The sequence below is a fragment of the Leptonotus elevatus genome, chromosome 20 (genome assembly GCF_054856555.1).
Source record: "Leptonotus elevatus isolate MCC_2025b chromosome 20, RoL_Lele_1.0, whole genome shotgun sequence".
Lineage (NCBI taxonomy): Eukaryota > Metazoa > Chordata > Actinopteri > Syngnathiformes > Syngnathidae > Leptonotus > Leptonotus elevatus.
In genome coordinates this window covers 12,841,054-13,129,411 of record NC_141258.1, presented here as the reverse complement: position 1 = coordinate 13,129,411, position 288,358 = coordinate 12,841,054, and the positions used below count along the sequence as shown (strand labels likewise).

The 288,358-nt window shown below is 39.5% G+C and overlaps 16 protein-coding genes and 2 pseudogenes across 31 annotated transcripts; 4 read left to right on the top strand and 14 right to left on the bottom strand.

Moving 5' to 3' along the window:
• The first annotated feature begins 3,013 nt into the window (after window positions 1–3,013).
• On the top strand, window positions 3,014–4,706 carry LOC147157136 (E3 ubiquitin-protein ligase TRIM35-like). The gene has a single exon (XM_086063844.1). The coding sequence runs from the start codon at window positions 3,097–3,099 to the stop codon at window positions 4,474–4,476; it is 1,380 nt and encodes a 459-aa protein (XP_085919970.1). The 5' UTR covers window positions 3,014–3,096; the 3' UTR covers window positions 4,477–4,706.
• A 94,660-nt stretch (window positions 4,707–99,366) lies between these two features.
• LOC147157135 (transmembrane protein 238-like) lies at window positions 99,367–102,945 on the top strand. Its single transcript, XM_086065027.1, has 2 exons — window positions 99,367–99,936; window positions 102,810–102,945. Exons 1-2 carry the CDS (start codon window positions 99,406–99,408, stop codon window positions 102,822–102,824), a joined length of 546 nt encoding a protein of 181 aa, XP_085921153.1. The 5' UTR covers window positions 99,367–99,405; the 3' UTR covers window positions 102,825–102,945.
• A 6,639-nt stretch (window positions 102,946–109,584) lies between these two features.
• On the top strand, window positions 109,585–120,104 carry foxk2a (forkhead box K2a). Its single transcript, XM_086064943.1, has 9 exons — window positions 109,585–110,069; window positions 111,074–111,268; window positions 111,356–111,497; window positions 111,730–111,876; window positions 114,462–114,655; window positions 114,735–114,937; window positions 116,137–116,382; window positions 116,451–116,645; window positions 118,682–120,104. Exons 1-9 carry the CDS (start codon window positions 109,774–109,776, stop codon window positions 118,909–118,911), a joined length of 1,848 nt encoding a protein of 615 aa, XP_085921069.1. The 5' UTR covers window positions 109,585–109,773; the 3' UTR covers window positions 118,912–120,104.
• Window positions 120,105–121,194: 1,090 nt separating this feature from the next.
• wdr45b (WD repeat domain 45B) lies at window positions 121,195–132,756 on the bottom strand. Of its 5 annotated transcripts, none has more exons than XM_086065127.1 (10): window positions 132,740–132,756; window positions 131,223–131,297; window positions 127,133–127,295; window positions 126,937–127,024; window positions 126,766–126,860; window positions 126,467–126,657; window positions 126,155–126,240; window positions 124,731–124,832; window positions 124,428–124,549; window positions 121,195–122,641 (listed from the first exon to the last, which is right to left on the bottom strand). In XM_086065127.1, exons 2-10 carry the CDS (start codon window positions 131,271–131,273, stop codon window positions 122,535–122,537), a joined length of 1,005 nt encoding a protein of 334 aa, XP_085921253.1. In that variant the 5' UTR covers window positions 131,274–131,297; window positions 132,740–132,756; the 3' UTR covers window positions 121,195–122,534. The 5 variants fall into 5 exon arrangements, with proteins under 5 accessions (XP_085921253.1, XP_085921252.1, XP_085921251.1 ...); XM_086065126.1 differs by lacking the exon at window positions 132,740–132,756 and adding an exon at window positions 132,003–132,360; XM_086065125.1 differs by lacking the exon at window positions 132,740–132,756 and adding an exon at window positions 132,003–132,351 and having other exon boundaries at window positions 127,133–127,234.
• A 1,180-nt stretch (window positions 132,757–133,936) lies between these two features.
• On the bottom strand, window positions 133,937–145,261 carry LOC147157132 (uncharacterized). Of its 3 annotated transcripts, XM_086064979.1 has the most exons (8): window positions 144,622–145,048; window positions 144,307–144,392; window positions 144,196–144,232; window positions 142,161–142,262; window positions 139,732–139,827; window positions 139,364–139,474; window positions 138,852–138,975; window positions 133,937–136,300 (listed from the first exon to the last, which is right to left on the bottom strand). In XM_086064979.1, exons 4-8 carry the CDS (start codon window positions 142,191–142,193, stop codon window positions 134,301–134,303), a joined length of 2,364 nt encoding a protein of 787 aa, XP_085921105.1. In that variant the 5' UTR covers window positions 142,194–142,262; window positions 144,196–144,232; window positions 144,307–144,392; window positions 144,622–145,048; the 3' UTR covers window positions 133,937–134,300. The 3 variants fall into 3 exon arrangements, with proteins under 3 accessions (XP_085921105.1, XP_085921103.1, XP_085921104.1); XM_086064977.1 differs by lacking the exon at window positions 144,622–145,048 and adding an exon at window positions 145,091–145,261 and having other exon boundaries at window positions 144,196–144,392; XM_086064978.1 differs by having other exon boundaries at window positions 144,196–144,392.
• A 1,542-nt stretch (window positions 145,262–146,803) lies between these two features.
• LOC147157131 (uncharacterized) lies at window positions 146,804–152,703 on the bottom strand. 3 transcript variants are annotated; one of them, XM_086063653.1, is made up of 7 exons: window positions 152,515–152,703; window positions 152,205–152,407; window positions 152,030–152,116; window positions 151,815–151,913; window positions 151,533–151,643; window positions 151,336–151,459; window positions 146,804–149,738 (listed from the first exon to the last, which is right to left on the bottom strand). In XM_086063653.1, exons 1-7 carry the CDS (start codon window positions 152,522–152,524, stop codon window positions 147,976–147,978), a joined length of 2,397 nt encoding a protein of 798 aa, XP_085919779.1. In that variant the 5' UTR covers window positions 152,525–152,703; the 3' UTR covers window positions 146,804–147,975. The 3 variants fall into 3 exon arrangements, with proteins under 3 accessions (XP_085919779.1, XP_085919780.1, XP_085919781.1); XM_086063654.1 differs by having other exon boundaries at window positions 152,205–152,362; XM_086063655.1 differs by having other exon boundaries at window positions 149,505–149,667.
• Window positions 152,704–153,050: 347 nt separating this feature from the next.
• Window positions 153,051–158,682, bottom strand: kdelr2b (KDEL endoplasmic reticulum protein retention receptor 2b). The gene is made up of 5 exons (XM_086065212.1): window positions 158,407–158,682; window positions 157,232–157,332; window positions 156,925–157,083; window positions 154,211–154,463; window positions 153,051–154,094 (listed from the first exon to the last, which is right to left on the bottom strand). Exons 1-5 carry the CDS (start codon window positions 158,495–158,497, stop codon window positions 154,060–154,062), a joined length of 639 nt encoding a protein of 212 aa, XP_085921338.1. The 5' UTR covers window positions 158,498–158,682; the 3' UTR covers window positions 153,051–154,059.
• Window positions 158,683–160,513: 1,831 nt separating this feature from the next.
• mettl9 (methyltransferase 9, His-X-His N1-histidine) lies at window positions 160,514–164,660 on the bottom strand. Of its 2 annotated transcripts, XM_086065354.1 has the most exons (6): window positions 164,509–164,652; window positions 164,264–164,425; window positions 163,864–164,054; window positions 163,575–163,784; window positions 161,346–161,530; window positions 160,514–161,199 (listed from the first exon to the last, which is right to left on the bottom strand). In XM_086065354.1, the coding sequence occupies exons 2-6, from the start codon at window positions 164,366–164,368 to the stop codon at window positions 160,970–160,972; spliced, it is 921 nt and encodes a 306-aa protein (XP_085921480.1). In that variant the 5' UTR covers window positions 164,369–164,425; window positions 164,509–164,652; the 3' UTR covers window positions 160,514–160,969. The 2 variants fall into 2 exon arrangements, with proteins under 2 accessions (XP_085921480.1, XP_085921479.1); XM_086065353.1 differs by having other exon boundaries at window positions 164,264–164,660.
• Window positions 164,661–167,050: 2,390 nt separating this feature from the next.
• LOC147157128 (uncharacterized) lies at window positions 167,051–167,698 on the bottom strand (annotated as a pseudogene).
• Window positions 167,699–171,399: 3,701 nt separating this feature from the next.
• On the bottom strand, window positions 171,400–173,397 carry LOC147157127 (E3 ubiquitin-protein ligase TRIM35-like). Its single transcript, XM_086064406.1, has 2 exons — window positions 173,372–173,397; window positions 171,400–173,153 (listed from the first exon to the last, which is right to left on the bottom strand). Exon 2 carries the CDS (start codon window positions 173,005–173,007, stop codon window positions 171,628–171,630), a length of 1,380 nt encoding a protein of 459 aa, XP_085920532.1. The 5' UTR covers window positions 173,008–173,153; window positions 173,372–173,397; the 3' UTR covers window positions 171,400–171,627.
• Window positions 173,398–182,207: 8,810 nt separating this feature from the next.
• On the bottom strand, window positions 182,208–184,279 carry LOC147157126 (E3 ubiquitin-protein ligase TRIM35-like). 2 transcript variants are annotated; one of them, XM_086064077.1, is made up of 2 exons: window positions 184,228–184,279; window positions 182,208–183,981 (listed from the first exon to the last, which is right to left on the bottom strand). In XM_086064077.1, the coding sequence occupies exon 2, from the start codon at window positions 183,825–183,827 to the stop codon at window positions 182,445–182,447; it is 1,383 nt and encodes a 460-aa protein (XP_085920203.1). In that variant the 5' UTR covers window positions 183,828–183,981; window positions 184,228–184,279; the 3' UTR covers window positions 182,208–182,444. The 2 variants fall into 2 exon arrangements, with proteins under 2 accessions (XP_085920203.1, XP_085920204.1); XM_086064078.1 differs by lacking the exon at window positions 184,228–184,279 and having other exon boundaries at window positions 182,208–182,299; window positions 182,423–184,163.
• A 303-nt stretch (window positions 184,280–184,582) lies between these two features.
• On the bottom strand, window positions 184,583–205,813 carry LOC147157125 (fatty acid synthase-like). The gene is made up of 30 exons (XM_086065195.1): window positions 205,810–205,813; window positions 205,299–205,615; window positions 204,635–205,197; window positions 203,510–203,664; window positions 203,118–203,321; window positions 202,852–203,002; window positions 201,226–201,404; window positions 200,896–201,015; window positions 200,613–200,749; window positions 200,266–200,467; window positions 200,018–200,169; window positions 199,500–199,591; window positions 199,016–199,410; window positions 198,708–198,899; window positions 197,658–197,867; window positions 197,409–197,536; window positions 192,735–192,935; window positions 192,405–192,617; window positions 192,025–192,322; window positions 191,230–191,484; window positions 190,574–190,734; window positions 190,290–190,477; window positions 189,994–190,142; window positions 189,794–189,942; window positions 188,856–189,041; window positions 187,228–187,424; window positions 187,087–187,111; window positions 186,221–186,319; window positions 185,855–186,106; window positions 184,583–185,778 (listed from the first exon to the last, which is right to left on the bottom strand). Exons 1-30 carry the CDS (start codon window positions 205,811–205,813, stop codon window positions 185,641–185,643), a joined length of 5,712 nt encoding a protein of 1,903 aa, XP_085921321.1. The 3' UTR covers window positions 184,583–185,640.
• Window positions 205,814–207,339: 1,526 nt separating this feature from the next.
• On the bottom strand, window positions 207,340–209,416 carry LOC147157124 (E3 ubiquitin-protein ligase TRIM35-like). The gene is made up of 2 exons (XM_086065314.1): window positions 209,358–209,416; window positions 207,340–209,111 (listed from the first exon to the last, which is right to left on the bottom strand). The coding sequence occupies exon 2, from the start codon at window positions 208,952–208,954 to the stop codon at window positions 207,575–207,577; it is 1,380 nt and encodes a 459-aa protein (XP_085921440.1). The 5' UTR covers window positions 208,955–209,111; window positions 209,358–209,416; the 3' UTR covers window positions 207,340–207,574.
• Window positions 209,417–216,636: 7,220 nt separating this feature from the next.
• Window positions 216,637–218,755, bottom strand: LOC147157123 (E3 ubiquitin-protein ligase TRIM35-like; annotated as a pseudogene). The gene is made up of 2 exons (XR_015091875.1): window positions 218,647–218,755; window positions 216,637–218,400 (listed from the first exon to the last, which is right to left on the bottom strand). The product of XR_015091875.1 is annotated as an E3 ubiquitin-protein ligase TRIM35-like (transcript).
• Window positions 218,756–219,003: 248 nt separating this feature from the next.
• On the bottom strand, window positions 219,004–247,437 carry fasn (fatty acid synthase). Of its 2 annotated transcripts, none has more exons than XM_086065346.1 (42): window positions 247,414–247,437; window positions 243,775–243,910; window positions 240,720–240,872; window positions 240,395–240,568; window positions 239,016–239,216; window positions 238,803–238,925; window positions 238,238–238,353; window positions 237,953–238,087; window positions 236,082–236,556; window positions 235,798–235,985; window positions 235,453–235,642; window positions 235,080–235,174; window positions 234,852–234,986; window positions 234,527–234,730; window positions 233,975–234,090; window positions 233,720–233,892; window positions 233,421–233,612; window positions 233,173–233,253; window positions 232,743–232,928; window positions 232,247–232,426; window positions 231,636–231,839; window positions 229,898–230,214; window positions 229,398–229,796; window positions 228,946–229,110; window positions 228,717–228,832; window positions 227,596–227,750; window positions 227,204–227,407; window positions 226,938–227,088; window positions 225,304–225,482; window positions 224,974–225,093; window positions 224,706–224,828; window positions 224,368–224,591; window positions 224,021–224,222; window positions 223,773–223,924; window positions 223,261–223,352; window positions 222,777–223,171; window positions 222,469–222,660; window positions 221,390–221,599; window positions 221,057–221,268; window positions 220,650–220,748; window positions 220,284–220,535; window positions 219,004–220,206 (listed from the first exon to the last, which is right to left on the bottom strand). In XM_086065346.1, the coding sequence occupies exons 2-42, from the start codon at window positions 243,899–243,901 to the stop codon at window positions 220,069–220,071; spliced, it is 7,545 nt and encodes a 2,514-aa protein (XP_085921472.1). In that variant the 5' UTR covers window positions 243,902–243,910; window positions 247,414–247,437; the 3' UTR covers window positions 219,004–220,068. The 2 variants fall into 2 exon arrangements, with proteins under 2 accessions (XP_085921472.1, XP_085921471.1); XM_086065345.1 differs by lacking the exon at window positions 247,414–247,437 and adding an exon at window positions 246,600–247,193.
• A 374-nt stretch (window positions 247,438–247,811) lies between these two features.
• Window positions 247,812–264,760, bottom strand: ccdc57 (coiled-coil domain containing 57). The gene is made up of 20 exons (XM_086063637.1): window positions 264,561–264,760; window positions 263,805–263,966; window positions 262,923–263,045; window positions 262,363–262,506; window positions 260,625–260,733; window positions 259,554–259,655; window positions 259,308–259,465; window positions 258,978–259,052; window positions 258,660–258,860; window positions 255,728–255,886; window positions 255,461–255,623; window positions 255,177–255,260; window positions 253,615–253,864; window positions 253,337–253,483; window positions 251,182–251,279; window positions 250,672–250,906; window positions 250,449–250,549; window positions 249,096–249,230; window positions 248,807–248,960; window positions 247,812–248,325 (listed from the first exon to the last, which is right to left on the bottom strand). Exons 2-20 carry the CDS (start codon window positions 263,957–263,959, stop codon window positions 248,132–248,134), a joined length of 2,787 nt encoding a protein of 928 aa, XP_085919763.1. The 5' UTR covers window positions 263,960–263,966; window positions 264,561–264,760; the 3' UTR covers window positions 247,812–248,131.
• Window positions 264,761–265,357: 597 nt separating this feature from the next.
• LOC147157120 (monocarboxylate transporter 4-like) lies at window positions 265,358–272,850 on the top strand. Of its 3 annotated transcripts, none has more exons than XM_086065088.1 (6): window positions 265,358–265,445; window positions 268,883–269,139; window positions 269,216–269,359; window positions 270,594–271,201; window positions 271,281–271,461; window positions 271,764–272,850. In XM_086065088.1, exons 2-6 carry the CDS (start codon window positions 268,917–268,919, stop codon window positions 272,078–272,080), a joined length of 1,473 nt encoding a protein of 490 aa, XP_085921214.1. In that variant the 5' UTR covers window positions 265,358–265,445; window positions 268,883–268,916; the 3' UTR covers window positions 272,081–272,850. The 3 variants fall into 3 exon arrangements, with proteins under 3 accessions (XP_085921214.1, XP_085921215.1, XP_085921216.1); XM_086065089.1 differs by having other exon boundaries at window positions 265,432–265,554; XM_086065090.1 differs by lacking the exon at window positions 265,358–265,445 and adding an exon at window positions 268,662–268,800.
• Window positions 272,851–273,288: 438 nt separating this feature from the next.
• Window positions 273,289–288,083, bottom strand: csnk1db (casein kinase 1, delta b). 2 transcript variants are annotated; one of them, XM_086064272.1, is made up of 10 exons: window positions 287,658–288,083; window positions 285,915–286,025; window positions 284,123–284,271; window positions 281,906–282,134; window positions 281,617–281,787; window positions 281,366–281,514; window positions 280,895–281,033; window positions 279,704–279,837; window positions 279,149–279,219; window positions 273,289–274,738 (listed from the first exon to the last, which is right to left on the bottom strand). In XM_086064272.1, the coding sequence occupies exons 1-9, from the start codon at window positions 287,731–287,733 to the stop codon at window positions 279,187–279,189; spliced, it is 1,191 nt and encodes a 396-aa protein (XP_085920398.1). In that variant the 5' UTR covers window positions 287,734–288,083; the 3' UTR covers window positions 273,289–274,738; window positions 279,149–279,186. The 2 variants fall into 2 exon arrangements, with proteins under 2 accessions (XP_085920398.1, XP_085920397.1); XM_086064271.1 differs by lacking the exon at window positions 279,149–279,219.
• Between the last annotated feature and the right edge of the window lie 275 nt (window positions 288,084–288,358).

The window sequence follows — 288,358 nt, the reverse complement described above, 5'->3', positions numbered from 1 at the left end:
TAAATATGGACTGATTTACAAAATACAAAAATACAGTTAGACAATATGTTATCCAAAAAGTTTATAATACAACAATTGAGATACGACAACTTTCAATATAATAACAAAACAACTCAAAGTTAATATTCTTAGGGCTGCAGCTATAGAATATTTATATTATATATATATAATAAAAAATTCTAGCGGATAATCGGGTATTTGAATAGAAGTTAAAATATACCTGTATATACTTCCTTGGTTAATTAAAGAACAATTATAAATACAGATGACAATGCATCTAATGATAAACAAGCAACTGTTTTTCATTTTAAGATAATCAACTTTTTTTTTTTTTTACTTAAACTGTGCTTGTCAGCAAACACTTTTCCTCGGAAACAGTGAGATTTTAGATAAATCTTTCACCATAGATTTTGGTCAATGGAACTAAAGTGACGTCAGAGCCACAACAGCAATTTTGTCGGCTAAATAAATAGCACATTTGAGTAAGCCTGGTTTGTTAATAAGTGATCAGTAGGAACGGCAAATTAGTCAGGCTGTCAGCATCAAAGTGTGCACTGTCCATCAAAACATTTTCTGAACCGCTAATTCTCAGGAGGGTCGTGCTGGAGCCTAACCCAGCTGTCTACGGGCTGTAGTATTTATGCCTTTGAAAAGTAATCGTCACGGCTAGCTTGCTGCTGGTAGCTCGCTGTTAGCTAGCAGTCACCGCTAAACGCTGGCGCTGTACAATACAATTTCACCATAATTATGTCTTAGCGCTATAAAGTGGAGCTTGAACGTGACTTCAGGACTAGATTGTGTAACTGGCGTCTGTTGCAACAGTTTGGGGCATTTATATTGCCGTTGTTCACAAACTCTGAGTAGACGAGTACGTTGTCAGCCCTTACACCACGACGACACGCTTCCAGGAAGCAACTTCAAAATAAAAGTGCTTTTTTTGTATGTTTATGCCAATTTTGTAATCGTGGAGGGTAATAATGGAAATCGTAATTGATTTTTGATTAATTGCACAGCCCTATCGTAGCATACAAAATAAGACGATTATCCAGACATTTGTCAGCTTGAACCTTCTGAGATGAAGACGTACTCGTACAGGACTGTACTTAAAGGATCGTTGTTTGTCACTTTTTCACTCGCGACTGCTACCTCTGGACCACTGCAGCATCTGTGTAAGGCTCGTTCATGTGTGCGTGCGCGCTCTTAAAGTGACAGCCACAGTTGACAAAGGACATGACATGACTTCAAATGAGGTAAGAAAAACTCCGCCCCTCCCCTTCCCAAAGAAACTGTGGAGTGTGCAGGGTCTGCACACTCCACAGTTTAAGGGAAGATAAAAGCTGATAGGTGCAGTCAGAGTAAAAGAGTCAGGGCTTCGTACTCATCTGGGCATTGGTGGAGCATATATGATGTAGAAAAAGCTTTAACATTAACTTTTTAAATGGCACGCTACACCTTTAAGATGATGCCAAATTCACACCTGAACGTCTTCTTGACCTGACACTCCCTCGTTATCTCATTTATTGTTGGACTTTGGCATCTGGCAAATCGCAGTTCAACAATAATAAATACATAAAGGTTTGATCATAACAAGTCCAAGTGTCATCGATTGGAGTCAATAAAAGCACAACTCCAGGAAGTGCACTTATGGACTGACACGCCGTGGCAGTTTTAGGACTCAGACGCAGAGATAGGGGTTTGAGGCCAAGGCAAATATTTATTGAACAAAAAACTCCTCGTTAAGAGGGAAAAAACAAGGGCTATTAAAAGTTAACTAAAGGCGCTCCAAAAAGGGAGGATGTCTAAACTACAAACAAAACAATATCATTCCTTAACAAAACCATACTGTGGCTATACAAAAAATACAAACCAAAGTTATGACAAGATACAGGACAACAAGGCTGAGCACTATGAGTGGCTCTGACGAAAACACTTAGGCACAAGACAGGGGAGACGCAGACCATTTAACACATGAGGGTAATGGGAAACAGGTGGACACAATCAGGACTCAGGGTTGACACTGACACCACACGAGGAAGGGCAAGTGACCTGAAACGAAAGGAGTCAGAATTTTCAAAATAAAACAGGAAATGACAAGACAACCTCACCGTGGTGTGACATGGACCTTTTGGATATGAAACAATCATTCACTTGTGACCTAGGCAGACGCACCGCGGCTCTCTTGAGAGTGAACGTTGGAAGCTTGTCGACAGAGTCGGTAAAAAAAATTTGAATTTATGCTACAATGTGTTTCTGACTATGTATATAATAGAAGCTTCTCACTAAATTTTTCATGGAACTGTGATTTTTCTGGAAATAAGTGATGCGATTCTGATGTTTTAATCAAAACATGGTAAAAAGGGTTTGACGTGGCACATTGATCATATTGATAGTGATTAATATTTGTTTTTTTATACTGACACATTGAGATTTGTTTGTGTGGGAGCACCTGCAGGAAGTTAAGATTTTAACAAATGTTTTGATAAAAATTGAAATTATTTTTCTTCTCTTTTTTTCAAATTTTACCTACTCGTTCCAGATAAGAATCAATCAAATCAAGCTGTATTTCAATGTTGGTGTTTTCATTTTGAAAGGAAAATTTACCAAAAGAGACGCGGAGTTTTACAACGCGGTAAAGCGAGTTTGGTGGGTTTGTCCTCTGTTTAAGATGAGCTGTTCGGGTTGTTTTTTCGTTGTTTGCTGCACATCGAGCGCCAAGCAGGACGGGTAAGCGGCTATTTCCTTTCAACACCCTTTCTCCTCCTCTTATTTTTTCAACTTTTTTTTTTCTTCTCTGAGCAAGTTTGCATTCAGGACTCAGTTTTTCCTCCCTTTTCTTTCACGTCGACTATAGATGGACTGATGTGCTTTGTTTTTTGTTTTTACTCTGATGTTTGATAAATATTATTTTTTATGTGCAAGTGGTAATACATTGTTTTTGTGTGATCCCAGATAACGGGGTGTGGCTGCAGTCAAGTCAGAAAACGCAAGCAGGAAGTGCAAATATTTCCTTCACTCGTGACTGATAGACGCACTGCGGCTCTCTTGAGAGTGAACGTTGGAAGCTTGTCAACAGAGTCGGTATCTTCGCAAGGAACGATGGCCAGCCAAGCTGAGGACCATCTCCAATGTCCAACCTGTTTGGAGATCTTTAAAGATCCTGTCATGCTGCCGTGTAGTCACAACTTCTGCCGTGCGTGTGTACAGCAGTGGTGGAAGCAGAAAGGAGATCGAACGTGTCCAGTCTGTAGGACGGAGTTTAGCTCAATTGATTTACCTATGAACTTGGCCCTGAAGAACATGTGTGAGGTCTTTTCACAAGCCTCAGTGGAGTCTGACGACATCTGCAGCTTGCACAAGGAGAAACTGAAACTTTTCTGTGTGGACCACCAGGAGCTTGTGTGCCTCATCTGCAGAGATGCAAAAATCCACGCTGGCCACAAGTTCTGTCCCCTCATTGAAGTTCACAAAGATCACAAAGACAAACTCCAGGACAGCCTGCAGGACGCAAAGAAAAGACTGAAAGATTACATTGAGACAAGACACAACTGCAATGAACAAGCGACGTACATCAAGGTCCAGAGGGAGCAGGTGGAAAACAAGATGAAGATGGATTTCGAGGAACTTCGTCGCTTCTTGCAGGCTGAGGAGGAGGCCAGGTTGTCTGCTGTGAGGGAGGAAGAGGAGGAGAAGAGTCGGATGATGAAGGAGAAGATTCAGGCTCTCAGCAGAGACATGGCCGCGCTGTCAGACGCGATCAGAAGCACAGAGGAGCAGCTGACCTCTGACCCCGTTTCCTTAATGAAGAACTTCAAGAATGCGATGACCAAAATCCAGAAGCTACCCGACGAGCCCAAACTGCTTTCAGGAGCTCTGCTGGACGAAGTCAAGCATGTGGGCAACCTCAAGTTCAGCGTGTGGGAACGAATGAAGGAGATGGTCTCCTACAGTCCCATCATACTGGACCCAAACACGGTCGATCCAGCACTCAGTCTGTCTGAAGATCTGACCAGTGTGAGTCATCAAGAAGAACATCAGCGTCCAAACAATCCAGAGAGGTCCAAGTGGAAATATGTGCTTGGTTCTCCTTTGGTCTCGGGAACTCACATGTGGGATGTTGAGGTGGGAGACAACAGACACTGGGAACTAGGTGTGGCATGGGGTGATTCTTGTTTGCCACATTACATAAAAGCATGGTATATTGAATTTCGTGATGATAAATACAAAATGTTTGATGGGTCATTTGAATTTTGGAATCCGCCAGTGAAGCTGCAGAAGATCCGAGTTCACGTGGACATGAACAAAAGATCAGTTTCATTCTCTGAATCACATACAAACACTGAATTGTTCAAAACAGAACCTTCCTCTTGGCCACATTTGTCTGACAACATGAAAATGTTTCCTTTCTTTTACACAACTGATAAAATTCCTCTGCAAATAATTCCACTTGCATGTCGTGTTACGACTCAAAGTCAGTGATGATATTGGAGATGTTTTGCTCCCACAATTGTCGTCAGTCATTTTGTATGAGATTGTTTTCCCCACTCACATAATTTACATTGATTGACCTGTTCAATAAATTCTTTAAAAATATTTATATGTATTTTTTAAGTTAAGGCCATTGGTTAAGAATGTGCAAGAAAGAACTCAATCTGAATGAAATGTCATGTTGTGTTTTCCAAAATGGAATAAAGTGCCTTGACTGTTTATTCAATTATTTCAGTATTTACTTATTTTAATATTGATGTATTTTTTTATCTCAATATTTAGAAAAATATTAATAATTCAATATTGTTTTAATGTTTTTAATATTTCATTGATTATTTATTTACATATTTATTTGATTATTTCAATATATATTTTGTATTTAAATATGTATTCAACCCATCAATATTACTGCTTAATACTTAAATATAAATATATGTATTTTTTTAGTATTTATTCCATTATTTCCTTTTTTTTTAGTTCACTATTTCCCCTCATTTCAATATGTATTCGGTTATTTTACTTTGTAAAATATGCTTTTGATATCCCCCATTAATTTGAATATTAATTCAATTATTTCAAGATGTTATTAATCTAATAGCTGCTTGTTCATTTCAATATTTATCAGAATATTTATTTCATACACCACTATTTCATTTATAATTCCTAATTTATATATATTAGGGGTGTAAATCTCTCCAATTAACACGTATGAAGATACGTATCGAATGTTGTCGATCTCCCTAAATTAGAATGATGTGAAGAAATGGATGGAAAATATTTTCAAAATGATATGTCAACCGTCACTAGATGGTTGGATTCCCTTTGTCTTAATCAGCTGCCTTGATGCGCCGTAGCATTGCCTGGGGGTCCTGGAAACACAGGCTTTCTTGGTGCTTGCTATCAGCTCTTTGTTTTGGGGTCTGGTGGCCCTCATTTTCCACTTGATAGTACTTTATTGTGGCCCTCGTTTCCCTCTTGTAATACAGTACTATCATGTGTAAAATAACGGTAAACAAAAACACCAGCATATTGTAACCCCAAGCTGCATCTCCTAATAATATTTTATTATTTTTTAACTATACTTTAGATTAGAACATAACATTATAACTTTAAGGATATAAATAAGTAACATAAATTAACAAAAAAATAAGTCCAAATGACGCCTACATTGTGCACATTGATATGGAATATACTTTGAAGATAACGAAAACATTGACTTGTTTTTTTTTAATTGCTTGGACACCGAGTTGCTTTATGACAGGAGGTGCAGCCTAGATAGTGTTGTGAAGTTGATCTTTTCCTCCGCGTGTTCGTTTTCTTCCGGGTAGTGAGAATGTTGGTCATCTGGATACAGGCTGGAGACGATGAACAGTTCCTTGGAAGCTTTTATTTGTACAGAATATTCCGGGCACAAGTGAGTTACAGACAATGGCGAAGATTACAGAGGACTTACAATATTCTTATACTATCTTGAAGGGCCTCCAGGCCCGAGGCTGGAATTGTGAAGAGCGTGTCATTGGCCTCGACAACACTGATCTCAAAAGTACACAACGGTGAGAAGTGTTTTTGGTTTGTTTTATTTTTTACCTACAGCGTTGACATTTTGTTAAAAGTGCAGAGGATTTCCATCCATCCATTTTCCACACAACTTATCCTCACACAACTTATATAGTCTATCCAAGTTTTTGGAGGACACAAGTTGTGTGAGGATAAGCGGTTTGGAAAATGGATGGATGGAAATCCTCTGCACTTTTAACAAAATGTCAACGCTGTAGGTAAAAAATAAAACAAACCAAAAACACTTCTCACCGTTGTGTACTTTTGAGTTTGAATTTGTAGCAAGCACATTCGTGTAGTTTGAAGTGCATGTGGAGAGAATGGACTAATACATCACACATTGGGGGGGGGGGGGTCTGGGGGCTTGGGGGCCTGGGGGCGGCTGGGGCTGGGTTGGGGTGGATGGCGGGGGTGGATGGGGGGTCGTGGGGGGAGCGGGGGCTGCAGAAGATCCGAGTTCTTGTGGACATGAACGAAAGATCAGTTTCATTCTCTTAATCACATACAAACACTGAATTGTGCAAAACAAAACCTTCCTATTGGCCACATTTGTTTGACAACATAAAAAAGTTTCCTTTCTTTTACACAACTGATAATATTCCTCTGCAAATAATTCCACTTGTAATGTAAATAAATAATTAAATGTGCCATGAAGTTTATTTGACTGTTTACTCGCGCCACCTGGGCTGGGTCCGATGACGCCCGTGGGACTCGCGCCACCTGGGCTGGAATCATGGCCTTGAGGCTGCCGTGCTTGAGGCGAAGAGCCCAGGGGCTGCAGCGGCTAAGCAGTTGCTCTCACTTTAGGATGACGAGGACAAGGGACTGGCTTCCGTGGTACCGGGACGGGGACATAAAGCTGCCGTGGAGCCGGGACGGGGACTTGTGGCATCCGTGGAGCCTCAGGGGATCATTGGCTTGGGGCTGCAGCGGACGAGGATTTTTTACTTGGGGCTGCAGCGGTTGAAGATCATTGGCTTGGGACTGCAGCAAACGAGAATCAGGGGTTTGTGCCTTCTGCTTCCAACGAGCAGGGGTGGTCCATGTGCCTCCCGCTGGGTCCTTACTTGGTGGCTGCACCCTGTCATAAAGGCATGTGAGTGGATGAGGGATGGTGGAGCCAAATGCAGGGACACAGAAATCAAGTGCAATGCGTGGTACTTTTATTAACCATAGTGAGAAAGGTGAGCAGACAATCATGACAATCAAGATATTATTTTTCTTACGCACGCACATATTCTCACACACACACACACACACACACAAAGAGAGAGAGCAATGATAATAACATGTTGAATTGGTAAGATTACCAAATTAACAATACTGAGCTCTCTCAAAAAAAAAATATATATATATATTGACAAAATTAGCAGCATAAATTGTTTTAAGGAGTATTTTATTGTTGTGAACTCTCTGGCTGAGGAGAAGCTACAAGCTTGTTTTTGCTGCCTTGCACAACACGGGCGATTCCTGGAGATTGGCAAATCCGACCTGTCCAACAACTCTCCTCTTGGTCAGTAAGAAGAAGCCAAATAGCAACTGAGGCTTACCTCAACAAAACCACATGACGGCATGATTTTGGTTCTCCAGGCATGCCTAAATATGGACTTCCTATGACATCATACTTGCTGAGCATACTGGCTGAGAACATGTATGTATGTTGTCATAGGAAATGTGCCCAGGTTTGGGTAGAAGGGGTGGTACTTCGACCGTAAGCGAGGAGGCGGGACCTATGCCGGAAGTTAGGGGGCGCGACAGGAAGTGATGTCACACCTGTCAAACTGTTTGACGTGAAGTGCGTTGTAAACGCTTTCTAATACACCTGGAAATATAAAAAAAATAAAATTAAAAAAGGAGCCCGCAAACTGGTGCAAACTTCCAGATCTGGGATCAGGAACGGTAAGACATACTGAGAACTGAGTGCAGTGAGTAACATCAAATCTAGACAGGTAGACTACATCTTGTGTAGACGGTGTCATCTGAAGGAGATCAGCGACTGCAAAGTCGTGGTAGGTGAGAGTGGAGCCAGACAGCATAGAATGGTAGTATGTAGGATGATTGGTGGTGAGGAAGACAAAGACGGCAAAAGCAGAGCAGAGGACGAAATGGTGGAAGCTGAAAAGGGAAGAGTGTTGTATAACTTTCAGGAAGGAGTTGAGACAGGCTCTGGATGGTCAGGAGGTGCTTCCAGATGACTGGACAACTACAGCAAATGTGATCAGGGAGACAAGTAGGACAGTCCTTGGTGTGTCATCTGGATGGGAAGGAGATAAGGAGACTTGGTGGTGGAATAAGGAGGTGCAAAAGTGGATCCAAAGAAAGAGGTTAGCTAAGAAGAAGTGGGACACTGTGAGGACTGAAGAAAATGTAGTGCAGCCTATACACAGGTTAGAGGTCGAAATACACTCGCACATTATGATTTAGTTTTGACCAAAATTTAGGATTAGTGCTCAGCATTAGGTAGGGTTTTCTGGCGTCATTAAAAAGCATTAAACATCATTAAATGAATTTTGTAAAATTAAAACCTTAATTGGTATTAAAAAACATTAAATACAATGTCCAGAGGCATAAAAAAGTTAAATACAATTGATAGAAAATGTCAACATTTAGTAATAGTTCTATGGTCTATGAAGTCATAACACTGGATGTTTGGAATTTGATGTCTTTGTGTTGGGAAAATTCAGCTGAAGTGTGGAACCTTTCAAAACATGGTTAATTCCCATCAATTGTAAACCCAGAGAGGCTTTCAGCAGCGTGTATAAAAGAGACCTTCAAACTTGGCAAAATGGGCAACAATGCAGTGAAATCCCAGAATGTGGTTGCTACAGATCCCAAAGGGATGTACAGTACTTGGGCAATCCCAGACCCCTTCTGAATGCCATCTTCTTACTTGGATTGACTCCAAGTCACTTGCTCTTTAGACGTGTGCCGTATTTTATTCAGCAACTCCAGAAGATAGCTCACTTAACATCTTTTTTTTACTTCTGGCTCATCTGCCGGAAAATGCGTCACTAATGACAATGTGCATCCGTATAAAATTCAACAAGATTAATGTATACAACATTGTCCAAAGGAGTCACTGTAACACAATTAAGCAATAACCATAAAAATGACTAGTTGTAATTTGCAATGAACAAAATGGCCAGGAGTCCAGTTGCTTCATGTTCCAATTAATTTGCTCTTAATTTGAGAAGAAAAAGGTGCTGTTCCTGTCACCAACGTCCAACGCTAATTCCACTAGTTGCAGAAAAATTACCTCATCACAAATGTATGACTCAATGTTTCAGACTTCCTTTTATAGTATATTTCGAATCACTATCAAATTAATATATCAATGAACTAAAAGTTACAAAATTTGTATGAGGTTAACATATTTGTCCACTTTTCCTAATTAACAAGAGAGGTAAAATTAGAAAAATATATTTGATTGTACAAATATAAAACGTGTGATTAATTTGCGATTAATCACGAGTGAACTCTGGAAATTGTGATTAATTGTGATTACAAATTTTAACTCATTCACTGGGTGCAGTTGTGAAACAATATTTAGCGCTCTTAGCGGAAGCAGCGCATTCTTAGTGGATTTGGCCCTCAGTGTGTTGCTCGAATTTGCCATTCAGAAATTCAGAGTGCACCAAAAACAGAGTGCCAGTACAGGCACTAAGTGATTCGACTTAGGAAACAGTGTGGCAGTGTGTCCGGCGAGATGGAAACGGTACTAGCAAGATGCAGATAATTCTCAGGTTGGTAAGTTATGAACTTCTTTCTGGAAGTTTGCGGTTAAGTGGCGCTACGTCTGGAGCTTTTCTTAAGGTGGTAGTTGTTGACATTAGCAAGCTGTTTGGGATAACGAGTTGGTTACTACTGAGTCGATTTGTAAAGAAAACACAAATAGTAGTCTTGCTAACACAACACACTGGTGCGTTCGGAAATTAATGGGAGCAGAGCACAATTTGCGCCTCCGAACATAAGCACTCTCAGTGTGCACGGACTAGAGAAGAGCATATTTCCGTACGCATTCATATATGAGTTTATGACTTACATCTTTACTGATTGCAGTAGTTCAAGTGTACACTTCCTGTAGCTGGAGAAGGGTTATCGAACTTATTGTCAACAACCCTGTTTCGGACAGTTCAGATGGAGAATTTAAATGTCCATTTTCTTCGTCTGCCTGGTGTTCAGTAGCACGTTTGGATCCACTAACCTCCGAACATTTCCACCTTTGCCACTTAATTGTGTTTTCTTCAAACAACAGCCACTACTTAAACTGATTGGCTCATTTTCAGTCAGAGCTTGTAAATGTAATTGAGCAACTGTTCCTTCCTAAAATTCAGGCTCTGTAGTTCAGACTTTATCAACAGACAGCTGGATTGATCTAGTGAAGGGTCGTTTGCGAACGAGCAGGTACAAAGAGCCGGTACAAAGAAGTGAACAATGAGAGCCGACTCCCTCCCTCAAGAGCCAGCTCCGTCATTTTCTCTCTCTCTCTCTCTCTCTCTCTCTCTCTCTCTCTCTCTCTCTCTCTCTCTCTCTCTCTCTCACTCTCTCTTCCTATGTCGCTCTCTCTTTTGGCTGCGCTGCTCATAGGGAAAGATGGGAAGAGAAAGGGGAAGGGCAGTGAGTGTACTGAATGCTCCGCGTCTCCGCCAGTCAGAGAGAGACAGGAGGAGGAGAAAACAAACAGAGATGAAGAGAGTTGAAGAGTTAAGTATTTAGTTTTTCTGAATGCCAGTTTGAAAAAAAATAAGGTATTTTATCCTGGACCTGGTGAGTAGCTTATAATGTTTGTTTTGTTCACTGCTGCTGCTGTTGCACTTAAATTACTACTCACTAATTTTATTTGATTGTTATTTTGATTGTTGTTGGTTGAAGTTTTAATTTTGTTGCTTATTTATTGTTTGTAGCCTTTTTAACTTTCAATAAAATAAAACAAAAAATCATTTTCTTTGCTTGATAATTGTTGCTATTTGCAGTCAATAGAGTTTAATACTTAGTTAACCAAGTAATTTATCAAACTGTATGCTAAATTTGTCATAAATATTTAAAAGAAAAGCTAAAGTTAAAAGAGCCGATTGAGAGCCGATTGAGAGCCAAAAAGAGCCGGCTCTTTTTACTGAGCCGATCCAAATGAACCGGATCACCTAAAAGAGACAGAAATCCCATCACTAGATCGATCCCGCTTGTCCTTGATAAACTCACCATCTGCTAGCATATTTTCTTCTGAATTATGAATAACACTGTATTTAATTGCATTGGCACATAAGTGCACCCGTGGTTCTTTGACATTAGAGAGTTGCTACTACACCACTATAATTATAGTTACAATTTAAAAAGTGCAGTGTCTCAATGTGGTACATCAAGTAACAATGGCAAAATACATACAGTATAAGATGACATTTGCCAGTTCATCTTCATCTGAGCTACAGGGTAACCAGTGTTCCCTCACTGTCCTGAGGAAACACTTAAACCATCATTAAACATTAATGTGCAATTATTTATAAATTGAGCACGTGTCTCCTTACATTACCGTAAAGTACATTCTTGAGTTCTTTATACAGGTATGTTTATGCAGTTCACAGATTACAAGCGCAGCCATCAGTTACCACAAGGCAGTCACAAAGTAAAGTGGTGCACTGTCAAAGCTGGGGGGAACACAGTAAGCCCCCGCAAATCATGTCAATGCTTCCCAGAGGACGACTTTTCCAGATGCCACTGTTTTTCCTCTTCACTGAGGCTTTAGCACATTGTGGGTGTGTGGACATATGTGTGCTCATATCATACAGTATCTCAAGTATGAACACGTAAAAGTGGGTCACAGCTGCCTATAGGAGACCATTTTCACAAACCAAAGCCTTTACTTGGACACAGAGGAGAAATTAAATGTGTATCAAACTTCAGCCTCCTCTCAAATCGTATGTTCTTTTCTATGAAATGGAGCGCAACATGGGGAAAACACTACGGCATAAATTTTCCAAATAGGCTGTCATACTGATATGCGTCCATTCGCCTCCTGCTCTTCCACTTTTATAAGCCTTACAACCAGCATTTCATTTCTCTGCAATATCTTTTCTGTCTCCCAAAGATGAGGAAAGCTTGTTTCTCATGCTGACCTTATCTTTGTTGTGGGGGGAAAATCCATTTGAGGAACTTGCATTTTCAATTTCAGCTTCAAAGGTTGGGGCATCGAATAATTCTTGTGGGGTTTTCTTCAAAGACACACAAATACACAACAAAGTTATTTGTATTGTTTTTATTGGGGTTGGGGCTTTAATTTGACAAATTATTTGTTTTTACCACTTAAGGATGGACTCGGTGCAGATGTGGACAAACAATCATTCACACAAGCATGAGGAGAACATGTCAAAGTATTAGATTTTAAATAGGAACAGGGTTCATCATATTAGTGCAATGATTTGATCTTAGGGTCTCTTCTTTGAAATTACATACCTGGCACTTTCCTCCACCCATTCCAACCTGCTTGGATCAATTTCTTCACCTTCTTACTACACTAGCAATTCTCTGCTCTGGACTCTCACTCAACTCTCACGGCTCCATAGCCCACAAATTTGGTCATAACTTAAGTTATATTTTCGTATGCACACACGGTATTTGCGCAGTTGTGGGCGTGAACACAACTGACTTGATTCACATCCAATCGAAGCAGCTCCTCTTATTCCCTTTAAAAGCAATGCAGAGAGGCACACAGTCCTTGATATGGATGAAGCAGAAATCACATAAAGGAACGAGAAGACCAAAGTTGGCCAGGGTGATCACAGATCACCGCTGCAAAGTAACCAATCAATTATTTATCAAATTATAAATTCTTAGATTGTAAGTCTTGGTTGAATTCAAAACAGCACAAATATTTTTGCCACAGTTCTCAGTATTTGTTAGAAATTAGAGAGAGTTGTTATAGAAGCTGTTGTGGTCTGTCATGCTTTCCTTGTGTCTGTTTTTCCATGTCTGTCTCATTAGGTTGTTTTGTCTACCTTTTCTAGTCAGCCCGATGTCTTGTGTCTTCCAATCAGCTCCCTCAGCTTCAGCTCAGTTTCCCGGTGCCTCGTCAGTTGGTTTATATTTCGTTCACGGCTTTCTTTCGGTCTGTAAAGTTAAGATGGGAACTTTCACCGGTTATTTTATCTTTAATGCTTGTTATACTAATAATAACAACCAGGAGACTGCATATTCTTACTTGAACTATTTACTGGATGCCTGAAAGATCGAGTACACAGCTGTGGAGCCTCATCTGCTGAATGCGGAAGAAGGTTTGATCTATTCAAAATGGTCTCTACTCTTACACTGTCTTGGCCGCCCACCCACACGAGGGACAGCTCAGCCTAGCCCATGTGAAAATGTGTGACCTGATGGTCTTAACTGGTTTCAACTGGATAAATGTGCCAGAGTGCAGATAGATAGAAAGGTGCCAAGCCAGGACAGGTCACAGCTACACAACGGCCTAGCTCAAGTCACCTATCTACACATTAAGAGGCCTAATCTAACTGGACCTTGTCGCTGTCACGTACCATTGTCCAGTGTTTGCTACATGTAGCGGTGGGTGTTATCTTTCCCAGCATTTCTATTTGACTTTGACTTTTGATTTTTATTAGGACTTTGTTGATTTTGGATTTTGCTGTTGTAGGGTTGTCAATAGTATCAATACTTTGCACGTATCAGGATACACTACTACTTTGTCATGGTATCGATACTATCGATGCATGGTATTGTACCCGCATCGCCCATAGCGCAGCCTACTCGGCAGACAGCCTTGCTCAGCTACGTTAGGCTGCTTTAAATATGGCCAGTGCGGCGGCAGGAGTGCCAAACCAGCCAGTCTTGGTGGACAAGAAAAAGCAAGATGCCTAGCCATTAGCCGGCATTTTTTTTTTTAAATCTCCGCAGTATCAAAAATTTTATTGAGTATCAAGTATTTTCCTGGGTATCGATGTTGAGTTTTAAATTATATATATATATATATATATTAACATGTATATTTATAAATATTTCATTTTAGCTATGTCAAGCCTTATCTAGCTAAGGAGAGAAGAGTTACAAACACGGACGGAGTATTATTCCTTCTATCTTTCACATTGAGCAAACACGTTTAGTTTTTTTTAACAGTGTGGTAAAAGTAAAAGACTCGCTCGCACTGTGATGGTGTGTTCAATTGAAAATCGAAAGCTCCCAGCGCTTCCCAGCCTTATAAATGCACAACAAAACATGTACTAACTAACTAACTAACTCTGGTTGGTGGCCCGGTCGTTGGTGGGTGGTGGGTGGTGGGTGTTGGGTGGTGGGTGGTGTCTGGTCGGTGCTGGATTTCACTTTCCTTTCTTTTCTTTGGTCCTTCCTCGGGTCTCCTGACGGCCTCACGACTCTGGCTGGATTCTGAAGTGTTCGGTTTAGGTGAACGGTATGGGATTTTTTAATAGGTTTTAGGTGAACTAATGAATACACACTCACGCGCACGCACACACGCACATGCACATACACACTCACATACAAAATAAAAAATTATAAAAAAATAATAATAAAAAAAATATTTAATTTAAAAAAAAAGAGCAATGATGATGACATGTCAAATCAGTAAAATTACCGAATGAACTGAGTTCTCCAGAAAAACAAACAAAAAACATGTAACTATAATGTTTACATGATAGGCAGATAGCCTACTGGCTTGGCTTGTTAGATTCATCTCCCTTGCTGAGTTTGAGATCCAACTTGAGGAAGAAGGTTGATTAAAATCCAGATTTTTTTGTGAAACTTCAAGGCATCAGTAGATGTATCACAATTTAGCTGTTCATCAGAGTAGTGATGTTGTCTAAGATGTTGTTGTTTCCGGGAGGTTGGGTAAAAGGCGGGCTAGAAAGAGTTTACGTTTATGATGCTTTCTGGCGTCTTCCCTGCTAAATAAACCAAACACGGCAAGACAGAATTGTAGCACGTCTCTCTTTATTTTTACTCTCTCTCATTCGAACGAGGCTCGCTCGGTTACACCTCTCTCTCTTTTCGGCTCATGACATGCATAGTACACAAAACATCATGTCAACAGCATGTAAAATACAAAACCAAAAGTAATAATTCACAAAACAATTAGTAGTCATTTGCAAGTAAATAAAAATGCATAATTGCAAACAACATGTTACAGCAGCTCCAAATCCTCACTTAATTCCACCAACTTCGACCCTCCACGCGGCGTCCGCATTGCCGACACCGCAAACCTTGAGAGCGGGCTACCAGTGGATGGGGGGTCGCCAAGAGGTTCACTGCAGCAAGCCCGAATAGGTGCTTCTGTTCCCGGTGCACGCATCCCTTGGGTCTGGAGCTTATTGCGTTCCAAGTTCTGCCCGCGGCCCCGCTCCAAGTGGTGGCTCGGGGTGATGGCTTGTGCATAATTAAGCGGCGGGAAGGTCTGGATCCCGTCAGGCGGCCGCCTTTTTACCCACTCCTGCCCGACCTCCGTTGGAGCTGCAAGCGGCTTAGGAGCCGGGCGGTTGCCGAGGATACGCGGACGGTCTGCGCGAAAAAACATAGCGGACGAGCAATCGCTGTCTTAGAATAACTGTGTTTTCTACTTCCCGATTCTTTGTTTTCATTTTGTTAAATGTTTGTAGACCATTCATCCCAAACTGCTGAAGTCGTTAGTTTATTAGAAAATAAAAAAATAAAAAAATTGTATTCTACTTCTAATAATGTGAAGTGTTGTTCATATGCCGTAGGCGCTCTTCACTGCCTCCTGTAGCCTAAGAGAATATCGACCACAGCGGGAAAAAGCCGCACTGAGTACGATGAAGGCAAAACGTGTGCTCGCAGGCGTACATGCGTCAAGCAAACCCTTCGAAAGTGGAGGGGATTGATCGTGGTCTTCATAAAACTGAGGGGGGCATCCCCCCGCCCCCAGTAACATCTGCGCCCGTGCTGCAGTGTAGTACTAATAGCGTAGTGACCGACAAATATTGCGCTTCCATTAGACAACAAACGTTACAATATACCGTATCCGCCTTCTTTGTTTTTTAAACAGGCCCAGATTTCCCTTTAAGTCAGTTTGTGAGTAATTTCAGTATTCTTTTTTGTGACATTTGTGTTTGGTGGTGTCCCTAGAGATTTTAAAAGCTTGGACAACACTGGTCTAAGTTAATCAAATAAGATCAGTCCAACTCAGAAACATCAATGTCAGCATGGGGAGCATCCACAAAATGAAGATTGCAACGTAACGTGTTATTTAACAATTGTGACACACTCACATTAGTTCGGTATTAGTTTTCCAGCTCATTACCCGGAGTTCCTTGAATCCATGTGTCTCTCCTGAGACACATTCTGCTCTCGCCATGGAAAAATCCATCACATGAATTTAGCAACATTGTGGACAAAGGGAAAACAAACCGTGTCTAATGCCTAAAGCGAAAAAGCTGTGTGTTATGGTTTGTAGGGTACTAATGAGTACTCCAGGCTCTCAATTTCTGCATCATCCATATGTGCAGGGCCATAGGCACATGGTAACTCTGCCTCAGCAACTGTATTTCTCTCTCTGGCTTCCATCTGACTACTGTGGTAAATAAAATGTGCCCGAAGCTCGCCTGAAAAGCGCAGCTTTTATGAAAAGCTTTATGGCGTCCTTCCGACGTGGTCATACAAATAAATATATCAGGATGTTAGACCTTTTATAAGTGTTTATCTGAAACAAAAATCATGTGAAATTATGTGTTGTACTGATGTGATGTACCAGATCGGTGAATTGTTGTCTTAACATTCCACCATTTTATATGCTTCACAGTGGACCATGACAGCAATAGATACTGATTCAAAAACCCCAAGCCACTGGCTATGTTTACATGAAAAGCATTAACCTAACCATTGACCTTTTTTTCAATAAGACCAGCAGGCAGACAGGCAGAAGCAAAGAAAAGAAATGAAGATAAAACAGCAAATAAGATGTCATCAGTTACATGATGCAGAGAAACTAAATCGTTTAAACTGTGAAGTAAGCCATGGCTATATTTACATGGAGAATCATATCATAGTAACGATATTTCAAATAATTTCTTGTAATAAAATAATAAAGAAAATACAGACAAATATAGTAGTTCTGAATTACTATACCATTACAATTAGTACATTAGGGCACAGTGGTAGAGTAATAGTCTCCCAACCCAGAGGTTGTGGATTCGATCCCTGAACCTTGTGACCATGTCAAAGTGTCCTTGAGCAAGGTAAAGAACCTTGTAGCTGGAGAAGTGCTATACAAGTGAAAGCCCATTTACCATTAATAATAATAATAATAATAATAATAAAAACAATAATAATAATAATAATACCCGTGATAATAATAATAATAATATTGATGATAATAATAATAAAAATAATTAAAAGAATGGCATTCTGCAACAAAATACCAATTTCTGTAACAATGACTAGTTCACTTATTTGCATGCAAGGGACTACTATGAAAGAGAAATAACTTGCAAGAAAGATCTAGAAAGACATATATAAATATATATATATATATATATATATATATATATATATATATATATATAGACATATATAAATATAGATATAGACATATATAAATATAGATATAGACATATAGATCAAATTACTCACGTGTCTCTATCATAAATGCATTTCTGATGTTTCTAACATCTGTGTCAAAATCGGTCAAGAATTTGATAATTAATTTGCTGGAGACAAACACAGTAACCTCATTACAAATGAATGGAAGAGATCATTGGGGCTTCCAGTTTACAAGATGACGGCTAGGTCTGCTAGCCCTTCTCACCCATGTAATTGAACAGGAAATATGCAAGCTGTTTTTGGATTTGTAACATCATTGTATTGAAAAAAGAACATCAATATTAAGCATAGGCCAGAGAACTCAAATGCAAAATAATGTAATGTAATCATTGTTGTCATTATTATTTTATTTTTCACATGCAGACAGGGAGGCTCTACCTTGCCTGCCTTCCCTGACCGCACGTCCCTGGACCAAAATGACCTTATTTTGCAAAAATTTTGTACTTTAAGTCTTTTTGTGTAGCATACTAGGATTACAGTATTTAAGAAGGAAGCTAACCTAACCTGTTTAAGATCCTGGCCACACTTAAACAGCATTTACAAAGAAATGGTTCCCTGATGCCTATAACATGGACCAAACTACAAGATAAGAACTGATGACTGGCAAAAGAATGGGTAAAATTGACACTGTTAACAAGTTGGCATGGCGACAAAGCTTCAAACCAATTCAGCTTACCATTGTTGTTTGTATTTTATGATAAAAAAAAATGTTTTTTTAATTCTTACTTACTCTTTGATGTTGATGCAGTTACTAGTCCAGCTCAATCCTGTCCATTTTGCACTGTGTAAAGTCATTCAGTTCTACAGTTCCGAAATGCTTGTGATTGTAGTACTGAGTTTCATTTAACAACAAATGCAAACTTGCAGATGGTAATGCATGCTGCAGGGGAAGATTGTGACAAATTGAACCCCAACGGGCAACTGAGGACATAGTTGAACTCCAAATTGTACAACTTTAAATTCCATTTAAAACAAAATTGATGCAGTTAGCGCATCTAAGGCAGCCTGTCTGTTTTCCTTGCTTTCCCTCCTCCTCCAACGCAGCTGACTCAAATGAACTTATCAGCAAGCTCTTAGAAGAATGATAACGATCCTGGTCATCGAATCATGTGTGTTGGTGGAGGGAGAGATGGAAAACAAGCAGTGCAGTGACTCTCAAGGACAAAGGTTCCTTACCCCTGCCCTAAGGAATGTTTTGAACACGCACATTGAGTTATGACACTATAAAGTGTCTAACATACTCAGTAAAACATTGCAAAGCACTGTAAAAGAGACTGAATATGTTGTACTATATGTTATATATCAATTCTCTCTACAGATTTGCTCCAAAGACTTCACTGATCCTGATCATATCTGTGGCGTTTTAAAAGCTGTTGTAAAGCTGAGCTGAGTATGGCGTTAATGATATTTGTTAAAGGGAGATGCTTGCTTGAAATGGTTTCTAATATACAAGGCAAGGAGGAGGTCTAATATTTAATTGGAAGAGTTAATCCTACTAATTGGCTCACACTAATGGTGTCCACAGACAGCATGTTAAAAGAAGATATTTCTGATAAGGGCCCACAGACTGGGCGATCACAGACTCTGATTAATAGTATTTACTAACAAGCTGTAATAGAAAGGGATGTGTATGGAAGCGTTTAGTCATTCGCATTCATTAAAGAGTAATACCAGTCGAATAAAGTACTTCCACATAATTGTAGTTGCCTGCAAGAAGATTGTCTGAGATCTCCCATCTAAGATGAGTTTGAACTTTATGTACTGCATCATAGTGGAACATGTTCTTCAAAATGTCAAAATGAGTCGTTACTTTACTTCTACTCATTCATTCAATGCTCCCACACAGATTTTTAACTGAGAGCATTACTTCTTGTTGCTTTGAGTATTGTTTGAGCAATGAGCATTGAGCAAGATGCCCGCACCTGGGAGCTAACCTGCCGCCACACCAGGCAGATGCCCGATTTTCAAAATGAAAAAGTAGAATAGTTTGACCAAATGTCATCGGTAGTCAATATTCTTCAACGGGGGTTGGAGTTTGGTGGGGAGGCTACATACTGCCGACCTCAATTGCTAATGCTAAAAGCTACCTTGTATGACTTTTCAACAACGCTAAACAAGTCAATGCAGTGCACTCACCATTATCTACCATTTTTTGCTTAGTACCGACAGCTATTGGAAACTGGCTGTGCTGTTTACCTCGCGCCAGTCACGCATTGGGGAAATACCGCTAAAAAGCTCGGCTTGCGTTGTCCGAACAGCAACTCTGACGACTGCGGTTGATAGCAGGAAGTAGTTGTAGTTCCTGTCATCGCCTGCTACGTTTGTCCATCCTGTTACCGACGTCTGTTTACCTTACCCTACTTGTTACTAGCTACAGTACTAGTAGCTAGCAATACCTCATGTTTATTAGGCCTTTCTTTTGTACTTTTACTATATTATATATACATATTATATAATATATACAATACTATTTCCCCTATTTGGACTGGACTGCTTTTTTATATAGCGCTTTATCTAGACTATGTGGGCCCACAGCACTTTACAAAGCCTCACATTCACCCATTCACACACACCAGGGGTCGGCTGCTGCCATGCATGTCGCTGCCAGGTCCACTGGGAGCAAATCAGGGTTCAGTGTCTTGCTCAAAGACACTTTGACATGGTCACCAGAGAGGATCGAACCCACAACCTCACAGATGGGAGACGACCACTCTACTACTGAGCAACGCCAACCCTACTTGTTAGCAGTGTTTTATTAATAATTTATATTTGTAGTATAAATAAACGTCCCTACCTTTAGCAGTGCTTTATGCTTTGTGTGACCATACTATATCTACTCAGTTGCATCTTTGTTATTTCTTTGAGTTACTCTTTCAAACTCTTTGTCTGCTTTGTGGTCGAACTATTTGCATATGGTTTTGAATGATCTGACCATAAAGTGGAGCATGCAGAATCAGAGTCTTATACCAGGCTCATCCCAATCAAGGCCATCTGGTAGGCCAGCACAAACAAAATACACAGTTAGAACTTACTTGTGCCAAGCTAGTGATGAGTTATTAACATTGTTTTTTAGTTTTAAATTATATTTTAGCCGTTTTAGATTTAGTTAACTCAGTATGGCTAAATGAATAGCATTTTATGTGTCTCACACTCCTGAGAAAATAAGGGAGTGTATGGGTCTGGTATCTGTCTCTTCCGAAGGAGACGGGCCGATGTGTGATTGTTTTTTTCTAATCTGATTTATAGCTATGGGAACTTGCTGAACTTGCAGAAGGGAGGAGAGAGGGATTTTCTTGTATTCATTTAGTTGTAACCAGGTGTGTTGTGGGCTGACCTTTTTCTGAACCCTTTTTGTGAATAAATAACGATGTGGGCTAGAAAGAAAGCATCACATTTGAACGGAGCACTGCTTGGGTGACTTCATTTGTGCGACCAGAAGCTTCTGGTAATTAAAACCTTTGCAAAGGAACTTCTTCAACAGAATCTCACCATTCAGTTAATTGAACACGCAAAGAGTACAATACTTAATATTGTCTACTCTAACAAATGGTGACCGCCGACGCTGAATTATAACGAATGGTCTCCTCCGTTGAACCAAACGGATGGTGTTATTCTGACGTGGAACAAGCTGCGGCGTTCAAGGACGGGCGGAACTTCTAGGCCTAAATAAATAAAGTACGGTAAGTGGAGACTGTTATCCACGTAGAAGAGGTTGTGTCTGTCTGGTCCGCTGCAGCTGGTTTTTTCGTCTTCCAAATTATCTAAATTTTAAAAGAGATCTGTGTGAACAAGTTAAAGTTTGATGTCGTTAGAGAGTTGATAATTCCGACGATCTTGAACTAAACACGTCGTGGAGTGGTGCATTTGAAGGTGACGTGATGCAGACTCGAAGTGATGAAGCTTTTTTTGTACAGGAAGAAATAGCGGTTAATTTTTTGATTTGTTTTGTTTTTCGTCAACGCTATGAAGAATCCTTAGACCATAATATATATTGAATAAAAGGGTTTGCCGGATGACGTAACAAGTCTTTCTTGTTTACTAAGGATCGCGAAGATTATGGTACGCGCTTCTGTTTTTTAAGCAGTTTTGGCCGGATTTGAGGACAAGTAACATAATTGTTCATGGCTCTTGGTGTGAAAGTTCTCTACACGTAATATGTCTTTTATTTGAAAAAGCGCCTGTTTGAAATTGAACAGAAAGGGGTCCAGGTTGATTACAGCGATGGTTGGATTTTGTATCACTGTATTTGCAATCGAGAGATTACGTGATTTATTTTATTTTGTTGGCGCTTCTACAATATGTAGTTTTGAGGTCAGGATTCCCGTTTGAATTCCTTTTGTTCCACGGTTGAGTTCGTTAGTGCGTGACAATTTCTTAAGAAAATGCGCCTTGCAGAAATTTTGCAAAATAAAGGGAGAACAGTTTAGCTCAGCGGGATTGGGTAACCGCTGTGTATAAACGAGAGGTCACGTAATTCTTATGTCTGTCTGTGTGTGGCCATATGTGTTAACATATTGAACTATTAATACTAAAAGTGAGACGTCACTGTATTAAAACCGAATGTATACATCAAAAACTACAAACAAAATGGAGGCGATTTCGACCCGGATACAGAATGGTTTGTCCTGAATGCGCTTCCGGTTCAGCGAAAAATAAAAGCGTCGATGAACAATGAAAAAACGAACTATGGATCGATTGTATACAAAGCTTTCGCTGGACAAAATGGTATGTCAGACTTTTGTATTTTCTTTATTGGTAATGGAAAAAGGCTGAATTTGATGCTAAAATGACTCCAGCATTTGTGGAGCAGTTTACGGGTGGTTTGTTTGAAGTTACCCGTTTACTGAAATCACCGTATAAAACTGCGGTTTAAATGCTATAAGATTTGTAGACAACGAATTGATAGAATAACACCGTTTATTATTTTATAATGACTGAAGAGTGTGTGCGTATGCATTTGAGTGTGTGACCTAGCTTCTAAAAAGGTGGGGGCTATTTTTGTTATTGTGTGTGAGAAATGTGCATATGGGGATTTTGTTTGTTTTTCTTCAATATTTTAACTAAGTCTGGTGTTGTTTTGTGTGAGATGATATTGTTGTGATAGTGGCGTTTGTTTTATTAATGGGAATATGATAAAATAGGTTTTGCGATTTATAATGTTAAGATCCACCCCCCCCCCCCCCCCCGTTTCTAGGTTAGAAAAAAAGGTGGGGGCTGGGCTGTGCGCTGTGAGCATAATGTGTCCTCGTAATGGGACTCTTTTTTTGTCAAAATGGTAAGAGAGGAATGATAAACAATATAAAATAAGTAATAGTATTTGACTGAGCTAATAAATCTTTACACTTTAATGATTGATGACGATGGTTAATTTGTTAACTTTCCCTTTTCGGGACAAATGAATAAAGAGTAATGATAAAATAATGGCATTTTGTTTGAGAGTTGATATAATTATGCCTACATCTTTATAGCTGTGGCTGGAAGTAAGATAGTTGAATAAGGAGTTATGAATGTTTTTGGAATTGACATGTTGATAATGATTTTTAATTATTTATTTATTTATTTTTTCTGAGTGTGTCATTTCAGAAACTGATGTTTGAGTTCCAAGGCAGATGAGGGTTTGATGGCCTTCACTGATGCGCCCCAGCTGCTGATACGTTGTATGGCTAGTAGCTATTTGAAGGGGTATTGAAAAAAAAAAAAAGAAAAAAGAAATGAATAAAGAGGCTGTGTTTTTTACGAAACATTTTTGAGAAAGCAGGGAGTGAACTGTCTTGCTATGATCCCATATCCTCAGTCTGGCATTTTTAATGCATTGTATCAACGAGTGTGCATTTTTTTTGATCAGGTGAGCTCTCAGAAAGACTGTGTGTCATCGGATCCACATTGCAGACAGCGTCTGAATGGATGTGGCAGAGATCAAAGGTCAAAAGCCGCAGAGCAACAGTCTTCTCGTCCTGTGCCTAAGAAAAACATGATGTTCAAATTCCTCAATGCCCAGTGACTGTGTATACGCCTCATTCTAGTGACTTTTCCCCTATGGCTGTTTTGCATCCAGAGGAAATCTAAATGCCTGCTCTGAACATTGCTGCCACAGCAGCCGCCATGCTGGCCAGGACTGAACATTGACAACAGCTGCCGTCCTGCCTTTTGCTGGGGGTCTGGACTGAGAAAGTTGGTGGTCGGAATGAGATGTGATCCATTCAGTAAAATGCTACATAGTGATATGCAAGGCATTTTTAATGTGTTGAGTGGGGAACTGTGATCTATGGCAAGATATTTCAGGAAATTGAAAACGACATATGTAAATTTGAAATGAGGGATGGAGAAAATTTATTTCAATCTATAGCCTACTAAATTTTTGCCTATATTTTTGGGAGAATCAGTTTCTGAATTGGTACGATGGGAATTTTATTAATATGTTATTATATGATATATTTTTATTTTCCCCGTAAGGAACTTTTTTGGACTTCGTCCAGCTACAGCTATAGTATAAAATAAATAATAGAATAAAATGAGTAGTAACAAGTAAAAGACTAACTAAGAGTTTGATGGCTAAGTTTGATTTTTTTAATAACAGCACTGTGATTTATAAATCCCAGAAATATTTTGTGTGCTGTTTTTTATGAGCCCCGCTAATATGTAAAAGATTAGAAGTTTGAAGATAATTTTTAGTTTGATTAAATCTAGGAAATGGTAGATATTTGTGAATTTTGTGTGATTTTATCCTCAGCCCCACTAATCTGTAAAAGAGGTGAGGTTGATTGGCAGTTTAAATAATTTTCGGGACTCTAGGAGAATTAGAGTAATATGGTTACCTCTATTTTTTATGGTCCCAAAGTCATCATATATTAGTGTCTTAAGTTGTATTTGCTTATGCTCAGTTTTATAGTGTTTTGTAGCTCTTTTGTTTATCTCATAGCCTGATTTAGAGGGTTGAGTTATTTATGACGTCTTTTGAGTCATGAGGTCTCTATTTTGTCCTCCCTTTGTCTTGACGTGTTTGAAAAAATCAGTGGATCTTTGTCAAATGAGGGAGTTTATGTTTAAGAATTTAACCAATGTAGACGAGTTAGAAAATTAAAATTAAACTTAAAAACGAAATTAAAAAGGTTGTGGGGTATCGGCCTACACTCCAATTGACAGGATGAGTTTGAAAATGATAATCCACAGTTTGAATATGAAGAAATCTACCAGAGGAAATCGATCGCAAAGTAAGTCTGAAGCAAGCAAGGACAATAATGCATATTTGCCGAATGAAGGTAATTACATTATATTATATATTTTATCTCAGAATCATATTTGAAAAATGTAATGTTTGGAGCCCAGTGTTTGCAAAAGAGTATAGATAATGTGAATTTATGTGAGTTTTTCCCAGCATGCCAGGATTCGGCCGGTCATGGGATTCTGGGAAGAGAATAAGAGATATGAAAGGCACAGTTATGCAAATTTAGAACAAATTTAGTCATGGTAAAAAATTACCTATTATTGAACAAAACCTATTTGAAAGATAAATATTTACAAACTCTGTCTTATATTAATGAATGAGCGAATGTCATTCAACTCAATCAAGGGCTGGGCTCTATTTTAATGTCACAAAAATAGATCTTTTCCTGTTCCAACAGCACAGGACCTACGGATCTTAATCAAATAACATTTACTAATCCCAACTAACAAAAACTATCAGGGTTTTTTCCTCCAAATAAAATTTATGTGAGTTTATGAGAAACTAAAAATGAAAAGTTTCTGCACTCAGGAGAACGGCCCCAGGGGGTTGATGAGGAGAAATTCCACAACTGGAAAGGAGACGTGCCAGGCTCGGCTATCTCATCAACTGATGATCATCAATCTTATCACCTCCGACCTGGAGCCACGTCAGCTGACCCAGTGATCGTTCTGGAGCGGCCGTTTCGACACCGTTTGAGGACATCAGTCAACGGATCAAGAGCAAGTGCCTTTTTTTGGGCAATCATTCCTTTGATCAGTCACATTTTGGGCAGAATAATCCCAGGTGACAAATCGAAGAATTTGGGTAGTCTACCCCAAATTCTTAAAGAAGAGACGAACTATTGCGACACTCTTTTCATTAAAAAAAAAAAAGACCTTCAAAGAACTTCATCACAAGATGGCTTCAAAGAACACATATTCGTCTGCCGATACATTGCGACACTTTTTAATGAACAACATTTTATGTTAAGCCTCACATATGCTATGCTTATTCCACTAAAAATCTTTTAAATGTATCAAATTGTTTTTTAATGTCATATGATTGCTAAACTACCTCCTCTTCTGCTAAAGGGATGTTTTAAGGATAATTATTTTTATCACACAACCATTGAAAAAAAAATGTTTTAATGTGTTGAGCTCTCAAGAGCTCAAATGAGGGAATGATGAGTTATTAACATTGTTTTTTAGTTTTAAATTATATTTTAGCCGTTTTAGATTTAGTTAACTCAGTATGGCTAAATGAATAGCATTTTTATGTGTCTCACACTCCTGAGAAAATAAGGGAGTGTATGGGTCTGGTATCTGTCTCTTCCGAAGGAGACGGGCCGATGTGTGATTGTTTTTTTCTAATCTGATTTATAGCTATGGGAACTTGCTGAACTTGCAGAAGGGAGGAGAGAGGGATTTTCTTGTATTCATTTAGTTGTAACCAGGTGTGTTGTGGGCTGACCTTTTTCTGAACCCTTTTTGTGAATAAATAACGATGTGGGCTAGAAAGAAAGCATCACATTTGAACGGAGCACTGCTTGGGTGACTTCATTTGTGCGACCAGAAGCTTCTGGTAATTAAAACCTTTGCAAAGGAACTTCTTCAACAGAATCTCACCATTCAGTTAATTGAACACGCAAAGAGTACAATACTTAATATTGTCTACTCTAACACTAGCCACGATTACCCTGCCTGCTAACTCAAATGCTACTCTGTCCTCTCCACTGCCATGTGACCACTACAAGGAAGTTAACATTTCACATCCAGCCTGATACTCTGGGGAACAAGCTACCAGTCAACAATTTTCACACCAATGCACCCTTCATCAACAGCCATTTACATACTCCCAAGACAAGGCTAATATAGAGTTCATTATGAGCCTGTGATGCGCGGAACTGTGGCAGCAAGTAATGCTCGCCCTGAGATTTGCTCTTCTTTTGAACCTTTTCTGGAACAGATGCACAGCATATTTTAACCACTCACTTTGTTTTCAGGAGGCCAATAACATACTATTGGGTCTAAAACAAGGAAAGTTATTCGTTGCAGAATTTTCTGTTAGCATCTGCATTTTGTTGCTGGCGAGTGGATGGGATGACAAGGCCCTGAGTGGTGTGTTCAGGACTACGATCATATCTGAAGTAAAGGATAAACTTGCAGCCCAAAATGATATGTCCACATTGGAGGTCTCATCTTGGTGGCTATCTATCTATAATGAGAGTGACAGAGTGAGAGTGACACACCATTGTTAGGTGCTGGATCCACTTGCTGCCAAAAGACCCTAACCATCACATCATCCTAGCACTCTGCGGGCCCCCATCAGTGCTAATGAACGAAACAGGGCCCTAGAGGAGTCAACAACTGTGCTGCGCTCAGCCAGGACATGTTCTCTCTGGTTGTCCGGTCTGCATGTTACTCACCAACTATCGTTTGTTTACATTTTAAACTTCAGCAACCAATGCGAGGAACCTTTTACATGCTGTGATTGCATGATTACAAATTCAGTATCCTGGTGCCCTCATGCTGTTCTTTAGAGACTTCAATCATGTTCCTCTCACTCATTGTCAGCTTCACACAACATGTACTGTAGACCGCAACAAAAGGATAAAAAAACAACTGCACTTTCTTTCTATGCCAAATGTGAAGGGACATCGTCTTGTAGATGTATTTATTATTATTATTATTATTATTATTATTATTATTATTATTATTATTATTATTATTATTATTATTATTATTATTATTTTATTATAATTATTTTAATTATTTTAGATTACGTATTATGTTAAATTTTATCAATCGTGTTACAGCTGCAAATGTTATAATGTGCTCTATAAATACACTTCAGTTTAGTTGAATTGTAATAAAAAAAAGAAAAAAGAAAAAGAAAAACTTGTTTTCTCTGGTTTTTGATCAGAAACAAGTATTTCTGGTGAAACCAATTTGTGTACTACTAATTAACTAATTTGCTCCCAAAAATGAATACGTTCTATTTTAAAGGCCAACTTTGAAGGTTGGCCAACCATGTTTTTGAGTAATACCAATGGCTAAAACCATATTAGTATATTGCGTTTATTTTTTTTAATGCAACCCTCCCAGGTTCTTGGTTTGACCCATAGCAACGCCCTTGACAATAAAAATGCTTTTCTTCGACAACCTTCGGAAATCTTCGGAAATTACATCACACGGGAGTTGCGAGGGCAGTCAGCCATTGTACTGTATTGTTGATTGTCCCCTTGCATTGTTATTCAGTAAGATGACACGGTGCTGTGTGGCGATGTACTGTTCTTAGTCAAAACAAAAATTGTATGAGTGGCCAAAAGATAATAGGTCTCGTAAATGGGCCGCTTTCGTCTGTGTGGGAGCATTGATATGTGGCATGAGATTCCAATGTGAGACTATTGGGTAATTTGGGTTCTCATGCCTGCAAGTAGTGCCGGATTTCCTGAGTAGGACCTATAGTGTCATTGCTTTGGCTTCAGGTAATGGAACTGCTCGACTAGAGCAAGTTACGCCACAATTTGTGAATGGATGTGCAAGCTTGGGCTAAACGTGTATGCTTGCACTAATGTTGGAGCTTTCGCAAAAACCGGCATCATTTCTGAGGAGCCGCACGGAACGAGACTGACTCTGACAATACTACAATGACGAGAGAGGGACCCTGGCGTTTGCTGGAGAAGTAGCCCAGCTGTACGTTTCAGATACAGAAGATGAGGAGTTTGAATTTTGAGGGTTGATCAAAACTTTTGATCCATCCTTTTGATCAATACTTTCAATTCAAAAGTAACGTAAGAACATTGTTAATACAACCAAACTCAGTTTTGCTCCAATGCCTTTTTAAAATACGCTAGCAAGTGAAAGCATACTACCATATGTTTTGAGCTACGTATGTTTAACCGTGCCTTATGGTGGTGAAAATACGGTAGGTAATCTCATAGTGCTAATTTACAGCACGGCACATTGAATTTCAAACAATAATGTTAGACTAATAGCCGTAGCATTATATATTTTACCAATCTTCTAATCTCGATTAGTCTCTTCTCCGCTCCATGTTAGGTCATCCGGGCACAACATTTTCAGCGTCCTAATTAGCATCTGGCTCGTACATATATGGTCCAAAAAATAACATGCCAACCTCCTCTTCTTCCTCCCCGGTATGACGTATCACTTCCGGGTTTGTCAGTCGCCAGGCTTTAACTTTGGGAAAAACGATTCTTTTGTCAAATATACAAAATATACAAAAAAAAATGTATGCTTTATTTTTTGGACAATGTTTAATTTTTGGGGAATTTCATGAAATTACTTCAAAGTTGGTCTTTAAATGTTACCATGCTCGCGAAAACGTATTTATACGTTTTTTGGTGTGTTTTTTTATGCTATAGCATACAGAAGGCTTTGATGCAGCCTCTAAACTGAAGAGAATGTGTGAAGAAATTGTAGTCATTACAAAAACGACCAGCAGGTGGCAGCAGAGTTTAAGAGAGCAACCAGGACCATGTTGCAAAAAGCTATTTCCGCACTGTTTTAAACAGATTTGTAAATAATGATGAACCTTAGCTATATTCTAATACTAATTGCTGCAAAGCGGAAACCGATAGAAATGTACTTTTTTTCTTGAAAGAACAGACTCTAATCTTTCTTTTGGTATGTTCCATGTTGTTATAGCAATAGAACACAGTTGCTTCAGTGAAAATGGCTGGGAGAGAATGTTAAAGAAAAAAAAAAGCCAGAATTTCAGGTGAAATAAGACTGTCTAGGCAAGGCAACTTTGTTTAGTGCATTTCATACATACGGCAGCTTAATCTGTTTCACATAGTTAGAAATACAACATTCACAATGTCAACAAAGGGATGCACAAGCACACTGCTGTTGTGCTGCACCTAAAACCTGGAACTCTATTCCCAGCCATTTGACGACTCAACAATCATATGGCAGAATGCACACACTTGCCTGGCGAGATCCAGCCCGCTGGTCATCATTGTAACAAATGTGGTACTCATTGGCCCAGCAGTATATAAAACAAGCTTATTTCAGCAAGACAAGAAATATGGTGTATAATGTATGCTATTATTCTCGATCCTGCGGGTATTTTGACAAAAGCATTCCAAAGATACTGTAACTATATGAGAACACCAGGGAATGATTTAAATTGGGCAAAAGATATGTCTCCTTTCAAAAAAGATTTAGTTGTTGTGTGCTATAGGGGTTTTGTCATTTCATACCTCACAAGAGGCACCATTATGTTGTGGTTTGTGGCTACTACACAAGAAAAAGTGCATCATTTGCTCCCCAGATACACTGCTAGTTTTTAAAATGTCAAGGACATAAAAAGCATCAAGTCATCCTAAATAATTATCAACTTGCGAAAAGAGAAAATAACAGACAGATTAATAGAAAATTATTTTCTTCTTCCAATGACAAATGTAAATCAATATAAATAAAAAGCTATCTCAACATTATTCCAGATCTGAGATCAAATCATGAGTATGTAAGGGAGGTTGCTCTACCTTCGGCTGTGCACGCTTTGTAAGCCTCAAGGCATCGTCTTTGTCAAGCTGGAACCAAGGAAATGAAAAGTACTGTTATAAATGGGAGGTTCCTCTCAATAACTGCAGATCACGATGAGAGATGAACATCCTGGTAAGATATCTTCTATGATTTGAAATCATAATTTAATCCTGCCTTAAAAGCTTTTAAGAATGGTGTAGTATATACTGTACATATAAACTGTAAATACACATTTGGTTACATATACTGTATTTTGATTTGAGTCACATTTTGTGACCACTTGGGTTAAGAAGGTCATCAAGTCATAATCTTGCTCAGTCACAACATATGTTGGTCTTTTCTGTGTATACAAAAGACATATTTTCCAAATCTGTCTAAATTAGTGTTAGTGAGCACATCCCCTTTGCCAAGATGAACCATCAACATCACAGTGTGGCATATCAAAATGTTGATTAGGCTGTCCACAATAAAAGTCCACTCTATAATGTGCAGTTTTACCACAACACAATGCCACAGATTTCGCAAGTTTATATGCACAGTATATATATATATATATATATATATATATATATATATATATATATATATATATATATATATATATATATACCTGTATGCGATAAATGACAGCCCCTTACTTGGAAAGCCTGTATTGGGGGAATTCCAGTCTCAACACAGCAGGCATGTCCACGTCAAAATTTAGCTGTAATAAATTTTATAATAATGCATATATTTGCCGAGACTTGTCTCAAGTTATACATACTGTTAAAAAAAAACCTGTACAAATATAATATTACGTTATAAAATAAAATGTTAACTAATGAGTTGTATTAAAGCGAGTTACATTAAAGTAGCTGTTCTAACAGTTTATCTGACTTATTGACGCTAGGAATGCGTCTTTAAACTCATACAGTAAGTTACAGTTAAACGTTATGGCAGACTGTAATTGTATGCATGCGTACAGACTGAGACCTGGTCTGTGATGGTATGAGAAAGCCAGGTGTGTTTGTGCAAGAGAAAGCGAGTGGAAGGAGGGAGAGCAGCAAGCCTGTGTGAAGTTCAAAAAACACTTTTCTTTCAAAAAATAAAAAAACAAATGGCACACTAAGTTCAAAGTATTGATGATCAACTGTAAACAGACAATATGTGTCAATTCACATGTTTGAAGTCTAAAGTCGAGTCATATTAATACAAGGTCAAGTCGAGTCTTTTGTAAGTTTTACCCAAACAAGTCCTAAAATTGGCTGACTGGAGTCATGTTAGTGACTCGAGTCCCCCACCTGTTAGCCTGCAGTTACATTTGACAACATTAATAGCTTCAAATTGGTCAGTCAAATCTCTCAGGGATCATTGTGCCTCCTCACAGTAATACACTATGTGAATGTGTTATCTGATCACAGTATCTCTCCAACTATATCCTGAGCTTGGATCAGATCCCGGAGCAAAGTGATTGAAAGAATCAGGTATGGGGTAATTGAGTTGGACCTGTAACGTGATAGAAGCACCTGGCACGGTAATCTCTGAAGATGGGATTCTTTATTGACGGAAATAATGATAGGGGAAGAACATGAAAATGATTTAAGATGATGGAAGGACCTATTTGTAGAATGACAGTAACAGCGATACGTCTTTCAATACTAATCCATCCCTCATATGGCGTCCGACGACGCCCACTTCAACACAGACGTACACCCTTCACGACATACTCCTTGTCTAATATTTCATACCGCTTCCTAGCAGACTACCCCTTGTGAATATATTGTAGAGCCATATAATAACCTGTGCCTGCAACACTGGTAGTAATAACACCAAGCCTATGGAGTGAGACAAGTAGACATTTTATAATGAGGGATAGAATCACTCAGCTATTCAGCACTGCTCGTCCTGTTAGGATCCGTAAATTACAGAAGCAAACCATGCGTGCAGCACATTCTCACCCCTCCATATCCAGGCCTACACCTTTCTCTTAGTCGAATCTAGTCAACTCTGATCTGCTTCACTGAATCTGCTCGGCTCGTGGAATGGAGAAAATGACTTGCTTGGAACTGTATCAATGATCCATTTCCAGAAAGAGAAAAAGCAGTGGAGTGCCTTGCATTCCATTATGATCAACCCTATGGCTCAAAAGCTTGGTGAGTTTGTGTGGAGTGTGAAAACTCCATTTGAAATGTCACCACCCGCTGTCAAATTCAATATGGTGACCACCTCGAAAATGAGACAAAGTGCTGATGGTTGCTGTCATAATTGACATGTCCAAAGCCACAAAATGGAAAACTGCAGCACAGCCACAAGGACTGATTGGAAAAAAACTTGAGGAAATCCAATAACCAAAAACAATGAAGTGAGCTAACTTAGCAGTGACTAATAATGAGACGCACTCCAGATAAGTGTACTGTGTAATGCGTTCTGGCATTTTCAAGAGAAACATGACTCAGGGGTAGACTACACAGTAAATTATGTATTATTTGACTCTATTTAGAGTGAGACCAAATAGATTCAATTTTAGAGTAGGCTAATATTTACACTTGGAAGAGATTAAAATAAAGAATTTAAAAAATATTAATAATAAAAGTCACTCAAGGGGTGAGAAACGAACTCATGACCTTCAGCTTGGTAGATTGCAACACTACCACCTGAGCTATGCTCCTCCTACTGTTTGCTTTTCTCCAAGAGGATAAAAACTATGTTTTTGGTCTTGGAGTTAGGACGATTCCAACTGACACGAACGATATACTAACACACAGAAGGAGCTGTGTGGCACAGGGAGTAGATCGTCTGGAGTAGATCGTCTCTCTCCCAAGCTGAAGGTTGTGCCTTTGTTCCTCAACCCTTGAGTGACTTTTATTTCATTTTTTTTCAATTCTTTATTTTACTCTCTTTCAAGAGTAAATATTACTCTAAAACTGAGTCTATTTGGTCTCACTCTAAATAGAGTCACACTTACTGTGTTGTTGTTAGAAGCTTTTAAAGAGGAGTGTTCCCATTTAATTCTGGTGAGAATCCAGGTATTATTAAATCCATCAGAAAAAATTAAACCCCAATAGAATGCAATCTCTGGCAAGGCCAAACGGAACTGACAAAATGAACGTTTAGAGAATAAGTGAAAACTAATTTGTGGAGTATTGTGTGTTTGTTCACCTTTTGCCAGTTAGATGTCTTGTCTACACTAGAGTTGTACCATACTTGAGATTTAGCACTTTTAGGTTCATAAAATATTATGGTATCTTAAATCAGTTTTCCTATTAAATAACATGTTTTATCATTTGTTTGTTTTTTGCTAATTAAACTTTCTCGTTGGGTTCTTAAACATGCCATAATGTAATATCCTCAACGAAAACATACCTAGACTGTCGTTTAAAGTTACAAAGTAGTAATAATTTTCATATATATTCAAGTCCCTGTCGCTCTTCTGCACTCAAACAAACGTCAGCCACCGAAGTTCCTCTATTTTAGTCATTTAGTACAATATTTACATGTTGTGCTACACTAATACCTAGCTCAACTAGTAATTGGAAAAGCTCAAACAAAACATAATATGACTCTTAGTGAAAAATATCATTCACTGTAAAAAAATAATAATAATAAAAATGTGTTACCTCCAGTGCCGCCTACTAACCTGGCAATAGCCAGATTGATAATTGTGATTCACTCATGGGAGTTCTTCACATTATCAATTTGGGACTGCTCCACAATGATTTGCTTGGGAAAGGCGGGACTATAGTGTACAATATGTACAAGTTTGAGCTGATTGGACGATGCAGCATCTTGTCCACATTTGTTTTGACCAATCACAGCAACGGATGAAAACGTTTTTGTCTTGAGGAGAAAAAAGCGCTGCTGTTCGACATTCAAGGAAACTGTGAGTAATTCTGCAAGAACAGAATTAATTGCAGCATCCATTCTTCCATGTTATGTTAGTTTGTTCCCCACGGTGTTGGCACTTCCTGGTTTCGTCACAGCTGCATATCCCGCTCCCAAACACAATGTTGCTCTGTGATTTGTGATCGGTGGAAATCAGCGGTTTCGATACAAGATGCATTCTCAGGAGTTTGTGAACTCACAAATACTGCCAGAATTCAGCTTGCAGTGCAAGGTTAGCCGCCTACCGCTGCCTGCTGGATGGCGCATGGGCATGCACTACAAAGATTAGATAAATAAAAGGATTGATACTAGCTCTTTCATATCGATACAATACCGATACTCAATTTAGTATTGATTCTATCGATACTTGGATCGATCTGCACAGCCCTAATCTACGCCCTTGTTCAATGAAAATGACTATTAGGAATGTACAGCTGCATTATGACTCAAAAGCGAAAAGTTTTTTTCCTTGATTTTCACCTTCTTCTGGATCTGGATCAGTTCAATCACCAATAGGTTGCTTAAAAACCTTTATATGACCTGCTTCTTCTTTGTGGGGCTCAGACACGGTGTGTCAGGAAAGTCCTAGGACTGGTGTTACAAAAGATGTATTTCAAACCAAAACAACAAAAGTTTCCTTATCAGTGTTGGCCAGACGATCAGCGAGCACGACTTCGAAGCGCGTTCGCCTCGAAGAGTCAGGAGTTGTGACATTTTAGAGGATTTTCTTCATCCTGCAGTCCAACTTTCAATGCCTTGAAAGCATATTTGTCTTTCTATTACAGTGTTTACTTTTGTTTTATTTATTTTACCCATGTTCAAACTGGAGGCAATATAGCAGCATCCATGCCAGAAATTCTGTCTGTGGGAATTTTGATTGCAGCATGATTAAACACAAAAATGGTGTTTTACATGTATTAGATGGTTGGGTCACCTAGGGATTGTTATCCATCCACAAGGGCAAAGGCAATGTAATTTTCCAGCTAACCTCTTATTTACTGCAGTTAGATGTTAGTCATGTTTGACAATAACAGTCTTAATACTAGGGATGTTCGATACCACTTTTTTTTAGACCAATACCGCTACTTTGTGCCGATACCATTAGTATTTATGATTAAAAAAAAATCCCCCAAAAAACAATGACAGAAGTCATATATATCCCAACTATAGAAATTAATGGCAATTATATTTGTTCATAAAAATCAGTTTGCATAGAGCACACGATAAAATTTAGTTTTTTTTAAATTGATAAATAAGATGAAACAAATAATCCAGTGGCCCCCCAAAAAAATGTGGTTGTACAACTTCCTTTTAAGGAATACAGTAAAGTGCAAAGAATTCAATTCAATACAATAGGGCTTCAAGTAATTTAGTAATATCTACCATGTTAAGAATTCCTCCTCAAGGTGTTTAGTGTGTGATGTTTATTTATATCTTGTTTTGAAATCCATGCTTTTAATTAGGAAAGCTGCTCTGTATTTCCGTTTCCTGTTTCATGTTCTCCGTTAATTACAAATATAATGTAGTATGTGTAAGAGCTTTAAATAGCATCTGCGAGGGCTGTAAATGAACAAACAAACGTAAATGAGTAAAGTTATGTGAGCTACAAACATATATAACATACATTGAACCACAGATATAGGTGATATTACTCACAAGAGTACTTACTTATTCTCAGTAACGCACACCGAAATGGCGCTGCCGGAAGTAATGAAATGAACAAGTGTAACCTCATAAGGAGACACACAGGAAACGAACAAAATGGAACAAAATGTTCATTCCCTGCAGTCTTTATGACAGTTCCTGACCAAAAAATGGCCACGAGAGGGGGCCGATACCGGTATCGATATCCATCGCGAGTACCGATACAATGAAATGTGGCCTGTTATCGTCCCAATCGGTACTCGCCTATCCATACTTAATACCATTTGGACCATACGCTCGCTTCTAAAACAGTATCACTGCCAGTATCATAGTGATGTAAACCCTGAAATTTTAGTGGTCTAATATAGTAATGGACCAATCCATGTGCCATGTAACATAAAGTATGCGTTGCCAGTCATGTATTTTGAAATCATCTTATTCTTCCGTCAAATCGTTGTTACAGCAGGGACATAAACTCTAAGCACGTACATCAAAACCTCGTGCTTAGCACTCTGCAATATTGAGGAAAGGCATCCTGCATGTCTTTCACAAACACAAACAGTCGCTGCTGAGTGGGAAAAATCTATAGGCAGGTGAACTAATGGAAAGTCTCTCAGCCGTGCACCATAAACTTTGCTGGCTCAAACTAGGGAAAATGAGGGTGGAAAGAAGATAGATTAGGTATAAAGACACATTGGATGAATGGAGGGATTTGGTGTCAGCATAAACATGAGTTATTCATCATTAAATGTGAAGTTTATTTAGTGGTAGGATGTACTCCAGCAGCTCGGCTCTGTACCTGACAACTTTGACTCCGACGTGATTAAACCGGGAGTAAGAACTGCCAGCAGGAGCTCACAAATTGGCTGCCATACGGACATATGGATTATAGGGAATTTGCATCTGTTAATGATGCTTGTTGGAAATTATATAAATAACAATTGGCAATTGCTGAGGCTGAAACTAATTACCCGCATTCTTTATTAAGCGCCGTTTCGTAATCCCTCTAAGGATTCTCCACGGTGGCATCTTTCCAACCCTCGCCCCTGCAGTCGGCTCAGCGCGTGTACTTGCACAACTCATCATAGTCCTATAGGTAACTTGGCCAGATATTTCATCAACTCAAAGTGTGTGAAGTATATTTTAGAATGAGATATTCCCTACACATGCACAGATGAGGTACACTTACAGAAGAAATTCCCTTGTGATGTAGTCAAGAAGGAGAGGTAGATTTAATTAAATAAGAAAAAGCAAAATTGATTTTTTAAAACAACCTGTTTTTGCCTTATGGCAAGGTGTGTCGAATTTCCATTTTATTGCAGTATGGTTACCCAACTAGGAATACTGTTGATTGATGTAAGCACTTTTCCATGCTGCTGAACTTAAGTCGGAGTTCAAGATGAATCAGTCATTAAGGCATGAAAAGAAAATCTGCCTCCAGCAGACAGTGCATAAAAACCAACTGAGTGCGCTAGAAGAAGACAGGAGTCAGGAGGGACACAAAGAGAAACGCGACGGGGTTGGTCAGTTCTGCACTTTTAACCCAGCTATATCTGGACGTTGTCGCTTTGGAACAAGTATACTGCTTTTTATGATCCAGTAGGTCAAGGTCTGTTTTTCCAAATTCAATTAAATCCTAATAAAAGGTAGCATGATTTCGAACGTGTTTAATGTGACAACCGTTATATTTGATGACCGCGTTCAAAAGGGTGGCAATTTCACGTTTGACGTCATGCGGATTTGAGGGTTTATTGTTACATCTTTTAGTACAGGTGTAAGAAAAAATACAGCTTAAGAGTCCCCACTTCCCTTTGACAGTACATTAGGAAAGCAACACAATCAATCAAATAGACAGTGTTCAGAGCAACACAGATGGTTATATTGCACATAAAGGTGGAGCACAACAGCAGTGAAATACATTCCGATGGCAGCATGAGGTATAGTTATGGTATGGTGGCCTCAGAGGTTATAGTGTCTGTCCACTCAATGTTCCACGTTAAGGGCCACAATTAACAAATGGATTTTCAAAATCACACATTTACACTTGGGAATGAGGATGTGTGAATAAATGTGCATTTTAGTGTTTCTTTAATATTGCATTTAGTGTCAGGACCATCATTAAATCAATAAAAAAAAATGTCAAGAGATAGTTGATTGAGTCTAACAATGGATATTGGACCGTAATTATGAGTCCTTGTGATGATTGGAAGTTTCGGATGTAATCGGATGGCCATGACATGAGGAATCCCTCAAGGATCAATTCTTGGGCCCATTTGTTTAGGCTGTATGTTACCCTTGGATCAAATGCTTTAGAAGGCCAATGTAGACGATCATGGCTATGCAGATAAGACGCAACTAAATGGTGAATAGATATATTATATAGCGCTTTATCTACAACAGTGGTTCTCAAATGGGGGTACGGGTACCCCTGGGGGTACGTAAAGGCACTCCAGAAGGTACAGGAGATATTTAAATATATTTCAAGAGTATATGTATATATTTCAGAAAAATATAAGTTCATACAATTAATTTTATATCCAGTAGGATATTCAATTTTGGTGTCCTAAAAACCAGCATCTCCCCCATACCAGAATGGTTCGCCCCAACTTGTAATATGCCACCTGGAATAAACTGTTAATTACTTGAAAACTTGATTTAAAATGTAGTTAATTATTTCTTTTTATGAGCTTTACTATGAGCCCAAAGGAGGACACTTGATGTTGATAATAATTTGTATGTGCACAGATGTTTATTTATAATTAAATTATTAGGCGCACACTGGCAGCCACGCTTCCGTCAGCCTGCCCCAGGGCAGCCGTGGCTACTTAAGTAGCTTACACCCCACCACAGTGTGAATGTGTGAGTGCATGAATAATGTATTCATTCCACTTTAAAGCGTCTTTGAGTGTATAGAAAAATGCTATATAAATCCTTTTCTTTATTAATATTATTATTCTTAGTGCACTGGGAGCAAATCAAGGTTCAGTGTCTTGCTCAAGGACACTTCAACATGGTTACCAGGGGTGAGGATCGAACCCACAACCTCGCGGACCACTCTACCACTGAGCCAACCTATATAAATATCAATTTACTCAAATGACAGCAATTCAATTGATGTGTTAAGCCACTGTCTAAAGCAGTGTTTCTCAACCACTGTGCTGCGGCACACTAGTGTACCGTGAGATGAGATACTGGCTGGTGTGTCGTGGGAAATTGTCCAATTCCACTTAATTGGTAACAACCAGTGTTGGGAATAACGGCGGTTAAACTAACTCTGTTGTTTTTCCATAAACTGACTAATCTGACTAATTATTCTCCCCTTATTTGAAACGCCGTTATCGTTATTGTATGTGAAATGCGTTGCATTACAAATCATTTATAAGTTTCAAGGATCGAAGCTTACACGACGTTGTGTGGTGACTGGCTCTGAAAAATTTAATTTGTGCACAGTTAGAGGCACTGTTGTTGTCGGACCTTGTCACAATAAAAGTGTCTTGACAACTGAACTGTGTAGTGACATTTATTCTGGAAGTGCTGCGGGAAGTGTGTCACGACATGACAGACATGTCTTCCTTCCTTAGCATTTTAGCAAAGAGTCCACGTCCCTCGCCTTCAATTGCGAGTTTGACAACTTTGACAAGAGGGACATTGATCAAAATAACAGTTGAGATTTGCTGAAAAACGGCCGCCATGAGGAGTGTTTTTTGACAATTCAGTTCCACCAAGAACCTTTAACATCACGACTCCACAAGCACCATGAAGAGAAAATAACCATGGTTTGATATGTCCTCATGTAACCTCTTATATAAGGATATGTTGTTGTCCTGAACTGTTGTACGAATCCAGGTGCCCAACTATTTGTAAATAAAGGGCGGAATCAGCCTGGGAGTGAATACCTTGTTTATACTACAGCCTTCCCTGCTTTGCAAACATGTTTTCGAGAGTGTCTGGGAAAGGGCTTGGACAGCCCGGTTTCTCACGCTCACAACTTTTTGTTAACGAATAAAAGACGGAGCGGCACACGGCCCGGGCGGAGTCCGCTGTGGAACACGTAGGCTCCCCGGTCTAGTGTCAAGGTAAGCGCTGATGATGATCATATTATGCTGCTTAACGTTGTAGTGTATTGATTGCTGTTTGCGGATAATAAAAGACACCATTATTCTAGCAAATCGAGTTGTGATTATTGCTGTTTGCGGGGAATAAAAGGCACAGTTATTCTAGCAAAGCATATCAGTCTCTGTGTATTCATTGTTGCCGCCGACCACTCACGATCCTGCATAAAAATATAAAGGTGAAGTAGTGTTTTCCACAAAACACACCATAACATCGATAAAGAAAAGATACCGACCTGTAAGTCTTAGCGACACACTCGCCTACTACACATAGCGCCAATAATTGTATTTCTCTGATTTCACCAGTGTTAAACACGTGAAAAGTGTTGAAAGAAATATGCAGTCTCTGCAAATTACACTGATGGAAGGGAAGGAGTCGAGGTCTGTCTCTAAGTGAGAAAGTTATATAACATTCATATGTGAATGATGCAACATGCAAGCATGGAGATGGACAGTTTTCTGACGTAAATCAATCATTAAACATGTATTTTAATGTGTAGAATTATAAACTGAAGATATATCTCCAAAAGTATGTTTTTCAAGTGGAAGCTGATGATTGTGAGGAGGAAATTGAGTAGTAGTTATAGCAATGTTGGCTATGATAGAATTAAGCACTGCATATTTCTTAGCATTTGCAATATATTTTATATAGTTTATAGTTTATAGTTATATAGCACCTGTAAGAAATTTGCACTTTTTATTTTAAGATATTATTTGCACTTTTCCAAGTTATGTGAACTTGTTGCTCAATGATCAACAATATATATAAGCGTTAAAAAATAAAACGCTATAGCCGTTTTCTTTTAGTCAGGTTTTTTTTTTTTTGTGCCTTGAGATTTTGTCAATGAAAAATATGTACCGTGGCTCAAAAAAGGTTGAGAAACACTGGTCTAAAGTAAAGTCACAACTGGATGAACCAAACTAAACCAAAACTAAACTGAAGTAATTGTTTTCAGAAATAAAGAAAACAGGGCTTCTATTAGTAAACAGTGTTTACTAAACTGCTGGACCAAGACCAAGTCTTAAAATCTTGGGGAAATCTCCTGACAGATTCCGCCCTGACTTTCAGCAGTCATATCAAATCAATCACTAAAACAGCCTTTAACCACAGCTTTTATTTCCAGTAGACTTGATTATTGCAATGGTCTTCTGACTGGACTCCCTAAAAAGAGCATCAAACAAATGCAGCTCATTCAGAATGCAGCAGTCAGGTGTTGAATATATTTTAATATTCTTACTGATCAATACATCAATGAGTGGCTTGGGTTCTGAATACCTTAAAGAAATGCTAATTGAATAAAACCTCAGTACAGCTCTGAGGTCAGCAAACTCCAGTCAGTATCAAAATAGGATTGGACACTTCTTGTGTCTCTGCAATGCTAAAATGCCTATTCAGGATAGCATTATTTTACTGTTATAGTCCACAATGGATTTTAAAATATGAAACACTCATAACTAAGGTTGAATTGCTTTCAACACAATTGGGGCTGAAGAAATCCCCTGTCCTTCCCTTTCTTGCACTCTCATTTAAACTAGCCCTTTTCGCCTGTTATTATTTAAATTGCATTTCCAATTTGTTTTTCTTTGTATTTATTTAGGCATTATACTCATTATAATCGTTTGTACTGCGACCCTTCATACAGATCCTCCATACAGATGAGCTATTGCCACCCCTTTATGGCTCTGTTACTTCTAAAAGCGGATTATTGCTGGGATGACTTTGTCTCCCGCCAATTCCATGTCAATGCCGCTTAACAATAAGAGTAGCAGAAAAAAGGCAGACAAATCTGGGCTTTAGCTGGTAGTATGAAAAGCAAGCAAAGCCTTGTTTATTTCACTTTAGCTTTGAATAACAACTGAAATTTTGCAAGGTGACCTGTTCCATTTCATCACAATGGTATACAACAACAGTTTTATAAAGTGTGAGCCGTGCCCCCCATAGGTGCTGCTAGAGAACATCAGGAGAGGTGCAAAAAATAAAATAGAAATAATAATAATAAAAGGTTAAAAGGCCAAATGGATCAGTTGATGTATTTTTATTCTTTCCTGTTTTGTGAGTCAAGGCACAAACCCAGGCTAGTAGAAAATGGAGAAAGAAAGAAAATTTTGATTATTATGAAATGGTGAGATGATGCCCCTGGTGTGTTATTTATAAACAAATGCTAGCTAATGACTGCATGAGACCAAACACCAGATAAAAGTTGGTTGACCAAATCAGGGGAGTTTTTGGTACGAACCTAAAAAGTAACGACGAATCATGGCTCATCTTTTTTTCTGGGTTTGGTCATGTGATATTTTTGTGCTGAGCACTTAGGGAATGCGATGTCATTTTCGACATCGACAGCAAGTGCCAAAATGGATGGATGAAATTAGGTGGATTTTGCTGCTTAATTCCCATTTTATAAATGCAATATTAACTTATTTGCTCCCAAAAAATTATAAATACGTTCTATTTAAAATGTTTTTAGTGTCCCAACAACATATTCATAAGTTTTTTGTTTGTTTGTTTTTATGCTAGAATATACAGAAGGTTTTGCTGCAGAGAAACAATGGTAGTTATTACAAAAACGGTCAGCAGGTGGCAGCAGAGTATATGAGATCAACCAGGGCAAGCTGGGAAACAAGCTGATTTCCCCACAGTTCTAAACTGATTTGTGGATAATGATGAAACTTAGCTATATTCTAATGCTAATTGCTGCAAAATGGAAACAGATAGAAACATACTTTTTTATATAAATATACTTTCTTTTGGTAGGTTCCATGTTTTTATAGCTATAGAACACAATATTCTGTGGGCCTTGCAAAATCAGTCAAAATCCAGTAAAACAGCCGGTGAAAATGGCTGGGAGTGAGTGAATAACAATACCATGGTTAGAATAGTGGGGCTGCATAGAACATACAATATTTAATATTTTAAAATGTTTTACTTGACTTCCTCTTTAAGAAAAATCTCAAACAGTAAAGCAAAAGGTTTTGCTGAGCAAGGAATACATTTTATAGACTTCACATTGGAACTTCTGCTGAGACGAGGATCTGTTTAACATCAGAGATTCTTCGTGCCAGCTCATGAAAGCAAGCATAATTTAGGAGAATTTAATGCAAAGCCACTCAGTGCTTGATGAGCTAGCAAGAAATGCAATGGTGCAACTGGGTCTCTGGGGGCAATCAACAATCTGAGCTAACAACCCACCGCAGGCAACATGCAGCGTAAATAAACACAGGCAGATCAAATGGAAACAGACAACATTTCATGCAAGGATGTTGCTTGCATGTCATTGACACGCACACGCATACACAGGGGTTGTTCAAACGGACATTAAATGTGTTTGTATGATGGCATGCAAGTCATGCATACAATTATTCAAATCAACAGCATATTCTCCTGTGCTTTGGTGCCACTAATTTTCAACACTGTCTTTTTTTTTTCTTCTTTTTTTTTGCCTGGCATCCAAATGTGTCTGCAGACTGCATTGCAACTCTTGGTGGAACTATGTCCTCAAAGGCATTCATAGTTTAATAAATTAGGAAGTGCCATGACTCTGGCTGGTTAACAAGCAGGCCTACCCTCTTCAAAAGAAGCTTGATTTGCTGTGATTCAGGCTCACAGTCGGTTTAGGCAAATAAGCATGTATTTTGTCAGATGTGTGAAAGAATTCAGCTTGTTGCGTTGGAAAACTAGGCAAAACAACATAAAGAGCACTGAGCCAGAATCTTCACACTCGACTGAAGTACTGAGCCATCTTTGGGAGTCTGTCCCCATGTGTGAGTCATTGTGACTTTTATATCCGTGAATGTACAATTTGCATAACTACAGTTACAACCACCAGGGAAATTCTGCCTTTCTCTCAACTATTTTCTCTTTTTTTTTTGTCATTCCAATCGTCGCCAAGGGAAATAATAATCTCAGCACTTGAAGCAAGGTTCAGATATAAAGATATTTTATCTAAATAGCAAGCGGTGAGTTGAAAGATTTTATAGGATTTATCTTGCTCTCCTTGATTGATTCTATTGGACGGCGATGGTACAGCTTGTGTTTCACTATTTTGCATTTATCACACCTTGCACATTCAATGACGTTTATCAGCAGTATTTCCTGTCTCATTTATATCAGAACATCTCTACAGACAGGGGGCAAAGCTTAAACAAGCCATATTGAGAATGTTCAGGACGGTTAACAATGAGGTTGCAAGGACATGGGATTTATCAAGTGGAAAGGTGCAACTTGGCACCATTTCTTGGCTGAAACACCCGGTTTTTTTTGCTTTATATATGTTTACGCATGAACCATCTGTTTGTTGGGCTTGGCTCATGTCGGCTGATTTTGGAAATACACAATGAATGTTTAGTCCTCATAACATCCACATCAACAGTACAGTCAAGATACAATGGAATTTTCGAAGCAGAATGTCCCTGCGCAATTTAGAATTTGACCCACAACTTTAAGTAATACATTTCTAGGGTGACCAGATTTTCAAAAAAAAAACTGGGATATTACTATTTCGCTGAAAAATCAAATATGCAATAAATTCGCATCAGGAACTATTTAAAACAAATGTAAATGCTATAGAAAGTATTCACTGATGTCACGAGATTGCGAATCCGCCCCTCATAGTGGGTCAACTTTCCAGCGGACTCAGCTGTGTTTTTATTGTGTTTACACCGAATGTTCCTTTATTATTGATGGAATCACTCCCAGCTTCCTTTAACGTTACTTGCGTAAGCATTACCTATGCGGAAGATTTAGCTCAACACTCCTTCCAGCGGTACATAAAATAACATAAATGCTTGATTAGTGGAATCAATTGTTATTGCCCAGTCCGGACTACTTGGCAACGTATGCTCTGAGGTAGGATGGCTCCCAAAAGATGGACATTCTTGCGTCTTCTTTACTTTCGGCTTTTTATTGATTGCTATTTACATTTATCATTTGTGAATTTGAGGTGAAGAATCTCGGGTTAGTTTTAAACCAAGTTAGCTAGTTCCCCGACCGCATTGTTACAACAAAAACAACATTGTTGATTCATCACTTATTTTCATACACTTTAACAACAATTTCAACTTTTGGGCTGCTGGGAAAGGAAAATAAGAGACCTTAAGGAGGGTATTTGGAGAGATCTCAAAATTGGACATCTTGATCTATTTTTAGCCAGTGCTAGCTACGGCTATCGGCTCACATATCACGATCGCATTATGGTAAAAGCATTTTTACCATCTTACAATGACACTTACCTTAATCAAAATGGTCGGTTGGAAAATCCTTTTGATTTATCTTTGCAATTCCGGACACTTCTTTGTCCGTTCCATGGATTCGTGAATGGAATACAATGTTGGGCAAATTACGTCATTTAACATATTTTTTCGCCCTATTTTTGCACCTGTGAACGGCATATATGTGCACCATTGTGAAGCGGTTCGTGAAAATCTGGAATGAATGAACAAATGAATGAATCAAACTAACATTTTTTGCGTTGTCTCGCTGACCGCAATTGTTTGCCACAAAATAATTTGACCCACCAAATGTCTGCCCGGTCGATAGGTGGTTGTTGGTGCGTTATTGCATTGGTTAATGCTAAATGTTATCTTGGTTGACAGTTCAACAGCGCTAAACAATTAAATGCAATTACCATTATGCAACCACGGAAGCAGGAAGTAGTTCTATTTCCTATAGATATAGATATATATATATTAGGGATGTACCGAAATGAATTTTTTTGGCCGAAACCGAAAAAGAGAAACGCTTGGCCAAAAATTGAAACTCCGAAAATAATAAAAATACAAATAAAAAATGTTTAATATCACTCAGATTCACCATTAGCCAACCATCCACTCCGCATTTTCAACACATATTACTAAAGTAATGATTGAGAAATAAATGAGGTGGATGAATGAGAATAACCACAAGCATACTGTAAGCACACAGTGCAGTGTCATGTCATTGCGTTTGTTATTCTATGAAGTTGTCGTTAACAGACAGACACAGTGCTTTTCTGCACATTGTTGGACGTAATAATCTGGAGATGAAGCTTTACTTTTGTGAACTTTTTCGAGTGTCGTCACTCATCAACCTCAATTGATTTGGGTCACTGCTGATAACGCAGCTCTCGTCTCGGTCATGTGAAATTAATTAATTCATCATGTAAAGGAACCGGGCACCGTGTTTCTTATTCAATGGGGGCTTTATTTGCATTTCAGCAGCAAACAATTTTGCTGCGACACTTCAGTTGCAGAATAAGATGGTTGATCGCTGTAAGCTAGCGCATAGTTGCTACACGCACACACTTGCCTTGTGTTGTCTTCCGCGTCCTCTTCTCTTGCTGGTGCACACACCATACGAAGATCACGATACTGCTTTCCGCTAACACTTTGTGCTGTTGCCATTATTCCTCACCGCTGATTTGAGAAAGCATCGACCGGGTTAGCCTTTAAAACGCTAGCTTTCGGCTGCTGCTCATGAATTAACATTGAGGCGGAACGCTCACCCCGGCGTTTAATTCATACATACGCTTGCTTGCAGCAGTCTTATTTCGGCAATATTTTTTCGGCTCCAATTTAATTTCGTCCGAATGCCGAAAATGCATATTTTTCTCATTTTCGGCCCCCTAAGCCAAAACCGTATTTCCAACCCCAAAAAAAAGGTTGGTGAAAAAAGTGACATTTTTGCTATGTGGGAGTTGGAAGAATGTTGGCCATTGATCTCAAGGTGAATTGAATGAGCTGAACATGTTGAATTTTAAATGGAAGTGAATTGTCTCATTTGAAATGAATGGGGCTTTTGGGGGTGAAAAATGTCGAATTGTGTGAACTGAAAACAGTGAATGTTTTGAATGAGAAAAATAGTAGCCCAAAGCGTCAATTTCTGGAAGTCTGAAGTTGGAATGGTTTGAATCGGTCGAGAAATGTTGAAGGAGTAGTTGAAGGACGAGAAACAGCAGAATAAAAAAAAGCACAATAATGTGTGAATGCTAAAAGCATTCACACAATTATTGCTCATCAACTTGAAGAACAGATTGTGTTTAAATTAGAAGTTCTGTTAAAGTCTATCCTTATCTTTATGTTGTACTTGTGGTAGTATTTTCTGCTTTTCAAGTCCTGCTAAATAAACTGCTTTAATCAGCTAATGGTCAACTTTGTAACCAACCACAATGCTCTCTTCAAGACTGTGTTACGGTCACCATTAACCCAAAATTGGCAGTGACGGGGCATCTGTGGCCACGTTTGCCAGTTACTCCTGGTAGTGCGCCTTCTAATCCCGTAATTGATAGAGTGAAAGAGGGAGGGGCAGATGGAGATAAAGACTGGAAGGAGAGCACACTGAGAGAATTCCCCTTCCGGTCTCTCTCCAATTAGAGGTATTAGACAAAGAGCCCTTGGAGAGGATAGATTGCATCCCATCTAGAGTGTGAGATTACTCATGTCGGAGTGGCCCACTGAGAAAACTCAATGTTATGCAATGTGCCAGAATGGAAATGAAGTCTTCAACTGAGCACAACTACTTTTAAAAAAGAAGAGGGGGCAAACCTATTGTGGTTTGTTGACATCACTGGCATCACAGATGAGATTATGGTAGAAGAAGTTCAATACAGATAAGGATTATGTGGTACAATGTACATTGTTGAGCATTCGCAATTGAGTTGTATCAGGACAGGAGTAAAGAAGGATAATCTGTGTGTGCCGAACCGCGAGTATGTGCGGGGAAGACTGTACTGTACTGTATGAGCCTTGAGTGATGTTATACAGGAAATAAATGAGGGATGCAAATTCAAGTAAGGTGATGTACAGGTCAAGAAAGAACATACTGTGGAACATGCGGCGCCATCAACAGGCAGCTTGTGCTGCTCTCTTCATAGATAAAGAGACTAACAGTAGACTGGAGCAGGCAAAAATGCATCAATGTGACGGCCATGTTGGCAGTGGTGATGTTCCCATCAAAGGCAGTGCATAGACATGCGTGGCGGCTTTGTTTAACGGGCAACTGTTCCACCAAAATTGAAAGCATTGACTGATTATTTTAGCATCGGTGTAAGCACGCACCTCAAAGGTCCGTGTTCAATGGCTATTTTTTGCTCAGGCGCTGTTTTTTCTGCTACAGTACGCATTTAGGTTTGTTTGTTGTTGTTTTTTTTGTAAAGCCCCTTATCTTTGGCATCTAATCGTAATGGAGGTGAAAAAAGGAAATGGAAATGAACAGATGCACGCCATTATCCTCCACCGAAGCACCAGCAAGGTCAATTTTGGATCAAATCAAAAACTTTCGAACTGTTTCAAGCTTTTATTCATTTCCAACACTTTTGAACTGTACTGGGCATTTTTAGGCTATGAAAAAGTACAAACCATAATTTCACTGTACAGGATATTTATAGGTAAAAAAAACAAAAAAAAGTATGTTGGATTAACAGACAACCGGTTCTGATGGATGACCCCATTACCCAATTAGTCTGAAAAAAGCAGTTGTTAAAAGATTTGGGACACAATCATACAAAAGTGATGGTGAACGATAAGTAGAGGGAAAAAAATTAAGCCACTCTATTAAATCCTGGTGGAGTGAGAATTAATTTCCCCTCCCATTTGTTTCATTTTGTCCATTAATTATACCTAACCAAGCATGGAGCCTGTTTCTGCTCCATGCACTTGAGCCCATTTTCCACCAGAGTTACATTAGTTCATGGAACAAAAAAGTTCCTGTTGCCCATTTATTGATTTCTGCATTAGCACAAAAGGCGAGGTTCCCAAATGTAAATCAATTGGCTGTCCATCTCTGATGGCATTACAGCAACAGTATTCTTACTAGGGATGTTCGATACCACTTTTTTGTGAGACCGATATCGATACTAAAGTCGTCAGTACTCACCGATACCGATACCAAGAGCCGATACCATTAGTACTTTTGATATATAAAATTTCCAGACGTATACATCCCAATTATAGCAAATTTCCTTAAAATTGATTGACAATGACAATTATATTCTTTCAATTTGCTCATTAAAGTCATTTTGCATAGAGCACACAATAACATGAATTTCAAACAATAGATAAATAAAATGAAACAAATAATCCAGTGGCCGGGAAAAAAAAGTCCCAATCAAAATATGTGGTTGTACAACTTCCTTTCAAGGAATAAAGTAGGGCTGCAACTATATAGTATTTTAGTATTTGAATACTCGACTAAAAATTCTATCAAGTACTGAAGTACCCAGATTAAATATATATTTTGCTTGGATAAAGAGTAATTAAAGTACTTAAAATAACATTTTTAATCAACAGTTTCTTTTTTCGGCGTCACCGCCATTTACGCATTCCGTGTCTCCCTTCAATTTGTCTTTAATTCCTTTGTTCCCGCTGCTTGAATCAAATAAGTAACATCCGCTTCTTCTTCCTTCCCTTGCGTTGGTGATATAAATTGCTAAATTAAATGTAGCGTGCGTCCGCTACGTTAAAGCCTTAAACAAACGAATACTCTAGGCAGGAAAAACCCTCAAATTTTTCGCACTCGAGGTTCCTGTGGCGGTCAATAATTGCAAAAATAACCATTTAAGCCGTTAGTTCCTAAACGAAAAACGGCCACAAGAGCGGGACCGATGCCATTATCGATATTCATCACGAGTACCGATAACATGAAATATGTCTGGTATCGGGGCGATACAGATACCTGGTATCGGTACTCGCACATCCCTATTTCTTACTCATGAGTGCTGCCCTTTTTGGAAATGTATTTAATAATAATAATATTTTTTTCGTTTCGTTTCAAAAGCGTACATTCTAAGTTAACTGAATACTCTAAATAGTTCATAGGCCAACATTGTAGGTGTGAGTAGATTTAATAGTACTTTCTCGCCTATATAAGTGCCTGGCATCCAGTTCAGTGTACCTCTTGCTCAAAGTCAGCTGGGATAGTGGATGACGTGTACAATTTCAGAGGTATTTGACTTTAGAAGTTTCAGTGCACTTTTGCTGCATGTCAAAGTGCGCAAATAACAGGGAGTCAAGTGTTTCTCTATTCTTCGTATGGTTCTTTTTGCCCAGAGAACCCTTAGAAAAGCTTCACTTATGTTCTCAACAAGGTCAGGTGGCTCTCAATGCTGGGCACAGTGCTAATGCAGTCAGCTAGAGATAATGAGGAACTTTTGGGGGAATTGACTTTCAGCATAACCCTGGGGAGGAGGAAGACAGAAAAGCTGAGAAAGCCTACTCTGTAGCCATCTCTGATCCAAATACTACAGAAAAAAAAGCCCCAAATGAAAGCAAGAGATGGTGCCTACTCATGGGGCTGAATTCCGCAAAGACCTGGGGGGAAAGACATAAACATGACGCGCTGACGCCCACCACCTTACGAGCTCAAAGCAGAAAATCAGGCTTTCACCCCTTTATTTTTCTCGGTTTCACCGTGTTATGTTGCTTTGTGCGTATGGGCTGCAATTCACAACCTTTCTTTGATTAAGTCTTCACATCTTCATATTCTGTCATGGACATTTTCAGGGTGCCACTTTCTTAAACATTGGACATACCATAAGAAAATATTTCATGTAACCCTAATTGAAACTACCTTCTTCTACCAGCTCCATTTAATGTATATTTCAGATACCACAAACCACCACCACCCGCCCCTTACTCTAATATTTAGTAATGGTTTAAAAATAAGTTTTGTTGTGATCCATTAGTGTGTTTTCTATCCCTCAGTACCCACACTGTGAGGCCCATAAACTAAAATGCATGCACAGATCTAACAAACGTATAGCCTACTACTGAGTCCACCCCGCTAGGCATGCAACTACACATGATGGGGGGTTGGAATAGGGAGGTCGGACAAAAATGTGCATCCTCATCCAGTCCTTTTAGACAATGTGGCAGTGAGTTTGACCTCGCTTCCCTGAAAGCACAACTTTGTGGCTTGTAGCCCAGACAGTGATACATGTATATGTCATCATCAGAACACCGCTTACCAAAGAGACCAAATGGTTTACAAATGTCCTAAGGAGACCTGATAAGTTGTGGAATATGGATAACAATTCATCCAAGAGAGGTAGCATTTGCCTGAGGGGGTTGCAAATAATTTGCTGTACGGTGCATACTTTTATGACAACATGTCTGCTGAACAAATCTAATAACAATGGGCAGTAGAATTTTTTTCCCATGCCTTGATCTTGTCTAGATTATTTCAGTCAGCAATGATATATTCAGTGTCACAAATGTGCCGAAACAGCGATCCTATGCTGCTAGTTGCAATTTGTATTGTAAGTCAGGCAGTGCGTTTCAGCAATGTGGCATGCATGCATGATTAATGCACATGCATTGTCGTCATTCTAGCCTCTAGTAATGTAACGTGGTCGCAGGTGACGGTTGTGTGACACTGCACACTGATGGGCGGTACAGTCAATAAATAACCATGATAATATTATGACTCACTTTAGCAAAGCATGAGTATAATCCCACTGACAACTAAAATTGGGTACATACATGCTGATAACACTGCAGAACAATTAAAAAAAATCTGTTTAGATTTTTTTTTTTTATTAAAATTATAGGTTTATAGAGCACCAAAAATACAAAAATAAATAAACAGTGAAAATAACAACAATATATAAAAATATAATTCAATGAATAAATACAAAAATAAAAAATGAGATTCAAAAAATAAAAGTAAAAGTGTAAATAAATACAAAAAATAAATATATAAATAGATTTAAATGTCAATCAATAAATAAAAACACTCTGCTCTCATGTATTTATTTCATGCTGCATAATCTGTCATCATGAAATATTATTCAAATGAGGGGGCGGTCCTAAATTCTTCTTTGGTTTACCTATTCGCCTATTGGTTGATCAACATGTCAGTCTACGTTGGATACTGCCAGTTCCACTGCAAGGGAGAATTCACACACACGAAACAATGGACCTTGTTGTTTACAGGAACTTGTGTGAAGTTTTCTAGTAACTCAGGTCGCAAGTTGTGGTGACAGTGGACAAGAGATTGCTGGAGCTCTCCATCTTATGCAAGCCGTCGAGACTTCTTTGTTTGCCGACCTGCTTGGTGTGAATGAGAGAACATTTCACCATCGAAAGGCAGTTTGCAACGGCTGAGTCCAACCCAAGACACGCTTAGGATCGCACCCTCATTTGAATAACATTTCATGATGCATTTCATCCTGACAGCGTGAGAGCAGAGCGTTTATATTTATTGATTGACATTTAAATCTAATTGTATATTTTTTTCGTTTTTTTTATTTCCACGTTTATTTTAATATTTATTTTTTCAAGCTAATTTTGTATTTGTTTTTTATTTTTACTTGTATTATATTTATTTATACTATTACTTTTGTTGTTGTTTTAATTTCCATTTCCATTCCATTTTCACTTTTATTTTTATTTTGCCATTTTTGGTAATCCAAACAGGCGGGCAAAATTCCATTGATTAGCTGTAGAAAGACTGTAGCAAGAAGAGCTGATTACGATTGGACTCATCTGCAAACTTCGTGGCAACTTGTTTGTGCAGTCACAATTGAGAGTACGTACACTGAGAGGTGTGTACAGCTCCCAAGAGGTCGGTACTATCAAAATTTGCAAACAAAAAGCTAGCTTAGTAGCAATTAAGAGGATTGGTGCTGGCATTTCTCATAACGTTGTAACCATGGGTACACCGTTGTAAATTCCATTTAGTTTTATGCTCTGTTTTGTTTTGTATGTTGTTGTTGTGTTTGAAAGCTTGTAGTTTTCACATCTTCGTGTTTTATTTACATTTTTTTTTCTTTTTCTTTTTTTTTAAACAGGGGTTTTGGAAAAACTGAGATCAGATTTGGATTCCGCACCCAAAAATGGGTCAAAAACAGCTGTCAACAAATTCAATTGTGAATGTTAAACATGTTCATAAATTATTATGTGTATGGTCAACACCAAGCTGGGTTGATCCACGGACTCCGTGACTGTGACCTGAAAACCTCACATTATGAGAGCAGTAAGTGCACATTCCGTGTTTTTTTTTTCTCAACATGTGTGGGTCTCTCACAGATATCAGTTAGATGTCAAAAATTGCTATGTATGTACCCGGCTTAAGTGCAGTGTTAGTGTTTATTTTTGTCCAGTGCAGCCACTAGGCTTTTTTCTTCTTCTTCTTTTCCACTGGGTAGCAATTCACAAGATGGCTTTTGACATTGTCTGAGAACAAAAGTATATTTCTTGGGGACCACTATTGCATGTGATGCACTTTTCTGTAAGCTTTGCTTCAGGTTACAATGACTCAAAAACAAGTACACCAGCCCTAGAGACACACTTAAATCGACGAGAGGCTGTTTTGTTGCTTTTCCACTCTGATAAAGCTGTTAAATGCCTTCGTGTGAGTCATCTGAACACTTGTATTTATCACTCCTGCAAAAAAGTAATCCCTCAGGTATGACAGCAAAAATGGAGACTTTCAGGACAGTCTGTAGAGTAACAAATGGTTTCTAATTTCAAGATGTCCATGAGCATGGCTAAGTTTTGTCATGAAGTCGGTAACGCTGCTTGTTAATGCAAATGATGCAATTGGATCAATTGTTGTTGTTTTTATCTCACACAAGCAATAATGGCAAATGATATGTCACTTCATGAAAAGAGCCTGCCTTTCTTTCGGGACTTAATTCAACACTATTTTAGTATGCTCTCTGTGTTTTACCATTCTGAATAACAATGAGGTTTTTCAAACCGACCTCTCCTTTTCATTTTCAAAAATGAGCTGGGGCTCCTCTGAGAAGTCAGAAATTAATCACACACTTAGGGCGAAAAGCAGACCAGACTGGTTGCTAGTCATCAAAGGGCACATACTGTAGATGCAGACAAACATTTGCTCTCAGTCCGAGTAGGAGCAGATAGGCAAATATACCACCATTAGTGTCTAAGCTGAGCATTCAATCACTGAAATAATTTTCCTATTCAGAAATGCAAGTAAATAACTTTTTTTCTGTTGTTGTTTTTGTAAACAAACAAAAAAAATGGGTGTGAAAGCCAAGAAATCAGCCATGTTAACACTGACCCTAGGGGGTGCTCAAGCATCAGCCTTCTTGTCCAGGGCAGAAATAAAATAAAATAAAATAAAAACTAAAATTTTAAAGGTCCAAACAGCCATGGATTGTGGCTGCGTAAAAAAAAAAAAAAACAGGACGGAAAAACGAATCTACTCAAACCAAAAGAAAAACAGCCACTAACAGGCATACAGTGATGCAGATACATTCAGATAGGGTACATATGCAAATACAAGCACTTGAACGGATTAAAGGTAAATGTGACAAGTGTCTATTTTATGTTTATTAGGACATTAATTAACTTGTTAGCAAATTCTCCATTGAAGTTTTTACTGTTCAAATAATTATTAGTGTTTATATATGACTGTAAGTATAATACATTTTGGGTAAATTATTGAGTTATTGTTTTTTGTTTTGTTTTTTTGTTGTTGTTTTTTTCTTTTTTTTCAGCACCTGCTCAATAATTTTTTGTGCATACTATGGTCTGAGGCTAAATAGAAAAGTCCTAAAAGGGTTTAGGTCCTACATGGAGGAAATTTATTTTGTGACCATTGGAAGTTTTGAATCTGATCGAATGGCCGTGACATGTGGGGTCCCTCAAGGGTCAGTCCTTGGACCCTTTTCGTTCATATCTTTTGGTTTAATATTTCAGAATGCTAATGTCATCTATCATGGCTCTGCAGATGATGCTACTGTATATCTATCAACGTCCCCAATTTGAACGAACCAAAATTTCCTTCAACTAAACCAAAAAAAACTCTGTGAATCGATTTTGGATAGTCACCTACACTGTGCTTGTGCATTGTTGGAATGTCAGCACAAAGTTGTAATCATTTTTTTTTAATTGATTTATTATTTGAAGCATTGTGTGCAATTGCAATAGATTAATTTTTATTGAGGTTAGTACACAGTTGTAGACATGAAGGCAATTGCACAGTATAAAAACACTAAATATGAAATAATCACTAAAGCTTGATGTATTATACTATGAATATATGGGGTGACATGTAGGGATGGGAATCGAAAACCGTTTTTTGTTGAGAACCGTTTTTTGTTGAGCAACAAACGTGGCGCCACGCTCGAAAGTTTGTTGACATCTTCCAAAAAAAGCTAACTTGTGTTTGTGAGCGCTCCGGGAGGGATCAACACAGCAGCAATGGCTGCCAGCAATGCAAGCATTCTATCCTATCAAGTTCAACACTCCAGGTACTGTATACTACTGTATATTAGCACCATTTTGCCTTTATGTGAAACTTGCCGTTAGTAACTGTTAATGTTAAAGCCCGTAGCTCACTAAACGGCGCCGGTGTCTCACACCGGCTTGCGAAGGTAAACGCCGCGGCCCGCAAGTGTTGTTTTTTCATCAGGGTTCATTCAAGGTTGCAAAACATGCAAAGACGTACAGAACGAACCTTGACTTTAAAGCAACACTCGCTACCTCCACGCATTCTGACTCACGAGAGTCACACACCAGTCTACTGGCTGCGTCTGTTTTAATGACTGAGAAAGGGAGGAGTTTTTGAGTGCTCAGTTCATATGAGTGTTGAAATGTTTTTTGGAGTTGGACATTATTGTCACAAAATAAGCTAGGCTGTATTTTGTAAATTTCTACAGAAGATATATATTTTTTTTAATGTAGTTATGTTTATTTTCAAATATTTTTTCTTTCTTTCTTTCTTTTTTTTCTGGGGACCCCATGACACCCCATTGAGGAGTCCTTCAAATGTGGACTTCTTAAAACTTCACTGTTGGGTTTGTAAGGCCATGTTACTTTTAAACATGTCTCTTGTTTACAGATACAACCAAACATTAAAAAGTGGATGCAAATCTATGTTTATTCACCTTTTTTCCCAAAAAAGAATCGATAAGAAAATTGATAAAAAATCGAATCATTAATAAGAATCGAGAACAGAATCGGAATCGTAAAAATCTTATCAATTCCCATCCCTCGTGACAGGGCCACAACACTAAACGTCTCAAATGTTGGACCCTGCATAACTCTTAAACAACAACCGAGTTAATGATCAGTGCCTTCTTTCTCCCCCAATAAACCTTGCGTGCCAGAGATAGACAGACGATTGTTCACACTCACATTTACACTGTCGTTGAGTGGGAATTTTTAGTATGCTCTATGCTAGCTTTCAAGCGCAAGACTGAATATTTTGTGTTCACACTAACTGCTCCACCTTAACGCCCAATTCACACAAAAAGACAAAAAAAGAGCTCAGAATAAATTAAATATGACAAAATAACACTACATAAACACAAAACGTACTTTACCCATGGTAAAAGAGCCCTGGTAGAAGTCTCATAAATAATATCCAAAAGCATATCGATGTGACAACAGGCAAGTGTGGCTATTGTTTACCAATAGGACTCTATATATTGTTATCGCGTGAACTCAACTGTCCAGCGTGAACCCCCTTAATCTTGTGGTCTGGCGGGTGCAGATTTTTGGACACGCACAGCTCACGCAACGCACGCGGTGTGAATTGCAGTCCGTGCGAATGCCGTACGGAAAACGCACCGCGGCCGTTCCGCAGTCAGTGTGAATTGGGCGTTACTAAGGCCTCATTTTCAGTTAAAGAAAACCTGCACGTGTTCATGATGCTGCTTCCACCATGTTTCACTGTAGGAGAGGTGTTCAGTTGCTGATGAGAAGTGTTTTGTTTGCACCACAACTTTTGAAAACATGGCCAAAAAGTTCAACCTTGGTTTCATTGGACCAAAAGACATTTACACATCCAGGAGATTTCATTTGTCTTTTGTAGCCTAGCTTTAGATGTCTTTCTTTCTTTTCTTTTTGTATGATAATGCTTCTGTCTTGACGTCTACTTCTTGGTCATTTGATTTCTATATTTTCTCAACTATTGAACAATGATAGCGCTTCAGAATCTCTCTGCAGTTGTGTTGTAAAATGTGACTTCAAAAAAATCAAGAATGGCCTACTATAAAAGCAAACTGCATTTTTGATTTTGGGGTAATCAGAATCTCTTTAAATGGCAAAGAGTGTGCGGACTCCCATTTAACATGTTTGAATGTGATCGTTTAAAATTCCAAACACAGCCACATCTCCATTTAATAGGGTGTGTGCACTTATGCAACAATGTTATCTCAGTTATTTTTAATTGATTGATGAATGTTTTTCCTAATAGCAACATTCATTATCAATGCCAAAAGTTAATGCCAGTGATTGTGACTAGCTACATACAAACAATCCTTGTAGAGAAACTATATTTCGCTCCTATTCCCCTTCAGCCCCGGACAGCACCAACATATCAATCCCGGGATTACACCAATCCTTGTTACTCACTGGTGACTGTAGTAAGAAGTGCTCATGTTTGTGTGGCTGGTACTCAACCGGAATCCCCAGCAAGAGGATCAGAGATTCATGAAAATAGATTCAAGGGATTTATCCAGTTATCAAGCCACTGCAGACAATCTCTGGTAAATGATAGCGGGCACCATTGCAAATGGACCACCCCGCTTGATCTACTCAGCGACCCTTCCATGTAGGGCCTGCACTGGGGTTCAACAACTCTAAGTATAGATTCAATTAAACTGGAAAGAGGATTACTGGTGACATTTTGTAGTTTAGCTGTGTTGATGTCTCCTCGCTGACTCTGTTTTCACTTTCAGTTTTCAGTGAGGACTTTCATTATGGCACTATGATACTCTGTCGACAAAGTAGAATTTCCGCTTGATGGAACTTGAGCAATGACAACACAGCTGACTGATTACTATTTGACATTGTAGCCCCTGCAAAGCAAAACAAGCGCATCCGAGTAGGCCGTGGCACTCCACGACCATATCATGCTATGTGAGCTTTTCATGTCAGCATGTTGTACAGTAGGTCACAGTTCAGGGATTATTTCAACTGAGAAATTACATCGATTACACCCAGGAGCAAAGCACAGTTATTTTTTTCTCCTGTGTTTTGTATAGATGTTATTCACATACTGTAAAATAACTAGAGCTGTCAAACGATAACATTTTTAAATCAAATGAATCACATCTTGGAATTTTGATTAATCACGATTAAACACTAAATTAGAAAGGCTTTTTTATCAACATTTTTTGCCCACCAATTTTAAACAGCACCTGTTATGTGTTTATTCTTTTTGACATTTAATCTTATGAGGACGTCTTCAAAATTGTTTTTTTGATCCACTGCACACACTGTCATCCTCCTCTTTTTCTAATCAGTTAATTACTTGCATAATTTAAAATGGAAAAAAAATGACCCCAATATTTTTGGCATGAATGTCATACGCAAACATTTATTAAATGCTTTCCTTGAATGCATGTAGTTGTGTTTCTTGCTCAAACACAACCTGTGCTACCTTTATCGTAACCATCCCCTGTCAAGCTAAAGGATAACCTGCGGTCAAAATTAATATTGTGATTAATCTGGGTTAATACATGATTAATGCAATAATTTTTGGTGTTTAATCAATGTGTTAACGCTTTAACTTTGACAGCACTAAAAATAACATAACATAAAACATATTAAACTTGTGGTGCAAAATCACCTCGTTCTCTGATTCCATCATTATTTTGCTCGATAAATTCACCACACATGAGAAAGAACAAAGGCGATTTTTTGCAGGTCTTAAAGTCTTGTAGACAAAATGTAACAACAGAAACATTTTCACAAATTACAAATATAATCGCCATTACCTTGTAAATGTAGTCACCTGTAACAGAAATCATCCAAGGCCTTTTGTACTTTCACATTTGCACAAATGACTTGCTGTCTTGGGAGCAAGAAATAGATATTCTTCAATGTATCCTATTACAAATTAAATTTTTAATTAATAAATTAATTAATCAGTTATCATCAATCATCAATCAATTAATAATGTTGTCAAACATGGGGGTGGCTATTCCATCACTGATTCTAAATTCATTTCCGCTCACACCTGTGACCCAAATCAATGAGCTGTTTACCTAATGAGAGTAGTCTGAAGCAGGGACGGGCAAATGGTAGCCTTCGACCACACACACACACACACACGCACTAAAAAACGATATATATATTTTTTAATATATGTTTTTATTTATTTTTATTTTTACAAACTCCCAAAATTCTTCTAAAAACGCTGATAAATATTCAGTATGCATTTCCAAGTGAAAAAAAAATCTCATAAAAACGGGGGGGAAACCCAATTATTATAATTTTATTTTTTGAATTGCGGGGGAAAAGGGCAAAAAATCCTGAATATGCAAATCAGCACGTGCCAAGCTGCAAATATGGTGGGGTGGACATACGTTTTAAGCTCTAATGTCATCATTCACCACTAGATGACGGACATGACCTCATGAGTTGATTTTTGTGGGGGGGAAATGTTGGTTCACTGATCAGCAGTTTAGTATCATTCTTGCATGGTATTTTTTTTATACAAGAGAGACCTTTGACCTGGTAAAAAAATAAAATAAAATCATCACGTAATTTGAATGTCCTAAAATCACCTTCCATGCCAGATCCTCTATGCTGAATAAGCACCTAGATGACAACGAGGGCAGAAGATACGGTTGAAATCACACATCCCTGTCGTCCGAAAGAAGTGTAATCTCCAGCATTCACAAATTAAGACTATACAGCCTCCTCCAGAGACATCTGGCATACAACCTGCCACAAGGGTGTCAACACATTTGAATGTGACCGTACCCGTGCCCACGAGCAGCGCCGCCATGCGTGTCTGGAGAGCCAACCTCGCAACCTGTGGGAGAAGGTATGACTGAATAATTTCTCAGTTACGGTTTTATTCCTTGAAAGAATTAACATGAGTCAAGAAATACATTGATTTGGTTGGTTTCATATACAGTGTAATAAAAATACTCATTGTGATTACCGTCTGTGCATGTTAACATCATTGTTGTTGTTGTTTTATTAATTCCTTAATTTCCCTAATGCTCTTTGTTACACAGTTTAACATTGATTGTTCTTGTTTTGTTTTTTTGCACAGCTCAAAGGCATCTTACCTACACATGGGTAGAGAAAAAGTGACCAGACAAGCAAAGATAGAAATTTCTAATGACATCCCAATTTTCAATGTAATTTCATGCTTAATAAAACTAAATAAAATGTAAACATTTTCCTCTGCAATAGCTATGTTGCTCTTTGTGGCGCCAGAGTGACAGTGAGAAAAAGGAGAGTAGATAATGAAATCAAGAACAGAGGAGAAAAGAGGGCGAGAGAGAAAAGAGAGAGTGACAATGTAATTAGAGGTTGTAGAAAACAAGCAGTTGTTAAAGCCGCATGCAGTCACTGAGCAGGCAGTTATTATGTCTATAACCCCAAAGGAGGAGGGCTGTGAACCTTGATAATACACTGAAACCTCTGAGGTTGAACATTCAGGAACTCCAGTCGACATCCAATTTGTTATCATTTTGGAATTGTTTTCCCTTTAGAAATGTGATTTGTTCCAGGGTCAGATTGTTGCCTCTAAAAAATGCAAGGGCAATCTTGTTTTTCTGTAACATTCTCTTAATATACAAAAATGAAAAAAGTCAAAGAGTCTGTAAAGTGAAAATACTAATATATTAGGGCTGGGCAACATGGGGGAAAAAAATCTCATCTCGATTTTTTTCAGTCATTCAGGACAACTACGATTTTAGTCGATTTTAGTCGATTTTAGTCGATTTTAGTCGATTTTAGTCGATTTTAATCGCTTTTAATCATTTTAATCGCTTTTAATCTAATAACCGAGCGAGGAGGTGGCGAATTGGACGGCATAGCCGCTGGCCCACGGCCCAGCTAGCAAGAAAGCATTAGCTAGCCGTCCCACAAATAATACAAAACACATAAAACTTCAAGGAAGATTATTTTCTTTTTTTTTCCTTTTTTTTAAAGCACAACTTGCTAGCTAACTGCAATGCTGTAGTAGACAAAAACATTTTTAATCCTGTTTTCTAATTTGCTGCCCAGTGCTAGTCTACCACAACGCATCTGCGCAGGGGTGGGCTAGACGCCTTTTGGTATTTTCACCGATGCACGGAGCTTGGTGCAGTTAAAAACGGGCATTTTGTGCCATGGTAGGTATGAACAAAGCCAACTTGATTACCACCCTCATGGAGTCTGTCTCTGACGGGTATAACAAAGTAGCAGTTAGCGGTCCTGCAGCTAGGTTGTGACCTTGAATGTTTCCTGGTATACTAGCCTGTCTCCTCCTTACTCTTGATTCCATATTGGGAGACACATCACCTTCTTGCCATAACACACATTAATGTGACATCCTGGCTAAGGTGCAATACCTAAGCAACCCAGACATTGGTGTTGGAACTCTGGGAAAATGCAAAAGTGTCCAAAAATCAGCTCGAAAGGGTGAGAACAGGGAAATGGTCTTGCTAATTGCCTTTCATTTCCACCCGTTGTCTGTTCCACTTGAACAACAGCAGGTGAAATTGATTGATAATCAGTGTAGCGTCCCAAACAGACAGGTTGAGGCCCCGTCCAGACGGAAGCAAAGCCGGCTTCGTTTCTCAAACAAATCTCGTACACACAGAAGCATTTGTGTCCAAAAGACGATGCTGAGGATGTTAAACGACTGTAATGTATATGCCAAGTCTGGAGTGCCGCTGTTGCGCAGCCACAGAGAGTTAACGGAAAGCGTAGAAGAAGAATCAGCAAAGAAGACGGACATTTTTTTTTTTAAACTTTATTGCAATCTACAGAACAAACATGGCTTTGCATGTATCGAAACAACATGGAAAAAGACAAACACAGGAGAAGTGACAATGGCGGGTGATCCAAGTACAACAACACCGCTTGTTTAACGTGGGAATAAAGAAGCAAAATATTTTGCTGCAAAAGCATAAGCAAGCTAAGGAGGCTGCGCAAAACGAGTACAACACGACAATCCGCCATTGTTGTTGACGAACTGACAGTTCGCACGCAGTCACGCGAGAATTGGCGCATACGTCATCAATCTGCGAGGATGCGTCGTCATCGAGCTGCGACCATTACGTCAACGCTGGAGGAGTATCCTGCATATGGTGTCCAGACGGACGCGTACGGGGTGCATATTGAAATCTTTCCACTCTCAAAAGTGATCGGTTTCAAGCTCCGAAACTGCGCCGTCATGTGGACGAACGGCTTAAATGAATAAAAAGCTTATGAGGATATATTAAAACTGGCTTTTGTGTGGACGGGGCCTAATATCCCATAAGTGTGATCGACTTGGAGTTCCATTGTCATGAATATTTTATTATCCTTTTTTTCAGCAGCATATATGTTTTAGTCTGTTTGCATCACAAATCCTTAAGTGCATTTTCTTTTTCTCATAATAACACCTTGTTGCCAAGTTTCAAACATCTAAATAACAAGAAAATCATTTGTAGCTTCTTAGATGCTCAGTAAACTCAAACTGTCTTGCAATGTACATGATGTGTAAAAAAATGTTATGTCATGCATGAAGAAATTGTTTTGGTGCAATTTTGGAGGCATATTATTGACTCTGATTTGTAGTTGACTTTTACATAGAAAAGTTAATACATATTGTATATCACAACCTGTGTCCAACACGCTGAGCGACAACTTGATTATGAGCAAAGTCAAGCATGAAAAGGGAATGGGCAGAACTTGAATAGTTTTATAAACGTAGAACAACATTCATGCAATAATCCACAAAAAACGAGTAACATTGTTAATTTTACCAAGTCCAAACAGTTATGTAAAAGTCGTAAAAGTTTGGAGACAAATGACAGGTTATCCTTTTTGTTTTAGAACTCATATCATGCGCAGTGCATACGTCTCAACTATTACTATTTACTGCTCAGATGTTCTGCTGTACCACACACAGGGAATATGATAAATAATCTCTGGGCGATCACAATTTCGGCATGAAATGGACTGGCCTTTCAGGAAACTACCAAATTTCCCTATGGCAACCAAAGGACTTATGGGCACAACTGTATAGTGAGAAAAAGGCTTAATGCTCACGCACACACAAAAAAAGAGAGAGAGAGAGAGCAATGATGATGACATGTTGAATCGGTAAAATTACCGAATGAACAATACTGAGCTCTCTCTCTCTCCCCCAAAAAAAATGGAATTTAGACATTTCTGGGGTTGGTGAAAGATTCTGGTTTGTAACCCTGTGGGTAGCAGGTGATGTCTAGTCGGTGCTGGATTTCACTTTTCTTTCTTTTCTTTGATCCTTCCTCGGGTCTCCTGACAACTTCACGGCTCTAGCAGGATTCTGAAGTCTTCGGTTTAGGTGAAGGATATGGGAAGTTTTCAGGTAAATTAATGAGCACAAACTCACACGCATTTATTCACGCACACACAAACACATACAAAAGAGAAAACAATGATGATGACATGTTGAATTAGTAAGATTACCGAATGAGCTCTCTCTAAAAAAATAAAATAAAAAAAATTTAGAACGTCATGTTTAGACAAGTGAGGTCACATATAACATATTATTATTATCACAGTTAGTTAAAACCAATCACGGCTCAGCTTGCGACTGTCACATGACGTGTGATTAGTCATTATCTGAGCCCTGAGCAACTGTGATGTCATTTTTGCTACCCCTTTAAAAACAAAAAAAAGTAATTGCATGAAAAAGGCTGTTATTGAGCCTGTTTTATTCACCACGTGCTGTGATGTCTGTAATGTATTATGTACTGTAAATATGTAACGGTTTCACATTGTACGGACACCTTGGAAGAAAAAGCTCAAATTGTGGAACCACAGATTCAGATGAATTTTTATTTTTGCTTTGATTTTATCTAAATAAAGCGACAAATAATTGAGGGAACTGGAATACATTACGGAGTGATTGAGAGTAAACCGAGACCACAACAACTTGGATTTTTGTTCACGAGTGGAAGTGGTGAGACGGAGTGTGAAGGCAATGCATCAAAATGCCTTGGCGGTGGCTGCTGATAACACGGCACTGCCTCCTGAATAATAGGTTTGATTGAATTAGCCATCCTCTTTTCTCCTCGCTTCTACATCACAAAGTAGCTTCATCCCGATGCCAGCCACACGCTTGTGGTTGAAGAGTCAGGGAGGGAAATGTGAGGCGTTAAAGTGAAAAAGATCAAGATGGAACAAGAGAAATAGTCTTTTGATTAGCCAAAGCTTGTTGAGGCTAGACTGTCCCAACAGGACACCTCTTGTTTTGCAATCTTGAAACTAAAGGAGGGAAAGGTTTCCAAAAGCGAGCATTCAAGCATGACACAGCGAGGTCTCTCAACAATTAGACACTTCCAACAAAATCAGTCCCTCACATGGGTGATTATATTGCACGCCACATTAATCAAAAGTGCATTGAGCTGAAGTGTGCTACTGTATGTCTGAAAGCATTTCATCCAGAAACATCTGAGACCAGGGATATAAAAAGGAACATGCTACGGGGCGACTTTGTATTCAACAGAATAGGAAACATGAAACGGGGGGGGGGGGGGGGTGGGGGTTGTCCTCCAAGTGGAGAAGAGGTGTCACTGTGGATCATGTTCCATCCTACAGGCTCTGACTTTGAACACCAGGACTGCTTATTAATATTCCTGTCTCACTGCGGGCTTTCACAGAGGCTGAGATGGGATTGCCGTGATAACTGGAGCACATGGCAATGGATGCAATCCCCTGAATTACCTGGAACCTGACCAGCAAGCTAAGCCGCCTATAAAGCAGCCTGGAAGTAAATCAGGGCCTGTAATTGGCTTGTTTCCCTCCCTCTTTCAGGCTGTTGCTCTCCCCTCTTCCTCTACAACATTGTTGACACTGTCCCAATGTGTGGGTTGTCTTGCCGTTTATGAAAAGATGGGAAATAATAAGTTTGAAGGGAGATGGTGAAAAGAGTGGAAGCGGTTATTTGTTATATCAATATTGCTCAAGTAAGAAATTTTCTTTCTTTTTTTGTCTGTGGTCTGCATCATTATGCGAAGATTTTTTTTTTTAACAAAACTTCCGAACAAGTCATCAAACTATGGTGCTAATTTGAATAAAGTATTATTCATATATTCAAGAAATGTTCCTTCACTTATTTTTTTTCCTCCACAATATGCCCATCAAAAATTGGTACATGTTTGGCATTAAACTATGAATTTTGCTGAATCTGAGCATGTTGTACATGTTTAGTTTCCCATCTTTAAAAGCTGAGAATGAAACATTATCTCATATCTTACCTGCATTGTACAGTCCATCTTAAAAAAAATAAGTCTCATTAGTTATTTTGTTTATTTTTGAGTAAAAATATTAAAGTGACAATGTGTGGAAATGTTTCCATCTAGTGGCAAATAATAGAATGCAACAACCTAAGTTTGAAGTGCATTTTGAAGCATGCACACTACGGTGCCTCAGAGAGATCATACTTTGCCTACACCAATTACTGCATTCGCCAGGTTTGTCTCCTACGGGTATCTGTAGCAGAAAGATGGTGGCAAAACATGTCAGCATCTGTAAGATGAGGCACGACCCATGTACTTTTGTAATGTAATTAGCGATTGCTATATATATATATATATATATATATATATATATTAGGGGTGTTCGAAAAAATTTATTCTGCAATATATCGCGATATTACAGCGCACAATTCTCGAATCGATTCGATATGCGGCCGAATCGATTTTTAAACATAATTTTTTTATGGGAATAATCAACAAAATGTCTTACTTAGGGTTAAGATTCACACATTAAGCATGGAAGAATGTTATATTAATGGAACATTAAGCCTTAATATTTTTATTTCAGTGCTGTTCAAACATGAAACAGACTGCAACCTATTTGTTAAATGCAGTGGCTCAGTTATAAGCCTGAATTTTCAGATAAATAAATACATTTTCATACAAATCTTACAGTGTACATGTACAAGTTTACTGATTAGTATTTTCTAAATTTGAGTTTAAAATCGCAATAATCAATTTATAGATTCGCATCAGGATTAATTGGTATTGAATCTAATCGTGACCTATTAATCGTGATACGAATCGAATCGCCAGGTACTAGACAATTCACACCCCTTATATATATATATATATATATATATATATATATATATATATATATATATTAGTGCTGTCAAAGTTAAAGCGTTAACTGATTAATTTATTACAAAAAATCTTGCATTAATCATGAATTAACGCAGATTAATCGCATTATTATTTTTGACCATATATTACCCTTTAGCGTGACAGCGGATGGCTACGTTTAAGGTAGCACAGGTTATGTTTGAGCAATCAACATAATTCCATGCTTTAAAGTAAAAGTAATGAATGTTTGTGTATCACATTTAGAATATTTGTTCATGTCAAAATATTGGGGGCATTTTTTTCCCATTTTAAATTATGCAAGTAATTAATTGATTAGAAAAAAGAGGAGGATGAGCATGTGCAGTGGGAAAACAGGTAAGCAATGATCAGTCGTTTCCTGAGCATCTGTGATGTCATTTTCAGTCGACAGCAAGTGGCAAAATGGCCGCCCCCGGAAATGAATAAAAATGGGTGAATTTTGCTGCCAAACTCATATTCCACAAATGCATTAATCAGAATGTTGTGTTTAGACTAGTGGGGACACATACAACATTTTATTGTTTAGAAAATGTTAGTGCTGACTGAGTTTGAATTCACTTGTGTTACTTAAACAATAAATATCTGAGTTACTTGTCAAATAATTTCTTCATACTTAATTCATTTGTTACTGCATACAACCTTAAAAAATTGTGGCAAAAGTTTCTTCAAACTATTTGAGCCGGATGTTTTACAGTGTGGCTGTTTCAGATGTACATCCGCTTTAAATTCTCAAAATATTAATGCTAAAATATGCCAATAAGTTTATATTTTATGTAAAACTCAGCTAAATATTGTCCTTAAAATATGATGCTACTATAATAGAAATATTATGAGCAAAATGTGTGCTTTTTTATACTTTTTTGTATGCTTAAGTTATTACTCTTAAATTGCATACTTTCTATCCATTCCTTGTTGCCTAATTGTTGTATTATTGTACTATTGTTTTTGTTGGCAAACTATACGCATACATATGAATCTAACAGCCATATACCAGGATCCCACCAGCAAGAAAAATTTTTTTTTTTATTCAGCAGCTCAACACAGTCTGCTTTTTAATTAATTAATTATTTAATTTATTTATTTATTTATCTACACACTAGCCACCTCTGAATTTAGGCAGTCAGAGAGAATGCTGATCTCAGATCCGACTTTAACGGTTAGTTAATTTTTCCCCTGCGGGTCTGTACTTAGATGAACGGCCGCCTGAGGTTCAACTTGGCAATATACAGCACTCTTAAGATTTGACTTCTTCCTCCAGTAACACCCCACCCCCCGCCCCCCTGCCCCTCCTCCTACTCATTGCATTGCCTCTTTAGAATGTATTGCTTGCTGCTTATAAATGATTACACCTTGTAGCCATGCGGAGAGGGCATGAGAAGGGCGCTTCGCTTCTGAATGAGGTGACACTCATATAAGCAGAAGGGATGTGAGGTCAGACACAGCCGAATGAGATGCCACACCCACGTCAGTCAGCCGAGCACACAAAGGCAAAGGTGGAATGTGTGGTCACATCACTTTTGTCATGATAACTACCTGCCTGCGCCTCTGAGTGGATTTCTTTCCCTCTCCCCCGTACCTGACATGCTTGGTTGAAACCTGTTTTATTTTTATCATGGCCACATCCACAAATTTTATAACACTGTTGGAATTTTAAGGTTTGTTAACTGATCGCACACTATTATAAGGCTTCCTTTGACCAGTTATACAAGCTCGTGGTGACCACAGGATCACAGATTTACCAAAAATTATGATTATAATGCTCGAGCATTGGCTTCCTCCCCCCTCCCCTCCCCATCACTAGCATCTTCCTCTCTCATCTAGTGATACTAGTGTACTTGTCACAAAATAAACAGCAAACTGTGAGTTAAATTTCCCCTTGAAGGATCATAATGTTTATAATTGTGGGAATGATCAACAGCATTCTCACATATGTTGTTTCGAACCTTTATTATTATTATTTCAGGCACTTTTTATTCTCCACACTTTTTTGCCGTGCAATATCTCCCACATAATACAGCCGATTTACAAAGGTCACATTTCAACTTGCTTAAAAAATTCACGTTTTCCTGGGAATATATCATCTGATTCAATTTACAGTTTATGCACAATTTAACATTAAATATCAACTTATATAAAATATAAACCAGCTCAGGAGCCTAGTGGTAAAGTGTTCACCCTGAGACTAGGAGGTCGTGGGTTCAGACCCTGTCGTGGTCATATTAAGGATTATAAAAATTGACCCATTTTTGCCCCTCTGCTTGACACTCGCGCGGCTCTTACTGCTGCTTACCGCTCCGTCAGGGGATGGATCAAATGCGGAGAAAGAATTTCGTCCCACTTAGGTGGGTGTGACAATCAGTGATACTTTAACTTTTCCCCATTCATTTTCAACGTGACTGGCATTGAACTTTTTCTAAGTCCCACTTTCCACGCCCACTTCCATACATACAACTTCTCATCGTTACCAGCTCTTTGATACCGCTCAGTTGCGCAATTGGTAAAGTGCTTTGTCCAGTAAACACGAGGTCGCAGGTTCGAATCCCACAAATATATCCATGGCCATTATACTAAATGATATACTTGTATACCAACTGACTATCATATCAGGAAATTTCCCTGAAATGATTAAATGCATGTTAGCTTTCAATCAGATGACACTTTTCAAAATTAAATACGTCATTAGCCATTATTTTGGACAAGTCAAATTAGCCCAGTGGTTAGAGCAATTGCCTGCCACCATGGAGTGCCTGGTTTCAAACCCTACCTGGACCACATTTTAGTACAGTCGATGGTTCAATACCAACTCACTTTCATATCAGGGAAGAAAATGGATTATAATTTCTCTGAAATTATTTAAGCACATGTATTCAAATCTTAGCTTCCAGCTAATACCATTCAGCTTTTCAGCATTCCCACACAATTTCTGCAGAAATTGCACTTTGTCTAATTAAATAAAACATTTATGATCTCAACAGACATTGCCATTTTCCACCAAGGAATGTCACCTTCAATTCTTACCAATCTTTTCATAAACGTGTACAATGTGATGATGCCCGAATGCTGTGACAGCCAAAAGAAAAGAACAGACATCTTTGATTTTGAGCAATAACACGCTTACCCTTTAGTCACAATTTGCTCTGTGCCAAGTCCAACCAGGCCCAGAGGAGGACAGTGTGACAGATGTCGCTTTTTTTTCCTGCTCTATCGATTAATTTATTGTACAATCTCTCAAAGAGTCCCTGTGTGTGTTCACTGGCAGAAGTGACAGGGGTGTCAAGGACATTGCAAAGAGGCGAGGGTCCCTGTCTCATACAGCGATAGAGGTAGAGTGTAATGAGGTCTCCCCAGGACCCGTGTCAGCCTACCTGTCATACACAAACACACACACATCAGAATCACATTAAGGGCGGCCACTGCATGCCACTCAAGTCATTCCATTTACTTTGATCAGTATAAGGACGGCCAGGCAAAGCCTTCCGCTGATGGAAGTCAATACAGGAGCATGCATTGTGTTTTAGACTTCTAATAGGATAAAAGATGATCTTTCAAATCGGGCTGACAGGCAAAATCCAACACCATGAATAGTTTCCCATGTGCACATAAGGATTAGAGCAGATATATTATAGAAATTTAACTTTTTAATTGCTTGTACACAAATGGTTGGGTTTCTGGAATGCCGGCCCATCCATCAATGAGAAACTAACAACCATTTAAATAAAGGATGGGAAACTGCAAGCAGACTGCAACCACATTCTAAGTGCCCCCCTGATGAATTTTCCACCCCAAAATGTATTTATTTTTTAACATTCTTTTACAAACACAAAAAAAATCTTCAAAGAACGCTGATAAAAAAATCTATATTAATTTTCCATTAAAAAAAAAAGCTTACAGTCCATGATGGGAGGAAAAAAATCTGGCGGAATGGGGAAAAAAACATCAAATATGCAGCAAATGTAGTTTTAAATTGTAATATCACAATTCACCACCAGATGGCAGGCATGAGCTAGCTGCCCGATACTACAACATGAGAAGGTCAAATATTTTTGGGCGGATTTCAAATGATATGCAGGACATACATAGTACCCTCAACAATATTAAAATGAATTTGAGTGAAATAATTTTTGAGGGAAAAAATGCACAAAAAATGACTTCTTGCACTTAAAGAAGTTTTTATGTAAGTAGATCTTTGCCTGGGAAAAATAAATAAATAAATAAATCACAGTATTTGTTTATTTTGTTTGTTTTAAAACCCTTTGTTGTTTTGTTGGGATAGTGATATTTAGAAGGAACAGTCGGGGTTCCTTTTTTTTGCATGTATTAAATTTTATTTTTATCATTATGCAACATGAAATATATTAAGAGCACATATTGGCGCCTTCTTAAAATAATCGCCAATCAGATTTTTCAGGAAACATAAAATAATTGAACCATTTTGCATCATGAGGCAATGATTTAGGCAAAAATAATAATTTTTGCAACAACAAAAAATGACATAAGCAATTATTTTAAGAGGGTGACGATATGTTGTTCATACAACCTAAAACAACATTTTATTATGCCACTGATAGGAAAAGCTGGTACTCAAAAGATAAAGAAGCCATGCCAGTTATTGTGAAGTCTAAACCAGGGGTGGCCAAGTTTGGTCCTCGAGAGCCACTATGCAGCCTCTTTTCCATGTTTCTTTCCACTAACACACCTGATTCATGATTAGGATCGTTATCAGCCTTCTGCAAAGCTTGCTGATGAGCTGATCATTACATTCAGTTGCGCTGAAGGAGGGAGACATGGAATACAGGCTGGATAGGGGTTCTAGAGGACCGAACTTAGCCACCCGGGTCTAAACTGACAACTTTGAAGTCTGCACATAGATTGCAGACAAATCTGTAACTTCTTAGTAGCACTGATACATTAAAAAAATATTTCCAGTTTGATCCATCAAGATTGTTGTAGTCCATTACATTTGGTGCATGCTCTTGGTTTGCCATGGGCTTGGCAGATATATTTATTTTCTTGGGAATAAAAAAGAAAAAATGCTGGAAAATGTGTGTGCAATTTAGGGAACAACTCATATGAGATACAATATGCCTAAAGTCCCAAATGTTATTAGAATTTCAAAGAAGAATATTTGCTTATATTTAATGAGTTGTGTTGGCTTTATTGCTCTTAAAACATCAATATCTGAATTTTACCAGCTTTATGTTCATGAGACGCTCCCTTCTAGAAATAAACACCGCCATCTAGTGCTGTTTGTGGTCAACCTGAGCAGGTGAGCAATTGATAAATGAAAGATCCAAACGTCTTCAAACTCAAAGTGCGCTGTCACCCAGACCACCATGTGTGGAGCTCTTCTGTCTCGTCTTATCTGACCACCAGAGAGCAAAACAGATGCACACAAGCGCCATGAAAATCCCAGCAGTAGACCGTTCAGATCAATAGTTTTCTGGTACAGTCAGAAAAAAAGAGCTAGAAAGAAAGAAAGAAAACCTGTCTTCAGTTATATATGTGTTTATTGTAAAGGCTTCTGCTCATGTATGAATTATATATAATACTATGCATATTTAAATAAAAGCTTAACTCAACTGTTTTAAATTGGCCAGTCAGCCAGCCAGAGGAAGACTCAGCAACACAATCAAGAGTGAAGAGGTTTTTCTCTTCCTCTAATGCATTCAGTTGAAGAGGCGACGTCTGATGTAACAGACTGACAGAAGGCAGGAGGCAAGATTGCATTTTTGTGGCTTGTGAAGATAATAATATGGCTTGTGTTTGGAGAGCTGCTACAAAGAAGGTGAGGTTTGAGCCAAGAAAACATGTCTGGAGTTTATTAGTGCCTGTGGGCATGGCAAAGTGGAGAAATAAAAAGACACACAGCTCTACATGTCTTGGCCATGAAATGCCACAACAGTTGAAGTAGCCCATTTAGTTTGAGAATAACTTTGATCAGTGCTGGGCAAACTACGCGGAAAATGTAGTGACTGTAAAAAAAAAAAAGTAAAAATGCTTGCTAGTACAATTCCGGCAGCTGGGGCGCCAAAAAAATACATTGAAATACCAAATGTATTCTTACTTACTCCTCATAAAAATATATTTTTTTCCCCATAAATAAAATACAGTTTGTAATTGTAATTTTTGTAGACTTTGCCTTATTTTCAGCTTGTTTTTAATGTTTAATTGGAAACATTTTCACATTTTAAAACAATTAAATTACCTAGACATATAGTAGGTAAACATATTACGAATGGTAATGCTTAAAAGTACATAAATGTGCTGTTATTAGTTGGTTTTAATGATATGATTTCATGGATATAGGTTTTATAATAATTTGCTTGATGTATTATAACAGTATGACACAATAAAATGTGATTCATCTTTCAAAACGTAAAAAAAAACTGTTGAAAAACTAGATAGTGGGTTTAAAATTGCAACAATTTATTGTTATAGCAATTTATTTACATAGCATTTTTCCACCTTACGAGGCTCTCAAACCGATTTACATTTTGACTACTCATTTACCTTCTGATGATGTACCATTAGGAGATCAGTATCTTGCTCAACAATATTTCACAAAGGGAATCGAACCCACAACCTAAGAGATAGTAGACGACTACTCTACCACTGACCACAGTTTATTTTATTTTATTTTTTAATTTTAGGTCACATTAACTTAGTTGGTAGTGATGACCCAAAGCAGAGGCAGCATCCATAAGTCCAAATCTTTGCTTTGCATATTATTCACTCTCACAAGCTTTTCATTAGATGTCTTTTCAAAATAAATGTTAATACAATGTCAATGAATGTTACCATCTAGGACATTACAGTAATTGTAGTTATTTTCTTTTTCTTTTTTTTCTTTTCTTTTCTTTTTTTCTTTTTTTTCTGGAGAGCTCAGTATTGTTCATTCGGTAATTTTACCGATTTGACATGTCATCATCATTGCTCGCTTTATTTATTTATTTATTTATTTATTTATTTATTTATTTTGTATGTGGGTGAATATATGCGTGTGTGCGTGTGTGGGTGGGTGGGTGTGTGTGGGGGGGGGGGGGTGCGTGTGGGTGTGGGTGTGGGTGTGCGTGTGAGTGTGCATTCATTAAACCTATTAAAAATCCCATACCGTTCACCTAAACCGAATACTTCAGAATCCAGCTAGAGTCGTGAGATTGTCAGGAGACCCGAAGAAGGATCAAAGAAAAGAAAGGAAAGTGAAATCCAGCACCGACCAGACATTACCTACTACCCACCAGGTTACCAACCAGAGTCTTTCACCAACCCCAGAAACATCTAAATTCCAACAAATTAGGGAGACCTCAAGAGACCAAAGGAGAGACTGAGGAAAGGAAGGAAGGATAGATGAAGCAGAGTGAGATCCACAGACACCAGCCTCCACCGATTCAACGACCAGAGGAAGAAGCAGATTGTGTTTGAGTTTCGATAGATGCTGGTGTGGTGGATCTGGCATTCATGAAAATCTCCACCAAAGAGGGGAGTCGTCGACACCTGCCAGGACAGAGCAAGCGCAACACCTCAGGGCCCCCCAGGCCACGGCAGCGCCAAGGGACAACTAAATTGATTAATTAAACCTAAACAAAAACATTAGTCAATTAACAAATAATTTATTGTAAAATTACCTCTTTTTACTGTTTAATTTCTCAGTAATTTTAAATGATTTTATTTCCAGACTTTTAAAGTTACATTTTATTCACTTAAATAACACAAATATTTGTGCAATTAAAATTCATTTGTGAACATGCTTTAACAATAAATATATGTATTTCTAATGCATTTTTTGGGGGGAGGGGGGTTGAAACAACAGAAATTTTGTGTGTTTTATAGTATAGTATATAAACAACAAGCTATTCTTTAATTTAAATGTAAATTTACACGGAAGCTACCCAAGCAGCTAGCTAAGCAACGAGTAGCTAGACTACATCAAAGCTGTTTCAGGTGGGTAAAAGTCAACTACATTTAAAAATTTTGTGATTACACTATTGGGAGTAACTAATAGCGCAGTCCTTGCCTGATTTTCTTAGTTTTTGATTTTTGCTGAGTGCTAAATTGCTAACTGAGTTCTGATGACTAGCTTAGCTGTCGATTGTTGTGTTAACTTTGGCACGCAGGCTACCCGATTGTGTCCTTATAATAGTGCTGAACGACTTGGATGGTGACAGCAGCTTTTTACGGGATTGTAAACCAAGTTTAAGTGTTCTGTGAGACTCGATAAGTAGCATGAATTTGTTCATTTATGGCCCATAGGTTTGAGGAGATGACTGTAAACACCTTTGGCTCCGCCTCTGCCATTGATTCGCAGGCACCGTATAAATGTAAACAAATCTCCACGTGTGGCTGTCTGACTATGTCATTTCCTTGCCGCCTTCTTTGACAGCAGTTTCCTGGCTAAAAGTAGTCGAGTCTGGTTTCACGTTTTCTACACGCTTTCTACATGCCGGTGTGATGTCGACGTGAGCAGTCAGAACGTCACGCGGGGACGGAAAAGCTTAAAGCAAGAGGCGAGCAGCAGGTGTGTCATCATTCATCAAAATAAGTTATGTTTTGTGGCACGCTGCACTTTTACAGAAGCATGTCACTGCTTAGTGGTTTAACCCATTAAGGCCCAAAGCGCATGGCAAAACATGCCTCTAAAACCTATGGTCACCCCCGAAAACCTGACGTTTTCCTGGAAATTCAACAATATTAAAAATAATTGATATCTCAGCTGTCATGTCTGGGAAGATCTGGTTTTGGTTGAGGGTCCCGATTGGTCCTGAGTGGGTTCCAGCCCTTCCGCGGGTTGACCAATCCGGGCCCTCAGCCACTTGTACCTGGCCCCAGGTGTGGCTAGTTACCCAATTAGTGTGGGTGTATTTAGATCCCGGGTGGTGATCATTCGGCGTGGGATCATTGCTGCTTGTCACGGTCACCCCTGGAGTTCTGGCTGTCATTTTGATTTTTTGTATCGTTTCAGTTTGTTGTTTAGTTAGCATTAACCAGTATCCTGGTTAGTATTTTCTGTAAAATAAAGCACGCCAGTTTCGCCCGCACTCCTGCTGTGGTTCTCCTGCCTCCCTGCATTTTGGGTCCTCCACTTCACACGCCGATAGACACCACGCCGCTCCGTGACCACACCGTAACAGAATGATCCCACCATAAACAGACCCAGCGGACCAAGAGGCAGGTACCGTTCCAGTTTCGGCGGTGCGCATGCAGCGCCCGCTTCCAGTTTCCGGCTGGAAAGCAAAACTTTATTGTTGATGAAAATACACCACGATTTTGATATACAGTGTTCCCTCGTTTTCCGCTGGGGTTAAGTTAAAAAAATATACTCACAATATATGAAATCTGCGAAGTATTTATAGCTTTATGTTTTACATTTATTATAAATGTTTTAAGGCTCTAAAGTTGGTATTATATTAATATTTAGCTCTTTCCTACCTTACTAAAGTATTAATAAATGATGTGAGAACTCATTAACATAATCGGTGTCTTCAAATTTTGTATTCAGAAGTGTGTATAAAACTGGAAGCCCTTCAAGTTTATCAGTACCAAAGAACAGAGGTGTTAAATCCAGGTCCAGATAGTAAAATCCCTTCCACAGTTTGGCTTTAGTCACAGGTGCTTCTACTCAACCGAGCACCAAATTAGCTCTGATGATTCAACCCTTTACACTACTTTTGACAAATGTGTCCAAAAAAGTGTTGTTTCTCAGTATTCTGCTTTCTCATATGGAATTTCTGCTTATCTAGCCACCACAGCTGCTCCCTGAGTGTGGTATAGTGAAAGAAAGCAAACGATCTCAACTAATAGAAGAATTGAGGGGGGAAATAGATGCCTCTGGCAGATTTGTGAGAAAAAAAGGGGATAGGAAATGAGATCCTTCCTTATCTTTAGCTCCAGTTACCACTTCACAGATTTTTATCTCAGTTGTTCGAGAGGTTCGCTCTGCTTGGTAATCTGTTTGTCAACTTTTCTGGGGAGGGGTCCCTCTGCTCCAAGAATCCAACCAAGGGAGATCCCAATGGCTTGATTTACAGCCATGTAGAATCTGAAGTTCATTCCTCCATTGAGTTTAGAGCCTTGTCAGTTACTGTCCATTCGATGTATAACTTGCATTGATGAGAAATGCCTGTAGCAATTGAATGCTTAGGCAAGAAGTAACTCTGTTAACTGTTGATTTCCCCTTCATTAAACTTCAGCCCAAGTGGCATTCCTTTGTCCTCCAAGAGCATGTTTCTGGACAATTTCGAACAAACAATAGCTTGGATTGAAAGGCTTAATGCGATTAAAAAAACGATCATCTACGGCAATAGCAGGAGCCCGTGAGCTCAATTGGATTACTAATGGAGGACGCAAATGAAGAGTGGTGAGGCAAAGGGAGCATAGTGGAGACTTTGTGGAGGCCTGATTTATATTCTGATGCAGTGGGCTTATTGTGTTGATAAAATATGCTTTGTAAATCAGGTTATTGTCCTATATGTAAAGAGCTATTTCATTTTTCAAATGAGTGCCTTACAGAAAACCTCAGAGCATGTCACGTTGGAGCTAAATTGTCAGACAGCCATGTCTCATTAATTTTGTGAAATCAATTATTCTCCACTGGATACTCTTCATGCGACAGGAGTAGGGCGATGAACCGCCCGCATATCAAGTTTGGTGGAAATGTGCTATCCATTATTTTTTTTCCTTTTTTTTCTTTTTTTTTTTTTACATAATCTTAAACTACATTCAAAACTTCTTCTTTTTTTACACTTGGCAGATGTAAGCTTGTTATATGATGGCAGGAAGATATTTTTTTCCCCCCAAAAGAAAATTGCAACATAATCTGCATTAAATTGCTTATTTGGAGTCGGACCCAGAGGATATCTTGGACTCGCCAAGAGTTTTGATTGCCTTTGGTTGCCAGATCCCCCTCAGGCCTGTTGAGGTATCCTCAAGGAAGATAGCGAACCCCCAGTTGCTGATGGTGCGATGTCATCATTTAATTTCCCAATTGTCTGATTAATACAGGCTTAGCCACATGTACATGGGTGGATTTCATGACAAAAAATCATCTGTATGCTTGCATGGACATTACCATAACACTCTGTATTTTAGTTATATTTTCCACCAAGCAGTACAGTTGAGTTTGGTTCTTTTTTCACTTCAGCTGTTACCATTTTGTAACCACTGTGGATGGAAATTCAAAAATGTTTCTTTTTGAGCTGCTGGTTCCCAGTAATTCGATTTCTAGAAATCTTTTGCCTGCTTGCCTGACATTTACGCTTATTGACTCCTTTTACGTCACACACAAAAAATCTATTTTAGTTCTGAACTATTCCACTGCACTCTTCTGCTTTATATAAAGCCTTGTATTCCAATTAGTCGGCTTAGTAGCCACGTAAACAGTAAATTGGAATGCTTTATCTGTAAATGTACAGTGATGTCATCATATACCAACTTGAAAATATGGCAGCTTCCAAACAGAGCACAACAGAACTGTTCTTCAACAGAGAGCGTGTTTTTTTAATAGTAACGCAGCGCTAATACAACTATTGTGGAAAATAGACGACTGACCTCCATCTTTTTTTTTTAAGAGCTCAGTATTGTTCATTCGGAAATGTCATCATCATTGCTCTTTATTTATTTATTTTTTGTATGTGTACGTGCGTGCGTGTATTTGTTAGCTCACCAAAAAACCTATTAGAAAAAATCTCATACCGTTCACCTAAACCGAACACCGCCGTCAGGAGACCCGAGGGGACCAAAGAAAACCAAGGAAGGTGAAATCCAGCACCGACCAGACACCCCCCACCAGAACTCCTCCCCAACCCAAGAAACATCCAGACCCCAACAAATCCAAAAAACATAAAATCAGGGAGGCCTCAAGAGACCGAAGGAGAGCCCGAGAAAAGGAAGGAAGGACAGACGAAGCCGCGTGAGATCCACAGACACCAGCCTCCACCGATTCAATGACCTGAGGAGGAAACAGATTGTGTCTGAGTTTCGGTAGATGCTGGTGTGGTGGATCTGGCATGCATGAAAATCTCCACCAATGAGGGGAGCCGTCGACCCCCGCCGGAACAGAGCAAGCGCAACACCTCAGGGCCCCCCAGGCCGCGGCAGCGCCAAAGGACGACCCCCGGGCCCCGCCAGGGCCACCGGCCGGAGAGCAAACCCAGGAGCAGGAGCACCCCCCCGCCCCAACACGGCCCGCGCCCCCGACCCAACGCAGCAGGACTGGGCACTGCAGGCCCGCCAGGCACCCCACCGGCCCCCATCCACCCCCGCCACCCACCCCAACCCAGCCCCAGCCGCCCCCAGGTCCCCAATCCCCTAGCACCCCGCAACCCCCACCACCGCCCCCCACCCCGACCAACCGCCAGCCCCCCAGCCCCCAGGGACCACCCGCACCCAGGCACCGGCGCCGAAGAGGGGCCGGACAGCGGAGCGGAGAGGACAGCTGCGCCCACCCCACCCCCCGCCGTGTGGAGGGACGGAACACCGGGGGCAGAAGGGGGAGATGGGGGCACCGGAGGGCGGCCGACACCCCCGAACCCCAGGCCCAGCGGGGGAAGGCCCCGGTCGTCACCCCAGCGTTCTTTGTGACTGACCTCCATCTTGATAAATCATGAGATGTTTACATTAACCTGCGCATGTCACACATCTGTATAAAGCATCGGTCTGCAACCTGTAGCTCTGGAGCCACATGTGGCATTTTAGTCCCACTCCAGTGGCTCTCTGTGAACCTCTAAAAAAAAATATATATATATATATATAGTAGAATTCTTTCTTTTTTTTTTTTACATATTTTTTAATACAATATTATTTATATGAATTAATAATTAAATATTCAAAAAATGTCAGTCCAAATTTTGAAGTTATCAGGAAAAGGTAGATGAAAAAGTTTTAGAAGTTAACTAAAAATGTCCAAAAAGTAACCATAAAATGTCCACACACAAAATAAGAAAGACAGAAAATTACCATAAAATGTCTTTGGAATTGCCAAAACAATCTGATTATTATTATTTTTTTTCAAGGCAGAAAAGAAAACGATCAAAAAGTAATTATAAAGTGTACAAAAACAAAAGACGAAATCCCGGAGACTACCATAAAATGGCAGAAAATTAATAGTAAAAAAGGCAGGGAAAGAGGATGAAAATTACCATAATATGTTCATAATTGTTTTTACAGAAAGGCAGAAAAATCTAAATATGTATAAAAAATGAAGCATTCAAAAAAAATTAAGACTAAAGATAGAAGAAAATAAAAAACGAAAATGAAAAAAAAAACGTTTTTGTTGTATACTGAAAACATTTGAGTTTCAGATCAAAAGATGAATGAGAAAAAAGTGCAGAAATCCAACTTTAATTTTTTTGTATTTACATCGACGTGTTAAACTCAGGACAAAGCACTTTTTTGTTTGAGCCCACCCACTTTTCAAGTGAGCAAAGTTATTGGAACGTGTGTCTGAGGGGCGTTTCTAGTTGCCTTTTGGATTGATTGCTTATACATAAGCAAAAATAGAGACCAGAGAGCCGTCTATGGGAGAAGACATTTTGAAGCTGAGAGAAGATGGAAAATCTATCCTAGCTCTTGCACAAACATTGGGCTTAGCAAATACAACAATTTGGAATGTCCTCAAAAATAAATAAACTGCTTGTGTATTGCACAACAGACATCAAACAGGTCGGCCAAAGGTATCAACGGGAGTTGTACAGTCGTGGCCAAAAGTTTTGAGAAACTTTGCTGCTTCAGTGTTTTTAGATCTTTTTGTTAGATGTTACTATGATATATTGAAGTATAATTACAATAATTTCACGTGTCACATCTTTGATTGACAATTAAATGAAATTTATGCAAATTGTCAATATTTGCAGTGTTGACCTTTTTTCTCAATACCTCTGCAATTTGCCCAGGTATGCTGTCAATTAACTTCTGGGCCACATCCTGATTGATGGCAGCCCATTCTTGCATAATCAATGCTTGGAGTTTGTCAGAATTTGTCAGTTTTTGTTTGTCCACCCGCCTCTTGACCACAAGTTCTCAATGGGATTAAGGTTTGGGGAATTTCCAGGCCATGGACCCAAAATGTTGATGTTGTTCTCTCTGACCCACGTTGTTATCACTTTTGCCTTATGGCAAGGTGAAAAGGAATTGTTTGTCACAAAACTGTTTATGGATGGTTGGGAGAAGTTGCCCTCGGAGGATGTTTTGGTACCAGTCTTTATTCATGGCTGTGTTTTTAGGCAAAATTGTGAGTGAGCCCATTCCCTTGACAGAGAAGTAACCGAACACATGAATGGTCTCAGGTTGCTTTACTGTTGGCATGACACAGGATGGATGGTAGCGCTCGCTTTTTCTTCTCCGGACAAGCTTTTTTTCCAGATGCCCCAAACAATCGGAAAGGGGGTTCATCAGAGAAAATGATTTTACCCCAGTCCTCAGCAGACCAATCCCTGCATCTTTTGCAGAATATCAGTCTGTCCCTGATGTTTTTCTTGGAGATAAGTGGCTTCTTTGCTGCCCTTCTTGACACCAGACCATCCACCAAAAGTATTCGCCTCACTGTGCGTGCAGATGCACTCATACTTACTTGCTGCCATTTCGGAGCAAGTTCCGCACTGGTGGTGGCCCGATCCTGAAACTGAATCCACTTTAGGAAACCGTCCTAGCGTTTGCTGGACTTTCCTGGGCGCCCAGAAGCCTTCTTCACAGCAATTGAACCTCTCTCCTTGAAGTTCTTGATGATCCGATAAATGCCAACTAGGGGCTTAGAAAATAATTTTAATTCATCTGGTCAGTGTGCATAACATTCTGGAGTACATTCAAATTGTCATCATCAAAAATGAGGCAGTAGATTTTGTGAAAATTAATATTTGTGTCATTCTCAAAACTTTTGGCCACGACTGTAGGCAGAAACATTGTGAGAGCTGTAAAGAAATACTCAAAGACATCATGTCATGAAGGTATCACAATCCACTGTTCGAGGAAGACTTCGAGAGATGAAATACACATTGACATACCACAAAATTCAAACCACTTATGAACAAAAATAATCAGAAGGCTATCCAGTAAATTTTAAGTACATTTTACAGAGTCAATTTGGTCTAAACAGTAAATTTTACTGAAAGTATTTTTACCGTGTATGAGAGAATTGGCCTATCCCATGACAAATACCTAATAAAAGTTTTTTCACTCAGAAATTCTAAGTACATTTTGGAAGGATTTTTTTATGAGTTTATTTAAATAATAATAAATAAATAATAATAATAATAAAATTTACCGTACACAAGGGTTGGGGAACAAACTTACTATCTTCATTTTAGCAGCCACTCTACCACCTAAGCTATGCTACTGTTTGCTAATATATAATATAAAAAAAAAATTGGGGGGGAGGTAAGAAGATTCCAGCTGACACTAGCAATGTACTAACACATAATAAGAGCGGCATGACTCAGGGAGTAGATCGGCTGTTTGTTCCCCTCACTTTATTTTTTATTTATTTTATTTTATTATTATTTTTATTTATTTATTTATTTATTTTTTAATAAACTAGTATGATTTAGTCAAAATCTCTCCTGGCAAAGTTTACCTAGAGTTTTTTTTTTTTTACTTCGCAATTAACACATTCATGACCTCTTTCGGTGTACCCATCATTTAATTTGTATGTCAAATCACACCAACTTTCACACCAATAATAATGCAATACAATGTGAGAGTGGGAGTGACAACCATATGCTTTCTGTCATTGGGAACAGCTCACACGCCATTGATTTTGAACACAGATAATCATAAAAATAGGATGTTTAGGAGATGAGACATATAAAAGAGACGGGAACAAACCATAAAATAACTCCCCTGCCCACTCATGGGCTTCTGTTGATGATCTAGTCATTGTCATTTGATATCTGCAAAGATAAGAATTACAGATATGAACATTTGTTATGGACCCAATGACTCTAGAATGTGGAAACATAGAGCGGATAGTGCGCTAACTCATTTCCTACAATCCTGTTCTCCTCACAAAACAAGCCAGTCACTGTGACGACCTTGCAGAGGACAGTTTGGCCATAAGACACAAGTCTCTTTTCAGCCATCTTCCCCTGTGCCACCATCCATCCCCCATTTAATCCCTCCCCTTCATACACTGTCTGATTTTAATGACCATGGGGAAGACAATATCCACTCAGAGAGGAAAATGGCATTTGAGGGAGAGCTTTCATAGGCATTCACGACATTCCCAGCCTGATTCTTCAGCTATGTTCAAGTGGAGCATGTACTTTGTAACGAATATTGCCCGTCACCCTCAATTTTTCCATTTTATGTGCCTTTTTAAACATTTCCCCCTGGGGAATGTGTGTGCGTGTCTTAACTCTGTGTTTTCAGTTCAAAAGGACTCTTTGAGTTTCCCTCCAGCAGGGACTGGACTTCGTTTTATAACCCCCAGGAAACGCATATCACAGCTCCGACAGACCTGAAATCCTGACTGATAAAGCAGTCCCCAGACCATCTTTTATGGTCTGGTCTATCCACAAGAATTAGCCATGTGTTTTTTGGAAACAATGCCCCAGGGAAGTTATATGGTACAACATTGCCCTCCAGCGGTCACTATCGGTTATCCTCAAGAATCCTGCCGCTCCTAATTAATCTGAAGTCTACATAATTCGGGACATACACGGACTCTATTTACTTGACTGACATAAAGTAACTCCTGTTGTTTATCTTTGTACACAACCTGTATGTCTATCTCAAATGAATGATGTGTGTAATTTCTGTAGCCACCTAAGTTTTTAGCTAATTAGTAAGCTTAGCGGAGTCAATAACTTTATGATCGCGGTAATGTTTTAAATGTGTTCAGAATGACAAATGAAGCATCTGGCTTGTCAATTCTGATAAAAATTTTTTATCAAATACTATCCCAAAAGCTTGGTCTCAGTCGACTAAGTCTACTTCATGCGCACGGAAGGGGCGGGACTACGGCCCGGCCCCCTGCTGACACAGTTTTAAAAACCAACGCGAACGAACTTCTCTCTCTTTTCCTGAACGCTCTTCCCCTCTCCTTTGCCCTATGAACTGCTCAAGGACTCTCCCATTCCTGCTACTCTTCCACCCGCTCTCCACCTCACATGAACTTTTCCTGATCATCACGAGAAACGGGATCGCTGAGGGTGACCACGCGGCTTCTTCCTTTGAGCCACAACGCGTGTCCCAAAGCGCGCATCAAGCAAGGACTTGCAAACACCCCGCGCATCCCCACGGCGCGCGGGTCTGTTCCAGCTGTAAGTACGAGGCGCCCCGCAGTGCCCACACAAGGACCTGCCGCGACCTCCACGCCACGCGGGCATCACCGACCAGCAACCAGAGACTCCCGGGCAGCATTCCAGCTGGACGTGCGCCAGCCAAGGACCTGCGGCGCTTCCATGCCGCGCATGCACCTTGCCACCAACCGGAGACCTGGCGCAGCATTCCAGCATTCCAGCATTCAACCAAAGATCGATGCTCGAGTCTCTCTCTCTCTCTCTCCTGTGTGACTGAACCAGTCCGCAAGTTGCGCCTGCATTGCAATCTGACCATATACTACTGGTGCAACGCTTTTATTCAAACATAAAATAATTTACAGGTCAAACGCTTCCATCTTTATCCCCATCTACCTTTTTTATCTTAGTTAGGTTGCAAGTTTTCTTTTTATCTTTGATTCACATTTTTAGTCAGTTTCATTAATAGGTTAGGCTGTGACTGATATATGTGTGTTTACTAAATACATTTGTTGTCTAGAAATTCTATTTCTGCCGAATCATTTGTGTTTACTGAGTGGATTAGTAATTCTCTTATGAAAGCAAATAACTCCATGATTAACTAGCAACTAAGTAGCAACTTCAGATTATGAATACTTGATAATTGGATTTTTATCATTTATTTTTCTCCTACAAACGAAGTAACGTGGTGCCCTAGAGGTTGCTGAGGGAATTACAACTCCCCTCAGTACCGTCTAAATTTCTCATAAGCCATTACGGCAACCCAAATAATCGCTACAACTTCAACTCTGAAAGACGTAACGGTCAAAACTGTATTTGGAGAGGAGATCTCTTAGGATAACAAAGAGCGAAGAAAGCCATCATGCAAAGAATCAAAACTAAAATATAGTACTGTACTGCGGAAAGCAGAGACCTCCACCAAGATTGAATTGTGGTCACTATTTGTACGTGCTTATGCTTGTTTTACTACAATGTGGCGAGCAGCTGTTTCTGCGGTCAGTAGTGGGCACCCTGACAAGAATAGGGCAGTATATGACTGGCTTATATTTACACAATCAATGTCACCACAGACAAGGTGCAGTATAATGTACACACGAAATTTCGATTTGGGCAGTTGTGGTACCATACTGGACAGTTAGGTACGCAAATGTCATGGTCACTTATTTGGATTTTGTGGTGACAAAAAAAATAATCCATGTTTTCTCTCTCTCTAGCTGATTGGATGACAAGCAGAGGTGGACATTATAAAACTTGACAAAACAATGACCAAAAGAAACAAGGAACACACAACTAAGGCCCCGGCCACAGGAAAGACAGTTTCAACGTATCCTCAAGTTTCTTACCATTTAGGCTGTTCGTCCAGACGACGGTGCGGTTTCGTAGCTTGAAACCAATAACTTTTGAAACCGGGCTCCAGAGTGGAAAAATTTCAAAACGAGCCCCGTACGCGTTCGTCTGGACACCATATGCAGGATACTCCTCCAGTGATGACGTAATGATCGCAGATTGATGACGTATGCGCCAATTCTCGCGTGAACACTCAAACCGGCAGTCTGTCAACAACAATGGAGGATAGCCGTGTCATAGTTGTTTTGCGCAGCCTCCTTAGCGTGCTTATGCTTTTGCAGCAAAATATTTTGTTTCTTTATTCCGTTGTTCAACAAGCGGTGTTGTACTTGAATCACCCGTCATTGTCACTTCTCCTGTGTTTGTCTTTTTCACGTTGTTTTGATTCACGCAAAGCCATGTTTGTTCTGTGGATTGCAATAAAGTTAGGAAAAAAAGTGTTTGTCTTCTTCGCTGATTCTTCTTCTACACTTTCCGTAAACTCCCTTGGCATATACATAACAGCCGTTGAACATCCTCAGCATCTTTTTTTGGGCACACGCAAGTTTTGAAATGCTTCTGTGTGAGGTGTGTGTTTGAGGAACAAAGCCGGCTTTGCTTCCGTCTGGACGGGGCCTAAACTCTAACCAAAAGTAACAAACTTGGACCATGATAATAAATAGTCTTAAATGAATTTTGTTTGCACACTGGAACAGCACAACAGGCTAATTTGATTATATGAAACTTTGACATGAGGATTCTGATTCATTATTTGAAAACAGTTTCAGTTTTGTCAACTTACAACTTCATCTTAAGTACTGTGCATACAATGTGGATAGATTTTTCTCCCTGCTCCTTTTGATCGCACCTTCACACAGACAGGCAAAAAAAAAACAGTCTAAAGGCACTTTGGCTATCAAGGGGAAAGCGGGCATGTGTTCTGTCACCCAACACGGTGCCCCCCACCACCCCCATCTTGCACATCCCTCCTCATGGTGCAACATAAAATATTGTAATTAAAATGCAAATCATCAAACTATAGGAGCGTACCATTTTCTTCCCCAACTCCAGCGTGATTCTTAAAACATACATAAATAAAACATTGTGAAAACATTGTGTATCCCTTTGCCTGTCAGTCTGAGCTGTGAAATGTTTAACTTGTCATAACACTCTTCGTATAGTATAATGACTTGTAGTAAATTACATTTTAAAGTGCTAATTAAGCCATGCTTCCACAGTTTTAATGATGAAAGTAAGTCAAACATACTGCAGAAGTAATGTATCACATAATTTAGATTATAATCTCATAGTAGCCTATTATTAATACTTTTAAAATGACAGTAACTGGAAACGTACGATATGCCAGTATAACATATTGTAAATAATTTCCAAACAGTATTAATAACATGTTAAAACCACTTTATTTTTTGCCTCCACTATTCAGAGACCCCGAGTGGTTTAGTCGTATCTTCACATCTTTCAAGATCAGAATATCAGCTTTTGGCACAAAAGAATGGTTCTTTATGAAACTTCAATTGATCCAGCGAAGCCGCAATTCCTGTAGGAAAAGTATGTAGACATAATTTGAAAGAACATACCCAGCCAACCGGCTGAGCTGTCAGAGTCATTGCATTGCCTCTGGTGAGCAAGAACGCTGGAGCAGACCTTGCACTTTAATAGAAAGCCTGGAGTCTTGCTCCAAGAAAACCAGGAGCCTTCGTAATGAACGTATGAGATGAATTGCAGCTGCATTTTGCCATTCAATGTGACCGTTCTGCACTGTGAGAATTGTCGTCACGGCGAAGTGACAGTATTACTAAACTTCTTCAAAGTTTCAGGTACTATTGGCCTACTGTACAGAGTTAACGATTTAACAACCCTGGGACCAACGAAGTCCAGATTTAATAGATGGTAAGTACTAAATAGTGTCCCATCCACTCCAAATGTCCATTTGTATAGTTCAGTAGTTGCTACAGATTGTTAGTTTCAGTATTAATTACTGTTGTTTAGTGGTGTTGGGGCACAATCAACTGGCACATGCATTTTCAGGTTGTGCCGCTGTTATAGATCATCGATACACAGTCCAGACTTGGAGCAGGCTAAGAACGTGCCTACATGGCGGCCATTTTGGAAGGTGACAGTCCCCACAAAGGCAAGCAATGGAAAGCATTGATATTAGCTTAGCATCACTGTAGCATGCAGCTCATCGCAGCTGTCATAACTATCTAATCATTTACAGACAGCGAAAGCTGTACAGAAAAATAATTTTGTACTGAATACAGTATATATATATATATATATTTATCAGGGGTGTAAATCTCTCCAATCAAGACGATTCGATAAGCATCTCGATACATGGGGTGCGATCCCATACAAGGACGGTTCGATTTGGTGTAGCGATACAACGATTATTTGATTATTCAACAATTAGTCAATCGTCAAATTAATTCATAATGATTTTGTTACTCCGTTTGAATATCTTGTTCAGTGGTGGTCAAGTCCGGTCCTCGCGAGCTGCTATCCAGCTTGTTTTCCATGTCTCCCTCCTTCAGCGCAGTTAAATCTAATGATCAGCTCATCAGCAAGCTTTGCCAGCTTTACAGATCAACTTATATTTTGTACTAGTAATGTGTTTTGTGTATTCTTTATGTTTACATGTTCAATATACCAAAAAAGATAACAATCCTGATCATGAATCAGGTGTGTTAGTGGAGAGAAACATGGAAAACAGGCTGGATAGGGGTTCTCGAGGACCGAACATGGCCACCCCTGATCTTGTTTCATTTAAAATTATCTAAATCTTTGAATTTGCACATTTGCAAACGTCTGCTTTTATTTTGGAAAACAGTGAGCAACATTTTTGCATATGTAATGTTCTGACATGCTGCAGACCAAATTAGTAACTATCAGTCTTTTAAAATGCTGTTTTAACATGCATCTGCCTAATAAAATATTATACTCATAAGTTGTAACTATTAATGAATATCTTTTTCAACGTGCCATCTTACTTAATGTAAACTAATTAACTTAAAACAATTACATCTTAGTTACTTTCTATTACGTTTACTCTTGTGACAGTGTCAGTTCCTGTATATTACCCATACATGCAGTGAATAAGTTGATGTATACTTAATGCTTATCAAGGTTCTTCTTGTGGAAAAATAGCTGAACTTGATCATCACGATGTCACCTATCATCAGGCTTGGGGAGTAACGAAATACATGTACCGCCATTACGTAATCAGATTGCAAAAAAATATTGTTACTGTATTCCATTACAGTTACAGGAAAAAACGTGTAATGAGATTGCAGGTACATTTATTAAAAATGGGGATTACGTCGAGCGATTACAATTTCTACGATACGATTTTATTTTGTCTTCATGAGCATGCTCAATATTGGAGTAATCCGAAAGTAATCCAGTTACATTACTGTAATATTATGGTACTTGGATTACATTACTAACTACATTTTTAGCAGGTAACTTGTAACTGTAATGGATTACATTTTAAAAGTAACCCTCCCAACCCTGCCTATCATATTCCATTATCAGTAACGAGGGCTGGCACTTTATTGCTGTGTTCTACTCAACCCATGTTTTTGTTTTTGCCTGTGTGTGACTCGTTCAATACCCTGCTTTTTAAAACAACTCACTGTGTGTCAAACAGGAGTCTAGTTGCACATCATATCGGGGACGTTAATGATTTTATCATGTCCTGAAAGCCCTCATTCTCCACAACGCAGTATGGCTTACGTCTTTAACAATAAACCGAGTTATTAAGGTCCTTATTACCTTTCCTCTGGTCCTGTCTGTCTGTCCGTGCGGTTGAACACTGCGGATCCATGCCGGCTCTTCAAGCGTGTAGTACATCTGCCGTACTTGTGGTTGACAGTCTTTGTACATGGCGACACTTTTATCCAACATTTCATTGTTCATTTAAAATAATCATATCTTCTATACTTTGTACATTAAACTTGCCGGAGCACGTTGTGAATCTTGTCCGCGTGACCGCGTCCCATTCAATATATGTTTTTACTAGAGATGGACTGATTATCGGCCAGGCCGATTATCTGTGCCAATATTTGGCATTTTGACAAATATCGACATTGGCCTTTTTAGGAAACGGAAGGCCGATAAAGCTGGTATCTGCCTGAGCGGCGAATGCTTGCGAACGTAGCAAATTTAGGGTTTTCATCAAGATTTGTAAGATGTTCACAGACAGTTTTTACTTGTTGCAAAAACGTTTTGAACATATTCAGACAAATTTTCACTGTTTGCGAAGATCTTTTACAAACACTGACGGAAAAAAAAAATGTTGCTACATTCACATGCATTTGTCGCTAAGTGAGCTACAGGGAACTTTAATTTATGAATTTATTTACATTTCCACTTTATAAAAAAGCTGACACTAGGAACTCCCTACACTTTTTAAAAAATATATTAGTTAAGAATTTATGTTAAAATTTTGGAAAACTTTATTTCATATAAAACCTTAGAGAACTATTTACTTGCTGAGTTTTTAATTTAGCTTAACGCATGCTGATGATCCTGGATTTTTTTTTAAACAAAGCTGTCAATTCTTTATATGTTTAAAAGTAAAAAAATATATATTTATTTTTTTCACGAGAATATTTTCTCTTTTACGGCAAACGAATATCGGCTTGAAATATTGGTAAAAAAAAAAAACATATCGGCCTATCACTACTAATTACTATTAAAATATGTTCGTAGTGTTACAGGTCATAAAGGCTTGGAATCCCAGATAGCAATAATTGGTTGCTGTGCAAACATGCCAGACTAAAAGGCAAATGATGAAAGACTGAAGACACTCATCTTGTGCATTTCATCACGAATTTGCTCTCTCTATCTCAACAGGTTTCCCAACTCATCTCATAAACTTCATATTTACGATACTTAATTGCACCAATACCGCCTTCTTGTGTACATAGTCAAAATATCCATACAGTGTAATTCTGAAATAATGAGCGATGTAACTCAACATAGTTAAGATGACTTGTTCCTACATTTTTTAATACATTGCTCAGGGACTGATATACTCAGAATATTAACTATGAAAATACATTTAACATTCATAAAGTCATTCAAGCTAAATAATCAACCTCATTTTGTATCACAATGCTATATGCTATGTTGACACATTCTGTTCCAGACTGGTTATATCTTCAGCGAAAATTTGATGATACAAAAATGTATTTGTGTTGGTGAGCGCATTTGTCTCCGAGCCATATAAGTGGACTTTGGGTGACTCGATTTGTAGCTACCATTTTGGGGAAAAAAAGGTGATAGATGTTTGGTGAAATGGTCGCTAAGTTAGCTAAATTAGCTAACCATTTTTACCACAATATTTTTTTTTAAATCTAAATAAATGCTTAGTACAAATTACCTACAAAACAAATATTAGTCTGTTTACATTTTCTTGAATATTACCTACAAAATAAACTTGATCACATACAGTATTTTGAGTGTATCATATTAGCATGATGAAAGTATTCTTCTACATTTTCTGTTTAAATTGCAGCCTATTTTAAAGCGAAATACAACACCAGAGCCACAATATAGGATAAGCACAAAGCCTCCTTGTCTCTTTGTATAGAACAAAGGCAAAGGCAGTATTTTGCCATAGCCGAGTGCAGGCAGGTCACCCGTTAATCATATATTTGCTACGGGTGTGACATTTAAAATACTTAGGCAAATTACGTTCAACACAACAGGTCAGGAGAAGAAAATCATGTGTGAAATGTGATATCGATGTCTCACCTTAACAGGATTGTCTTTCAAACAGGCACCATATTATAACTCTGATACTACTTGTGAGCGACAAATATTGGCAGAATGAAATTTCCTATTTCATGTCAGTGCAGGTCACTGAAGATACAGTACTCGTGGAACTAAATAATCCCTGAGCACATGTTGTCTGATGCCGTAATTTCCACTGTTTACTTTCTCAAAGATTTTTGCTGCTCGCTGTCAGTGTTTTTATGCAATAAAAAAGGTTTTGCTGCTCTGGAAAAGACACAAAGACACACTCAATTGTCATCAGTCAGTTGGCAAATTCAGTCTTTAAGTATTTCAAGAAGTAAGCTCAAAAATAGAAAACTAAAATGTACCAGTCTGACCTTTGATTCCAGTTACCTCAAGCATCTGTTATCACCGTTAGATTTTTCCATCCTATCAAAAATAGCAATCAGCAAACAGTGGCTTTCAAAGTGCAGGACAGTGAGCCTCCCCTCAGATAACACACCAGACCCAGAGCCACATATATTCTATTTATTTTGCTCACACTGCTGCACTTTCACTCTGGCGCCCCAATGGGAGGCCCTTCTGAATTTTTATAATCAGGTTTAAGGAGCTGTCTAGGCAACACAGTATTCTGGTTTCCCTCCACGTTCCAAAAACATGCATGATAGGTTAATTGAAGTCTCTAAATTGCCCATACAGTAGCTCCAAATGTGAAAAATTGTGCCCTGATTCACCTCACCTTATGCCCATATGCTCTAGCTCATAATATCGATCGAATCTTTAAATCAAAACTTTTATCATGCATCTTCCTTAAATGTTTAAAAAAAATATATATAAAGTGATTGGCTAATGTCTATGTTTCGCATAGGTTGAATGATTGCCTAATGAATCTCACCTGTGTTGTGTCTGCCTGTTTGTTTGGTAGAGAGAGAGAGAGAGAGAGAGAGAGAGAGAGAGAGAGAGAGAGAGAGAGAGAGAGAGAGAGAGAGAGAGAGAGAGAGAGAGAGAGAGAGAGAGAGAGAGAGAGAGAGAGAGAGAGAGAGAGAGAGAGAGAGAGAGAGAGAGAGAGAGAGAGAGAGAGAGAGAGAGAGAGAGAGAGAGAGAGAGTTTATTGGTGACTACTAGCTTGTTAGTGTCATATTATTCAACACTGCAAGTGTGGTATACAACTATATTCAAAAGTATTATATTTACAATAATATTGTTCCCACAGGTATTTTGTGTTAATTTATAGTGCAGCCCATGCTCAGATGGTGTATTAATTTATTTAATTTTGGCACTTTTGGTCCTCCATAAGAGGGTGGTCATCTTTTCTCATTGTTTAATAGTTAAGGGAGAATGATTTTAAAAAATTGGTATTCTAGAAAGAAGTAATTACTAACGCCAATCAGCGGAGGGCAGCGTTTACTAATTTTTGTGTATGACCTAAAGAAGAGCCACATGCAATGTGGATACAGCCGTGTATGCGACATTTTGTGAACGCTGTGCATTAAATGTATTATATTTTGTGTTTTTCAGCAACTCAAAATAAAAACCCACTAAAATTAAATGTGTAGCGCCAAACTGCATCCTGCACCCCGCTACACAAGTCTATCTTTATTAATTGTGAAAGTATAACTTATTGAAAGAGTCGAATATACAACTTCAAACTTCCGCAATGGCTTTAAGTTTCAGATAAAGCCCTGTCGTCCGTTCTTAATGGCTAATGTAGAGATAGTCATGTAATCGTACAATTGTAATTGTTTGCTACTATTATTTTGTAAACCTATTTCACTGGCGGAAGAGCATGTATTAGCATCGCTATGCTTGTAGCATTGGTGATACATTCGTTGAGATTATTCATATTTCGTATCTTTTTCAGATCATGGCCTTCAACTGACACCCAAAGATTACAAAATAAATAAATAAATAAATAGGTATGGTAAGATTAAAATCTATCTGTTTTTATTCATTTCAGGGAGGGGCCATTTTGATACTTGCTGTCGACTGAAAATGACATCACAGTTGTGCAGGGAGCCTTGAGCAGCTGTGATGTCATTTCAGTAACAACCAATCACGACTCAGCTTCAGAAAACACATGAGCTGTGATTGGTCGTTATCTGAGACTTGAGCAACTGTGATGTCATTTCCAGTTGGATGCAATATTAACTTAACGTGTAAATACGGTTTTTAATACGTTGTCCTTCACTCCCAAAAACGTGTTTATAATTTGTTTTTTTTGTTTTTTGCAAGAACATACATAAGGCTTTCATGCAGCTTCTGACATGAAGAGGTGTCTTAAAGCAATGGTAGTTATTACCAAAAAAACAGGTGGCAGCAGAGTACAAGAAATCAGCCAGGGCCATGTTGGCTCTTTTTGACAGTGTTTTAAACCGGAATGTGAATAATGATTCAACTTAGCTGTATTCTAATGCGAACTGTCTGTCAAAATTCTGTAAACCAGCTGGGAGCGAAGGGGGTTGTTTCAGTGAAAATGGCTGGGAGTGAATGAGTTTTAATCAGGAGACTGTTAAACAATGGTAGATTATGTTGAGTTCATTATATAAATGAATAGTTTTAGAAAATACAATATATGGAAACTAATGGGAAACCCTGTGATAGAAATGTTTTTCTTACCACAGATAGTATGTGAATTAAGGCAAGTTTTCGGATAATGAATAGCCCCAAAACACCTTGGAAAATAAATGTTTCTGTGTGAGAGCGCAACTTAACAGTTCTGCCTCTCCATGCTCACAGCCTCAAGGATAACATCTAGAAAACGGTGTTCCCTTAAAATACACTCTATCAGTGGAACTGCAGCCCTCCTGTTTTTGCCCCAGGTGGCATCTCAAAATTGAAACCCCAGTTTCATTGACCCCCCCTTCCTTACACCTCTACTTGCAGAAAAGACAGGGTAAACATTTAATGAAATGACTTATCCAACAAGTTCCTTAAACACTTTTGGAAGTTGTGCTGGTCCCTTTATACATCACTAACAGCCAATGGGAACTGAAATGAAGCGTGGGAGGATAGAAGAGGCTGGTAATAGGGAAATGGGTGCAGTTTGTGAGGGTGGATGGGCGGTTTGGGTGGAGGTTGACTGTTTAAACACTCACAGACGCCCATGCGTGTCGAGAATGCCAATCCTTGGGGAAATCAGGGCACGGGAAGCCGTCAGGCTCCCCCGGAAAGATCCCCTTTTCTAAGCGCAGAGATCTGACATTTTTTAAATGTGAAGCGGCTAAACCACCTGCCGCACAGAGAGGTTTGATATGAGTTTAGATATGAGATAGACAGGGGTCTCGTTTGTCGAATTTTTCGATCTCATTACTCCCTTTCTCCTCCTTGCTCCCCTCGCTGCTTTTCTCTTCAGATTCATCATTGTTGAGCAATAACTTTCGGAAGTGTCTGGGTGTCTCTGTAATGAGAACAACCCCCTGGATATTATTGATCTATGTCCTCAATTACCTTGCAGCTCTCAATTATTTTACAGTATGCAGTTCCAGCTCCTTTACTTGCAGACGCTATTCAGGATAACTTGACTCTCCAATTGTGTCGCTTTCTGGCAAAGATTAAGTGTTGCTGCGCTACGTACTGTACCCTTTCTGATTGATTCTGTGCCTTTATACAATCCCTAGAGACAAGCGTATTCTTTGTGATCCCACAATGCATTGGTGATCAGGTCTCTGTATATCTCTACGCTTTTAGACCCATGCTGTGTTTTTTAATATCAAATATACTGCAAACAAGTTCTCATTATTTTTAGGGGTGTCATAATTAGTGCGTTAATTTTGAGTTAATTTAAAGTTTCTTTAATGCCTTGATGCGCGATTAATGACCGCCCCTGACTTGGAAAGCCTGTACTGGGGTAATTCCAGTCACAACGCAGCAGACACGTCCATGTCAAAATTGAGCAGTAATAATAATGCATAGATTTGTGGAGACTGGGGTCAAGTTGTACTGTACTTTTTTTTTTTTTTAAAGTTTCTTCATGTTAAAGCTTAGATAGCGCTTAATATGAAAAGAAAAATGCACTGAGCTGTCACGTATTACAAATGCAATTATGCCATCTAGTGGCAGAGGAAGTACCTCAACACAAATCAATATCACACTCGTTTTTATTTTTAACTCAATTGTATGAACTATTATGAAATTACTGTATCAATGACTAAAAGATGCAGCCATATTTCTATTAGTTTATTACCCCCCCCCCCACACACACACACACATTTATGTTAACAAGAATATTAATACTTTGCAATTGTGAGTTAACTATTGAAGTCATGCGATTAATTACGATTACAAATTTTAATTGCCTGACAACCCTAATTATTATGTAATTTTATGTGGCAGAAGTAGAAATTCAATAATGATTATATGACATAACAAAAAGGAAATATAGGCTGTAAGTGATGTAACCTAAATTCACACTAAGTGCCTCAAAGCAGGCAAAGGAAAGACTCCCATAATAACTTGGGGTTTATTATCATCATACATTATTAAAATCCCTTGCATGCTGAAGATAAACCAACTCGACCTGGAGCATTTGGAGATTACCCTGAAGCATCCACATCCTTTACCGGGCAAGTCCATCAAACTGTTGCAGTAACATCTGTAGCTGCTTATCTCATACCTCTTGAAATTGTTGTGACTTTACATTTTATCAGCATTTATCTTTTGTCATTTTATTCGGAAAAGCATAGTACGACATGTTCAAAAGGATTTGCACGGTTTTAATGGTCTGACACCCCAAAACCCTATGGCATGTGGAAACCAGATCACCCCAGCTGAAATCCTCCAGGGGTAGCCCCTGGGCCTTTAGCAGACCCTTAAATAATCATAGTAGATCACATGTAACATGCCCAACAACATCGAATGCAGACTCTAAAAACAGTTGGGTTAAAAATAACCCAAACTCGATCAAAAACGAACCAATTCTACTTTTTGGGTTATTCAATTAACCCAAAACGTTGGGTCAAATGAATAACCCACAAAACAATCTAAAAAATGTGGCTGCCTGGTGGATTATTATTAATTTTTTACCAATTTATTGGGCTAAATAATTCAAAAAGTTGGGTTGGTTAATTTTTCAATTGTTCGCAATTCAATTGTTGTTTTGTGCATTATTAATCTGACCCAGATTTTTGGGAAATTTTAATAACCCACAAAACAACTCAACAAACCGGGTTGCTTTGTGTGTTTGACCCAACATTTTGGATTAAATAATTCCAAAAGTTGGGTTGATTCATATTTGACCAGTTGGGTTATTCAATTAACCCAAAAAGTTGGGTAAAATTAATAACCCGCAAAACAACCCCAAAATGTGGCTGCTATATGGGTTAATAATTTAATTTTTACCAACTTTTTTGGTTAAATAATTCAAAAAGTTGTGTCAGTTCATTTTACACCCAATTCAGTTGTTGTTTTGTTGGTTATTCATTTGACCCAGCTTTTTGGGTAAATTGAATAACCCACAAAACAACCCAACAAACCGGGATGCTTTGTGGGTTATTATTTAATTTGACCCAACGTTTTGGATAAGATAATTCAAAAAGTTGAATCGATTCATATTTGACCAAATTAAGTTTGGTTATTAAATTAACTCAAAAAGATGGGTCAAACGAAGAAACCATAAAACAAGCCAAAAAAAATAGATCGTTTTGAGGAGTATTAATTTAATTTAATAAGTCTAAAAGTTGGGTTGGTACTTTTTTTTTTTACCCAATTGGCATTATTTTTTACCCATCTGTTAACGTGAATGTGCAGTTTAGCGCTGGCTATATTTGTGATCTTAATAAATCCAACCTATACAGTCTCTGAATAGTACAAGCATCAAAAAGTTTCTTTCAATTTACTGAGTACTTTTCGGCAAGTAGCAAATCATATTTTTCACAGTACACTGGGTCTGTCTGTAGAAGGTCGATCAGATAAAAATCTGTGTGCTGCAGGTTGTTATTGCAGAATTAGAACATTAGCCACTGCAATCCATCATTGAATGGTTTGTTCTTGCTAGCTAAAGCATGAAAGGTCTTTTATGCTTTTTTTTTTTTTACTGTGATTGTATTTTGTAACAGATGTCTGATTAAATCTAAATACAACACTTTTTTCTTTGATGACTTTCTTATGCTTTTATTGATTATACTCTAATAAAGAATTTGTCATTTAAATGTGGTTTGAATAGTGCAGTTTGGGTTCCCTGAGCACAACCCCCGTATTGTTGTGTTTTAAAGATGACTGGCGCCCTCTAGCAATCAAATGAGAATATACAGGAACAGGAAGAAAGCATCAAAATGGTGTGGTATGCACCTGTATAGTTAAATCTCAACATGTATCATTCATGCCATTAAGTAACAAAAGCAGACACTAGTTGTTTTTGTTTTGTTATTTTAATGGTTCTGAATTCTCTTCCATCACATAAGGACATAGTATGTAAGTATGAAACTTCGTTCTAGGATAAGACTACATGTTTTGACAGATGTCTAATGTCTAAATAAACGGTGTGCCAATATTGCTACCGCTGAGAAGATGCTACATCTGAAACCTGAGCCTGATTGGATGATGGATGGGATGCAAAGAGGTATTCATGTAGATTACATAAACTCCAAACCTGAGCTAGACAAGGAGAAATCTGTGGTTTTAATGGAGAAACACATTTCAATAGCATTACACTTACATTGAAAATTGTCTTTAAGAGTTGAAATCAACTTTCTCATCATACATACTCACTAATCAACTGACATATTAACTGTGTTTCAATTTTGCAGTATACACAGTAAAGTACTAGTTAAATATTTGTTTTCTACCTTCTCTACACATCCCAGTTTCTGGATACCTGATACTTACACTAACTGTGGGTGTGTTGAGTTTTGGGTGCAACATCAGGGCGGGGATTTGAGCAGCTGAATAACAAAGAACTGAACAAGCAAAAGGCCACTTAGGGATATTTATGGAGAGCAATTCGCTGGGCCGTTTATGGTTCATAAATTGGACTTGAAATATCACCGTGAAGATGACTTACTCGCTGTTATATCTTCTGACTTATTGAGGTCTGGCTGAGTTCTTCATTTTAAATGAATAGGGGTTCCTTTTCATTCTGACAACAACATATGGCGAGAACACAAATGCCACTTGTGCAATATGCATAAAGATCAAGTTACCATGCAGATTAATGCCAGTAAATCAATTAAAGCCAACAATACCATTATTATTAACATTATGTGAAGGTCAGGTACCACGGGAAGCAGCCTGAGCAGAGAACCTAACTTGGTCCATCTCCTCCAAGGGGATCCTGAGGCATTTCCAGGCCAGCTAGGAGAGAGAAGACCTCTTCAGAAAGTCGAATCTCCTAACCTTTACAGCACCTTTCCTTAACCTTTGCGGGAAATGTCATCTGGTCGAGGCGAGATTGAAAAGACCATTGGAAAAGACAACACTGTTTGAAACAAGTTTGGATCTTCTTTTCCAAACAATGCCATCATGGGATGGCAACTATTGCTGTCAATTCCCTTGAAGGATTATGGGTGATACATAACTCCTTTTGTAAAGGTTTATGATGAGTAACCTGGAGTAAAAGTGGGTTAAAAATTGCATCAAGGCACTTTAATGCATTTTTAGAATTCAGACAAGCTTTTCTTCAAGTAAAAAGTACTTCAGATAGACCAAAAATAATAATAATAACAATAAGTTACATGTTGCATGTTTAAGAGCTTATGAAACACTGGCTCAACAATTATGCTATCAAAATATTGTGTTCCCATACCTTTGCTAACGCTGTAAAGTGACTAAGAAGAAACGCAAAATGAGGTATGACAGCAGATCAAATTAAATAAAATACTTTACTTGTCTGTGTTTCCGTTGATTAGATGGAGACTTTTTAACAACAGGAGCTGGTAGGTTAAAACAAAATAAAACCATGATCTTGGTTCTCTGAATTTGTTGCTGTCGCCCTTCAATTCATGATACCCGGTTCACGTTCCTCCATATTGTTGCTGTTTCTGGGTTGTTGTTTTTTCCTATCAGAGCTCCGGATCCTCACTTTACTTCTTTTATACATCGCGTCGTTTTCTAGGTTGAAAAAGTAGCAAGCCTATATATTTGTTTTATGCTGCTGTTTTTTGTTTAGTTTTTATCAGCTTTAATAGTTTGTTTGTACTCTACACACATAAGCCTATTTGTGGAGTGCAAAATTTAAAAAAAGTTAGGCTATAGTGTAATAAAGTAAACAAACTACGATTCACAATTGATTGTTTGACCTTCTTTCTCCTATAACCTATGGCTGAACAGTGATAGTAAAATTAATACATTGAAAATAAACCCCAAAAGCTCACATATGAAATTAATAGACAAATAGGAAAATGAAGGAAAGTTTTGCTATAATTATAGTTAATTTTGGTTAGTTTTATCAACATAAAAACATATAAACATAAACTCAAGTGTATAGTTTCAGTTATCTTTAAAACATTCCTGTTTTTATTTGTATTACGTTAAAATGTTTTTGTTGTTTTTTTAGTTTCAGTTATTGTCTTAGTTTTCGTTATCTTTAACCTTACCCACCATCACTGAATTCAACTGAAATTATTTTTTTCATTGTGAGGGAAGGTTTGTAATACCGTATAGTCCTATATGCAGTATTTGGCTCAACTAATTGTGTTGGTAAAATATTAGAAACACATGCAGCACATTTTTGCAGTTCTACGATACACTACTGCATAGTAAACATGTTTTCGAATACAACTCTGACAGTGTAAATACAAACAGTGCATTATTAGTCGTTTTGTTTTCAATTATTATTATTTATTTATTTTTTTGTCTATTTATGTATTTTTTTTAATGAGAGACACAGTACACTACATTATACTGGGTGCTGTCAAATCACCCATTGTTATTTCTACACTACATAGATATTTAACACATACCGAATTTACAGTGCAATAATATTTGCCCGTTCGTGGATGATGTTTTTCACGCTGTCCCTGAATGCATCAAATCGTTTGCATGCATGTAAAATGTTTTACAGTGACGTAGCAAATAAGGCGTGGCTTGCCCGCAGGTGACCCGAACACAGAGCAGGTGCGAAATCTGCGACATGTGCCTCCTGAAAAACAGGTTGACGGGCCGAGTGCCGTTACACGGGCCCGCATCTGGCCCTCCGCCGTTATGGCCGCCAGCTGCGTGGGCAACTGCGCGCCGGTGTTCGTCCTCGCCATCATTTTCGATGCTGCTGGTCTGCTTGTACTTCTGGTGGGGATTTTTGGCAATCTCAATGTGGACGGCCGCTACTACGGAGATTTTCTCATTTACACGGGCTCGCTTGTCATTTTCCTCAGTTTAGTGTGGTGGGTTTTGTGGTACACCGGCAACGTGCGACTGTACGCCGATCACAAGAGCGGATCCCTGGACATCTCTTTCACGCATTGGGCGAGGAAGCTGTCTGAGAGGCTCTCCAGAAGCGCCATGAAGTCTCTGGAGAAGAAGAACTTCGGCAAAGAGATGAACGGAGCCGCGCCTCGCGATGAGCCCACTCGAATTACTTGGGAATTGACAACAGGTCAGGACAACAGGGCCTTTGATGGGGGGACTGAGTGTAAATCGGATGGTAAAAACGTGGAGTTGGCTGCGTTGAAGAACTCTGATGTGAATCTGCACACTGTGGAGAACAAATCAGAGAAATCTCTCTGCCTGGATAAGGTGTGTATACGTTTTCTACATTGTGATTCATCTGCTGTTTATTATGGGGTTTTGCGTGTGGGAAAAGAGTCACTATGTTAAAATGACTGCCATAAAAATGTTTATTGCAACAAAAGCTGGAGTTGACCTAAGAGTTCACCTCACCACCTCTTCTTCCGCTACAACCCCAAACATCTTTTTGTTTAGAGTCATTACTGAAACTTTATTCCCTAACCTACTTTGTCTCTTTGACCCCATCAATAGTGCATGTTGCATTATTTATTTATTTTTTTGCAAAAGTTCAGGCATACCTTCAAAAACATGTTTGACCTGCAAGATGCTTAGCGTATTGAGTCAACAAGCAATGGAGGAGGCGGGACTTCCGACTTCCGGTTTTTCACCCATCAACTTAGTTTCCGTTTCCGGTTTGCGACGTGTGGGCCGCGTTCCCGTCGACGGGTGCGAGGCTGCGAGTGTGTAGTGTCTGTCTCAGTGTCCCAAGCATTTCAGATAGCCGAGACGCCCTCCCGCCGATGAGCGGGGAGCGCGTGGTTGGGGGGCGCAGGAGTGGGGGTGCGAGTGTTGGAACTCGGCCAGCAGTGGCCTGAAACGGCGCTCTCGATCGCTCCTCTGGGGTTGTTTGCTGCCACCAATTTAAGTCTGTCATCATCACTGCTTCTGATCAGTCATAATCAGGAAATGACTCACTTTATTGTCATTGATTAAATGACAATAAAGTGAAGCCCATGCGCTCTGGAAAACATTTTACCTTAAGATATAAAATACACCATCATTGATGAGTTGAAACATTATTATTATTATCATTATTATTAGTAATAGACCGATTATTGGTGCCGATATTGAGCATTTTGATGAATATTGGCCATTTTGAAGAATCATACGGCTGATAAATCCATTTTTAAAAAAAAGTGTTCAGGAAAAGGGGAAAAAATCAGAGAACTAATTATTAAAAATTTCATAGATGCTTCTGACCCTGGGAACTCTGCACCTTCTGTCTTTGTTTGAAATTAAAACTAGATCAATAAAATGTTAATACTTCAGATATATTGATGTTTTAAATTAGAGACCTATTTACTTAAGTTTTTATTTTAAGACATGCTACTGCCCCTGGAAGATTCCTGAACTTTTTGTTAAATTTGAAAAACAAAGATGTTTATTGACCCAAAAAAATTTGAACACTTCAATATTTTACGAACCCTAAACATTGTTCAATAAACATGTGCTGATAAAAATACAAATCAGAGCTGGAGTTTGTATTTTTTACATTTTTTATGCCAATATTTTCCCTTTTAATGAAAATGAATACCGGCTCCATATATCTGTATCGGCGTCCTTGACTAATAATATATATATATATATATATATATATATATATAAATAATGAATGAGCCAGACTGGTTCTGTTCACCTTCACTGTTCTGTTTTATTTCAGCCAACTTGTAATCAGGTGGAAAGCCAGACAGCCTTCGGCCCAAAAGGCGCAATTGCATTTTAATGGAGCTCAGCGGTTTTTATTGATCCACAGGATGAATAGTTGTAGGGAGACAGGGGAGAAGATACATAAGGTCTCCTCGCTCATAAGTACACCTTATGCACATTCACATCACACACTAGTTCCAGTTAGTAAATTTGAATGTGCCTTCGCCAAGTTCTTATGATCATGAGATGTGTACTGTGTGAAATAGTGCAGTCAGATGAACAAACACTGCACCCCGAATGCCGATGTTTCTTCCCATAAATGTTTTTCTTTTTTAAAACATAAGGCACTGTCTTATTCATGAAATGTTTTCTTTTTGCCGCTTCACTCGGGTGTTCACTGTGAATTTTCCAGCAGAGCTCGACTCAAAACAGATTAGTTCATTATTCATCTGAACGTTGAACAACTCCATGTGCAGCAAAATTGCCAGTTTAGTTAACAAAAAAATGGCAATGCTGAATTTACTCGGGTCGTGTTATCCAGGTCATGTTTGTAAATGAGAATTAGTTTTTACCTGGTTAAATAAAGGTTGAATAAAAAATACAATAATACAAAATTGTCCCTTTTTTTAAATTTGTATTTCATGCAACGTTAAAAAATCAAATTGAGTAAAAAAAAAATTTAAAAATCTGTGTATAAAAAATGTGTGAACATTTAAGTCTTTTCAAAATGTTGCTTAATTAATTTTTTTACACTGCACCAGTGCTACTCCAACACTAATCTACAGTCGTAAACACTGAGTAGTGTTGATAGCAGGCATGTAGGCCAACGATATTCAAACATCACCAATTTTTATCTCTGTTCACATTAAAAGCCGAGTTAAAAGTTGCACGTGGGTGAGCTTGAAACAAAAATCAAATGTCAAAATATACTTTTGAGTCGGGGGGGTTACATTAAAATCCAAACATGTCACCTCTTTCATACGAATACCATCATATCTGTATAGCTCTTTTTTTCCTCACTTTACTTGTTTTAGCGTCTCCTTCAGTATGAGGTTCATTCTAGTATCTACGCCCTCGAGGATTAAGGTGTAAACTTGCGAGTGTCACTCTGCATAAACTGTACATCATTCAGTGCCAAAAGTGCTGACTCGGTTGTCCGTCACACACAGTAAGCAAGGTTGATGAGCTTGCTTTGGGTCACAATCTCGCTTAATCCCCGAGATTAAACCCGCAGGACTCGCCACACCCAAATGTAGCAATGACAATAGATTATCTAAGGGTTATTTAAACACTTTTGTACTGCAGAAACAGAGACCAGGATGCCAATAGTTAAATGAAAAGACACAATTCAATTGTTGTGCTTGAAAATGTTCTGTTACTCCTTTGGCCTGATATTTGCATTGTTAGTATCTGCATACAATGCCACTGACAAAAAACTCTCTTCTTCATCACAGGTTGGATTCCCATGAACGATGAACGGGTGATGCTTTTCAAAACTGTTCTAAAGACTGAAAACCTTGAGCGAAAAACCTAGTGTCACTTTTTTATTTATTATTTTTATTTTTTTAAGGTTTTTTAATCAGGGACAAGCCAGACTCAAGGCAGACGGGCTGCACACAGAAGAACATCTTTCATATGTAAATAGCAAATTCCTATTTTTTTTTAAAGTGTCAATGTTTGGAAAAAGAGAATGTGGAATACTTTTCAAGGAATAAAGTTTACCAGCAGACAATGTTCTTCCAAGATTACATTGCATTGTTGAAGGACTACTTTTGTTGTTGATTCACGTAATACAAAATGCATTTTGGTAAAACATAGTCACGTTATCTTTTGTAGTAATGTTCCATTTAAAAAGCAACAATGTTGGACTGCACACAAAAAAAACAGTCAGCATTCAGATGGATCTGTAGAAAATAATGCTGCCATCAGTTCAGCCTTGCATGTGGACTGAGACGGGACAGGAGCACGCATTTTCTTAAGTTTTTCCCTTCAAACTATTTCCATGAGTTGTAAAGGTCAACCGGAAAAGCGGTGAAATTTGTTTACGCGCAAAGCATAGTTCTTTAGAATGGATTACACACACGCCTTATCTCGGCCACTGCCTGTTTTTCTTGGTGGCTGTTTTCCCGGATGTGGCTGGCTTCGTCCTCTTCCTTGTGGACATCGTTGCTCCCTTTTTCTTTTTATTTATTTTATTTTATTTTTTAAAAAATTTTAGGTCTTATCTGGAACTCTCAACCTTTTCATCAGCCTGGTCTTCTGGATTTTCTGGTATCTTGGAAACCTGGTGGTGCCAAAATGAAAAGTGGTTACCTGGATGACAGAACAAAACTGCCCTGTCATGATGATAATGTGAATTTTTCACCCCAAAAATATTCTGTACAATAATATATTCTATACGCCTTCACATGTCTAAACACGGTACGCTATTTTGATCACTGTTGCGTTTGTGAAATGTGAATTCAGTAGCAAAATCCACCCGTTTTTAGTCAAGTCATGCGGCGGCCATTTTGCCACTTGCTCTCAACTGAAAATGACATCACAGTTGCACAGTGCTCAAGTTACAACTAATCACAGCTCAGCTTGCGAATGTCACATGACCGATCGCAGAAAACAGGTGAACGACTAGTGAAAGCACATAGAAAATACTATTGTGAAAAAAAAATTGTATGTAATTTTTGCTGAGTCGCTCTAATGTCGTTGCAAGCTAATTTCCATGTTAGTCTCTTTATATTGATTTTCTGTTAACTATGTTGTCTCTATGTGGGGATTTTTATGTTGTGAAATCTGAGTAATGGTCCCGCACTCAACCTATTCAAAAGAAACCAGTCAAACTGGGTTCATTTGTTACTGGAACAAGGAAGGAGTGCTCTCATTTTACAGGAATTGACGTCTGTAAGGGGCCAAATGCTATCAACCATCATAAAGACATAAAAAGCAAAGTCCAAAGTTGAGACTTTTTTTGTTGGCGGCGGCGGCGCCACACTTCATTGCAAACTTTACATGAAATATGTGAGACAGGTGGTTTCCATTCTAAAGTAGCACACCCTATATTGACAGTGTGGCTTATATTTAAACTGAAATAATCTTTCCGTTTAACAGTAACAATACACCCAACGTAAGCTTTTCACTAAATGGTTGGCCATACATATAACACTCGTAAAATGTTTTTATGCCTTTTTTGTCCTATACCAGGGGCTGTGGAGCCACATGTGTCTCTTTAGTCCCTCTCCTGTGGCTCCCTGTTGGTCTCTACATTTAAAAAATGTAGAAATTATTTTTTTTTTTTACATATTTGTAAAATATTTTTCGAATGAATTATTCAGATTTTTAAAAATTAATAATTAAATATTCAAAAAATGTCAGTCCAAATTTTTAAGTCGTCAGAAAAAGATCCCAAAAGTGATCATAACCTGTCCAAAAATGAAGAGGAACAGTAGAAATTTACCATAAACTGACCACGAAATTGCCAAAAAATGTCAGAGAATTTAATTAAAAAAGGCAAAAAATAAAAATTTCAAAAAGTAACCTAAAATGTCCAAAAACAAAAGAAAAGCAGAAAATTACCATAAAATATTTTCTGAATTGCCTGCAAAAAAAATATATACAAAAATGTATAATAAATAAAAAAAAGCAGAAAATAAAACATTAAGAAAGTAACTATAAATTGTCGAAAAACACAAGAAATCACGAAAATTCCCATAAAATGTCCACAAAATTGGAAAAAAATTACCGGTAAAAAAGAGGCATAAAATTTCCAAAAAAAGGAAGTCGAGAGGCAGAAAATGACTATAAAATACCCACAAAATTGCCAAAAATGTCAGAAATTTTAGAGAAAGTCGGAAAAGTCTAAAAATGTATTTAAGAAAATTGCGCGTGCGCACACGCACAAATCCAAAACCTAAAGACTAAAGGTAAAAGAAAATGATTGTCATAGCATCGGTAGCTGCATATTTTTGCGTTGTTTGTGGTGCAGCTCTAATTAGCTAACACTAACACACTGTTCCCTTCATCACAGTCTTCAAATGTTTTGTGGCTCCAGACAAATTTTTGGTTATTTATTTGGCCTAAAATGGCTTTTTTGACAGGAAAGGTTGATGACCCTTGCCCTATACATAAAGTGCAGATGACTCCAAAATGTAGTTCGTGAGGCCTCACATAAGCGCGACCGTTCTGTACATTATTAATTCATAACATTCAGGGATGAGTATGTCAACACGGATGTCCAAGGTGTCACAAACACGCTGGCAGGCAGTCTCCATGGGTTTAAATTTCCTCCTCACACCTCGCGTGTCATTCCGGGCTGCTGTCTGACTGCGACCACAGGCAACACACAACATACACGAACACACACCCGTGTGGGTCAAGTGAACATGACACTGTTTGACTTGACACCGTAGTGACAATGGAAACAATGATTGAATTGGAGGTGGCAAGTCTGTACACTTCTGCAGGCTATGCTGCTTTTTCTTATGATTTGACTGTAGAAGAAAAAATTGGCAATAAACAGCGGGGGGGGGGGGGATATTTTATATTACAAATATATATTTTGCAGTTTTTTAATGTACATGTAAAAACATGTGTGTACAGTTTACTGTACATAAACAGAAGTAATAGTTTACGCCACAAAGAAATCCTTCCACAAGAGCAGTCTAACAAATTAAATATGGATTAAAGTTAACGTCCCCAAAGGTAATCGGATACATCGTACTGAGAAATTTTCCTCGTATATCATTTTACTACATCTCAATTCAGCTAAGAGCCCTCGGGAGGGTAAGGTGCTTATTTCACAATTTTTTTTTAACGCAAAATTCTATTTTCGTGAGCAGCATAAATCCTGAACAGTGCATCATGACTCAGCATGAGGCTCGGCATTGTTTTAGTGTTTTATTGTATTTACGGTTATGAACAGTATTTTTTATGCAGCTATGGTTGTTGTTTACTCTAAAATTAAGGTTGAATTGAGTTTAGCGCATATCGCTGCGAGGAAGCGAGTTAGACCCAATGTTTGTAATTTTGCAGGTGGAGCAGCTTGGAGCTTTTGGGTCTTGGGTTTGATACCCTAAACAAGCTATTACATTTATTCAAAGAGGGTTAACATAACCCTAATCCATCCATCCATTTTCTGATCCGCGTATCCTCACTCGTCATCATCATTTGTCTCTTGTGTTGTCAGGGATAATTTCCCAAATGTGGAGAAATTGTGAGCAAACAAACAAACAAACAAACCAAAGACGCGTCATTTGAGAAAATGTCAGGAAAAAATGATGTGCCTCATTTGAATATTCTCCACTCCACGTAATGGCCATATACAGGCAAACCCAATTTATGACAGATTTCCCCTAGAACTGTCTAATCACTAACACAATACATGCATTCATTTCTCATTATTTGTAATAATAATAACAGTAATAATAATCATCATCATCATCATCATAAATAAAATGTTGTATGCTTGTATTTTAATATTGAGTTTTAAGTGTGTGTTTGAAGCATTAGATAGAAAAGCGCTATATAAATCCGATGCATTATTAGATGTTTTAAATCCAGTGCAGTCTTGCTTTTCGCCAGGAGAGAGCACTATAGCTGAAGCTTCAAAAACTGAACCCATTTTTTTTAACAAATTCGGTCCGTGTTACGGTGCTTGTTTCACAAAAGCTTCATTTGGCCAAGATTATCTGAAGTCACGAGCTACATCGTCATTCTGGTTTCATTTGTGCCTGACAAATAGAATTTTAAATCAGAGGTCATGGTAAAATTGTGGCAAGCAAATATTGAAGTATTCTGTGCAGCAACTATTGTTCAATTATTTCATGTCAAGAATGGATTTGGTGAATAAACCTGATATTAGCTGTGAAGGAAAAATATATTAGCTGTGAAGGAAAAATATAATTTCGGTATAATTTTCCAAAGTGAAAATAACAAATCAATTAATCAAGGAATCTGAAGTAGACACTTAATTTGCTTTATTTGGCCGCATAAAATGCTGCGACATGGTGTGTCCAGTAAACATATGAGAACATTTGTTTGTGTGGTTGTTTTAAGCAGTTGTGACTTAACCAAGATCACATCACACACATTTTGTAGAAATCCAGATAATTTCAGGGGCTTCACATTTTCTTCCAACTGGAGGTACAGTATAGTGCACCAAACAAATACACTAGGCTATCCATAGTCTCTCGTGATAGTCCGTGTTCTGAAGCACTGTATCAGAACGAAAGCCTAAACCTATAATAAAAAATAAAAAAAAAGCTACCAAAATGCATGAAAACCGCAATAGAGTACTGTGAAAATTAGGCTTCTCGGATGTCATTGCATGGCCATGAAAGACCAGCAGAGGGCAGCTCTACCATAACATTTAATTCCAGCCATGGTAGTACAATGTTGACAAATGATTACTGTTGTTTTATTGCTTCAAAATAATTTCTCGATTATAAAATGTATGTTAATAATAATAATAATAAAATTGTGTTAAATGTATGTATTTCTTGCTGTGACGCGTCCAACCATTGACATTCGTACGTTGATTTCTCCACTTTAAAACGCTAAATCCATCCTGAATTTATTCCAGATACTCCTGCCGGCGTCATCAACTGTGAACACGTGTGACATCATGGTTCCTGTGTTCACACATTGCGACACGACGGTTGTGAACACACGTGAGGGGTATCGATATTAGTGTCAAAACAAAAAAACGGTCGGTGTCTGTGGTTGTGTCAAAACAGTTGAGCGTGCAAGCGACCTCCACGCACACGCGCACGGTCACGCGCACGCACAATTACCTTGTCGGTATGGTTACTAGTGGACTACCGTTTGTAAACTAAACAACTGCAAGGAATTCCTGGGTGGAGTTCAGATGGGAACCGGAGTCAGTCGGAATGGAACGTGGAACTATCATTTATTTTTATAGCGTACCATTATTATGCTTCTGAATAACATGTAAACATTTGCTAATAGTTTTTAAACAATCGAATGCTACGACAAATAATATATTTCTGAGGTTGCAAAAGTAGGCTACTTACAACTTGTATTAATGTCAAAATTCAAATACCTATGTAAAAAAAAACACTCAGGTAAAAGTAGCACTGATTCAACAATTTTTTAGTACTAAAAAATACACACAAAACAGTTCATCTCTTTGTTAAGTACAGTAATGAAGTATTTGTACTGTTCGCACCACTGCCATATTTACAGTTTTCCCATTGACTTTAAAGGCATTGCATTGAGCAAACTATTACTTTAAGTTGTAGCAGTAGAATAGACTTGGCTTTGGGGCAGAACATTTGGACATATGTCAGTACATTTTCTGAGCTGAAGTGTATTTGAGAAAAAAGTCCAATCAGAAAAGTACACTTTGATTTAGATGTCTAATCCAGCCAATATTCAACAATTCAGATTACCAATATATATCTTTCAAACTGGCTTTTTTAAATATATAGATAATACAGGGGTGATCTGTGACAAAACAGCACCAGCTAACATGAATGGAATAGTTTATAAGGGCAGTGATGAGGCCAGTCATGGTGTATAGTTCGGAGATGGTAGCAATGACCGAGCTGAAGTCGAAGATGCCGAGATTCTTGTGCTGCCAAGTAGGAGGCAAAGAGGAAGACCAAAGAGGATCTTTGCGGATGTGAAACTGAAGACTTTCAGATACTGTAGCTGGAGTGGATGCAGAGGACATAGACATAGAGATGGAAGAGGATGATTTGTTGTGCCAAGCACTGAATAGTGAATGAGAGGGAAAGAAGAAGATTAAAAATACAGTAGATTCTAATGTTAAGAAAATTGGAAACTCTGAATATTTGAGGTCACTCTGCTGCTATTTTTTTTACACTCTGTCCAGATAAATGGATATTGTGCCATGTAATTAAGAGGTTAGATTAGACTTTTTCCTGCCATTTTTCCTCCCTTTTCAATGTGTGTTTTGGCATATGTTCTACGGATACACCAGGCATACAGAAGACAAAGGCATGAGAAGCCATATGCAATCCCCTCCATCAATACACCGCAGTGCCGAGTCTTCCACCCCTCCATTCATCTGCGTGTCAGTCTGCAGCGCAACCTACCACACATTGCAATCTTCGCTATTTTTTTTATTTATGGTTGCAATTGGTAAACACTACAGCAATGCCAACTCAGGCTTGCTTTTCATTGGCTCAATGCTACGTCAGTCAGGTCACTTCCGCCCGTTTGTCCGCTTTTGATTGGACCAAGAGCTTCTTTTTTTCTCTCCTTCGCGGCGGTGGGTCGGAGCCGCCGTAACCCCGGTCTGGCACGTTCCTTGCTATCTGAACGTTGTGAAATTGGGTCCATTCTTTCCCCCAAAACGCAAGCAACCTCATCTCCTTACCGCATATACCTAGACGTTTTTGCCTCAAACACTATTCCAAATATATCCACCAGATACCTCAGAAGATGGCAGTGGTAAGCGGCAAGTCGGGGTCGGCAGTAGCCCGGCTGGAGGGCCGAGAATTCGAGTATTTGATGAAGAAAAGGTCGGTGACCATTGGCCGGAACTCCTCGCAGGGCTCCGTGGACGTCAGCATGGGACACTCTAGCTTCATTTCCAGGCGGCACCTCGAGATTTTCACGGCGAGCGAAGATGGTACTGGCACGGGGGAATTCTACCTTCGATGCCTTGGCAAAAATGGGGTGTTTGTGGATGGGGTGTTCCAGAGAAGAGGGGCTCCACCTCTGCAGCTTCCACGAATGTAAGATGATTGAATTAGCGCGCTTGAACCTACGACATGTTGTGCGTTACGTTGTCCTGTGTTGTTGTTTTGTTTACCGGCAGCGGTATAGCACGTGCTGTGTCAAGGAACGCTCAGGGTTTGTATTGTGATAACGTCACACCAAACCTTCACGCCTGATATGCAAGTGTGAATTATGTTTGTACTTGTAACCTATTAAATAACCCTCCAAGAGCGTCATGTATATCATCGTTTGAATCGTTAAAAAAAAAAATCCTATTCGGCGTGTATATTTTCACCCAAAACGCAATACTCGCATACATTTCACCTCAGGATTAGCACACTCGCGTGTTCATTTACCGTCTTCTAATTTTTAGGGCACAATTTTACATAACTGTGATTTATTTTTCATTTAAATGGCTCGTTTGTTGTATGCCGAGTAGAAGAATAGAGTGTTGTGTTATTCACATGTCCTCGAATCAAAGTGAAACCATTGATAGGCCTCGATTCTTCTGTAATTTGCGTTAAAGTAGGTCAATTTTGCATGGGGTATCGCCCAAGCTACATGCTAGCCACATGCGTAAGCTACTAAGCAACATTTGCGTGTTGCCAAAACATTCACGTATGGCAACAGTGTGTAAGGTGACAAAATGGCGATTGCGTTTTGCTGTATTCTTGATGCTGACCATATTTTACATTTAACGGCGGTCGATATGTGTCTAAGATGCCAGGCCAGTCTTTAGTAGTTAAATCCAGATTGTTATTGTAAGCTAATGTGACGGTCGAACTTTGCCTCATGTTTCCAGTTTGTGTGTTTCCACGCCTCAGTCGTGTTTGCAGACCAAAACTACCAGTAGCCTGCGCAAACTCAAAACTTCCCTTGTATTGTATTTTCAGTTAATGTATTTCATGGGAAAAGTTTAGTAGCAGATCCAAAGTGTAGAGAAGATGTTTTACATAGTCACCATCATTCATTTAGTAGTTGGAATATTGATTTAAATGATATGCGTGTCATTTGTTTTCAGATGTTGCTTCCGATTCCCCAGCACAAGCATTAAAATCACATTCACTGCACTCTTAAGTGACAAAAAGGAGCAGAGGAACGTTCCTGAATCACCCATCAAGTCTGTACAACCTCAAATTTCCCCACTCACCATCAACATTCCGGACAATATTGCCCACCTTATGAGCCCGCTGCCTTCACCTACAGGCACCTTAAGGTCAGTCAAAGAGGTGGTTTCATTGCTTTTGTGACTCGATTGCTGTAAGCAGAAAAACATAGGCTAAGATTTTTATCAATTCCATAGTGCTGCAAACTCCTGCCCATCAAGTCCAAGGGGGGCTGGACTGTCCAGCTATAGAAGCGGCCGGGTCCTGGCCTCAGACCTTATAGCAGATAACTCCCAGTCAGAAAATGACAAGGAGGCTTCGGGTGAAGACAGCCCAAAGGTGAGTAGTAGATGCACAATTCCGCTAGATATGAAATTTGTATTTGTCCTATAAAGGCTGTAAACTTCAGAGAACCTTTTAATGTGCTTGGTAACTCATTGAAGTCTAAAAATTGCCCAACGCGCTCTTCAAGGAAGACTTTGGAATACAGAACTCGATTGAACTTTTGTGTGTGTGAACAGTTGTTTTTAGCTCTCGTCAGTTTTTCTCTCACACCTCATGTTCTCTACAGGATGACTCCAAACCCGCGTATTCATACGCACAACTGATAGTCCAAGCCATCACCATGGCCCCTGATAAACAATTGACACTGAATGGAATATACACCCACATCACAAAGAATTACCCCTACTACAGAACAGCTGATAAGGGCTGGCAGGTCAGTAACACGCTCACTTTATTGGGAATGTTTTGCTTTTGCTATATGTCTCTGTGGTACTTTTGACAGCATTGCAGGATTTTATGGATGTCTGGATGGCCTTAGTGGGATACTAAGAGTTTAAAGTACTCTGGCAAGGTGCCGGATTTCCGGCGTAAGACATTTTTAGACCAGCTCTACACCCTCGGCAGGGTCCTAGAGTGTGCATGGTAGTTCGCCCAACCAGTCCACATGTGCGTTGTGGACTTGGAGAAGGCGTTTGACCGTGTCCCTCGGGGAGTGCTTCGGGAGTACGGGGTACCGAGCCCCGATACGTGCTGTTCGGTCCCTGTACGACCGATGTCAGAGTTTGGTCCGCATTGCCGGCATTAAGTCGAATTTGTTTCCAGTAAGGGTTGGACTCCGCCAAGGTTGCCTTTTGTCACAGATTCTGTTCATAACTTTTATGGACAGAATTTCTAGGCGCAGCCGAGGCGTTGAGGGTGTCCGGTTTGGTAGCCTCAACATTGCATCTCTGCTTTTTGCAGATGATGTGGTGCTGTTGGCTTCTTCAAGCCGTGATCTCCAACTCTCGCTGGAGCGGTTCGCGGCAGAGTGTGAAGTGGTTGGGATAAAAATCAGCACCTCCAAATCCGAGACAATGGTCCTCAGTCGAAAAAGGGTGGATTGCCCTCTCCAGGTTGGGCATGAGATCCTGCCCCAAGTGGAGAAGTTCAAGTATCTTGTGGTCTTGTTCACGGTGAGGGTAGGTTGGAGCGGGAGATCGACAGGCGGATCGGTGCAGCGTCTGCAGTGATGCGGACTCTGTATCGGTCCGTAGTGGTAAAGGAGCTGAGCCGAAAGGCAAAGCTCTCGATTTACCCGTCGATCTACGTTCCTACCCTCACCTATGGTCACGAGCTGTAGGTCGTGACTGAAAGAACAAGATCCCGTATACAAGCGGCCAAAATGAGTTTCCTCTGCAGGGTATCGGGGCTCTCCCTTAGAGATAGGGTGAGAATCTCGGTCATCCGGGTGGGACTCAGTGTCGAGCCGCTACTCTTCCGCGTTGAGAGGAACCAGTTGAGGTGGCTCGGGCATCTGGTTCGGATGCCTCCCGGACGTCTCCCTGGAGAGGTGTTCCGGGCATGTCCCACCGGTGGGAGGCCCCGGGGACGATCCAGGACACGCTGGAGAGACTATGTCTTGTCAGCTGGCCTGGGAACGCCTTGGGATCCCGTCGGAGGAGCTGGCTGAATTGGCTGGGGAGAGGGAAGTCTGGGCTTCCCTGCTAAAGCTGCTGCCCCCGCGACCGACCCCGGATAAGCGGTAGATGAGAGATGGATGGACATTTTTAGACAAGATCCACCCTATATTTGTGTCTTGCTTAAATGTGTCCACACCATATTGAATCAAAAGATTTAATCCATCAAAAGAATAACAAGTAATTCCACCAATAATATAAATCGCAATGATAAATGCAGATACACGACGCGCTCATCTTCAAAGATAGAAGGGAAAATCATTCAACACAGTGAGAACACATTTTTACTGAAAAAACATTGTGGCAAAACAAATGGCGATATTTATTTTGTTGTTGTTATTAAGAGAATAATGTATGAAAAACTAGAATAAGTGCAATTTCTGCAGAAATTGCGTGGGAATGCTGGAAGCTGAATTCTAATAGCTGAATGCTTATGAAGGAAATTGAAAGATAAATTGTGTGAAAATTCAAAATGTTTAATTGTAGGTAAATGACAAATGAATACAAAGAAAAATTGAACTGCAACTGTCTAAAGTGGGATTTAATCATTTCAGATAAATTCAAATTATTTTCTGATATGATAGTCAGTTGGTATGGAACCATCGAATGTGGTCCAAACAGGATTTGAAGTGAACCCAGGTACTCCTCCGTGGTGGCAGGCAATTGCACTAACCACTGAGCTAAATTGACCTGTTCAAAAATCATGGGTAATGGCGCATTTATTTTTGAAAAGTGTCATTTGATGCTTAAAGCTAACGTGCATTTATTCATTTCAGTTAAATTAGAATGCATTTCCTGATATGATAGTTGGTAACCATTTAAAGCCCTTAGCATAATGGCCATGGCTATATTTGCAATGTACAGTTGGAGGTGGGATTCAAACCCGCGACCTCCTAGTTACTGGACAATGCACTTTACCAACTGCCCCACTGAGCAATATCAGAGAGCTGGTAATGATGAGAAGTTGTATGTATGAACGTGGGCGTGGAAATTGGACTTGGAAACATGTCAGTCCCGTTAAATGAATGGGGAAAAGTTGATATTTAATGTTAAATTGTGCGAATACTGTAAGTAATGTGGAATCAGACGATATATTCCACGGACGGCGTGAATTTTTTAGGCATGTTGAAATTTGAATGGTGTAAATCGGAAGTATTATGTGGGAGTTTTGCACATCGAAAAAGTATGGAGAATTCAAAAGTACCCGAAATAATAAGTATAAAATAGAATCCGAATAACATATGTGGGAATGCTTCCAGCATGTGGGTTTGTTCACCAGGATTCTTTTGGAGACTATACTATATTAATATTATTCATGAAAAGTTCATTAATTTGTGTGTAGAACTCCATCCGCCACAACCTGTCTCTGAACCGGTACTTCATCAAAGTAGCACGCTCTCAGGAGGAGCCCGGGAAAGGATCGTTCTGGAGGATTGACCCAGCTTCTGAAGGCAAACTCGTAGAACAAGCCTTCAGGAAACGTAGGCCCAGGGGAGTGCCTTGCTTTAGAACCCCCGTAGGACCCCTCTCGTCGAGGTATATTCCCAATTTTAGCATTTGCAGCAATTTGCTTGACCGCGTTCATTCATGGAAAATTTGATCTACCCTTTAACAGGAGCGCTCCCGCTTCTCCCAATCACACTGGGGCGCTGTCGGCTCACTCCAGTGGCGTGCAGACCCCAGATAGCCTCTCCAGAGAAGGGTCCCCGGTCTCCATGGAAACAGAGCCAACCCCACCACCAGCCCCCACACCGACTGTCACCGTCCAGCCAAAACTTGCCGTCATTCAAGAGGCTCGCTTTGCACAGAACGCCACTGGTAACAAAAAAAAAATAATAATAATTACATTAGTGGATCTCGAACTTTACATGATGTACCATCTGAAAAAAAATTATGACTAACATTAAAATACATTAGTGGAGTAGGCTTGAGTGTTATTCAGAAACAAGGCAGACATTTTATTCCTTAACAGAATACCTTAATTATTTTAAGCCACTGTAACATTATGCACAGTTTGAACATGACCACAGTGACTAAATATCGGAAAGAAAGAAAAACTTAAATAGTGATTTAGGTAAAATCACAGGTGGCAAATCCGAGTCCAGAAAGTAAAAACCCTGCCACAGTTTGTCTTAAGCCCCTGATGCTAGCTTGCTAGCTCCCTAAAAGGTAAACAAACACCATGGGAGCTAACTAGCTAGCACCTGGGGCTAAAGACAAACCGTGGCAGGATTTTTACTTTCTGGACTTGGATTTGCCACGTCGGATTAAAATGCATTTGCACATAAAAGTAAAAAAAAAATTGTGGTTGAAAAAATGTATCTAAACCCGGCATTTGGATTAATATTGCGTTTGTGGAATATGAAACAGCAAGGTCAAAAGCCATTTTGCCACTTGCTGTCAACTGAAAATGACATCACAGTTCTTCTGGTAACGACCAATCACAGCTCACCTCTCTTTTGAGTTTGGTCATGTGACATTCTCAAGCTAGAGCTGCGATTGGTCGTTTCCTCAGCAACTGTGATGTCGTTTTCAGACGACAGCAAGTGGCAAAATGGCTGCCTTCTGAGATGTATACAAACAGGTAGATTTTGCTGCTTAACTCATATTCCTCAAAAATAAGATTAATCCGAATACTGTGTTTATACTAGTGGGGGGCCATAAAACATTATTGTGATGACCCTTTAAAAAACTGCTGTCAATCTGATGTAAAAAATTATGATTTATATAGCACTTTTCATACATAAAAATGCAACTCAGTCAACTCAAAGGGCGCTCATATGCACGAAAATGGATTAAGAAAAAATTAAGTAGCTACAAATGTCACTTTGATTGTATTACGGGTTTTCAATGTTGATGTCTTGTTGTTATATATTTTTCTTTTTTCACCTGGTTCTAGTAGTGCTCTGTATGTCTGCCTCAAGTGATTCATCTAAATAGATTCCACACAAAACATCCATGAATTAGTTCTGAAGTCCAGCAAGATGACATGAGTCCCCAACCGCTTACCCCAACAGGTTCACCGCTCACTAACCAGCCCGTGTTGATCGCCGTGCAACGGCAGATGCCTCAGACGACCATGAAGCCCGTCACCTACGCCGTGGCCACGCCGGCCATCGTGACCACGACAGTTAGCCCCGCCCCCGTCATGCAGACGGTGCACGTCGTCCACCAGATCCCCACCGTCACCATGACGACGGTCGGCGCGCAGCCCAAGCCGGACTCTCAGGAGAATGGAGGGGGAGACCACCAAGACATCAAAGGTTTGCGTCAGGTGGCTGACGACGACTATGACGATGATGATGATGATATCGTCTCCTTTCGTGAATAGTGAAAGTGGAGCCGCTCCCATCCATCACAACCTCATCTATAGGCGGAGTCAGCCGCATCATCCAGAGCTCTCAAGCCGCTCCGCTGACTACAGTAACCATCATGCAACAGGCTCCGCTCGGCCAGCACCAGCTGCCCATCAAGGCCATCACGCAAAATGGCACCCACCTGATCCCCATCAGTTCTGCTGCCACAGGTGACTCCTCCCACACACACACCTGAGCCTTGGGTTCAAAACAGAAGATACTTCATCTTTTTTACCCTTAAATTTGTCAACCGACACTTGCGCTTGAGAACCTTTTGTTTCAAGACGCCCAATTTTTAAGTGAGCAAAAGTATTGGAACAGACATTATTAATTTAACTTAAAGTGAATAACACAAAAGGTGGAAATAATCCACATGGCTCAACCTTCTAGCCGGATATTTCATAATTTGTATAAAGTATTCAACACAAACTCTGCTTGTATCTCACTCTCATGATCTTCATCTCTTTGTTATTTTGTTTCTCCTGACTGACCTCACCTTGCTTCTTTTCAGCTCGCCCAACAGTCATCTGGCTCCGGCTCAATTTTGGCCTTATTGTTACAGCACATATTTTAGGCCAGCATTTCAAAAACGAATGGCATCCAGATTAAAAAAAAAAAAAAGACTTACAGATTTTCAACTGTAAAGAGGCAAGACTTGTCATGTGTATTAACGATACTTAAATTTGTGATACTGTAGTACAATGGTTCGAGAGACATAGTTAGGCATAGCGTATACTGGTGAACAAAATGAATGGGGAGAGTAACGTGTTATTTATAAAGCACTTTAAAAATAACCACCACTGCTCTCTTAGGATGGAACCCAAGGCAGCAGATACAATAAAAACAGAGGCCCCAGAATTGACCCCTGTGGAACACCATACGTTCCTTTATATATGGGAATCCATACTGCACATGTTCGTCTGGCCAATATCTTTTTTCTTTTCTTTTTTTGCACGACAGTTCGTATGAAGGGATTACATTAAGGGCCCGACCTTATCAACAAATTTCATGATGTGTATTTAAGGATTGTCATGTGTAAGTAATGAAACCATTCTTACTTGTGCACAACTGCTGTACTGTATATGGTTAGAGTACATAATAGGGCTGGAAAGAAAACAACTCACGATTATTTGATTGAGATTGAAATCACGATTAGGAAAACAATTACTGATTTCAAAATTTTGTATTTATTTAATTGCTAAAAACGCATCTATTTTAAATCTATCATAGCGTCATGCCCGTTCGCAACACTTTTTTTTTGGTCATGTACAAAATAACCTTTTAAATATGTGAAATTTAAGTCTCCTGCATATTCCTCATTTTCATTCTTAAGCATTTACCTTATATTTTTATCATATTTATTTTTATCTTGTGTTGTGGAAATTAGCGTTAAGACAAAGAAAGTCCTTGGATTTTGGAATACTTGAATTTTGAGAAAAGTACAATTTATTGAATCATTGAAAACTATTTTAAATAAAACTTGAAATGACAATTACAAAATAAAACAGCAAGAAAGTAAAATAAGAAATAAACTAAAATAATAGCAACTGTTCCTGCGTGTGTTAGCCTCTTAGGGGCAGTGTGGTGCCATGCATACATGGTGTACACACAAAGAGAACAGAAGAAAATTGCTACTGAACTCTATTAAAATACTTTAAAAAAACTTTTCGCAGATTGAGAATAATTTGTGCCTTTTGAGTAGCGTTATCTTACCTGTGTGTATTTGTTTCCACAGCATTTGTGTGTTTGAAGGAATATCCTTCCCAAAGTCGATGCAAATTTTCCGTTAGCATGTCAATGGGATCCCCTATTGACTTAAGCAAGTTTTAAAAACAAAGCACGTTTTGTCTTTAAATATGTGTGTAATTCTTTTTGCTGTGTGTTTAGTTTTACAGTAAACTCCAAGTGGGTGTCATGAAACAGCTTAAGACGTTTAGGGACAACAGAATAACATACGCTACACGCTTGCTAGTTGCTAGTGCTATGCAAGCAAAATGGTGCATTCATGGTATGTTCACAACGTCGTAAATTTTGGTTTTATTTAATTATGTTTTAAGAGAAAAATAGCCAGAAATCACACGACGTACCATCACAAAAGTCACAAGTCGATGACTTAGCGTACCAAATTAGCTGCAGCAACCCTTTGAAGTGCACAATTGATCATTCCTAACGAATGAAACTAACAAACTTGTTCCCTTCTCATCAGCTGTCGCAAACCCTCTCCACCTTCTGGCCACCCACGCTTCAGCCTCGGCGTCCCTGCCCACCAAGAGGCAGAACGGCGAGCTTCAGGATGCGCCCGGTTCCAAGAGGGCGAAAACGCAGGACGCCGACTGCGGGGAGGCGCCGGCTGCAAACGGCAATAGCAACAATGGCTCCGCTGCCGCTGATAGTGCCGGAGAAGTGGAGGTTACTGAAGCGGTGGGCAACCAGTAGCCCCCCCACTCCACCCCCTCTCCCTCTCTATATGCATCCTGAGCCCCACATTGAGCCTCACGCCGTCCACACTCTGACCTCTTCACCTGTACCGGTCATCTACGGCAAAGTGCCAAAAAGAGAAGAGATTACTATAAGTGAATGTTCCAATCTCGTCCTCCCCCCTCCACGTGGAACAAAAAAAATCCCAGTATTGCCGGTTTATGAGCGGGAACCCCCTCTTGAAGCACAGGGGACGAGTATCCCAAATTCCAGCTGACATTTTGGGACTGAAACACACCAACAGCCTCACCACCCGGTTGCATTGTCGGCACTTGGAGATCCAACATGCAGCCAAGCAAATATCAGCCACTAAGGGAAGCGCGTGTACGTGTGGACATTCCCATGTTCGGCAGCTAGCTTCCCTTGACCCACTTGTGAGTAGATCTATATGCAGTATTCCGTTGTGCAAATATGTCTTTGGATCTCGTCATTTTTCCAAGGACCAGTGAGTGGGGTCTTGATGAACAGTTAAAATATCACCTGATATTTTCTTCTTTTGTTTTGTTTTGTATGTGAACTTTGTTCGGTGAAATGAATGTAGGTTTTTTTTGTTTTATAAGAAAACACTATCTAATACAGTGGATTCTCTACTGCTCATTCTTGCAAATGACATTTTGTTTTTCCACCACTGTACAAGGACAGACTTTTTTTCATATTTTACAAATGTCCATTCATGAAATAATTAAAAAAAAGTATATTCCCATGTGTATTTGACCATATGCTTCATTGAGCTTGCATGTTAACAGATCTAGAGATATATTGTACTGATTATCTGAATATGGAACTGAAGAACGTTTAGACTGAAATATGCAGTGCTGCACTTAGCCCTCTTTTTAGTTGTGTATTTTTTTCCTCTGTTAGTGTTTTGTTTTTTGTTTTTTTACTTATTGCGCTCAGTTTTCCCTCCAAGTGTTTACCTTTTTGTGTAGAGGTTGTGGCAGTCTCTTTATCAATGCTGTTCTTCTGTTAACTAAACGTGTTGAATCATATTGTATTCTCTGTTACACAAGGAGAGGCAAGTGATAGGTGTTTGTTCTGCTTCGGTGGATATATATATATATATATATATATATATATATATATATATATAATTTTTATTTAAAACACCGCCTCTTAGTTTGTATTTCTTTAAGTAAAAAATCTCTGGCTATTCTGCATCTGCACTATCTGACCATTATTTTCCCTTGATACATCTCAGCTCAAACTCACTGGATCCATTTGGGTGGTATGAAGTAAGAGAGACATTCCATGTGGTTTGATCAGGCATTTCCAGGAAGCCGGGTTATGTCATCTATTTTCTCAAGTCTTTACAAACCTGCATATTTACGGTTTTGGATCCATCTATATGTTCACATTCACATACACTTTTTGTAATTGTAATGTCTCAAACGTATGGAACAATGTGCTGGCATCGATTCCCTGACAACAAAATTAAAACAATGGGGTAGATGCCTTCGACTTCCGGGGTTCACACGTCAGCGCCCGTTCTAACACTAGCACCTCCCACCTCCCTGCGCCCCCCAAGCGCGCACTCCTGCCGATGGGCGGGAGCGCGCAGGATGTCTGAAATGCTTCGGACAACTGAGACACTACACACTCGCACCGGTTGACGGGAACGCTGTCCACACGTCACAAACCGGAAACAAATTGTATGAAACCCGGAATTCGAAAGTCTCGCCTTCTCTGTAGCATATACCCCAATAATTAGTATAAAAAATAATACTTGTGGAATGGAATTGATGTTTGTGACAATGCAAATAATGTACATTTTAGCACTCACTAGTCACTGCGGTTGTCAATGTAAAAGTTATCTATAAAAACGTACCCAAATGAGTTTCGCTTTGCAAATTAGGCCTCTCTCCACGAGACTGCACAGTAAATTTGTGGTAAAAAAAAAGTAGTTAATGTAACATTACACATGTCTGGGGCTCCGTACACATCTAAGGCAGGGTGGTTGATTTGTGCTTACCATATCTGCCTCATGAGAAAAATAGTTGACTTTCATCACAATAGATTCAAATAATAAAAATTGTAATTAAACTGCGTTTATTTTTTAGGTGCACTGAAATTCAGGTTTAGAAAAGGTTGGGTTGAGGGTGACATCAACAAAATTGGCTATAATGAAAGAGTGCCTACTGTGTATTTTGTGGCTAAGGCTACAATTACTGCTGAATTTACAGTATGTGCTGACTCACACATACTAGAAACACATTTATGCCTAATAAATGACAGCACAAACAAGATGATGCCAGACTTTTCAGTGAAAAATCTGCTGTTTAATTAACAAATGTAAATGCAGATTTTCAGTTTTACAATCAAACTTTCATGTCATACAGTTTTGCGCGGCATCCCTTCAATGTTCAGTGATGGAGAGGTGAAACAGTGCAAATACACAATCTGGTTAACACGGGTGAAATGTTGCAGTGAAAATGCTGTCATGGACCACATGGGAACATAAACAAAATAATATTTCTGTTAATTTGGTCGGTTTAAGTATTCACACCAATTTGCATTAGTTGAATGTTTGTATGTACACGGCGCAGAACGAAGCAGTACAGTATACTGATAACACATAATGCATCCTGTGATAGTTGAGGGGAATGGTTGAATTATTTCTTTTGTCAGTTTTGCTATGTCAGACATACGTTTTCAGACATGCTCAACGCAATACTGTGGAAATAAATTTTTAATTTTTACAAATTATAGATGAGCAATGACCAATCCATCTTTCATGAACTTGCTCCGAAAATGTATATAAAAAGTAGGTAATATTTTTTAAGCTTTATTCCAAGTTACTGGTAATTGTTAGCAGTAGCATCATTTTATTTATTTTTTTGCATTATTGACCCCGCTACATTTGGGGTGGGGGGTGGCGGTTAAAAGGAAAAAAAGCCACGGCTAGATTTAGTAATAAAATGATACCTTGGCTATAGCAAAACTTGTATACCTCCTAAATAAAAAAAAACATATTGCACAATGTATAAAAAAAGAAGCGTGAGGCAAATATGACTTGACTTCATTCTGCACAATGGTATGCAATTAATATTCAGTCTTCAATTTGAGTGAAGGATGCAATATTGAACTATGACCCCCCCAACCGTATGCTTGGAGACCACACACACACACACACAGTGATACATTAGTATCGTCATGCCACGTGACAAAGTGTTAGCAGGTTCTCTCGCTCCACTCAGAGGCACTCCGTAGAATTAGCTTAGGTGGTGTGAGTTGACAAAAATCTCTCCGAATTTATCGACGCCATTCAAGAAAATAACCATTCCCTGCAAAGTCATCGGAAGACATCTTTAAAAGGACTGATGTCCAAAACACCTCCTTGCTTTTATTTATTTTTTCCTTCCTCGCGTTTGGTTCTTGGGCGTCCACGTTGCCCTGACAACTCAGAGATGTGTCTTTTTCTCTCTCTCTCTCTCTCTCTCTCTCTCTTAGCAGAGTCATTCAAGAGAAGTGCAGCAGAGGGACCTCTTGTCTCCTCCCTTCTGGATAATGGGGGGGGGGGGGCTGAAGAATGAAAGAAAGAAAACGAGGCTGTGTAATGGTGCCTCCTCAAGGGCATTGAAAGGTCATATTTTGTCATCTGTCATCTCAAGGAACTGTGCGTAGACATCTCTGGAGCACTCCCCTTTCTGGTTGTACAGGAACTTGTAGTAGCTGCCATCAGCGCAAATAGCTGCGAGACACAAGCGGATGGAGAAAGGAGAGATAAACAACACTTGCCTGTGAAAAGTAGCTGAGAAGCATTCACATTACCTTACTGCGCACTAGTGCTAGACAAATGAAGCTTCGTGAAACATTTTTGATTTTTTTTTACTCCTCTTGATGGCACTCTTGGTTTGAAGATGCAGTGGAAAATGTAATCAATTTTCATTGCACTAACCTTTATATTTAAGCCAGACGAGTAAAGGAAAAAAAATATCAAGTGCTTCATGAAGCTTCATTTCCGCATTACTACTGTGCACACTACTAGGGGTGAGTAAAAATTGATTCGGCAATATATCGCGATATGACAGCGCACAATTCTCGAATCGATTCGATATGCAGCCGAATCGATTTTTAAACATCCATTTTTTATGGGAATATTCAACAAAACGTCTTACTTAGGGTTAGGATTCACACATTAAGCATGGAAGAATTTTTTTTTTATGGAACATTAAGCCTTAATATTTTATTTCAGTGCTGTTCAAAAATGAAACAGACTGCAACCTGTTTGTTAAATGCTCAGTTATAAGCCTGAATTTTCAGATAAATACATTTTCATACAAATCTTACAATGTACATGTGCAAGTTTACTGATTAGTATTTTCAAAATTTGAGTAAAAAAAAAATCGCAATAATCTTTTTTTTAATTTTTATTCGTATCGGGATTAATTCGGTATCGAATCGAATCGTGACCTATGAATCGTGATACGAATCGAATCACCTGGTACTAGGCAATTCACACCCCTATTGCACACAAACAGTGCTTGTGCAGTAAGTCGTGATGGACAAATTAAGCTTCATGAAGCACTTGTGATATATTTTCCTCCTCTAGATGGCATTCTTGGTTTAAAGATACAAAATTTCCATTGCACTCGCCTTTATATTTAAACCAAAAGCACAATCTAAAGGAGTAAAAAACAAACAAACATTGCAAGTGCTTCATGAAGCTTCGTTTTCCCGTCACTGGATGTAAGACAACAAAAATGTCAGGGAAGGCCTACTAGAACATCTGAACTTTATGTGTGGTTATTCAGCAGGACTTAAAATGGTGACAGGTGTGTGCTGACTTGCATTTACAGGGTTTCTTGCAGGTATTAGCAAATTTAATTGAATAATTTTTTTAATGTAATTTTAAAATTAATTTAATGCGCATATCGTACTGCATGCACACACACATACACATATACAGTATACATACATGATTTAGTTAACTCACAATTAATTGCACATTATATCTGTTCTCAATGTAAAATCAAATGTTTTTTCAGACTTGTTATAACTAACATAAGTGGTCAAATATGGTTACCAAATACAAATGTTGTTGTATCTTTCAGTTAATTGATTCAGTAGTTTTATAGTAAGTAATTCATAAAGTTATTTGAAGTAAAAAAAAAGCTAAAGGGAGTGTGAAAAATTGAGTCATAGATTTACGTTGAGGTAATTTTCTGCCACTATGTGGCATCAGTGTTTCATGTTGAACATTGGTGACAGGAAGTGTACATTTTTCTTTTCAAATTGAGAGCAAATGTATGCATCAACTTTGTTTGAATGTTGAATGCTTTTTAATGCCATTTAATTTGTGTCCTGAATGTGATTGGTTGATTCGGAGCACAGCTACATTCCCAGTTAGAAGAGGGTGTCATTGCAATTGTTTAACTACCCTGAAAAGATTTCTTTGGTTTTCTCAATTGTGTTAGACATGTTTTTGAATTGTGACTACTACTTATATTAATGCTAAGGTATTTAAGTGCTCCAACCTATGACAGCATTGGGCTCCGTTCCGAAGGCACACAAACATGGGGAGCTCGAGGGCAGCTGGAACTTGGAAAAGCTCCACATGGAGCTGAAGTATTTGGGAAGGAAGCTGGCTGAGGCCAAGCTGTGGAGAGAATGACACACGACGCAGTTACAAATTGGAAGAAATGTCAAAAACACATCACTCATTGTCATTTTTGCATTCAACTTAAATACAGTAAGGCTGGTGTGTCTGTTACCGAAGTACAGAATATATCGTTGGTAACCTGATGATTCAAAAAGAACGCTGCCAATTATAAACAAACCTCGATTGCCTATTCCTCTTTGCATCTTCGGCTGCAAAGATGTGCACTGTGCCGTGGTCACTCGATACACAAATGAGGGATGCATCCTGGTTGAAATTGATGCTATCAAAGGGATAAAACAAAAGTAGGAAGAACAGATTAACCGCAAGCTTTCTGCAGCAAACGAGGACATGGAACAGGTGGAAATTCACAATCCAAAACTTGACCATGTTAATGAATATTTTAAAAAATGGCATGGGAAAAAAATATTTTGTTTGAGTTCTGTTTTTCAGTGAATATTATTGAAATTGACCTAATGCTAAATGGCAAAAAGCCTCAAGTTTCTTTCTGTCACTAGTCTGAACAAGTCATTCTCAATATTGCGTTTGTGGAATATGAATTAAGCAGCAAAATCCACCCATTTTTATAAATCTTGGGGTGGCCATTTTGCCACTTGCTGTCGCCTGAGAATGACATCACAGTTGCGCACTCTCGGCCAATCACAGCTCAGCTTGCAACGGTCACATGACCAAACACACACACAAATAGGTGAGTCATGATTGGTCGTTACTTGAGCCCTGATCATCTGTGATATCCTTTTCAGTCACCAGCAAGTGGCAAAATGGCCGCCCCCCCGACATGGATTGACAGGTGTATTTTATTGCTTATATATGATGTGTGATTATGTGTATTGCTGCTGGTAACGCTGTGAATTTCTCCACTGTGGGATAAATAAAGGTGTATCTTATCTTATATTATCTTATCTTAATGATCTCGATCTTAGTGGACCTAATTGTAAACAGTTGTTGATGTCATGTTGAGGCTTCCAAATTAGAGATAGAACGATACAGATACCGATTATTAGTAGTCAAGGACGCCGATAACAGATATTTGGAGCCAATATTCCTTTTCACTATAAGGGAAAATAATGGCATCAAAATTTGAAAAAAAATTGAAACTGCAGCTCTAATTTATTTATATTATTTATGTGACATTTTAAGCATATTGAGCAACTTTTAGGGTTCATAAAATATTGGAGTTTAAAAAAAATCATGGCTCTCCCAGGCGCAGTAGCATGTCTTCAAAAGTTAAATAAAAACTTAAGTTAATAGCTCCATATTGTGTTCTACAGTAAATAAAGTTTTCTAACATTTCAAAATATGTCAAGTATTAAAATGTTATTTATCCTAATTTTAATTTCAAACAAAAACAGAAAGTGCAGAGAGTTCCCAGGTTCAGCAGCATCTCTTTTTAAATAATTAGTTCCCTGAAGTTAACACTTTTTTTTAATGGATCTACTATTGGCCGCACGATTCTTCAAAATGTCCCATACCGATATTCGTCAAAATGCTGAATATCGGCGCCGTCAATCCCTATTCCAAATCACAAAGCTCATATAATTCCACTGTCATGTTTACATGTTTGTCTTGTTGTAAAAGTCTCACCAGTAAATGTTGGCTGCCTGAGAGCCTCGTCTCAGCTCTTGTATGAGTTGCCCGGCCAACGTGTCAAAAATTCTGATAAGTGTGCCCTGTGGACGAACACACATTTGCTCAAGTTTCAAATGGCAAAAAAAGAAGAGAAAAAAACAGTGGTACCTCAACTTATGAATTTGTTTTGTGACCACGCTTGTAACTTGAAGCATACATAAATGGAGGTCACGTTTCCCATTGAAATGAATGGAAATTCAATAAGCAAAATGTATAACTCGAGGTTCCACTAGAGTCCCGAAATTACTTCCGGTCATGTTGGCCTACTTTCTCCGACGCGGTGGCTATTCTGGTCCCCTGCAGGTTGAGAGCGATGCAGCACAGCGCCCCCTCGTGGGCAGGGATGTCCACCGGGGGCTTCTCAGTGTTGGCCAGGTCCACAATCTGAACATGGCCCGAGTGAGTCCCAGGGAAGGCCAGAAGGGAGTTGTTGCTATTGGGACACAGCACACACAGTCCTGAAGAAAGAAGAAGTGAGAAAGTGACTGCTCGGCGGTTCCACGCAATTTGAATTCTGGACTGCACAATGTATGTAGTTCCAGTTGAATAGATCCGGGACTACAAACCTTTGGGGTTGTAGCAGGTCTCAAACACGTGAAGCTGATGGGGGTTATGGGTAAAGGTGAACACTTTGATCATGGAGTCCAGAACCACCACAATTCTGACCACAAAACGACAAACAATTCAAGCTTCCGTATACTGATTCTTTTTTTTGGGAAGGGGGGGGGGGGGTTTACCTGTCCCGCCGAAGCTTGACTGCTTTGACCTCTGTGGAGAACTCAATCTCAATGACTGTCTTCTTCTTCAGGTCGTCCCAGATCATTACTAGAGTAACGTCAATCAAATAATGAAGGTATGAGTATTTAAGCAAATGTAAATAGAAGCCACTTGTCAAATTAGAAGCTCGTGTTCTGTTTCAAATCCAAAGCAAACCTTTATTGGTTGGGTACTTGGGCTTCTTTCCTCCACCCACAAGCGCCAGATAGTTGCATCGGAAAAGCATCTCCACGTGGCCGACCCCGCCCTCCAAGAACTCTAAAAGTTTCAAGAAATGCTTTGATATCAAACTCAAGCACTCTTCTGGAGAAAAAAATGCCTGTGTGAGATAAAAATGTGTTTTGCCTCATTTCTTTTGACTCAAAAAACAGAGAGACACACAGGAAAAAGCTCCTCGCCTACAGCAGAACTGATGTTGACAAGTAAGTCCGGAAAGGGTCGAGCTGCTGCTGAATAACATTTGTAGCCAAACTGGAGGGGACAATTCCTCTTTTTCAATTATGCGCCAATACGCTATAAATGCATCCTGCAGAATTTGCTGATCTGAGTCAGACCATGAGTCCGTCATTTTATTTTATTTTATTTTTTATTGCAAACAATTTTACAGGGTTTTTCCTGTGTACAAAATTCAGAGGCGGCCACCTCCGCCTAATTTGCTCGTCACCACCAGCCTGAGCCATTGATATCGCTCAACACGGCGCTCCAGCTGTGTTGATTGAGTTCGGCGTGATCACATTTTAAGTGCAGTTGCAGTGTTGCGCCATTACGCAACAGCAGTGCACCGGAAAGACCTGAAGCAACAACCAAAGAAGAAACAGCTTTCTTTTCTTTTTTTCCCCTTTTAAACTTTAATTAATGTACCGAAGAAGAAACAGATTATGGAGCAACCGTTGCACACGCCCATTTCCAGCCATCGGCAAAGTCATATAAACACATTATATACAATAATGGTTATTGTATATACTGTGTTTATATTTACAATTTAATATGTACTAGTGGATGATTTTTTTAATAGGGGTGTCAAAATGAATGTGTTAATTTTGAGTTAATTTAAAGTTCCTTTCATGCCACTAATTTTTTTGAACGCACGATTCCCTTACTTGGAAAGCCTGTACTGGGGGAATTCGCAATGCAGCAGACACATCCACATCAAAATTTAGCAGTAATACTAATAATGCATATATTTGTGGAGACTGGGGTCAAGTTGTACTTTAACAATTTAATAAATGTGCAGAATTTCACAAGTTACTTCATGTTAAAGATTAGATAGCTCTTAATATGAAAAGAGAAATGCACTGAGTTGTCACCAATGTCTTACAAATGCAATTATGCCATCTAGTGGCAGAAATATGACCTCAACACAAATCAATATCACACTCGCTTTTTACAGTACATCTTTTTAATTTTAACTCAACTTTATGAATTATTATGAAATTACTGCATCAATGACTAAAAGATGCAGCCATATTTCTATTAGTTTAACATGTTTTCCACTTTTATGTTAACAAAAGTATGAAAACTCGGAAAAATATATTTTATTGTACATTTAGAACAGATACAAAATTAGCAATTAATCATGATCACTATTGAAGTCCTGCGATTAAGTACAATTAAAAAAATGTAATCGCCTGACGCCCCTAATTTTTTAATGATTGTAGTTAAAAAATGGTAAAAATGAATGGCAACTTTGTATTCATATAATTTCTAATTTCTAGTCCCTGATCGTAAAATGGTTGCAGGAGGGCGACCTATAGTGGTATCGGTCACCACTGCGAGTACCGATACCTTAAAAAAAGACTGGTATTGGCACAGATACTGATAACTGGTATCGCAGTCAGGGTGATACCACCTCTGCCTCAATTTGAGCTAGGGAATAAGTAAAAACACATACATACTAGCAGTGTTAATTTTGGCAATAAATTTAAATCTCTTTTTAGGTATAGTCTTTTGACTAAAATTAATTAAGGTTTTAGTCATAATATAGTCATCTGATTCTATTTTAGTTTTAATCAAATTTTAGTTGACAAAATTAAAGAACAATTTTAGTCTATGAAATAAAGAACAATTTAGAATGGGCAATTTAGTCTATGTTTTCCTTCAGCATACATTTAAACTTTTATAACTGTAACAGCAGGACACATTTAACATAACAGCGTCGTTTTTTTGCTTCAAAGAACATGTTGAACTGACAATAATAGGTCATTTTATAACTTAATTTTCACCTAAAAAAAGTGCATAATTGCCTGAGATGAATCTTACAGCTGCACAATGAATGTAAACATGTTTGAACATTAAATAAAGTGCAGTGAACACTTTCTGAGTGGTCATTTATTTTTCTGATTGGATTTTGTGAATTTTCATCACTGTGTTGTATTCGTTTTAGTCATTGACAAAATTGTCAGTCAATTTTAGTAATCGTCATCGTCACAATGAATGGCTTCTATTTTAGTTTTTGTTTCATTTTCATCTGAAAAAAAAATCCAGTGACAAAAAATGTTCATCTACAAAATTATCACTGGACATGCAGTCAATATTCGGATTAAGGTCAGAATTCCAGTTTCTGAAACAATCAAAGGTAACACGTTTACATGCGTAGCGGAAAGAGTTACCCCCATTTACATGTTCATTTGTGCTCGATTGGAATACCCCGTTCGGACCGCGACGTGCGGTCAACGTAATTACGTAAATAACGTCATTTCCACTTTTAACTAAATAAAAGACATTATATTTATGTCACTCAATACGCTAAATGAAGTAGTCAGTTTCCTCCTCGCTCCAGAGGTGTGCTTCTTTGCTGCAAGCGTCATGTTTGTTGACAACGGCTTGAGTATGTCCGGTGTGTGGTAGCCTTACAAAACCAGAATATTGCCAATATTCGGGTTTTAAAAGGGTCACTGCCTGCATGTAAACGTAGTCACAGACGGACAGAAAGCCTGATTTATTATGTTCTTTATGTAAACATTACTCAAAAACATAATATAAGGAAAATAAAGATGTTGAATTCCCATTAGAAAATGAATACATGATTCTAGACAAATAGAAGGGTAAATGTCCAATTACAAAACAAAGTTTTGATTAAGATGAGGGGAATGGGGTGAATAATTGCCCCCCCCCCCCACACACACACACAAAAAGAGGCAATAATAGGAAAAGTTTAGAAAAACTAAATCATAACATTACAGGAAATTAGATTTAAAATGTTTTTGTATATGCATTAGGGCTGAATTATTTTGGAAAAGTCAAAATTGTGATTGTGATTTAATTCACAATATTTTTTTCCAAGGTCCTTTTCCAATTTATTTTTCAACAATCTTTATTACGACAAACAATACCAGATGTTACGCATTACAGGATACAAAGATAAAGGCAAATAAAGCATTAATTAATATGAAAGACAGTTTCTACTACATTTACAGGTATAAACTTGCTACTACATCCAGTTTGGCGAGCGTTCACCATCGCAACTAGGGGTGTGAATTGTCTAGTACCTGGCGATTCGATTCATAGGTCACGATTCGATACGATTAATCCTGGTACGAATCTATAAATGGATTATTGCGAATTATTATTTTTTACTCAAATTTAGAAATTACTAATCAGTAAGCTTGTACATGTACACTGTAAGATTTGTATGACAATGTATTTTATTGATCTAAAAATTCAGGCTTATAACTGAGCCACTGCATTAAACAAACAGGTTCCATTAATATAACATTCTTCCATGCTTAATGTGTGAATACTAACCCTAAGCAAGACATTTTGTTGAATATCCCCATAAAAAAATTTATTCGGCCGTATATCGAATCAATTCGAGAATTGCGCGCTGTAATATCGCGATATATTGCCGAATCGATTTTTCCTAACACCCCTTATAACAACATACCGGTAATCCTGCCACAGGGGTGTGGTGTAAACATAAATATACGAAACTAGGTCTGGGCAATATATATAAAATTTCAACTCAATACTCAATATTTTAAGAAGATGCTAAATATTAATCAATATTAATCAAGTCCCCCCCCCCCTAACTTACTGACAGTCATCAACATTAACAGAATTATGGTCATGGAGAACACTGACCAAACCGCACGTCAATTTGGTAAATTTATACCTGTAATTTTAGTAGATGAACTGTCATCTACATTAATTAATGCTCCATTTGCATTTATCTCAGTTTCCTACAAAAACACATCTGAAATTGATTGTTGTAATAAAGATGACATTAAATGTTTTCAGGCATTATTACCTTGTTTCTCCTTCTCTTTAAGAGGATCTGTGTTGTAAACCCGAAATCCATTCTCCATTCCACAGGCAAAGCACCCTGCAAAGGTACATAATAAACAGAAAGTGGTAGTGAGTTCAAACTTTTAGGTCTCAATATTTACTAAACTATCAGATTAGCGTAATTACTGTAGATAAAGCACTAAAGACACATAACACAGATAAAGGCTAGGGTACACATACTCTAGGTGTGGGTGAAACTCATCTAGTTCGGAATGTTTTCCCTTGCCGTTGGATAGTATTGATCTGTTATGATCACATATAATGAACGATAGACAAATGGCTAACAAGATAACAGTGGATTCAAATTTGATGATGCTAATGGGATGCCAGTTAGAAGTAATCGTCCCACGACACTCGAAATAGGATGTTGGTTGGCTACCAAAGTAATTTATGTGTACGTTGATGTGTTAACACACTATTAACGTACCTCAACATATAGTAACTCAAATAATTGCTGTTGCATGATCGTCGAATGAAACCACAATAGCAACGTGAGCGGAAGCTAGCGAAAGCTAGCAGTGGCTAAAAACGGTAGGTGTTTCACGGTAAAGTTCCGCAAGTAATATGACAACTGTCGTGATGCTCTATTTACAAGTTAAGAAAACGAGTTACGGTCATTTACATCTAATGTTGATTACTTTTGGAGGAAACATTGCGTTAGCAAAGTTAGCTTAGCATCCTTGGCGCTATCCGTATTCATTTTGATGAGAGGAAAAAAAAACATGACAACGTCACTTCTCACCATGGTCCTGGTTAAATCCAGCGTAAAGGAGTCCGTTCCCTTGCGGGTTAGACAGCAGTGAATTCATCGTTTGACGCGAGCAACCGATTTCCAAATTGTGTAATCAATAATGAAAACAAGTGCTGCAGCTCGGATAGCTAGCTGGCTAACGTCATCGTTCCTCCAGAGTTGGCTGCTTGGAGAAGGAAGGAGACAACAGACACTGGTTCCTGTTTAGCCGAATCAGTACTCGAAATCGGTGTACATTTCTTTGGGGTTTTTGTTCTTTTATACATTGTAAAAAGTAAAAACAAATTCAATAGTGTGTGGAACTGTTTGTGTGACAGATAAGGAACAAAGTAACAACTAAGGGTCCGAGTAAAAACACGTAAATTCACCCGAGGGTCCGAGTAAGCGGATGTTAAGAGTATGATTGCTTGTAGCGTAGCATTTACATTCGGTTCCACAAGTACGTACGATAGTGCATAATGTTATTGCAAAATAAATTAATATGCGCCCCACTGGCCTAATGGATAAGGCACTGGCCTCCTAAACCAGGGATTGGGGGTTCGAGTTACATCTGGGGTGGCAGTAATGGTTTCAGCCTACAAAGTGTGAATCAGAGGTGTCACATTCTGGTGGATTTCACTGTGTAAAAGCTAATTATCTTCATTCATAATCTAATGGGAAAAACAAGAATGGTATCTTAATTATCGTCAAAACGAAAAGTAGAAAATCTTCAAAAATAAAAGGCTCACTTATGCTGGTGTCCTCCACACCCCTGTATGAAGTCTGGGCGTGGTCTTGCGGGATCTAGATTTTTTTTCTTCCTGACAGCCTTTTTTTTTTTTTTTTTTTCAAAATAGCCATATGACCCTTTTCAGCTTCTGCAGATGACAGTATTTTGGAGAAGGGTACAAATAAATTGCATTTTCTGTTATCATTAGCTAATAGTGTTTGTGTGTGTTTTTCCCCCTGTTAAGTATACAGGAACACATTCTAATAGCAACGCCACTAATCTGTTTAGAAAAAAATAAAAAATAATTATTCTTATCAGTATGAGCACTATAGGTAAAGTCGTTTTTCCATTTAGTTATCTGAATGTGTATTGTAGCTAAATTACTCAAATACAGTAAATTTTGTAAGTTTACCGAAGTACTGGATTTGAAAAAGTACTTTAGTAGGCCTACGTAGATGTGTATCAAGCAGTGTGCACCCTCTACTGTCATGTCTCCATGCATAGTAAAGTTAGTTCCTGTTTGTTTTTAAATATTTTTATTTTATTTTAATACCTATATGTCTGGTATCATGACTGATGTGTCTGCACGTCCTCAACTCGTTAAGGCTTCCCAGTGTGTGTTTGTGTGCACGTATTTAAATATAGTGCCGGTATTTACCCAAAATGCTTCCATCGTGTTGTGAACAACAAAACTGCACACTAAACTTTTAAGATTGACCAGTATTGTGCTGACGAAGAAAAAACTTTTTGCACCCCTAACAGTCGTTTGTGGAATATTAGTAAATCCACCCGGTTTTATCCATTTTATGGCGGCCATTTGCCAATTGCAAAGTAACAACCTATCATGGCTCGCCTGTTTTCTGAAGCTGGGCCGTGATTTGTCATTACCTGAGCAGCTGTGATGTAATTTTCTGTCAACAGCAAGTGGCAAAATGGCTGGACCTTGAGATGGATAAAACCAGGTGGATTTTGCCGCTTCACTCATATTCCTCAAACGCAATAATCCGAATGCCGTGTTAACCTTTTACATTACCAATTTTTTGGGGGTTGTCTTCTCCTTAATTCTCTGTTAACAGTCTGTTGAACAATGTCGTGCTTAACATCTGTTGTTCTAGTGTATGGTATATTGGATCTACATCGCATTTGGGGAAGTCCGGTTTTTTTTTTTTTTTTTTTTAGAAACGACACTAACATGGTGCTTGTGAAGTGCAATACCTTAGGTGTCCAAGGCCCGTTTATTTCCAAGTCAATAACAAATAGAAATTACGTTCAATTTATTGAAGAAAAATGAATTTACATGTATTCCCAAAATTATTTGTTTTAGCATTTGCACAAACTAACTTTATGTTACTACAGCAAACATTTCTGTAAAAAATACAGTTACATTATGTATGCATTTTACACTTTCATAGGTTCTTTACAGCCCACAGTGTGGCAGCCACAGAGGAAGCACAAATTAACCCCAGTTGTAATCCCTCCACCTCATTTTTGTCTCTGTGCCTCAAATATTCACAATAAACACATTATAAGCCACAGTCTCTCATAAGTCATGCCTTATTTTTAATCCATGTTTATGTTAGCTATGCATGGACAAGCCTGCGATGTCTTTTCAGGCCATGTAAACTGGAAAACGCTTTGCTACAGTTAGTACAAACGTATGGCCTCTCTCCAGTATGGGTTCGCATGTGTAGCGTGAGAAAACAGGACTGGACAAAACCCTTTTCACAGATGCTACACTTAAACGGCCTTTCCCCCGTATGGTATCTGCGATGAATTTTAAGTTCTGCAGAGGAACGGAAAGACTTGTCGCAGTCGTCACATTTGAACGGCCTTTCGCCTGTATGTATCAGAGTATGCCTCACTAGCGCATCTTTACCAAAGAAACCCTTTCCGCAATGCTCGCATGGGAAGCGCATGCCTTTGTGATGGAAGTTATCGTGTTTGAGGAGGCATCTCCTCGAGGTGAAGCTCTTCCCGCACTGGCCGCAGTCAAACGTCGGTAAAGCTTTATCGCTGAGGAGTTCGCCAGACTGATGCACGCGCTCGACGTGCCTCGTCAGAGTGACGCCGTGTCGGAATTTCTTGCCACACTCCCAGCAAAGGAAGGGATACGCCTTGGTGTGCTTTTTCTGGTGCTCCACCAGGTCTGAGTACGATCGGAATCTTTTGGAGCAGTGGGGGCACCGAAAGGGCTGGTAGCCGGTGTGTTTCCACTCATGTCGGATGAAACGCTTCAAACTGGCGAATGTGGTCTGGCAGTGGGTGCACGTGAACGGCTCGGTAGGATTATGGACGTCTATGTAGTGCTTATGCAGCGCCTTGAAGACGGGGAAGTTCTCCTCGCACTGGTTGCACTGGAACGGCGTGTGTGATTCTTTATGCATGGCCAACGCGTCAGAGTCGCGCACCAGTTTCATGCAAACCTCGCAGTACAGCGGGTTGTGCGTCTGTTTGTGGGAATCCAAGGTTGATTTGTACTTGAAGGCCTTGTCGCATTCGTTGCAGCGGAAACAATGCCGAACGTCTTCGGGCTGATCGGGATCCACCTGTTGCTCGTTGTAACAGATGTTTCGTAAATGGAAGCGAAACGTCTGCTTGCACTTGAACTCCACGCTGCAGTGGGGACAATAGAATGGCCCGTCAAGGATATTTTTCGTGTCTTCTGGGCTTTTCTGTCCCAATTCTTTGGAGGACCTCTTTCCTGAGGTGGGTAAGTAATCGGGGTCGTCTGCGGTGCTGTCTGCGAGCACTGCTTCGTTGCCTGGCTCACAAATGAGGATGGCAGACTTGCTGTCCTCTTCTCCCGCAGTTTCTGAGTTCTCTTTCTGGGCTTCTGTCTCTGTCGGCACACTTTGGCATTTATGCTGCTGTAAGAAGCGGAAGTGCTTGAAATTTCTATGACACGCTGCACAAGAGTAGGTCAACTCTTCGGCGTGTTGATTCATGTGACGCTCTAAGAATTTGGCATGGCTCACCACCTTGCCGCACACATTACACGTTCGATCAGGCAAATCATTCCCTTTGGCTGAGACGAGAGAGCTGTTGCCACTGCCGGTGGCCGGCGTCCTTCCGGATTTCCTCCACTGTGACAGGAGCCGTTTCATCTTGAGGCCTCGATTCTTTCGCACGGGTCTTTTCAGCAAATCAAAATCTGGATCCTGCGCACATGCTGGCATTTGATAATCTTCATCATCAAGACGCTTCTTTTTTCTCCCACGTCTGTTGGGCGTCTTTACTAAGCTGTCAAGCACTGTCACCTTGCCATCCTCTCCTATGATGAGCGTTTCAGATAGGTTATCGTGGTGGTCTTCCATTTCACAATCATCCGCACCTGTACCTTCTTGAGCGGCCTCTGTACCAATGTCTGGCTTTTCTTCCTGATCAATTCCCAACCACGGTTTTTGCACGTTTTCCTCTGAAAATGCAATTTTGCTGCCAGCCTCGACTTCCATTTCTGTACAGTCCGTATAAACCACGCTACTCTGGGGATGCGTGCCTGCTTGCTCACTGAGGATTGCATCTCTTTCCGCAGGAGGCAGGCACAGAGTGGACAAGATGCCACTATCAACCTCACAAGATTCTGGAAATAAGAATAGGATAAAATTAATATTCATCCTAATCATCCACAATTGTGCTTGTATGCCAACAATAATTTTAACATTTAAAGTATCATTTGCCTAATGCCTGCTTCAAGTTTGAAGTTGTACACTCTTTCTCTTGGGCAAACTGGTGCTTCAAGCTATTCAATACACTTAGATACAAGTAAAACCCAGAACCATTTACATTAAATAAAAAATAAAAAGAGAGAGATGTCAAAAGTAATTTTGTCTTTTTATGGCAGAGGATCAAGAATATTCATGTGGGTATAATGATTGCCTGTTGCTGAACAATTTGTGTTCAAATATTTGTTTCTGAATCGGTTATAACAGCAACACCAACGCTAATCATTACCCCGGGATTACACCGCATGCGTGTGCGTTGCGGCACCTCCGCTGCGTCTTGACTGCGTGCTCCGGACACGTCAATTTTATGAACAAAATTCACCGGCTGCGCACGGCTGTGGTCCGGCAGCTCTGTCGCCGACAACTTGATAATGCGGCATTAAAAAACACAAACACACAGAAAGTGTGCTCAACAGAGAAGCAGAAAGAGAGGTGGACTTTGATTGAACTTACCGTCCACTCCCACAGCTTCTACTACGACGTTCCTTGCATCATAAATTTTTAGGTTCTTCAAATAAAAAGGATGTGCAGTGTCATATATAATCCACCCCCATTATAAATCTCTCTTCGTCCATGTTCGCTGCAGTGAATTAAGCGTTAAGCATTAGGCTATGAGGTTTTGCTGACATGATTGCGAAATAGGATCTAGCGGGTATTTTATTCTAAAAAAGTAACTGGATTTTTTTATTTTTAAATTGCGTCAGTCTTCCTGTCCCGCTCGATGTGTTCTGTGCTAGATTGCCATTTGACAGATGCGTCGACCGGCAAAAATAGAAAATAGGTTTATCCTTGCGGCTGGTCCGCAGTCGATCCATAGCGCACACGCAGCCGGTGTAATTTGAACAAGCTGATAGAATGGAAGTGAATCAGCCGGAGCGGAGACGCAATGCACACACATGCGGTGTAATCTCGGGTTAACCTATTTATGTTTTGCATAGGGGTGGGCGATCTTGCAAAAATAGAACATCCCAATTTTTTTTATGATAAAATCACAAATTTGATTATATCACAACTTTTTATTAATAAGAAATCCAAATTAAATTACACATGAAAAAATAAATTAACTTATTTGTAAAAATGATCATGGTAATAAACACCTTTTGTAAAGAAAAATATAAATTATAAAGCCGCAAAACACCTGAGTAAACCAATAACAAAAGTCACATTTCTGTTTTCAAATAGTCTAATCAAAGTAGTGAATCTCTTGCACACAATTTGGCTGCTAATCATGGTTAAAAAATAAATTAAAAAACGCATGTAAAACAAAGTTGAAAAAACTGCTGCTGTTGGGTAAGTAAAAAGCACCTTTTTATAAGTAAAGATCACAATATTGTAGCAATCATTGTGGGTGGGTGGCGGCATACGTAGTTTCCCATGGTCTAGACGGGCCATGAATGCAACACAAGACTTGCTTTGTGCCAAGTTTCGCAAGTTAGCATGTTGTTTTCTTGCATGGTTAGCGTAATCAATTTCACAAACGCTACAATATGACTTACGGCTGGTCGCCTGTTGCAAAAATAATTGCACTTTTGTTTTTGCGTCACTATTTTTCTGCAATCTGTGTGTTGGGAAGAAAACCAACGTACGACTTGGCAGCTCGTAACGCAGATCCAATGTTATACGGCGTGATTTTGGTGAACGCTTCTGTGACGGTCGGTTGTTTTGGAAGCGCATGCATGCATGAGCTGTTGTCGCTGCTTTGGAGTTTTTGTCTTCATCATTTGGCTGTCATTGTACTGTGTGCGCTCTGCCATTTCAGGTGGCTGAACAAGTTTGTAGTGTTGCCGTAACTTGACTTCACGCGCTCCTCGTACACTTTGCATATGATTTACGCCTTGTCTTTGTCAACTGGAGCGACGCCAAAACAGTTTCATATTATGGACGATGAATTTCTCTTCGGAACAAACTCGCTTCCTCCTCCACCATGCTTTACGCAGCTCGCTTGTTTTTGGAAAAAATGCGGAGCGGGGGCAAGTGTGCGCGCGCTACAGTTGACCACTGATTGGCCGTCATAGGTCACGCACTCCGGAGACAGTGACTGAGAGTCAGCAGATACATCGCTGTTCTTCAGTCAGTGGCAGAAAATGAGCTGACGGTCAAATTGTGCTGAAATGCTTTGCGTCGCGATCAGACGATTCCACAGATATGAAAGATCGTGAGCCCTGCATTTCGTCACACGATTTAATATCGACATATCGCCCACCCATAATTTTGGATCACGTGTTAGCATTAATCTAGCAAACTTGCTAAGGTAAAGCTATGTGGTTTGGTCTAAATACACAACATGTAATTCTTTTTGCCTTTGTTTGACAATAAACATCTATAAGTGACAATAAATATTAAATCTACATTTTTAAAGTGTTTAGTAAGTGACGAGTGTGTAGTAAAAATGTTCTGCATCATGCTTACCAACATCCTCCAACTGGCTGAGGTCTTTGTGAGCGTCCAACACGGTTTTCAGCTCCTGAGATGCGGTAAAAGACTCCATGCACGCTCTCAGAACTGAAGAGGAATCGCTTAGCAAAGATGCAATCTGACAAAGACAAGCAAAATGGTGTGTTTGCATTTTAAATGTGCATATTTTGGAACACAGCATACAGCAGGATTTCACAAACTTGGGAGGTCAGGACCCAAAACGATTTGTATGTCAATATATACAGTGTTGACAATTCTGTTGCTGCGACTTTTGTTTTAAAATCAGCAAGCAGGCATACATTTTGTATTTATGTTTGTATTAGTAAAGTGATGTTTTATTTGTTCTTTATCATTAATTTATGTAAAGTATATGTCTTTGTTATGGCAATACATTATATATTATATTATTATATAGGAGGAAACAAGTTTCTAATTTGGGTCTTCAGCTAAAAGGTTTGGGGAAAACCCGGCATACAATAATTCTAACTAGATGGGATGTGACCTACCTGCTGGAGAGACTGACTTGGAATAAGCTTTTCGAGCCTGGACAGAAATAACCACATCAATGTCTGGATTGCTTTGTCATATGTGGGACCAAAGTCTTCAGGAAAAACATCCTGCACAGACAATTCACACTTGCTTCTGAGATTGCCAAGCAAAGCAGACACTCCAGGCACGAGCAATAGTAAAACAAGTGAGAGGCGTGATTCATTTAAAATATCTTGCTACTGCTGAATATCAACAATATGTTTAGATGGCTGATTCACATTTCTTTGATCATTCGTCAAAGCCATGGTCAATAAGTACAAAATTAGCAAAATAATTGTCACGTGAAAATACAATTTTGTGCCACTGAGGTGAAAAACAAACTTACTTGAAAGAAATTGTTTCTCTCTTCAGAATTTCTCAACAAATTCCGCACGAGGCTCATAAAATGAGAGTCAGAAATGTCTGGCGTTGCATTCTCAGACTGCAAAACAAGGGGTCAAAAAAGACAAAGGTCAGAGAGAATGGGATTATAAAATCGGTCCAGTTGTTGATAAAACTAATGAGTGTGATATGCACACAAACAAAACATGTCCCTCTTAACCCATTTTGGCCCAGGAGCACATTACCGTGTTTCTACCAATAGAGTCGAGAGCACTGTTGCGCTTTTCGACCATTAAATTCGGGAAAGCGGTTAATTCCCCCCCCCCCCTTTTTTTTTTAAACCAATTCTCAGTCTCTTAGCCAATGAAATGCATCAGTGACGTGGGCCTCATAGCAGTTACTGGAATTGTTTTCTTTTTGAGCATTCATGGCTGACGCAGATTCACTAGAGTTATGAAATAAATGACGGTAGCGACAGACGGCACACTGAGAACTTCCAACCAGTGGAACCAGTAGCCAGTGATATATTGTTAAGACATATGTTTGGAGACAATGAGGATGTCGAAGATTTAGACTGCTTTGAAACAGAATGGAGGACGAATTACCATTCGATTCCCCGAGGTTATTACAACTGCGCACCAGTGATGACGGTATATATACCCGCAGATGCTACACAGTTGCAATATTTAGTCATATTTTTACTGAAGAACTCTGGGCGCACCTCAGGTTTAAACCAATATTTAGGGTAACCCGAGCCAACACACTCCAGCTCGGTCAAAATGGCAGTGGTCTAACTCACGTGAATGCGCAAGAGATTAAATTTTTTGGGGGGCTGTTTAAGCGGTACGGCTCAAAAATTTTTTTTAAAGCAAACTTCACACAAGGAAATAAAATTAAACAATACACAATAATTTAAACAAAAAATTTGTGAAAAGTTTATTATTCACACATTATTTTGTTTGTTTTATTCGATTTCTTTGTGTGATTCTTAAGTCACCCAGGAGTTTTAGAGACATGTTTTGCCAAGTGCTTCAGGCCCTATCGGGTTAAACACTGCCATTGATCCACCGCCTATGTTTCAATGCTATATCCAATGTTTATATGGGCGTCCTCCAATAATTCTGGAACCATCCATTCATTTTCTGTATCATGAGCTAGAAACGATCAAAGCTGACCTACTGAATATTTAATGTGTATAATTTAGTACCATCTAGTGGTAAACTAATAGAATGCAACCATTTTTTTAAGCATGACACTACAGTCCCTCAAAGAGACCACAGTTTGCAAGGCTACCACCAATTATTATTTAAAGTGGGCAGGCAGGAGTAGCAGGAGAGGCGAATAAGCGTGGCTGGCAAGAACTCACTGCAGCGGCTAACTAGAGCGGCTAGAAAGAACTTGCTGGAGTAGCTAACAAGAGTGGCTAACAGGAGAAGCTAGTGAGAACAAAGCAGAGGGAGAAAAGCTGATTACAAAACCTACGATAGTAATAAAAAATAAAATTAAAAAAAAAAGTACAATGTAATAGGAAAAAAACTTCTTTTTTTTGTATATTGCCATTCATAGTGGGTTTCTTGAATGAATTACTAATTCACCAGAAGGTGCTAAAAAACACACACCATTTCTTTAAAGGAGTATGCAAGGATCTTTTGTCGCTGTGTCTTTTGGGTGGATCTTCTTAACGATTGGTTCTTGATCCTGTCAATCAATCTGACATAACTACATCGTGCGTGCTCGTTCCTAACTGCGCATGTGCACATCGAGTGTTTGTAGCATGTAGCCAGTGAGCTTCGGACTTAGCCATTCATCGATGTAGCTCCACCGATCCCACCACATACTTTGAAAATGGCTGAGGGTCGCAAGAGGACATCCGTCTATGAAGCGAGGCCGGCTGCAGAGACTGATGAAGATGAGCCCACACGTTTCCGACATTTGATAGGCGTTTCCCCCGGACGAGCAGGAGAGCTGGCAGGATGGTCTTCCACATGTGCATTTTTTTTTAAGTGACAAACTGATGTTTTGCTTCTACTTTTTGAGAAAATCCTTGAACACACTTTTAAATTTGTATTTTGTGAGAGGGACAAAACTATTTAAAAAAAAATTGTTTTTAATTCTCCATCACAAATTTGATTGTATTGTGGTTTAGTCTGGAATGTATCGCCTGTGACAAATGATAGGTTGAACATTAACATTTATTCTTAAAAAGTTGGATACAGGCACAAAATCAGAATTGGGCACTTCTAAAAACAGTTTATAATAATCAATGTCATAAGAGTTCAATGTTTTGGCCCATTAAAATGTGACCTGTTTTCTCCACCGTAACTTTTAATACCACAATCTGGATCACAACCAAACAGAACTCATTTGGACCCAAAGTGTAATAGCAAAATGCTATGGAGATCTATAAACAAAACTGTTTACCATGCTACTCACCTCTACTTTCCACACTGATTGAAGGCTTTGCATACGATCGAGGTGTGGCTGAATGGTCTGGATGTTGGCTGTCTCCTCAGAGCGGCAAAGCTCCAGGATGAGCTACAGGCATGAAGAGAAGATAATAAATATTATGATACTGCATCTCTATTAACATGAAATGTATTTATATAGCCACAATATAATAGCAGTGTGCCCAATAGAATCTTAGCCAATAAGTGAAACATTCTGCATTGACAAAGATGTTCAATGTTGACTGACATTGTCAAAGGTAGGGTTACACAGGGATGTGATTTGACCAAAGTGAAATTATCTGAAAATTTAGCCGGGGGTCTGGGGGCCGCGGGCACTCAGCTAGGTCCAGAGCTCATGGGTTTTCCGTGTTTTTAAGTACTTTCAATGAATGCACTCAGATGACAAAGAAATAGACAAAACAACAGCATAAATTTTCAATGTATATTGAACTATCCCATATAAAATTGCAGTTTTAGTAAACTCAAAATCAGTCACATTCAAAAACATTGGACTGCCTTTGCTTTTAAAAACTATCACTGAGAATATCATCATATATATTTACCATGCAATACATCATTTAATCAATCATTCTTAATTTAATACATAATGCATAACAAAAACATAAAATACCTCATGCAGCAAAGTCTGGTAAAAACACAATCATGCATTCGGATTGACTAAGATCATCTCTGTAACTGCATACATCAAGACAGTCAACATATTGAAACCTGAAAAGTGCAAACATGCAGCATTCATTTGAGTTTGTGTCAATGATTAACCATGTTAAATATTTATGGCCATTTTTATTACGTTATAATATTTTCGAAAATTTGATTTCGATTAATTTGAAAAGTTTACCACCGACCTCAAAATTCACGACTCTATCAGCAACTGGTACAGGTTGTTGGGGTGGATCACGTCTCTCTATTACCGCTTCAGATTGTGATGTCAATAAGGGATGGAGGCCGTAAAGTTTTGGAGTTTTCGTTTGGGCACCGAAACTTCCAGCGATGGAATAATTTGTTGTTCTTGACTGGAGTTCTTTCACGTGTTTTTTGCTCTTTGCGTGACTTTCAAGAGCTTTGAAACCTCTCCCACCATAGTCAATGGTATCATGGCACCAAATGCAAAGCGCTTTCCCGGCACGATCGATCTTCCGAATAAAGTCACTGAACAAATTCGTCACAGTCTTCTTTCCAACATTTGTAGATATATCCTTCTCTAACCAGTCCCATCGAAACTTGTTTTTTACGATCTTGTCAATTTCCTTAACTCGCGGAGCATCTTTGCGTTCGATCACGGACATCTTTCTTTAAACACCCGGCAAAAACGTCTGAGAAATGAACAATGGCATACTCCTATGCCTTTATAACAAGCGCGTTTATTGGTCAACAAACAATGGCATACGCCTATGCCTTTATAACAAGCGCGTTTATTGGTCAACACGGAGACTTCAGCCAATCGCAAGATCAGTTTCATTTCAGTTACGGAAACACTCAAATGGAATGCTGTCGAGAGACGAAATCGGATTTTTTACCACTTAAAAAATTGTAACATTTTATTTTTGGAGATAAAAAAGCGGAATTCCGCGAATTAGCGGAAAAATCACATCCCTGGTTACAAGGCACACATATTTATAGTACAGTTTCTGTGCAGTTCAGCAAAAAAGGCTAAAAAAAAAATTATTTTATTTTTTATATAGATTTAAGATGGAATGTTCAACACAGTGTTTCCCCACCCCATATTAATACTTGGGTGGTGAATTGGCCACCACCCAAGAAGTTTCCAAGAAAATTTATTTAAAATATATTTTAAAAAAGAAGAAAAAAAAGTGTCACGACAATATACTGCATGTAACGTTAGTTCGCCGTCACTCATGGATAGTGAGGCTAGAGGAGACATAGTAACAGGACAGAGACCCACCTCTCGTCCAACCCGCCTCCCATACCCACCGCCGGAGTCCACCCACCCAAGTAGATTTCAAATCTGTGAGAAACACTGCTGGAGAAATGTTTCTTACCCGTGCCCTCAGACCCAAAATGAGTTCTGCACGTTGCCTGGTTGAAAGGAGTTGAGGAACAATTTCAGTAACCATAAACACAAACTCCTCAAGTAGTCCATAATCCGATACAGTCTTGTGCTCTATCGTCTGCCAGATGACTGCAGAGACCAGACGAATTGGCGAAACAAGGAGGTGCAGAGTAGGGAGGGATGGACCTGGACGAGGAGAGAAATGCACTTTTCAATAATGGACATTTTCTTTCCACAAAGACATTGACACACTTGAGAAGAAATATGTTCACGTTATGCATAAAAACGTTAAAACACAGAGAAGTATACATTGTCCTGTGGTTCAAATGTGAAGAAACAAATAATTATTAGTAGGTATTTTATATAGAAGAGAATATTATAAAGTTTTCTACATAGACAACATAAGGAAACCTACATTAAAGTTTACTATCTTTCATCTCAATTGACGCACTAGGAAGAACCCAAACACGCCAGCCGCTACCTACTACTATAGAGTACAGCCAAGAGCAATTTAATTAAACCAGTCAAATAAAAACAATTCTGCCGAAATGTTCGTGTAACTGGAAATAATAATGTTAAACATAGTAATTTGGACGGCGTCATGTAATTACTTGGAACCACCCTACATCGCATGCTAATTTTAGCATGTGGCTGCTAACGCGGCGTAAAATCAAATCTACATTTACAGGAATTAGCACATACTTTGAAGCAAACCCTGCCTAAAGTCAACCACGAGTAGAGCAAATAACGAAACAAAATGGTTTCCGCGGCGCAACAAAATTATTTTAGCACCAAACTAGTCTTCAACATGAGTTAGCAATGCTATTCCCGCGCGCCCAACCCGGTGCGGCCTAGCTAAACTAATCCGCCCAGTTTTTACTTACCGGCTTGCTTGGAGGAACCTTCATCCATCCTAATATATTACATTACACTACGCCGGGGGAATGTTTATGTTAGGGTCAACACTATACCTCCAAGATGAGTTTTATATAGCAGACACCTTAAAACACCATAGGAAATGGAGCTTTGTGCGTCAACGGCTGCCTTTGCGTTCCGATCGGAATAACACTCCGGCGGACAACAGTTTGAATTAATAGTTCCGTTTCGCACACAAGTTGCCAAATATTTTTGACGATTGTGCAATAATATTGACTGATCTCGATCTCTTACAAATATCTTATTTACATCTTACATAAGATATTACATAGCATGCGGTATTGTATATTCTAATGCCCTGCGCACAAGATAATATTTATAAGTAAACAAACACACCTGGGTACGCAACTTTCTATATGACAGAAAATATTTATAATTTGCTTAGCCTGTCACTGGTGGGTCTATAATGCCATACGGTAGTTTATGTAATAGTCAAGCTGCACGTTGAACCTTTTTGTAGCTATGTTTATGAAGTAAAGAGTGGAAATAATTATGTAATGATTTTATTGATGCATCGCTGGTTCCAATTAAGCCATTTTCAACACTTTCAATCGGTCATTCATTCGCAAAAATGACACCCGCGCGTGTGGACTGACAAAAATAATAGATTTTTTTTTAAATATGAAATTTGAAATTGTGCTTAGAGGGCATAGACGCCAGCTATATGTAAAGAAGATGCAAATATTTACATCTAACATAACACAATTTCTCTTCACAAAACACTGTGGTGATTGTGAATAAAGATTACATTTTAGAAGCTAAATGTGTTTCTTCCACTTTGTACTCTTTGTGCCAAGGCCCGATTTATCACCTTTAATGATGCTCGAACTTTTTTTTAAATACCTTTTGTTTTGGGTCTGCATGCGGATACGGGATTTGGTCGCTGTCCAGTGCAGGGATGAATCTAGTCTAGTGGGATACAGGACTGAGGTCCGCAAAAATCTTGAAAATCGAATGCTATTTGGATACTATGTCGCGATTGATGTAAACTAGAAAATCAAAACAATATATAATTGTTTGCTTGCTTTCAGTGTGTTTCATGAATTAAATACTGCACAAAAAAATTCAAAGCGGTCCTTGCATCCTACCATTTTTCTGTATGTGACCCAAATGAAAAAGTTTGGGCACCCGTGATTTAAGACACACACAAAAAAGGCATTCTAAAAGTGGCAGTGAGTCAATGTTTAAGAAGGGAAAACTGGATCTACAGTAGCTGAAAGGCCAACTCTAGTGTCTTTCTATTACTTTGTGGTTGTAACTGTTGCAATCAAAATATTGCTGACGGATTATCAATCATAAATACACCATATGGGCAGAAATTTTTAAACTCCTAGCCATTCCACCAGCAAGACGAAATGCGGAGGATTTTTTTTTTTTTTTTTTGCTTTGGAGATATAACAGTATTGTAACCTCTGAAAACTCTTCTGCAATATGCTGTGCACAGTCATCATGCAGGACATGCAGTGTAAAGTGTTTTTAAATTGAATAACATTCAAAGATACAAAACAGGCCTCCTGCAAAATGGAAATAAAACGAAAACCATGTGTGTCTCACATTAGCTATTTTGTTAGACATCCCTTATATCAAATTTAGAACACAGAGAATTGCTGATGTCATCACATTTCCTCATCTCAAAGTAGTCAAATTGAATAACAATGGAGCACATGTTTTTATTGTTTATTTTATTGTTTTGCATCACATAAATGAAATAAAATTACAGATTGACCAACAGGGGAAGCTGTCCTCTCGTGCACCTAATCACATGCATTGCCATGCTCAAAAGACAATTGAGCCACATGGCTTTGAAAAATTGCCAGTGTGGGAGTGTTAATAGTAACTATGGATTCAATACAGGTCACAGGTACTACTTGAAGTTTTCCGTATGTAAGGGATTGTACCAAAATCCAAATTAAAGAAAAATATCAGGAAAACAGGTTTTACATATGGAAGCAGTTAACGGAGACAAGAAAGCTTGTGGCAAATCATCTCGACCAGGGGTCACCAACGTGGTGCCCGCTGACATCGGGCAGCCCCTGAGGACCACATGAGTAGCCTGCGGACCTGTTTTAAAAATAGGTCACAGTCGACAGTGTAAGAATTTCATACAAGGACCACGTGTTGTCAACATCTTAGTTGTCATGAATTAGCACCCCCAAAAAAAACAATACTGTACAGTTATGTAAAAAAACAACAACCAGACAGACAACATAAGTGTGGTTATAAATTAGCTAGTTAGCATAGCATTGTAGCACAAGAAGGCATGAAGTTACCTCCCACCATACTGTACTGTTATATAATCAGTATCGGCCTTTTTCAAAAATCGGATGTCTGATAATAGATCCATATAAAAGTTGACCTCAGGAAACAATATATTTAGATTTTCAGTTAGCTTACACCCTAGAAACTTCACATCTTCGCATCTTATTTGAAAGTATAACAAAGATACCTGAAAATTTGACATTTGAGCTATTTTGGAATTTTGGATGTATTTATTGTAGAAAACTATAGGGAGCTATGACATTTACTTGTTTAGGTTTTCATTTAATTTTTAAGACATACTTATGACCCTGGGAGCTCTCTGAAGTTTTTGTTGTTTGACGATTGTCTATGATAAAAATAAATAAACATTTTATTATATTCTTTAAAGCATTCCAACAAAGAGTTGGAATTTATACTTTAAAAAAAATTGACGGCAATATTTATCTGTCTCCTTGACTAGCAATAATTGGTATCGGTATCAGCCCTGGAAAAAAAACATATCGGTCTATCTCTACTAGTGATAGACTAGGTAACATCATATTGAAATTTGGGCACGGAAGGATCACAACTCGCCCTATTTTGAAACTGCGTGCACTAGTCTCTTATGTCTATTCAGGGCGTGGCGCTTCGCGAAGCCCTTCATGCAAATGTTGCATACAAACGGTTTCTTGCCTGAATGTATCTTCAAATGCTGATTCCGAATCCCGACTGTGACGAAGCCCTTCCCGCAAATATCGCATCTGAACGGCCGCTCGGTTGAGTGGTGCATGAGAAAGTGTTTCTTCTGCTCGGTAGCCGTCAAGAAAGACTTGTTACAATCGGCAGCCGTGCATGTGAAAGGTCTCTCTCCGGTGTGCATCAGCCTGTGTCTGGCGATGGATGACGAGGAGAAGGACTTCCCGCAGTACGGGCACAGACAACGGTCGATGCCTTCGTTGAGGTGCTTGCGCTTATGGTGCTGTAGCAGGGCGCCTTTCTCTTTGAATGATGTCTGACATTCCGTGCAGAAGTATTTCTTTTCGTTTTTACGCTCGCTGTGGAGGAAACGATGGTGCCGGAGCAGATTGGGCTTCTGGGAGAAGGTTTTCCCACACACTCCACAGAGGTAGGGTTTCTCCTTGGTGTGAACCCTTTGATGTGAAATCAGATCGTAATCTCTTTTAAATCCCATAGCGCAAATATTGCACTTTAGCGGCAGATGACCGGCGTCCCTCCATTCGTGTCTGATTAAATACTCAAGCCTGGAGAATGTTTTGGAGCAGCACAAGCACTTAAAGGGTCTGCTAATATTGTGGAAATGTTGATAATGTCTGCGCAAGGGTTTGAAAAGAGTGAAGGTCTCCTCACAGCGAGTACACCGAAACTCGGTGTGGGAGGCCTTATGCCTTTCTAATGTCGTGGCATCTTTTAAGATTTTCCTGCACACGCTGCAGTAGAGTTCATCGTGGGTCTGTTTGTGGGCTTCCAGTGAGTGCCTATACTTGAAAGCCTTCTCGCAGCGGTCGCATTTATAAAGATCGTGGCCCGTCTCAGGGTCCAACTGCTGCTGAGCGTGATCGTAGCATTTTTTGACCAAATGCGTCTTCAGAGATGAGAAGAGTTTAAACCTGCTGTTGCAATGCGGGCAGCTATACTGACCGTCTGGGAAGTGGCTTCTCATGTGAGTTTTCAGGGTGGTGCTCACTTGCTCACTGCAGATGAAACACTTGACTTGACGAGACTTTTTCGGCGGGACCTTGTTTTGGCTGGAGAGACGTTTTGTGCTGGGAGCGGCAGATTTGTCTTTTTTTGTGTCAGAAGTGACCTCATTTAAGACATTTGGAAAATAATTGACAGAGGTCACATCTGATATATCCTCACCAGAGTAGCCGGACCATAAACTTGGACTACCGTGAGAGTTCTCATCTGAATAGAAAGACCAGGAAGATTCTTCGCTTCCATTGTCCTCACTGTCAGAATAATCAGGAGGGCTCACAACAGGTGATTCCATTTGACTGGAAACTGATTTGCTCACTGGGAGATCTTCTTCGCCACCGAGTCCTTTTTTCTCTTCCAACAAAATCGTTTTCATTTTTAGTCCTCGGTTCCGACGCGCAGGTCGAGACTGCAAAGTCCCATCAAGTGTTTTCCCTTGAACGCAGTTATCCGTTTTAATTTGACTTTCGACATTTTCTTCATGGTCTGTGATTTCTTCATGAGCTTCATCAAACTCTATCCTGAGTTGATTTCCTGTGGTTGTTTTAGATTCCTTGTGTGCAGGGGTTTCCTGCAAAAATGTATATTTTACTGAAGCACACTTGAGAGCAGACATTATGTAGGTGCCATCTGAGTAAACATCTGTAAAGAGAAAAAAATATGGTATTTCATTATTCAAATAATCGGTCAGCAACTAATATAAGGTTTCTGCAGGTATCAGCAAATTTCATTTGATGTTTTTTTATGTCATTGTTAATTAGGTGTGTGCCAAAAAATAGATTCTCATAAGAATCACGATTCAGAATTCGGAATCGATTTTAAATGTCCCAAAATTGATTTTATTTAAATTATTTTATACTGTCTTCCCTTTGTTTGTGTGTTCCTTTATTGGGAGCGCTGTTCATGTTGTACCTGATTTGGCCAATTAGGGGCAGTGTGGTTCCCTGCGATCTAATACACTGTTAAGTTGTAGCCACATTAGAGAGTAGAAGGAAAAAGTCACGATCAAGTTATTCCAATAAAAGTTGTTTTTTTGCAGCATGGAGCCGTTCTTTTGAGTGATAAAAGTGCCGCGAGTAGCGCATTAATTAGCATTAGCGAGTCAGACTGAAGTAGATCATTATGATTCCTTGAACATCAATAAATTGAAGCAAAAATCATTGTCAATCAAATCATTTTGAAGCAAAAATCGTTCGTAATCAGAAATCTATTCTGAATCGAATCGCACACCCAAAAATCTTAATTGAATCGAATAGTGAAACATTCAAAGATTCCCACCTCTATTGTTAATGCAACTTTAATGCCCACATGAAACTGCATATACACACGCACACATATATACTGTACATGTGTGTATTTATTAGGACTGTCAGTCGATTACAATTTTTAATCGTAATTAATTGCATGATTTCCATAGTTAACTCGTGATTAATCGCACGCGATAGCTGTTCTAAATGTACAATAAAATGTTGTTTTCAAGTTTTCCATACTCTTGATAATTAACTTAAAAGAAGTGGACATATATGGCTACCTATACAAAGGTGGTTGTATCTTTCAGTTAACTGATTCAGCAATTTCATAGCAAGTACTTCATAAAGTGATTCGAAGTTAAAAACAGGAGTGTGCAACATTGAGTTGTAGATTTGTGTTGAGATAACTCTCTGCCACTAGGTGGCATTAGTGTTTCATGTTCAAAGTTGGAGACAGGAACAGTACATTATTCTCTTCAAATTCAGAGCAAATTGCATTGTATACATCAATTGTATTAACATTTTTAACGCCTTTGGACAAGATATTTAATGGTTTTTAATGCCATTTAAGGCCATAATTTTAGCCAAAACCAATTTATTGACTTTTAATGTTTTTAACGACCCACGGAAACTCTGTGAAAACTACACAAAACGCCTGGTATATTAAGCCTAAAATGTACATTATAGCTCTTTACAATTGAAAAAATGTAGTGGTTGTAGCAGTTGTGGTCAAACAGGTAGTCCTCCATTTCATTAGTTTATTATTTTTTTAATGTATGTATAGACAGGATACTGTATGCCTACATTATAGTATATACTGTATATAATTACATTTTATTTCATATATGTAATATTTGTTTTAATTTAAATTTGTTTGTCATTTAATAACATTCTATTTTACAAACATGGTCTCAGAACCCATTGTGTTCGTAAGTTGACGACTACTTGTAATTGAAAAAAACAAATAAAAGTAACTGAAAAAGACTTACCATTGTGTCCTAGTGGGCTTTGGTATTTGTAATACTGAAGCAGAGTTTTAAGCGTGTTACAGTTACGGATGGTATCCAAGCAATCGCCCAGAACAGAGGACACCTCACCACATGTGGAGGCAACCTATAAGAAAAATAAATGTCCTTGTGAATATAACGAGTGTCTTTGTAATATATTTACATTTTTTTGTATGTACCTGTTGAAAGGTTTGCTCAGGAAGAAAAGCCTCAAGTCTGGACAGAAAAAGCTCCAATAGGGACTTAAGAGCATTGTCGTATGATGGGCCAAACTCCTTGGGAAAAACCTCCTAAAAGGAAACCAAATGTAACCTTTAGTCTCTAATAATCTGAATTGGGAGTCTCGGAATAAATTAAGAACATGTAAACCAATTTCTGCAGAAATCCAGTTACAATGAACCCCTTTTTTACCCAATCATCTGTATGCCACGTTTCATTCGAATTTCAGCATTAGCACTTACAGTAAAAAAGTGTCCCCTCTCAGCTGGATTGTCCAGTAAGTGTTTCACAAAATCCACAAAAGTTGAGCATGGATTGACATGGTCATTTGCAACACAAGTCTGCAAAACAAAGTAAAATCTCATGAGTATCAGAAATAAAGTGACTCGGTAACCATCCTTTTAAGTCATTACTTGTATATGAATTTCAAATGAGGTGAACACATGTATATGAATACCTTGACAAGGATGTTCATCCTATCCAGGTGCTGCTCGACATCACGGACATGAGCCTTGCCTTTCAAATGACATATCTCAAGGATCAACTAAAACAAAAACAAGCAAAAAAAAGTGGGATTATATGAAATTAATATTTCTGGAAGCTTGCATTCTAATTTGGAGTGACCACCTAACCTGTGCTCTGAGGCCCAGGAGGAGTTGGGTCCGCTGACAGTTGGTGAGCAGCTCTGGCATGGCGTCGGTAACCATGGAAACAAAATCCTCGAGCATCCCATAATCAGCCACAACTCGTTGCTCGATGATCTGCCAGATCGCTGCAGAGACGAGTTTAACTGGTGACACCAAAAGGCGCAAAGCATTCAATGAAAGTTGCACACCTAAAGGAAATATAAGGAAGTTAATAAACGTTTGCAATTGCATCGGATAACCGTACACCAAATGTATGTAAAGTAACTCTACGTTCACTGTTAAAAATTATATGTACCTGTATTCATTTTTATTTTTCTCGGAGTCCAGACAGTAAATTCCGCCCCTTTCTAACTTTTTCGCTTTATTTCACGCGTCCGTTTGAAAATACTCAAAATATTATTCCAATGGTACTTTTAATAAAGTATTTCACAGCCAAATGTTTGCCGTATTTGAAGTTAGCTGTTGGTCGACGTTCAACCTTGGTCCGACGGTATTTTGGGTCCGACTTTCATTTCCACAGTATACGCATTGGTTCCGCTTCTCAAAAACCCACCACATTTTACGAACGAAGTCATGTCGTACGTTAACTTTAAAATTGCTTGGCAATATTATTTTGCATTTGGGCGACTGCGTATTATGAGATTTTAAAATTAATTTTCAGAAGATTTTTCACGTGGTCGGAAAACGAAATGACGGAAGGTGGTCGTGACATGTTCGTCCAATCTGTAGATTTGAAAATGGCACGCTCTCGTGTTAGGGAAATTATACTACGACCAATCCAAATTTTCACAGGGCAGAGTGCATTGCTTTGTGTGAATAACACAAGACAAGCGATTTCATCATCTTTATTTGTGGTGGCATTGGCAACATGTGGAAAAAGCTGATAACTTAAAAGTTCTAAATTGCCTGCGTGAACATCTTTAAAAACAAAGCCAATTACACGGTTGAATCTGTAACAAAGCAGTAGTGCTCTCAAATTTACAATTATACACAACAGTGGGACAATTGTTCATTAACAAGATGAACATAAAATATCTGCACCCACCAGAAATGTTCAAAGCCTGCATTACTGTCATTTTTTTCTCAAGTGCTCTCTGATTTGTCACATCCTGTGTTGATTATCTTTGTTTATCAATTTATTCAACAATGTTTGATAACTGCTACTGATCAACTGTGAAAACACTTCAACAATGAGTATACTCCTGAGCTCCAATCATGCTTTTTTAACACTAACTTTCATTACTGTAAACATAAAAACCACATCATGTTTAAAAAGAAAACCAAAAAACACACAAAACAAAGGCTGTTTGCTGCTAAAGCTGAAGAATACAACTCAATGTTTTCATCAAGTTTGGAGGATGCAGTCTTCCTCTCAAAAATTAAGTGAAAGAAAAGCAATGTGCATTTATTGAGAATGTCCATACCATCTTGAAGAGGGACTATCCCATCATAAATGTTTCAATATTATACAAGTCCAAATGAAATTTTAAATGCAACAAAATCTCTAACATTATTTTCAGAGAACTGTTTTTTTATGTAGAAAATATTTCCCATTTCGTTGTCCTTTCTTTATACAAAGTAATTAAAAAAAAGAAGTTAATGCAAGATGCGTCAAACAGATACCCAATAAGCCTACAACTAGCTTCTGCAAATGTTCTGATGCTCGTCAGAAGACGATGCAGACGGCCTCTCCTACTTGCTCTCTGTCTCAGGCATCTTACTCTGGCGGGAGGGGGAGAGGAGGAAGTGGTTGGTGGCGGCGGAAAGGGGGGTCTCAGGTGTCCACTGAGTCTCCTCCTCCCGGCCAGTCCCCTTCTTCCAGTATGCTCCTTTTTGGCACTTAGGCAGGCAAACTCAGTTTCTTTCCTTTGAGAACTACAAAGAGAGGAACACACATCCAAGTAATGAAGTGTTAAACCAAAACAAGAGGTTTTATTATGCTGCCAGTGCGGCATATCCAATGACAGATGTGAAAAGGCAGCTGGACTTACCTTTCGTTACATACAAGTAGAAGAAGTCGCAGTAGAGGATGGTTTGCACCACCCCTGCGACAATGGCGATCATGTCGAAGAATCCCTCAAAGTAGAACCTCCATATCCAGTTGATGAGGTACAGGGCTCTGTAGAGGCCCAAGAAGAACAAGTAGTGGGTGGTGATGGTCTCGGCCTCGCCAGTCTTGCTGATCATGAAGAGCTGCGGCAGGATGGCCACTGACTCCAAGTAAATGGAGAAAGTCCACAGGATCTGGAGCAGAGTAGAGGACAACAAATAAGTGGGCGGCCTCACACTCAAAAGCATTTGATGGGTCGTCACTTGTAATCATTTGTGGAATATTTGTATCCGTCTGAGCGGGCGGCCATTTTGTGACTTGTTGTCAACTGAAAATTACATCAGTTACTAAGGGCTCAAGTAACGACCAATCACGGCTCAGCTTGCAAACATCACATGACCAAACTTAGAAAACAGGTGAGCCATGATTGGTTACCTGAGCAACTGTGATGTCATTTTCAGTTGACAGCAAATGGCAAAATGGCCACTATCTGAGATTAATTATAAATAGGTGGATTTTGCTGCTTAATTCATAGTCCACAAATTCAATAATTAATTTTTGCTGTAGGGAATAATAAAGTAGTACAACAACGACTGAGACTTTCAAATTATTGACGTTCATTAAAGGAGAATACTGCTACTTAGTGTTTATTTATTTTACATGTCACATGAGTGCTGATAGTAAAGCTTGCTTTATCAACTACTACCCTGGATTATGCCGAAATAAGTGCCATAGCTTGCAGCTACTCTGTGCTACGTTATGGAGGGGCAAAACTGACAAAATAAAAAATACATAAATTAATAAAATAAAATAAAAAGACTGAAAGCAAAAATAAAAACGCATATAAGCAAAATAATTAAAAAATTAAATACTATATAAATGGAAATGGAAATAAAAAACAATAAATATATATATACACAGTACACATAAACACACTTAAGACCCCTCATTTGAATAACATTTCGACCTGACAGAGCGTCTGCAGCATAAAATAAATAAATGTGAGCAGAACGTTTTTTATTTACTGATTGATATTTAATTCTATTTATATATTTATTTTTGTATTTATTTTTATTTTTTGAATCTTGTGTTTTATTTTTGAATATATATATATATATATATATATATATATATATATATATATTTTATATACAGTATATATTTTGTCATTTTTATTTCCATTTATATTTATTTTGGGGGATTTAATTTTTGAATTATATTTTCTATATCCGTTTTTATTTTCACTTTTAGTCATTTATTAATTAATTTATATTTAAATTTTGGCAGTTTTTGGTCCTCCATAATCTGCTATGCATGTTGCGCACACGTCACAAATTCTTGTCTGGCGTAGCATTGCTCGTGATTGGTCTATTTAGTCACACGCAGTGATGGCGTAATCAACTTGCCGTGTGACGTTTCCGCAATACTTGTACCGCCATTTTTAAAACAGAAAACATGCCCGGTGGAAGAGAGGCTGCGCCAGGCGGTGGAGCAAATATATTGTAGCAATCCTTGCGTGTTATGTGGTTTCCAAGGCAACACAGACTTTTTGTCTGTAAGGCACGCACGCATGTTAGCATGTTCTTATGCTTTGGCGTGGTTACGGCCGACAGTAACATTCGCATTAAATAATTTGTTACTAGCTTGTCGCTTGGCCTGATCATTTGTCAAACATCACAAATATGCATTTGTGTGTATATATACAGCGCTGTTCAAAAGTTTATGAACCCTGCAGGAATGGTCAGACTTTTTGTATAAACTATTGAAACAACTCTATTAAAAGTTTAGTCATACCCAAATCTACAATGCTGACATTGAAAATAATGGACTTAAACAAAAAGAATGATAATTCATTCTTGAACAAAAGTTGATTTAAGAAAAACTGTGCAAAAGTATGTCAACCTCTCACTTCATCAGACATTGCATGATAGATTTCTCTTCCTCTCAGCATGACTGACCTGTATGGGTTCACCTGGGTAAGACTAAAGTAACGTGATTTTGTCTCTGTCAGTGATGCACAATTTCTTTGCTAAACGTCTCATGTCATTGGTCCATTTCGGTGGTTAGCTTAGCAACCAATTTGTCCTACTTGACCCTACTTGACTGCTTGTTTTAAGCAATGCAGCTCAGGGTTCACTTACTTTTGCACCTACATGAATTGACCAAAAACTATTTTTAATTAAGACTACACAATTGATTTTTTTAATTTTATTTTTTAAAGAACAATGCATTGAATTGTTAAACCTCGACCTGTTATTTCATATAAAATGTAACGGTTCAGATTGAACAACAAAATCAGGTTGAAACAATTGGAAAGTCCAAATTGCTCAAGAGTGCAAGCTCGAGGCATTATAAAAACACACAAAAGGCAGCCAACTCCGAGAAGAAACTAAGAACGACTTCTGGAATTGGCCATAAAATGCAGAGGAAACTCCACTCTGTGGCGTCCGAGCTAATACCAGCTATAGCGACACCCTGACTTAATGAAACTGTAGCACATTTACATACAACACGTGTCTGTTGCACACAAGTATGAAGACAAATGCAAGTGCGGTACTCCGCCGTGACGTCTGGCCTAAGTCACAATGAATGTAAAAATGTTTCTGAACTTTCTCATCTGAGTGTAGCATGCACAACACATGCAGAACATCTGACCTCCAACGGCGAGAAGTCGTGATTAACGAGAAATGCGAGGCCACCGACGGGAACGACGAGGAACTCTACTCGGAACGTATCATGGTTTCCATCATACGTGGCTTTGAACTTCATGTAGATCATGTACACGGTGGCGTATGCACATCCGATATAGATGACCTGGAAGACAAAATGGGCAACAGTCACTCAGTCCACTGTGTCCAACAAAGTAGAAACATATCTCTCCACATTTACTTAAGCAACCGACACGTCAATAAAGGTGTGTCAAAGACACATCAGGGACATTAGCATGAGCAACGCATCTCACCTTCATGGTTGTGTTGTAGAAGGAGATGAAGGATGTGAGCAGGTCCAAGTAGCGAGTGGTGAAGACCAAGGAAAACAGGATCTGACTCTTTCCGGATATCCCTGAGAAGAAACACCAAAAAATCCGTTGAATAACCGCTCCTGTCTGTCATGAACTACGTGTGTTTTGCTTAACAGCTGACACTTCTGTTATCACTCGAGGGTGCTGTTTGATGCCACGTCAGTCAGTGAGCAGACAACCAAAAAGGCCTCGTTCTCGCCGAAATGGAATTATGATTAAGAGGGAAAAGCAACAGGCGCATTGTAATGTTGTGAGGTCAACTTGACTTTTAACTTTTTAATCGAAAGTGAGGGAGGGGCGTGCTGCACTAACAAAGGGAGCACATATTCACCGAATCACATTGCTTTTTGGGCTTTTGATTGATCGCACTCCAAATTAAGATGTTTAGTTGGTTTGGTTTATTGAACATATATACATAGAAAAATATAAAACACATTACAAGTTTAAAATATAAGTTGAAGTAAAAAAGAAAAAACAAGAATAGGAAGAAAGAAAGTGCATTTTCCCTTTTTATATTTTTGTTGAATTGATCGTCCATGAAATAGTCGCAAGTGAAACTGCAGTGATCATTTTTGTAAAAGTGATTTGTCTGGGTCCAAATTATTCTCAGGGTCGAATGTCTTGTAGTCAGCATATTCAAATGTTTTCAAGTCCATATTTGTGTTCATCATGTTCATCTTTCCTTTGTGTTACTGTGCTGCTGTTGATATGTAGTTGTGGTATATTTTTGTCATCATTTACAGTGAGTTTATTGTATTAAATGCCTTGGCGATTGTATATTTCTCATACTTTTGTGGATTATTTGCCTTTACTGAGTTTTGGTGTGCTGGTCATGTCGTAAGTATGCAATTTCTCCTCTCTCTCTTGCAGCTCTCAGTTCAAGCATCATTTATTTTATTTTGTAATTAGCAACAATTGCACTGTCAACCGTCTCTCGATCATTAAATCAATTTACAATCTGTGACAAGCGATATTAGCAGCCTAGCTAAAATTAGCTGACAAGCATGATACTACTACAGATGCGTACATAATCGTATGATGTAACTACACGTCATTCATTTATTTACACTATATAAAGTACTAAAGATTGCTAGTGAATGTATGTGGCGACTTACCGGCACAAGACCTGGTTTTCCATATTTTTAGCAGCAAGATGATGATGGCTGCTAGGTGGGACAGATCGCCGGTTAGCCTGAAGATATTCATGTTTTAGAGAGCTCCACCAGACGCGAGGGGAATGAAGACTCCGCGATGAGCTAAAAGAGTCTTTAATAACGAAAAATATGTGACCTTAGCGCCTTTGAAGAAGAAAAAAAACACGAGGATAAAGTGATTGTAGCTCGCCAAGATTGAGGAAAATGGCGAGTAATGCGCGACGTGGCTCGGGACGTGACCAAGACTTCAATAGCCAATAGGACATCGTATCCGCTTCCGAGCTCAGTCAATCAGAAGAGGAGCTTTTCTAATTATCATAATTTATGCTCACACGCGTTGCGTTTAAATTGGGTGATACAGTCGGAATTTCTTTATTCGGCATGGACACATAAAGGGAAGCGAGATGTCACACGTAACCTTGCAATATGCGTTAAAACTGTTTTACCCTCAACTATGCTAAACAAATTAAATGTAATCCATCCATCCTTTTTCGTAGTCTTTTATTTTATAACTCAAAGGATTCTTACAATACAAATATTACTTGTGTCAAAGTCCAATGCAGCATTAAGGAATTTTGCTTACATTACAGTATCACAAAAGTGACCCCAATAATATTTTTATTGCATTGTTAACGGGACAACACATTTCTATAAAGTAATCAGAATACATCTTGAAGTGTAATTTTTTCCCACTCAAATAACTGAACAAGCAGCCATGTGTAAAGCCACTGGCAAAAAAAGTGAGTACACCCCTAAGTGAAAATGCCCCAAAAAGGGGTCAATAATTTGAATGGCCAGACTTATTTTCCCCAATGCTCCAGGATAACATCACAGAGGACATTGGCAAGACACACTTGCCTTTGCACTCCTCAGCTGGCTGAAACCACACAAACTTGACACCATCAGAACTAAATAAGTTTGTTTTGGTCTCATCAGACCACAGAACATGGCTCCAGTAATGAGCCATGGAGACCAATTTAACTGATAGGCTAGCCTGATACCCTCCCTCTAACCTCTGCAGCAATGCTGGCAGCACTTATACATCTGTTTTCTAAAGACAACCTCTGGATATGATGTTGCGCAGGTGCATTGGAATTGTACCACTAACGAGTCACATGACACCAGGGAGGGGAAACAGTTAAATGGCCCCAATGTGAACCTTTTTATTTAAAGGTGCACACACTTTTTGGGGAGAAGACAGTAAATTTACATTTTACATATTTTACTCAAATTTGAGGGGCGTGCTCAATTTTGTGAAATACTGTATCTTGTATATAAACACAATGATTGGGAACTTTTGACTCTTGGTTATGTTCCTATATGGTAGGTAGCACCACAAAATAATAAAACAAACAAACATGTACAATGTAACATTTTCCAAAAGCTGATCAAATAAATTGTTGCTGTAGGGCGGAATCCTTGCATCTCCATTGACTACTAATTACTAAAAGGCCATTTTGCTGGAGTTCACTCAAGTTGGTATTATATACTATATTGCTAACATATACTGTTGCACACTAGTATCAACACACCACCACCACCCCAGTCATGTTAATGTGCCTTAAAAAACAAAGACAAAACAAATACAGTCAGTTGTTAAAATGGTAGCAAGCACCAGCCACCCATATCTCACTGTCGTCTAACACTGAGCCTCTGACCACAAAAAAAAAAACCTTAAATACTTCACAAAAGCAAGCAACTGTGTTGCGTCATCTTCCCAAATTCTTTTTCAAATGGTCTTACAACCATGAGTGATGCATTAAATAAAATGATGAGCTGACTAACCCCATGTATCAGCTCGATGGCTCATGGGCTTTCCTTCGCCAACAAAGCATTAGCGCAATGGACTTTAGCTTAAATGTGTGTAATCTATTTTTACGCCTTATTGTCTTAAAAAAAAAAAACATCACAATTTTAAAGCGTCCCTTAAACCATACGGCTCTGCAAAGATGACATTTTTACCATGTTTGGACATATGGGGTTTCTACCTGACAGGGACAAAATGGTGCTGGTACCTCTTATTTGCTATTTTGTGGATTTACATTGCATTATAAAAACAAAGAAGCAATAATGGCACATTTTGAAGTTTAATTCCAGTCAAAATTGACAGTATATATACTGTATGTGTGCTTTATTAAACCATTTTTTGTAAAAATAAGAAAAATTGTAAAAAAATCACGAGCATCATGGAAATAAGTATAAAATTAATTAATCAGTCTTTTAAATCATGCAAATAAATGTGCATTGAGATATGATTTTTCACATTGACATGGAAAGAGATACTATTTACTTAACACTTCCCACACAATACATAATACAGTACAGTATAGCGATGTGTAGATCTTACCATCCCTACACACTTCGGGGTATGGGAATAAAGTGACCTTTTTTTTAAATGACGAGGTATCACTGTCACATAAAAAGTTTGGTAAACATAAAACCTACGCATCCCACAACCTCCAACCCACCATATAAGAGTTCATTTTTGGCAAAATAGGTGCACCTTCACATCAAGTTTCGTTCTTCATTGACCAGACTCTTCAGTCACGTTTGACGCCTTAAGAACAAAAACGGCATCATCCAGAACATAGTAATCATTGTACATGTCCCCTTCACAAAGGTACGGCAAGCGGGTCACAGTCTCTACCTCAAATCCCGACTTTTGGAAGATTTCATGTGACAGGTTAGTAACTTGCTCCTCCCATGTCTTGCCTTGTATTTTTAAGTATTCTTGTGGACGCTGCCATTTCCCACCTATCAAGAAATTACACAAAGCCGGTGTTAACAAAGTGGGCCATAAATACATTGTCATTAAAAAGAAGATAAAATCATGTGGAATTATACCACTAAACAACAATTCAGTAGAAGTCTACAGTATTCTGTAGAAGTCTTGAACTGACCAACTTCAACGTAGGGCTGGAAGGGAAGAACAGCAGCCAGAATGAGGCGTCCAGTATAGGGGACGAGCGATCGTCTGATGTCTCGCAGGAGATGTAGAGGGTCCTCGCAGCGATCCAGCAGGTTGAGACAGCTGATGACATCATATTGGAGGCTGTTCCGCTGCCACTCGTCGATACCTATCAATCTGTGGATAACGGACAAAGAGAGGCAAGTGTTACTTTCTAATTGGGTTCTGTTAGCAGCACTAGCTCACATTTCGACAATACCAGCATTAAATACATTTTTAAAACAGGGTATAGTGAGGTGAAAAACGATATGTTAGAACAGTTCCCATCTCCCGTTCTGCCCCCAGTGTTCCGTCCCACCACGCGGCTGGAGGTGGGGTGGGCGCGGGTGCCCTCGCCGCTCCGCTGTCCGGCCCTTCTCCGGCACCGATGCCTGGGTATGGGGGGGTCCCTGGGGTTTGGGGGGCGGGGTCGTGGGGGGTTACGGATGGCTGGGTGCTGGGGGCGGTTGGGGCTGGGTTGTGGGTGTGGATGGGGGGCGGGGGGAGCGGGGGCTGTGGGCCGGTGGGATGCCTGGCGGGCTTGCCGTGCCCCGTTCTGCTGCGTTGGGCTGGGGGCGCAGGTCGTGTTGGGGTGGGGGGCGCTCCTGGCTCCTGGGTTTGCTCTCCGGCCGGTGGCCCCTGCGGGGCACGGGGGTTGTTCAAACACAAACTGCTTCTTCCTCTGGTTGTTGAATCGGTGGAGGCTGATGTCTGTGGATCTCACTCTGCTTCATCTGTCCTTCCTTCCTTTCCTCAGTCTCTCCTTTGGTCTCTTGAGGTCTCCCTAATTTGTTGGAATTTAGATGTTTCTGGGGTTGGTGAAAGACTATGGTTGGTAACCCGGTGGGTAGTAGGTGATGTCTGGTCGGTGCTGGATTTCACTTTCCTTTCTTTTCTTTGATAATGCCTCGGGTCTCCTAACAACCTCACGACTCTAGCTAGATTCTGAAGTATTCGGTTTAGGTGAACGGTATGGGATTTTTAATAGGTTTTAGGTGAATTAATGAGTACACATACACACGCACATACAAAATAATAAAAAAATAATAATAAAAAGAGAGCAATGATGATGACGTTGAATCGGTAAAATTACCGAATGAACAATACTGAGCTCTCTCTTAACAACAACAAAAAGAACAGTTTGATACAGTACATTTTAACAACTGACCATGGTTCTTTTAGTTAAGGAAAACTAACGAAACTAACTAAAACTAAAATTCTAAAAACGAAAATGCTTTTTTAAGAAACGAAAACTAACTGAAACTACATTTTATGTTTACAAAACTAATAAAACTACCTGTAATTATAGCAAAATTGTCCTTTGTTTTAGTCTTTGGTAATTAATTTAATACATGAGCCTTTGGGGTTGATTTTAAATGTCATTTTAAGTATATTTATTTTGATATTAACCAGTAATAAGGACGTTTGAAAGTGTGCAACAAAGAAGTGACGTCATCTAGCAGCAGTCGATAGAAAAGCATCTTCAGATGACGTCACTCCTAAGCGACACTTTTGCATGCTTGACTTTTGTCTCCAACGGCTCGACTCGCCTGCATTTTCATTTAACTCAGCCAAAATGCAATGCCAGGTAAGATATGCATTACTTTTTTCATTTTACCATGGTGTTTTTTTTTAATATTGCACACAAGTAAATACACATTTTTTAAACGAAAAATAATACTAAAACTAACGAAAATTAAGCATTTTTAAAGTAACTAAAAATAATGAAAACTAACAGAACCACCCTGAAAACTTTTTAAAACTAAATTTAAAAAACAAAATTCAACACGAAATAAAAATTAACTAAAATGAACATCCCAAACCTATAATAACCTTGCAACTGACAAATTGTAAATCATACAATAAAATAATATTACCTTAATCATCACAATTCAAATACACAAAATTTCTGGAAAACTGCAAAAGTCCATTGTTGAAAAAGACATAATGGCTTGCAATGGAATACATAATCGACGGCTAAATAATGGAATACAAAATGGGTTCTGAAATAGTGTTGTTTTTTGCGCGTTTGTTTTCCAATTTAGGTAATGGTCCAAGTTGGGGATTTAAGGAATTCTTTTGGTAATGGTTACTTTATCATTGCGTAAAAAAAAAAAAAGAAGAAGAAGAAGAAGAAAAAGAGAGAGCAAAAGAAACAAAGAAGAAAGCTCCAAATCCTTACTTGAAATTCCTCCTTTGGAGATGCCATTTCATGGGTGCCGAAACCTCTGTAGCATAAATCTCTCTGAAATGACCTCTCATAATTTCTGTCACAGCACCGTCACCGGCTCCAAGGTCCAAAAGTTTCTCTGCTTTCCAGTCCGTTCCGACCTTGAGGAGTTTCTGGAATTGCTCCATGGAAAACACAAACATAGATCCACGACCCAAAAACCTACGCAGGAGAGCACACGATTAGAAATGTGTGCTACATACGAACATAGAGACAGTTGTGTTTGTATTAATGGACTCACCCATTGATGGAGGTGCGTGACACCAGAGGGGTAAGCATACTTGATACAAAGGAGTGATAGAGTTGTGTGAACAACCAGTTAGACTTCTCAATGCTTTGCTTGAGGAAAGCCTTGGTGCCTGAATCCAGATGACTCTGAACAAACAGAGGTCGCAGGGACTCCCCAAGCAGATCAGGGCAGCATTTGTACCACTGGAACAAAAGAAACGAGGAATACGTCAATGCGGAAGTTCTTGAAACCATACATAGTTCAGTACTTTGCAGCTACGGAATGACAGAACTGGGCTCGAGATTCCCGGGTTCGAACCGCCAACCACTTGACCACAACGGCGTTAACTGCGCATGCGTTTATGCGCCGGGCGATGTCGTATCTCATACCAATGATGACAATCATTTCCTACCTCCTGTGTCTCCATCGCAGTACCTTCCCCTTCGCTCACCATGTTCATTAAAAGTGAACGTGCCAGTGGACCTCGCGTGTACTTAGCCGTCCATATCATCCTCATGGAGTGCAGAAAGACGACGTAACCCAGCACCCACGCCACAAAAATCAATGTCCTCAGCTGTAGATGACACATAATGGAAAATAACTCTGAGAGCAATCGGACATTGGCCATAGACACCGTCAAGGGAGAAGCGAACTCACTCGACCGGAGAGAGAAGCGAGATGTTGTGGAAAGAAGATAACCGGGGGGGAGGCAGTAACCAATCGTAAACCAACACGCCAGGACTTACTTCGCACCCAAAGCAAGAAAGTAAACAAACTCGAGGGTGTGGTGGGTTTATAAAAACAAAACAAAAAAACAAACAAAAAAAACCTACTGTTTTCCACAAACTTTGCCCATTGGTAAACCCACCGAGGTCCCTGCCCAGAAGGAAAACACAAATATTTGGAGACGAGTCTCGGTGCGGACCATTGGCGAGTGCGTCCAACCGGAAACACATAACCTCGACTTCCGTCACTTACCGCAGTTTCTTTTAGCCTAACCGCTGATCTTTTTTCTCTTTATTTCAAATACAAACAAAATAGGTACAATTCCCTTTCAATCATTTTCAAAATGCTCACAAAGAGTACAATCAAAAAATAAAAATAAAATAAAGAACATAGGGCATTTCCATTTCAAATAAAGGACAAACGGGGCTATGGGGGGGATAATCACAAGTACAGACTTTCAATAAATGACGCCATTATTTTTGGATTATTGGTATTAATAAGCAACAGCGAATTATTGCCTAACCACTGAACTGAATATATTACTGGAGTCAGATACATGCCCATGCAAGCCATTGAAGCCACAGGGTGGCCATCTTATTCCTCCCATCTCTCGAGCAAACTACTGTATCAACTATACGTATACGTACAGATTAGACATATAGCCTAAAGATCGTAGGCTCTTAGTATAGGGCGGGGGTGGGGGGGTTGTGGCGGGGTGGTCACTATTTTTTAACAAGTAAAAAAAAAAGAAGAAAAAAAAGGTATGTGCTGCTTTGAAGACCCCCTTTTTCTTTTATCGCTCAGTTCCTTTGACCCCAATATTAGATTTGGCAGAGGCATCTTTTGTTGAATTACAGTTATAATTCTTTAATAAAAATAAATAAATAAAAGTTACCTCCTGAAAGCCAGGTATTGTGGGTTCGAGTCCCATCTGGGGTGTTTCTGGAGTCTGAGTTGATCTCACGGTGGAAGATTTACAGTAACGCTGCCAGCCATGAAATATGACATACAGCTCCAAAAGTACGATGGGTAATTGTCACATTTGGATGGGTTTCATTCAAAGTATGACGTTTGAAAATCTTTATTCATTACAAAATATGATTTAGTGAATGAAAAGCTATGCTGTTTTGCGTATAATTTACAAATTCAAGATGTTGAATTTAATTTAAATTTGGAATCATTAAACACAGGATATGATGGTAAAGTATCCATTGTGCCAATAGATGGTATTCACATGAGGTACGCTTTGAAAGTATGGGAGCTGTATTTTGACATGGAGAGGAGAGCAATATCATTCACTCGCCTTTGGGGTGTGGGTGGGGGGGGGGGCACATCATCAGTAGTGTTCCTTTGAATCAGTGGGTGTTTCGGCCTTTCAACACTAGACACCCTCATCAAAGGGTGGCCAGCTATAGGGTGATCACGCCTGAGCTTGTGTCTTATACCCAATCATAAGAGTTACCCAATTTTAAAAGGTGGTGCAGTACTGCCACTTTTTTTGGGCCCAGTCAGGATCTTTCTGCTTTGCCCATATCCACCTGCTGCTTTTCTCGGCTGCTTCAGAGACTGATCTTATTGTCTGCCGCAGAGCCTGTCCATGAATCCCAAGGAGCTTCAACAGGCTAATGGTGGAAGAAGCCACAAACGCTCTATATCCCACTTCAGCCGGATAGACTTTTGTATTCCACCCTTTCTGCTGAGCGTCTGCTGCAAGGTCTGTGTAGCGCAGTTTCTTGCGCTCATAGGCCTCCTGCGTTGCATTCTCCCATGGGACAGTAAGCTCTATGATGAACACAGTCTTCAGTGAAGATGACCAGAGTACCATGTCTGGCCTTAAAGTGGTAGCTACAATTTCGGGTGGGAAGATTAGCTGTTGGCCAATATCGACAAGAAGCTTCCAATCTCTGGCCATGGCTAGATCTCCAGCTTCTAGTTTGGCAGAGGGATGGTTGGGCTTTTTTCTGACCTCGGATAAATGTTGGTGCTATGATGGAATTTGTCTTTCTCAGGGGCAGGGAGTTGGTGGTATTTCTCTTGCTCTCAATGGCTGCTGGCGCAGGTTGGGTCCTCTCCATACCGCTGGTGGAGGTTTTTTGGCGATGGGAGCACATCGTAAGTTGCTCTAATGATGAAGCTGATGTAGCTTGCTTCCATTTCCCAGAGCTCTCTCTTCTTTCCAGGCCCTCCCACCTCATCTATTGTCCTTGTTTGGCAAGGGAGACAGCCTTGGCGCTTCCTTCCACCTCCTCTTGACGGCGCACCTCTTCCATCACCATTTTTTTCCCTCTCTGATGTTTAGGCCTTGCGCCAAGTTGGTTTACTTAAAGCAAGGCCAAGACCTCCTCTTCCCTGGTGGACAAGCCCCACAATGTCGTTGTGCCTCAGGGCTGATGTAGCTTGCAAAACCGCATTAGATGGTGACCATTTTCGTCCAGTTACCAGGGGTGGTGCAACATTACTGATAGTCTGGTCTCTAGAATCCTTCAAAGTCATCTGGAGTCTTTACTTTAGAGCACTTGTACTCTTCGGTTAGGCTTGTTATAGGCAGTTCAAGGACCCCTTTGCCGTAAAGGCTGATGTTAGTCAGACAGCGTGGGACCCTGAGCCATTTCTTAATGTATGAGGTCATGTTTCGTTCCATCTTCTCCACCGTTGTTATTGGGACCTCATAGAGTGTGAGAGGCCACAATACTCGAGGGAGAAGACCAAATTGTAGGCACCAGAGCTTAAGTTTTCCTGGCAATAGTGTCTTATTAATGTTTTCCAGGCTGTTGAAAATGTCATTACCTAGTTGTTGTATTTGGTCCTTGTCCCTGAGGCTTGCATTGTACCACCTGCCTAGGCTTTTAACGGGTTGCTCAGACACTGTGGGTATTGGGTCATCACCATTGCAGAACTTCACCTTGATGATTGAGATGCTTCATGACTTGTTTGGCTTGATTTTCATCTGGGCCCACTTGATGTTCTCCTGCAGTTTTGCAAGTAATCGCCTAGTGCATGCTGCAGTAGTAGTCAGAATGGTTATGTCGTCCATGTATGTTCTGATAGGTGGAAAGCGGATCCCGTTCTTGTCTCGCTCACCACCCACCACCCATCTTGAGGCCCTGATGATGACCTCCATGGATATTGTGAATGCCAGGGGTGAGATAGTGATAGAGATATTGCCTACTTCTACACGCTGCCATGATGTTGTGTAGTCAGCTGTTGTGAAGCACAATCGCAGGTCTTCAAAGTAGGCTTTTATTAGTGTAGTGACAAATAATGGAATATGGAAGAAGTTGAAGGATTCCCAGAGGCGGTTATGGGGAACTGATCCAAAAGCATTAGCCAAGTCAAGGAAAGTGACATGGAGGTCTCTTTTGTCCTTCTTTGCTGCTTGGATCTGATGGCAGATCATACTGGTATGCTCCAAGCAGCCAGAAAACCCAGGAATGCCGGCCTTCTGTACAGATGTATCGATATACCTATTCTTCTCCAGGTAGGTGGATAGCCTCTGTGCTAACACGCTGAAAAAGATTTTGCCCTCAACATTGAGAAGACAGATTGGCCAAAATTGACTAATGTCTGTTGCATCCCTTTCTTTAGGAATTAATACACCTCCAGCCCTTCGCCACACCTTAGATATAATACTTTTTTATACTATACTTTCTGTATCTCAGTAATGCTGCCAGACAGGAAATATGACATACGGCTCCAAAAGTAAAGGAGTGATTGTCACATTTGGATGGGTTTCATTCAAGGTATGAAGATTGAAAATCTTTATTCATTACACAATCTGATTTAGTGAATGAAAAGCTTTGCTGTTTTGCGTATAATTTACTAATATTCAAGATGTTGAATTGAATTGAATTTGAATTTATTCGGGCAGCACCATGATTGCCACAAATAAGAACAAACTGTCAAATGAACAAACAAATTCAATTAAACATACATCCAGTATATATATATATATATATATATATATATATATATATATATAAATATATATATATATATATATATATATATATATATATATATATATATATATATATATATATATATATATATATATATATATATATATATATATATATATATATATGTATTTATTTATTTTTACGCAATTTCAACCGAGGGGTTTAGGGCTGAAGCTAAAAGCTTATAATTGCCCTGGCCTAACCGATCTCACTTTCTTAATTTTAACCTATTTCAGCAACCAAAATGCAATATGTGACCATCTCCACAAATATACAATATTTTTTGTCAAGAAAGTGCCCCAGTGGCCTAATGGATAAGGCACTGCCCTCCTAAGACAGGGATTGTGTGTTCAAGTCCCATCTGGGGTGTTTCTGGAGTTGGAGTTGGTCTTATGGTGGAATGTTTACAGTAAATCTGCCAGGCAAGAAATTTAATATACACTCTAAATTTAAATAACAAAGATGGCGGATTCCGATAAATTGTTCTGGTTCGATTCAATTATGGATTTATTTATTATATACATACTAAGAACAATGCACATAACTTCCCCCCTATCACCCATATTTTTTATGCCGGCTTGTACACACGTTCTGTGCTGATGTCCATAAATGGATAAAAAAGAAAATCCAATTTTTTCCAGATTGTATTTCTCTGAATGACATAACATTCAATATGATACTAGAAACAAAGATGACAAAGTTTGCTGCAATGTAATTCTCTGTCTCTCCGAGTTTTTTATTCATGAGAACATAATTTTTAAATCATCTCCCAAATGTATAGTTTTTCTAAGTTAATTCATTTTATACCTGACATCTCTTGAATAATTAAAATGTACAAAAGCACAAAACAAATACATGCATATTTAAAAGAATTCCCTACTGAATTGTGTAATTTGTTTAGTTTCCCCCCTACTTTTTGTATTTCTTTATCATTGGTACTTTTTGTTATTCTATATTATTGATCTTAACACTTCTATGATGTTCAGTCATTGTTCTATATTTGTATTGATGGACCCATACATGATATTCCTTCTGGTTTTCTCGTGTTGTTTGACACATGCAAAGAATAATTGATGTCATGTTTATTCTGTAAACTAAACTACAATAAAGTTAATTGGAAAAAAACTACTCAGGCGCCAACAAAACCACATTTTATTAATCAACAATAGCATAGAAAAATCTGATCTTTCAACCTGACATATTCCAGCACCCTCAGATTGCTCAGGATCAGAAAGAACATTATTTTATTGTAATAGCCGGTATAGGTACCGGATGTACTCGGGAGGTCAGATCGGCACCTGCACCTGTTGACGACGTCACGCCATGGCAACGCCACTCGGACAATGAACATTTGTGTGCGATGTGCATCCCTCAGACTTATTATGATTGTATTGTCAATTTCACTGTTGGGAGAAGTGAAGCCGCTGCGAGTGCCATGGCGGCCATCTTACGTTGCCACTTTATTAGTGCTTATAGCTTGAAAACAATTATTTCTCTGCTTTGTTATTCTTTTCATATGTTTAAGTCCGTGGTGCTTCTTCACGGCTTTATTTTTATTTGTTGAGTCAGTTTGTCTCAAACTGTTGTCTCCATATTACAGACACAAACTGTAGATTTGAGATGGCTTCAATTGTACAGGTATAATATTGTAAGAGGATTTATTTTCATATTGTTACATGTATTTGTAGGGGATCTATTTTGTTTTTGATTTGGGGGTAAGGAATTACATTATTATAAATGAAAGTGATTGACGGAAGGATACATTGAAAAATGAGGGAGAAGCATTTGTGACGGTTGTTGTGTTGGCTGGAGAATGAGACGAGGAAATAAAGTTGTGCTGGAGATATTCCCTCTCCAAATGCTGTTTTTTCCCCCCACGACCTTCGTTTGAGTGATACACATACACTCTCGACTTCCCAAAGATACAAAGTTACGTTATGTATTAGCTTCTAAAAATTCCCACCTCCGTATTTTTTTAACAATGAATATTATTTAAACAACAAATAGCATACAAAACGTATAGAAAAAAAGAATAGGGACTGTTCTGCCCTTCAGTTGAGCTTTGGTTTGTTTAATGTTTATGCTGACTCTTAATTTGAAAGCTATGTATGGGGCCATTATCGTAGCAAAACTATTTACAAATGCATTATTGATTCTTTTGTTTACTTTTACTTGCTTATATCTGTTAATTAATTTATCTCAAGTATTGAGCAGGGGTGAAAGTGGGGAATTGGAGGCACCCTATTAAGGCAAGTTATAAAGTGTCTGAAGTCCTCTTATTTATGTTTAACAAATTTAAAACATCATCATAAATCATGCTGTTTCTACGAAGTACAGTCTCAAATGTTCTACAATTTGCGGGAACGTTTTTTGGGAGGAGTAGTATGGCAGCCTTGTGGCTTCAAAAGTCTTGGCCTATCGGCTATCTACTTTCCAATATATACAGAACAGTGAGCCGAACCATGAAAACCATAAGCAGTCAGTAATGGGCTCTGGGTGGCGGAGTGGTCCAGGACCAAGTAGCCTTGGATACAGAGTGCCGTTCGAGGCGGGCTGTCACATGGGTTGGACTTAAACGTTTGACTCCGCCCACACAGATTTTTCCAAATGGTTTAAACAATTTTTTTTCCAACAAAAATTGCAGATTTAATAAGGCTCAGTCTTTTTTTTCTAGCAGTAATATTGATGGATTGAATAAATATTTAAATACAAAATATATATTGAAACAATCAAATAAATATGTCAATAAATAATCAATGAAATATTAAAAACATTAAAACAATATTGAATTATTAATATTGAGATAAATATTGAGATAAAAAATACATCAATATTAAAATAAATAAATACTGAAATAATTGAATAAACAGTCAAGGCACTTTATTCCATTTTGGAATACACATCTTGACATTTCATTCAGAATGAGTTCTTTCTTGCACATTCTTAACCAATGGCCTTAACTTAAAAAATACATATATATTTTTAAATAATTTATTGAACAGGTCAATCAATGTAAAATATGTGAGTGGGGAAAAAAATCTCATACAAAATGACTGACGACAATTGTAGGAGCTAAACATCTCCAATATCATCACTGACTTTGAGTCGTAACACGACATGCAAGTGGAATTATTTGCAGAGGAATTTTATCAGTTGTGTAAAAGAAAGGAAAAAAAATCATGTTGTCAGACAAATGTGGCCAATAGGAAGGTTCTGTTTTGCACAATTCAGTGTTTGTATGTGATTCAGAGAATAAAACTGATCTTTTTTTCATGTCCACATGAACTCGGATCTTCTGCAGCTTCACTGGCGGATTCCAAAATTCAAATGACTCCCCAAACGTTCTGTATTCATCATCATAAAATGCAATGCTCCATGTTTTTATGTCATGTGGCAAACAAGAATCACCCCATGCCACACCCAGTACCCAGTTTCTGTTGTCTCCCACCTCAACATCCCACATGTGCGTTTGTGAGACCAAAGCAGAACCAAGCACATATTTCCACTTGGACCTCTCTGGATTGTTTGGACGCTGATGTTCTTTTTGATGACTCACACTGGTCAGATCTGCAGACAGACTGAGTACTGGATCGGCCGTGTTTGGGTCCAGTATGACGGGTCTGTAGGAGACCATCTCCTTCATTCGTTCCCACACGCTGAACTTGAGGTTGCCCACATGCTTGACTTCGTCCAGCAGAGCTCCTGAGAGCAGTTTGGGCTTGTCGGGTAGGTTCTGGATTTTGGTCATCGTATTCTTGAAGTTCTTCATGAAGGAAACGGGGTCAGAGGTCAGCTTCTCCTCTGTGCTTCTGATCGCGTCTGAGAGTGCGGCCATGTCTCTGCTGAGAGCCTGAATCTTCTCCTTCATCATCCGACTTTTCTCCTCCTCTTCCTCCCTCACAGCAGACAACCTGGCCTCCTCCTCAGCCTGCAAGAAGCGACGAAGTTCCTCGAAATCCAACTTAATCTTGTTTTCCACCTGCTCCCTCTGGACCTTGATGTACGTCGCTTGTTCATTGCAGTTGTCTCTTGTCTCAATGTAATCTTTCAGTCTTTTCTTTGCGTCCTGCAGGCCGTCCTGGAGTTTGTCTTTGTGATCTTCGTGAACTTCAATGAAGGGATAGAACTTGTGGCCAGCGTGGATTTTTGCATCTTTGCAGATGAGGCACACAAGCTCCTGGTGGTCCACACAGAAAAGTTTCAGTTTCTCCTTGTGCAAGCTGCAGATGTCGTCAGACTCCACTGAGACTTGTGAAAAGGCCTCACACATGTTCTTCAGGGCCAAGTTCAGAGGTACATCAATTGATCTAAACTCCGTCCTACAGACTGGACATGTTCGATCTCTATTTTGCTCCCACCACTGCTGTACACACGCACGACAGAAGTTGTGGCTACACGGCAGCATGACAGGATCTTTAAAGATCTCCAAACAGGTTGGACATTGGAGATTGTCCTCAGCTCGGCTGGCCATCGTTCCTTGCGAAGATACCGACTATGTCGACAAGCTTCCAACGTTCACTCTCAAGAGAGCCGCAACGCAGTCACGAGTGAAGGAAATATTTGGAAAAAGTCCCCAAGTGCACTTCCTGCTTGCGTTTTCTGACTTGACCCTGTTATCTACGATCACACAAAAACGATTTATTACCACTTGCACATAAAAAACCAAGTCCGTAATAAAAACAAAAAACAAAGCTCATCAGTTCCATCTATAGTTGACGTGAAAGAAAAGGAAGGAAAAACTGAATCCTGAATGCAAACTTGCTCAGAAAAGAAAAAAAAAGTTTAAAAAATAAGAAGAGGAGGAGAAAGGGTGTTGAAAAGAAATAGCCGCTTACCCGTCCTGCTTGGTGCTCGATGTGCAGCAAACAATGAAAAAACAAACCAAACAGCTCACCTTAAACATTAGACAAACCCACCAAACTCGCTTTACCACATTGCAAAACTCCGCGCCTCTTTTGGTAAATTTTCCTTTCAAAATGAAAACACCAACATTGAAATACAGCTTGATTTGATTGATTCTTATCTGGAACGAGTAGGTAAAATAAAAAATAAAAGAATTTCAATTTTTATTAAAACATTTGTTAAAATCTTAACTTCCTGCAGGTGCTCCCACACAAACAAGCCTCAATATGTCAGTGTAAAAAAACAAATATTAATCACTATCAATATGATCAATGTGCCACGTCAAACCCTTTTTATCATGTTTTGAATAAAACATCACATCACTTATTTCCAGAAAAATCACAGTTCCATGAAAAATTTAGTGAGAAGCTTTTATTATATACATAGTCAGAAACACATTGTAGCATAAATTCAAAAAAAGTTGTTCTGTCCTCTGACACTCAATCCTTCATTGACCAGATCACAAGTCTCAAGAGATCATGTTAGCTGTTGCTTGCAGGGGACCAGCGTGCTTACTGGAGGTCATGAACCTGACAAGGTTCAAACTAAGACAACACAGACATCAAAGATCCCAGTACACTCAAACGCATCTGGGGGCATGAAAGTTTGCATAACAGGTGTTAGTAACGAAGAACTTGCATACCAACCAGTACTTGCAGGTTTATAAAGAGTAATACTTGTGTCCAACAGCATACTCATGTTTTTTTTTTTACCCTGTAACGATACCACTCCCACAAAAGGTCCTTGTGTCTTACATTATTCAGGAGGACAAGGATTTTGCCAGGGAAAATAAATCTGCTGAACTCCCCCTTCTCACCTCTTAAGATCACAACGTGGTCCACTGTGACCTTATTTCATTATGAGTTGGGTGAGCTCTTTTTGATGAGAATGCATATCCAGCCAAAAATAGTCCAATTGTGAAATAATACTGACAGTGATGCAGCAAACATATGCTTAGTGCGGCTTTTTGTGACATTCCATTATTGTATGTGATTATCCTTGTTATAATATCCTGTATCATAATGTGCAAAAAAGTGTTAGATAAAAAAATATGTAAAATTATGACTTTTTATTGTTAACTTCCAATGTAGAAATTCCTTAAAATGCAATCAAGGACACTTCAGTTCTTCTGTTCACAGCACGTAACTTGTGCCCAGTCAGGTAAGACCACAGCTTCAGCAAGTTTGGAGGGAAAGTGAAATTCTTGTGATTCAATGTTTAAAAAAAACAACAACCATTAAATAATAAGGAAATTGTTAAATATTGGTCAATATAGCAAAATGGCACAAAATGTAAACATGTTGTGCAAAACTTAGGATATTCCCAAAATTAAACAAAGCTAACCATCCATATACTAAGATATTATGGGTAGGGAATGTTGCGGAACTAGAACAGGCGTGTTGTTGAAGTTTTTTTTGTGTGTTTTTTTAACCCTCCCTTGCGGTGACTCTTGGCTCAGCCAGCGAGTTGTGAATGATGCTGCTGATGGAGTTTACTCCCTCTCCTTCCAAAAATGTGTGGTGGTCGCCCTCAATGACGTGGACTGACACTTTGCCGTCACATACCTGAAAAAAAAAACACAATATGATATGTAATATGTAAATACATGTCAGCATAGTGATACTTGATTACTACGTTACCTCGCCCAGCTTGTAGTCGACCTCTCACCTGTGTATAGGCTGCCACGTATGAGTGCGATCCATCAAACAGGAAGAGATTCTCCACGGGCAGTTTCTGGTTCTGCAACTGAGTGCACATTTCAAACGCCACGCAGGCGCCAAATACATCATCATACAAAAATATGGTAATTTGTCTTAGAAGAGAAGGTGAAAGATATTGTTAGAGTAGACAATATTAAGTATTGTACTCTTTGCGTGTTCAATTAACTGAATGGTGAGATCATGGTGAAGAAGTCCCTTTGCAAAGGTATTATAATTATCAGAAGCTTCTGGTGACAAAAGCTGACGACACTGAAGCCGTGTTCTATCAGGTTGTCCGGCTCTCCGTCACATCCTTATTTATTAAAAAGTGGGCGAATACGAAATGTCTCCACCCATCAGCCCACAGTACATTTGGTTACAACTCAGTGAATACAAGAGAATCTGTTCCCATGGGTATAAATCAGATTAGAGAAAAACAATAATAATAAGCCTGTGACTCCCTTCTTCCGACCGGCAGAGACCGGCCCTCCCATTAAAGATAGCAAATGTACAAACCCGTTGCCCTTTCTCTCATGAAAGTAACACAGATAAGAATACAATTCTATTCATTGAGCCATACTGCTATAACTAAATCCAAAACGGCTAAAATATAAATTGAAACTAAAAAAACAATGTTAATAACTCATCATTATCCTCATGTATCACTGACAGTACCTTTGGTGCACTGCAAGCCATAGCAAGGCACGCTAAGCTTGGAGGCAAGTGTCTTGAAGGCAGCAATAGAACCCTCTATTGGGTGGACAAGGAACAGCGGCCTTTCTTGGCTCTGCACATCATTGAGGGATGCCACGGTGGGACCATCTGGGTTGACTAATAGCTCTGTCAGATTAGACTCCGACAAGGTTCGAATGACGTCCTTTTTCGCTGGAGCATGGAAATGTTTAAAACAGTGAATAAAAAAAAAAGTGAGTTCATTTAAAGTTTCTTTAACGCCACAAAAATTTTTTTAACGGGTGATTAATGTCCGCCCCTTTCTTGGAAAGCCTGTACCAGGGGAATTCCAGTCTCAACACAGCAGACACGTGAACATCAAAATTTAGCACTAATAAAATTAATAATAATGCATATATTTGTGGAGTCTGGGGTCAAGTTGTATTGTACAATTTCACAAATTACTTCATGTTAAAGATTAGATAGCTCTTAATATGAAAAGAAAAATGCACTGCGTTGTCAGCAATGTCTTACAAATGCAATTGTGCCATCTAGTGGCAGAAGATGGCCTCAACACAAATCAATCACACTTGTTTTTAATTTTAACTAAATTTTATGAATTATTATGAAATGACTGTATCAATGACTAAATAATGCAGCCACATTTCTAAAATTTTCCCCAATTTTATGTTAACAAGAGTATGAAAATGAGAAAAAAATATATATTGTACATTTAGAACAGATATAAAATGTGCCATTAATCATGAGTTAACTATTAAAGTCATGCGATTAATTATACCTAAAAATTATAATCAACTCACGCACATACAAAAAAAGAGGAAAAAAAAGAGAGAGCAATGATGATGACATGTCGGATCGGCAAAATTACCGAATGAACAATACTGAGCTCTCTCTCTCTCTCTCTCTCTCTCTCTCTCTCTCTCTCTCTCTCTCTCTCTCTCTCTCTCAAAAAAAATATATAATAATTTTTTTAATCATCTGGCACCCCTAAAAAAATACACCTTTTGAATTTGCAAGCAACAAAGAACAGTATGATGTCAATTCAGATATGTAATGTTACCATTTGAACTTTCTGGCTTCTTATTGGACAGTTCACGGAGCTTGTTGATGGTAAGCTGCCGGATCTCCCTCATGGCCATAACGATGTCGTAGTCAAGCTCAAGAGTCTGGCGAACTTCCACACCCATCAACGAGTCCAGGCCCAAGTCGGCTAATGAAGCATCGGCATTCAGGCTACTGACATCTCGCACGCCTAAGGAGGAGGTGCATTAGATCGGTGGGTGTGGTCACCACATTTATCAAACCAAAATGATCCATTTTCATTCCATACATTAATATCCAAAATCAACTTTCAATAAATGATGCAATTATTTTTGGATTGTTGGTATTTATAAGTAATAGCGAATTATTGCCTAACCACTGAACTGAATATATTACTGGAGTCAGATACATGCCCACGCAAGCCATTGAAGCCACAGGGGGGCCATCTTGTTCCTCCCATCTCTCGAGCAAACTACTGTATCAACTATACGTATAGGTACAGATTAGACATATAGCCTGAAGCTCGTAGGCTCTTAGTATAGGGCGGGGGGGGGGGTTGGTGTGTGTGTGTGTGTGTGTGGGGGGGGGGGGGTTGTGGCTGGGTGGTCACTATTTTTTAACAAGTAAAAAATAATAATAATAAAGTGGACGGTATGTGCTGCTTTGAAGACCCCCTTTTTTTTCTATCGCTCAGTTCCTTAGACCCCAATATTAGCTCTTTGACTGCCATAAACGTTATAAAACGTTTAGCATAAACCTAGGGAAGGGCGCCGAGGACGTTAAAAGACGTCCCCTATGTTTTTTTTTTTTTTTCAAAAACGGGTGCAGGAAAGCCTTGGGCAGCTGTGCTGAAAGTATCAGGCAGATATGATTAGTCAAAGACTCGTTTTGGCCCCTAGAGGGCAGCGATGACTCTCTTTGCACAAGGTTGGATGGGCCGCCCACCGTGGGCGTCAGTAGAAGACGTGAGGCGGAGCTAGAGTGTTGAGGAGACAATGGCTGATCCAAGCCACAATGGCTTGACCAAGCAACCGGTTACAAGCAGCTCACGCTTGAGCATTTTTTTCAAAGACGGAAAGCATCAATCAATACTAAAAAGCGCATTGATGTCAACGATGATGATGACAACGAGCTCTACGCCAAAGTTGGAAGCTTTGGCGTGACTGTTATGAACACGTAGTAAGCCTCACCGGTAAGCGCGGCTAGCGCGGCTAGCGCTGCTAAGGCCGGAAAACGCGCACAATAGCCGGCCGGGTACTTCTACACAATCGGACATTCGATCGGGCGATGGAGAGTTGGCATCGACCAATGCAGATTGATGATGATGATGATGAGGACTCCGAGCTCTACGCCAAAGTTGGAAGCTTTGGCGTGACTGTTATGAACACGTAGTAAGCCTCACCGGCTTAGCGCGGCTAGCGCTGCTAAGGCCGGAAAACGCGGAGCTGCACAAGCGGACATTCGATCGGACAATGAAGAGTACCCCGAGTCCAATGCATATTCATCGGAGGAGCGGGTACAGTCTGATCACGGAGAAGACACTGTTTCTGGACTACGATGCCACCATGAATGGAGTGGATAAAATGGATCAGAACATCTCCTACCACCCGGTATAGCAACTGAAGGACGCGAGGAAGCGAGACGTAACACCACCGTAACGTAACCGTAGCATGATCCTGATATTAGACTTGATGACACACTGCAGTATATACTTGCTATTCCCCGGAAAAAAACGGCCTGCAAGAAAGTGGCGCACGCGAAGAGGCAATCTTGTGCAAATGCTGTTGCGTCTCTTTGCACGCAGGAGAGTGTTACAAAAAGAAAAACTGTCGTTGAAACATCCACATATTTGTAAATAGCACCACAGTTGCACACATTTGTAAATAGTTTGCCAAATTGTTGTCAAATTGTTACACTGTTGAATGTAAATAAACGTATTTTGCTATCAAAAAACACTTTTTCATTCTTGGTGGTAGTGTTTTATAGAAGTAAAGCACTATTTAGGTGTTTGTGGCATCATTCATGGACAAAAAGAAGTGTAAAATTCACTAGAATGCATGAAATAATATCGTTTCACTAAAAGCTTGATTTCTCCATATTTTGGTCCAAAACAGGCGAAATTGGTTCAAACTAACCATTTTCTATTGTTGATTACTAAAGAACGGAATAAGGTAGAAACAAACTTCTGATGAAAGATGAAAGTCCAATCTTTCATTTGGTAGTACGTGTGTTTCCATAGTCCAAACAGAACATTTTCTGTGGACCTTGAAAGATCAGTCAAAATGCTTAAATCGGCTGGCACTGGCGGCATCCCTTTTCTGAAAACGTCTGGCAGTCAAAGAGTTAGATTTGGCAGAGGCATCTTTTGTTGAATTACAGTTATAATTCTTTAATAAAAAATAAATAAATAAAAGTTTCCTCCTGTAAACGTAAATAATTAAGGCAAGTTGTAAATCCTCTTATTTATGTTTAATAAATTTAAAACATCATCAAAAATCATGCTGTTCAGTACTCAGTACTGTCTCAAATGTTCTACAATTTGCGAGAAATGTTTTTGGGGAAGAGTAATATGGCAGCCTCGTGACTGTAGTACAAGGGGTAACTGTCACATTTGGATGGGTTTCTTTCAAAGTGTGAAGATTGAAAATCTTTATTCATTACACAATATGATTTAGTGAATGAAAAGCTTCGCTGTTTTGCGTATAATTTACAAATTTGGGATGTTGAATTGAATTGAATTTGAATCACTTTCTTAATTTTGGAGGAGAAAAAAGGGATTTTTTTTCTATAAAAACCTATTTCAGCATCCAAAATTCAAGATATCTGACTATATCCACAAGTATACAATTTTTTTAATTTTTTTTTAGAAAGTTCCCCAGTGGCCTAATGAATAAGACACTTTCCTCCTAAACCAGGGATTGTGGGGTTGGGGGTGTTTCTGCAGTGGGAGTTAATCTTATGGTGGAAGATTTACAGTAAATCTGCCAGCCATGGAATTTAACACATACTCTAAAAAAAGTTGGGTCAAATAATGGACCAATCCACATTATGGGTCAATTTGACCCAACTTTCTGCGTTGTTTTATACAAAATGACCCAATTTTTTAACCCAAGTAAAGGATCTGAGCAACATCTATGAGTTGTTTTACACTAAAAGACCCATTTAATGACTCAAAGTTGGGTCAAATTGATCCAAGTAGAGGATCGGTCAATTTTTTACCCATAGTTGGGTTATTTTTGATCCAACTGTTTTTAGAATGTACAGCTCCAAAAGTACAAGTAGAGTAGAGAAAAAAATGAATTATTTTGTCAAACCAATTTCAGCAAACCAAAAAGTATACAATATTTTTTATTAAGAAACGGCCCCAGTGGCCTAATGAATAAGGCACTGGCCTCCTAAGCAAGGAATTGTGTGTTCAAGTCCCATCTGGGGTGTGTTTGGAGTGGGTGTTGATCTTACGATGGAAGATTTACAGTAATGCTGCCAGACAGGAAATATGATGCACAGCTCCAAAAGTACAAGGGGTAATTGTCACATTAGAATGGGTTTCATTCAAAGTATGAAGTTTGAAAATCTTTGTTCGTTACACAATATGATTTAGGTGTCAAACACCGGTCCTCGAGGGCACTACAGGTTTTTGGATGTTTCCCTTCTCCAACACAGCTGATATATGATCAGCTCATCAGCAAGCTCTGCATAAACCGGAGAACGATCCTGTTGACTGGAATCAGCTTGTGTTGGAAGTGAGAAACCTCCAAAACCTGCAGGACTGAGGACCGAGATTGCCCACTTCTGTACTAACGTCAGATATACAACACAAGTGCTAACAAGTAAGTGCTTCTGAATCGTTCCAGTGTGCTAATCCGTTTCCACTGATTTTTATTTTTTAGTTTATTCGTATTCCACGCAGTTTTGTCCACCGCGGCTCACGTCGATGTTTGCTTTTGTGCGTGCGCCTCAAACCAACCAACACGCTCGCGAAGACGACGAAGACGCTGATGCAAGTAAAGTTGGTTGAACACCACCCAGGGATGATGAAAGAATGAAGGTGCCCCAGACTCACAGCGGGGGAGGCGCCCTGCGAGAAGAGGCAGCAGGACCCTCCCAACCAAATAACAGGCTACAAGTACAGACGATGCTGCTAAAACCTACTCTCGGCGTGCGTGTGTGTGCCCCCCCGCCCCCAACAATTCAGGCAAAAATAAATACATAATTATAATAAAAATAATGAGACGAAATTAGTGGCTACATGATCAAATTGGGTAACTATCTCGGCTGCACCTCCTGTCATAAAGCAACTTGGTGTCCAAGCAATTAAAAAAAAAAGAGTCAATGTTTTAGTTATCTTCAAAGTATATTCCATATCAATGTGCACAATGTAGGCGTCATTTGGACTTATTTATGTTACTTATTTATATCATTTAAGTTATAATGTTATGTTCTGATCTAAAGTATAGTTAAAATTGAGGTTTTGCATTTGGATGTAAGGGAATGAGGGATAAATATTATTAGGAGATGCAGCTTGGGGTTACAATATGCTGGTGTTTTTGTTTAATGTTATTTTGCACATGATAGTACTGTATTACAAGAGGGAAACCAGGGCCACAATAAAGTACTATCAAGTGGAAAATGAGGGCCACCAGACCCCAAAACAAAGAGCTGATAGCAAGCACCAAGAAAGCCTGTGTTTCCAGGACCCCCAGGCAATGCTACGGCGCATCAAGGCAGCTGATTAAGACAAAGGGAATCCAACCATCTAGTGAAGATTGACATATCATTTTGAAAATATCATCCATCCATCCATTTCTTCACGTCATTCGAATTTTTTTAGATCGACAACATTCGATACGTATCTTGATACGGTTTAATTGGAGAGATTTACACCCCTAATATATATAAATTAGGAATTCTAAATGAAATAGTGTAGAGTATTAAATAAATATTCTGATAAATATTGAAATGAACAAGCAGCTATTAGATTGATAACATCTTGAAATAATTGAATTAATATTCACATTAATGGGGGATATCAAAAACATATTTTACAAAGTAATATAACTGAATACATATTGAAATAAGGGAAATAGTGAACTAAAAAAGGAAATAATGGAATAAATATTTAAAAAATACATATATTTATATTTAAGTATTAAGCAGTAATATTGATGGATTGAATACATATTTAAATATAAAATATATATTGAAATAATCAAATAAATATGTAAATAAATAATCAATGAAATATTAAAAACATTAAAACAATATTGAATTATTAATATTTTTCTAAATATTGAGATACAAAATACATCAATATTAAAATAAATAAATACTGAAATAATTGAATAAACAGTCAAGGCACTTTATTCCATTTTGGAAACACAACATGACATTTCATTCAGATTGAGTTATTTCTTGCACATTCTTAACCAATGGCCTTAACTTCAAAAATACATATATAATTTTTTAAAGAATTTATTGAACAGGTAAATCAATGTAAAATATGTGAGTGGGGAAAAAAATCTCATACAAATTGACTGACGACAATTGTGGGAGCAAAACATCTCCAATATCATCACTGACTTTGAGTCGTAACACGACATGCAAGTGGAATTATTTGCAGAGGAATTTTATCAGTTGTGTAAAAGAAAGGAAAAAATTTCATGTTGTCAGATAAATGTGGCCAAGAGGAAGGTTTTGTTTTGCACAATTCAGTGTTTGTATGTGATTCAGAGAATGAAACTGATCTTTTGTTCATGTCCACGTGAACTCGGATCTTCTGCAGCTTCACTGGCGGATTCCAAAATCCAAATGACTCCCCAAACTTTCTGTATTTATAATCACGAAATGAAATGCGCCATGCTGTCATGCTATGTGGCAAACAAGAATCACCCCATGCCACACCTAGTTCCCAGTGTCTGTTGTCTCCCACCTCAACATCCCACATGTGCGTTTGTGAGACCAAAGCAGAACCAAGCACACATATCCACTCGGACCTCTCTGGATTGTTTGGACGCTGATGTTCTTTTTGATGACTCACACTGGTCAGATCTTCAGACAGACTGAGATCCGGATCGGCCGTGTTTGGGTCCAGTATGACGGGACTATAGGAGACCATCTCCTTCATTCGTTCCCACACGCTGAACTTGAGGTTGCCCACATGCTTGACTTCGTCCAGCAGAGCTCCTGGCAGCAGTTTGGGCTCGTCGGGTAGCTTCTTGATTTTGGTCATCGTATTCTTGAAGTTCTTCATGAAAGAAACGGCGTCAGAGGTCAGCTGCTCTTCTGTGCTTCTGATCGCGTCTGACAGCGCGGCCATGTCTCTGCTGAGAGCCTGAATCTTCTCCTTCATTATCCGACTCTTCTCCTCCTCTTCCTCCCTCACAGCAGACAACCTGGCCTCCTCCTCAGCCTGCAAGAAGCGACGAAGTTCCTCGAAATCCAACTTAATCTTGTTTTCCACCTGCTCCCTCTGGACCTTGATGTACGTCGCTTGTTCATTGCAGTTGTCTCTTGTCTCAATGTAATCTTTCAGTCTTTTCTTTGCGTCCTGCAGGCCATCCTGGAGTTTGTCTTTGTGATCTTTGTGAACTTCAATGAAGGGACAGAACTTGTGGCCAGCGTGGATTTTTGCATCTCTGCAGATGAGGCACACAAGCTCCTGGTGGTCCACACAGAAGAGTTTCAGTTTCTCTTTGTGCAAGCTGCAGATATCGTCAGACTCCACTGAGGCTTGTGAAAAGACCTCACATATGTTCTTCAGGGCCAAGTTCAGAGGTACATCAATTGATCTAAACTCCGTCCTACAGACTGGACACGTTCGATCTCCTTTCTGCTTCCACCACTGCTGTACACACGCACGACAGAAGTTGTGACTACACGGCAGCATGACAGGATCTTTAAAGCTCTCCAAACAGGTTGGACATTGGAGATGGTCCTCAGCTCGGCTGGCCATCATTCCTTGCGAAGATACCGACTCTGTCGACAAGCTTCCAACGTTCACTCTCAAGAGAGCCGCAGCGCAGTCATGAGTGAAGGAAATATTTGGAAAAAGTCCCCAAGTGCACTTCCTGCTTTCGTTTTCTGACTTGCCTGCAGCCACACCCTGTTATCTACGATCACACAAAAACGATTTATTAACACTTGCACATAAAAAAATAATATTTATCCAACATCAGAGTAAAACCAAGTCCGTAATAAAAACAAAAAAAAAAGCACATTAGTTCCATCTATAGTCGACGTGAAAGAAAAGGAAGGAAAAACTGAGTCCTGAATGCAAACTTGCTCAGAGAAGAAAAAAAAAGTTAAAAAAATAAGAAGAAGAGGAGAAAGGATGTTGAAAGGAAATAGCCGCTTACCCGTCCTGCTTGATGCTCGATGTGCAGCAAACAATGAAAAAACAAACCAAACAGCTCACCTTAAACATTAGACAAACCCACCAAACTCGCTTTACCACATTGCAAAACTCCGCGTCTCTTTTGGTAAATTTTCCTTTCAAAATGAAAACACCAACATTGAAATACAGCTTTCAATTTTTATTAAAATCTTAACTTCCTGCAGGTGCTCCCACACAAACAAACCTCAATGTGTCAGTGTAAAAAACTTATATTAATCACTATCAATATGATCAATGTGCCACGTCAAACCCTTTTTACCATGTTTTGATTAAAACATCACATCACTTATTTCCAGAAAAATCAGTTCCATGAAAAATTTAGTGAGAAGCTTTTATTATATACATAGTCAGAAACACATTGTAGCATAAATTCAAAAAAAGTTGTTCTGTCCTCTGACACTCAATCCTTCATTGACCAGATCACAAGTCTCAAGAGATCATGTTAGCTGTTGCTTGCAGGGGACCTGCGTGCTTACTGGAGGTCATGAACCTGATAAGGTTCAAACTAAGACAACACAAACATCAAAGATCCCAGTACACTCAAACGCATCTGGGGGCATGAAAGTTTGCATACAACAGGTGTTAGTAATGAAGAACTTGCGTACCAACCAGTACTTGCAGGTTTATATAGAGTAATACTTGTGTCCAACAGCATACTCATGTTTTTTTTTTTTACCCTGTAACGATACCACTACCACAAAAGGTCCTTCTGTCTTACATTACTCAGGAGGACAAGGATTTTGCCAGGGAAAATAAATCTGCTGAACTCCCCCTTCTCACCTCTTAAGATCACAACGTGGTCCACTGTGTCCTTATTTCATTATGAGTTGGGTGAGCTCTTTTTGATGGGAATGCATATCCAGCCAAAAATAGTCCAATTGTGAAATACTGACAGTGATGCAGCAAACATGTTTAGTGCGGCTTTTTGTGACATTCCATTATTGTATGTGATTATCCTTGTTATAATATCCTGTATCATAATGTGCAAAACAGTGTTAGATAAAAAAATATGTAAAATTATGACTTTTTATTGTTAACTTCCAATGTAGGAATTCCTTAAAATGCAATCAAGGACACTTCAGTTCTTCTGTTCACAGCACGTAACTTCTGCCCAGTCAGGTAAGACCGCAGCTTCAGCAAGTTTGGAGGGAAAGTGAAATTCTTTTGATTCAATGTTTAAAAAAAAACAACAACCATTAAATAATAAGGAAATTGTTAAATATTGGTCAATATAGCAAAATGGCACAAAATGTAAACATGTTGTGCAAAACTTAGGATATTCCCAAAATTAAACAAAGCTAACCATCCATATACTAAGATATTATGGGTAGGGAACGTTGCGGAACTGGATGTGTTGTTGAAGGTTTTTTTTTTTTTAACCCTCCCTTGCGGTGACTCTTGGCTCAGCCAGCGAGTTGTGAATGATGCTGCTGATGGAGTCCACTCCCTCTCCTTCCAAAAATGTGTGGTGGTCGCCCTCAATGACGTGGACTGACACTTTGCCGTCACATACCTGAAAAAAAATAACACAATATGATATGTAATATGTAAATACATGTCAGCATAGTGATACTTGATTACTACGTTACCTCGCCCAACTTGTCGTCGGCTCCCAGGCTTTGTCCGTATTCGCTGCTGGTTTTGGCACGCAGTAGCAACACGTTGCCGTTGTATTTGGTAGCGGGAACATAACTGTCGGCTGCCTTCAACTTGCTGTAAAATGTGGAGGCCGCAAAGTTCAGCAAGTCCCGACTCATATTATTGTGCGTGGATGTTATGAGGTCCACGGCCATGTTGACACGAGCCTCCAAGTCCGTCAGCGGCAGAAGCGTGTCCAGAAGCTGGTGACAAAGCGAGAGAGACGAAAACAAGTTTGTGATAAAGGGCTGGTAAAGAAAAATGTGATGATGCCACAGATGTGGTGGTGCTCGTTTACATGCCAGAAAGTTGTTTACCTTGCTGTACTCCGTGTCCTTAAACTGTTGGATGAAGGCGCACATGGCTTCCGTTTCAGCCTCAGATTCTTTGTCTGGGGTCAGCTTGGCCCTGTAGCTCTGAAAAACCAAAAACTTTGTTAAATGTCATTTCCCTCACAAGATGGATAAAGTTTTTCATCTATTTATCGATCCATCTATCCATAGAGGGTACAAAAAAATCTACACACCCTTATTCAGGTTTTCTGCAGGTGTCATCAATTAAGGTTTTTATTTTTACAAAATACGTTTAATGACTTCATGCTTTTTAATGACCCGAGAAAACCCTGCTAATGCTGATCACTGCTTTCTGAGAGATCTTAAAGAAACCTTCTCTTAAATTTTGTCCAGAACTAAATCATTTTGTGCGAGTGTATTTCCACCTCTCGCCTGTGTATAGGCTGCCACGTATGAGTGCGATCCATCAAACAGGAAGAGATTCTCCATGGGCAGTTTCTGGTTCTGCAACTGAGTGCACATTTCAAACTAAATAAATAGTAAATAATTGGTCCCGGCACCTCCTGGACCAGATCATTTATGGACAGAACTCTGCGTGAACTTCCAAACATTCCTGATACATAGATAACTCAGAAACAACTTAGACATCTCTTTCCCAGAGAAGAGAACAATGGACTATAGCTTGAATAACATATGAATTAACTGTTATCTTATTACACAGCTCTAACTAATATCAAAACGGTTAAAATATAAATCGAAACAGTAAAACAATGTTAATTATGTTAACATTCCTTCAATTGGGCTCGAAAGAGCCCAAAATAAACATTTAAAAAATTTTTTTTTAGAGGATCAACATGAGAATGTGACAGCGTTTGAAGATGTTTTCCCACCTCGAAGCCATCTCGTGATGAAGTTCTTTGTTGAATGAAAAGAGTATAGTGTTAGTTTTTTCTTCTTCTTTAAGGACCTCAGGGTAGACTGCCCAAGGTTCTTTTGTTTGTCACCGGGATTATTCTGCCCGCAAATGTGACTCCTCGTGGAATGATGCCTTGTAGAGGGTCAGCTGATATGATTCAGCAAATGTTGTTTTCCCAGTCTGAGGTGGTGAGATTGATGAGCCTGGGATGGATCCGGCGGCCTTGTAGACCAGATGTGGAATGATGTCTCCCCCTCCTTTGGACAGTTGAACTCCAGATAACCTCTCCCTCACCTCTGGGATCCAGACCCTCTGGGTGCAAAACATTTTCGTTTAGTCACTTATAAACATACATATTCTTTATTTGGAAAGAGCATCTTGTAGTTTTTGTTAGTTGGGATTAGTAAATGTTACTTGATTAAAATCGTAGGTCCTGTGCTGTTGGAACAGGAAAAGGTCTATTTGTGTGACATTGAAATAGAGCCCAGCCTTTTGACTGAGTTTAATGACATTCACACATTCATTAATACAACAGAAAGAGCTTGCAAATATTTATTTTTCAAATGGGTTTAATCGTCTGATCAAAATTTTTCTAGGAAACCCATATAATAGTATGTAATGTTTTACCATGATATTTACTGTTCTAGATTTGCATGAATGTGCCTTTAGCCACCCTGAAAGGAAACATTTTACCAGCAAATCATATATATCATCTCAACCCAGAAACATCACGCCGGCCGGATTGTGAACACACTGGGGAGAGGCTCATATATTCATACTATTCTATCTTTTGCAAACACTGGGCTCAAAGCATTGCATTTTCAATTGTTTCTGAGATAAAATATATAATATAATTACCTTCATTTGGCGATATGCTTCATTATTGTCTCCTCTTCAAACTTACTTTTCTGTCACAGCTTGATCCTCCTCTGTAGATTTATCACATTCAGACTGTGGATTATCACTTCAGAATCACCCACAGTCAGTTGGGGTATAGACCGATACCCCGCAACCTTTTCATTTTTTAATCTACTAATTCGTCTACATTGACACAACGTGGTAGTTTTAGAACCCAGACGCAGAGATAGAGGTTGAGGCTGAAGCAGCTTTTATTAAACAAAACAAAAGCGCCTCATTGAGAGGGAAAAAACAAAAGCCATTCAAGGTTAAACTAAAGGCGCTCCAAAAGGGAGGAAGTCTAAACTACAATCAAAACAAAATCACTCCTTAACTAAAACAATACTGTGGCTATTCAAAGTTACAAACCAAAGTTCTCTCAAGGGACAGGGCAACAAGGCTGTGGACGGTAACTGGCTTTAGTGGCTCTGACGAAAACACTTAGGCACAAGACAGGGGAGACGCAGACCATTTAACACATGAGGGTAATGGGAAACAGGTGGACACAATCAGGAATCAGGGTTGACACTGACACCACACGAGGAAGTGACCTGAAATGAAAGGAGTCAGAATTTTCAAAATAAAACAGGAAATGACAGGACAACCTCACCGCGGTGTGACAGTACCCCTCCCTCTAGGGCCGACTCATGACGGCCCAGGATGGTCAGGATGATCCCTATAGAAATCCTCAATTGGAGAGTCATCCATAATGAAGCGGGAAGGAACCCACTGTCTCTCCTCGGGCCCATACCCCTCCCAGTCCACCAAGAACTGCTTGCCCCGGCCCCGTTTGCGGACGGCCAGCAGTCGCTTCACTTTGTAGACGGGACCCCCATCCACAATCACAGGAGGCGGCGGGGGCGAAGGAGCCGGAACCAGGGAACTCTCCCTGACTGGCTTGACTTGGCTAACGTGGAACGTTGGGTGAACACGAAGGGACCGAGGCAGGCGAAGACGGACAGCGGCCGGGTTGATCACCTTGGAGATGGGGTACGGGCCCACAAACCGTGGTGCCAACTTTTGGCATGGCACCTTCAAGTGAAGGTTTTTGGAGGACAGCCACACTTTATCCCCCGGCTGGTATGCTGGAGCAGGTCTCTTCTTCCGGTCAGCTGTTCGCTTGCCTCTGTCCCTCTGGCGCTCCAGTACCTGCCGAGCGGCTGCCCAGATGCGATGGCAGCGACGGACCAAGGCATGGGCAGAAGGAACAGAGGCCTCAGACTCCAGGTTAGCAAAAAAGGGGGATCGTAGCCAAAAACGCATTTGAATGGGGTGAGTCCTGTGGCAGAGGTAGGCAGGGAGTTATGGGCAAGCTCAACCCAGACCAGGTGTTTGCTCCACGTTGCAGGATTCTGGGAGACAAGGCACAGTAGACCGGTTTCTAACTGTTGGTTGAGGCGTTCAGACTGGCCATTAGCCTCAGGGTGGTACCCTGAGGTTAGGCTGGCTTTGGCGCCGATTAAGCGGCAAAACTCCCTCCAGAAACGAGACACAAACTGGGGCCCTCGGTCCGACACAATGTCTCTAGGGAACCCATGAACTCGAAAGACGTGGTTAATCATGACCTCAGCCGTTTCCTTGGCTGAGGGAAGCTTAGGCAAGGCAATGAATCTGACCATTTTAGAAAATCTGTCGACTACAGTGAGAACTGTGGTTTTACATCGGGAGATGGGGAGTCCTGTGACAAAATCCAGGGATATTTCTGCCCATGGTCTGGAAGGAATGGGAAGGGGCTGCAGCAGGCCCATGCGCAATCTGGTGGATGTCTTATTTCGGGCACATACCGAGCAGGCCTCGATGTACTCCCGGACCTCCGGCTCCATGGAAGGCCACCAGAATCGCCGGGAGATGGCGTACATTGTCCGTCGGACTCCCGGATGACAGGAAAGAAGCGAGGTGTGGGCCCAATGGATCACCTGTGGGCGCAGCTGCACTGGGACAAATAGTCTATTAAGCGGGCATCCATTTGGTGGAGTTGCCTCACCGTTGGCTTGTTTAACATCCCTCTCGATTTGCCATGTCACGGCTCCAATCACACAGTTCGGCGAAAGGATGGTCTCTGGTTCCTTAGCTGCAGGCTCGGGCTCATAGAGACGGGACAAGGCGTCGGGCTTGACGTTACGAGACCCCGGCCTGTAAGTGAGAGAGAAGGAAAAACGGTTAAAGAACAGCGCCCACCTGGCCTGGCGTGGGTTAAGTCTCTTGGCTTTGCGTATGTACTCCAGGTTCTTGTGATCGGTCCAGACCACAAACGGATGCTTCGCCCCCTCAAGCCAGTGCCTCCATTCTTCCAAAGCAATCTTGACAGCCAGAAGCTCTCTGTCCCCAACATCATAGTTTCGTTCAGCCTTGGATAGTCGTCGAGACAAGAAGGCGTAGGGATGCATCTTTCCATCCTTCTCTGCACGCTGAGACAGGACAGCTCCGATCCCCTCATTGGACACGTCCACTTCTACAACAAATTGCCGCTGTGGATTTGGCATTGTGAGGATTGGTGCTGTGACAAAGCGTTGTTTGAGTGCTTGAAATGCGGCATCTGCCTCCGGTGACCAGCTGTACCTCACCAGAGGGGAGGTGAGGGCAGCTATTGCGCTGAACCCTCTGATGAAGCGTCTGTAAAAGTTGGCAAACCCGAGGAATTGCTGAACCTTCTTGCGGCTATAAGGTGTGGGCCACTCCCTCACGGCACTAGTTTTAGCCAGATCCATCTGTACCTTCCCAGGGGCTATGACAAAGCCCAGGAAGGAGACGGTTTTGGCATGAAAAACACTTTTCTCTGCCTTGACATATAGTTTGTTCTCAAGCAGTCTTTGAAGAACCTTGGAAACATGGATTTGATGTGTGGCTAGATCTGACGAGTATATAAGTATGTCGTCTAAATAAACATACACAAACTGGTCCAGAAAGTCTCTCAACACGTCATTAATCATGGCCTGGAAAACCGCAGGAGCATTAGTGAGACCGAAGGGCATGACTAGGTACTCGTAATGGCCACTAGGTGTATTAAACCCGGTTTTCCATTCATCCCCCTCCCGGATCCTAATGAGATGGTAGGCATTGCGCAAATCCAATTTGGTAAAGATCGTAGCTTGTTGAAGATTTTCAAACACGGAAGACATGAGAGGAAGGGGGTAGCGGTTCTTTATTGTAATGTCATTAAGGAGGCTATAGTCTATACAAGGCCGTAAGGAACCATCCTTTTTCCCCACAAAAAAGAAACCTGCTCCCGCTGGTGATGAGGAAGGACGAATCAGTCCAGCCTTCAGGGAAGTCTCGATGTATTCCTTCAGGGCCGCCTTCTCTGGTCCTGAAACAGAATATAGGCGTCCCTTGGGAATGGTGGAACCTGGAACCAGCTCTATGGCACAGTCATAGGCACGATGGGGTGGGAGCGACATGGCTTTGGTCTTGTTGAAAATCTCCTGGAGGTGATGGTAGCAAGAAGGGACGATGCTCAAATTTGGGTATTCAGAGTCTGTGAAGGAATTAACAGAAATGTGATTAACAGTCGTGATGTCCACTTCTCGAATTGGCGAACCAACCCCATGGCTCACACAATTCTTCCCCCATCCCAGAACTTCGCCAGTCAACCAGTTTACATGGGGGTTGTGTTCACACAACCATGGGTGTCCTAGGACCAGAGTCTGTGAAGGAGACTGAAACACATGAAAAACTAGGTGCTCCTTATGTTTTCCAACTTGGAGCTGGATGGGTTCTGTGATGTGTGTAATGGTGAATAACTCACTTCCATTTAGTGCCCTAGCCTTAATGGGCTTAATTAGTGTCTCAGTCTTGGCTCCAAAATGTCTCACAAGCCCCCAGTCTATCAGGCTCTCATCAGCCCCAGAATCTATCAGGGCATGGAGGTCTGTGGGAGTGGTGCGGTGAATGATTCTTACTGGTGTGAGTTTTCTTGGAACCGACACTGGAGTTGTAACTTGACTCACCGTTTGGGTCCTTTTGGCTGGGCAGGCGGCCACGAGATGATCTCGGTTACCGCAGTAAAAGCACAGACCTTCCAGCTTTCGGCGCAGTCTCTCCTCCAGCGAAAGCCGCGCTCTGCCCAGTTGCATGGGCTCCTCCTCTCGCCCCAAGGGAACGGGTTGGCGCTGAACCGCCGAAGAACCGAGAGGAGCTGACACACCTGGTGCTTGGAAGAGCGGGGATCCCTCCATCGTCCTTGGCCGGCGACCGCAGCTCTGCGTCAACTCCTGCAGCCGATGATCCGTCCGTATGGCAAGGGCGATGAGGGAGTCCAAATCCGGTGGCAGATCGACTGAGATGAGCAGCTCTTGGATGGACGTTGCCAGGCCCTTGAGGAAGACGTCAGAGAGCCGTGGAGTTCCAGCCACTCTCTGCCGCGAGAGTGCGGAAGCGGATGGCATAGTCGCTCACGGAGTCCTTTCCTTGAATCAGGCTGCTTAGCTGCCGGGCCTTTTCCCGGTCGGAACAGGCTGGATCAAAGACCCTCTGAAGAGCGGCTCGGAATTCCGTGACGGAGCCGCAGAGTGGGGAACTGCGGGCCCACTCTGCCGTGGCCCAGGTTCTGGCTCTCCCAGTCAGGTGGGAAATCATGAAAGCCACCCGGGATCGATCTGTGGGAAAGGCCTGGGGGGAGTACTCAAAATGAATGTCACAGTCAGTGAAAAATGCCTTGCATTGTCTTGGCTCCCCAGAGAATCGCTAAGGGGAGGCTAGCTTGATCCCCGACCCGGTATACGGCACGGGCGGAATTGGCATGGCTGATTGAGTCTCTGGCACGGCAGGAGGGCTATTGGTGCGATCCTGAACGTCCTGTAACTGTGCTGTGAGCTGGACTATTCGCGCTGCCATGGCTGTCTGAAACTCCTTTTGCTGGGAGAGACGGGCTTCCTGAGCTCGCATTGCTGCGGCAATTTGCTCCCTTTCTGCTGGGTCCATACTGGCCTAAGTGTTCTGACACAACGTGGTAGTTTTAGAACCCAGACGCAGAGATAGAGGTTGAGGCTGAAGCAGCTTTTATTAAACAAAACAAAAGCTCCTCATTGAGAGGGAAAAAACAAAAGCTATTCAAGGTTAAACTAAAGGCGCTCCAAAAGGGAGGAAGTCTAAACTACAATCAAAACAAAATCACTCCTTAACTAAAACAATACTGTGGCTATTCAAAGTTACAAACCAAAGTTCTCTCAAGGGACAGTGCAACAAGGCTGTGGACGGTAACTGGCTTTAGTGGCTCTGACGAAAACACTTAGGCACAAGACAGGGGAGACGCAAACCATTTAACACATGAGGGTAATGGGAAACAGGTGGACACAATCAGGAATCAGGGTTGACACTGACACCACACGAGGAAGGGCAAGTCACCTGAAACGAGAGGAGTCAGAATTTTCAAAATAAAACAAGAAATGACAGGACAACCTCACCGCGGTGTGACATACATTAATTAACTATCATGTGTACACACCCTCCTTTTGACAAAGATCCACTCTGATCTTTTCAAACACGTATGGTATTTCAAAGGGAGGACACACCGAGACTTCGCAGCTCATAAATAAGGAATACCAGACTATAGCTTTCCGCAAAATACGTCGTAAATAACACAAGCCTTTAAATCAGGCGATTGTGAGGCAAACAAGAGAGAGCTTCAGGTCACTGCAATTAAAATGAGCACAAGCAGATACAATTTGAGACACTGGTATGTGAGGACTTTGGGGTCAGGGAAAAATAGAGTTAGCCACATTAATCTATTTCAGGTTACAAATTACACGAAACTTACAAATATCTACCTTCTCAACGGGTAAAATAAACATATTATAATTAGAGCCGAAAATAACACAACACTCCTACTTTGAGCAAACCGTCAATTATTCCTAAAATACTAATCAACCCCACCTCTTCTACATAGTAGTGGGTCATATAAAACACAACAGTAATACAAAAACCAGCAAACTCGCTGTTATTTGTTAAATTCCCATTGCACCAATTCAGGAACTGATGCTCCCAAGAAAATAGGCAAACATTTAGTAGGCTACACCCAATAATCATTAAGTAACGGAAAATTGAGTAATTAAGATTGAAATAAATTTTACCAATCATCCTATTTCAAATTCACATATGTTGTTTTCAATTTCCTGAAATACCTTGCCATAGATCAAATCTCCCCATCCGACACATTAAAATGCCTTGCATACAACCAGTTTACCATATCAATGACCGGAGGTGTCGCATCCCAGATGAGACCATAAGCTTTGAGTAGTCAATGTTCAGTCCTGGCCAGCAGATGGCAGGGCGGCGGATGTTTCAGGCAATGTTCAAAGCAGGCATTGAGACGTTCACTGGAGTCAAAACAGCCGTAGGGGAGATGTCTCTGTAACGAGGCTTGTGCACAGTCACTCGGCATTGTGGAATTGAGCACCATCATTGTCGGTAGGCACAGGGGAATGACTTTGCTGCGGCGTGAAGCTCTTTGACCTCTGCCACATCCACCCAGACGCTGGAGGTTGCTGTCTGCAATCGTGGACCCGATGACACATTTCGGCCCTCCTTGGAGCTCACCTCGACCAATGAATGCACCTGCCTGATCCAATGCACTCAACCGACAGACCGAGGAAGATGAGCTCATAGCAAGATAGTTCACTTCCTGCTTTCTCAAAAAAGTTTCAACTATACCATAGCTTGTTTTTGGGAATGCCCTTCAAAATAGCTACTAGAAATACTTGCGAATACAATGTAGCAGCAGCTGGGGCGTATCCCGTTCGCAGGTTGTAACCAGTGAGGGCCATCAAGCCCCCATCTGCTTTGGAACTTTAGCATCAGTTTCTGAAATGACACACTCAGAGAAAAAACAAATATTAAAATTATTATTATTATTTCGTCTTTAAAAACATTTATTACTTCTCATTCAACTATCTTAAATCTAGCCACAGCTGTACAGATGTAGGTATAATTATGTTAACTCAATATAGCTTGATACAAAATGCTATTATTTTTTCATTTTTCTTTATTCATTTGCCTAGAAAAGAGAAAGTTAATAAGTTTATTTTCTGTATCAAAAGTAGTATAGTTTTAAAGACTTTCTATTTAGTCACTAAAACAAATCTAATCTATTTTTTTTCTACAAGAACTCAGCAATTTCCTTTAAATACTGTTGTTATTTTCTTATCATTCTTTTCTTACCTAGAAAAGAGAAAAACTTCCATCACGAGGACACATTATACTCTAACTCCTATCTCACACACACAAACCCCCCCCCCCCCCCCCTTTGAGACACAGGGGAAGGAGCGGAAAAAGAAAACATCTTAGCATTAACACATCGCAAAACCTGTTTTACTACATTCCCATTCGAAAAACAAACGCCATTATCACACCAGTCTTATCTACTCAAAAACAACACCAAACATACAGTTAAAGATATTGAAGAAAAACAAATGAAATATCCATACACACATTTCTCATTCACAATCACACTCCCAGTTAAACCCAATCCACCAGGGTAGCCCCCACCTTTTTTTTTTATCTAGGTCTCATACAATTACTCAACAATTCTCTCAACTTTTCAAACTTTTGCAGGTACATACGCACACACTCTTTATTCATTTAAAGAAAATACAAGTCTCTCGTACCATTTTGTCCAGCGATCGCCGTTTTTATTTTCCGCATGCCAATTCCACCGCTTTCATCAAAGATACCAAGCAAACCGCGGATGTCAACGGTGAAAACCAACCTTTATCACAGCAAGCCGTCATTCAATCAGTGAACAGTATTTTTCGTCGATGTTTTTCGGGCATGGCTCCGACTGACCTCGGAAGCATTCTTAACTTATACATCCAAGAATAAGTTCCGACTATGAACCGGAAGTACTTTTAGGTCAAACCATTCGGTGTCGCGGTCAAAACCGCCCTCCATTATTTGTTTTAATTATTCACCTCTTTAGTTATTATTATATTCAAGTCGTATTAATATTTATCAATTCAGTGACGTCTCACTTGTAGTATGATAGTTCAATAGGTTAAATTTATTCGACAACGTTTTTGGTCCCCACCTCAAAATAAACATTTTCACAAGAATAAACACAGACAACCACAAAAACGTACACACATAACAGACATTTAACATACATAAATAACGAATCACGTAATCTCTCGATCGATCAACAGCGGTAAAACCCAAATCCACTGCCTCAACCTGTCCTCACTCTCATTACTGCTCAATTTTAGCAGGCGCGTATTTTTAAAATAACCATCACGTGCTAGCGAATGCTCCCCAGCGGTAAAAAAATAAACTCACTGCGTCATCCTGACCTCTTATTACTGCTATATTTTAGCAGGCACGCTATCATAATCTCTAGATTACTTAGCGCCAGAAAACCCCCGCGTCTATCCGTATCCCTCTCAAAATTCATAAAATAACCATCATGATCTAGCGATTGCTTCGCAGCGGAGAGACTCCCGTTCCAAAAACAAAATAAAACAAAACCGCTTATTCAACCTGTATGTCTAAAAATGCTTCTTCAGCTGCGCATAAACGACAATGCTCGTCACCACGTACGTGTATAGTTCAATGTCGTAGTAAAATCCCAAATCAAGGACTTCACGTCCCTCCGTTAATTGAACGACTTCAAACTCTACTACAACCTGTTCACTCAAACCTCATGTGAAAAATTTAGACAATTTAAAAGACGAAAACCGGTTGCAGCGGTCCCAAACAGACAGAACCTCCCTACGTGGATAAACGTCTCCACTTACCGTGAGTAATTATTTAGGCGCCTAGAAGTTCCGCCCGTCCGTAAACGCCGCAGCCCGCAACCGTCAAAACAAACTTTCGTTCGGGGTCACCATTTGTTGGAAAATCATTCTTTGTTTTCTCGTGTTCATAATATTGATTATCAAACTCAGACAATGAGATCGGTGAAATCAGGATTTATTTTTACATAAGCTAATGGACACATGAGATCGGCTGAACTCCGCAATTGTTCTCCCTCATGTGTAACCCCCCTTCTCCTGTTCCGGTCACTAATATCCTTCAGCGACTCTTCAAACACCTCCTCTGTCTTCTTCGGCCAATCCTCTCCTTCTCAGACAGTCACATGATACATCAATACACGTCACCAAACTTCCCCCTCTTTCATCCTTGTCCTTGTGGGAAGAGTGAAATACAAAACAGATAATAAATCTTCAGCTCGTATCTTAGTCCACTACAGATGTGGGTAAATAATTGGTCCCGGCACCTCCTGGACCAGATAATTTATGGACAGAACTCTGCGTGAACTTGCAAACATTCCTGATACATAGATAACTCAGAAACAACTTAGACATCTCTTTCCCAGAGAAGAGAACAATGGACTATAGATTGAATAACATATGAATTAACTGTTATCTTATTATTACACAGCTCTAACTAAAATCAAAACGGTTAAAATATAAATCGAAACAGTAAAACAATGTTAATAATGTTAACACCGGCGATTTGGTAAAGCCCGTCTGGATGCACCCGTCTGATGCAATCCACGTAGTACGCCGCTAGAGACTGGATGCTGTCCAGCGGAGCAGCTGGGGAAGGAAGTGATGAACTTGATGAATACATTTTTCATGTCAGTCTCATCATACAAAAATATGGTCATTTGTCTTAGAAGAGAAGGTGAAAGATATCCTCATGTATCACTGACAGTACCTTTGGTGCACTGCAAGCCATAGCAAGGCACGCTAAGCTTGGAGGCAAGTGTCTTGAAGGCAGCAATAGAGCCCTCTATTGGGTGGACAAGGAACAGCGGCCTTTCTTGGCTCTGCACATCATTGAGGGATGCCACGGTGGGACCATCTGGGTTGACTAATAGCTCTGTCAGATTAGACTCCGACAAGGTTCGAATGACGTCCTTTTTCGCTGGAGCATGGAAATGTTTAAAACAGTGAATAAAAAAAAAAGTGAGTTCATTTAAAGTTCCTTTAACGCCACAATTTTTTTTTTAACGGGAGATTAATGTCCGCCCCTTTCTTGGAAAGCCTGTACCAGGGGAATTCCAGTCTCAACACAGCAGACACGTGGACATCAAAATTTAGCACTAATAAAATTAATAATAATGCATATATTTGTGGAGACTGGGGTCAAGTTGTATTGTACAATTTCACAAATTACTTCATGTTAAAGAATAGATAGCTCTTAATATGAAAAGAAAAAGGCACTGCGTTGTCAGCAATGTCTTACAAATGCAATTGTGCCATCTAGTGGCAGAAGATGGCCTCAACACAAATCAATCACACATGTTTTTAATTTTAACTAAATTTTATGAATTATTATGAAATTACTGTATCAATGACTAAATAATGCAGCCACATTTCTATTAGTTTAAAATTTTCCCCAATTTTATGTTAACAAGAGTATGAAAATTAGAAAAAAAATATATATATTGTACATTTAGAACAGATATAAAATTTGCCATTAATCATGAGGTAACTATTAAAGTCATGCGATTAATTATACTTAAAAATTATAATCAACTCACGCACATACAAACAAAAACAAAAAAAGAGAAAAAAAAAGAGAGAGAGCAAGATGATGACATGTCGAATCGGTAAAATTACCGAATGAACAATACTGAGCTCTCTCTCTCTCAAAAAATAAATAAATAATTTTTGGATCATCTGGCACCCCTAAAAAAATACAACTTTTGAATTTGCAAGCAACAAAGAACAGTATAATGTCAATTCAGATATGTAATGTTACCATTTGAACTTTCTGGCTTCTTATTGGACAGTTCACGGAGCTTGTTGATGGTAAGCTGCCGGATCTCCCTCATGGCCATAACGATGTCGTAGTCACGCTCAAGAGTCTGGCGAACTTCCACACCCATCAACGAGTCCAGGCCCAAGTCGGCCAATGAAGTATCGGCGTTCAGGCTACTGACATCTCGCACGCCTAAGGAGGAGGTGCATTAGATCGGTGGGTGTGGTCACCATATTTATCAAACCAAAATGATCCATTTTCATTCCATACATTAATATCCAAAATCAAATTGTGTCTCAGAGCATTACCCAGAATGTGAGCTACAGCGTCCACCAAATTCTTCTGGCTTCCCGCCTCGCTCTTCGCAACGGCCCGCTCCGCCAGCACAAAGCTCGACATCACAGGGCTGCGCTGGCACAGGAAGTGGTCGAGCACATCCAGGCAGGAGGCGATCCTCTGCGGCAGGGTGCCACCGATCACGACGTCATTGCCGCCCATCGTCTCCTGCACCACACCCACATCGCCAATGGCCCCCCATTGGACTGCCAGTCCAGGAAAGCCATCGTGACGCCGCTTCTCACAGACGCGCTCCATGGCCGAGTTGGCGTAACCGTAATTACTTTGGCCAGCATTGCCCCGACCGCAGCTGACCGATGAGAATGCGACAAAGTGAGCCAGTTGTGGGCAGGATTTTCTTGTGATTCTGGAGAGGGGGTGGAAACGTCTCAGTAACATTCATTTGAATCGGCTCCTTTCATTTTCTTTACTGCTCAAGAGGAAGGGACGTCTTACTTGTCTAGGTTCAAGGTGCCATCGTATTTTGGTTTGTTAACGTCAAGGAACTCCTGAGGAGTCAGATTCTCCAACATGCCATCTTGCAAAACCTGCAGACAGGAGAAACTCAATAAGGACTGTAAAAATACAAGGGATGTTGAATACCACTTTTTTTCAGACTAATACATGTACTGAACTCAAGTAGTCACCGACACTCTAGTGATTTTGATAAATAACCACCCCCACCCACCCCCCATCCAAAAAAACAACAACACTTTTTTTTAAAGAAAAACCTGTAGTCAATAGTGGAATAATTTTTCCTTAATATTGCATGAGAATAGAAAATTGCCTTTTATTTCATGCAATTTTAAGGAAAATTGCTATAATAGTGCTTTATTTTATATATCAAAAATACTAGTGGTACTTGTTACCGGTATCACTGAATACTCAAGAGTTGAGTGCTCGTGCTGAAATCGGTCTTAAAAAAAAAAACGAACATCCGTACTATTTTCCATCAGGACTGAAGAGTATGTTACCATGGCAAGGTGGAAGACCCCACCGACTGGACCCAGCCTGCAGGCCTCAGCAATGAGCTTTTCCACTCCCTCAAACGTGCTCACGTCACTTGTTGACACCAACACCTCCACATTCTGACTTTGCCATTCACTCACACGCTTTGCCTGGTAACCTAAAAAACGGACGAAATACAAAAAAACAAAACCTCAACACAGTACATCATGGTGACTGCTATTGCACACTGCAGTCTGTTCTCATTATGTCTTACCGTTCCTGATCCCAGATCTGGAAGTTAGCACCAGTTTGCGGGCTCCTTTTTCAGTCAACCACTGTGCGAGCTCGAGGCCGAAGCCCCCAAGCCCCCCAGTGATGATGTAAGAGTGGGAGGCCAGGCAGTAGGTGCGTCGGAGGGCTGGGATCGTTAAAGGGGAAGCAGTATGGGCTGATGTGTCCGTCTCCTCGTGACACACCTGTGTGGGCAAAACAGTCAGTGGATGCATCTGGATTAACCCCTATGCTTTTTCAATGAATTCCAGATGTATTCGAAAACCTATTTGAATGGTTGATTTTTGGTGAATTGTTAAAGACTTCGTTTGATGGTCAAGTGTGACTGACCTTCAGAAGGACCTTGCCAATATGTTTTCCCTGGGCCATGTATCTAAATGCCTCCAGGAATCGTCCGTGTCGTGCAAGACATCGAATACTAGCTTGTAGCTTCTCCTCAGCCAGAGAGTTTAGCACCACATTCACACCTGAAACACATTACACAGCGTTATAAGTGGACGGCATACATTATATGGACAAACATTAGAACACCCACCCAAAAAAAAAAATACAGTTGCTTTCCTGCTGCTTCACTAACCCAGACTATTTATCATTAAAGATGGATTGCACAAACCTTTGCCCTGAGTGTGGAGAAGGACGTGCTGTTCAAAAGACGCGTCTCTGGAATTAGCAAAAGAGGTTGCAGAGAGCTGGGGGAACCTCTCCTGCAGGTAAGCGCGCTTCTCCGCTGATCCTACAGACATAAAAGTCAAGAAAAAGCTTTGTTTGGTGTGTATCGACATAAATGAGAATATTCATTGCACCTTTAAAAAGTATCATTTTAACATAAATTCCCCCGAAAATGTTGTAATTATTTGACGAGGGAATTTAACTTCCACATTAAAATACTGGCATCCATTTTAAAATCAATTTGAAACATCACATTCACCAATAACCAACTTACCAACTGTTGTGAAGACTGTGCAATTCTTGCTGAGTGCAATGGCAATGGCGGCCTGCCCAACACCACCTGATCCTGAGTGGATGAGAACACTCTCTCCAGAGCGCAACCTGCCGCGAACCACTAGAGAGTAGTAGGCTGTGGCATAGACCACGGGCACGGAGGCCGCTTGCTCCAGAGTCCTGCATGTCCAGAGACATTCAATAGTAGCAGAACATCACTCTATAAACTTAAAACTCACTCCACTTCAGCAGTAAGACACTGATTGTGACGTGACATGCTATACATGCCAAGCATACTAAATTGATTTTAATGTTTTAATTCATATTGCCATTGTGATTATTATCATCATGTATATTCTTAGTATTTTATCATGGTGTATTATGGTAGGCAATCATAAAGATCCTAAATGACCAGGAAACTATGTGGACATATTTTTTACAAAAGAACAGTAATAAATGAATAAATAATTAAATTAATATGTAAATAAATTAGGGGTGTCAGGCGATTATTAATTTTTAAATCGTAATTAATCGAATGACTTCAATAGTTACCTCACGATTAATCACAAATGTTATATATGTTCTAAATGTACAATTAAATATTAGTGCTGTCAAAGTTAAAGCGTTAACTGATTAATTAATCACGAAAAATTATCGCATTAATCATGAATTAACGAAGATTAATCGCACTATTAATTTTGACCTTATATTATCATTTAGCGTGACAGCGGATGGCTACGTTTAAGGTAGCACAAGTTGCGTTTGAGCAACATAATTTCATGCATTAAAGTAAAGCATATAATGAATGTTTGTGTATCACATTTAGAATATTTGTTCATGTCAAACTATCGGGGTCATTTTTTTCCCATTTTAATTTATGAAAATAATTAACTGATTAGAAAAAGAGGAGGATGAGCGTGTACAGTGGATCAAAAAATGTTGAAGACGTCCTCATAATATTAAATGTCAAAAGAATTAACACGTAACCGGTGCTCTTCAAATTTGGCGGGGAAAAAATGTTGATAAAAAAGCCTTTTTTATTAGGCGATTAATCAGAATTCTAAGATGTGATTAATCTGATTAAAAAACGTAATCGTTTGACAGCTCTATTAAATATACAATACATTTTCAAATTTTCCTCCTCTTGTCAACATACTTTTGTTAACATAAAAGTGGAAAAATTTTAAACTAATACAAATATGGTTACATCTTTTAGTCATTTCATAATAATTCATAAAGCTGAGTTAAATTAAAAAGAAGGACTGTGTGATATTGATTTATGTTGAGGTCATTTTCTTCATGACATGAAGTAACTTGTGAAATTACGCACATTTTTAAAATTGTAAAATACTTGACACCAGTCTCCACAAATATATTTATTATTATTAAATGTATTACTGCTAAATGTTGACACTGACGTGTCTGCTACGACTGGAATTCCCCCAGTACAGACTTCCCAGGTAAGGGGCGGTTACTAATCGCGCATTTAAAAAAATTAGTGGCATTAAAGGAACTTTAAATTAACGCACTCATTTTAACACCCCTAAAATGTTTTTTTTTAATGTCAAACAATTAAGATAACTTCACTGTCAGCTGTCTTTTTTCACCTATCAAATGTGATACTAACCAGCTCGAAGGGACACCCCAAAGGAATCTTTTATCAGCATCAACGGTTGTTGCCAAGCCTTTAGCAGGCAGAAGTCCCATCACACGTCGACTATCTGCATCACAACCAGAAAACTCCATGCCCAGCATGCACTGCTGCAGTGCCAAGTCCCCTGCACAGTGCAAACAGTATATATTTTTTGGTCATTAGGAATAACAGAATTTCCATAACATTGTTATTAGAAACAAGAGCAAGATTAATAATTCAGTTTTCCATAGAGGATGTACCTGGAATAGCATCTGGTGGCAGTTTGCCCGTGGCGAGCATTATATCTCTGAAGTTGAGTGAGCTGTAATAGACGCGACACAGCTGCACATTGGGGTTGCAGGGTACAAAATGGCGGAGTGGCGAGGCAATCCAGCTCAGTGACGAAAGGTCTCCCCGAGTCAATACGTTGACATAGGCATGCTCTGTCAACTCTTCATTTCGATCTTCAAAAACACAAAATAATTTACATTAGCCATGTTATATGTCCCTTCCAAATGTTCATGAACTGCTTTACACACACCCACATGAAAAAACAGTGTTTAACTTTAAATAACACAAGCATTGATAAGAAGCTTAACTTCCAACTAAACAATCAGGAAATAATCTGAATTAGTGCGTGCACATTTTGTACCAAGAGTTATTAGTTGGTGTCTGAAGACGCCCCAGCAGCCATCTCTGAATACGTTCATGACGAGGTCCCCCTTGAGCAGCGATTGCATGGATAATTCATCAAACTGGAACGCCTCTGCTTCTGATGGACCGTTTAGATTTGACACAAACGCACACCTGGGAAGCATGGCACAAACATGGACAATTAATAAAAAATAAGTTACAGTGCACAATCTGGATTGACCAAGTATATGTAGTAGATGTATATATACACAGTAGCTATAAAAGTCTAAACACCCCTTTTCCAGAGTCAGGTTTTTGTGATGATAAAAATAAATTACATCAAGCTTAATCATTTTATTCATTGATTTTTAATTTAATTTAATATTCTATTTAATTCCCCCCACCTTTTGTAAGGCCCCAGTTCTAACTGTGTGAGTGAGAGAGAAAGAGAGTGTGAGTGTGAGTGTGAAAGAGAGAGAACGATGCTTCACTATATGTATGGTGTTCTTTCTGGTGGTGAACAGTGTTGTATTTCCACCAAAATATCTTTTGCAATTATGTCCAAAAGGTTCACCCTTGGTATTATTGAACCATAATAATTTCCCTAAAACCAGGGGCAAAATGTGTTATCTAGGTAGCATGAAGTCATGACCCTTAGCGCGCCCTAAGGGCTCATTGCCATAGTGATACCAACTCATGACATGACTAAAGTCAACAGTCTCGAACTTGGGTCTTAAACTGGACAATGATTTTAAACGGACGGCAAATTGGTACTATTGTTGAATCCATCTTAGGCAGCTAGCTAAGGTAAAGCTTTACTTTGCAAAATATTTAATGAAGTGATCGACAAGAAGTCAGTTGGTGACGTCCAACGACCAACTCCTTAATTTTGCACTAAATAACAAGTGTTTTACACAACATATACATTAAAAATACACCCTCTATTATGTAAATACATAGCGATGTGAGTGCTTTTACAAGCTGAATGCATCTACAAACACTTTTGACTAACAAAGGAATAACGTATTCAAAGGTCACTGAATTTCAAAGGGAGACTCCAGCACTTTGACCATCATGCCGAGCTATGAGTGAAATGACGAATGGTAGCTTGTTTATATTGAAGCAAGGCTGCGCTGTGCCATACCTTATTCGGAGACCACCTGGTTCCTGCCGCAGACAGTTGACCATTCCCACAACGCCACAGTGGGCCTGAGAAGCAGTCAACCACACTGGAGAATCTGAAGGCCCTGCAAGTGTTGCCTGTTCCAAGCGCAACAAAGAAACATTCAGAGAAAGCGGGACATTGTTTGACATTCTTACAAAAGGTGAAATAGTAGACATGAAAATATCCCAGCGGAAGCTTGTTTCCCCAAGTGTCTCCCCCTTAAGCAATGTGTGGAGGAGAACAAATCCCCCTTGCCCGGCTCCTGAAGCCAAATTTGTCACCAGCAGATGAGGGTCTACCCTTAGAGGGCCCCAGGCATGGTTACACACCGCCAAGTCAGCCCCTCCTACTGAAACTCCAGGAGCTGGGCCCAACATAGGGTCCCACTCTGCTGTCGTGACTCCAAGTTCCTCGAGGTTGCTCTGGTAGGGAACCAAAAGATCCTTGCTGCCTGCCGTGGCAACATAGTCCGCAAGCATCATGGGCTGGATATTGAGGAGTTCTATTACACGGGAGAAGAGCTGACCATCACTGGATAGTGCCTGACAAAAGGTTAAAAAAACAATTGCAAATATTCATGAACTGCAGACTTATTATATATTCTTGTAGTGACAATTCCCGCCCTATTTATTCTGTTTCTTACTTCCAAGATTTTGATCTTGCCAGGGGTGCTGTTTTCCATAGCAGTGTCCACACAGTGTCTGAGAGCTTGGTCATCCAGTAGGCCCCGTAGTAGACCGTCTTGCAGCAGACATGCCCTCTCATTTTCCACTGTCTGCTCCAGTTCTGAAATAAGGTTCCCATTCAGCTCCAGGTCACAGAGCATGCTGAGTAACCGGATCAAGCCAGGCTCAGAGGATTCAGGGCTGGGAAGGGAGCTTTCCGACACTCCCTGCAGCCCTGGGATACAGAGCTTCATACCATGAGGGGCCAACTTTTGCTGCAGTTTGTGGATTAATCCTAGATGGAGACATTGAGTCAAAGACAACATGGACAATGGGCTGATTACGATATTTGTCTTTTGGAGGGTTTTACTTATATAGGGCTAACTAAAATATCAAAATGTGTATATAAAAACCAATAGGCTGTTCAGCAAGTTTTGTAATAGATAAATAAAAATTATTAATAAAAACAACAACAAAGCCCAAAGCTACCCATACCTGAACCAAATTTTATTTATATATTTAAAAAAGATCGTTATATATATATATATATATATATATATATATATATATATATATATATATATATATATATCCTTGGGTGAGAAATGTGTGTGTTTGCGTGCGTGTGTCCAATTCAGGCAAAAATAAATACATAATAATGAGACGAAATTAATGTTTACATGATCAAAATGATCAAAAACTATTGAAGAGGGTCTTCTGCCCAGATTTAGTCATAATTGTTTTAATTTCCTTATTTCCTCAGTAGAGCTTTGTTCTGCCGATGTATCTTTGTGAGTGTTATCGCAATTTCTGCCAGGTGCAGTCATGACTGAAAAACCTCCTCTATTCCTCAAATGGGCTTTTGTTTTGTGTCTGAATAGTGTATCTCTGTACGTCCGGTCAACTCCGCTTGAGCTGTTTGCTGGAATTGTGTGGTACCGCCCTTCAAGATAGTATAAGAATATTGTAAGTCCTCTGTAATCTTCGCCATTATCTGTAACTCACTTGTGCCCGGAATATTCTGTACAAATAAAAGCTTCGAAGGAACTGTTCATCGTCTCCAGCCTGTATTCAGATAACCAACAATTCTCACTACCCGGAAGAAAACGAACACGCGGAGGAAAAGATCAACTTCACAACACTATCTAGGCTGCACCTCCTGTCATGAAGGAACTCGGTGTCCAAGCAATTAAAAAAAAAACAAGTCAATGTTTTCGTTATCTTCAAAGTATATTCCATATCAATGTGAACAATGTAGGCGTCATTTTGACTTATTTTTTGTTCATTTATGTTACTTATTTATATCCTTAAAGCTATAATCTTATGTTTTAATCTAAAGTATAGTTAAAATGGAGGTTTTGCATTTGGACCAAGAAAGCCTGTGTTTCCAGGACCCCCAGGCAATGCTACGGCGTATCAAGGCAGCTGATTAAGACAAAGGGAATCCAACCATCTAGTGAAGATTGACATATCGTTTTGAAAATATCATCTATCCATTTCTTCACATCATTCTAATTTTTGGAGATCGACAAGATTCGATACATATCTTGATACGTTTTAATTGGAGAGATTTACACCCCTAATATATATAAATTAGGAATTATAAATGAAATAGTGTAGTGTATGAAATAAATATTCTGATAAATATTGAAATGAACAAGCAGCTATTAGATTAATAACATCTTGAAATAATTGAATTAATATTCAAATTAATGGGGATATCAAAAACATTTTTTACAAAGTAATATAACATATTGAAATGAGGGAAAATAGTGAACTAAAAAAAAGGAAATAATGGAATAAATATTTAAAAAATACATATATTTATATTTAAGTATTAAGCAGTAATATTGATGGATTGAATAAACATTTAAATACAAAATATATATTGAAATAATCAAATAAATATGTAAATAAATAATCAATGAAATATTAAAACAATAATCAATTATTAATATTTTTCTAAATATTGAGATACAAAAAATACATCAATATTAGAATAAATAAATACTGAAATAATTGAATAAACAGTCAAGGCACTTTATTCCATTTTGGAAAACACAACATGACATTTCATTCAGATTGAGTTATTTCTTGCACATTCTTAACCAATGGCCTTAACTTAAAAAATACATATATATATTTTTTAATAATTTATTGAACAGGCCAATCAATGTAAAATATGTGAGTGGGGAAAAAAATATCATACAAAATGACTGACGACAATTGTGAGAGCTAAACATCTCCAATATCATCACTGACTTTGAGTCGTAACACGACATGCAAGTGGAATTATTTGCAGAGGAATTTTATCAGTTGTGAAAAACAAAGGAAAACATTTCATGTTGTCAGACAAATGTGGCCAAGAGGAAGGTCCTTTTTTGCACAATTCAGTGTTTGTATGTGATTCAGAGAATGAAAGTGATCTTTCGTTCATGTCCACGTGAACTCGGATCTTCTGCAGCTTCACTGTCGGATTCCAGGATCCAAATGGCCCACGAAACTTTCTGTATTTATCATCAAGAAATGAAATGCGCCATGTTCTCATCCTATGTGGCAAACAAGAATCACCCCATGCCACACCCAGTCCCCAGTCTCTGTTGTCTCCCACCTCAACATCCCACATGTGAGTTCCCGAGACCAAAGCAGAACCAAGCACATATTTCCACTCGGACCTCTCTGGATTGTTTGGACGCTGATGTTCTTTTTGACGACTCACACTGGTCAGATCTTCAGACAGACTGAGATCCGGATCGGCCATGTTTGGGTCCAGTATGACGGGACTGTAGGAGACCATCTCCTTCATTCGTTCCCACACGCTGAACTTGAGGTTGCCCACATGCTTGACTTCGTCCAGCAGAGCTCCTGAGAGAAGTTTGGGCTCGTCGGGTAGCTTCTGGATTTTGGTCATCGCATTCTTGAAGTTCTTCATGAAGGAAACGGGGTCAGAGGTCAGCTGCTCTTCTGTGCTTCTGATCGCGTCTGACAGCGCGGCCATGTCTCTGCTGAGAGCCTGAATCTTCTCCTTCATCATCCGACTCTTCTCCTCCTCTTCCTCCCTCACAGCAGACAACCTGGCCTCCTCCTCAGCCTGCAAGAAGCGACGAAGTTCCTCGAAATCCATCTTCATCTTGTTTTCCACCTGCTCCCTCTGGACCTTGATGTAGGTCGCTTGTTCATTGCAGTTGTCTCTTGTCTCAATGTAATCTTTCAGTCTTTTCTTTGCGTCCTGCAGGCCGTCCTGGAGTTTGTCTTTGTGATCTTCGTGAACTTCAATGAAGGGACAGAACTTGTGGCCAGCGTGGATTTTTGCATCTTTGCAGATGAGGCACACAAGCTCCTGGTGGTCCACACAGAAAAGTTTCAGTTTCTCCTTGTGCAAGCTGCAGATGTCGTCAGACTCCACTGAGGCTTGTGAAAAGATCTCACACATGTTCTTCAGGGCCAAGTTCAGAGGTACATCAATTGATCTAAACTCCGTCCGACAGACTGGACACGTTCGATCTCCTTTCTGCTCCCACCACTGCTGTATACACGCACGACAGAAGTTGTGACTACACGGCAGCATGACAGGATCTTTAAAGATCTCCAAACAGGTTGGACATTGGAGATGGTCCTCAGCTCGGCTGGCCATCGTTCCTTGCGAAGATACCGACTCTGTCGACAAGCTTCCAACGTTCACTCTCAAGAGAGCCACAGCGCAGTCACGAGTGAAGGAAATATTTGGAAAAAGTCCCCAAGTGCACTTCCTGCTTTCGTTTTCTGACTTGAATGCAGCCACACCCTGTTATCTACGATCACACAAAAACGATTTATTAACACTTGCACATAAAAAAATAATATTTATCCAACATCAGAGTAAAACCAAGTCCGTAATAAAAACTAAAAACAAAGCACATCAGTTCCATCTATAGTCGACATGAAAGAAAAGGAAGGAAAAACTGAGTTCTGAATGCAAACTTGCTCAGAGAAGAAAAAAAAAGTTTAAAAAATAAGAAGAAGAGGAGAAAGGGTGTTGAAAGGAAATAGCTGCTTACCCGTCCTGCTTGGTGCTCGATGTGCAGCAAACAATGAAAAAACAAACCAAACAGCTTACCTTAAACCGAAGACAAACCCACCAAACTCGCTTTACCACATTGCAAAACTCTGGAAAAAATTTCCTTTCAAAGTGAAAACACCAACATTAAAATACAGCTTTCAATTTTTATTAAAATCTTAACTTCCTGCAGGTGCTCCCACACAAACAAACCTCAATGTGTCAGTGTAAAAAACTTATATTAATCACTATCAATATGATCAATGTGCCACGTCAAACCCTTTTTACCATGTTTTGATTAAAACATCACATCACTTATTTCCAGAAAAATCACACTTCCATGAAAAATTTAGTGAGAAGCTTTTATTATATACATAGTCAGAAACACATTGTAGCATAAATTCAAAAAAAGTTGTTCTGTCCTCTGACACTCAATCCTTCATTGACCAGATCACAAGTCTCAAGAGATCATGTTAGCTGTTGCTTGCAGGGGACCAGCGTGCTTACTGGAGGTCATGAACCTGACAAGGTTCAAACTAAGACAACACAGACATCAAAGATCCCAGTACACTCAAATGCATCTGGGGGCATGAAAGTTTGCATACAACAGGTGTTAGTAACGAAGAACCTGCGTACCAACCAGTACTTGCAGGTTTATAAAGAGTAATACTTGTGTCCAACAGCATACTCATGTTTTTTTTGTTTGTTTTTTTACCCTGTAACGATACCACTACCACAAAAGGTCCTTCTGTCTTACATTATTCAGGAGGACAAGGATTTTGCCAGGGAAAATAATACTGACAGTGATGCAGAAAACATATGTTTAGTGCGGCTTTTTGTGACATTCCATTATTGTATGTGATTATCTTTGTTATAATATCCTGTATCATAATGTGCAAAACAGTGTTAGATAAAAAAATATGTAAAATTATGACTTTTTATTGTTAACTTCCAATGTAGGAATTCCTTAAAATGCAATCAAGGACACTTCAGTTCTTCTGTTCACAGCACGTAACGGGGCTATGGGGGGGGATAATCACAAGTACAGACTTTCAATAAATGACGCCATTATTTTTGGATTATTGGTATTAATAAGCAACAGCGAATTATTGCCTAACCACTGAACTGAATATATTACTGGAGTCAGATACATGCCCATGCAAGCCATTGAAGCCACAGGGTGGCCATCTTATTCCTCCCATCTCTCGAGCAAACTACTGTATCAACTATACGTATACGTACAGATTAGACATATAGCCTAAAGATCGTAGGCTCTTAGTATAGGGCGGGGGTGGGGGGGTTGTGGCGGGGTGGTCACTATTTTTTAACAAGTAAAAAAAAAAGAAGAAAAAAAAGGTATGTGCTGCTTTGAAGACCCCCTTTTTCTTTTATCGCTCAGTTCCTTTGACCCCAATATTAGATTTGGCAGAGGCATCTTTTGTTGAATTACAGTTATAATTCTTTAATAAAAATAAATAAATAAAAATTACCTCCTGAAAGCCAGGTATTGTGGGTTCGAGTCCCATCTGGGGTGTTTCTGGAGTCTGAGTTGATCTCACGGTGGAAGATTTACAGTAACGCTGCCAGCCATGAAATATGACATACAGCTCCAAAAGTACGATGGGTAATTGTCACATTTGGATGGGTTTCATTCAAAGTATGACGTTTGAAAATCTTTATTCATTACAAAATATGATTTAGTGAATGAAAAGCTATGCTGTTTTGCGTATAATTTACTAATTCAAGATGTTGAATTTAATTAAATTTGGAATCATTAAACACAGGATATGATGGTAAAGTATCCATTGTGCCAATAGATGGTATTCACATGAGGTACGCTTTAAAAGTATGGGAGCTGTATTTTGACATGGAGAGGAGAGCAATATCATTCACTCGCCTTTGGGGTGTGGGTGGGGGGGGGGGGCACATCATCAGTAGTGTTCCTTTGAATCAGTGGGTGTTTCGGCCTTTCAACACTAGACACCCTCATCAAAGGGTGGCCAGCTATAGGGTGATCACGCCTGAGCTTGTGTCTTATACCCAATCATTAGAGTTACCCAATTTTAAAAGGTGGTGCAGTACTGCCACTTTTTTTGGGCCCAGTCAGGATCTTTCTGCTTTGCCCATATCCACCTGCTGCTTTTCTCGGCTGCTTCAGAGACTGATCTTATTGTCTGCCGCAGAGCCTGTCCATGAATCCCAAGGAGCTTCAACAGGCTAATGGTGGAAGAAGCCACAAACGCTCTATATCCCACTTCAGCCGGATAGACTTTTGTATTCCACCCTTTCTGCTGAGCGTCTGCTGCAAGGTCTGTGTAGCGCAGTTTCTTGCGCTCATAGGCCTCCTGCGTTGCATTCTCCCATGGGACAGTAAGCTCTATGATGAACACAGTCTTCAGTGAAGATGACCAGAGTACCATGTCTGGCCTTAAAGTGGTAGCTACAATTTCGGGTGGGAAGATTAGCTGTTGGCCAATATCGACTAGAAGCTTCCAATCTCTGGCCATGGCTAGATCTCTAGCTTCTAGTTTGGCAGAGGGATGGTTGGGCTTTTTTCTGACCTCGGATAAATGTTGGTGCTGTGATGGAATTTGTCTTTCTCAGGGGCAGGGAGTTGGTGGTATTTCTCTTGCTCTCAATGGCTGCTGGCGCAGGTTGGGTCCTCTCCATACCGCTGGTGGAGGTTTTTTGGCGATGGGAGCACATCGTAAGTTGCTCTAATGATGAAGCTGATGTAGCTTGCTTCCATTTCCCAGAGCTCTCTCTTCTTTCCAGGCTCTCCCACCTCATCTATTGTCCTTGTTTGGCAAGGGAGACAGACTTGGCGCTTCCTTCCACCTCCTCTTGACGGCGCACCTCTTCCATCAAGTTGGTTTACTTAAAGCAAGGCCAAGACCTCCTCTTCCCTGGTGGACAAGCCCCACAATGTTGTTGTGCCTCAGGGCTGATGTAGCTTGCAAAACCGCATTAGATGGTGACCATTTTCGTCCAGTTACCAGGGGTGGTGCAACATTACTGATAGTCTGGTCTCTAGAATCCTTCAAAGTCATCTGGAGTCTTTACTTTAGAGCACTTGTACTCTTCGGTTAGGCTTGTTATAGGCAGTTCAAGGACCCCTTTGCCGTAAAGGCTGATGTTAGTCAGACAGCGTGGGACCCCGAGCCATTTCTTAATGTATGAGGTCATGTTTCGTTCCATCTTCTCCACCGTTGTTATTGGGACCTCATAGAGTGTGAGAGGCCACAATACTCGAGGGAGAAGACCAAATTGTAGGCACCAGAGCTTAAGTTTTCCTGGCAATAGTGTCTTATTAATGTTTTCCAGGCTGTTGAAAATGTCATTACCTAGTTGTTGTATTTGGTCCTTGTCCCTGAGGCTTGCATTGTACCACCTGCCTAGGCTTTTAACGGGTTGCTCAGACACTGTGGGTATTGGGTCATCACCATTGCAGAACTTCACCTTGATGATTGAGATGCTTCATGACTTGTTTGGCTTGATTTTCATCTGGGCCCACTTGATGTTCTCCTGCAGTTTTGCAAGTAATCGCCTAGTGCATGCTGCAGTAGTAGTCAGAATGGTTATGTCGTCCATGTATGTTCTGATAGGTGGAAAGCGGATCCCGTTCTTGTCTCGCTCACCACCCACCACCCATCTTGAGGCCCTGATGATGACCTCCATGGATATTGTGAATGCCAGGGGTGAGATAGTGATAGAGATATTGCCTACTTCTACACGCTGCCATGATGTTGTGTAGTCAGCTGTTGTGAAGCACAATCGCAGGTCTTCAAAGTAGGCTTTTATTAGTGTAGTGACAAATAATGGAATATGGAAGAAGTTGAAGGATTCCCAGAGGCGGTTATGGGGAACTGATCCAAAAGCATTAGCCAAGTCAAGGAAAGTGACATGGAGGTCTCTTTTGTCCTTCTTTGCTGCTTGGATCTGATGGCAGATCATACTGGTATGCTCCAAGCAGCCAGAAAACCCAGGAATGCCGGCCTTCTGTACAGATGTATCGATATACCTATTCTTCTCCAGGTAGGTGGATAGCCTCTGTGCTAACACGCTGAAAAAGATTTTGCCCTCAACATTGAGAAGACAGATTGGCCAAAATTGACTAATGTCTGTTGCATCCCTTTCTTTAGGAATTAATACACCTCCAGCCCTTCGCCACACCTTAGATATAATACTTTTTTATACTATACTTTCTGTATCTCAGTAATGCTGCCAGACAGGAAATATGACATACGGCTCCAAAAGTAAAGGAGTGATTGTCACATTTGGATGGGTTTCATTCAAGGTATGAAGATTGAAAATCTTTATTCATTACACAATCTGATTTAGTGAATGAAAAGCTTTGCTGTTTTGCGTATAATTTACTAATATTCAAGATGTTGAATTGAATTGAATTTGAATTTATTCGGGCAGCACCATGATTGCCACAAATAAGAACAAACTGTCAAATGAACAAACAAATTCAATTAAACATACATCCAGTATATATATATATATATATATATATATATATATATATATGTATTTATTTATTTTTACGCAATTTCAACCGAGGGGTTTAGGGCTGAAGCTAAAAGCTTATAATTGCCCTGGCCTAACCGATCTCACTTTCTTAATTTTAACCTATTTCAGCAACCAAAATGCAATACAAGATATGTGACCATCTCCACAAATATACAATATTTTTTGTCAAGAAAGTGCCCCAGTGGCCTAATGGATAAGGCACTGCCCTCCTAAGACAGGGATTGTGTGTTCAAGTCCCATCTGGGGTGTTTCTGGAGTTGGAGTTGGTCTTATGGTGGAATGTTTACAGTAAATCTGCCAGGCAAGAAATTTAATATACACTCTAAATTTAAATAACAAAGATGGCGGATTCCGATAAATTGTTCTGGTTCGATTCAATTATGGATTTATTTATTATATACATACTAAGAACAATGCACATAACTTCCCCCCTATCACCCATATTTTTCATGCCGGCTTGTACACACGTTCTGTGCTGATGTCCATAAATGGATAAAAAAGAAAATCCAATTTTTTCCAGATTGTATTTCTCTGAATGACATAACATTCAATATGATACTAGAAACAAAGATGACAAAGTTTGCTGCAATGTAATTCTCTGTCTCTCCGAGTTTTTTATTCATGAGAACATAATTTTTAAATCATCTCCCAAATGTATAGTTTTTCTAAGTTAATTCATTTTATACCTGACATCTCTTGAATAATTAAAATGTACAAAAGCACAAAACAAATACATGCATATTTAAAAGAATTCCCTACTGAATTGTGTAATTTTTTTAGTTTCCCCCCTACTTTTTGTATTTCTTTATCATTGGTACTTTTTGTTATTCTATATTATTGATCTTAACACTTCTATGATGTTCAGTCATTGTTCTATATTTGTATTGATGGACCCATACATGATATTCCTTCTGGTTTTCTCGTGTTGTTTGACACATGCAAAGAATAATTGATGTCATGTTTATTCTGTAAACTAAACTACAATAAAGTTAATTGGAAAAAAACTACTCAGGCGCCAACAAAACCACATTTTATTAATCAACAATAGCATAGAAAAATCTGATCTTTCAACCTGGCATATTCCAGCACCCTCAGATTGCTCAGGATCAGAAAGAACATTATTTTATTGTAATAGCCGGTATAGGTACCGGATGTACTCGGGAGGTCAGATCGGCACCTGCACCTGTTGACGACGTCACGCCATGGCAACGCCACTCGGACAATGAACATTTGTGTGCGATGTGCATCCCTCAGACTTATTATGATTGTATTGTCAATTTCACTGTTGGGAGAAGTGAAGCCGCTGCGAGTGCCATGGCGGCCATCTTACGTTGCCACTTTATTAGTGCTTATAGCTTGAAAACAATTATTTCTCTGCTTTGTTATTCTTTTCATATGTTTAAGTCCGTGGTGCTTCTTCACGGCTTTATTTTTATTTGTTGAGTCAGTTTGTCTCAAACTGTTGTCTCCATATTACAGACACAAACTGTAGATTTGAGATGGCTTCAATTGTACAGGTATAATATTGTAAGAGGATTTATTTTCATATTGTTACATGTATTTGTAGGGGATCTATTTTGTTTTTGATTTGGGGGTAAGGAATTACATTATTATAAATGAAAGTGATTGACGGAAGGATACATTGAAAAATGAGGGAGAAGCATTTGTGACGGTTGTTGTGTTGGCTGGAGAATGAGACGAGGAAATAAAGTTGTGCTGGAGATATTCCCTCTCCAAATGCTGTTTTTTTCCCCCCACGACCTTCGTTTGAGTGATACACATACACTCTCGACTTCCCAAAGATACAAAGTTACGTTATGTATTAGCTTCTAAAAATTCCCACCTCCGTATTTTTTTAACAATGAATATTATTTAAACAACAAATAGCATACAAAACGTATAGAAAAAAAGAATAGGGACTGTTCTGCCCTTCAGTTGAGCTTTGGTTTGTTTAATGTTTATGCTGACTCTTAATTTGAAAGCTATGTATGGGGCCATTATCGTAGCAAAACTATTTACAAATGCATTATTGATTCTTTTGTTTGCTTTTACTTGCTTATATCTGTTAATTAATTTATCTCAAGTATTGAGCAGGGGTGAAAGTGGGGAATTGGAGGCACCCTATTAAGGCAAGTTATAAAGTGTCTGAAGTCCTCTTATTTATGTTTAACAAATTTAAAACATCATCATAAATCATGCTGTTTCTACGAAGTACAGTCTCAAATGTTCTACAATTTGCGGGAACGTTTTTTGGGAGGAGTAGTATGGCAGCCTTGTGGCTTCAAAAGTCTTGGCCTATCGGCTATCTACTTTCCAATATATACAGAACAGTGAGCCGAACCATGAAAACCATAAGCAGTCAGTAATGGGCTCTGGGTGGCGGAGTGGTCCAGGACCAAGTAGCCTTGGATACAGAGTGCCGTTCGAGGCGGGCTGTCACATGGGTTGGACTTAAACGTTTGACTCCGCCCACACAGATTTTTCCAAATGGTTTAAACAATTTTTTTTCCAACAAAAATTGCAGATTTAATAAGGCTCAGTCTTTTTTTTCTAGCAGTAATATTGATGGATTGAATAAATATTTAAATACAAAATATATATTGAAACAATCAAATAAATATGTCAATAAATAATCAATGAAATATTAAAAACATTAAAACAATATTGAATTATTAATATTGAGATAAATATTGAGATAAAAAAATACATCAATATTAAAATAAATAAATACTGAAATAATTGAATAAACAGTCAAGGCACTTTATTCCATTTTGGAATACACATCTTGACATTTCATTCAGAATGAGTTCTTTCTTGCACATTCTTAACCAATGGCCTTAACTTAAAAAATACATATATATTTTTAAATAATTTATTGAACAGGTCAATCAATGTAAAATATGTGAGTGGGGAAAAAAATCTCATACAAAATGACTGACGACAATTGTAGGAGCTAAACATCTCCAATATCATCACTGACTTTGAGTCGTAACACGACATGCAAGTGGAATTATTTGCAGAGGAATTTTATCAGTTGTGTAAAAGAAAGGAAAAAAATTCATGTTGTCAGACAAATGTGGCCAATAGGAAGGTTCTGTTTTGCACAATTCAGTGTTTGTATGTGATTCAGAGTATAAAACTGATCTTTTTTTCATGTCCACATGAACTCGGATCTTCTGCAGCTTCACTGGCGGATTCCAAAATTCAAATGACTCCCCAAACGTTCTGTATTCATCATCATAAAATGCAATGCTCCATGTTTTTATGTCATGTGGCAAACAAGAATCACCCCATGCCACACCCAGTACCCAGTTTCTGTTGTCTCCCACCTCAACATCCCACATGTGCGTTTGTGAGACCAAAGCAGAACCAAGCACATATTTCCACTTGGACCTCTCTGGATTGTTTGGACGCTGATGTTCTTTTTGACGACTCACACTGGTCAGATCTTCAGACAGACTGAGATCCGGATCGGCCGTGTTTGGGTCCAGTATGACGGGTCTGTAGGAGACCATCTCCTTCATTCGTTCCCACACGCTGAACTTGAGGTTGCCCACATGCTTGACTTCGTCCAGCAGAGCTCCTGAGAGCAGTTTGGGCTCGTCGGGTAGCTTCTTGATTTTGGTCATCGTATTCTTGAAGTTCTTCATGAAAGAAACGGCGTCAGAGGTCAGCTGCTCCTCTGTGCTTCTGATCGCGTCTGTCACGCGGCCATGTCTCTGCTGAGAGCCTGAATCTTCTCCTTCATCATCCAACTCTTCTCCTCCTCTTCCTCCCTCACAGCAGACAACCTGGCCTCCTCCTCAGCCTGCAAGAAGCGACGAAGCTCCTCGAAATCCATCTTAATCTTGTTTTCCACCTGCTCCCTCTGAACCTTGATGTACGTCGCTTGTTCATTGCAGTTGTCTCTTGTCTCAATGTAATCTTTCAGTATTTTCTTTGCGTCCTGCAGGCCGTCCTGGAGTTTGTCTTTGTGATCTTCGTGAACTTCAATGAAGGGACAGAACTTGTGGCCAGCGTGGATTTTTGCATCTTTGCAGATGTGGCACACAAGCTCCTGGTGGTCCACACAGAAAAGTTTCAGTTTCTCCTTGTGCAAGCTGCAGATGTCGTCGGACTCCACTGAGACTTGTGAAAAGGCCTCACACATGTTCTTCAGGGCCAAGTTCAGACGTACATCAATTGATCTAAACTCCGTCCTACAGACTGGACACGTTCGATCTCCTTTCTGCTCCCACCACTGCTGTACACACGCACGACAGAAGTTGTGACTACACGGCAGCATGACAGGATCTTTAAAGATCTCCAAACAGGTTGGACATTGGAGATGGTCCTCAGCTCGGCTGGCCATCGTTCCTTGCGAAGATACCGACTCTGTCGACAAGCTTCCAACGTTCACTCTCAAGAGAGCCGCAGCGCAGTCACGAGTGAAGGAAATATTTGGAAAAAGTCCCCAAGTACACTTCCTGCTTTCGTTTTCTGACTTGACTGCAGCCACACCCTGTTATCTACGATCACACAAAAACGATTTATTAACACTTGCACATAAAAAAATAATATTTATCCAACATTAGAGTAAAATCAAGTCCGTAATAAAAACAAAAAACAAAGCACATCAGTTCCATCTATAGTCGACGTGAAAGAAAAGGAAGGAAAAACTGAGTCCTGAATGCAAACTTGCTCAGAAAAGAAAAAAAAAGTTTAAAAAATAAGAAGAGGAGGAGAAAGGGTGTTGAAAGGAAATAGCCGCTTACCCGTCCTGCTTGGTGCTCGATGTGCAGCAAACAATCAAAAAACAAACCAAACAGCTCACCTTAAACATTAGACAAACCCACCAAACTCGCTTTACCACATTGCAAAACTCCGCGTCTCTTTTGGTAAATTTTCCTTTCAAAATGAAAACACCAACATTGAAATACAGCTTTCAATTTTTATTAAAATCTTAACTTCCTGCAGGTGCTCCCACACAAACAAACCTCAATGTGTCAGTGTAAAAAACGTATATTAATCACTATCAATATGATCAATGTGCCACGTCAAACCCTTTTTACCATGTTTTGATTAAAACATCACATCACTTATTTCCAGAAAAATCACAGTTCCATGAAAAATTTAGTGAGAAGCTTTTATTATATACATAGTCAGAAACACATTGTAGCATAAATTCAAAAAAAGTTGTTCTGTCCTCTGACACTCAATCCTTCATTGACCAGATCACAAGTCTCAAGAGATCATGTTAGCTGTTGCTTGCAGGGGACCAGCGTGCTTACTGGAGGTCATGAACCTGACAAGGTTCAAACTAAGACAACACAGACATCAAAGATCCCAGTACACTCAAACGCATCTGGGGGCATGAAAGTTTGCATACAACAGGTGTTAGTAACGAAAAACGTGCGTACCAACCAGTACTTGTAGGTTTATAAAGAGTAATACTTGTGTCCAACAGCATACTCATGTTGTTTTTTTTTTTACCCTGTAACGATACCACTACCACAAAAGGTCCTTGTGTCTTACATTATTCAGGAGGACAAGGATTTTGCCAGGGAAAATAAATCAGCTGAACTCCCCGTTCTCACCTCTTAAGATCACAACGTGGTCCACTGTGACCTTATTTCATTATGAGTTGGGTGAGCTCTTTTTGATGAGAATGCATATTCAGCAAAAAATATTCCAATTGTGAAATAATACTGACAGTGATGCAGCAAACATATGTTTAGTGCGGCTTTTTGTGACATTCCATTATTGTATGTGATTATCCTTGTTATAATATCCTGTATCATAATGTGCAAAACAGTGTTAGATAAAAAAATATGTAAAATTATGACTTTTTATTGTTAACTTCCAATGTAGAAATTCCTTAAAATGCAATCAAGGACACTTCAGTTCTTCTGTTCACAGCACGTAACTTCTGCCCAGTCAGGTAAGACCGCAGCTTCAGCAAGCTTGGAGGGAAAGTGAAATTCTTTTGATTCAATGTTTAAAAAAAACAACAACCATTAAATAATAAGGAAATTGTTAAATATTGGTCAATATAGCAAAATGGCACAAAATGTAAACATGTTGTGCAAAACTTAGGATATTCCCAAAATTAAACAAAGCTAACCATCCATATACTAAGATATTATGGGTAGGGAACGTTGCGGAACTGGATGTGTTGTTGAAGGGTTTTTTTTTTTTTAACCCTCCCTTGCGGTGACTCTTGGCTCAGCCAGCGAGTTGTGAATGATGCTGCTGATGGAGTCCACTCCCTCTCCTTCCAAAAATGTGTGGTGGTCGCCCTCAATGACGTGGACTGACACTTTGCCGTCACATACCTGAAAAAAAAAAAACACAATATGATATGTAATATGTAAATACATGTCAGCATAGTGATACTTGATTACTACGTTACCTCGCCCAGCTTGTAGTCGGCTCCCAGGCTTTGCCCGTATTCGCTGCTGGTTTTGGCACGCAGTAGCAACACGTTGCCGTTGTATTTGGTAGCGGGGACATAACTGTCGGCTGCCTTCAACTTGCTGTAAAATGTGGAGGCCGCAAAGTTCAGCAAGTCCCGGCTCATGTTCTTGTGCGTGGATGTGATGAGGTCCACGGCCATGTTGACACGAGCCTCCAAGTCCGGCAGCGGCAGAAGCGTGTCCAGAAGCTGGTGACAAAGCGAGAGAGATGAAAACAAGTTTGTGATAAAGGGCTGGTAAAGAAAAATGTGATGACGCCACAGATGTGGTGGTGCTCGTTTACATGCCAGAAAGTTCTTTACCTTGCTGTACTCCGTGTCCGTAAACTGTTGGATGAAGGCGCACATGGCTTCCGTTTCAGCCTCAGATTCTTTGTCTGGGGTCAGCTTGGCCCTGTAGCTCTGAAAAACCAAAAACTTTGTTAAATGTCATTTCCCTCACAAGATGGATAAAGTTTCTCAACTATTTATCGAACCATCTATCCATAGTGGGTATAAAAAATCTACACACCCTTGTTCAGGTTTTCTGCAGGTGTCATCAATTCAGGTTTTTATTTTTACAAAATACGTTTAATAACTTAATGCTTTTTATTGACCCGAGAAAACCCTGTTAATGCTGATCACTGCTGTCTGAGAGATCTTAAAGAAACCTTCTCTTAAATTTTGTCCAGAACTAAATCATTTTGTGCGAGTGTATTGCCACCTCTCACCTGTGTATAGGCTGCCACGTATGAGTGCGATCCATCAAACAGGAAGAGATTCTCCACGGGCAGTTTCTGGTTCTGCAACTGAGTGCACATTTCAAACGCCACGCAGGCGCCAAATGAGTAGCCGGCGATTTGGTAAAGCCCGTCTGGCTGAACCCGTCTGATGCAATCCACGTAGTACGCCGCTAGAGACTGGATGCTGTCCAGCGGAGCAGCTGGGGAAGGAAGTGATGAACTTGATGAATACATTTTTCATGTCAGTCTCATCATACAAAAATATGGTCATTTGTCTTAGAAGAGAAGGTGAAAGATATCCTCATGTATCACTGACAGTACCTTTGGTGCACTGCAAGCCATAGCAAGGCACGCTAAGCTTGGAGGCAAGTGTCTTGAAGGCAGCAATAGAGCCCTCTATTGGGTGGACAAGGAACAGCGGCCTTTCTTGGCTCTGCACGTCATTGAGGGATGCCACGGTGGGACCATCTGGGTTGACTAATAGCTCTGTCAGATTAGACTCCGACAAGGTTCGAATGACGTCCTTTTTCGCTGGAGCATGGAAATGTTTAAAACAGTGAAAAAAAAAAAGTGAGTTCATTTAAAGTTCCTTTAACGCCACAATTTTTTTTTTAACGGGTGATTAATGTCCGCCCCTTTCTTGGAAAGCCTGTACCAGAGGAATTCCAGTCTCAACACAGCAGACACGTGGACATCAAAATTTAGCACTAATAAAATTAATAATAATGCATATATTTGTGGAGACTGGGGTCAAGTTGTATTGTACAATTTTTAAAATTTGCAGAATTTCACAAATTACTTCATGTTAAAGATTAGATAGCTCTTAATATGAAAAGAAAAATGCACTGAGCTGTCACCAATGTCTTACAAATGCAATTGTGCCATCTAGTGGCAGAGGATGGCCTCAACACAAATCAATCACACTTGTTTTTAATTTTAACTTAATTTTATGAATTTATATGAAATTACTGTATCAATGACTAAATAATAGAGCCACATTTCTATTAGTTTAATATTTCCCCAATTTTATGTTAACAAGAGTATGAAAATTATAAAAAATATATTTTATTGTACATTTAGAAAAGATATAAAATTTGCCATTAATCATGAGTTAACTATTAAAGTCATGCGATTAATTATACTTAAAAATTATAATCAACTCACGCACATACAAAAACATTTTTAAAAAAAGAGGGAAAACAAAAAAAGAGCGAGAGCAATGATGATAACAAGTCAAATCGGTAACATTACCGAATGAACAATACTGAGCTCTCTCTCTCTCTCAAAAAAAAAAAATAATAATAATTTTTTGATCATCTGGCAACCCTAAAAAAAATACAACTTTTGAATTTGCAAGCAACAAAGAACGGTATGATGTCCATTCAGAAATGTAATGTTACCATTTGAACTTTCTGGCTTCTTATTGGACAGTTCACGGAGCTTGTTGATGGTAAGCTGCCGGATCTCCCTCATGGCCATAACGATGTCGTAGTCACGCTCAAGAGTCTGGCGAACTTCCACACCCATCAACGAGTCCAGGCCCAAGTCGGCCAATGAAGCATCGGCGTTCAGGCTACTGACATCTCGCACGCCTAAGGAGGAGGTGCATTAGATCGGTGGGTGTGGTCACCACATTTATCAAACCAAAATGATCCATTTTCATTCCATACATTAATATCCAAAATCAAATTGTGTCTCAGAGCATTACCCAGAATGTGAGCTACAGCGTCCACCAAATTCTTCTGGCTTCCCGCCTCGCTCTTCGCAACGGCCCGCTCCGCCAGCACAAAGCTCGACATCACAGGGCTGCGCTGGCACAGGAAGTGGTCGAGCACATCCAGGCAGGAGGCGATCCTCTGCGGCAGGGTGCCACCGATCACGACGTCATTGCCGCCCATCGTCTCCTGCACCACACCCACATCGCCAATGGCCCCCCATTGGACTGCCAGTCCAGGAAAGCCATCGTGACGCCGCTTCTCACACACGCGCTCCATGGCAGAGTTGGCGTAACCGTAATTACTTTGGCCAGCATTGCCCCGGCCGCAGCTGACCGATGAGAATGCGACAAAGTGAGCCAGTTGTGGGCAGGATTTTCTTGTGATTCTGGAGAGGGGGTGGAAACATCTCAGTAACATTCATTTGAATCGGCTCCTTTCATTTTCTTTACTGCTCAAGAGGAAGGGACGTCTTACTTGTCTAGGTTCAAGGTGCCATCGTATTTTGGTTTGTTAACGTCAAGGAACTCCTGAGGAGTCAGATTCTCCAACATGCCATCTTGCAAAACCTGCAGACAGGAGAAACTCAATAAGGACTGTAAAAATACAAGGGATGTTGAATACCACTTTTTTTCAGACTGATACCAGAATGAGTACTCAACTCAAGTAAGTCACCGACACTCTAGTGATTTTGATAAATAACCACCCCCACCCAAAAAAAAAACACTCTTTTTTTTTTAGAAAAACCTGTAGTCAATAGTGGAATAATTGTTTCCTTAATTATGCATGAGAATAGAAAATTGCCTTTTATTGCATGCAATTTTAAGGAAAATTGCTATAATAGTGCTTTATTTTATATATCAAAAATACTAGTGGTACTTGTTACCGGTATCACTGAATACTCAAGAGTTGAGTGCTCGTGCTGGAATCGGTCTTAAAAAAAACCGAACATCTGTACTATTTTCCATCAGGACTGAAGAGTATGTTACCATGGCAAGGTGGAAGACCCCACCGACTGGACCCAGCCTGCAGGCCTCAGCAATGAGCTTTTCCACTCCCTCAAGCGTGCTCACGTCACTTGTTGACACCAACACCTCCACATTCTGACTTTGCCATTCACTCACACGCTTTGCCTGGTAACCTAAAAAACGGACGAAATATAAAAAAACAAAACCTCAACACAGTACATCACGGTGACTGCTATTGCACGCTGCAGTCTGTTCTCATTATGTCTTACCGTTCCTGATCCCAGATCTGGAAGTTAGCACCAGTTTGCGGGCTCCTTTTTCAGTCAACCACTGTGCGAGCTCGAGGCCGAAGCCCCCAAGCCCCCCAGTGATGATGTAAGAGTGGGAGGCCAGGCAGTAGGTGCGTCGGAGGGCTGGGATCGTTAAAGGGGAAGCAGTATGGGCTGATGTGTCCGTCTCCTCGTGACACACCTGTGCGGGCAAAACAGTCAGTAGATGCATCTGGATTAACCCCTATGCTTTTTCAATGAATTCTAGATGCATTCTAAAACCTATTTGAATGGTTGATTTTTGGTGAATTGTTAAAGACTTCGTTTGATGGTCAAGTGTGACTGACCTTCAGAAGGACCTTGCCAATATGTTTTCCCTGGGCCATGTATCTAAATGCCTCCTCGACTTGGTCCCTCTCAAACACGGTGGTCTTTAGAGGCTGGACGACACCTCCTGCGATGCCCTCCTGAAGCAGCTGTGACACTTCCTCCCACTCACGATTGCCTTCTTCAAAGAGAGCATCCAGCAAGATGCCGTGGAATGCCACATTCTTCAAGAACAGAGCCATGCCTGGAGAGACGAACATTTGACTCAGTTCACGAACCAAAACCCAACGTCGTGTGTGTGTGCTTTTCTTCTTTTTTTTTACATCAAGCCTCAGTTGCTATCTGACTTCTTACTGACCAAGAGGAGAGTTGTTGGACAGGTCGTATTTGCCTATCTCCAGGAATCGTCCGTGTCGTGCAAGACATCGAATACTAGCTTGTAGCTTCTCCTCAGCCAGAGAGTTTAGCACCACATTCACACCTGAAACACATTACACAGTGTTATAAATGGACCACATACATTATATGGACAAACATTAGAACACCCACCCAAAAAAAAAATACAGTTGCTTTCCTGCTGCTTCACTAACCCAGACTATTTATCATTAAAGATGGATTGCACAAACCTTTGCCCTGAGTGTGGAGAAGGACGTGCTGTTCAAAAGACGCGTCTCTGGAATTAGCAAAAGAGGTTGCAGAGAGCTGGGGGAACCTCTCCTGCAGGTAAGCGCGCTTCTCCGCTGATCCTACAGACATAAAAGTCAAGAAAAAGCTTTGTTTGGTGTGTATCGACATAAATGAGAATATTCATTGCACCTTTAAAAAGTATAATTTTAACATAAATTCCCCCGAAAATGTTGTAATTATTTGACGAGGGAATTTAACTTCCACATTAAAATACTGGCATCCATTTTAAAATCTATTTGAAACATCACATTCACCAATAACCAACTTACCAACTGTTGTGAAGACTGTGCAATTCTTGCTGAGTGCAATGGCAATGGCGGCCTGCCCAACACCACCTGATCCTGAGTGGATGAGAACACTCTCTCCAGAGCGCAACCTGCCGCGAACCACTAGAGAGTAGTAGGCTGTGGCATAGACCACGGGCACGGAGGCTGCTTGCTCCAGAGTCCTGCATGTCCAGAGACATTCAATAGTAGCAGAACATCACTCTATAAACTTAAAACTCACTCCACTTCAGCAGTAAGACACTGATTGTGACGTGACATGCTAGACACGCCAAGCATACTAAATTGATTTTAATGTTTTAATTCATATTGCCATTGTGATTATTATCATCATGTATATTCTTAGTATTTTATCATGGTGTATTATGGTAGGCAATCATAAAGATCCTAAATGACCAGGAAACTATGTGGACATATGGTTACAAAAGAACAGTAATAAATGAATAAAAAATTAAATTAATATGTAAATAAATTAGGGGTGTCAGGCGATTATTATTTTTTTAAATCATAATTAATCGAATGACTTCAATTGTTAACTCACGATTAATCACAAATGTTATATCTGTTCTAAATGTACAATTAAATATTAGTGCTGTCAAAGTTAAAGCGTTAACTGATTAATTAATCACGAAAAATTATGGCATTAATCATGAATTAACGAAGATTAATCGCACATATCGCATATTAATTTTGACCTTATATTATCATTTAGCGTGACAGCGGATGGCTACGTTTAAGGTACCACAAGTTGCGTTTGAGCAACATAATTTCATGCATTAAAGTAAAGCATATAATGAATGTTTGTGAATCACATTTAGAATATTTGTTCATGTCAAACTATCGGGGTCATTTTTTTCCCATTTTAATTTATGAAAATAATTAACTGATTAGAAAAAGAGGAGGATGAGCGTGTGGAGTGGATCAAAAAATGTTGAAGACGTCCTCATAATATTAAATGTCAAAAGAATTAACACGTAACCGGTGCTCTTCAAATTTGGCGGGGAAAAAATGTTGATAAAAAAGCCTTTTTTATTAGGCGATTAATCAGAATTCTAAGATGTGATTAATCTGATTAAAAAACATAATCGTTTGACAGCTCTATTAAATATACAATACATTTTCAAGTTTTCCTCCTCTTGTCAACATACTTTTGTTAACATAAAAGTGGAAAAAATTTAAACTAATACAAATATGGCTACATCTTTTAGTCATTTCATAATAATTCATAAAGCTGAGTTAAATTAAAAAGAAGGACTGTGTGATATTGATTTATGTTGAGGTCATTTTCTTCATGACATGAAGTAACTTGTGAAATTACGCACATTTTTAAAATTGTAAAATACTTGACACCAGTCTCCACAAATATATTTATTATTATTAAATGTATTACTGCTAAATGTTGACACTGACGTGTCTGCTACGACTGGAATTCCCCCAGTACAGACTTCCCAGGTAAGGGGCGGTTACTAATCGCGCATTTAAAAAAATTAGTGGCATTAAAGGAACTTTAAATTAACGCACTCATTTTAACACCCCTAAAATGTTTTTTTTTAATGTCAAACAATTCAGATAACTTCACTGTCAGCTGTCTTTTTTCACCTATCAAATGTGATACTAACCAGCTCGAAGGGACACCCCAAAGGAATCTTTTATCAGCATCAACGGTTGTTGCCAAGCCTTTAGCAGGCAGAAGTCCCATCACACGTCGACTATCTGCATCACAACCAGAAAACTCCATGCCCAGCATGCACTGCTGCAGTGCCAAGTCCCCTGCACAGTGCAAACAGTATATATTTTTTGGTCAATAGGAATAACAGAATTTCCAGAACATTTTTATTAGAAACAAGAGCAAGATTAACAATTCAGTTTTCCATAGAGGATGTACCTGGAATAGCATCTGGTGGCAGTTTGCCCGTGGCGAGCATTATATCTCTGAAGTTGAGTGAGCTGTAGTAGACGCGACACAGCTGCACATTGGGGTTGCAGGGTACAAAATGGCGGAGTGGCGAGGCAATCCAGCTCAGTGACGAAAGGTCTCCCCGAGTCAATACGTTGACATAGGCATGCTCTGTCAACTCTTCATTTCGATCTTCAAAAACACAAAATAATTTACATTAGCCATGTTATATGTCCCTTCCAAATGTTCATGAACTGCTTTACACACACCCACATGAAAAAACAGTGTTTAACTTTAAATAACACAAGCATTGATAAGAAGCTTAACTTCCAACTAAACAATCAGGAAATAATCTGAATTAGTGCGTGCACATTTTGTACCAAGAGTTATTAGTTGGTGTCTGAAGACGCCCCAGCAGCCATCTCTGAATACGTTCATGACGAGGTCCCCCTTGAGCAGCGATTGCATGGATAATTCATCAAACTGGAACGCCTCTGCTTCTGATGGACCGTTTAGATTTGACACAAACGCACACCTGGGAAGCATGGCACAAACATGGACAATTAATAAAAAATAAGTTACAGTGCACAATCTGGATTGACCAAGTATATGTAGTAGATGTATATATACACAGTAGCTATAAAAGTCTAAACACCCCTTTTCCAGAGTCAGGTTTTTGTGATGATAAAAATAAATTACATCAAGCTTAATCATTTTATTTATTGATTTTTAATTTAATTTAATATTTTATTTAATTCCCCCCACCTTTTGTAAGGCCCCAGTTCTAACTGTGTGAGTGAGAGAGAAAGAGTGTGAGTGTGAGTGTGAAAGAGAGAGAGAACGATGCTTCACTATATGTATGGTGTTCTTTTGGTGGTGAACAGTGTTGTATTTCCACCAAAATATCTTTTGCAATTATGTCCAAAAGGTTCACCCTTGGTATTATTGAACCATAATAACTTCCCTAAAACCCGGGGCAAAATGTGTTATCTAGGTAGCATGAAGTCATGACCCTTAGCGCGCCCTAAGGGCTCATTGCCATAGTGATACCAACTCATGACATGACTAAAGTCAACAGTCTCGAACTTGGGTCTTAAACTGGACAATGATTTTAAACGGACGGCAAATTGGTACTATTGTTGAATCCATCTTAGGCAGCTAGCTAAGGTAAAGCTTTACTTTGCAAAATATTTAATGAAGTGATCGACAAGAAGTCAGTTGGTGACGTCCAACGACCAACTCCTTAATTTTGCACTAAATAAGTGTTTTACACAACATATACATTAAAAATACACCCTCTATTATGTAAATACATAGCGATGTGAGTGCTTTTACAAGCTGAATGCATCTACAAACACTTTTGACTCACAAAGGAATAACGTATTCAAAGGTCACTGAATTTCAAAGGGAAACTCCAGCACTTTGACCATTATGCCGAGCTATGAGTGAAATGACGAATGGTAGCTTGTTTATATTGAAGCAAGGCTGCGCTGTGCCATACCTTATTCGGAGACCACCTGGTTCCTGCCGCAGACAGTTGACCATTCCCACAACGCCACAGTGGGCCTGAGAAGCAGTCAACCACACTGGAGAATCTGAAGGCCCTGCAAGTGTTGCCTGTTCCAAGCGCAACAAAGAAACATTCAGAGAAAGCGGGACATTGTTTGACATTCTTACAAAAGGTGAAATAGTAGACATGAAAATATCCCAGCGGAAGCTGCGGAACATACCTTGAGTGTTTCCACCCACTTGTAGTCAGCACTATCAACAACAAGGACAACTGGTTGCTTGGCAGGAGTCCGAGAGCGACAGAGAAAGAGCACCGAGCCATAAAAAGACTTCCTGATGGCAACCAGGTTGAGTGAAGCCTCGGAAAACACTCTCTCCCACTCATCCTAGAGAGATGGAAAATATGATTGCCTTATATATTGTGTCAACACCATGCTTGAAAATGACATGCAACTTGTGTCAATTTCAATAAAGTTTCATGCTGCTGCTGTCACAAAAACTGGGTAAAGGAGTTACACCTTGATAAAAATGACACAGTTTTATTATAGGATGAGTAGTAATACCGATTTTCACTATTAATCAAAGATTCAGATTTTTAAATGAGCAAGTGACAGAATGCATACACAAAGAAGAAAAATATCTCTAAGAGGCTTTATGTCTCCTCTCTACTGACCTGTGTGAACAATCCTTGCTGACTGTTGTCACTGACACCAGAGAGGAAGCTGACTGTTTCCCCAAGTGTCTCCCCCTTAAGCAATGTGTGGAGGAGAACAAATCCCCCTTGCCTGGCTCCTGAAGCCAAATTTGTCACCAACAGATGAGGGTCTACCCTTAGAGGGCCCCAGGCATGGTTACACACCACCAAGTCAGCCCCTCCTACTGAACCTCCAGGAGCTGGGCCCAACATAGGGTCCCACTCTGCTGTCGTGACTCCAAGTTCCTCCAGGTTGCTCTGGTAGGGAACCAAAAGATCCTTGCTGGCTGCAGTGGCAACATAGTCCGCAAGCATCATGGGCTGGATATTGAGGAGTTCTATTACACGGGAGAAGAGCTGACCATCACTGGATAGTGCCTGACAAAAGGTTAAAAAAACAATTGCAAATATTCATGAACTGCAGACTTATTATATATTCTTGTAGTGACAATTCCCGCCCTATTTATTCTGTTTCTTACTTCCAAGATTTTGATCTTGCCAGGGGTGCTGTTTTCCATAGCAGTGTCCACACAGTGTCTGAGAGCTTGGTCATCCAGTAGGCCCCGTAGTAGACCGTCTTGCAGCAGACATGCCCTCTCATTTTCCACTGTCTGCTCCAGTTCTGAAATAAGGTTCCCATTCAGCTCCAGGTCACAGAGCATGCTGAGTAACCGGATCAAGCCAGGCTCAGAGGATTCAGGGCTGGGAAGGGAGCTTTCCGACACTCCCTGCAGCCCTGGGATACAGAGCTTCATACCATGAGGGGCCAACTTTTGCTGCAGTTTGTGGATTAATCCTAGATGGAGACAACGAGTCAAAGACAACATGGACAATGGGCTGATTAAGATATTTGTCTTTTGGAGGGTTTTACTTATTTATGGCTAACTAAAATATCAAAATGTGTATATAAAAACCAATAGGCTGTTCAGCAAGTTTTGTAATAAATAAATAAAAATTGTTAATAAAAACAACAACAAAGCCCAAAAGCTACACCTGAACCAAATTTTATTTATATATTTAAAAAAGATCATTATATATATATATATATATATCCTTGGGTGGGAAATTACAACATAGTGGTAAAATGCTCAAAAGAAGGTATTGTTAGTGGCATTAATGATATCAGCCATGTTCATTGTTTTTCTTATCTTAAAAATCCTCATCATAGCCCTGATCTTGCTGAACAATAGTACAAAAAAAACAACTTTAAAAACATTCTATGATCTATGAAATTTCTATGATGATATAAGAAATCCTATAATAAACTATAAATTCATAACATTGGATATAGCCGTAACAATGAAGTGATTTTTTTAAAATCACATCACAATGCAATGCCATGCTTTATTCTACTAAGAAAATAGGGTTTTAGATAGTGTTCATTTTGTCAACAAAAAAATAATTACCTCAACATACATTTTTCACCTAACTAAAATTAGACTCGACTAAAAGCCTCATTAAAAACAATAACTGGGACTAAATCAGTATGGATTTTCGTCGAATAATGAAGACAAGACGAAAATGTACTTCACTTAATCAAAACTGGACTAAAATCATTTTTGACATTTTAGTTGATGAACAAAAACGAGACGAAAATTATATGATTTTGTAAAATCCTGTCTCTGCTAATCTGTCACTGTGACACACTGACAGTACACCCCCTTTCAAATCTGCATCTAGCAAGTGCAACATGCACAAACACATGGGACAGACAGAAGTGGATTCACGGTGAACGATTAAGAAAAAAAGTATCATAGTTATAATGTAATATTATTCCAATGGCTACAATAACGTTAAGCCGACCGCTAACTAATGCTGGCTAATTTACTAGCTCATAGCATGGAGCCACAGTAGCCACTTGTTGATCTACTGTAATTGTGTGTGAATTTGTTTTTCACTTAAAAATGAGATTACATTTTATGTGAAATTGTTTAAATCTGAAATGTTCAACATTATCTGCTGACAAAAAAAATATACTGGGGTAAAAATTATTGTCCTGACTAAAACAAGACTAAAACGTTGGCAGTGTTTGTTGACTAAAACAATTATGTTTTCTTGGACTAAAATAATAGATTTATAGTAGACTAAAAGTTAACTAAATAAAAACGAGATGAGGTTGACTATGTTAAAAACTAACAAGCGTGATTGAAGCTGGACCAAAACTGAGACTGAATTTAAAAATGGCTGATAAAATTAACACTAGTTTTACATAAGTACCTTTGCAAAATTTCAGTTGCTCTACAAGCTTCCCATTGGTTGCCAGGCACTCCGTCTCTACGTAGGGAACAAACAGGAACTTCTCCAGGGTCGGGGGGTTCTGCTGCTGCTGCCGACGTGGTGCCACAGTTGCATGAAGGCCGCTGATCTGCACTCCCCCAGCAGTGATTTTGTCAAGGCAGCGGTTGACGTGGACTGTCACAGCTATCAGAATATTTTTGACAGAAAAGTCTGATGAGACCAAGTTTTATGCTTTATTAAGATGTCATTATGCTATGAATAGTATGAATTACAAATATATTCTCATCCATTAAGATCATGTATGTCAAACTCAGGTCCGCAGTGGGGTTTTATATTTGTCCCACAAGATGACATCAAATGTGCAGTGTAGCTGATCCGATGGTGTATAGCTCTTGCACTGCTAATATTAAAAGTCCCAGAATGCTTTACAAGAGTGTTGGTGATCAGTCAATACCAGTCTGATAAGTAATGATTATTATTTTTTTCAATAAATATTGAGTTTTGCCCGCAACCCACTGCCAGGTTTTAATTTTGGCCCACTGTGAATTTGAGTTACACTATCACTTTGACTAATGTATTCAGCATCATACCTAGTTTTCCTTCTGCATACTCGCAGACCTTTTCCAGATGGATAGCGGGATCAATGCATACTGAGCGAATCCTGGTTGGCAAACGAAGACTACGGCCAGAGAGCCCAACAACAATCATCTGCAGCATGGTATCCAGAAGTGTAACCCAGTTTCCCGTCCACTGCAACTTCCCATTGTCACCTGGAGGAGAACATTTGCAACAATTTAGTTGACAAACAATTGTCAGTGTACAAGATACAGTGCTAAAGCGGGTCTTGCACAGGATGCTATTCAAGCTAGGATCACTGAGAATAACAAGTAGAACCTATAACCTTTTGCTGTGTGTTGCAGTATTGTCTACTGTCATCCATGGCAGTTAAAAGTTAGTGATACAGTAAATAAAGTCATCGGATCTGTTACTTTGGATCTGATTCAAACTGTATTGGTCACTTCTTTGGCTACATTCCTAGAGCGCAAAATAGACCAAAACATGACACGCTTCATACTCGAAACTCACCAGCATTATTAGATTCCAAGATGCCTTGGAAAGACTTGCCATAATCATAACCGCGCAGTCGCAGTTCCTTGTATACATCATGTGCCATAAGTTTCAGTTTGGGGTCCTTGTTGTCTTTGGGAGCTTCCTGGTTCAATTGCCTATGGAATGAATCAAGGGCTGCATCCTCCAAAACACTGACTTTTCCTGATAATGACAGAATACTTGTTGGAACATTGCACTGTATGTTCACATTTTGATCAAAAGTTTACCAAGAAGAAACATTTACAAAACTTTGTAAAATGTGAAGGACAGGTGGGATCTTAATATAAAGTCTTAATTAGCAAAATACAAAAGATTTGGTATCTGTGCACAATTTGATAACAGTTACCTAACAATCTTGAAGTGGCTGTCATTATTGTAACTTCTAATTCAATCTAAAACTACCTACCACTGACTGCCAGGTTTCCATTCTCTGAAACTTCAAACTTGTTAGTGGCAGGCATGAAACGCACTTCCAACTGGACAACACCTGTAAAAAATTGTTTAAAAAAAATGTCAAGACATGCACATGAATAGCTCTTTCAAAACACAATAAATCCATTTTGATTAAAATAATTTCCTGATAGCATCTGTACACGTTGAATGGCATGACAACATATAGATCATTGCAACAGCATCCTTGCTTCTACTACTCACCAGTCTTTGGTAGGATTGTGGCCCTATGGATGGTGACTTCATCAAATGTCACAGGCGTTGTGTCCATGACAAGTCCCAAACTTCTCACTAAGGTACGCCAGGCCAACACCAAGTAACCTGTCGCCGGGTAAAGGACACGCCCATCGATGCAGTGTCCAATCAGATAATAATCTGGAGATTCCGGATTTATGTCTGTTGGTTAGAGTTGGACACAGAAAAAAAATACAATAGATCAGAGAGAACCTTATGGCGTGTTATCCTAAATAAAATCAAAGGAAAGCAGATGTACTGATACATACTGATGTTGTAGACAATGGCTGAATTTGACCCAGAGCCAGAGGAGAAATCCTCTGTCTTGGGTACATCCCATGTCTGAGAATGGTCCCACTGCACCAAGGGAGAAATCATAGGGGTACCAACTGCTACAGGGTATTTAACTTCGGAACACAGAGCATTACCATCCAAGTTGATGCTATAGAGATTCACAAAGAATTGTGATATCAGTAACCAGAATATACTTCCAAGAGTCATTGTAACTGAATGGAGGCACTGACCCATTCATGTAAAGTTTGCCAATGTTAGAGAGAAAAAAATCCAGGTTATTGGGGTGACCTCTCTTCATGAGGGGAAGTGAAGTACATGTTTGCTTCAGGCTACGCTTCAGGATGGCCTAGGGAACGATGACAGGAAGTTGAGAATATATTATTTTGAAAAAGAACATCTCTAGCCCAAGTGATTATTGAACCTTTTGAAAACTAATCTGTTTTACACAATTGTTCCCAGTTTGATGGGTGCAGCTAAATAAACACTGCCCATCACGCACACACTTAACAGTTCTTTGTTTATTGTCAATAAATGCTATAAATAACTCTGTGATGATAATACCGCTTTATAATGAAACATATTTTAGATAAAGTAATCACTGATCTTTGCAGTCTCCACAAAGGAATGTTGAGTACACTATAAATTTAGTAAGTTTTTAGTTTAATTGGAACGAAATAAAATAGTAAATTATGTTTCGAAACGTAGTATGATACCCAATCTGTCTTAATCAAACTAAAACATAGTTTTACACAAGATATACACAAGATCAATAAAACAAACACCTGAAGGAGAGCATGAGGTGCTATCTCCACAAGAACAGCATTGTCAGGCACCAGGCTGAGGCCCTCTTGGAACAGAACCGGGCTCACGAGGTTGTTGACGTGATAGTCAGCGGTACTGTATAGAGCCAGAGGAGTGTCCCAGTCCGACTGAGGGATGCTCGTGCTCACCCAACGGGGTGAACGCAGCTTTGGATTTTTAATTACCTATACCCAAAAGAATTATTGGCATTTAATAAAGTATATATCAATATCAAAATAGTACAGTATTACAGCAAGTTCCAATCATACTCATAATGTTAAAAAACAGAATAGAGTATGTGAATACCTTCTTTAGGGCAGCTAAGAGAGTTGGAGCGATGGACTCCATATAGTACGAGTGAAAAGCCACACCGGCGCTGCGCACCTCTTTTGCAAACACTCCCTGCTCTTTGAGCTCAGCCACAAATTTGCTGACTGCCTCCTAATGAAGAAACACACACAGCAACTGGTTAAATCTAGATGACAATTAGTATTTTATAGCATTTATGCTTGGCATCCAGCTAAGACGTCTGACCTGAGGACCAGAGATAGTAACTGTGTCCTCAGCATTGTGGCAGGCTGGGACGACACCCTTGGGACACTGAGCCATACACTCCTTCCAGGTCAATCCTGAAACATCACACAACAAATAATCCATCCATCCATTTTCTATAGCAGATGCTAATTAAGGTCTCAGGTGAACTGGACCCTATCCCAGCCGACCCAGGACGAATAGCAGAACATGCTAACCACTAGTACCCCCAATTCTGTGTAGCATCAAATCAACATAATAAACAATAAACAGAATTGATAGAAACATGCATTTACATTTTTGAATAATCTGTATGTACCTGCAAAACTGTTGTGATGACTCATAGCAGATGAGAGTGACGAGTGCTTCCACTTACCCACTGCCGCCATGCCCCCAGGAGGAAGATCAGCTTCTTTGATGCAACGTCCCCTCCAGTACGCAGCCAAGATGGCCTCCTCCTGGCTGAGGGACCCGTCAGCATAGCCACAAGCCAGCTCTCCCACTGAGTGGCCCACAATACCGTCAGGCTGTAGACCCAACTTAGTGAGCACGTCTATCTGAGCTATCTGCATTCAGGTGAGGCACAGAACACACAACTGTTAAAACGCCATCCTTTGAGTCAGTCAGTCATACATAAAAGTAAATAAAGTCATAAAAGAAGGCATATGTTTTGCAATACTGCATATTTTTTTCTTTGCTGCCAAAACAGTTGCTCATCTACCTGTATGGCAGCAAGCCCAACAAAGGCATGAACAGTGTCTTCAAAAGTAGCCTCATTGGCCTCCATGAGAAGGTGCGACACGACCAGACCCGTTTCCTTCAGAGCCATGTCAGATCGCATTATTGACTTTCGGAAGTCTGGTAGCTGCATGAGGCTGCGACCCATGCCCGCCCACTGTGTCCCCATACCTGTGATACACATACAATGCAAAAGTGTTATCTACCAGAGTCGGTCCAGAGGTAAATAGTATTATTACTCTCATGCTCCTGAATTGTCTCTCTCACCTGAGCATATGTACCAGAGGGGCCTGGGAGTGGCCTGCACCTGCTGTACTTCAGTGGTATCAGTCTGAGAACCAATCAGTGTGTAGCCTCGATAGAGCATAGCAGCAGTGGGATTTCCAGACACTCCATTGAGCAAAGACAGGAATCCATCATTGATACTGTTTTCCTTTGCTTTTTGGAGCAGCGAGCTCACAGCAGTCTCCGTCCGGCCGCAGGCTTGAAGCACTCGAGAGACTGTCCTGGTTGGTGTGCTAATGTCACCCTGTGTCTGAGCACTCCTCTCATTGGGACGAAGGATGACATGGACATTTGAACCCCCAAATCCAAAGGAGTTGATGCCTACAATGCCACCACGTACAGGTACGGGCCGATCGACAATTTGAACACGACCATCAGTGAGGGCAGGAATGTCAGTGTTAGGACTGTTGAAGTGTAGGTTGGGGGCCCACACGCCTTTTTCCAGAGAGAGTAACACCTACAAATAGGGTAAAGAAATGATTAAATATTGTTCTGCCTTGCAGTTTGGCCATTGTTTAGGGTCGGACCCTTTCTTGGGACGGACGTTATGTTTGCGGATATCCGGTATTATGCCCAGTAGTCTAAGCGGGTTTTTGTAGAGACGCCAGCAAGCAGCGACCACGCAACAATTTACAAGTGTACGTGCTTTGTCACGAAAAACTTGGTCAGATGGTGTGTAAGTAATATAATTCATGTTTAAGTTTTAACTACTGATTTATTTGACAAGGCAGTTTATTTATCGTCTGTGTTTTTGCCATAACACATTCCACAATGACATATCAACACTGACTGCTGCAGTAGCTGTAAATGGTAGACCTTTGCATACTTCACATCAAACTTGCATCTCTCATAATAGAGAAACTGGATCAAATATAGTAAAAATATTCACCACTAATCTATTTTAACACATTTTCTCATTCTAATTGCTGTAGTACAGGACCGAACTTGAGCACCCTTGCTGTAGTGGTTGCCAATGATGGCCAATAGTTACGACAAAATGATGGGGGGGAAAGTACTCAGAATGAGAGCGGGTGTTTTCATTCATTTCTGGTGAATAATTCTCAATCCATCTCTATTGTCTTACAAAAGAAAAAGAGCATCTCTGTCCTTGCAAGTTACTGATGTACCAACCCAAACACTTCTCCTGTTTTGCTGATGCAGCGTTATTTTTTTATTTGTTAACTTTTGATCATGTGTTTATTGGTTAACAATAAGTTTATCAGTGCAAACTCAAGACAGTGTATCAACTGTAAATTCAAAACTAATGGAAACTATTCATGTTATTCATCACATTATTTTGCATGATCAGTACATCAATGTTTGATATTATCCATTATAATAGATGTTATTAACTTTCAACAATCAATTTACTTTGTCTTTCTTTCTGTGTTTGATTCATGTATGTTGTGTGAACTTTGTGTGATCTTTAAGTTTACATAAATTACGGTAACAATGTAACTCTTCTTCGATAATGAGAGAGCAACAAGATTAGGTTTAGATTAGATAAGGTACTCAGTTTCCGAAAGCATGAGGCCAAACTGATAAGAAAACAACCTCGGAGAGTCTTCACAGGTAGATAAATAGAATGCAATATACACCAGTGTTTATGAATAGTTTAACATTCCCCTTGACTGTCTCATGGTCATATGGCTGCAGGCTGGTGACGCTTTTATTCAACAACAATTATTGTCTAACTCTTGTCTTATTCATACATGTTTCAGGAATTCCCTCTGCATTAAACACATTTGATCTATTTCCCAAAACTATGAGAGGAACCTTGGAGCAAAATATGTACTTATATGAATACATCTAATATTTTATTGATTTTACCAACAAAACTGCTTCCTCCTTACCTTTGCCATGGCAGCCAGCCCAGATGCCGGTTCTGGATGGCCCATGTTAGACTTGGTGGACCCAATAAGCAGTGGCTCTCGCTTTGACTGGCAGAACACACTGACAATACCATTAACTTCCTGTGGGTCACCGACCTGCAAGTTGAGAGCATCAACATCCCATTTGAGAGCAGACCCAAACATGAATTTGTCAGAAGTTATTTTACAGTTGAGGTTTGGTTTAAAATTTAAAATTTAAATAATAATCCAGATGCAGATTTTAGATAAGACAACAGGCGCACTGACCTTTGTTCCGGTGCCATGGGCTTCAATGTACTCGACCTGCTCAGGTGTGATATTTGCCTCTTGATACAGAGAACGAACTAGCGTTGCCTGCATCTCACCTGAAGGAAACGTTACTCCTACAAGACAAAGGGGAATCAGTGAGACAATTTTCTTCACATACAAGTGCACAAGAATACTTATATGCAACCGTAAATACAACAAACTTCCGTCCATGCATCCATTAATGATTTTCTATAGCACATGTCCTCATTAGTGTCCGGGGACAGGTTTAGCCTATCTCAGCTGACACTGGGCGAGAGGCGGGGTCCTGGACGAGTCACCACTCGCACGGCCTATATTAGACAAACAACCATTCACACTGCTCAGATTTGAACCCGGATCACCTGATTGTGAGCAGACGTGCCAATACTTTACCATGCTGCTATATCCAAACAATGAAGAGTACAAAATAATCTAAAAGGCACTGACCTAATTTCTGCCATTTCATCCTTTGTGAAGATTCCCTCAAATCATTCAACCAAACGCGCTGCTCTTGCGCTATACTGTGGCTAGTGTGTCCCCTCACCCTGTTCTTTGTATCCATCTGTGTTGTTGCCAGCATTCAACACTGTGGCGTAAACTCTCCTAGCTGTCGAGCGCTTGGTCAGCAACACTGCTACTGCTGCCTCAGAGCGACAGTATCCATTACCTTAACAAGAGAATGATAAATACATCAATAAATATGGGTACCGTCATATAATATGCACATTGATTTAACACCAGATCAAAAGATTTTTACCTGAGGAATCAAAAGACTTGCAGGTCCCTTCGGGACTTAGCATGCCTAGTTTCATGAACTGCACCGAGGTGTTTGGCTTGAGGAGCAGGTTGACTCCCCCGACCAAGGCAGCATCACAGTGGCCCAGGCGGATGGCTTGGAAGGCGTTTTCTAAAGCGAGTAAGCTGGAGGAGCAGGCCGTGTCTATGGCTGTGCTGGGGCCTGCAGTAGGACAAAAAGGGAAGAAATGAGTAAAACACATCTACGAGCGAAATAGTGTGTAGAGAACATGTTTAATGCTTTAGTGGAACAGTGACTCTTAAAGCTAAAATATTGCCACATATAAAACAAACTACATACAATAACAAATATTGCTAAGTAAGAGATAATCACTAATCAGGTGATCCAAGAGTGAGAATCAGATGATCATTGAATCAATAAAGTATGACATGAAGTAGTGTTAATTTTATCAGACATTTTTAAATTTAGTCTCAGTTTTTGTCCAATTTCAATCACGCTTGTTAGTTTTTTTATAATAGTTACTATACCTCATTCTGTTTTTATTTTGTCAACTTTTAATAGACTATAAATCTAGCATTTTAGTTTTCATTTTAGTCCAAGAAAATATTATTCGCCTAGTTTTAGTCAACAAAAACTGTCAGTTTTTTAGTCAGGACAATCATTTTACCCCTACATATTTTTTTGGTCAGCAGATAATGTTGAACATTTCCGATCTAAAACTATTTCAACTAAAAATTTTCCCTCATCTTTTTGGTGAAAAACAACCTCACACACAATTACAGTATATCAACAAGTGGCTACTGGCTACTATGGCTCCATGCTAGTAAGTTTGCATTAGTTGGCGGTTGGATTAATTACTGTTGAAACGTTATAGCCGTTGCATTAATGTTACAATGTAGCTATCATTTATTATTATTATTATTATTTTTAAACCTTTCACCGTGAATCCACCTGTCTGTCCCATGTGTTTGTGCATATTGCACTCGCTAGCTGCAGATTTGAAATGGGGTGTCACTATGTGTCATGTGACAGATTAGCAGGGGCAGTATTTTACAAAATCATATAATTTTCATCTCATCTTTGTTCATGAACTAAAACGTCCATAGATTTTAGTCCAGTTTTTAAATTAAGTACATTTTCATCTCTTTTTCATTAGTCGACAAAAAAATGCATACTGCTTTAGTCCCAGTTATTGTTTATTAATTAGGGTTTTAGTCTAGTCTAGTCTTCGTCCGGTGAAAAATGTGTGTAGCCGAAAACACTATTTGTGTTTAGTTTTCGCTAATGAAATTAAGAATAGCATGAAGGTGAACACTGAAAGAGTAATATTTGTGCATCAGGCTGTGTGTGTGTGTGTGTGTGTGTGTGTGTATGTGTACCATTGAAGTCAAAGAAGTAGGAGAGTCTGTTGGCCAACATGGCCCGCTGGCAGCCAGTCATGCTGTAGCCAAGAAGCTCTTCGGGATCTCTGCTCAACGCCTCACCAGCCTCCGAACCACTCACCCCAATGTAGACGCCTGTCTTACTGCCACGCAGAGTGGTGGGGTTCAGTCCTGCATCACAACACAAGGTGGTCATTTGGCTTTCAACAGTAATATCAAGAGTTATTGTGATTTAAATTATACATTCCAGCAAACATATATAATTCTATTTTTTTGCTACCCTACACAAAATGTTTCCATGAAAAATATTCAGGGTCCTTACCTCCATCAACTATAGCCTCATAAGCGACTTCCAGCATGATACGGAGCTGAGGGTCCATGTTGTTAGCTTGTTTGGGATGGACTCCAAAGAATGCTGCATCAAAATGGCCAATGTCTTTCAGTTTACCGTTCCTCTTTGGGAGACCGTACAGGCCTGAAATGCAAACCAGGCAAAACGGTTATCAGTTTAAAAAAACCTTCAAGAGTTCATCGTACTGATTTTTCACAATCACTGTCAAGTTACTGAAGAGGGAAACTGAGGGATGAAATCTCTAAATTGGGAAACAACTACATCAATATGATATGCAAGGTTCAATCCTGTGGTAACCATTTGTTGCTGCATAGCACATCAGCATGGACTGATCGAAGAGCAACCGTCAATTAGACCCGACCAAAACATATTCCGTATGTTGGATTAATCAAGTATATGTGCCAAGAGTCTCAAGGCCAAGCAAGGGAGAGGTCACAGCGACACAATGGTCTAGCTCAAATCACCTATTATATGTGTACCAAAGAGGACTAATATAATAATAATAATAATAATAATTCACTGACATTTTAGGGCCACAACCCCCAACTAAGAAACATGCATACAGTCCCTCGTGAATAATGGTTAAAAGAAGAGTGAAAAATAACTGTACTGTTGAAGTGCTTAGCTCCAATTCTACGAAGTGATGTTGCAGTGGTCATGGGTTAAAAACATTGAGATCAGACAAGCAGGAGGTGAAAGGATTTGTCATGGCCTCCTCCTCATGAGTCAAACGTTTCGGTTCTCTAAATCATCATTGTCCATGTTCTAATATGGCAGATGGATTATCCTGTATGATGGTTCATTGTCATGGTCTTGAGACTCCTGACTGATCATCGTAGCTAACAAGCTGAAGTATCTTCACTGATGCTCATTACCAAACGTTCGGATCGAACGTTTCTGCCATGAAACTGATTAGAAAAGCTTTATTACTGATTAAATAAAACACCGCTCAAGAAAGTGACATGCAAAAGTAAAAAAATAACAACAAAAACACGTGCTTCTTAGGTCTTCAATCATAAAAGACTGAAATGAAAGCGAAAAATTTAAACAATGTTTACAAAAAACAAACACTGAAATAACTTCATAAAAGCCACGATTAAAAAAATCTAAATTAAATAACCAGATGAATGGCAGCCCAGTAGGACTGTAACATTACAATGAACCAGTAAGTAATCACTGACACAATAGCTCAAATACTTCCTTGGGCCACTTGTAAAGTCAATAAAGAAAAACACCTTCAAACCATTCCCAGGTGCCGGTAAGGTCACTTGCTCACTTCCTTATTAAAAAAAAAATAAATAAAAAATAAAAAAATGATACGTCATTAGAGGTTAAATTGTAGTCTGCCGCATCAAATCACCAAACCTATAAAGCACATGAGTGCCTATTAATAAGGTTTCCATTCATGAATTAGCACAATGAAATCTTCAGTAGGCCAAATTACTAAAGCACCTAAACTTGGCCATACTGTATATGACATTGGTGAAACTATTGGAAATAAGACTTATTTTACAATGTGACCTTTAATGTAATGAAATCTTTAAAATCTGGATATTTAGTTAGTTCTGGCATAAAGTACATACATTATTGTTTAAACTTACAATATACACACAAACATAGTGGAGTCACACAGGCACATTACATCTGGGTGGTATTCCATCAACGCAGCTAAAGAAAGCCAGGCTCATGCAAAAAAAGTGCGTCTTGAACTAACACCATCTTCGAATTAAGTGCCAAGTCGTTCCACAAACTCAATCCAGCCGCGTGTTATCAAGGCTAACCCAAAACGGGATTGCATAGCCTGGTTTTGCAGGCGCTCTTGGGGTAGGTAAGAAGTCCTGGTGAGTCGAGAGGCGAAATGGCGATCAATTATATCAAAAGACAGACAAAACTAGAGCAGTATTCTTCTCACAAACAGAAAAGTTATTAATGAAGCTGTATGAGGAATCCAAGACAGAAATCACCAATAAACCAAATGTGCATAAGTGTCATTAACTCAGCAGCCATTTTCACTAAAGCAACCCCTTTCGCTCCCGGCTGTTTTACTGGATTTCGACTGATTTTGCAAGGCCCAAAGAATATTGTGTCTATTGCTATAAAAACATGGAACCTACCAAAAGAAAGATTAGAGTCTCTTATTTTATCAGGAAAAAAGTGTATTAGAATATAGTTTCATAAGTATTCACAAATTTCTTTAAAACACTGGGGACAAGAGCCTTTTGCAACATGCCCCTGGTTGATCTCTTAAACTCTGCTGCCGCCCGCAGGCCGTTTTTCTAATAACTATTATCGTTTTAAGCGTTCTCTTCAGTTCAGAGGCTGCATCAAAGCTTTCTATATGCTCTAGCATAAAAAATACATTAAAAAAAACATATAAATACGTTTTGGGTTTAAAATAGAAAGTTTTTGGGAGCAAATTAGTTAATCAAATACAATGTCATAAAAAAGAAAATATGCCATTTCAGGTGCTACACAAGCGCAAAAATGCACGTCACGGAAGAGTCTTTTGATGTTTTTTTTTCTTTCTCCAGGTTAGTCTTGCAGCATACATTTCCATGGTTACTGAGTGGGCATTCACATAAACCACGGTGATGAAATGGAACACCGATTTAAAATCAGCCAGGTTTATTGAAATGAGCCAGGCTATTAATTCTGCATCATAAATTACCATGGTTACTGAGTGGGAATTTATATAACCCACTGTGATGGAACGGAACTCTGATTTAAATGAGCTGGGTTCATCGGAATAAGACAGGCTTATCCTTAATCCGGCTTGATGAAATACCCCCCTGCTAAGAGCAAAATAGACCACTCAAAAATTGATAAGGAGTTTGGATTCCTGAAAAACAGCCCTGCCATCATAAAACTTGGCTAAGCTACATTGTAAAAAGTACAGTTCAATACTGTATTTGTTAACTGTACATGGAGTTGCTTCTGTGACTTTATAGAGGTACCACATTGTCCAACAAAAGCATAGTGTATTTCGCTGCCCAGCCACCATACTTTTACCTTTGCATGTACTCACCTGGGGTCCACCTGCGATCGTCCTCTGTCACCATGTCCACTCCATTGATGAGGTTCTCCCAAAATTCTGCCAGGTTGTTGGACTCGGGAAACCGACCCGATATACCTGCAATGACTACATCATCCATGCTGTATTTCTGTGGACAAAAGAGGGAAATTGGTCAGATAACATTCATCTATCACTCTTCTGTTCATCCATTTATATTATATATGTCAAGTCGCAGGAGCAGCAGCCTAAGCAGGGAATCTACTATTATATAGCACCTATTATGGTAAACCAATAGTAGGACAGGATATGCACATTGGTCTGCCATTTTGGCTCAGTAAACACAGTACAGCAAAAATGTCATTTTACAACTGTACAAATAACAATTAATAGAATACTGGCTGTTTTTACCACAACAAAACACAAAGCGCGCAATGTATTAATTCACAGAGAAGATGGTACAGTACCAAAGCATGTGTAATCGTGTTGGCTTCGACTGACAGGTTTGGAAATGAGGACTCCTACTAAGCACGCATGAATGAGCAATTTCAGTAGACAATGTAGACAGCGTAGACTAGTGTACACATCAGTGATGTTGTGTGTGTCTGTCTGTCTTGCTCTTTGTTCTTCCTTTCTGGGCCATGCCTTTGTGTGTCAGCAGGTGCTCTTGTCAGCCAATGAGATACTCTGAATTTAAGTCATTCAGCCCCTATGCTTAGATTTGCCCACATAACACGCTTAATTTCATTTTAATCAAACAGTAAAGAACAAATGTTTAAAAATCAGCCCTATTCTTCTTCTTAATACGAGTCAGTTTGGACGATAGTTGTCCCCAACCTTCCCTGATGGCATTTTTGAGTCCCAGGATGCACTCTCATTTAGATTAAAAGGGCTGCTTCAACACAGATAGCCTTACTCTGACCTGGCTCACATGCTAAAACCATGGCCATGACATAGCAGAATGAACATGTCAAGCCTCTGATGTGTTCTATCATCTTTTGCACTTTACCAATTCTGATTAGAACCACAAATGTATACATGATATCCAAGGAATTCAATATTCTATTATCATCACTCCTTTATCTCTATTATTATCCCCATTGTGGGTTTTCTTTTCTTACTGTACCAAGTATATTTACAGGCAAACAGTAATGTTTTCTCAAAAAATAGAAGTGATAGAAAGTCAAATAACTTGAGTCAAAGGAGTCCAAAAGTAAATAACTGGTATAGAAATAATGCATTCCAGTGTGAAGCAATCACCTTTATGAAACTAAATTTTTAACAAAAAGACATAGTGCAAATGTGATTATATTCATGCTACAAATGTGTATCATCATGCATCTCAGCTTTTACCATTAAAAAAAAGGTGTAAAGTAAGTTAACAAGTCACAACTGTCACCAATGAGTGACAATGTGTTTGCTTTAGTCTGTACTTAAATTAACAAGCGTTTTCTTTTAACACACCCTTGAGCTGGTCTTCCTTTGAGAATATGCGTCACAAAATAGCCACAGGAAAAATAAAGCGCACAGTAAATCTTTAGATGCTGCACACCTGAGCTGCTAGCGGTTTAGGGGATTTTATTTTAGAGGCCCATGTTTTATTTATTTTTTTAAGTCCAATTCCAAAGGCTTTTTATTTGAAGGTATCCTCCTATAGATTTATAATACTACTGATTTTACTTGATTGCTTAGCATTAAGTGTACTTTTTCAATTCAAACTCTTAACCAAGTAAATAAAGGTTGAAAATCAACATAATTTAATGTAAACACAGATATTTAACATAAATGTAATACATTGTCACATGATGTCACATAATGACTTGAGTTACGGCAGAACGTCAACTTTCCATGTCACACTTGCGATCACGCTGTATGACTCAGGTGGACAACGAAAGAGTCCATTGAGGAAATGTAAGCGATTAACTCAACCACGCAGCAGAACAAGTTTTGACTTGTCATACAACCTGTTAGGGGAAAACACATGGCCTTCTTCTTCCAAGTGACGGGGGACAAACATGCTTTGCATCAAGTAATTCACAACCAGCTGTGGACCACTAGTGCGTCTTGAGCTATTATCAGGGGTGCAGTAAATGAAAGAGATCATATTTATTTCTGTAGCTATTACACTATTTGTGGCATTCTTATTTTGCAGTGGCATGAGATTTTTTCTGTAAAATGGGTACCTTGGTTCAATAAAGATTGGCAAAGAGAACCCTGCTTTACGCCTTTGCCACCCTGTAATAGCACCTTTAAACATTTTACCCTCCATAGATAAAAACATTGCACCTGACATTGTTAATATGTATGTATGAATAGCAGTCTTTCACCAATGCATACTTTAGAGAGTCTCTTTCCATTACTGCGTCTTTGTTTCAATTTGTTTGGCCAATGTGCCAGTCAGGCTCTTTTATGCCCTTCTACTTTTGGCACAAACACAATTAATTCCTCAGCCTGCTTGGGAAATCCATTCACTCTTGTGTTACTTCACTTGGTTCACCCAGTTACGCCCGGCAGCCATGAACTCCAGTAAAAGTAACTGACAAGCAGAGAAAACGAGGATATAAATACTATTTTTTTGGTTAACATGATGGCAGACACATTCATTACTTAATAGACAGCATATCACACTCCTGTATGTGCACAATCACGTATTGACATCAGTCCCTACTTTACGTCACGATACTACAGTAAAACCACTTAACACCGCCCTACACATATTTTCTTTAAAATGTGTACAGTGAGTACGGTCTCACGGGTTAAATCGACGCAGTCTCACATTTAAAACAGAGTCACGCCATGACTATGTAATCCGCCAGCTTGACGCAGTTAGCTTGGCTTACCTGTGTCGTATTTCTTCCTAAGTAACGAGCAACAACCGCTTCGATGGGATGCTAAGGCGCTTCTGGAGCATGTGTTCCCACGTTTATTCCGTTTGTTGCTCCACGGTGGGCGGGTGCACTTCGACGATTAAAGAAGTGAAAAGCAGCATCCGTACTTGACTGTTTTCTCTTCTTCCGTCTGGTGAATTTAAATGCCCGACGTTATGCCCAGCCACGCCACATGGGCTGACGGTTTGGTTTGGCCGAGTAGTCCAATGAGAAAAGAGGCCGGGTTTTCGGATCCAGCCAGCGGCGAGTAATTCATTCAACGCCCCCTTGTAGTTAGACGCAGGAGGAAAATAGGGAAACTGGAGGTTTAGTAGAGTTCAAATCGACATTGCAGAGCCACTCTGTGTCTTCATGCAATGCTGGGCAGGTATTTGCATCACCAAGGGATGTCTTTTAACTTTAAAGACAAAAAAAAAATCAGTTAATGACGCTTTGATGAGATTCTTGGCGACTATAATCAAATGATTCCAGTAATACTATTTACTATGACGCATCTGCATTCCTCGTGTCTTAACAAGCAAATCAGTTACAAACACATCTTCTTAGAAACTACAGACATGTTATTCTGTTATACAGCATGTTTCCATGTGCGTTTATCGTACCGGTTCTAAGAAAGTGTGTTGCTGTTTTGCTTTCACCAGTTTAGACCATGATAAATAACCTCCTATTTTCGCCCTCAAGTAATTGCCAGTGCACATTAACCGGTCACGTTCAGACCTCAAGGCAAATTTACAATTACGTAAATCGACATTGAACGTGAACTTACCAGAGGACCCTGCAAAGGCACACGTGGATGACACGGACGTATTGACTTGTCACATATGTTGGCCAATGGCGTATCGAGGGTGTGGAGATTTATCCAATCAGAAACAAGAGGAAGGGAGATAGCGTGATTGAGAGGCGGTGCCAGATGATGACGTAACCGGCAATGCTGGGGTGATTTCCTGAGGTTACTGTCGTTCATAAATTCTGCTTGCGTGATATTCGGAGAAACTCCTACTGACCCACTCTGATAAGCACAGAAGATAAACTGACAAGCGTCCATAAACCATTGAAAGGGAAAGGAGGCTCTATACACTGAAGTAACAGTATTATTAACATTTGAAAAGTGGAATGAATTTAAAGTCATCCCAAAAAACAAACGAACATTTGAACACATTTTATTTTAACAATAATTAATTTTGGCATTAGCAGCAACCAGGAATGGGCAGGTGATTTTTATTTTATTCTATTTTTTGTTGTTTTTCTTCTTGGTTAATTTAACATTTTGACATCTGAATTCTGTAAAATCGAACTTTTTTTTTAGACAACCGAAACACATCTAATTTTGTACACTTGTATATTTAAAAAAGGCACAGGTAATTAAATAGTCCAAACCAATAAAAAAAAATGCAGTTTTGGTGTGGTTTTCTGGGATTAATAAAAGCAACATTTTGCATTACGAACAGTTTTAAAAAAGTGCACAATTGACTTGTATGAGTGCATCAGTCTTTTGTATTATAGTTCCTGATCCTGCTGATTTTGCCTGGAGCTCCATTCTGGCAGTTCTTAGTCGGGTGCGATGGTACTTTGGAGGGGTTCTTCTGCTGCAGCTCGGCCGGGGAACGACTATGGATGGGAGCACTGGTACCGGTCACCATCACTCGGGTTGACTTGCTTCTGCTCAGTTCACTTTCGCCTTGATGCAGACATGTTATGTTTATTACATTTTCATTTAGCTGGTGTCTTACAAAACAATAGATGAGCACATCTTATGGATCAAGGGTTAAGTACTTGGATCATGGTTGGCAGGAAGTGATCATTTTAGCATTTACTGTGTCAGAATTTAAAATTAATATACTGTCGTATCTAAATCAAAATAATTGTTTCAAAGTAATTAAAAATGATTGTTAATTCTCGACATAGTCAAACATTGAATTGAAAGGCAATCCCTATTTGCAATGCAACCACTATTATCAATACTAATACAACTGCAATATAAATAGTGCACAGTTCTGTGACTAAATAAGGTAGTACTGTAAATAGAATATTAGAAATACATCTCACAAGTTTACACAACTGCAAACTACAACCACACTAAATAAATATACACTATATAATATACCGGTAATGTTCATAAAATAAATAAATTTGACAATCAAAACCGAGCATCCGTTTACCTTCTGAGTAAATGGATGAACTCAGTCCATGGTCCAGTATTTCCCAAATCTCCTTTAATGACTGCAGAGACTCTTCTGAGTTGGGCTGTGTCTTCATCTCCAACGAGTTCTGTTGCTGACTGATCGTAAGACTTTTGTCTGACATTTTGGAGGTCTGAGGAAAAGATACAAGGTCAATATTAAGATACATTGGTTGGGTTTCTGATTCCTATTTTTTTTTTTTTAAATAAATTCATTGTATTCAGCAGTCAAATCAAAATTTTGACTTGACATTTTGTACACTATTTACCCCAGACTCATCAGTGGTTTTGTGCCCTGTGGAACAAAGGTTGCCGTCTGCTTTTAAGGGAGGTCCTTTGCTGTCTGATGAAGAAGCATGTTCAGCAACAGTGCAAGTCATTTGCCTCACAGCATACTGGAGCTCCTAGGGACACACATAGTTGAGTGGGCTTGTTTCGCCCTCTGGTGGTAGAAATACACAACAGACGATAACTCAAGTCCTTTATATAGGCCTCTTTTTCATTTCTTATATCCATTCATTTTCTTTATCCTGTATTGGTGGGTGGAGCCCAAATAATTTTAGTGCAAAATATTAGTAATCAACCTACATGTATTTAATGTAAGGTCTTTTAAGAGACTTGTGTCCTTTTACAACGTTACTTTTAAGTTTGGATCAGGTAAGGAATAAAATTTCACAAGTGCTTTTTTAAAAAACATTCGTGAAATAGTGGAAGTAGGTTATACAAAATGAATCTTTAGTTTTTCCAACCCTCCTTGTCCACACGAAAGCCTGTTTCAATGTATCCGCACAAGTTTCTTACCGTTTGGGCAGTTCGTCCACACGGCAGCGCCGTTTCGGAGCTTGAAACCGATCACTTTTGGAACCGGGCTCCAGAGTAGAAAGATTTCAAAACGCGCCCTGTACGGTCCAATGTGGACACCATATGCGGGATACTCCTCCAGTGATGACATAGTGGTCGCAGTTTGAAGACAACGCCAGTTTGTCAATGGCGGATAGCCATGTTATTTTGCACAACCTCCTTAGCTTTTACAGCAAAATATTTTGCGTGTTGTTGCTGCACTGGAATCACCCGCCATGATCACTTTTCCTGTGTTCGTCTCACTGATCATACACGTCCGCGCAAGCCGTTGAAGCGACAGGGCGGCCATCTTACTCCTCCCGTCTCGCAAGCAGATTACTGTATAAATGATACGTATACCTAGATTAGACATGTACAGCTTTCTTGGAAGGAGTAATATGGCAGCCTGGCAGCTTCTAAAGTCTTGGCCTATCGGCTATTCAGATCAGTGGTTTGTCTTCTTCGCTGATTCTTCTTCTACGCTTTCCGTTAACTCCCTGTGGCTGCACTACAGCGCCACTCCAGATTTGGCATATACATTACAGCCGTTAAACGTCCTCAGCGTCTTTTTTTTGACACGCGCATATCTTGAAACTTTTCTGTTTAAGATTATTTTGAGGAACAAAGTCGGCTTTGCATCCGTGTGAATAAGGAATGAATCAGCTTTTAAAGCTTTTTAACACAAAAATGAGAGGGAACATCCTTGGAAGAACAACAATTTAAAAGTGTTGGATTATACTGTTTGAAGCTCGATGTCTTAAACGGTTAATGACAGAATGTACCTGCGTGGTGAGTCTATACTGCAGCTGCTCCAGAGCAGAAAGACAATCTTGTTGATGTCCTTGTTCCACTGTTGAGGAATCTCTCTTCTGCTCAATTGCCTCTGTAAGGCACACAGCAATGGATTGAAGACTTGCATTCCATTTTGGTCGCTCAGCATAAACATTGCAATGTATTTGACATAACCAAAATGATAACATTATAATTGCATGTTTCTTATTGTACCCTGTAATTCAGCGGTGGTGATCCGGGCACGAAGGCAGTTGCCCATCTGTATGAGCTGTTGCTTCTCCTTGCTCAGACGAGCGATATAGGACGCCGCCTGCTTCAGCCTGGCATGTGCCAGTGCAATGTTCCTTTTAACACCATTACCTGATGCAGCACCAGTCATCAGAGCTGAGTTCAGTTGCTGCTGCCACAGGTAGAGGTTCTCATCTCGGACTTGTTGCACCACAGAATTCTTTCAGGAAAAAAAAGCATAATTGTTGAGCCAAAGACACATTTTGATTTTTAGGTCAATAGTTTATCAAGATAACAGAACTGCGTGGCGACTGACCTGACCAATAGTATAGATTTATGCAAAAAATTTAAATTGACCAAATTTGGACATAGAAGGTTTCCTGATAGTAATGCTATCTAATCTCCTGAGCATTAACTACGTGATTGCAAACACATCACTTGATCACAGTCAAATACAGGTCACCTAAAAAAAAAAATTGTGAATCCCTCCAGTACCTGATTCCTTATATTGGCATGTGCAGGCTCTACATGTGGCCCTCTCCCCACTTGGCGCCTCAAAGCACTGGTGTCAGCATGCTTCTCGAGATACAGAACTGAGGATCCAAACCATAATAGAAAAACTGTAAAAATGAAGCCAGTATTTGCCAGAAAATAACACTTTTTTTTTTACCTAGTGAACATGGATCTACCTCAGATTTTTATTTGTGAGCCCACTAAATGCCTAACGTTGTACCTTCGGTTGCATTTTTAATAATTTTCCAAATTATTTTTGACATTTATCTGCTTAAGGTATCTTTGAATGAAATAAACTAAGAAAGATGTGCTCATCTGAAAGGTTGCGGGTTTATAAAGTATGAGAAGAGAACACAATGTTTCGTGTGTTGAACAAGAACTCTAAACGAATACAGTTCAGAAAAAGCACTATATAAATCTGATGCATTATTATTATTATCACATATTTCACAATATATAATCAATGGAACAATAAATGTGAAACCACATTTTTATTTTATTTTTAATTTTATTTATTTATTTTTATATTAACAACATCCTCCTGAAATGCATCAACAAGAACAAAATCCATGAATAACTCACCATAATGCTAAATCAAGAGCCGTTCGCCGCATTTTGTGATGACAGGACTTTGCGCGTGAATCACCCGTCGCCGTAAATCCATATTTCAAGTATAGGTCTCCTGCGAATGTACGTTTTTTCCCCCTTGCTTATAGGCTCTTGTGTCATCTCACCAAGGTTATTTTAGTTAACAAAAACTAAAGAAAAAACTAAAATTCCCAAAACAATTTTGTTAATGAAATAATATAAAAACCAAAATGATTAAAAAAAAAAAAAACTAAAACTAATTGAAATTACAGTTTATGTTTATCTAATTACTGTAGAGAAAAAATGTCCTTCGTTTTAGTCTTTGGGGATTAATTTAATGCATGAGCATTTGGGGATGATTTTAAATGTGATTTTAAGTATATTTATTTAACCGGAATAAGGACATTTGAAAGTGTGTCACACAGAAGTGACGTTTATGTAGCAACAGCCAATAGAAAAGCACCTTTAGATGACGTCGCTCCTTGGCGACAATATAGCTTGCTTGACTTTTGGCTCCAATGGCTAAACTTGCCTGCTTTTTCATTTAACTCGAAATGCAACGCTAGGTAAGAAATGACTTACTTTTTTCATTATATCATGGTGTTTATCAAATATTGTGCACAAGTAATACACATAAAAAAAAAACATACTGAAACTAACTAAACCTAAACTAAAAAAAAATGAATTTTTTTAAATAACTAAAACTAATAAAATCTAACAGAACCACCTTGAAAACTAATTAAAACTAACTAAATATAAAAAACAAAACTAAAAACTAAATAAAAACTAACTAAAATGAAAATTCCAAAACTATAATAGCCTTGCATCTCACTGGCCTTTTCCCCGTTGCAAATAAAAATTCAAAATACTGTACATTTAAATTGTATTTATTTATTACTAATTTTGTTTGTTTTGCTTGTGGATTTAATATTAGCGTTAGCGATCATGATAATTAGCATCTTGACAAGAGTCCGTCACAGAGAGAATCCGGTCATGTTTCAAAATAACATGTTTTTCAGCCTCGGAACTGGAAGTGCTCTGTTGTTATTTTTTTGTTATTGTTTTTTAGTTTTTTAAAGTCTTTCAACTTTAAAGAGAAAAATAAAGGCTAGTGCAGTGGAGGCCAAGTTCATTCCTAGAGAGCCACTATCCAGCCTGTTTTCCATGTTTCTCTCCACTAACACACCTGATTCAGGATCAGGATCATTATCAGGCTTCTGCAAAGCTTGCTGATGAGCTGATCATTAGATTCAGCTGCGCTGAAGGAGGGAGACATGGAAAACTGCTTAGGAAACGGATTAAATATCCACTGCATCTTTAAACCAAGAGTGCCATCTAGAGGAGCTAACAAATAGCACAAGTGCTTCATGAAGATTAATTTGTCCATCACTAGTTCTACGTGATGCCACACTTGATGACGTTCGACCGCATGTTTTCTTGAACAATATTTACATATTGTACGATCTTCAGGGCACTGACATTAAAAGCATGCAAGATCCTTTTCTATATGTGAAACATGTATTTAATCAATGAAAGAATTGAAAACTACCTTCCTTATATCCCTGGTCGTGTAGATGTGGTTTGTTCACATATGTGTGGGCCAGGGACTCTTTCGGTGCACCTTCTAGCTGCTCCTCGAGATGTCTGCATCGAGCGTTCAGCAGGGCAACCTCCTTCTTCAGAGCTTGAGTGGAGTCTGAAACAAAGCAACGCTTTGGTTAGCAAAAGGTTAGCATCGCTTGCCAGAGTACATTGTGTGTTTGCATTGGTGACTTGAACTTCTGAGTGACATTTTAAAATCATCAATTATGTTTCTGTGAAAGGGACCTGACAAATATGCTGGAATGTTGTTGGCAGAGCTGTCCGGATGCTTGGCAAGAGGTTCAGTTGTGGAGGTAGCTGCAGGCGCTTCGGGGGTTTTAACTGCTTGGTGGTTGGTCTGTTGATGTGGTAGGAGATGACCAAGATCCTCCATATCCTTTCTCATCTGGGAAACCACAGCTCGCAAAAAGCTATTCTGCTCAACCAGGGAACTTATCTCCTCTGACGCCTGCACGCCTAGTTTTGGTGTGGTGCCCTGTTGGTTTGTAATACAGTATATTCAGCCCACTGTTGAGGACAGTTTAGCTAATTATGAAAATCACAGTTTTGAAAAAACAACAACAATATCTATAGTTTAAAGCACAGTCACTCCAATGTCTAGGAAACAGAAAGTCATCCTTCCGATCGCAATTGCAAAGTACAATTCACTCTTTATGTACTCCCCACTTATTCCCCAATCAATATAAATGATTCTTGTTTTTGTTCCACTTGACAGCATCAGTCACAATTAAAGGGGACGTCAATAAAAAAAAGAATCTTTACGAAAATATGTTATATGCACCCCCACTAATCACAGCATTCTGATTAATATTGCATTTGTGGAGGATTAATTAAGCATCTAAATCAACCCGTTTTTATCCATCTTAGTGGGCGACCATTTTGCCACTTCCTGTCGATTGAAAATGACATCACAGCTGCTCAGGGCTCCGGTACCGACCAATCATGGCTCACCTGTTTTTTTAATTTGGTCACGTGATGCTTGTTCGGTCATGTGACACCGTGATTGCTCGTTACCTGAGGCCTGGGCAACTGTGATGTCATTTTCAGTTAATAAGTGATAAAATGGCTGCCCCCTGAGATGGATAAAAACAGGTGGATTTTGCTGCGGAGTTCGCATTCAATATTAATATGAATAAATGTTTATAATATTGGGGCTGCATAGAAAACATTATTATCATTATGTTAAATAAAAAAATGAACATAAAGACATTTTAGCCTGTTGGCATGTTTTGCAATACAGTAAATGGTTTGAAATATTAATAGTGAAGAAATAAATGTCAGATATCTTATGTACATGGCCATATCAATAAAAGTTAAAGGAATATTTATTTGACTTTGTTAACATCAACACAAATGTACCTGCTTGCATTTCCATTCAACAATTATGTCATAGTTTTCATTGCAGCCACTTAGCCTTTAAGTGTTATTTGATAAGGTGTTGTTTTCCCATTGGAGCCAACAGTTTATAGCAGCTGCCAGTTTGGAGAGGCAAAAAGTCAAGCTGAAAGGCCATTATACCTAACAGGGTGTTCAAGCAAAAGGCCATTGCCAAAAATTGTACGGGTTTGAATAGACAGCACAAGAACTGAAGGGCATCAGCTGCCAACAAAACACAATATCCACGTAGCATACAGTATGAGTGTGTAGCTTTCAGGGGATTGAATGTCTCCTTGATCAAGAAATTGAAATTGAAATTAAAATTCAGAAAATGGCTTTCCATGTTCAATGTAATATAAAGAAAAGTTTTTTGTTTTTTAAGTTATCAGAGGAAGTACATGTTTTCTTACCTCCACTGCATTGTCACTCTTCTTTTTGACAGACGGAAGCAAGTAATGCAACTCTTTTTCTCTCTCACTAAGCTCTGCCTTTGCCTGATAAAGATAAATAAAAAAAACAAATAATAAAACTACAGATGAGCTATGATGAGTCTGAATAAGTTTATTTTATTTTATTGATTAAAATATATATGGACGGTCAACCAAGAGAAACCTGTACCACACATATGAAGAAATTCAATTTGATTGACAACAAAAACATATTTTGAGGTCTTCTTTTATGAAAAAAGATTGACCTGGTCTCTGGCAAGGGTCAAATCTTGTATAAGCTGCTCATTAGCCAGGTAGTGTTCAACCTTGACGGCATCATAGCGCTTCTGCCACTCAAACTCCAACTGGACTCGTGCCTGTTCGAGGGCTTCCTCTCTTTTTAAACCAGCACTCACATCTTGCTTGTACCTGACACACAAACGGCCATTTAAATATGATAACCACACAGGTGAAAAGGATTTCTTATAAATCTGTCAGAATGCACTCATGTTGGGCATGGTCCATTGTCTCACCTGTTAATCTCCTCCCTGCTCCTCTCCAACTCAGCTCGGAGTTTGTTATTACTGTTCTGTATGGTGATCAACTCTGTGTTCTTGGCAACCATCTCGTTAGAAGTCTGACTCATGTGCCTATCCCAGACAGTTTGGGCTGTAGTCACGTCAGTACGAAGCCTGTGGAACACACAAATACACGTGTTTGTGACAGTGGGGCCAATTATTTTATCTGGCTATAGACAGATAGAAGATCCAAGGATGAACATGTAACAAGTTATCAACATTTTCTTTTTATGAATTTACATCTCAATCCAATTAACAACTTAGAAGATAGCATTTTGTTTGAATGTCCCCGTTTTTGTGTGTAAAATATTTTATTGATGTTTTACATTTATGTAGTGGGTAATATAAAGGGAGAAGACATAAACATTGTGTCTTTGGGCATGTTGCTATCAACTAGAGCAAAACATTTCTCCATTAAGACCAAGGTACATCGAAAGGCAAGTGCCATTCCCCACCCAAACACATTCACTCATCACATTCACATCATACCAAAAATTAAATAGTACAATTTAAAATAAAAAAAACATCAAAGGAAGAATAATACACAGGGATAAAATACATTTGATTAAAATTGTATATTGTTTTATATTTTTATTATCATTATATTATTGTTATTATTAGATAATATTAATAATAATAATAATAATAATCCTCCTTACCGTGGTGGAGGAGTTTGTGTATCCCACTATGTTGTCTGGGGGCTTTATGCCCCTGGCAGGGTCACCCATGACAGGTTCACCCATGACAGGTTCGAGGTGAGGGGCCAGACAAAGCACGGCTCAAAGACCTCTTATGATGAACACAGTATATGGACAGATGTTTCCCTTGCCCGGACGCGGGTCACCGGGGCCCCCCTCTGGAGCCGGAGTGGGGCTCGTTGGCCAGCGCCTGGTGGCCTGGCCTGCACCCATGGGGCCCGGTTGGGCACAGCCTGAAGAGGCAACGTGGGTCCCCTTTCCCATGGGCTCACCACCGGTGGCAGGGGCCAAATGGGTCGGGTGCATAGTGGGCTGGGCGGCAGCCAAGGGCAGGGACCTTGGTGGTCCGATCCCCGGCTACAGAAGCTAGCTCTTGGGACATGAAATGTCACCTTTCTGGCGGGGAAGGAGCCCAAGCTTGTGTGTGAGGCAGAGAAATTCCAACTCGATATAGTCGGACTCTCCTCCACACAAGGCTTGAGCTCTGATACCAATCCACAGTGAGAGGCGTAGAGCAGGTGCGGGCATACTTATTGCCCCCCGGCTTGGCGCCTGTATGTTGGGGTTCACCCCGGTAGATGAGAAAGTAGCCTCCCTCCGCCTCCGGGTGGGGGACGGGTCCTGACTGTTGTTTGTGCATATGTACCAAACAGCAGTTCAGAGTACTCACCCTTTTTGGAGTCCTTGGAGGATGTGCTGGAGAGCGCTCACCCCGGGGACTCCCTCGTTCTGCTGGGGGACTTCAACGCTCACGTGGGCAATGACAGTGAGACCTGGAGGGGTGTGATTGGGAGGAACAACCCCCCCGATCAGAACTCGAGTGGTGTTCTGTTATTAGACTTCTGTGCTTGTCACGGATTGTACATAACAAACGCCATGTTCAAACAGAAGGCACTTGGCCCAGGACACCCTAGGCCGCAGTTCGATGATCGACTTTGTAGTCGTGCCATCGCATTTGCGGTCGCATGTTTTGGACACTCGGGTGAAGAAAGGGGCAGAGCTGTCAACCGATCACCACCTGGTGGTGTGTTGGCTCCGATGATGGGGGAAGATGCCGGTCAGACCTGGCAGACCTAAACATACCGTGAAGGTTTGCTGGGAACGTCTGGCGGAATCCCCTGTCAGAAAGAATTTCAACACCCACCTCCGGCAGAACTTCTCCTTTGTCCCGGGAGAGCTCAGAGTAGACCATGTTCCACGCCTCCATTGTCGAGGTGGCCGATGGGAGCTGTGGCCGTAAGGTGGTCGGTGCCTGTCGTGGCGACAATACTCGAATCCTAAGGGATGCTGTCAAGCTGAAGAAGGAGTCCTATCAGGGTCGAGCCGCTACTCCTCTGCGTGGAGAGAAGCTCGGGCATCTGGTTCGGATGCCTCCGGTACGCCTCCCTGGAGAGGCATGTTCCACCGGCGGGAGGCCCTGGGGACGACCCAGGACACGCTGGAGAGACTATGACTCTCAGCTGGCCTGGGAACGCCTTGTGATCCCGCCAGACGAGCTGGTTGAAGTGGCTGGGGACAAGGAAGTCTGGGCTTCTCTCCTAAAGCTGCTACCCCCGTGACCCAACCCCAGATAAGCGGCAGTAAATGAACGGATGGATAATAATAATAATAATAAATAAATAAATAAATATTTAAAAAATGAATTAAATTCAGCATCTAAGTGGTTCATTGATTCTCGGCATCGATATGCAAGGTGTCTATGTGTAGCAAAAAGAGCTGCTAGGTTTTAATGCCCTAGTTTTTCAACTATGAAAAGGTATTTGACTGCGAGGTGTGATTTGTTGCCAGACAACCATAGAGCTGTCTGGGTGGAAAAACAAGCAATTGTGAAGCGGAGAGACGACAGAAAATCATTCAGTGTCATTGAACAAATATTGGCTATAGCCAGTACAACCATTTGGATGGATAGTCCTTAAGAAGAAACAAACCACGTGTGTACTTAGTAAAGTGACATCAAATTTATGGATCAAAGACAACAACAACAGCAGATGAGAATAGACAAATTTTAAGTGGTGGAAAGAAAGACCCCAAACAGCTTTTTATCTTTTGTTGTCAAAACCAAATCCTAAACTTTTGGAAGAAGAGTCAATGCTATTCTTTTTTTTTTTTGGAAGATGATAAACCCCTGAATAGTAGCATATTAATATTGCTACACAAAACATACTCGATACACATTACATATGTCTCACCTCTTTATTGTGTCATCTTTCTCCTCTAAGGCCATCGCCATGTCTTTTTGTGCCAAGCGAGCTTTCGCAGACTGAATCTCCATTTCATCCTGCAGTTTGACCTTTTGTTTTTCTGTTCTCTTTAACTTTTCTTTGTGGGCCTGACATTGGGTCTCAAACTGCTCATCCTTCTCTTTCAGAGCCTGGCCCATGTCCTCATGTCTTGACAGGCATAAACATACATCAGAAATGTCAACAGTCTGTATTCATTTCGTAAAGGTGGATTTTTTTGTTTTTCCTGGTTGGCACGTATACATTACGGAGTTTGTATTGACTCACTTTTTTATGTCGTCTTCCTTCTGCTTCTTCAGTTTGTTCTCTATCCGTTTTAACTTGTTCTCAAGTTCCTTTATCCTGCAAATGACAGTGAAAACTCCGAGATGTATGTCAAACACATAGCAGTCAAGTGTATAAATAAAAGTGCTGAGTATGCAACCTGAAGCCCTCTTCCCCAGGTTTTCCAAGGAAATTTATAGTGGTATGGTATTTATGCCATTTTTTTTTACTGCCCATAGCACAAAAATGATTATTGAACCTCCACCCTCATAAATTTTTCATATCAAAACGCCACATAAAAAACCTGCAACACACTGTTACATAATGCCATACCTGACCTCCTTGACGGCAATGGCTTCATTATTCAAATCAGCCTTGCGTTGCAGTTTGGTTTGTAATTGCTTACAGAGATCTTCAGATGCTTTGAGCGCCTGTATTGCTTGCAATCGAGCCTGGTTCTGAACATCACACTCTTTAGACAGCAACTTTATCTTGGAAAAAAAAAACATTAACACACAAACATGTCAACAAGAGGTAGTGGCAACATTTTTTATGAAGACATTTTCATACTTTCTAGACCTTGAGATCACTGGACAGCAGCACTGCATGCATCTCATCAAGTTTTAAATTGAACTCGTGCTCTTGTTGCCTGTGCTCTTTGTTGTAAATCGCTGTCATCCCCTGATGGCCAAAAAAAGACATTTTAATTCATTAAAGTTTCATTTAAAGAGAACATGGAATATCTCATTTCACATGTTGAAATAGTCACAATTCCGTGCATTTAAAGGGCAAATAAAGTTTTAAAGGGGAAGACAACCAAAACATTTACTTTAAAATATGTTCTCTGCGGTCTCACTAGTCTAAAAACGGTATTCTGATGAATATTGCATTTAATCCACCTGTTTTTATCCCTCCATTTTGTCACTTGCTGTCGACTGACAATGACATCACAGTTGCTCAGGGCTCAGGTAACAACCAACCAGGCCTGACCTGTTTTCTGAGTTTGGTCATGTGACATTTGCAAGCTGAGCAATTGGTTGTTACCTGAGCAACAGTCGGCAGCAAGTGGCAAGATGGCTGCACCCCGAGATTGATAAAATCAGGTGAATTTTGCCGCTTAATTCATATTCCACAAACACAATATTAATCAATGTGTTTAGACTAAAATTTAGTTATTTTATTGTTTAATTTAGTTCACCTACCACTTCTTCCTATTTTTATTTTTTTTATCGGCTACAGTCAACATGGTGATGATGGCTCTAAATCATACTGAGATGGGTGTCAGTTTAACACCAGATTCCTGTGACTCATGCAAGTGCGAACAAGAGCATGCAAAATCCCTTAACACTCACACTGGGATCAAGTCTGACCAATACACTGGAACACACACATCCATGCACTTGAAAATACAGTACCGGCATACATAACGCTGCAATTTTTGTGTACTATTCAGTGTGGTTTCATTCAAAAGGTCAGTTAGTTATTTCAGTCTCGCACACTGTGGCTCTAACATGAGGAAGAGTTGAGTCCACATTGTATGATTTGAGTTCTACTTGTTGAGGTCAGGATAATGTAATCATGCGAAAAGACACATTTGAAGAGTGTAAATTAAAGTTTAAATCAAATGATAAGAACGAGTTGTGCTTGCACCTGTTTCTGCCGAGTGAGCTCTCCCTCCATCTCGTGTAATTTTTGCTGCATCTCCAATTGCATCCGCTCGTGCTCCTCCATTTGCTTTTGAATTGTACCTGTCATTGACCTTTGATACACATACACACACACACACATTTTTTTTTAAGTGTTTTATAAATTGAGTTGAGTTGAGGAAGTTTGAAGGGTGTGCTTCAGTGCCTCAGAGAGACCACACTTTGTAAGCCTACCGCCAATAACTACGTTCGCTTTGTTTGTCTCCTTCGGGTTTCCGTAGCAGAAAGATGGCGGCAAAACATGTCCGCCTCTTGTAAGGTGAAGCGCGAACCATGTAATATAATTGGTGATTACTTGATCTATGATTATATATATTTTTTAAATTACATTGATGCTATAGAATCTGTATTTCTTTGCATAATATTAAAAAAAAATAAAAATTGAATGAACGAAGACTGAAAAATTACAAATTCGACACACTTTTCTAGATCAAATTGGGGTGAATGAGGCCCCTGAACTCTCCTGAACTCCCCTGAGTTTGGTCTAGACGTCACAATAGCATCGGGACCACCAGAGCACCGCGGGGATCTTTTCATCTGCCTGAACATACCAAACTTGAAACAGAACTTCACAATTTCCTACCACATCCATGTTCTCAGATGAAACAACAAGTCATTAAGGATGAAAAAGAAGGTGAGTACAGAAACCTGCTGGGGGGTCTTTGTTACGTGGTGTAGATCGAACAACCTCATCAAGAGCTTTAAGAACAATGAGGTGGTGCTGGACACAGGCCATCCGCACTCTGTGTCAGCATTAATGTGGTCAATGTGGACGTGGTTTTACACACACAAACAAATACGTGTCTCTGCACCAAAACGACAGGGACACACTTTACAGGAAGAGGCACCACTTCCTGTTAAGGCTAGAGTTCACCCACCACACATTAGCCTGTCTTCAAGATAGGGAGGGGTAGTAGTGTCAAACTGTGAAGATTTCCAAACAATACACCAGAAATTGCCCACATGTTTTTGCCTTTAATTTGCACAGTTTGTCATTTATTGTATTTTTTTTCCAACATTTCCCTTTCCTTTATCTATAACATCATCCAACCTAACCTATGTTGAGCCGAGTCTTTGGACTCTGACATAGACCAGGGATGGGCAACTGGTGGCACGACCCACAACCATAGTCTGAGTGACCACTTGATTCATTTCTTCTCAAAATTATTATCATTATTATAAAATGTTTTACAAAACCAAAAAATTCTACAGAAAATGCTGATGAACATTCAATATACCGTACATTCTCCGTGAAAAACAGAGGGAAACACCACAACCAGACAAAGTGCGAAAAATCCAAGATGCGGGATTTTTTTTTAAGAAAAACAATAAATAAAAAAATAAGGCCAATTTTTTTTTTGTGGATTAGGAATGATAGGCAAGAAAAAAATTATAGTAAAATTAGTTATTTCACTTAACAATTAAGCACCATCTCTGAACAGTAATTGTTAAAAACTAAAATGATAAAAAATTAAGAGCACGCATTTCACACATATGCTCATATTTTGTCCATATTTAAAATAGCGTTTTTGTGGCCCCCTCCAGGATTTAAGTTGATCCATCCCTGACATTGATAAATGTTATTTTTACATTTAAAAATGTGTTACCATACATACTGCTGAATGTTACTATTCACATCAAACTAATTTCTTTAGTTTTTAGCCCCCCTCCTCCAGACTCACTGTCTGAGTTCGTCCAATTGCAGCCTTTGTTGAGCAGCTTTGTTCTGGCTGATCCGCAGCTCCTCATGTCTCGCCTCGGCATCTTTGGCTTGCTTCTCCTCCAGCATGGCAACCTGGATACGCAGCCGGCTCAGCTCCTCCTGCCTGTAAATAACAGCAGTTTTTTTGGAATTAGTCCTGCTTGTTCCTCTGTTAGTATAAAATCCACAAGAGTCACTTCCTTAGTTCATCTGCACACAATGAAATTATCAAATGACTTGATGACTTTGAAAGTCAAACACTATCATTTTTGTGATGTTGGCTGCATTCAAGTTGTTGTAAAGTCAATGAATTCTGTTCAAACTGTTCAACCTTTGGATCACTTTTCCTATATACCATACGAAGAAGAAATCTGTCGTTATTGAAGAACTGTGGTGGAATATGATAATAATGAATAGTAAATGCAGAATTTCTGATCCAGCTTTAGCTGTTCATTTGTATTTTAATATTGCCGAAGGCATGTCAAGCAAAATGTAACTCAGATAAACATGGATCAAAGCAGTTGACTGTTACTGTTCTACCTGTTCTGCTCTGCATTCACAGCCCTGGAAGTGATGACATCATATCGCTCCAGCTCTTTCTCTCGTTCATCCAGGATAGAGAGATTGTACTGGAAGTCCTCTTTCAGCTTCTGGTTTTGATGTCTCAAGAAATAGTGCCAACAAACAATGGAGTAGGTTATCGTATATATGGTATCGTGTGTTAAACACAATAGATTGCATAGAGTCACGGACGAGCTGGAGACGATCCCAACTGACTGAGTTTGGGCAAACCCTCAAAACCTTTTGAGTAATAGTACAAACAAACAACAACGTTTAAAACAAGATAATTTTCTTGGAGAGTAATTAACAGACCTTTGAAAGATGTGATGAAAAGTAAACTCTAGTATGCCATATTACGTTACATTGTGTGCAGTATAACTCAGTTGTTCAGTATTTTTGCATTGGGCGTAGGACAATTGACTTACAGTAAATGGTATCTCTGTATCTTTAGTAAAACAAACAATGGGGGTGTTTGTGCTGTGTAATTTGGAGTCCTTCTAACATGTCTTGGTTACTCTTGATAATCCACAAACGTCCATTGTATGGAGTTGGTGGCAGATATACTGGAGACACATTTCAAAACCAGTGCAAATAAAAGCAATTCTGTGTGTATGGTACAATACGGTAACAGTTGGGTGGGGAAATATGCTTCTTTGCAACATGACTTAATACTGTACGAGTTCAAATGTTCAAACTACTGTTCAACTGTATTGTATGCTACTTAGACAAATACTTGACTTAAGGCTTTTGACAGTAATTTGGAGGTTGTGTTGATGAGAAACATAATGAATGGTAGCAAAACAATGAAGGAAAGACGGAAACAATTTCTGTGATTTCTGTCTAAAATTGCTGTATTAATACCTCAGAGAAGCACACTCCTCCTTGGTCTTTTTAAGAGAATCTTCTAGTAGATGAATCCTTCTTGCATGAAGCTCTTTCCACTCCCTCTCTTTACTGGCCACCATGGTTTCCAGGTCGTCCAGTCCACTGTCCCGGGTGTCCCCACCTGCCTGCATTCTGGAACTGGACAAAAATAAATCAATAAATACACAACAGTGACCAATACAGCATAAGTCATGTTTTGTCTTTGAAAAATAAAATACATCCAGAATCTCCAGATGTGCTTTTACACATGGACAAAGCTTTGGATAAAGTAATAAAAAACACACATATCTTTAGGGTGGGGGTGAAAAAAATCAATTCATGAATGCATTGCAATACTTCCCCTTGCAATTCCATACCGATTCAGTAACTACCCTCCACAATCCAATATTGATTCAGCAAATCCTATGAATCACAAATAGAATCGAATGACCGTGTTCCTTTGTGTTTTACTTTTGTACTCCATATGCACAAGTAATTATTGTGCAAACGTTTGTACATTTATGTATTTGCACTTCGTATTGAATCATTATTTGAGGCTTTAAATCGTCATCAAATTGTAACCTTAAGTATTGAAATCAAATTGAATCTCAACGAAGAATCGAAATTGAGCCCTACACATCACAGCAAATTTGTATCCGTTCTCATGGCTGCCAGTCAGAATGCAATGTTTCAACTATGTGGAATTAACTTACTTTTATTTCGATCATACGAATAATAATTATGTTGCCCTACCATGTAGCTGCCACTGTGTATCCTCGGTGGGTGTCGACAAAGTTGCCGTAACTATTTAGGCGTCAAAGTCGCCGTTGTTGACAGAGACTCTATCCTACATGTCAATGGCACAAATTTACTCAAACTATTCAACACGTGATTGATCGCAAACAACTATCTTGTAAGCTACTAGGTTAGCTACTTTAAACGGGTGAGGTGGTTTCCATGGTAACTGCGCGATCGTAAATTCTTCCCTAGCTACATAGACACAAGGATAAAAGGTTCCTAGTTCAAACACCATATTTTTTTTAATAATTTAAATCAATGCAGCCTTTGAATTCATTTAAATAAAAAAATGTATTCGATATTTTAAGTCACTAAACTAATATCTAACCACGACTCAGTCACTAGGTCAGTTTGTTTATTATGGGTCAGTTCACTTGAGCGGGTCAAAAGGTTTCCATAGCAACCGCGAGTCTGTTAATATCTTCCCCAGCGACAAAGACAACAATGGATGGTTCCTAGATCGATTTGTTTTAATTACCTAAAACACATGTAGAATTCAAAGGTGTGTAAACATTTAAAGAAAGTCGAAAATAAATATCTAGATACATAAACACAATAAACATCCATCCTTTCTGTACTATTTTGTCATGGCTCGTTAGAAGTGAGCAACGAAGCATTAAAAACATGAAAAGGAAATATGATTTGTAAAATAAATGGCGATCTTGATTTATTTTACGGTTAAATCAACGTAAAAATGCGGGGATCTTTTCGAGTGATGTAACTGTGACACAAGTCCCAGTGGGGTGTCCCATCAGCGCACCGCCGTTTATAAAACCAGTGACGACAGCACGTTCACATGGTCTGCATTGAGCGGCTCTCCGGTAGACAGCATCTCTCCAGGTACCGTGTGCGATTGTTTCCCCCCCCTCTTCTGTTTGACTTTTTAATATGCGTCCTTCATTTCAACACCCGACGTCAACAGTGAAATGATTTGTGGCAAAAGCAACAGGTACAGAGATTGACGTATTTTTTAAAAACGGGGTTGTAAAATTAGACATGGGGGATAAATGTGTTTAGAATAACCTATATTTGTCAATGTTCATTCTCGTTGCGCACTGTATATGGTCAAAATTACATTAAATTAGTGGGAAACGAAGTCATTACGTAAAAACATCAATTCAAATGTAAAAAATGAAATCGTGGTTAAGTGTGAATAACTGTGAAGAATTCTACAGCAATTCTATCCTATTTGCGCTAATCAAGGATTTAAAATTGAAAACATCAGTTGAAGAGAGACGCCGCGGTCCTCACGTACGCCAGCCGGGTTTACCCAAGCAGCATCCACGTGACGTCACACTCCTCTAGACACGTAAAACGAGGCAGCTGGAGCATCCCAGAATAGATATTATACTACCACTTGAAATTTGTCAACGTCGCCTAATTAAATATCCATCCATTATCCATTACATATATGTATATTATTCTTTTTTTTATACATGAAATGTAAAACAACTGATCGCGGTGTTTTATGACCTGTAGCAGTGGCGTCGCGTGGGTTGCTATTGACAGGGCAAGTGTAGCCGAGAGGCAAAATTAGCACTCTCTGGACCTCTTAACACTCTACACTGACTGTGATATATTGATGATGCATGGTTTGCTAGATGGTCAATGGTTGAGTTGACAGAGAAAAACAAATTTCTGATTGAGTCGTGTCACTCTAGAATTGGCCTTGGACAGCTTGAAATGATCATTAATGTAATGTAAAAGGAAATATTCTGCTACACCTTCCTAATAAAAAGATAATTTCATAAAAGAATAATCACCTAAACGTGTAACTGCTAGAAACAAATTGAATTTGGAATCATAAGTCGAGGAAAACTGTCGCACATATACATTTGAGTATACAGCTATTGTGTTAAGAAAATATTTGGTGGTAGAAAGAAATATAAAGTAGACACACTTGTGAGCTACGTAAAGTGATGTGGCCCCGGGACATTCATGTGTTAAAAAAGGACAAATATATCGATATACATGTAGTTATGTAGGTAGACAATAGACATGTATGCATAGACGCGTAGAAAGTTTTTACCCTGCAACTGTCTCTCACACTTTGTACACACAAAGCATGTTGGCATCTGGAGTCCTTTCATCTGACTGTTAGGGATGAGAAATGTTCCATTTGATAGCTGCTCCACGTGCGTGCGTGCATGTGTGTGTCCAGTGGATTGCAGAGAGTCTTAAATTAGTAATGGTGCTGATATTTCTTTGGCTCTGGTCAGAATGGTGGAGTCACACAGGGGTCAATTTGATAAGAAGGGAGCAATATAGGGTCTCACAATACTGAATAATAAAGAAAGGAAAAACTGCTGAATCTCCTTTCAGTTGAAGAACTTATTGCATGGTAGCCACATTATATGGTTATCGAAAACTTGTTAGGGCCCGAGCACAAATCAGTGTCGAAATGTTTCAGGGTCAAAATTGAATAGGAGAAAGTCAGTCATTTTGGTTTTCAAACAGCCATTTTGAGACAAATTCCAGCACTTGTGCTATAGGCCTTCTTTGGAAAAACTCCCACTAGCAGATTCGCCCAAATGAGCGTGCAGCTTTTTAAGTTTTAGTTGGTCTCACTATCAAAAAATTGCTCAAATAAATTTCTCAATACAGTGGTGAAATATCCAGTGTAAGGCATTTCACAAGGCGGACAAAAAGACTGAATGGGTCATTGTAAAGCTTAACCTTATAGGAAAAGTTGTCAAAATTGACTGTACTATGAGTCAGTGTATTGTACATAATTAATCTGATAAAATACCCAACAGGCAAGTACATAATGTTGACTTCCATGTTATTTTAAAATAAACACGGGAGCTAACTTTGTAAAGAGCTTCACATTCATAAAGGGAATTCTCTGAAAAACGCAACAAATTCAACATTGTCATGGTTTATTTTTGTGTGTCTTGCTCACGGTCAGGAATACAATAAAACACATTCCATGTAGACTTATCAGATATCAACACACGGTCCAACACATTTCATAACGGCTTCTAAACAAAGATACAGTGATAGCCAGGTATCATTGCCTGTTGTGCAATTTAGGGGTCAAACAGATTTCAAAACTGACGCTGCATTTGAACAGTCGATGGTCCTAATTGGAAAGTACATTTTAAGCCCAACAAGTTAAAATGTCCTTTTTTTTGTTGTTGCTGATATGATACTATACTAATACGTTTTATAGAACTGGAAGGAATTTGAAATTGTCCCATAGATACCCCTTTTTCACGAAACAAAAATATCAGAAAATGTTTACTACAGCCACACATGAAGAGCTATTTTCCAAAATAAAAGCCAAATTAAAAAAATAACAATCATGCAATGCCATTCCATTTGTGGAGACACTATTGTTGAAAATGTTCAGACGGGACTGAGCCAATGAAGTTAACGTTTGCTAAACACGATGAAAACACCAAACTTCTAGAGTCTGTCCAGAGGTTTATACTGGAACTCAGCATCAACCTCGGTTCGGCCGATCCTCCGCATAGTTGGCTTCATGTTGTTCAAAGGCTTCACATGGAATCTTATGATCTTCAACAAGCAGATGTTGGTATGGTTAAAGTGTTATTATTCTTCAAAGCATCCGCTGAATGCAGCTTTTGTTGATGCTGAGTTCCAATGGAGCCTTCCTTAGCTTTGCGTGATCGCCTGCTCTAGGAACTTAGCGTTTTCATCATTGGTATTGTATTAGTAGCAGGCCTTCCGCTGTGTTGTCAAGAACAGATCCTGTTTCGAGAAACTTGTCTGGATAGCGTCATTTGTACTACATTGGGGAACAGTGTGACGACAACAAAGTCAATTGGTTAGCCATGTGCAATGGAATGGTATACTTACAAAAAACACAAAGCTAGCAAATGCAGATGGTCTCTCGTCTGGTTGAATGGAACCCAAAATGAATGGATGGTAACTTTTGGAACACCCTATAAAAATAGTAATGAATACAAATATTACACTAATAGCTATTAAGAAACACAAATAGGAAATTGATTTTTTAAAAACTGCATGACTAAGGCTGTGTAGATATTAGAGTCAGTATGAGAACCCAGTGGCTAAGGAGGACGCCTCAGTAGGCTTGATAAGCTGACAACAGTTAATCACCCACAGAAGACGCCGTGTTCCCATATTAGCAATCATTTAGTGTTCTCTACCAACATTCCGCCATTGCCTCTAGCCTCCAAGTATACACAACGACTTAAATAGATCCCCTGTAAATAAGTTACACTCAACTGCGACAAAGAAAATTTAAATTATTAACGTTGTTATTAATTAAAATTTTTGTTTTTTTGCAGCTTCTGACTATAAACACATCAACCCGAGAACAGCATGGGGGGTGCAGTGGTGGACGATGGACCAACTGGGGTGAAGGCACCCGATGGCGGCTGGGGCTGGGCGGTGTTGGTCGGCTGCTTCGTCATTACTGGATTCTCCTATGCGTTCCCTAAGGCTGTCAGCGTCTTCTTCAAGGAGCTAATAAGGGAGTTTGGTGTTGGCTACAGTGACACCGCATGGATATCATCCATTTTGCTTGCCATGCTCTATGGCACAGGTAGGCACTTGTGACATGGCGTTGCATTGAATAGTGAGATAAACTGATGTGTTCTCACTGTGTGTACCCGTACTAGGTCCTCTGTGCAGTGTTTTGGTGAACAGGTTTGGCTGTCGACCGGTGATGATGGTCGGAGGACTCTTCGCTTCAATGGGAATGATTCTGGCTTCATTTGCAACCAGCATCATGCACATCTACCTTTGCATTGGTGTAATTACAGGTAGAGTTAGAGCAGACAACCACTAGCCTCTCCTTTAGGTACACCACTTTGTGTCAAGGCAAAGCTGGGTGAAACATTAGCTATGAAATAGTTAATCAACTGTTGCTAAACACAAATATGCATTAATAAAAAAGAAAAAGTTTATTGTTGTGCAGTGTTATGCATCCATAATTTTTTTTCTCATTATTATCTACCGGTAGTTAACTGACTACTCAAACTAGTTAACAAATTAGAACAATTTCTAAACTAAAACTACTAATATGACCACAATTGTACAGGACATTTTTGGATTTTCAAGCGTTCTAACTAACAAGTGTAACTGCACAACCTAGTGGAGAATTTCCTAAATTGCAACTACCTGAAACCTTTAAAATTGGTTAGAGGAATAAAAGATACAGATGGAGCTTTGGCCCATGTAAAAGTACATAAAATGTATAATTTCAATAAAATAATTTGTACATACAGAAATCTAAAATGGATTTGGGTAATTACCAGGGGCAGCTGTGGCTTAAAAATTACATTAAGTCTAACCGACAATTTGTTAAATAGTCAACTCTTGAGGTCCAACTACATCTCTTAACATTAAATATACTGTACCTGCTTCAGAAAAGAAAATGAAATACCTAGCTTATTTGTTCTTGTTGTGAAACATGAGTTTATGTCGAGAAAGGCAGTCACTCCAGCAAATGTAACATATAATGTGCTGACTTAGCTAGCTTGTGTAAGCTTTAACTCACTCTTTAGTATTCACTTTATATCAGCGTGTTGGGTTTTGATAGGAGTAGCAGTGATTTTGATTCTTATCCCCAACAATACTTACATGCTAAATCTGTCTTGAACAGATTAATGGCAGACAGATGGCAGACGGAACAATAGTCAAGTCTGAGGTCCAACTAAACCTCTTAACATTATACTATAGTAAGCTACCTGCTGCAGGAAAGAAAATAAAATACCTAGCTTACTTGTTCTTGTTGGGAAATATGAGTTTATATTGACAAAGGCAGTCACGTAAGGCAGTCATGTAACATGTAATGTGCTAACTTAGCTAGCTTGTGTAAACTCTAAACGTACAGTATTCAGTATTTACTTTCCATCTGTGTGTTAGTTAGGTTGTGATGGGAATAGCAGTGATTTTGATTCTCATTCCCAACAAATATTCAAAAACGTATTAAATAATAAGTTTTATGTAACGCTGTCATTTTGTTTCTGTAACGCTGCCCTCTTGTCTCGTCAGGTCTGGGCCTGGCATTGAACTTCCAGCCATCCTTGATAATGCTAAATCGCTACTTCAGTGAGAAGCGACCTTTGGCCAACGGCCTGGCAGCTGCAGGCAGCCCTGTGGCCCTGTGCTGTCTCTCTCCCCTGGGACAAATTCTTCAGTACCAATATGGCTGGAGGGGTGGGTTTCTCATACTGGGGGGAATGCTGCTCAACTGCTGTGCCTGTGGTGCCCTAATGAGGCCTCTCTTGCCACCAAAGAAACATCTAGAATTTGAGGATGGTCGTCTGAGAGCTGCAGAGGAGAAGAAGCTCCAGCCAAAGAAAAAACTGCTTGACTTCAGTGTGTTCAAAGACAGAGGATTCCTCATCTATACCGTTGCGGCCTCGATTATGGTGCTGGGCTTGTTTGTCCCACCCGTGTTCGTGGTCAACTATGCTAAAGGACTCGGCTACGAGGACACTACCTCAGCGCTGCTGCTCACAATTCTGGGATTCGTAGATATGTTTGCTCGTCCTCTGTGTGGAATCATTGCAGGTACGAAGTGGATGCGGCCAAGGTGTGTCTACCTCTTCAGTTTTGCGATACTCTTCAACGGAGTCACCGATCTCATTGGATCACAGGTAAAGGATGAAGGCTTTAGATCCGCATTTAACAGACAACAGTCAATTTTGAACACCTCTTTATTGTCTTGGAATTCAGGCAAACAACTATGGAGGTCTGGTGGGCTTTTGTATTTTCTTTGGCATGTCATATGGCATGGTGGGAGCACTGCAGTTCGAGGTCCTTATGGCTATTGTGGGAACAGAAAAGTTTCCCAGTGCTATTGGCCTTGTGCTGCTGATGGAAGCAATAGCGGTATTAGTGGGCCCTCCTGGAGCAGGTAAGCACATTCGGTCGGAATGTGTCTGTGTAATATTGTGGAGATGCAGAGGTGGCAAATCCAGGTCCAGAAATTAAAAACACTGCCACAGTTTGGCTTTAGCCCCAGGTGCTTGCTAGCTAGTTCCCTAGCTAGCTCTCATGGTGCTCGTTTACCTGCTATGTAACTAGCTAGCTAGCATCAATGGCTAAAGCCAAACTGTGGCAGGGTTTTTACTTTCTGAACCTGTATTTGCCACCTCTGACTACTACGCTTAAGAACAGGCATGAAAAAATGATGTTGGCTAATGTCCTCTCCTCCAGGTCGCCTTTTGGACGCCACCCATAAGTACATGTATGTTTTCTTGTTGGCTGGCTGCGAGGTCACATTGTCAGCCATTGTGATCGCCCTGGGTAACTTCCTGTGCATCACAAGGAAACAGGAAGATCCCGAGGCTAAGCTGGAAATGGCTGTGACGGCTGCGGAGAAGGAGAGCCTCCGCAATGAGATGGAGGGCCAAGATGAAAAGCGGGAAGTGGAAGAAAGGGGGAAATATAATGGCAAGTCTGCCGATTTGCATGCAGGGGGAGACGATGCGCAGACGAATGGTGGAGAGGAGAATACTGAAGCATCATTATAAAGTTGTTATGAAAGACACTGGATCAGTATCAAGAGGATATACAGAAATGCACCAAGCATTGTCATGCAATTTGTTGACATGCAAAGCTACAGTAGGGCAGTAAATGGCGTTATAACCTCAATACTGTACTGTATTTGTTAAATTTAAACACTTCAATTCATTTCTCTCAATTATTTTGCTTATACTCTGCCCACGCCACCTCATGAGCATTTCATGAGCTTTCTACCAAGGGCATTTTCCTTAAAGAAAGTAGTTTTGCAATTGTGTATAACTGCACTGCAGAGGACCACTCATGGCCTTAAAACGGATGATTTTCTTGGACTGGAAGGCCCGAGATCCATCTTTACATCCATTTTATTTTACTTTTAAATCACAAATACTTTTGTTGTTTAACACCATCAATGCAATTAACATTCAAGTCAACAACATTCCCCAAGCAAAGCTATATTGCCTATGCTGCAACATTTCATTTTTGCCCTTCATCAAGTTTTTTTTTTATAATACTTAATGCTGCTTAATGAATTTGCCTTGATCATTTCAGCAGTGAAGTAAACTTGATTAGTGTCCGTTTCATTTGTTATGTTGCACAATTGGAGTAATGACGTGTTGTCGGGGTCAATAGATATTGTGATGTCTGCTTTCTTATAAAAACACTATTGTGAATTCAAGTAACATAGCACAAGTGACTATGTTGGCTAAAGCAATGTGACAATATATGTTTCTTGCACTATATTGTATTGAAAAATAAATGATTTAGGTGTGTGTCTTGATGCGTCGAGTTTGAGTTACGTTTTTGTCCAACTGATCTGTTGTGTTAAAGTGCAAGTTTAAGATTGCTTATACATTTATGACAATATGTTATGTGACCTCACTAGTCTAAAAATGACATTCTGATTAATATTACATTTGTGGAAAAAGAGTTATGAAGCAAAATCCAGCTGTTTTTAATCCATCTCTGGGGGCGCCATTTTGCCACTTGCTGTCAACTGAAGATAACATCAATGTTGCTCAGGCAACTACTAATCACAGCTCAGCCGTTTTCTGAAGCTGAGCTGTGATTCGTTGTTACCTGAGCAACATTGATGTCATCTTCTGTCGACAACAAGTGGCAAAATGGCTGCCCCGAGATGGATAAAAACGGCTGTACTTTGCTGCTTAACTTGTATTCATTCAAAATGACCATTGCAGGCAGTCAAGGCACAAAAAGATACAAGGAGGTAATTTATTTACAATTTAGGTACACAAATACAGTGGCAAATATAAATGTGAGAACAAATGTTGCTGGCCCGGTTACTTATTTTTCTTCAACTGGCTGACCAAAGAAGTGTCTTAAATCAAAAACTACAGGGCAGACAGCAGAAAGAATGGCAGGGCATTATTTCAACAGACATGGCTACGCGCAGCCAGACATCCTCAACACAATTTAAGCCAAAACGGGGAGGGGGGGAAAAAAACACACAAACTGCTATTATAGCCTGCAAAAAACATTACCCCTTACAAAGTGTCATTTCAAATAGTGAACATTTTAGAGGATTGCAACATGAAGGCCATACTGACAACAGTATTCCTGCCTGACAGCCAAGTGTAGGAAAGTTGGCCACATTCAGTACAGCGCCTGCGACCAGCACTGCTCTGTGACAAAAAAGGTAAAGGGTCCGGGGTAGGGGTGACACACACCAACAAGTAGACGCTACACACATTTCTGGCTGCCTAACTTTGCTGCAGCAAGCTTCCTAAACCGAAGCATCAAAACAATGCTCAGACTCATCCCTAACTAGGAAGGAAGGAAATCAAAGACAAAAGATATTTACACATCTACATTGCAAATATTTCACAGCTTCAAAACAATACAAATAAGACGGCGCAAAATGTTTGATCTGTACACAGTGAATAGAAATCTGGTCAAAAGTGTCAAATGAAGCTCTTGCCGCCTTTCATAAAGTGCAGTTGTTTGGTACCACACTAAGAAAGGGAACAGGGCCCACTGAACACTGCACTGTGGACAAGAAATATGGATTTAAACGTTAAGGATACATAAACCTCCTGCGTCTGAAATACCAAAACATGTTTGGTACATTCAATGGATGTGTGTGCGTGTGTATTTATTTATACACACACTTTATCTTGATACTACACAAAAAAAGAGAAAATTTATTGATGAGCATGATTAAAAGAAGACATTGGGCCATCAATTGAGTCTGTAGACTCAATTGACATGAAAGCACTCAAAAGATGCCATGTTGGCCCTGTACACAATCATTGTCTTTAGACATGCTTAGAAAAAAAACGTGAGACCTGATTGGGGATGGGGCAGTGCAGCTTGTCCAGATATCTCCTGCAAAAGTGGACAGAAAACAGTCCTGAAGTCCAACACTCAGACCGAGACGACGACAAAAAAAAGGGGGGGGGGGGCTGGCCAAGGGTAAAGAGCTAACAACATAATGTGACAGTACTGCAAGCAGTCATTAAGGAAGCACTTCCAGTTAGTTGGTTGAAGTGGCTTCCTATGGTAGCTGTTGCAGTAGTAATTCAGAGTGGCAAGAGTACTATTAATGTCTCTGCGTCTCAGTTGGCGCGGACTGAACTGCAAGGCTGCGTGAGACTGGCTCATCGAGGACCAAGAGGATGGAGGCCACCATGCAGTGTGCATGACATCATCTACAGGAAACAAGAGAGAGGAAGGAGCGTCAGTATGACAAATGAAGGACGGCTGTATTGTTCAAAAAACACACCCGATTCACTATAGTGTCCTCAAAGTATACCAACATGAAAAATAGTGAGCAACAATATTCACCAAAAAATGAAATACATCCCATGATGCATTGCCACAAAATTGAAAAAAATATCTATTTTCCATTTCCCTTCATTGCGTGTTTGATTTTCAGAATGAGACGAATCCCTAAGTTTACGTGACCTCACGATACGAATGGACGTTCAACAGCTTTGCTTGTATTCATTTTGTAAAACACATCCATCTATAAACATCATTTTATCACAATTGAGTTATTTGTTTGTTCAATTATTATAGTTCCGCCAGCTGATGTCTATGCGTCAGCTGTGTTGTAAATACTTAATTTACTCGAATAATGGCCGCCACAGGTGTTTAAATTATCGCATTAATCATGTGTTAGCGCAGATTAGCACACTATTAATTTTGACCGCAGATGATCCTTTAGTTGACAGCAGATGGTTATGCTAAAGTTAGCACAGGTTGTTTGAGCAATAAACATAACTACATGCATTAAAGTGAAGTATTTAATAAATGTTTGCGTATGACGCTCAGAATATTTGTTCATGTCATACTTTTTTTCATTTTAAAATTATACAAATAATTAATTGATTACGAAAAAGAGGATGAGCGTGTGCAGTGGATATTTTTTTTGTGTGGAAGATGTCCTCATAACATTAATTGCAAAAAAAAATACCACATAACAGGTGCTCTTTAAATTTGGTGGGCAAAAAATATAGATAAATAAGCTTTTTTAATTAAGCAACTAATTGTGATTAATCAAAATTCCAAGAGTGATTAATCTGATTAAAAAAAAACGTTTGACAGCTCTAGTTTGTTTTCAAGTGCACATAATTGAAGGCGTTTATTGAAGTGGATGCCATATTTGGAATGCCACAATTTACAACAGCTCAGTGTTGATATTTAAATTCTCAGTATTGCGTAACTCAGGCTCCAATAATATGTTGAAGTGTGAAGCACTAGTACAACTATCTGGGCCCAGTTGTTCAATTCTCGGTTATTTTAACCACTGTTTAACCCCTTAAAAGGCGGTTAAATTCTTAACCCGCCGTTAACTAACCGGCCGTTAACTAACCGGCCGTTAATTATGCGTTGTTCAAAACACGGTTAGTCACGCTGTTTGTTAACGGCACTGTCAAAGTTAACCACGCTGTTTACGTCACTGGTTAGCACCGATATATCCCACAATTCTTCTTTTTGTTTACTTCCGGATCGGCGAAAGAAATGGATACTATCTAAACGACTCCTGGCACTCGGTGCAAAAAAATAAGCGTGAACTTTTCTGCTGATGAAGAAAACGTTATTCAATCAATGGTTGAAGCAATTTAGGAGTTTTTGTGAAATAATTTGTTTTTATTTGTTATTTAAAAAAAATTATACTTGTGTATTTTCAGTAAATATTTTGTGGATTATTTTTGCCAATATTTTTGTAGCATATAATATTGCATATTTGTCAGATTTTGTTTGTTATATTTTTGTCCGTTTTTTTTGTCTAACATATTTGTATTTTTGACTAATTTGTATTTTGGTGTTATATTTTGATAGAATAGTTTTGAATTATTTGTCTTTACATACATCTAATAATGTGTGTATTTTTCACCTAATATTTGTAACTATTACTAATATTTGTAATTGTTTTAAATTAAAATTGATTAAAAAAATAATTTATAAATTAAAATTAAATATTTAGCCGCTATTCACAGTGTTGTTGTCAGTTTAATTATTGACGTGAAAGCAAACAAGAAACATCACAGGTAACCTCTCTTTGGAATCACCTCCCACTAAATGTTGGGCAAACCTGTCCATTTTTAGAACTAGTCTTAAAAAACAAATTGTTATTCTTTCTCTTTTGACTCAGCATGAGACTTGGCATTGTATTACTGCTAAGTGGTAGCGTGTGCGTAACTCTTTATCAGAATAATCACCAATGTCAAAGTCAAAACCTCAACAGACTTTTTTTTCTTGCGCTCAACGGGCATCATGAAGGCAGCATTAAGCCACAAACGCAGAGTTAACCACACTGTTAAAAAGTTAGCGGTGGTCCTTAGGTGTGGCCGTTAAGTTCACCGTCGGTTAAATCTACTTAACCAGTGGTTAAAGATATAACCGAGTTTTGAACAACCGGGCCCAAGAAGATTGTGCTCAAATGTCTGTCATCTATTGTGAATAACATGTGCCATCGTGTTTAATAAATTACTGAAATTACTTTCAATGAAAAGTGTCTCGAAAGATAGCTGGTGGCTAGTGCCTCTCAATAGAAAAGCACCACGACGACGGCTTGGTGCGGTGGGACATATTCCATCCATCGCAAGCTTTAAAAAGTAGATATATTTTACCAGCTCAAAAAATAGGAATGTGTGTAGAAAGGTGCTAGCCTGTAGACATACAACATTAAAACCCAATGTCGCCAGTCCACCTTGGAGAAATACTGTCTTGTCATTAGGTAATTTGTTGTCTCTTATAAGAGCACTTGCTGTATTCTACAGTGCAGCTCATGGGGGCGGGGTGACGGGGAAACCATTTTGTGTCTGCGTGTGGAAAGGGAGCGTCAGGATGTAAAACAAACGCACATGTTCCTCTCGCTTTTTACTCAGGCGACACAAAAAAAAGCAAAATTCTTGGTCCGAAAAGCTTCATATTTTTAATGCGCATGATCACCACTTACGTGCAACCCTGATTATTATATATTTTTTTTTACAAACATTTACTATTAATTATGAGAGTATGACTTTACTACTGTGTAAAGCTTATTTGTGGTTACATCAGTGTCAGAGGATTCGTGTCAATGTTTTCCACTACGGTGCATCAATTTAACTACAGAGAGTCCTCGAGCTACGTCGTTTTGACTTAATGGCACCCGTGAATCGTCCGTAGCACCTTCTTTTTCGTTAATTTCCCACAGTAATCACGCCATTTTAAAGTTGCGTTGTTGTTACCTCCAGCAACGGACGTCCGTCAGCCGGTTGGCTCGTCATGCGCATCACATTTCCGTGTTTAAGCTTGAATTAGCTTACTCTGCCGTCCGCCAGCAATAAATGTCCGTGCGGAAACACGAAATATTGGTTCTGGCGTCTTCCGGGTCGCGCAAATATGTTTTTTTTAAATTACTGTACAAAGTATTTTGATGTAAATGTCGACTTTAACGGGGAAATCCAACTTAAATAGAAATTCGGTTACATCGCCAGCGTAGGAACGGAACTCCGCCATAACTTGAGGACTCCCTGTACAAAAATACAAAGTCAAAACATTTTCACATAATACAAGTAAAATGTTACCATCATGGAAAATTAGTTCACAGCCAGTAGGAATGTTTGCAGCCATCCAGTCATTACTCAACACATAGTGTGTCAAGTGCCGTTTACGTTGTCATTTTGGTGAAGGCATCGCGAGCACTGAAACATTTGAAATCCCCTTCCCTTGAAAACACAGAGCACTCCGTGTCTGAACAACTGGATGGCGTGCTTTCAGCCAGAACCATGAGGAAGCTTGAAGCTCAGATGCAAAACAAGTAGCTTTTAATCTCATGCAAGTGTTATGGAGTGAAAATCAGAGGAAGATGCAGGGACGCAGATTTTGGCAGGTAAATACAACATCAGAAACCCACAACTGCACCAAGCCACATTGGGGTGAGGGGGGTAGAGGGTGGATAAAGGTGTAAAGAGTCCATTTTGGGCCAGTGAGTTGTATGCGTGCCATTGATGTATGTGGCGTCAAACCAATGGTGCAAGCAACAAGCCACAAAGACAAAGCTGCTCAAAAGGGTTGTTGTTTTTCCAGGTCTGAGTAGACAATGAGGGGGGGAGTTACATTCTCGGACTATGGTGCACACTGTAATGCATTATCCAGACCAGTTCTCAGGACTGCAACCTTCAACTTCGGATCCCTCAGGCCTATGAGGTAGTGATGGGAAAATGAAGCTTCATGAAGCACTTGGAGTATTTTTTGACTCCTCTAGATGGTGCTCTTGGTTTAAAGGCTCGTGCAATAGAAATTGATTACATTTCTACTGCATCTTTAACTTAAACCAAGAGTGCCATCTCGAGGAGTCAAAAATTACTACAAGTGCTTCATGAAGCTTAATTTGTCCATCAATACTATGAGGTACCCATTTACTGACTGATTGACAATGGCAGCTTGATAAAATAAAATTCCCTTGCTTTATATATTTGATTACTACTACTCAAAGGAATAGCAGCGATTTGGGTTCAAGTGAAAAAAAAAATACATCTGGAAACAGGCGTGTAAATCTAAGGCATAACAGTGTAGAACTGGAAGTTGGATCAATGCATTCCTGGTGCTTACAGGGGTGTGCAACTCACCCAGTGTTGCCACGGTCACACAAGTATGTGGCGAGCGTCTACTTGGCGTGATGTTCGTAGGGAATGCTATTCTGAGGTTGGGGGAAGGCAGAGACAAGGCCCAATACGTCAAGTCAGAAACCTTGTCATGTAGTGAGCGCACTACTGGTTAAACAGACTAAAAGAGCAGTTCTTCAATACAAGGTCAATGTGCTGCACAAGAAGGTGGAGGGAACTCGGTTTAGGGGCCTACCATGTTTGCTAACATAGCAATTGATTACTACTACAGCAGCAGACAGAATTCAGAGACATGTAATTAATTGACTTGCATGACATGCATTTTGAGATTTTTTCCCCAGAAATTTCCCCTCAGTATTGATTCAAGGCGATCAGCAGCAACACAGCAGCGACCCGTGCCACGATTCACAGCGAGCAGGCACCCTTGTTCGCTTTATGGTTAGTACTCAAATAAAGACGGAAAATAACTTTCTTCCTTTGTCTATGGAGGGTCAGCATTTACATGGGATTCCTACTTCTAATCACAATGAGCGGAAATAAACTCAAAGCGTCTTGTACCTGTGAGGTGGACATGCGGGAGTTGTCTTGCCGTCCAGTGAGATCTGAGGAGGAGACGTTGACAGGGGCACCGCGGTGCAGTCGCATGCTGACTTTTCGCTCACGCTCCATGCCAGATGCTTGGCGTGGGGAAGCTGGAGATTGCAGGGGAGGGACTTCAACAATTTTCAAGTAACGATAAACAAGTTCAATGCAGCCTCAGTCTAAACACTGATAAATATCGTGTTTGTGGAATATGAATTAAGCAGTAAAATGACAAATCCACCCGTTTTTATCCATCTCAGGGGGCAGCCATTTTGCCACTTGACAACTGAAAATAACATCACAGTTGCTGAGGGCTCAAGTAATGACCAATCACAGCTCAGAAAACAGGTGAGCTGTTTTTGGTCATTACCTAAGCAACTATGGTATCATTCTCAGCTGACAGCAAGTGTCAAAATGGCCGCCCCCTGAGATGGATAAAAATGGGTGGGTTAACTCATTCAAGCCCAAAAACGAGTACATATGTTTTTTTTTAATACTTTGTGCTTCACTCCCAAAAACATATTTATACAAGTTTTATGTTTTTTTTATGCTAGAGCATACAGAAGGCTTTGATGAAGCTTGAAGCAATGGTGTGTGTGTGTGTGTGTGTGTGTATATATATATATATATATATATATATATATATATATACACACACACACACACACACACATATAAAACATCCAGCAGGTGACAGCAGAGTATAAGAGATCAGCCAGGGCCATGTTGCAACAAGCTTTTTTTGATAATGTTTTCACCAGGACTGTGAATGTTGATGAAACTTAGCTATATTCTAATGCTAATTGCTGCAAAACGGAAACAGACACAAATATACTTTTTTCCTGATGAAAGAAGAGACTCTAATCTTTATTTTGGTAGGTTCCATGCTTTTATAGCAATAGAACACAATAGTCTGTGGGCCTTACAAAATCAGTCAAAATCCATCCAATAAAACAGCCGGGAGCGAAGGGGGTTGCTTCAGTGAAACTGGCTGGGAGTGAATGATTTAATTCATATTCCACAAATGCCACGTTTAGACTAGTGAGGGCACAATGGCGCATATGAAACATTATTGTAAAGATTTTTGGGGGGGTTGACTTCCCCTCTAAAAAGACTTCACTGGCTAGTGTGAACGACACTAAAGTTACCAAGTGATCATTTACAAACCTGGGGCTCCATCTTGGGCTCCCCGAGGTCGTCCCGATGCAGCAGGTACTGCTCTAGTCGCCGGGGTCCTGCCATGTCTCAGCCTGTCCTCCCGGTCGCGGCGTTCTCTCTCTGCCTCCTCTGCTGCACGGTTGGCACCCTGTTCAAAACAACAAACGTCAGAACAATCACACCAATAAAACGAGGCCATGAACAGACCATAATTAATACTATTACACTTTGGTTTTTTTACAATTAGTAATAATACTTTGTTAATATAAAACATTTGTATATTGAGAAAACTGTCACCAAGCAAATCTGTTATTGAATCTTAAACTAAAACAAAAGCTACGCATTATAATCCATGCGACATTTGCTATCTTTGGCACAAATGAAATATTGCATTGGCAGGTTGGCCGCACAGTTTAAAGGAAGCAAATTATCTTTTTTATCCACAAACTATTGCAATAAAGTGGCTGAAGCAATACTCACAAACTTGAGCATATTCCAGTCAAACACATAGTCATAAGAGAATCCCTGTCTGTGAAAAAGGTTCCGGAAAAGCTGTCGTAGGTATGAGTAGTCGGGCTTGTCATCAAAGCGGAGGGAACGGCAAAAATTCAGGTAGGTCGCAAATTCAGCTGTAACAGAGCCAATACATTCTATCAGCGGAGACCTCATTGCTTCACTTAAAAAACAAACAAACAGGGCAACCATGACATGGGTACAAGAAATTGACTCACATGGGTATCCCTTGCATAGAATCTCAATGGGAGTGGACATTTTCTTCTCACTAATGCGTTCATACTTTTGCCTCTTGGTGGCAGCCTTGAGGCCTTGCCAAGGCAGGGAGCCCAAGTTAAAATACATAAGGACGTAGCCCAAGGACTCCAGGTCGTCACGCCTTGACTGCTCTGTAGAAGATGAAAAGAGAAAACAAAACAAATGGGTGTTCACCTTCCAAATCCCTTTCAGACAAGTTCAAGCATGTTCACATGAAAACAAGCCTATTCTATCTGCGTGAGTATGTACCAATCCCCAGATGGGTGTTGATGGAGGCATATCTTGCAGTTCCAGTCAAGTTCTTGTTCTCGCGGTAGGGGATGTGCTGGTGAGTGCGGGCGTCGCGATATTTTTTAGCCAGGCCAAAGTCGATAATGTAGACCAAGTTGCCCTTTTTGCCGAGCCCCATCAGAAAGTTGTCAGGCTTCACATCTCTGTGGATGAAGTTCTTGGAGTGAATATACTCAATGCGACTGATCTGTAGTGGAGAAAGGAGGACATTATATTAACATTGTGTTAAAAATAAAATTTGTCAGCGCAGGGCAAAGAGAAAAAATATATAGGCAAACTACTGTCAATTTGTCTCCTTTGCTACTACAGACAATCCATCAATTCAGTTAAAGTAGAAGTTTCTTCCTATTAAGTCGGATTCATTATGCAATAACTACCAAGGCAATTTTCCACAAGACTTGTTTGAACATGATCCACAGAAGAATGCACTGAATTAGGGAGTCACACCTATGTAAAAGTAAGTGTGCACACCGTATCTGTCATGCAAAGAATATGTGCAGGACTTGCCATTTAAGCGGCTGTTAATGTAGATTTTCTAGTAATATGGTTTGCCCCCAGCATGGGTGAAGATATATTTACCGGAGATGATTTAAGACACAATGATGCCAATAATAGTTTTGACACAACTGGGAAAAAAGCAGCATGTGATTACCTGGGCAAAGTGCTATGAAAAAAACAGAACAAAAAGAGCATCTCTATGATGGTTGGTACTAGGAGTGTTAGAAAAAAATCGATTCGGCAATATATTGCGATATCACAACGCGCAATTCTCGAATCGATTCGATATGCGGCCGAATCGATTTTTAAACATCAATTTTTTTTATGGGAACATTCATCAAAGCGTCTTTCTTAGGGTTAGGATTCACACATGGAAGAATGTTATATTAAGGGAACATTAAGCCTTAATATTTTATTTCAGTGCTGTTTAAACACGAAACAGAATGCAACCTGTTTGTTAAATGCAGTGGCTTAGTTACAAGCCTGAATTTTCAGATAAATAAATACATTTTCCTACAAATCTGTACAAGTTTACTGATTAGTATTTTCTAAATTCGAGTTAGAAAAAAATCGCAACAATCAATTCATAGATTCGTATCGGGATTAATCTGTATCGAATCGAATCGTAACCTATGAATCATCAGTTGGCTTTGATATTGGGCTTTGTCAAGTACAAATGACAATGTTTCTTCGAGTTGCAATTCATTTATTGATTATTTTTTAAATGCGTGTTAATATATATATATATATATATATATATATATATATATATATATATATATATATATATATATATATATATATATATATATATAAATATAAATATAAATATAAATATATATAAATATAAATATAAAGGGCTGTCCTCAAATCAGTAGAGAATCGAAATGAGATGCCGTAAAAAATGAATCCTACATCACAATTTTTTTTATTTGAGTGGGAATGAATCATAGCATATTGCTGTGTGTACTAGCGTCACAGGAATGATTGAATGGCAACGTGGGTGACGTATGTACATTTGTGGGGAGTGCACAGCGTCGTGTGACATGTGCACTTTGCGACCCAACACCCGAAAGTGTTTGCATGTGCACGACAATGTTTGCCGGCTAATGGTCATTATATTAAACTGTTAAGTAATTAGTCAGTAAAGCTCATCTCGGCAGTGTATCAATGCCGTAACAATTTTAGTTTTGTGGCAAAAGTACTAGTAACCCATTCGAATGAATTTGGGATTCAGTGGTTAAATGGTAAACGAATATGGAAACATACATTTGTCATATGTGTTAAGGGGTTTCACAGCCTTAAAACATATCATAAATGTAAAAATAAAACGTGGATTTCATCTATTGTGGGTATTTTAGGGAACGATAAAGGCGGGAACACTATATATTTGCTCTGAATGTTGGACTAACCAGAATAAACTGGCCTTTGTCATGTCAATTTCCACTGATACAATATGTTATTTAATGATATCAGTGTAAACATTATAAGGTCAATCAAAAATATACACTAAACTATACTACTCTACTGACCGCTTTGGGATATTTTGCAAAGTTATCTCTTATCCTTCATGGTTGAGATACTAATGGGAAAAAAAGACGACTGTGTATGCTAATATTGAATAAGGCCATGACAACAGACACAAGAGAGAAAATGGTACAAGGGAAGTCCTCTCACCATCTGATCAGCAAGGAGGAGGACTGTCTTGAGGCTAAACTTGCGGGAGCAAAAGTTGAAGAGATCCTCTAGGCTGGGTCCCAGCAGCTCCATCACCATTACGTTGTAGTCCCCTTCTGCTCCACACCATTTTATGGTTGGAATACCCACTACAAGCACAATAAAAGGACATCATTGTCTAAAACATTTAAAATTCTGTGCAACTCCTGTCGTCCACTCTTGGCCGTGCGGCTGCACAAAGTTGTGCAAAAGTGTCTTGATTCTGAGCCTAGAAAGTTAGGGGTGGGCGACTTTGCAAAAAAAAAAAAAATATATATATATATATATAGTTTTTTTTTATAAAATCACCATTTCGATGTTATCCCGATTGCTTTTAATTAAATAATTTAAATTAGAGTAGTATTGAATAAATACTAGGCTAGTAATGCTATTAAGGTTTATTAGTTTGTGAAAATAAACACTAATAATAATAAATACCTTTTGTAAAGAAAAATATTAATTATAAAGCAGCAAAATAACAGTTCTGTAAAAATAAATAAATAAATAGTAAATAAATAAATAAAAAGAGTTCTGTTTTCATGTAGTGTATTCAAAACATTGAATGTCTTAAAGTGCAAAGAACTTGGCTGGTATAAAGTCAGGGTAAAAAAAAGAAAAGGAGAGAGCGTAGAGGGGAGCATGTAAACACAAAGTTAAAACAAACTGCGGATGGCAGCAAAGTAAAAAGCACCTTTTTAAAATAAAGGTCAATATTGTAACAAGTTAACAACTCTTGTGAGTGCATTGCGGGTTATATAGTTTCCGATTGTCTGAACGGGCCTTGAATGCAACACAGACTTTGTCTAAGCTACGCACGTTTGCGTGTTGTGTTCTGGCATGGTCAGGTAACATTTGCAAATTGGCATTAAGGTGTTTGTTCGCCGTTTGGCCTGATCATTTCACAACCGCTACAGGTCACTTGTAAAAACAAATAAAAACCCTGTACATTTTGTATTTTTTGCGCCACTATTTCTCTACAATTTGCATAAATGCATGTGAGGAATGTCGGTGTTTGGGGAAAAAACAACTTGAACGCTTCTGTGACGGTCGGCCGTTTTGGAGGCGCAGGTATGAGCTGTTGTCGCTGCTAGCTATTAGCTTGGCTCTCATTGTACTATGCGAGCCGCTGCAGTTTCACTTCGTAGTGTTGCCGTATTCATCATTGCCTTGCACACTTTGCATATGATTTTTGCCTGCTATTTTTTGGTACCCTTAATTGGTGATTGAACTTGATTACAGAATGAAGTTGTGTTGTTGACATCAGTACTAACAGTTTCTTAGGGCAAACAAAGGGGCATCAACTAAGCCGCGACAAGTTGCCAGGAACTCAAAATAAAATCATTTTGAGGCATTGATCTCCATACAATTGGTAAGGCAAGGTTTGTACTGAAGTTGGCCTTCTCACCGCGCTGGCGGCTTGTACTGTCATGCATTGCATAAACAATTGTTGCTGTGGTTGGCTTTACTACATCTACATGTAAATAAGCGGGTATTTGAGGCAGCAAAAATGCCTCAAGAATTGTTTTTAACTGAGGAACTCGAATTACTGGAGGACTTGTTTCAGCCCTACTATCATTCAAAATGCATCATTTCCTTGACAACTTTCCTATTAAACAGGGTTCTGGCACCATCTTGAGTCATCTTTGGGGATGAATATAAGCCTGAAATTGAATTTTTCATCAAACATCTGAGGAGAGGCTCCACAAAACAAAAAATGCCGAAAGGTGAATTTAGGAAGATTCCACTACTTTACCTCCTCCTTGCATCATTTTGTAGATCTTGCTTTCGATGTGGAGTTGGGGGTGCTTGGTCTTCACACATTCCAACTTAATGGCAACCTCTTCACCCACAGAAATATCAGTGCCTAAAAATAAAAAATATATATACAGACATACATTGTGAATACAAAGTATTTTACAACATCTGCATTTGCATCGTTATAATTACGGAATGATAATCTTTTACAATTATGCACAAGCAGACTACATATATAAATAGATAAATACCAGTTCAATAAGAAATACTGGATAATCACATAGCAAGCTATGTATGTATTTAAACTTGCCTCCTTTTATAATAAAAGTTTCAACGTGAATAATTTGAAAAAACTGCCCTCTCTCACTGCTGCACAAGTCTGTTAAAAAAAAATACTGTACACGCGGGCAGCTTGCCAAAGCATAATCAATGTGTGGGAACAGATGACCATCTGATTTTTGATTACGTTTTCAACGAACGCCCTATACTAAAAGTCACGACTCAATAGTAAATATGGTGAGTTTATAGATCTGATTGTAATGGTATCGACTCAGTTTGTCCAGTCAAATGGACTACCACACTTTATACAATTTGAACCTTGACAAAAATGTTCTCGGAAAAATTTGCCAAAAAGCTAAAGACATCTAAGGATTAACGCCCCATGTGTTTTTCTTATGACACCACAGAATGATTTCCCCCCATAAAAAAAACAACTATTAAATAAACAGACTTTGTCCAATTAGAAAATGTGTCAAAACAATTCAAATACCATATTATAATATTCAAACTTGCAACAGTCAGTGCCCTACCCATGAACACAGGCAGTGCAGCCCTTTTGAAGCTTGCATGATGAGTAATCAACGCAAAAGCCTGCAATCTTTATTGTCATGTTAAACTCCTGTTGGCTGCCATGTCATTTCCCACCCAAGTCGAGGCTCAATGACGAATTGATCAATTCTGATTAACATACAGTTGCTTTTACGTTGCTAATCATTCAGGGATAAAGAATGATTAGAAAGACTTGAATGAGATGACATGCACGCATTGAACAAAGACCTCCAAGTCCACTGAAAGACGAAATGGTGACAGTTGACAGATCACTGAAATTAAGTGTATAATACGATTAAAGCGCACACACACACACACAAGGATCGTGTTACTAGAAAATGACGTTATAATGTGAATATGCGCGCTTGGAAATTCGAGTCAACGAACTGAGCAGCACAGCGAGAAAGATGAGACTGTGGCCTTCGCTGTGCCGATGGCTTATGGGGGTTGTATTTGTATTGTGTAACTGCGGCCAACTGTTTCTCGACTGACTCGAATGAAAACGAGAAGCTTGTAGCAACGGGTAAACAACAGGAACTTCTGGGTGGGTCTTCTTCAAGCACAGCCCAGAAGTAGGCTTCATTGCAACATTCGTTTTACGTAATATATTCCAGTTAAACAAGCCGACCAGCTAAGATTCCCAAATGTGCTCTTAAATTCCAACAGTCACTCGATAATTCGACTCAAACGCTGTTTTCTAACAACAATAACATTTCCGTTGGATTATTTGAGTTAGAGATGAAAACTAGATCTGATGCTAGCTAATCGTAGCTGATCTTAAAACAAAGGTTTAGACTAGGGATAGTGACGATGGCTCTTGAACCAGTGACACGTCGTTAAAGGGGGTACCACGACAATAATGAACACTAACAACCAAGTTGAAAACACAAACATTGAAGTATATTTGACTTACCTAAATAGATGTCACCGAACGATCCACTTCCGATTTTTCTGCCTAGTCTGTATCGGCTTCCCACTCGAAGTTCCATTTTGTCGATGACAGAATTAAACGTTACCTTCTTTAAATACACTCAAGTGTCCACCTTTTCTTTATTTTAACACCTTCCTTAAGTGGTTGACAACCCACTCTCAATTCTTCTCTCCACGGAATCGGTTTCTTCTGTACAATCCAAAATTCACCATCCCTTTTCTCCTTGTCCGAGAGCTGAAGACGTATAATTTTGGTATCAATCGATAGCGTAGAACACGTAGTTAATGTTCTCTACGTTTGAAAATTCATTTTAAACAAAAAACGAGAGGATTGGGATGGATTTAAACCTTAACCAGCGCTCGTCCAGCTTCCCCTAATCGTGAGACTCGGGTTTTTTTTCGTCACGAAAGCGGGTTCGTCAATGACGTCACTTCTCCTAGCAACCACTGGCAGATTTGGAAATTACCCAAATGTGTGTCGGACTATTATATTGACTATTTACCAATTAGGTTGCTTCATATTCTATTTATTAATATCATAAAAACATTTATAGGTGGCTTTATAATCTGTACTTAAATTAATTTAATTATAAGAATAAAAAGTGGATGATTGGCATGGTACATTTTAATTCGTATAAAAAGTAAGACTACAAGCCTCACTAAATCTTAAACAACATGGTGATC

Bases quoted from the DNA above. Each gene is read 5' to 3' on its own strand.
- LOC147157136 (XM_086063844.1), top strand. From the start codon at position 3,097: ATGGCCAGCCAAGCTGAGGACCATCTCCAATGTCCAACCTGTTTGGAG.
- LOC147157135 (XM_086065027.1), top strand. From the start codon at position 99,406: ATGGCCGCCAGCTGCGTGGGCAACTGCGCGCCGGTGTTCGTCCTCGCC.
- foxk2a (XM_086064943.1), top strand. From the start codon at position 109,774: ATGGCAGTGGTAAGCGGCAAGTCGGGGTCGGCAGTAGCCCGGCTGGAG. The intron at 111,269-111,355 runs GTCAGTCAAAGA...TCAATTCCATAG, and splicing joins TCACCTACAGGCACCTTAAG to TGCTGCAAACTCCTGCCCAT. The intron at 111,498-111,729 runs GTGAGTAGTAGA...TGTTCTCTACAG, and splicing joins CGGGTGAAGACAGCCCAAAG to GATGACTCCAAACCCGCGTA.
- wdr45b (XM_086065124.1), bottom strand. From the start codon at position 131,723: ATGCAACAGCAATTATTTGAGTTACTATATGTTGAG. The intron at 126,241-126,466 runs GTAGGCCAACAT...GTTCGTCCACAG, and splicing joins TAGCCACCGCGTCGGAGAAA to GGCACACTTATCAGAATTTT. The intron at 124,550-124,730 runs GTTTGTTTATAA...TTCTCTCCACAG, and splicing joins AAGAGGAATAGGCAATCGAG to CTTGGCCTCAGCCAGCTTCC.
- LOC147157132 (XM_086064977.1), bottom strand. From the start codon at position 145,118: ATGGATGAAGGTTCCTCCAAGCAAGCCG. The intron at 144,393-145,090 runs GTAAGTAAAAAC...CTCCTCGTCCAG, and splicing joins AGGTTCCTCCAAGCAAGCCG to GTCCATCCCTCCCTACTCTG. The intron at 139,828-142,160 runs GTGAGTAGCATG...CTTGTTTTGCAG, and splicing joins AATCAGTGTGGAAAGTAGAG to TCTGAGAATGCAACGCCAGA.
- LOC147157131 (XM_086063653.1), bottom strand. The intron at 152,117-152,204 runs GTTAGGTGGTCA...TTTTTGTTTTAG, and splicing joins TCCTGGGCCTCAGAGCACAG to TTGATCCTTGAGATATGTCA. The intron at 151,644-151,814 runs GTAAGTGCTAAT...GTTTCCTTTTAG, and splicing joins AGAGGGGACACTTTTTTACT to GAGGTTTTTCCCAAGGAGTT.
- kdelr2b (XM_086065212.1), bottom strand. From the start codon at position 158,497: ATGAATATCTTCAGGCTAACCGGCGATCTGTCCCACCTAGCAGCCATC. The intron at 157,333-158,406 runs GTAAGTCGCCAC...GTTTCTTCTCAG, and splicing joins GAAAACCAGGTCTTGTGCCG to GGATATCCGGAAAGAGTCAG. The intron at 154,095-154,210 runs GTAAGTCCAGCT...CTCTCTTTGTAG, and splicing joins CTACTTGTATGTAACGAAAG to TTCTCAAAGGAAAGAAACTG.
- mettl9 (XM_086065353.1), bottom strand. From the start codon at position 164,479: ATGGCCAATGTCCGATTGCTCTCAGAGTTATTTTCCATTATGTGTCAT. The intron at 163,785-163,863 runs GTGAGTCCATTA...TCTCCTGCGTAG, and splicing joins TCACGCACCTCCATCAATGG to GTTTTTGGGTCGTGGATCTA. The intron at 161,200-161,345 runs GTCAGTTCAAGA...ATTTCTTGATAG, and splicing joins CCAGCCCTACGTTGAAGTTG to GTGGGAAATGGCAGCGTCCA.
- LOC147157127 (XM_086064406.1), bottom strand. From the start codon at position 173,007: ATGGCCAGCCGAGCTGAGGACAATCTCCAATGTCCAACCTGTTTGGAG.
- LOC147157126 (XM_086064077.1), bottom strand. From the start codon at position 183,827: ATGATGGCCAGCCGAGCTGAGGACCATCTCCAATGTCCAACCTGTTTG.
- LOC147157125 (XM_086065195.1), bottom strand. The intron at 200,468-200,612 runs GTCAGTCACACT...TTGCCCACACAG, and splicing joins TTGGCAAGGTCCTTCTGAAG to GTGTGTCACGAGGAGACGGA. The intron at 187,112-187,227 runs GTCACATTTGCG...CATTCAACAAAG, and splicing joins AAGGCATCATTCCACGAGGA to AACTTCATCACGAGATGGCT.
- LOC147157124 (XM_086065314.1), bottom strand. From the start codon at position 208,954: ATGGCCAGCCGAGCTGAGGACCATCTCCAATGTCCAACCTGTTTGGAG.
- fasn (XM_086065346.1), bottom strand. From the start codon at position 243,901: ATGGATGATGTAGTCATTGCAGGTATATCGGGTCGGTTTCCCGAGTCC. The intron at 239,217-240,394 runs GTACACATACAC...GTCCTACTGCAG, and splicing joins CTACTTCTTTGACTTCAATG to GCCCCAGCACAGCCATAGAC. The intron at 233,893-233,974 runs GTCAGTGCCTCC...GAATCTCTATAG, and splicing joins GGCAAACTTTACATGAATGG to CATCAACTTGGATGGTAATG.
- ccdc57 (XM_086063637.1), bottom strand. From the start codon at position 263,959: ATGCAGGCAGGTGGGGACACCCGGGACAGTGGACTGGACGACCTGGAA. The intron at 250,907-251,181 runs GTACTGGAGGGA...TTTTCCTGAAAG, and splicing joins ATGCCAATATAAGGAATCAG to AATTCTGTGGTGCAACAAGT. The intron at 248,961-249,095 runs GTAAATAGTGTA...TCTTTTCCTCAG, and splicing joins AAACCACTGATGAGTCTGGG to ACCTCCAAAATGTCAGACAA.
- LOC147157120 (XM_086065088.1), top strand. From the start codon at position 268,917: ATGGGGGGTGCAGTGGTGGACGATGGACCAACTGGGGTGAAGGCACCC. The intron at 269,140-269,215 runs GTAGGCACTTGT...TACCCGTACTAG, and splicing joins TGCCATGCTCTATGGCACAG to GTCCTCTGTGCAGTGTTTTG. The intron at 271,202-271,280 runs GTAAAGGATGAA...CTTGGAATTCAG, and splicing joins CCGATCTCATTGGATCACAG to GCAAACAACTATGGAGGTCT.
- csnk1db (XM_086064271.1), bottom strand. From the start codon at position 287,733: ATGGAACTTCGAGTGGGAAGCCGATACAGACTAGGCAGAAAAATCGGA. The intron at 282,135-284,122 runs GTGAGAGGACTT...TCTCCACTACAG, and splicing joins TCCTCCTTGCTGATCAGATG to ATCAGTCGCATTGAGTATAT. The intron at 274,739-279,703 runs GTACAAGACGCT...TGTTTCCTGTAG, and splicing joins CCCGCATGTCCACCTCACAG to ATGATGTCATGCACACTGCA.